At 38.2% G+C, this 288358-nt stretch overlaps 3 protein-coding genes across 3 annotated transcripts; all 3 read left to right on the top strand.

Moving 5' to 3' along the window:
* Positions 1 to 18556: 18556 nt before the first annotated feature.
* On the top strand, positions 18557 to 57037 carry LOC110195881 (potassium-transporting ATPase alpha chain 2-like). Its single transcript, XM_020968814.2, is given in 26 exon segments — positions 18557 to 18817; positions 29052 to 29246; positions 30360 to 30524; positions 31997 to 32056; positions 35621 to 35824; positions 36220 to 36333; positions 37540 to 37674; positions 38001 to 38118; positions 38425 to 38496; positions 38499 to 38692; positions 39557 to 39677; positions 39680 to 39754; positions 39931 to 40040; positions 42967 to 43101; positions 45719 to 45911; positions 46832 to 47007; positions 48399 to 48535; positions 50351 to 50501; positions 51636 to 51804; positions 51883 to 52037; positions 52621 to 52741; positions 52913 to 53058; positions 55108 to 55241; positions 55769 to 55870; positions 56329 to 56420; positions 56546 to 57037. Coding segments are annotated over 25 exon segments (3132 nt in total). The 5' UTR covers positions 18557 to 18817; positions 29052 to 29222; the 3' UTR covers positions 56575 to 57037.
* Positions 57038 to 92875: 35838 nt separating this feature from the next.
* LOC110195856 (potassium-transporting ATPase alpha chain 2-like) lies at positions 92876 to 118060 on the top strand. The gene is made up of 20 exons (XM_020968791.1): positions 92876 to 92992; positions 93554 to 93667; positions 94864 to 94998; positions 95386 to 95503; positions 95796 to 96064; positions 96967 to 97165; positions 97343 to 97452; positions 102971 to 103105; positions 105010 to 105202; positions 105985 to 106160; positions 107438 to 107574; positions 110729 to 110879; positions 112066 to 112234; positions 112342 to 112496; positions 113873 to 113993; positions 114164 to 114309; positions 115854 to 115987; positions 117251 to 117352; positions 117810 to 117901; positions 118032 to 118060. Exons 1-20 carry the CDS (start codon positions 92891 to 92893, stop codon positions 118058 to 118060), a joined length of 2787 nt encoding a protein of 928 aa, XP_020824450.1. The 5' UTR covers positions 92876 to 92890.
* Positions 118061 to 164313: 46253 nt separating this feature from the next.
* RNF17 (ring finger protein 17) lies at positions 164314 to 288047 on the top strand. Its single transcript, XM_020968779.2, has 37 exons — positions 164314 to 164544; positions 167112 to 167206; positions 173865 to 173956; positions 185895 to 186006; positions 186851 to 186931; positions 191571 to 191671; positions 192925 to 193096; positions 194807 to 194883; positions 195111 to 195185; positions 201302 to 201606; positions 203583 to 203669; positions 204874 to 205032; positions 221642 to 221831; positions 222600 to 222771; positions 224597 to 224787; positions 226276 to 226414; positions 242827 to 242980; positions 246175 to 246290; positions 246766 to 246886; positions 248881 to 249001; positions 252779 to 253006; positions 253187 to 253337; positions 253535 to 253653; positions 255728 to 255818; positions 257246 to 257361; positions 259353 to 259639; positions 263873 to 264036; positions 265712 to 265831; positions 266731 to 266811; positions 268476 to 268601; positions 276228 to 276284; positions 277421 to 277537; positions 282059 to 282218; positions 285378 to 285513; positions 285670 to 285859; positions 286821 to 286920; positions 287852 to 288047. The coding sequence occupies exons 1-36, from the start codon at positions 164355 to 164357 to the stop codon at positions 286917 to 286919; spliced, it is 4992 nt and encodes a 1663-aa protein (XP_020824438.1). The 5' UTR covers positions 164314 to 164354; the 3' UTR covers position 286920; positions 287852 to 288047.
* The last annotated feature ends 311 nt before the right edge of the window (positions 288048 to 288358 follow it).

The raw sequence follows: 288358 nt of genomic DNA, 5'->3' as shown, positions 1-288358 counted from the left end.
TCAAGTGTCTGAGGCCAGATTTGAACTCAGGTCCTCTTGACTCCAGGGTCGGTGCTCTATCCACTGTCCCACCTAGCTGCCCTCTAATTGTAAAATTTGGATTCAGTCAAAGGGCCACACTTAAGGATCTAGAAGGCCACATGTGGCCTCAAGGCAAGCAGGTTCCCACCCCTATCTAGATGTTTGATGTTGTACAGGCCAAAGAGGCCTGGGTTTTCGATTATGTTTGTCATATGAATATTTTCTAATCCAAAGTACCTTTTCTTCCCGCTAAATTATCTCAGCGAGTGGATATATATGTGGCATTTTCTGTTGGGATCAAGAATGGACTTATGGTTTCATTGATAAAGGAAATCCCCAGGTGAGGAAATTCCTTCCAAGGCCAGTTGGCACTTTCTGCTTCAATCTATACTCATCTCATCAGTTCTCTCTCTGGAGGTGGATAACATTTTTCAGCTTGAGTCCTTTGTTGCTTCCAACTCTGCCAACCTCTCTGATCTATCTGCTCTTCTCTATCCCTCTTTCTATTTTATGCAAGTTTGATTGAGAGGTGAGCAGTCATAGTACAGAGAATGTGCTACTTTCACCAAAGATTTGACAACTACATACAGACACACATGCATACACATATATCTCAGTCCTTCAGAGATCTATAATTTCATCAAAAGGAGCAATCCTTGTGGAGAAAGGGAGTGCCACACCCACCACCACCAACTCCAAGCACCAACCAAATGCCACCAATGAGAGGGAAAGTCCAAGTACCCCATGGCACAGCAGTGCCTCCTAGACCATGGACCCTGCTTCAAGCCTAGCCCCTGAAGGCACAGTGCAAGGAATCAACTTTTGTGGAATGGCAACCTGGCCACTTGTCTCTGCAGGTGCTGCAACCCCAACCTCCACAATAGCGCAGTCTATTGTAGGCCTGGAAAAGAAAGTTCTGACCACCAAAGTTCTTGGTCAAATGGTTTAACATCAGGAGCTAGTACAGTTTTATTCATGGAGATGGCACTAAGGAAGATGCACTACCATCAGCCTTACTACTGCACCCTAAGAACCATGGGACCTCTCCATTTGATTTGCAGCTGAAACCTTCTATGTGTTGTCTCCCTCCCTAAAATGTGAGCTCCTTGAGGACAGGAACTATCTTGCTTTTCTCTGTATAGTCTCAGTGATTTGCATAGAGTAAGTTCTTAATAAATGCCTTTTCATTCATTCATTTGTTCTTTCATTCAACATGAGAGGTAGAGCTACATCTCTTCAGCATGGTTGCCTTCACTTTGTTGCCAGAATTAGTCTCATTTTTCAGTCATAGGATCAGAAATTCACAGCTAGAAGTTAACTGAAAGGTCGTCTAGTTACAGATAAGAAAACAGAGCTCAGAGAGGCAAAGGGACTGTGCAAGGCCATACAAGTGGAGTTGGCAGGGTTTGCTTTCAAAACCAGTCCTCCTACTCCGAATCAAATGTTATTTCCATTGTGCCCACTACCTCCCATTCAATTCAGCAAACATTCATTAAGTGGCCATTATGACTCAGAGTACTGTGTTAGGTACTGGAAGCATTACAGAGTTTTAGATTAGACCTGGTCCCTGCTCTCATGGAGTTTCTATACAAGAGTTAAAGTGGATACATTCAAATTTAATGATCACATCCCCAAAATCTTCTCTTCTCCGTCTTCATGGGGTAACTTCTCAAGGCTCATCACCATCCAGAGAAGCCTTCTCAGGATGCTCTTCAGCTTATCTACCTTCTTCCTAAAATGTGGCAAATAAAATGAATACAATACTCCAGGTGTAGGGCATGTATGTAGATATGTATGTGTGTATGTGTGTGTGTGTGTGTGTACACACATATTTCTATATACATTTCTGTATATATCTCTGTGTGTAGATATATACATGTGTGTCTATATACACACACACACACACACACACACATATATATATATATATATATATATATTTCAATCAGTTCTGTATATATTTTGGGTATCAGACCTTTTTTGTTTTGTTTTTTTGTTTGTTTTTTGGTGAGGCAATTGGGGTTAAGTGACTTGCCCAGGGTCGCACACCTAGTGAATGTCAAGTGTCTGAGGACAGATTTGAACTCAGGTCCTCTTGACTCCAAGGCCAGAGCTCTATCCACTGTACCACCGGGCTGCCCCTATCAAACCTTTTTCAGAGAAGCCTGCTGCACAGATTTGTCCCAGGTAACTATTACTCTTCTGATTTTAATTGCATTGATTTTATTTTCACTTTTAGTCTAATTATCCATTTTTGTTGTTCTTTAGTCATTTTTCAGTCATGTTCAATTTTTCATGACTTCATTTGGGATTTTCTTGGCAAAGATACTAGTGTGGTTTACCATTTCCTTCTACTCTTACCTCCTCCAAAAACAAAACAAAATGAACATAGACTCTATGCTTAAAAATAATAGCAACAACAAAAAAATAATAATAGCAACAATTCATATTTAAATAGCACTTTCTTTTCCACTGAAGCATCAATGTGTTCCAGGTATGACAGAAGGTGGTACATATTACCATCTCCTCTGGTGGAGACAGCCAAAGATCACAAGCCTGAGAGTCCAGGGAATAGCAGTGTCCCCCTCATCACTGGCTGGGCTTCCAGCCCAGCAGCCACAACCATCACATGGGGAAGCAGCCCTGATAGAGATGGGCCTGAAAACTGCTTCTGCAGGTGCTAGAGCTCCCACCTCCTCAGCAGCTGTAGACCCAGAAAAGTAGATTCAGAACACCAATATCCTTGGTGTTGTCAAATGATTCAACATCAGAAACATAAAAGATTTTGTCAATGGAAATAATACTAAAGAAGATACGTTGCTATCTGCTTTGATGCTGCACCCTAAGCTGACTTGTGGCTAAAACTTCCTAGATGGGTTGTCTTCCCCTAACTGAAATAGATGCTCAGTGGATAGATTATAGGCCTTGGAGTCAGAAAGACCAGAGTTCAGATTCTGCCTCAGACTCTCACAAGCTGTGTGACCTTAGGTAAATTCCTCTGTGTTTCAGTTTCCTCACAGTACTATTGTGAGGAGCAAATGAGTTAACATAAGTAAAGCTCTATATAAATACTAGCTATTGTTACAATTGTTGTTATTATTATTAGAAGGTAAGCTCCTTGAGAGCAGAGACTGTCTTCTTTGTATTATCAGTGTTTTGTACAAAGTAAGGGATCAATAAATTTTTTTTTCATTCATTAGGTATAATCCTGTGAAGTAAATATCAAGTTTGGGGGCAGCTAGGTAGTGCAGTGAATAGAGCACTGGCCCACTTAACCCCAATTGCCTAAAAAAAAAAAAAAGCAAGTTTATTATCTCCATTTTACAGATGAGGAAACTGAGGGATTAAATGACTTGCCCATAAGCACACATACTAAGTGTCAAAGGTAAGATTTTCATCTAGGTCTCCTGAGTTTAAGACCAGCACTCCAAGACCAATACCCCCTTGCTACTTCTCACTGATTATTTTTTGTTTGTTTGTTCATTTGTTTGTTTGTTTTTCAAGGCAATGGGGTGAAGTGACTTGCCTGGGGTCATACAGCTAGTAAATGTTATGTGTCTGAGGACAGATTTGAACTCAGGTCCTCCTGACTCCAAGGCTGGTGCTCTATCCACTGTGCCACCTAGCTGCTCCCTCACTGATTATTATTATATGTATCAAAAAATCTGTCCTCCTGTAACTTCTACTCATTGCATCTGGGTCTGCCTTATGGGATCAACTATAGTAATTGTAAGCCTTCTTTCATGTGTCAACTTTTCAAAATTTGTAAACAGCCATCTCTCAGCTATGTCTTCTTTCTCCAGACCAAAACATTCACAGTTCCTTCCACCAAGTCTCACAAAGTCTCCCTCCCATCCTAATATCCTAATAATGGAATTGTTCCATTTGTCAGTGTTCCTCAGAAAACAGAACATGGGGAAAATGGATCATTCCTTCTTCTCCACCTCACGCCCACTACCCCTATTTGCTCTTTGGGATCTTCTAACTCTGCAGTTACCCTATTTGCCACAAGAGGGAGAATGTGTGTCAGTAAGGAGAAGGGGAAAGGAGAATTAGTTCACCTTCATTGGGCTGCTTCAAGAGGAAAATGACAAATAAGTGAAATTGCCTGAGATGGAGAGCAATGAAATCAGCGGGTGACTTTCAAGCATCATGGGATAGGCAGAAGTGACCAAATATGCAGCAGGAAGAAAACAGACCTGCCTATATAAGACATGCTTCTTACTCTCTCTAAGAGGTTACAATCTAAGTGGAGAGAAAGCAGTAACACACATGAAACATTTGAGGGAAAATGAAGTGATATCTATTCTGCAGTGCCCTCAGGGTGATAATTCAGAGAGGGGGAGATAAGTCAGTGAGTGCTGGAGTAGCTTTAATGGATGAATGAGATTCAAATAGATAGAGAGAGAGAGAGAGAGAGAGAGAGAGAGAGAGAGAGAGAGAGAGAGAGAGAGAGGATTTTTTTGGTGCTTCTTACTCTCTACAATGTTACAGTCTGAGTGGGGAGAAAGCAGTAACACACATGAAACGTTTGGGGAAAAATTAAATATCTATTCTGTGGTGCCCTCAAGGTGATAGTTCAAAGAAGGGATGACATGTCAGTGAGGGCTGTAGTAGCTACAGAAGGCTAAATGCACATAGGACTTGAGAGAGAATTGGGAGGAGAATAAGGAGCTTAAAAGAGAAAATAATAAACCGCCCCCAAGAAATTGACTCCCTCAAAACTAGAATAGAACAAAAAGAAATCATTGACTCTAAAGGAGAACAAAAAACATAGAACAAAATCAAAAGAAGGAAATGCAGGTGTATTCTTAACCAAACAAGCTTATTACAAAAGATAAAATAGATAACTTTGATTATATGAAACTGAAAAGCTTCTGCACAAAGAAAAGTAATGCAACTAAGAGAAGGAAAGCAATGAAATGGGAAACAAATCCTTGTTATCAAGCTTCTCCAATGAGATTTTGGTATATAAGATATATGAACAATTAACAAATATGTGTGTGCGCACATGTGTGTGTGTGTGTGTGTGTGTGTGTGTGTGTGTGTATTATATTCCCCAATTGATAACTGGACACAGGATATGAACAGTTCTCAAAGAAAGAAATGCAAACCATTTACAACCATATAAAAGAATGTTCCAAATCGCTAATAATAGGGAAAGAGAAAATCACAGCAACCCTGAGGTTTCATCTTAAACCCTGAAAATATGACAATAGCCATTGTTTGAAGGAGAAAATAAGTACTTACATAATTCCTAATATGTATCAGGTTCTGTGCTAAGTGCTTTTACAAACGTAATTTCATTTGCTCTTCGGAACAATTCTTCAAGGTAGATGCTATTATTATCTCCGTTTTACAGGTGAGAAAACTGAGGCAAACAGAGATTAAGTGAATTCCCCAGGGTCACAGTTAGTAGTTATGTGAGGTCAAATTTGAACTCAGGTTTTCCTTGGCTCCAGGCCCCGTTCTCTATCAACAGCACTACCCAACTGCCTCTGAAAGGCTGGAAGATAAGTACACTGATACTTTGTTGGCAGAATTGTGAATCAGTAAGACTATTTTGGAATTATGCAAATAAAGTGACTAAAATGCCCATAAACTTTGACCCAGAGATTGCACTACTAGGTTTATACCCCAAAAAGGCCACTGATAAGAAGGAAGTCCCCATACACACCAAAATATTTATAGGAGCACTTTCATAATAGAAAAGAATTGGAAACAAAGTAAGTGCCCATCAAACAGGGAATAGCTAAACAAATTGTGGTACAAGAATGTAATGGAATATTACGCTGCTATAAGTATAGATAAACGTGGGGAAGCATGGAAAAGGTTTGTATGAACTGATGCAGACTGGTGTAAAACAGAGCTCCAAAAATGCATAATGACTGTAACAATGTAAACAGAGAGAACAATGTAAAGCAAAAGAAAATGTTGCCATAATACAAAAAACAAGCATGGCTCCAAAGAAGAGATAGAAGATATCTCCCACCCCACAGTAGGGGCAGGCCCATGCGTGTGATATATTTCACATATTTTCAGAGTTTTTGCCAGGCATTGAATAGTTTTGCGGGCTTTTTTTTCTTTTTATTTCCTCTTTAAAAAATATTATTTGTTCTGCTGAATGACTCTTTGGAAGGGGAAAAGGGAAGGATACTGGAGAAATTTTTGAAGACACAAAATAAAAGAAATCAAAACAAATTTATTTTTAACAAAGAATTGTCATTCCTCCTGCCCTCCCCCTCCTCAAGAAAAGAAGCTGTTGTAGCTGACAGAAAGACTAATACAGAGGCATAGACTGAAGGCAATAGAGACAGAGGAGAATGGTGTTAAGCATGCCCAGGCTCCACAAGGGCAGCCAGCACCTTGATATACTAGGGGCAGATGAGAGAGCTGAGACTAGAGTGTGGTGAATTTTCCTCTGGCCAAGAATCTAGGTGGCTAGTAGAATGCCTCCTATCTCTTCTTTCTTCCCACTTCCTTTCTTCCTGAAAAGCAGAAGATAGATTAATTGAGAATGTTTAAATATTAAATCTCCATTTCATTTTATAAACAAGATTGAGGAACTGCACATCATGATTTTTATCTTAGCCTGGGGGCTCAAGAGCTTTTATGCTTCTAAAATTAACAATTTTAATAAACTTCCCAAAAGGAAGAGTTTAAACTGGATTCCCTCCTTTCCTTTTGTCCTAAGCAAAGCAATTCATTTTCTCTAGCTAGACCCAGGCTGTTTTGAATAATGGACCCCCGGGCAGTCTCCTCTTGCCTGGGGAGGAAGAGGAGCCAAGGAGAAGATCTTCCCCAAAACTAGTCCAGAGGGAAATAACTCGAGGGCCTGGGAGGACTTGGAGTTCGAGGTGATATAACTGTTCCCAGCCAAACTTTGCCCTCCTTTACATCGTGAAGAAGTATCAGAGCAGTACTTTTGAGGAGGGCTATATAAATGTAAATTATTATAAAATTTCTTGAAAACCAGGCAAAGAAGTTTGTGCTCGATGTAATTATAGGCACTGAAGGTTCTTTGGCGAGGTAGTAGTATGACAGAAAAAAGCAGTGGAAAAAAGTCCCTAAGCTATCAACTCAAATTATATTTTTAAAAATTATAATTTTTTCATATATAATATAAGGAAAGGGAATAAGCATTTATATAGTATTTACTATGTACCAAGAGATGGGGGCGGGGCCCAAGCAAAGATCTTCGTCCTTTGCCCCAAAGGGAATCTGACTCACAGGCCCCAGACCCTCATCTCCCTTTGAAAGCCTTAGGCTCCCTCTTGTCTATAGGCCCCAGAAAGGCCTTCCTTTATCACCTTTTGAAAGTCCTAGCTCCACCTTGATTTTGTGCAGATGCCTTTCAAACTTCTGCCTTCCTGTTCCCTCCATTATCTATTCCCATTGTCTATTCAATCTCTCAGACCTCCCCAATTAGAATTCTTACCTAGACCCTTTTCCCAACCCCCTTCTCTGGCCACCCAAAGTTACTTCAGTATTTAAGATCCACCTTGGCCCTCATTCAGATGCTGAGAATCTCAGGCCCACAAAGCTGAGAACCTCTCATGCCCACTCACCTTTACGGGCGTCACCTAGTCATTGTGATTTATCACTAATGAACTTTCCTCTGGCTGAAGAAGATTTGAGTTGAATTCATTCAGCAGGGCCCAGTACCGCCATCTTGGGGTCCCAGCACCCCAAAAGAGCTAGACCTCTTCACCAGGCACTGTGCTAAGTGCTTTACAAATATCTCATTGGATCCTCACCATAACCTAGCAAGATAGGTGCTGTTATTATCTTTAATTTGCAGTTGAAGAAACTGAAGTAAACCAAGGTTAAGTGACTCACCCAGGGTCACATAGTTATCTAGGGTGGAGTCCTTCTAAAGAACTTGAGGCATAACAAATTTATGTTCTTAGCTGGGAAAGAACCCTGCCATAAAGTATTTTTTTCTATATAAAAATGAGAGGAAAGGGTACAGGTGAGGAGGAGGAGGGAGGGAAGGTATTGGGAAGACATTAATGTTTAGGCAAAAAGAGTAGTGAGGGAGGTTGGGAGCAAAGGAGGAAGGTCCTACTTCTCTGACAGTATAGGTTCTTAGGGGCAGCTAGGTGGCACTGTGAATAGTACCAGGCCTGGAGTGAGGAAGACTCCTCTTCCTGAGTTAAAATCCAGGCTCAAACATTTAACTGTCTATGTGACCCTGAGCAAGTCACTTAACCCTGTTTGCCTCGGTTTCCTCATCTGTGAAATGAGCTGGACAAGGAAATGGCAAGCTATTGTAGTATCTTTGCCAAGAAAACCCGAAATGGGGTCACAAAGAGCCTGACATGAATGAACAAAAACAAAACTGGATTCTTTGCCCTTAACTGAGGTGTCCCAGGACTCTCCTTGGAACCAGTCTACACGGCACAGCAAACTCACCATGAACTCCCTAAGCCAATGAAATCACAGGACCAGTCTCTGCCTCCATCTCCATGGGAGCTACTTAGCCTGTGTTTTCCAATGAATTCTAGATTCATCTATTTCTCATAGGTTAACTAAGGAGGCCTGAGTGCTTCTGAGCACCTAGCAAGGCAGTGGGTCACAGTGGACAATGTTGGCTTTAGGATCAGGGAAACTGGGTTTAAATCCCGGTACTGCCTCTTACTACCAGGGTGACCCTAGATGAAATACTGAACCTTTCTGTCCCTCACTCTCCTTATCTGTACCGCGAAAGGGTGGACTCAGTGACCTCTAAGGTCCCTTCTAGCTCATGACTTAGCATGGGTATTTCCCAGAACAATCTTGGCCTCCTCAAACAATGTGGTTTTTCTTGTAATTTTCCTGCAGTTTGGTCTGAAATTTGCACAAAATCTCCAGGCAAGAAGGTTGTACTGGGTGAATTTGAATCCTGATATTGCTTATAACAGGAGAGAGTAAAGCCTTCTCTGATCCTTCTCCAATGATCACACAGGAAGTCAGAGGAAATGGGGCATCTGTGGAGAGCAGGAAGAATTGATTCTAGGCTATGAATGTAAGCACGTCATTGTTTGTCTGCCTGTAAAATGGGCATCATGATTTCGGTGTGATTGATCAAGCTTCTGTAAAGCTGCAGAGGAGAGAGTGGGCAAGAATGCCTGTCCCCCTAAAAGCAAGAAATGTGAGACATCATAGCCACAAATGTTTCATCAATGAAGAGAGTCCCAGATAAGTTAAAGTTACTTGCCCAAGGTCGAACGGGTAGTAAGTGGCAGAGACATATTAGAACTCAACCCCTCCGACTCCAAAACCAATCAATTTGGGAAGGGAAGACCCTCAGGGTTTCTGCAATTTACATTCACTCCTAGCCAATCAGGGCCCAAACAATGACCAAGTGGGGCTTGGCCTGGGACCTTTTGTTGGTCAACTACTGAGAGCCAGAGTGATCTGGATGTAAGCTCAGCCTCTTTTCTTACCTATCCTTAATCACCGAATGGGCCTCAGTGGAACTGAGACCTGTTAAAGACCTCAGCTTAGAAAGGCCAAGGTCTCCCACTGCATTGGGGCCATCTCCTATTGTCCTGATCTCTATCCTGCCACTGGACCCAGATGGCTCCAGAGGAGAAAATGAAGCTGGTGACCTTGCTCAGCCCTCCCCCAAATTAAACACAGCTCACTTGCGTGTTGTGGCATCACCTCCCTGATGTTATGGTCTTCTTCCAGAATGAAGGATAAACAACAACTCCAAAACAATAATCTTCTCACTGAGCCATACTACTTTCTACGTTCCTACATCAGAGTTCCTAAAATGTGCCATGACTTTGTGAAAAAGTACCAAGAAGAAATAAGAAATCATATTGATTGACTTAGCTATTTTCAGCAATATAATTAACAACAAGTCTGAAGGACTTATGATAAAAAAAAAAAGCTATCCATGCCCAGAAAAAGAACTGATGGTGTCTGAATACAGATTAAAACATACATTTTTTACTTTATTTTTCCTGAGGGTTTTTTTGTCTATGTTTTCTTTTGCAACATGACTATTATGGAAATGTTTTGTATGACTACATAGTATAACCTATATCGAATTGCTTGCCTTCTCGATGGTGGGGGGGGGGAGAAGGGAGAGAATTTGGAAGTCAAAGTTTTAAAAACAAATGTTAAAAATTGTTTTTACATTTAACTGTACATGTAACTGTGGAGAAATAAAATCCTAAATAAAAACAAATCATATTTATCATCATTCTTCCATCTATCCCACTCCCTGGTTCCTCTGACTCGTATTCAGCCAACACTATGAAGCATTACTTCTTACTCTAAGTCTGGAGTTTGGGGCCTAAAATCCATGAATCTCCAGGTCACCTATAGGGCACAATGAATAGAGTGCTGGGCAAGGGAAGATTATCTTCCTGAGTTTAAATCTGGCTTCAGACACTTACTACCTGGGCAAGTCACTTAACCCTGTTTACCTCAGTTTCCACATCTGTAAAATGAGCTGGAGGAGGAAATAGCAAACCACTCCAGTATCTTTGCCAAGAAAACCCTAAATGGGGTCATGAAGGGTCAGACACAACTGAACAACAGCAATAACCATTAATCTCTAGATAGATTTCAGGGTGTCCACAAATTTAGATTAATATATGGTATATGTGTGTGTGTATATATATATATATATATATATATATATATATATATATATATATATATATATATATATATATACACACACACACACACACGCACACACACACACACACACACACACACACACATATATATCTACACATATATATGTGTGTGTGTGTGACTCTGAGCAAGTCATTTAACTCTGTTTGCCTCAGTTTCCTCATCTGTAGAATGAGCTGAAGAAGGAAATGGCAAACCACTCCAGTATCTTTGCCAAGAAAATCCCAAATGGGGTTATAAAGAATTGGACACAACTGCAAAATGACTGAACAACAGTAAAACAAAAGGGGTGAGCCCAAGCGAGGAGTGAAGGTTGTCAGTCTGGATGTCTAAAAGGATTGTGGTGCTCTGAACACAGAAGAAGATGACTCAAGGGGTGGATTTCAGAGGAAAGAAAAGGAGCTTTGTTTTGTGGCATATTGAGATGAAATCGACCTCCAAGTGATTTCATATCTGGTCTAATTGTGCAACTCTTTGTGACCCCATTTGGGGTTTTCTTGGCAAAGATACTGGAGCAGTTTGCCATTTGCTTCTCCAACTCATTTTGCAGATGAGGAACTGAGGCAAACAGGGTTAAGTGACTTGCCCAGAGTCACACAGCTAGTATATGTCCCAGTGTGTCATTTGTATAGGTTTTATCTAATCTAAAATATGGTGTCCATTGTCTTGAATCACTGGAGGGGAGAAATTATTCAGTCTACCACAAAAGAAGCTTTTTCTCTTCTGTTGATATTGAAATGCTGGTTTTTATGCAAAGTAGAGAGAAAGCAAGTGAGCACTGGATTAATCTATACCAACAATACTTGGGGGAATCAACTTCCCTAGGGCCCACCCCACCCAAGCCCAGATTATCAACCAGTGAGCTCTGATAACTAGCTGCCATATGATCAGTGCTTGGTCCTGGGCCCTGTGGAAAGGTACTGAGGGACAGTTGTTATTGCTGAGTTTTTTCAGTCATGTCTCACCCTATGACTGCATTGATTTGCCATTTCCTTCATTTTTACAGATGAGGAACTGAGACAAACAGGGTTAAATGTCCAGGGTCACCCGGCTAGTGAGTTTCTGAGGCTGGATTTTAACCCATCAAGATTAGTCTTCCTGATTCCAAGCCCAGTGTTCTATCCACTTCACTACCTAATTGCCACAGAGGGACAGAATTTTAATGGAAAAAAGCCTTTTTCCTGGGTTCTAGTTCTAGTCCATCTCCTGACTAGCTGTGTGACCTTGGATAGGTGAATTCACTTCCTTAGCTTTCATTTGTAAAATGATGGAGTTGGAGTTTGTTTTTAATGTCCTTTCCATCTTTGTAAGTTGCTAAGGGCACAGACTGAAAAATAGACCTGAATCACTTTAATGGAAAGATGCAAAGTCCCTGATATAGAAAATGTACACTCTGTAAAATCACCTCTATCCGCAATAAATTGTCTGATGACATGCTAGCTTGACCATGGTCAAGCTTTCCCCTGGTTTTGTCAGCATGACTTTCTGCCAAGCATTTCCTTCCTACCCCTTCCTCCCTCATTTCTGTCATTTCTCTCCCTTTTGCTCATGCATGGCTGAAATGGGTCAGAAGGAGAGTTGAAAAGCTGAGACATAGAGTACCCCTAGGTCTTTGGCCAGTCCCTCTATGTTGCCTACTTTCCATAGTTCATTTTTCTGGTTCTTCCAGCTCTACATCCTATGAGCCTATGATTTACAGAAAGGCAATCATAAAAATCACACTGGATAAGGAGGCAGAGATGGGATGCCATCAACAATGGCAAAGGGAACACCAATGCCAATAGGATTCTGTCAGCACCGAAGTATTCTGTCCCAAATTGATCAAAGTTAGAGTATTGGTAGGGACAATGGTGAAACACTACCCATATAGTCCCATTTCTCTAAGTCCCAGGACATGCAGAAGTAGCAGGGGCCAATACCAGAACCTTCTGTATCGTTCCAAGTCTGGGTTTCTGAGAAGAATAAAGGAACAGAAGGAAATAAGCACTGATTAAGCACTTACTTTGTGCCAGGTACTTTACAAATATGACTTCATCTGATCCTCACAACAGCTCTGTAAGGCAAGAACTACTATTCTCCCATTTTACAGTTTAAACTGCCTTTTTCTGAGTTGTGTCTTCATTTGGCAAAGAGATTAAGAGTTGTTGGCTGAGATGATTTCTGATAACTTTCAACCTCATTAAAGCAACTACTTTAAATCAATTAAATTTCTGTAAGAAACGGTGACAGTCAAAACCAGCATCTTTATCTTTGCTCACTTTCTTTTTTTTTTTACATTTACAATGTATATAAATAGATTGGTTTGAGGCGTTTATAATTCCATAATATTGGTCACCTGCTCAGTGTTGAGACACATAGAGGTGAATAATTCTGAAGCAATGGGCTGATGAGGGGCAGCTACGTAGCACTAGATAGAGCTCCAGCCTTGGAGTCAGGAGCACCTGAGTTCAAATCCGGCCTCAGACACACAATACTTACTAGTTGTGTGACCCTGGGCAAGTCACTTAACCCCATTGCTTATCCAATAAAAAAAAATGGGCTGATGAACTGAATACTGAATGTCTGGCCAAGTGGGGCCTCATGATGAATAAGTTCCTGGGACCCCATACATAGAGTTGATCAATAAGGGCTTCCACACAGCAGTCAGTCAGTCAGTCAGTAAATGTTTATTAAGCACCTACTATGTGCCAGGCACTATGCTAAGTCTCTCTGCTATGGGCTAGTATGGCCACCGAATGGTGTCTGATTTGGAATTGGTCAGTATACAGGATATCAATAGTCACCTTAAGAAGGATGATTAAACTTTTTCATTCTGATGAGGGAAGGATGACTTTTAGGGAGAACTTCTCTTCCTCATGAACTTGGTCTGACAAGAATATAAGATTCTCAGGTTGAGAATCTTGAGAAATTTGACATCTCTCGTTGAGCACCTTTGATATATAATTTGAATAGAGATAATTAATCCTCCCTCTGAAACATGCTAGATGCTTGGGTATTGAGCACAATAACTATCACCATAGATTGCTGAACGCCAGATTTCACTGTGACATATTGCATTTTCAAAAATAACCAACTGCAAAAAAATATATAATGCTATCTTCAATCTTTGTCTCTTCTATTTAGGCATTGACCGTTTTCTTTGGTCTAAATAGTCAATGATCTAGCTTCACATAGACAGCAGATTCTGAAATGACCTGCTAACTAGTCTTTCTTTTCTTTTCTATTAAGATCTAATTAATTTCGAAATGATGAGCGGGCAGACTTCAAAAAAACTTGGAAAGTTTGCAAAGTGAAATGAGCAGAAATAGGAGAACATTGTACGTAGCAACAGCCGCATTATGAGATGACTGACTTTGATAAACTTGGCTCTTCACAGTAATACGGGAATCTAAGACAACTCCAAAAGATTCATGAAATTGCCATCACACCCAGAGAAAGAAATATGGAGTTTGAATACAGATGGAAGCAAACTATTTGCTGTCCTTTTCCTTTGTTGTTTTGTTTTATTGCTTCATTCTTGTGATTCCTCCCATGAGTTCTAATTGTTCTTTACATCATGACTAATGGGAAAATATGCTTACATGAATGTATATGTAGAGGCTATATCGCATTGTACACCATCTGGGGGTGGGGAGGGAGGAAGAAGGAGAGGGAGAAAATTTAAAACTCAAAATCTTATGGAAGTGAATGTCGAAAACTAAAAAAGAAAAGAAAAAAATATCTAATTAATTTCACTTTTTTTCTGATGTTATTTGATTTTCATTGTGTTGAGTGCCTTCCAAAACTCTTTTTGAAGAAAGTGTTCATGATAGGCAGGTGTGAAGTTTTTTAATATTCTATAATTCTTTGACTTCTTAAATATCATTATAAGATCTGCAATCCATGATAACTGAGTGTCCCCTCAAATAAATAATGTGTCTTATTGGCCTGTTAAGTTTCCTGCTGTTCCTCATTTGCCCAAATGCATGTTCCTATATCACTTCCATATCGATAACAATGACACGGCAGTAACAGAATAGGCAGGCTCCAGAATATGTGATTTAACCTGTGGGGAGGGACCTGGTATATGAGTCAGTTGCAGCACAGAGTTGAAAGATGTAATTAAATGGATTGATTCTATGAATTTTTGGAGTAAAACGTGAAGTATTCTTTTTTCTGCATGATGAGCAACACTTCAGTGATATGTGATAGTTTCTACTATATAGTTTCAAACACAGGAACAAGCTTATAAAGAAATGTGGGTGGCTCAGAAGCAAAAGCTTTCCAGAAATCAGGAAGCTTCCTGAAGGGCTAAAATTGAGATTGGAATTGTAAACTGAAAAGAAAATCCCCTAATGGGTGAATCCCAAATCAACATGAGTAGAAGTAGATTCCAGACATATAGAGGACCATAAGCACCAAGTTAGAACTAGGCAACTTGAAGTTAGAAAGATAAAGTACCTCCCAGTATGGAATACAATAGGTTCCTTTTTTTTTTAATAAATTAGATTTTTTAAAATAAATTAGATCTGTGGTTTCATCAGTGTAGGGATTTTTCTGTTGGGGAAATTTCTGCCACCAATGCCAGTTGGCACATTCTCAGCCACTGACAGTCTTAGAGAGTTGCCTAGGGCTTGCTAGGTTGAGTAACTTACTGTAAATCACACAGCCAGTGTGTGAAAGGCAGGTCTTGAACTTGGGTCTGCCTGGCTGCAAGACCTCTTCTCTACCCAGTACATCCTGCCACATCTCTTTCTTTTTGGGCTCATCTAATTACCATACCCTTTTGTATCTGTACATTCTTTTTCCTTGTCAATAAATATTCTTGCTTAAAGACAAGAGAGCCTAGATGGCGTAAATAAAAAATAAGATTAGGTACCAGATTCAAGCCCCAAAATACAGTAAATGCTGGGGTTATGATGAGGGTTACATAATTAAGGGATTAAAGTGCACCTGATCTCTGAAATCAATAAGCTGAACAGGCTCAGGGAGCAAGAAAGGTACATGTGACTGAATGCCAAAAGCCAGAGTGAGGGAGGACAGGGTGAATAGCAGTGAATACAGTTGGTTCTGCTATTAAGTTGACATATGCATTCCCAAAAAGCATTATACTAAGTGTTTTACAAATTAATTTCATTTGATCTTCACAACAATTCTGAGAAATAGGTGCTATTATCATCCCCATTTTGCAGTGGAGGAAATTGAGGCAGACAATGGTTAAGTGACTTGCCCAGGGTCTCACAGCTAGTATCTGAAGTCAGATATGAACTCAGGTCTTCCTAACTCCCTGCCCAGTGCTCTATCCACTTTGCTACCTAGCTGCTTAGGTTTTATGTGCTAGAATTTATCCCTCTGTTATGTTGCTCAAGACTCAGTTCGGGGGCAGCTAGGTGGTGCAGCGAATAGAGCTCTGGCCTTGGAGTCAGAAGGACCTGAGTTCACATCCAGCCTCAGACACTTAACACTTTACTAGCTGTGTGACCCTGGGCAAGTCACTTAACCCCAATTGCCTCACCAAAAAGCAAAAAAAAAAAAAAGACTCAGTTCAGGTAGTCTCTCCCTCAGACTTTCTGAGACTAGGAAAGAGATTTTTTTCCCCCGCTCCCACCTTTAGGAGTAATGGCAGCAAAGAAATGAGCTGATTGCTTGGCGAGCCTGAGACTGGATCTCAGGACTCAAGCTTCCTCTTCTGCTTTGTGTTTGTTGCCCTGGGCGCAGGTGATCAAGTCATCACATTGAAATGGCTGTTTCTGGCCTTGGTGGTTGCCTCCTGAGTTTGAAAGGTTTGGTGTCACTGAGACGGTCAGGTACTAGCAGAAAGAGGTGCTCCATGCGTCTCTATTCCTTCTCTGAGGAGATGACCATTGACAGAAGGATCGCTCATGCATACCCACCTATTAATCCCGAAAAAAGGGACCTTAGAGTAAATCACTCAAACTGTACATAGGTATGGTGAAAGTGAAATACCTATCCAGTGGTACCACAGAGTGTTTCATGCTGTAAGTATCAACCTCCTAGTAGAGTACAATGGGAATGATGGGTTACTATTTGATGACTTAAGTATAGATCAATGTGAGTTTATTAATTTTTTTGTGGGGGGGGGTTTGGCAGTGTGTGTGTGTGTGTGTGTGTGTGTGTGTGTGTGTGTGTGTTTGGCTGTACATGCATGTTAGAGAAAATAAACAGCTGTCTTATACCTGATCTTCTATGTTTACATGACTAGAAGCCATCTAGCATCACTATAAACTATAAATGAGATTCACAAGACTTTGGCCTAGTTATCCACCCAGAAAAAGCTAAATGGATGAAGAATGTCTATTACTCATACTGTGTTATGAAGGTGGGTAGACAATCCGTATTGGATAAACATAGCAAATAGACAACGAGTAGGGCCCAGAATTAAATAGCAAGAAGATAATTGTCTTTAGGAAATTGTATAGTACTTTTAATGACCCCGAATTTCTCCCTGAAAAAAAGCCCATTGAAGATATAATTAAAGACTAAGAAGGAAACAAGCATGTTTTTAAAATGTTTTTTTTCAATAAATACAAACATATGTTTTCTCCCACCTCCTTTCCTCCACTGAAAATCAAAAGAAAAACTAACTCCTTTTAATAAATACGCATGGTCAAGCAAAGCAGATTTCTGCAGTGAATCTGCACTCCAAGTCCATCACTTCTCTGCCAGCAGGTAAATGGAACGTTTCATCATGGGTCCTCTGAAATTGTGGTTGTTTATTATGTTGATCAGAAGTTTAGTTTTTCAGACCAGTTTTAGGACTGGCTCAATATCCTTTTCTAGGTGTTCACTAAAGATGCCTATAATTATTATTAAGATATAGTCTTGAATTTTTCCAGAATCAAAGTCAAGATGACTGCCCTATAATTTCCAGACTACTTTCTTCCCTATTTTGAAATTGAGAGAAGCATTTGCCCTTCCTCTGTTCAGTGACCTCTCCCATTTTCCATGATCATTCAAAAATCATTGAAAGTGTCTCAGCAGTAACATCAACCAGTTCTTTCGAGCCCTTTGAGAGCTCTGGGTGGGAACACCCACTAGCTTATCTGGGCCTAGGGACGTGATCTCCTTAAAGGCAGCTTTTATCTCCCTATTTATCTTGGATATCAACTCTCTATTAGTAATTCTTATTATATCCTTTCTAAAATAATGGTCACTCTCCTAGGCAGAGATAACAAGAACAAATTTCTTATATTGATAAAAAAAAAAAACACCAAATTTTAGATTTAGAAGGATATGCAGGACTAACTCAAACCTCCAAGAGAATTCTAACTATAACACATCCAGTAAGTGCTTAATAAATGTTTACTGATTGATTGATTGGAATATACTTTCCCAAAATCTAGGGGTCATACCAGACTAAGTCCAGCTCTCCTCTCTTCTATCACAAATTTTAAGATATACGGGGCACTTCCCCAATTTTCCATCATTTTCACCCTAGCTACCAGTAACCTTATCAGGAATAATTGATGCAGAATAGCAATTTCTTTAACTAGTTCCTGTAACTCCTGAAGAAGGAAGTACTTGCCTTTCCCTCCAGCAAGAAGGCCTTCTCATCCTCAGCAAAAGATTCTTCAGGTAGAACAACAGGCAGATTAGGTTCTGAAAAAAAGATTTTCAAGGAAAAGATGACAGTGTAAGAGACAACAATGGAGACTGTTGAACAAGGCTCTTTTATTGGAATTGAAGCATCAGTGTGAGTAGACTGCCTTTCACATCTGGACTTGCAGATTGCCAGCAACTTCCTTTCACACAAACTCAGTAGTAGTCAAGCTGAGTGTCCTTTCTTTGTCCTCAGTTATGTGACTGGAAAATTATTTAAATTAATTTGATCTCAGTTCTAAATAGCAACAGTTGCCTTGGTGGTTTCTTGGACACTGTCTGCCTCACAGGACTTGTTTAGAATCCCCCAGATCGACATAAAGGTGAAAGTCAGAATCTAGAATGGTTTGAACTGAATCCAGCCTTTTAGGTCATGCTTTTTCAGTGTTTCTTCATTGGATAACATGAAACTGGCATTGTAGACCAAATGCCAGATTCTGGAAGGGAGAGTTCTCTGCCCAAAGTAAATTACTTCTCCCTGAAGAGCCAGAGGACTCCTGAAGTATGGCATAGAACCTTGTTCCTCTAGTTTCAATCGACCTCAAGCTGGTGGTACCAGGTGAGCAAGATTGCTTTCTTGCCTGTAAAAAGGGCAAAGGGAGGGGGAAAGGGATGCCTCTCCTTTTGGAATTTGTACACATTTCTCATAAGGGCTAGTTAAGAAATTCATAATTAACGTGTAATTTTACATAGAATTTTAGAAATGTATGGTCTCTCTCTGATAAGGCTAATGGAATTTCCTCATGTAGATGGAATTATTTAAAATAGAAAAAAATGGTTTGATAATTATGGTTTTGGGGATGAGAAAAATAGATGGCAGTTACAAAGACTAGGAAAAACCAGGGCATAGAGGTGGTCCAATGGAGAGTGTTTTGGACCTGGAGGCAAGACTATTTGAGTTAGAATTGCCTTAGGCGATTACTAGCTGTGTGACCTAAGCAAACCACTTAATTTCTCTCTGGCTGGATTTCCTTTGGGTAAAATGGGGAAATAGAAACGGCCCCAATCTCACAAACAAGATAAAGTGGAGATAATCAAAGGTGGGAAAGCTCTAGCATTAAAAGGGATTAGGGAAAGATTCTTTTAAAAACCGGGATTTTAGCTGGGATTTGAAAGAAGCCTGGGAAAGAACAGGCTTGGAGACCAGCCTGCAAAAATGCCGATACTGGAGTCTTCTGCAAGGAATAGCAAGGGTCAGTTTCCTTAGATCCTAGGGTTAAGCCTGGGAAAGGGGGAGTAGAATGTAAGAAAACTTGAAAGGCAGGAATGGATCGTGTCATGGAGGGCTTTGAATGCCAAACAGCATATTTTATATTTGATCCTAGAGGTGATAGGGAGCCATTGGAGTTCACTGAGTGAGAGGTAGAGGTGGTAGCATGGTCACATCTGTGCTTTAGGAAGACTCATTTGACTGTTGAGTCGAAAATTAACAGGAGTGGGGAGAAACGAGGCAGGATTCAAGGAATTTTTCTGGCAGTTTTGATTAAATCTCCTAAATTTCCCATTCAGAGCCTTCCTAGATTTCTTTTTTGAGGGGGGAGTAGGAAAATTTTGCATGAAAATACATTCTTAAAAATTGATGGAAACTGGCTCAGCTCCACCAAGGCAGTGTGCAATACAGAGAAAAGATGACTGGATTTAAAAGCAGAACTGGATTCAAATGCTGACAATACCACTATTTGGTGCCAGTATTGGCTTGGGTAGAATCATTTAAACTCTCTGGTCTCAGTTTCCTCATTTGTGAAATGAAAAGGTTACCCTAGAAGATAAGTTCTAAATTTACCGACCTCTGATCCTAGGCATTTGCCATAATCTCTGCTTCAGAGTAGGCTTATTTCAGGATTTCCTACTATATATTTTGTATGCTATTTTAGGTGCTAGGAGATGCAAAGACAAAAAAAAAATGGAACAGTATCTCCCCCACCCCTTCACTACTATTGAGATTCCCTCCTATTTACCCTTATATATTTTGTATATCTTTAGTTGTTTGCAGGTTGTCTCTCCCATGAGAATTTCAGCTCCTGGAAGACAGGGACCCTGCTTTTGCCTTTCTTTGTATCCCCACACATAGCCCAGTCAGTGAGTGGTATATTTGACTCTTTGTGATCCTATTTGGGATTTTCTTGGTAAAGATACTGGAGTAGTTTGCCATTTCCTTCTCCAACTCATTCTACTGATGAGGAAATTGAGGCAGACAGGGTTAAGTGGCTTGCCCAGGGTCACACAGCTATTAAGTATCTGAGGTTAGACTATGAATTTGGGTGTTCTTGACTCCAGGCCTAGTGCTTTATCCATTGTACCTCCTTGCTGTCTGGTATATAGTAAGGGCTTAATAAATACTTGTTCACTGATTGACTTCCTTCAAGGAATTTACAAGTCCCTAGGAATGTCACCAGAAGGTTAGGCCAGAGTACTAATGACATTACAGATAAAAGGTTATGTTCCTCCAAAGGCTTCCCACGCCTCCTCCCCAGCACTTAAGTGGTCAATGTACTAGCTTCAGTAAAATGTCAAACTCCAGGGCAGAGGTGCTCAAAAGAAAAACCTGACTTGTGGAAGCCTAATAGTCAAAACCAGGAAGTGTCAGAGCACCACAGATTTCAGATGGTATCAAGTCCAAAATCCACTCACACACACCTACTTTCTGATGCCTCTCCACCTAGACTGAGATATAATTCAGTGATTTGATGGTACAAAAGACCCATGGCTTGAGGAAACATTGGTCATAGGTCTGATCCCCATATAAGCTGACCAATTATTCCACAGTCATGGACTATGCCCCTAAACTCAGGGCAGACTCTCACAAATGAAGACATGCAGGACTCAGCATAGATCCATTATTATTCTTGGAAAAATAACTGGAAAGTCATAAATTCTCCCAGGAGTCAGGCAGTGACAAGATCTTGAGATCATAGAATCTTAAACCTGAAAGGGTCATTAGAGGCCATTTAATTCAACTTCTAAAGAAGTCCAGCTTTCCTGACAGGTATTCTGCCTTTACTTCAACATCCACCAAATGAGGGAAAGCTCATTGTTTCCAAAAGTAGTCAGCCATTCCATTTGGGGGATAACATTATTTGGGAATATTCTTCCTTCTATTGAGCTGAAATTAACCTCCTTATAATTTATGATGATCCTGCTTATGTTCTTTTGAGCTAAATAGAATAATTATAATTATTCCTTTAGAGGCAACATGGTAAAGTGAAAAGATTACTGGATTTGGAATCAAAGGAACTGGTATAAATCCCAGTTTTGCAACTTACTACCTGAAGGATCTCAGATAAGATATATAGCCTTTCCAGGCTCTAGTTCTTCATCAGCTCCCGTGGATTTAATGACCATCGCTACACTGATTATTCTTAAATTGACCTTTCCTGTCTCAGCCTCTCTGCTGACTTCCATTCTCCTCTCTCCAACTGCCTTTCAGATATCTCAAACCAGATGTCCATTGTTGCTGTTCAGTTGTTTCAGTCAAGTCTGACTCTTCATGACCCCATTTTGAGTTTTCTTGGTAAAGATACTAGAGTGGTTTGCCATTTCCTTCTTCAGCTCATTTCACAAATGAGGAAACTGAGACACACAGGGTTAAATGACTTGCCCAAGGTCACATGGCCAGGGAGTGTCTGAGGCCACATTTGAACTCATAACATCATGATATCAAACTTAAACTCATTGTATCCTATTTCTACCAACAAAGTCCAGCAGCAAGAGATAGAAAGAAAAATTCCTTTTAAAATAACTGTAAACAATATAAAATACTTGGGAGTCTACCTGCCAAAGACAAACTCAGGAACTATATGAACACAATTGCAAAACATTTTCACATGAATAAGTCAGATCTAAATAATTGGAAAAACAGCAATTGCTCATGGGTAGGCTAAGCCAATATAATAAAAATGACAATTCTGCCTAAACAATTTATTTATTCAGTGCCATACCAATTAAACTACCAAAAATTATTTGAAAGAGCTAGAAAAAAATAACAGCAAAATTCATCTGGAAGAACAAAAGGTCAAGACTATCAAGGGAATTATTTTTTTAAAAATGCAAAAGAAGTGGCCTAGCAATACCAGATCTCAAACTATATTATAAAACAGTAACTATCAAAACTATCTGGTACTGGTTAAGATATAGAGTGGTAGATCAGTGAAATAGATTAAGTACACAAGACACAGTAGTAAATGACTATAGCAACCAAGTGTTTGATAAACCCAAAGACTTCAGGCTCTGGGATAAAAACTCACTATTTGACAAAAACTGCTGGGAAAACAGGAAAGCAAAGTGGCACAAACTAGGCATAGACCAACATCTTACACCATATGCCAAGATAAGGTATGGGTACATGATATAGACATAAAGGGTGATGCCATAAGCAAATTAGAAGATTTACTTCTCAGCTCTATGGAGAAGGGAAGAATTTCTATGGAGAAGGGAAGAATTTATGACCAAACAAGAGATACAGCTACAAAATATAAAAAGATAACTTTGATTATATTAAATTAAAAAGCTTTTGCACAAACAAAACCAATGCAATCAAAATTAAAAGGAAAGCAGAAAGCTGGAAAACAATTTTTAGAGAAAGTATCTCTGATAAAGCCCCCATTTTTCAAATATATAGGGAACTGGGCCAAATGTGGTCAAATTTATAATAATACAAGCCATTCCCCAATTAGCAAGTGGTCAAAGGGGGATATGAACAGGCAGTTTTCAGATGAAGAAACCAAAGCTATCTGTAGTCATATGAAGAAGTACTCTAAATCACTTTTGATGAGAGAAATGCAAATTAAAACAACTCTGATGTACATCTCACATCTACCAGATTGGCTAATATGACAAAAAAAGGAAAATGATAAATGATAAATGCTGAAGAGATATGGGAAAATTGGGACACTAATGTACTATTTGTGGAGTTGTGAACCAATCCAACTGTTCTGTAGAGAAATTTGGAACTACATGTACAAAAATATTTATAGCAGCTCTTTTTGTGGTGGCAAAAAAATTGGAAACTAAAGGTAAACCCATCATTTGGGAAATAGCTGAACAAGTTGTGGCATATGAATGTAATGGAATACTATTGTGCAATAAGAAATGGTGAACAGGCAGATTTCAGAAAAAAAACATGGAAAGACTTGTGTCAATTGGTGCTGAGTGAAGTGATCAGAACCAAGAAAATATTGTACACGGTAACAGCAACATTATGTGATGATCAACTATGAATGACATAGTTCTTCTCAACAATGATCCAAGACAATTACAAAGGACTCATGAAGGAAAATGCTACCCATATCCAGAGAAAGAACTGATGGACTCTGAAGGCAGATCAAAGCATACCACTTTCACTTTATTTTTTCACATTTTTTTCCTTTTGATCTGTTTCTTCTTTCACAGCTGCAACTAATATGAAAATATGCTCTACACGATTGCAAATATATAACCTATATCAAATTGCTTACTATTTTAGGAAGAGGGAAGGGAAAGAGGGAGAAAAATTTTAAATTCAAAAGCTTGTAAAAATTAATGCTAAAAATTGTATTTGCATCCAATTGGGTAAAAACCATTATTAAAAATAAAATAAATAATTTTCAAAAAAGGATGGCATAAGGGTTGCCTAAGAGCTGTTTCTCTCTAACTGAAAGCTTTGCTTAGAAAACAATGCAAGGTCCTCAAATTCATACTTTAATCCAGAAAAATAAAGTGGCTGCATTAATTTAAAAAAATAGTTTTGCACCATGGATAAAAATTTATAAAATATTTTTGCTAAGTTTCTGATCTAAAATACCTGTTCTGAAAATTAAATGAAAAAAATTAAAGAACTTTAAAAAAAAAAGAACTCATCTTTCCTTCTAAACCAGGAGTGGGGAACCTGCAGCCTGGGGGCCACACGAGGCTCGACTCCTCTTACCTTCTCTATTACTGAAGAGGGCAACACCATCCTCCCAGTCACTCACAACCTAAGAGTCATCTGGACTCCTCACTATCTCTCATCCTACATATCCAAGCTGTTGCCAAGGCCTGTTGATTTTACTTTCGCACCATCTCTCAAATACACCCCCTTCTCTCCTCTGACACTGCCATCACTCTAGTGCAGCACCTCATCACCTCACATCTGGATTATTGCAATACACTGTTGCAGGGTCTGCCTGCCTCAAGTCTCTATTCCATCTTCCATTCAGCCACTAAAATGATTTTCCTAAAATGCAGGCCCAATTATGTCATGCCGCCTACCTCCCCCACTCAACAAACTCCAGTGGCCTGTTGCCTCCAGCAGCACATACAAAATGATCTATTTAGAATTCATAACCCTTCATAAACTAGCCCACTCCCACCTCTCCTGTTTTCTTACACCTTACTCCCAAAGTACTCTTTGATCCAGTGACACTGACCTCCTGGCTGATCCAGGATTAAGACATCCTACCTCTAGGCTCTGGGCATTTTCTCTGGTTGTCCTCTATGCCTGGAATGCTCTTTCTTCCTATCTAACTACTGATTTCCCTGGCTTCCTTTATTTATTTATTTTTAAGAGGCAGTGGGGGTTAAGTAACTTGCCCAGGGTCACACAGCTAGTAAGTGTCTGAGGCTGAATTTGAACTCAGGTCCTCCTGACTCCAGGACCAGTGCTCTATCCACTGTGCCACCTAGCTGCACCTTCTATGGCTTCCTTTAAGTCCCAATTAAAACCCCACCTTCTATAGGAAACCTTCCTCAACTCCTCTTAATTCCGGTGCCTATTCTGTCAATTACTTCCTATTTATCCACTTGCTCTGTATATATTTGCAGGTTGTCTCTCCCGTTAGTTTGCAATCTCCTTGAGGACAGGGATTATTTTTCACCTCTTTTTGTAATCCCCAGTATTTAGTGCCATGCCTGGAATTTAGTAGGCGCTTTAAAAATGTTTATTGATTGCTGATCTGTAAAAAGGAACTTTAGATGATCTCTAAAGTCATTTCCAGCTCTATATGGTTTATGATGTGATTTCACCCCCATATTTTATGCAATCCAATAAAGTTAATTATTTTGATAAGCACTGGGAATATGATGCAGTACGGTATTATTGAAAAGAGCATTGGATTTAGAGGCAAAAGATGGATTAAAATACCATCTATACCACTAATTATCTGTGTGAACTTGGGTAAAATACTTCAACCCCCTGGTCCTTAGTTTCTTTACATTTAAAATAAAGGGTTGGGTTTTTTTTTTCTTTTTAAATTGGAGGAGAGGGAAGGAGAGGAAATAAATGGTTATTCTTGACAGTTTAGCACAGGGCCTGACACATAGTAGGTACTTAGCAGTCGCTTGTTGACTTAACTTGACTAAAAAAAGAGGGGAGGAAAGGAAGACAGAAGCAGAGGGGAGGTGTTGTAGTAGATAACCTCTGAGAGGCCTTCTAGCTCGAGTTCTGTGATGCTCTGTACCCACATACCACCAGAAAAGTGGGCCAGTCATGGAGGGGAAAGGAACACTTAGTATAAGGACAGGCCAAGTGCTGCCTTAGCAGCCATGAAATATTAAAAGAACCCGATAGTGCTTAAAGTTTATAAGATAACTTTACATAAGCTATATCATTTGGTCTTCCCAAAAACCCTGAGAAGCAGGTACTATTATTATTTCCATTTTATAGATGAGGAAATTGAGTTAGAGGTTAAGCACTGGCCCAGGGTCAAGACAGCAGGCATCTCAGGGCTTCCTCACTCTGAGTCCATAGGTCTCTCCACTAGGCCACCTTTGTTGTTCAGTTGTATCCAACTCTTTGTGACCCCACTTGGGGTTTTCTTGGCAAAGATATTGGATACTGGTTTGCCATTTCCTTCTCTAGCTTATTTTACAGATGAGGAAACTGAGGCAAACAGAACAAAATGACTTGTCCAGAGTCATACATCTCAGGAAGATGTTCTTCCTAACTTCCAGGCCTGGCACTCTATCCACTGTACCACCTAGCTGCCCTTGCCCGATAATAACTAACATTTATATTGCCATTTAAGATTTGCAGAGCACTTTGCTTATTTTCCTCAGTACTCAAAACAACCCATTTCCAGATGAGGAAACTGAGGCTGAAAGAGGTTCTTCAGTGATAGTGACATTTATTAAGCACCAACTACATACCACACATTGTGTTAACTGCTAGGGATACAAATATAGGTAAAACATAGTCCCTGCCCTCAATGATCCCACAAACTAATGAAGAGGAAAGCACACAAATAACTATGTAAAAATAAACTATATGTAGGATAAACTAGAAATAATCAACAGAGGAAAGGCACTAGAATTAAGAGGGGTGAGAAAAGGCTTTCCTGCAGAAGTTGAGATTTTAGATGAGACTTGAAAGAACCCAGAGAAGAGGGGCAGCTAGATGGTGTGGTAGATGGAGCGCTGACCCTGGATTCAGGAGGATCTGAGTTCAAATGCAGCCTCAGACACATAACACTTACTAGCTGTGTGACCCTGGGTAAGTCACTTAACCCCATTGCCTAACCAAAAAAAATAAAATAAAATAAGAGAAGACAAGAAGTCAAGATGATGAGGAAGAGCCTTTCTGGCTTGGGGCACAGCCAGTGAAAAAGCCTGGAGTCTAGAGACAGAATATTTTGTGCACAGAACATTAAGATTGGATCCAAGAGTACATGGGGATGTGTAAGATATAGGAAGACTGGAAAGGTGGAAGAGGAATGCTAGGTTGTGAAGGGCTTGAAAGACAGATTTTAGATTTGATCCTGGAGGCAATAGGGAACCTCTATACTTTATTGACTAGAGAGATGACATGGTCACATCTGATCTTTAGGAAGATAACTTTGACAGCTGAGTGGAGAATGGCCTAGAGTGGGGAGAGACACGCGGCAATGAGAGCAAACAGCCAGTTATTACAATAGTCCAGGTGTGAGGTGATGAGGGAATGAACCAGAGTAGTGGTAGGGTCAGGGGAGAGAAGAGGGCACATTGAGAGGTACAGCAAAGGTAAATCAAAAGGTGATATTCATGGGGAAATTTGGAGAGTGCATTATCTCCCTTGTGCTTCAGGGCACTGTGGAATATCCGGAAGGTGAGGTAGGAAAAATTTTAACAACAAAGGAATGAGACTGGGAGAAAGGTATCATTTGTTCTCCCTGGGACATGTCTATACACACACCTGCTGGGACCCCTGAGAACTGGGCATCCAGAAGATGCCACATAGTCACTACAGTGGTGACTGAACTTGGATCCCTTGAAAAGTTCAGGGCAGATGTTACCCAAAGGGATCTATGGTACCAGAAGAAGTGTAGGAACTGGTGGTGGAAACCTGTATGTCCAGGTAGGCAGAAATTCTTTTCTAAAATTAATGAAAAAGAGAATGACTAGGCATATTCTCCCACAGTCAGTTTTTAAAGATATTAAAGTCTATGAACTCTCTTTCCCTTTCACCTGTTCTGCTCCCCTCCCCATTACCAAATGGAAATTAATAATTCAGGTTTTTCTTCCTTCCTTCCTTCCTTCCTTCCTTCCTTCCTTCCTTCCTTCCTTCCTTCCTTCCTTCCTTTTTCTCTTTCTTTTTTTCTCTTCAATTAAACCTGAGTTCAGTGATATTAGCTTCTCTGTTCCATAATTATTGCTGAGAATCATTTCTTATAGCATAATAGTAATCCATTACAATCATAATATGACAGCTTGTTTAGCCATTCACCCAATGGTGACATCCCCTTGATTTCCACAAAAAAGAGCTGCTATAAATATTTTTATACAAATAGGTTCTTTTCCCTTTTCTTTGATCTCTTTGGGATATAGACCTAGTAGTGGTATTGCTGGGTCACAGGGTAGGCATGGTTTTAGAGCCCTTTGGGCATAATTCCAAATTGTTGTCCAGAGTGGTTGAACTAGTTCTCCACCAACAATGCATTAGTGTCCCAATTTTTCCATATCCTTTCCAGCATTTGTTATTTTCCTTTTCTGTCATATTAGCCAATATGATAGGTATGAGGTAATCTCTCAGACTTTGCATTCTCTAATCAATAGTCATTTAGAGCATTTTTCATGTGATTATTAATAGTTTTGATTTGCTCTTCTAAAAACTGCCTTTTCACATCCTTTGACCATTTATTAATTGAGGAATGGCTCTTATTTTTTATCAATTGGGTCAGTCCCCTAGATATTTGAAAAATGAGACCTTTAACAGTGCTTAGATTCCAAATGAAGATACCAACAAAAGGATAAATGTGTATGTCAGCAGAAACTTTAATTCCACTATATGCAAAGGGGAGGAGCACCTTTCTTTATACCTACATGTGCCACCTAGGGGCTTATTCTCATAACAGATACAGGCAGCAGAGAGAGAAGATAGAATTTATTAAAACACAAATAACTGAAAGAAGTCAATTAGAGCTGCCTATTTTTCCAGATACTTATTGGCCATTGAATAAGCAAGAGAATGTGGCTCATGTCTGAGTATCTCATAGACACCAACCCCTACTCCAACACCATTTGCCTTCTCAGTTACTTTATAAATATTGCTTTAAATTAAGGCTGAAGAATGTTTATATGAGGAGGTGAAAATTAAAGATCAGTTTGAAGGAGAGGCCCTTCCTTCCTTCCTGTCCTCATCCCAGCTCCCAGAAGCCCTTGAGTAGAGGCTGCAGATTTTGCATCCCTAGCCCAAGGGATGCATCTACTTCTGGTATTATTCCCCCACCTCCTTAAGAAGGGCAGAGACCAGTTTGGACCAGCCCTTAGAAGTAAGAGTGGGAGGGTCCCACCTACTTAAAAAGAAGAGAGCATGGGCTTGCTTCCCTACAGGGAGCAGTACACTGAATCTGTCTGGATGTCTACAGATGGAGAAACCCACAGCTAAGCCCTAGAACCTGGTAACTTCTCTGCCGGAACCTGTGAACTCCTGTGACCTGATCGACTGGACTGCTGAGTTCTTTTGGCTTAGGGCTCAATTCCTTCAATTCTTCACCGCTCTCTCTGCCCAGGACTCCACTTCACCTCAGACTCTCCCCATGGCATTTGCACTCATGGGCAAGGTGCGTGCTGTGATCTACCCATCCTCAAACCCCTACCCCTCAGTCTTGGGTTGGTAGAAGGGAGAGAGGGACTAATGTGGCAAAGTGATGTCCATATAGATGCCTACACCACCTTAAGGACACTGCCTGCCTTTGCTTGGAAAGACCTGACAGGTCCCAGGGTCTGGAAAAGGAAGGGGGAAAATGGGGTTTGGAGGGATTCTACAGAGTAGAGAAAGCAAAGAATAAGGGATTGAAATCTGCTCATTACAATCCCTCTGTCCTCGGGTTTTATTAGTTTCTTCACAGGTGAAGAGCTTATCCTCACATCAATTTTATGAATTCAACTGTCTACAAAAAATTTATAAAAACTCCAGGCTGAATGTGAATATATGAGCCCAGATCTATTGTGGGAAGGAGAGAGGAAAAGAATAAATTTATCTTGGAACTTGAATTGGGGAAGAACTAAAGAAGAAGGGTGGAATCATAGTCTTAGGGAGCTTCCTTCTGTTTTAGCTTCTTCAGCTCATGTCATTCAAACTTAAGTCCCTTTTCTCCAGAAAGGGGACTTACTTCTTGGGTTTGGGAGAGGAGAGCAAGTGAAGTCTTGGTTTCTAGGCTAGAATTGTTTTTTAGCCAAAGGAAAGTAACTGAGGAATCTGAGGCTTCTTAATCAAATGAGATAGTGTTTGTAAAGCTGTTTTGCAGAGTGCATGACACATAGTAGGTGCCTAAAAGATGCATGTTCCCTTTCCCTGCATTGGAATGTCTGTTCCTTCTGGCTACTCTGAAACTAAATCACCCCGACAAAACTTTTGGGAACCCAATCAACCATTTAAAAGAAGTTTTGCTTAGCCTGCCTGTCTGTGTGTGTTGGACTAGTGCCTTTGTTAAGGAGTAGCAAAGAAATCCTAAGTAAGCTCTTTCCTAAGAGGAGGGAAGAAAAGCAAAGTGTCTTTGGGGTTAAGGGAAAGGGAAGATTACTTTTCCATCCATACTGCACATATCATCCATACTCTGTTTATCTTTCCTACTCTTAATCAAAGAGATTTTTACAGACCTGTCATCTTGACCTCAAAGCCACCAGCTCCACAAAAAACCAATTTCACTGACTCTTGTTCTTCCCCATTTCAGGAAAAATCAGAAATTTACTCTACTGAGGTCAATGGAACAAAAGACATTGAAACAGCAGACACTGAAACATCAGAAAAGGGTGATGGCAAAGGAAAGTGGAAGAAGGAACGCTTGAGAAACCACAAGAAGGACCAGCAGAAAGAACTCAAGAAAGACCTTGATCTGGTCAGTTATCCTAAGCTGATTGGGAGCACCTTCGCTGGGTTTCTCCTATTTTTTTTTCATGGCACTTTTGCTCTGCCAAGGGAAAATATGGCTTACAGCTGAAATTGATTTTTTTTTGGTTTTGTTTTTAAGCAATTGGGATTAAGTGACTTGCCCAGGGTCACACAGCTAATAAGTGTCAAGTGTTTGGTCTGAGGCCAGATTTGAACTCAGGTACTCCTGACTTCAGGGCCAGTGCTCTATCCACTGTGCCACCTAGTCACCCCCTGAAATTGATTTTTAACAATCTAGTCCATTTTGTAGATGAGGAAACTGAGGCACTCAGGATGCAAATGCCTGTCCAGACTCTAAATAAAATTCAGTGCTATTCCCAATTAATTATACTAGTTGTCCATAGGACCCAAGGCCTGCTTGGATTTGTCCCTTTTAGATACTTCTTGCAAAAGAAAAATCCATTGTCTGGCTCAGTAGATAGAGCACCAGCCCTGAAGGCGGGATGTAACCCTGTGCAAGTCACTTAATCCCCATTGCCTCCTCCCACCCCCCCAAAAAAATGCACCTCAGTAACTTTAAAAATTAATTTATCTTTTTAAAAATACACTTGAGTAGCTGAATGAGGTAGTGGGATATAGTGCTGGACCTGGAATGAGGAAGACTTGAGTTCAAATCCGGGCATAGAAGCTCATTAGCTCTATGACTCTGGTGAGCAAGCCACTTAACTTGTGTTTGCCTCAGTTTCCTCATTAGCAAAATGAGGATAATATCCCCAACTTCCAGGGTTGTTGTGAGGATCAAATGAGATAATTGTATAGTATTTAGGAGTTATTATTATACTCAATATAATAACATAAGCACATAACACCATGGGCTATATAAATGGTAGCTATTGTTAATGTTGGCTATTAAATTTGTTCCACCTTAAAATTCAGCTGATATAATCTTTTCCTGGAGGCCATCTATACTAGGTTTCTGTAGTACCAGGAAGACTCTGTAATGTAGAAGTCAAAGATTGTATTATCCTTATCAGAAAGATCATTGACACATAGTTTTTGCTCTAATTTGGCAAAAGACTAATACACAACTCTTCTGTTTACCTTATTTTAAATGGGAACAATTCCTGAAGGTAGGATGAGGAAGGGTGTACTTAACATCCTGGGTGGAAAATCCCCATGTGAAAATACTTCTAAACTTTGCAAATGATTCTGTTGTTAACTAAAATTTAAAGCTACCTGAGGCAATGAGAGTGTAACTGACTCAGCCCAAGATCAAATTGTACAGCCATTAGGGGTCTGAAGCAAGACTTGAATCTAAGTCATCTATGACTTCCAAGGTCTCTTCTTGTTCTGGAATTCTATGGCCTGAATCCAGCTTTGTCCCATTGTTCCAATGGCTGATGAGAAATACAGTCACTAAATTTAAGCAACTTCTCATTCACATGGTTCTTTCTCTTTTTTTTACCTCTTGAATTTTAGGATGACCACCAACTCAGCACTAAGGAATTAGAAGAGAAGTATGGAACAAATATTACCCAAGTAAGTCATTGAGAGGATGAAGGACCAACATCTGGGATTTGCTCCTCTGTCTATTGGGGGTGAGGAAAGGTGGGAAGCACTTTTAGTGTCAGAAATTCATTTTTGCAACTTAAGAGTTAAGTTAGTGTCCCAATTGTCCTTGTTTAGGTGCTTGATAAGAAAGGTTACCTGGTTCTCCATGATGTCCCTTGACTGGGACATACTTAGTCATCAGTCCCTTTGGAAGGGATCCCCTGAATGATGGGAAGGATGTAATGTCTCTGGTAAAGGACTAAACTTCATCTTAGTTACTTAAACAAGAGTTATTCCTGTCCTTGTGTTTAAGAGGGTTTGTGAGACGAAAGAAGGATGTGAGTTCTCTTTGCTTGATTGGAAGAATATAGTACCATGGAACAGCAGGCTTAGAACCCTTTCAGTGGATCTGAGAGTGGTTATGCCATATATAACTAAAAGATGAGAACAACCAAGTTCAAGTTTTTCTTCTGTGTGTGTGTGTGTGTGTGTGTGTGTGTGTGTGTGTGTGTGTGGCTGTTTTTTTTTTAATGAGGCAATGGGGTTAAGTGACTTGCTTAGGGTCACACAGGTAGTGAGTGTTATATGTGTCTGAGGCCAGATTTGAACTCAGGTCCTCCTGACTCCAAGGCCAGAGCTCTATTCACTGCGTCACCTAGCAGCCCCTCAAGTTTTTCTTACACCAAAAGACAAAAATGATATTACTTTCTATGGTGTATCCCAATTAAGATAGAACTTCCTAATATGCAATGTCTTGACTTGAGATGTGTGTTGGGTTTTGGGGTTTTTGTTGTTGTTATTGTTGTTTAAGCACCATATGCATTCTTACCTCCAGGACAGGATGACAAGGAAATGTTTCACAGAGTAGGTGAAATGTGAGTGAGGTCTTGAAGGGTTGAGAGGATTTCATAGCTGGGTAATACCCTATCTAGGGTGGAAATAGAGTAAAGGACTGGCTTAGCAACATCAGAAGTTGCATAGTAAGATTTTTTTCCAAGTAAGAACTGTTTTGATTTTAGCCTTGGTTATCATTGAAAAATTAAAGATTTAGAGTTAGGGGGAAAATACCCTCAGAGGCATTCTAGCCCAACATATTATCTTTATAAAAGAGAAGACTGAGGACCAAGGAGGTTAAAAGTTGCCCAAGGTCGCAAGATGGTATCAGAAGCAAGATCTAGGTCCTCTGACTCCAGGGCCACAACTATCTTCTTTTGATCTCTTCTGTTAATCCTCACTCTTCACCAAAGAAAAGATATTTCCTCCCCTTTATCTGGGCATAGGATAGCTCTTTGGGAAATCTATATTGGTCTTTCCTTTGCTCTGAAAAAAAAATAGAAACTCAAAGGTAAAAGCTATAAGACACCTAGGAGCTTCACAAAGCCAAGATTTCCACTCCAAATACAGAGATCCCTCTAACCCCCACCAAAAATGAAATAAAACCTTCCCAAAAAACCCACTCCTAGAATTCTACATCCACAAGGCTAAGAATATCCAGTGATTCTTTTTTTTTATTAATTTATTTTTAGTTTTCAACAATCAGTTCCATATGCTTTTTAGGTTTCTTTGCTTTTTGGTGACACAATCAGGGTTAAGTGACTTGCGCAGGGTCACACAGGTAGTAACTGTCAAGTGTCTGAGGCCCAATTTGAACTCCTGATTCCAAGGCCAGAGCTGTTATCTACTGCGCTACCTAACTGCCCCTTCTATATGCTTTTGGGTTTTAAATTTTTCTCCCCCTCCCTCCCCACCTCTCTGCCCAAGACACGTGGAATCTGATGTAGGTTCTACATTTACATTCCTATTAAACATATTTTCACATTAGTCATGTTGTAAGGAATAATTAGAACCAATAGGAGAAACCACAAGAAAGAGAAGACAAAACAAAACAGAACGAGAAAAAATAGCAAATAGTATGCTTCAATGTGCATTCAAACGCCATAGATCTTTCTCTGGATGTGGATAGCATTTTCCATCATGAGACTTTTAGAGATGCCTTAGATCTTTGCATTGTTAAGAAGGGCCAAGTCTATCAGTTAGTCATTGCACAAATGTGGCTTTTACCATGTACAATGTTCTCCTGGTTCTGCTCACTTCACTCAGCATCAGTCCATACAAGTCTTTCCAGGATTTTCTGAAGTCCACCTGCTCATCATTTCTTAAAGCACAATAGTATTCCATTACATTCATATACCACAACTTGTTCAGTCATTCCCCAATTGGTGGCTATCCCCTTAATTTCCAATTCTTTGCCACCACAAAAAGAGCTGCTATAAATATTTTTGTACATGTGGGTCCTTTTTCCATTTGTATGATCTCTTTGGGATATAGCCCTAGAAGTGCTATTGTTGGGTCAAAGGATATGCACATTTTTATAGCCCTTTGGACATAGTTCCAAATTGTTCTCAAGAATGGTTGGATCTTTTTACAACTCCACCAACAATGCATTAGTGTTCCAATTTTCCTGCATCTTCTCCAACATGTATCAGTTTCCTGTTTTGTCATGTTAGACAATCTGATAGGTGTGATGTGGTACCTCAGAATTGTTATGATTTGCATTTCTCTAATCAATAGTGATTTATAACATTTTTTCATATGACTATAGATGGCTTTAATTTCTTCATCTGAAAACTGCCTGTTCATATCCTTTGGCCATTTATCAATTGAGGAATGACTTGTATTCTTATAAATTTGACTTAGTTCTTTATATATTTTAGAAATGAGGCCCTTATCAGAGACACTGGTTGTAAAAATTTTTTTTCCCAATTTTCTGCTTCCCTCCTAATCTTGGTTACATTGGCTTTGTTTTCGCAAAAACTTTTCAATTTAATGTAATCAAAATTATCCATTTTGCATTTCTATAATGTTCTCTATCTCTTGGTTTGTCGTAAATTCTTCTGTTCTCCATAGATCTGACAGGTGAACTATTCCTTGCTCTCCTAGCTTCCTTAATAGTATCAGCCTTTATATCTAAATCATGTACATCTAAATTAGTATATGGTGTGAGATGTTGGTCTATGCCCAGTTTTGCCATACTCTTTCTCAGTTTTCCCAGCAGTTTTTTGTCAAATAGTGAGTTCTTATCCCAGAAGCTGTCTTTGGGTTTATCAAATAGTAGATTACTATATTCATTGACTGCTGTGTCTTGTGTACCTAAGCTATTCCACCGATCCAGCTGTCTATTTTTTAGCCAATACCATGTAATTTTGATGACTGGTGCTTTATAATACATTTTAAGATCTGGAACAGCTAGGCTACCTTCCCCTAGCATTTCTTTTCATTAGTTCCCTTGATATTCTGGATCTTTTGTTCTTCCAAATGAATCTTTTTATTTTTTCTAGCTCTATAAAATAATGTTTTGGTAGTTTGATTGGTATTGCACTGAATGAGTAAATTAACTTAGGTAGAATTGTCATTTTTATTACGTTAGCTCAGCCTACCCATGAGCAACTAATGTTTTTCCAATTATTTAGATCTGACTTTGTGAAAAGCGTTTTGTAATTGTGTTCATCAATCATTCTTTAACACTTATTTTTTCTGACTTTGTCTTTGCAGGGCCTCACTAACATAAGAGCTTCTGAGATCTTGGCTCAGAATGGCCCCAATGTCCTTACTCCACCCAAAGAAACTCCAGAAATTATCAAATTCCTCAAACAAATGGTGGGTGGATTCTCAGTCCTTTTGTGGGCAGGAGCTGTCCTGTGTTTCATTGCATATCTGATTGAGTTTTCAAAGGACAAGTCTGCTTCCATGGACAATGTAAGTACCTAAAATGCTTCCTGCAGTGGTTTTTGTCATTGGCTTCTCTATCATAGAAGGGATCAGACACTAAGGGCTCTCATAGACAGAGTCCTGGACTGACAGTCAAAGAAGCAGGGAATTCAATCCTGATTCTGCCAGGAAATCACTCTTGAGTGGGGGTCATGTTACTAGACTTTTCAGGCTGCTGTTGCTACATCTATAAGATAGAAGGTAAGGGTGTAGATGTCCTAAGGGCTGCTGTTTCTATGCCACAGAGATGAAACAGGAAAGCATCATGGGTTCCTAACACTTGGGCATCTACTTGGAGTGCTGGTAGATTCTCACTATACTGGGCACCTGGCTCATTTTGGGTACAACCTCTCTGATGTAGGTACCTTTTCCTGTTCTTGAAGTTCTATTTAGGTGTTGTGCTCATCGTGGTGGTCATCCTCACTGGGATGTTTGCTTATTACCAAGAGGCAAAAAGCACCAACATCATTGCCAGTTTCACTAAAATGATTCCTCGGGTAAGGAGCTCAAAACTCCCTTGAGCTGTGTCATGGCAAACACCACTTATTGCTACTTCTAAATCTTCATATAGCTCTGCCTGGTTTGTTCTTCATTCACTCATAAAGTACCACCTAAGAAGTTTGAACAGTAACTTTAAATGAGCTTTTTATCAGGCCAGAGAGTGACCATATCTACCTGGGAGGATGAGTCTGTACTCATTCTATCCCTTTTCTCTCCCAAATTTTTTGCCTGCATGCACTGATGTGGCCACCAGAAGGCTGGTAGAATGGCTTAACCCAATACCCTTCCCACTGCATAGAATGGTCTTCCTATGGCAAGTTTTCTATATTATGTTCGAAACTGACCATTTTCCTCCACCATGGCCAAAAGAACTGCCAACCTTAATTGGGGGAGGGGAAAGGGAGTTGGCTCCCTTCTTTGCATAAAGAAGTCAAGAATCCAGGTCATCACTGTACAATTATGACTTATATCACATAAAGACAGCATGGCAATGAGAATAGGACACTAGACTTGGAGTCAGGAAAACTTGGCTCCCTCAGATGCTCCCTAGCTGCATGATCTTAGGGCAGTCACTGAACTTTTTCTGGGCCTCTGTGTTCTCACAGGTATTGGACTTGTTGGACTCTAAGATTGCTCACAATCGAAGACCCTGGATTTTGACTTGTGTCTTCTCTGTTCAATCTAACATTCTGTAGCTAGCATCAATTCCTGCAGGCAGCTGTTGGTCTTTCTCTCTGTCAAGTCCACAATTCACTCCAATCTTCTCTCAATGTTTTCTGGTCCCCCTGTGAACTATAGCATTTAGAGGCCTTCAGGGCCCAAGAGAATTGTTTCTCTACTTATAGCCAATGACATAGTGGATAGAGTTTTGGATTTGGAACCAAGAACACCTGAGTTCAAATCCTGCCTCAAACACTAGTTTATGACCCTGGGCAAGTCACTTGACCTCTCTTGGCCTCAGTTTCCTCATCTGTAAAATGAAAACAATAATAGCAGCTACCTCTTAGGGTTGTTGTGAGGATCAAATGAGATAACATGTAAAGCACTTTGCAGGTCTTAAAGCATTATGTAAATGCTACTTATTAGTCTTGCTATATAGCTAAAGCTGCAATATCCTTTGATATTGAGCATCTAAACCATGGGTAGATGAAGAAGATAACCATGTCAGGGTCTGAAGTTTCTTTTTCATTTTCGTTTCCCAGAAAGCTTTTGTCATCAGAGATGGGGAAAAGAGGGAGATCCCTGCAGAGCATCTGGTTGTAGGAGATATTGTAGAGATTAAGGGTGGAGACCAGATTCCTGCTGATATCAGGATTCTGACCTCACAGGGATGTAAGGTAAGCATCAATGTATTGTTCTGTCTAAGGATAATTGGATCTGGTCTTAGTCTCTGTAACCTACAGCTCCATCCAATAGTCCTTGATTAAACCAAATGGGCAAGACAGCCAAAGTGCCTAATTCTAGACCTTTCTTAAATCTTGTTTTCATGAAATTACTCTGCATTATTTATTATAAACTTTCTTTATATGTACATCTTGTTTCTTTCACCTTTCCCCCACTTAGTAGAAAGGAAAATCCTTCAAGGTAGAGATTCCTTTTTTTTTTTTTGCATATAGTAGGTAGTTAATGAATGTTTGTTAAATTGAATTGAATTTATTCCCAGGTAGATAATTCATCTCTTAGTGGGGAATCAGAGCCTCAGTCTCGTTCTTGTGATCTTACCCATGAGAATCCCTTGGAGACAAAGAACATTGGCTTTTACTCTACAACCTGCCTGGAAGGTAGGTCTGGTGGAATATATGGAGCAAATATTCCATAAAAATTAAGGGTTCCTCTACAAAGTCTCTACTTGGTCTCCTTCCCTCTACTTCATACAAGATTTTTGTCCTAAAGAAAACCAAAGAGACATAGCTGTATCCAATATGTTAACACTTGATTTAATATTATGCAGTTCTTTGTATCAGGGCAATGCCTACCTGGTGGTCACGTCAAGCCAGAAGATGAAGACAGAAGCCCAAGCATCCCTTATATGTGTATCCCTTATAGGCAACACCTCCTGGAATATCATCCATATACTTTCCTTCCAGGCACAGCAACTGGAATGGTCATCAACACAGGTGACCGCACCATCATTGGAAGAATTGCCTTACTGGCTTCATCTCTGGGCATGAGAAGACACCAATTGCCATTGAAATTGAGCACTTTGTCCATATTGTAGCAGGGGTAGCAGTTACTATTGGTATCGTGTTCTTCATCATTGCAATATGCATGCAATACCGGGTCCTCGATGCTGTCATCTTCCTCATCGGCATTATTTTGGCCAATGTACCAGAAGGTCTGGTGGCTGCTGTCACTGTAAGTCCATGAAGTGATCCATGCTCTCTGACTGGATCCTTATATTCCTAACGTAGAATATTCAAGCCCCCACATGAGCTGGTATGTTACAAGTTATTTCAGTGTTTTACAGCAGAATAATTTCCTCACTGGGAGGCAACATTTGAATATCTTAAATTGGTTGGGTGTTGGAGGAAGAAGTAGGGTTATTTAAGATAGTTTCAGCATTAGAATCTAAGGTCATAAGGTACAAATCTTCCCTTTCTAGGAGATCTGTAAGTAACTTTGTGTATACATTTGTCTCTTCTAGTCTTGCCTGGAAGCAAAGTGAGAGATCCAAAGAATGAACTTCAAATCATAAAGCAGTTTCTGTGTGGATCTCTTACCTGAACCTAACCTGTAAACTGAGGTGTAGACGATATTGAACCCTACCTGGAGTGTATTTAAGATGGTACACAATAGCTCCTTGAAGATTCAGAGAAGGAGATGAGTGCTTTAGGATGTCCACTTGGGCACAGCTCCCTTGCAATCTTTCTGGAGAGGGACATAGTTACTCAAGTTGACCCCAATCAAATGGTGCAGATTTGATAACCTTTCCTTTGCAACTCAAATCATTGTGAAATCACTTTGTTCAAAAGAGGGACGAACCCTAATATAACACCCAAAACTTCTATAAAAACATTATTTAGTATAAATACTCCTTTCTCCTTCATTTAATTTAGTATAACTGTTAATTACCCCCATATTCATCTAGCCACTAATACTGAGCATGGTTATTCAAAAAAGATAGCTCAAAGTTTGGTCTCTACAGAAATGGTTAAGTAAAAGGTCTTCTATCATTTTGACTCACTGAGGTTTACACTTCTTTCCTTCTTTCATTTCTAGGTGAGTCTGTCCCTGACAGCAAAAAGGATGGCCAAGAAGAACTGTCTGGTGAAGAACCTGGAAGCAGTAGAAACTCTGGGCTCCACCTCCATCATCTGTTCTGACAAGACTGGGACCTTAACACAAACAGAATGACTGTGGCCCATCTGTGGTTTGACAACCAGATCTATCAGGCTGATACAAGTGAAGATCAGAATGGTGAGGCTTTGGAAGCAATTTCAAGGATGTGGGACTGAGCAGGGAGGTTAATGCTATCCCTGATAGGGTGAGCAGGCTGTTTCTGGATCTGTTTGGACCCTATGGATATACAGGCTCACTCTCCTCTCCCACAGCAGTCTTCTATGTGTTACATAATTCTCTTTCTTGCTTTCCAGACCACGTCTTTGACCAAAGTTCTGCAACCTGGGCCTCCTTATCCAAGATTGTAACACTGTGCAACCGAGCTGAGTTTACACCAGGACAGGAAAGTGTCCCTGTCATGAAGGTAGGTTTTCTGCTCATCTGGATGTGACATCAAAGCTACTCTCCAGGTCATCTTGCTGTCCTCCATCCCCTTCTGCTGTACTGCCACTTAATGAGATGGGAAAAGTTAGTATACACAAGAGGAAGTTTGAACTGCCAACATATTATCTAGTAAGCAACAAAATCATACCTTGGCTTCATTCTACTTTGCTTTGTAGAGTCATAGGAAAAAGTGAAGGAGGTCTTAAATACTGACTTCAGGTAGTGTGTTGTAGTAGTTTGAACAAGGCTGCTATTCATTGTGGTTCCTTCAACACCCTATTGGAGGAAATTTTATGATCTTATTCTCTAGTGCTGAAACTATGTAAATTAATCCTACTTGTTCTTCCAAGACCCACTCATCTAAGCCATTGAATTCTGCATTTATTAAGCGCTTACTAGTGCCAGGCACTAGGGCAACCAGACATATATAGTCCCTGCCCTTTCAGAGTTCACATTCTGCCAGGGGAAACTACATGCACAAAGATAAATATGAAAAGTAATTGAGTGAGAAATACTAGCAAGTGGGGAAATAGGGAAAGGTCTCTTGTTATGAGTTGCACTTGGGCTGAAAATTGTAAGAAGCAAAGAGTAACAAAAGGCAGAATGGAGAACAAAGTGCGTCTCAGCATGCAAGACAGATGGCCTGTGCAAAGACCAGAACATGGGAGATAGAATACTGCTTAAGGGGAGCAGGAAGCAGTCCAATTTGGCTACCATGACTGCTAAGGGTAGTAATGTGTAATTAGCAAAAAGGATAGGTAGGTTACAGAGCCAGATTATGAAGGGCTTTAAATGTCAAATAGGAGAGTTTGTATTTGATCCTAGAATGCAACAATGAGCCAATGAAGCTTCTTGAGCATAAGAATGATAGTCACAAACGTGTATGTTTTTATATGATATATTTTCCTTACTTGCCTGCCTTCTGAGTATCAAGGTAGGCATAATAAGAAAGATGTTTCTCTCTTAAATCATTCAGAAATATGAGACCCTACACTGAATGGAATGCCCTAGGAATGTCCCATTCTAAGATTCTCAGTTATAGATCAGGTGCTGTTATGCATTGGTAGATAGGAATTGCCTACACCAATACAATTACAGATACAGACATAAAATAAAGACATTGCTTAATCAGAATTAAAGAATTCTAATCATGCAAGGTGTAGTGTCTGGAGCTGTGAACAGAGATATGCTAGCATATCTCTTCATTTCTCAGCAGAATTGCTGCATTGAAACTGCCTTGGTTTCTCCTGTTCTTCTCCCACTCTGCTTTCTTTTCTTCCATTGTACATACCTTTTTTGCCCCTAACTATGGGTATATTTCCAAACCTTAGTCCCTGGGCCATTGCGCTCCTTTCTTCTTCAGTTCATTTATTCATTCCTTTAGCTACAACTCTCAACTCTATGCTTATGCCATCCAAATCCTGATATCCAGTCTGACCCAAGCTCCAGTCCTATTTTCTATCATCCAAATAAAGGGTTAATAGACATTGCCACCTGGTTCACTCACTGGCACCTATTCTGAAAACAACATGACTAAAACCAAGCTAAGTTCTCTTTCTTCTCTGAGTTTTAAGAACCTTAGAAATCACTTAGTTCAATCCCCTTTTATTATGAAAGAGGAAATTGAGTTCAGAAAGGTTAAAATTTGCCCACAGACACAGATCCAGTCAGTGGCAAGAAATGAGAAAAAACTCAGGTTTGCTGATGCCTAGTCTAATACTCTTTCTATATTTATAAAACCAGTCTTTTTTTTGGGGGGGGGTTGGGGTGAGGCAATTGGGGTTAAGTAACTTGCCCAGGGTCACACAGCTAGTAAGTGTCAGGTGTCTGGTCTGAGGCCAGATTTGAACTCAGGTCCTCCTTACTCCAGGCCCCATGCTCTGTCCACTGCACCACCTAGCTGCCCATATAAAACCAGTCTTAAAACACTATAGCAGTGCTAGTAGCAGCTGTTACTATTGTTCCCAAACCATCTTGTTCTTCCCAAACACTCTAAGTCAGTGTGTTCTTTCAGCTTCCCTGTCCATCATTGCCATGTTCTTCCTCTCACCTAAGCCCAAAATTAGGACTGCCTTTTTGAGTCTTTCTTTCACTTCCTATATCCACAGGGTGACCATACTCTTTCCCCCTTTAAAACGTCACACACTTCTAACTTCTTGGGTTCGACTCTCATCACCTTTTACCTTGACTACTGTAGCATTCACCTGAATGGGCTGCTGGACCTTAGATTCTTGTTCTAATCCTTCCTACATGTTACTGACAGACCGACTCTCATTAAATAATTATTTTCATGCTGTTCTTCTATTCACTCTTCAATGGCTCATTAGTCGATTACATTTTCTAAATTCTGCCTAGTTTTCAAGTTCCTGTGTAACATCCTACCCGCTCCAAACTGGTTTCTCCCCTGTTTTCTAGGTTTAATCAGTCCTGTTTCATTATTGTCTTGATTGACAACATGCCATACTTGTTTTGTTCATGAAGCATTTATGTTTTTGTCTTTTTTCTGTTTCTCCATTTATCCTTTTTGGTGTTCCTAGGTGTAGCTCAAATGATCCATGAAAGAAAGCTATCCCCCACCCTAACCACTTTTGCACTTAGTGATCTCACCTTTCTACAAACTTATGTACTATCTAGACCAGAGATGGAGAAACTGCAGCCTCGAGGCCACATGTAGCCCTCTAGGTTTTTAAGTGCAGCCCTTTCACTGAATTCAAACTTCACAGAACAAATCCTCGCCACTGGACAACACTATTTAATTCTTATTACAGCCAATACTTAAGCCTATGCTTAAATTCCATAAATTCCATAAATACCCATGGGTTAATCTTGAATACTATGAAGGGCCAGACTAGTTATACTTTGAACTAATTTACTTCTTTTTTTGTATTTTTCTTTTTAATCTCTAGAAAATAGTGATGGGAGATGCCTCAGAAACTGCCCTCCTAAAGTTCTCAGAAGTCATTATCGGTGATGTGATGGAAAGAAGAAAAAGAAACAGAAAAGTGGCTGAAATCCCTTTTAACTCTATCAACAAATTCCAGGTAGGTTTTTCCTCATGACTAGGGATCTTATTTCTTAGCCCATTGATATTCTCACCTGCAGTTATAAAATGTCTTCACAGGTCTCGAGCCTGGGCTACTTTGGGCTGTTGTTTTCCAGAAGCACAGTAGGGAAAGGAGGGTGAGAAGCTAGGATGTGGGTCTCCCTGAAAAAAAAAATCCATCCCTGGCCACTTTCTTATTTTCTGGTGCCGAGGGATTTGGGGTCTAGGTTTTTGTTGACTTTTTAAAAATATTTCTTTTTTTATTAATTTATTTTGATTTGTCAACAATCACTTCCATAAGTTTTTGAGTTTTTAAGTTTTTCTCCCCCTTCCTCCCACCCCACCTCCCCAAGACAGCACACAATCTGATATAGGCTATACATATATATTCCTATTAAACATATTTTCACATTAGTGATGTTGTAAGAATTAGAACCAATAGGAAGAACCACCAGAGAGAAACAAACTCAACAGAAGAAAAAAAATGCAATAGTATGCTTCGCTCTGCATTCAAATTCCATAGTTCTTTCTTTGGATATGGATAGCATTTTCCATCACGAGGCCTCTGGAGATGTCTTAGATCCTTGTATTGCTGGGAAGGGTTAAGTTTATCAATATTAGTCATCACAACGTAGCTGTTAGCATGTACATAGTTCTCGTGGTTCTCTTCACTTCACTCAGCCTCAGACCATACAAGCCTTTCCACATCTTTCTGAAGTCAGCCTGTTCATCATTTCTTATATCACAATAGTATTCCATTACATTCATATACCACAATATTTTTTTTGCCTTTTTTTTTTTGTGAGGAAATCAGGGTTAAGTGACTTGTGCAGGGTAACACAACTAGTAAGTATCAAGTGTCTAAGGCCGGATTTGAACCCAGGTCCTCCTGACTCCAATGCTGGAGTTTTATCCACTGCACCACCTAGCTGCCCCTTTTTGTTGCCTTTTTGACAATATGTGGGCAAAACAGGAATGTTCTAGATTTCATTTCATTCTATGCAGTTATTCTATGAGCTGGGAATCTGGTTTCTTTTGCCAATATGAATGGAAATCACTCTTCAGAACCCAAAGAGCTGGTAATGTGAGAGAAAAGCCTAGTTAGTGTTAGAAATTCCACTAGTGGCTTTCTTGCTCAGTCTGGAGCAAAGTTGAATTGAGCCTTAAAGTAAAAATCCCCTCACCCACCCTCAGTCCACTCCTAGGTAGCTAGGTGGTGCAGCATATAGAGGACCTGGCCTGGAGTCAGGAATATTCCTCTTCCTGAGTTTAAATCTGGCCTCAGATTTAAATCTGGCCTCACACTAGCTGTGTGACCCTGGGCAAGTCATTTAACCCTATTTGCCTCAGTTCCTCATTTGTAAGATGTGTTGGAGAAGGAAATGCCAAACCACTCCAATATTTTTACCAATATCTTGATTAAATGGACCACTCTAATATCTTACCCCAAATGGGGTCATGAAGAGTCAACTGAAATGACCGAACATCAACATCCCTCCCCTCACACAGACTTATACTTTTTCTCCAACCTCCTAAAATACAGCTTATTAAATGAGGTTTTGATGGTTATCATGGTGGTACCATTCTCCTAGTTCCCTATCCTCAAGAGTACCTATATATGAGATCGTCTTCGTTAATAGTTGTTGACAAGAAAAAGAAAGAGCCCCAGCTAAATGCAACCATACTGAAAACTAATGGAATTTAAGTCTCTGGGGCCCTGAGATTCTTTTTTTCTTTAAATGTCACCTCTCTTGACAGGACATTATTATTTGGTTAATATTTAAGAGGCCCTGGTGGAACATAATAAGACTGATATAAATGTATCAGTGTGCAGGTCATTTCATGGATGAGAAGAAACATGAGGAAAATTTGCTGGTCTCCATTCTCTATACCACCAAGAAACCCTGTCCAGCCCTAGTGTTGAGACTATGGGCCTCCTTCCTGCCCAGTCTCTCTCTAGCCATGAACTGTAATAATAGACTGACACCTGGAAGAGGGGAAGGGATCACAAAAGTAGATGATTCCTGCTGCTACCAAACCTGCAGTAGATGATCCTGACCCGGGCATGACACTCAGTGGAATTTGTGCCACCACCTGAAAGGACCTCTCTTCCTCTTTAGAGAGAAGCACTGCTGCAGTTTGGGTCTCTTGATTTCTCATATGAAAGCCCAGGCTGCAGCTTTAAGTTGGGGCCAAGTTAAGTCTCCTTTTCTAGGGGGAGGCACCAAGAGATCTTGGAGACCACCATGGATTTGAATAGCACATCACAACAGAAGGAACCCTGACTGTGGAAGGAAAAGTTTTACCTCTGCTGTTTACTTCCTGTGTGGCCCAAATGAGGCAAGTTATTTAACCTCGCTGGGCTTCAGGTCTTTCATCTATAAAATGAGGAGCCTGGACCATATGGTCTCTAAGGTCCCTTCCCGCTCTGGCTCCTTGATCCCATCAATAGAAGGGGCTGCAGTGCACACCAAGGGCATCAACATAAAGAGTAAGAGATGACTTTCCTTCTCCTGGTATGTGGCTAGTTGTGGAGGAGCTCTTCAGGCTTCTTAGAAGTGACAGTAATAGTGACATGCCCCATTTAACACATTCACTTCATTCCTTCCTCCCAGCTCTCCATCCATGAGACAGAAGACCCCGATGACATGCACTTCCTCTTGGTGATGAAAGGAGCCCCTGAGAAGATCCTGGAGAAATGCAGCACCATCATGATCCATGGCCAGGAACAGCCTCTCGATGAAAGCACAGCAGAGGCCTTCCAGACTGCATACATGGAGCTGGGGGGCTTAGGGGAGAGAGTGCTGGGTGAGTTGGCCACTACTACTTAAAGGACTCAAGAAAACGGTTATGACAAGTTTATTAAAAGCAGCAGAAGGTGATACCAAGGGAAGGAAAGGAATCAATAGAATATATGTTTCTAAAGGACATTGGAAGGTGTGTGGGGGGAAAGAAAAGCATGCTTAATGCTTAAACATACTCACAAAAATGCTGCAAGGATCCCTGATTTTATTAATGGTCCCCTATTCTCTAATGCAGAAACTATTAATAAATTTATGGATCCTTGAAAGAATGGTCTATGCTTTTTAAATACCTTTTTTTTAAAAATAATTTGGAGCTATTTATTAGCATGGGAGATTCCCAGGAAAGAAACTTCCCATTTTTTTGCCTAACAAAATTTTAATACCTTAGAACCCATGTCCCTGCCCTCTGGTCATAGGGTCCAATGAGAAAAGCTGAGGGTACTGAGATGTACCAGGTAGATCCAGTCTTGCAGCATAATGAGATTTCCCAGTGATGAGCCTGGGGAAGAAAGACATGATAGAAGGTTTTTAAAAATTGTAGCTCCTGGAAAATGAGGTGACTTTTAAACATCAGATCTATTTAACCCAACTAGGGTGGCTTTTAGGAGCTTTCCTACCTGAACTTTCAAGTCCAGGCCTCAGTTTCCTTATGAGTAAAGCTGAGGAGGTTGGACTAGTTGGCATGCATGTAAGATCTTTTTCAGCTTCTGTAACCTCATTTTGACTTTGATTCTAGAATGGCTTTTACAGTATCCTAATTGTTAATCATTATCAAAAGCAGAGGATTCTGTCCTGTCCCTAAGATTCCTTTCCCAAAATATCTACTGCACCTTTTTTCTGTGGAAGATGCAACGAAGGGACTCAAGTTTCCATTCAAGAAAAGAGCTTTGATGTTTCAAAGTGCTTCATGTGTGTCTATTACAGGTTTCTGTCATCTCTATCTGCCAGAAGATGAGTTTCCAGATACCTATTCCTTTGATGTAGAGTCCATGAACTTTCCCACCTCTGACCTCTGCTTTGTAGGGCTGATATCACTGATTGATCCCCCTCGATCCACTGTCCCTGATGCAGTCATGAAATGCCGCAGTGCTGGCATCAAGGTAGAGTTCTTTTTTTCCTACCTCTTGCAGTCTCTCATAGGTGCTAAAGTTCCTTTAAGTAATTTTCATTTTATAATAAAGTTCTCTGTATCAAACCCATGTTCCTTTTCTCTTTTATTTTTGAGAGGTATCACAACTGAGTGGATAGAGAGCTGGCTTTAAAGTCAGGAAGATGTGGGTTCCAGTCTCTTACTGGACAGTCTCAATCTTCCCCTGACACATGCTGGCTAAGAGATCCTATACAGTACAGTGATAACCTCCCACAACTCTCTGAGAGTTGCTGAAAAGGTGCCAGTCTACAATGGTAGAGGGCATTTATTTCTTCATCAATGAAATTACTGGTTCAGCCTCAACCCCTATTTCTTTTTATGTTTATAATGTTAGGTTTTTATTGGTTATTGGAATATTAGTTTATTGGAATTCGGTAGAGAAGTTTCTTCTCAGTATAGTTACTGTTTAATCTAACACCTTAATACTTGATTCTATAGTAGAGACAGCAAAAGGAATGGTTGAATAGAGCACTTGTATGGTTTTCAAAGTTGTTACATATATTATCTTATTTCATCTCACATTTTCTCCATAAGCCATAAAAGGCAAGGGGGAGATAAATAAAAATTATTTTTTAAAATCAATGTTTATTTTCCATACTATGACATAGAACTCTTATTTCCAGCTCCTTCATTTACTAGCTACATGTAGACATCATTTTGGGCAAATCACTTAACCTCCCTGAGCTTCTGTTTCCACATCTTAAAAAAGAAGATAAAGTACTTTGCAAACCTTGAAGTACCATATAAATATAAACTATCATAATTGTGGTTATTGTTATTAATAGAAACAATGGCCTTTTTAGCTATAGCATAGTATATAACCAGTTTATATATATGTAAAGTAGTCATATCTTCTAGCATTTTCCTAATTGTATTTTTCTTTGTGAGCCTTTAAACTAGAATATGTAATTCCACATATATTATAGCATAATATATATAATGTATACATTTTATATGTATGTATGGGTATGCGTATATTATACATATACTTATATATTATGTATTTTATATAAATATATGAGGCTTTTCCACAAATCTTTTTTCTCAGAAGGACAGGAAGAAATTGCACCAAAGAGTAAAGCTTCCCTCCCATGAAGTAGGGAAAGAATCAAGGGATAATGGGGCAAGCAGATATATGGAAAATGTGCTGGTGCCCATTTTTACCAGGGGGAGGAAAAATACACAAAAAGTTACCCCAAAAAGCAATTCTGTCATCAACACTGATTATAACCTACCAGTATACCTACTAGCTCTTGCCTCAGTCAGGAGCAGTCAAGCTCACTTACAATCTCTGCTTTTGCTGTGCCTGCTTCTCATTGGTTGTATTTCTTCCCAATTCAGGTTATCATGGTGACAGGTGATCATCCAGTCACAGCCAAAGCTATTGCCAGAAGTGTGGGCATCATTTCAGCTAACAGTGAGACTGTGGACGACATAGCAAAACGTCTTAATATTCCTGTAGAGCAGGTTAACAAAAGGTAAGAGAAGTAGCCTGACTTTGAAGGTAGGCTTTGCCAGCTTTGTTTCTAAAGAGCTGCAGTGTTTGGGGCTCATCAGTCATTGGCCCATAGCCTTGTAGACTGCTGCTGTTGGATCATTTATTTATATACACAACTGCCATTCCTCTAAAGAGTTTAGGAAAGCCACCAAAAACATAGTATCCTTGATCCAATATTAGGTCTACATTAGAATTTAAAAGGTTAGGGCTGGAAGAGACCTTAGCGACAGATCATCTCATTTAGGGGTTCTTAACCTGAGGTCCAAGAATTTTTAAAAATATTTTTATAGCTAAATTTCAATATAGTTGGTTTCCTTTGGGACCCTATGTATTTTCTTATTCTGAGAAAAAAAAATCATAATGCCCTACTGCTGTGCCAAAGAAGTTAATGATGAAAAATGTTAAGAATCTCTTGTGTAATCCATACCACTATCACCCCATCTTATCAATGGGGAAACTGACCTAATGCCTAGACCGGGAGAAATGAACCCAAGTTCACGCAGGCAGGAATTAACAAAACTAGTATTCGAGCCCAGTTGCTCTTGCTCAGGCTCAGCAGCCCTTTTACTGTGACCATCCTGCCTGATGCCAAAAGGGAAGACCTGGGAAAACTAAAGCAGAGGGGAATTAAGTGAGATCCTTTTCATCCATTCCCATATGAATTTGTGGTGTATTTTATAATATTAAAAGTCTATCTGCTATTTGTCAAATATTTGTTAAATCAGAGTCTTCTGCTCCTCCCTCCAAAATAGAAATCTCTCTACATATTGGCCAAATTAAACTTCCTAAGATGCAGAATTGAGTCATATCAATGGATACTTCAAACTCTCCAGTGGCCTCTAGGTTAAAATACATATCTTCTCCTGGCATTTAAGGTCCTGCACAATCTGTCTCCCACTTCTCTTCCCTTCATGCATGCTACATTCCAGTCAGACTAGCCTGTCAGCTGCTCCTGAACTCATCTCTCTGCCTTTGTATAGGTTGTCTTCCATACCTAAAATGTCCTCCCTTCTCACCTGTGCCTCTTAAGATTCCTAACTTCACTCAAGATTCAGCTCAGGTGCCTCCTTGGGAATCCTTTTTTGGCCTCCCCAATCGTGTTCTCTCCCACCTCTGAAATGACTGTTTGTTCAGATATGGCTTTGTTGCCTCCCTAATAAAATGTAAACTATAAATATATACATATATTTATATTTATTTATGTATAAATAAAATGTAATGTCAGAATCGATTTTGCCTTTGTGTCCCCAGTGCCAAGCATACGCATGCAAAAGGCACTGAATAAACATTTATTTGTTGAATTGAATATAAAATAATACACATAAGGAAGAAACAAGCAAAGGAAATAGTTGTTATCAGCTGGGAGAAGCAGGGAAGGCTTCATTGAAAAGGCAAAATGTTGAGTTGGGTTTTAAAGGACAAACAGGAGTTCAATAGTCAGAGGATGATACTAAGGGAGGGCATTGCAGACACAGGGAACAGTCAGTCATTGCTTCTCACAACCAGCCCTTTTGGGGGTCCCCTCTGCAAGGGGCAGGATTTGGTAGTATTCATTCCAATTGCTCCAAAGTGAGTCCCCAGCTAGCCTCTGCTTCCCCACCTTGAATGGGGATGGCAAAGCCTTTTACTGAGCTAGGCATCTCTATTTTGCAATAGCTTTGGGAACATTAGTGAAGAAGTGAGGGGCTAGTCCCTTTCAGAGTGTTGTTACCTACTGGGCTCCTTTGATCAAGGAGGATCCCTCAGCATTACAGCTGTCCTTTTTCCTTACTGGGTTTTGCTTTGGCCCTTCTAGGGAGGCAAAGGCAGCTGTGGTCAGTGGAGTGGAGCTGAAGGAGATGAGCCCAGAGGAGCTGGATGAGCTCCTGACCTACCACACTGAAATTGTCTTTGCAAGAACATCTCCCCAGCAGAAGCTGATCATTGTGGAGGGCTGTCAGAGACAGGTGAGCCATTGGGGAGGTAGAGGTCAATATGTGCCTGGCATACAGTAGGTGCTTAATAAATGTTTATTGACTGATTGACTGACAGGTACCCAGGTGAGACATCTTTAGACTGTCATTGAGCCTAAGGGGGAGCTTTATGATAACAAAGTTCTTTTCCAAAACATGGCTGCAGTTCCTTCACAAAGCCAAGGAAAAGAAGTGGCTAGTTCTTTCAGGGAAATTCAATTCCACAAGCACTCATTAAGCATTTATTTTATTCTAGGCACTGAGCCAGGTATTGGAAATACAATGACAAAATAACCCTTAAGGAGCTTATATTCTGCTTACATTTGAGTATTTTCAACTAACAAATCATTTTCTCCCCCTCCCTTCACCCCCATAATGGGGGAAAAAAAGACAACGAGAAAAATAAAATCTTTATAAATATGTATCATCAAACAAAGCAGATTCCCTCACTGACCATGTCCAAAAAATGTCTCTTCTAGCCCTTGACTCCATCACCTCTCTGTCAGGAGGTAGTTAGCATGCTTCATCATCAGTCCACTGGAATAGTGGTTGATCATTGTGTTAAGGACATCTTCTAATGTTTGTTTTTACAATGTTATTGTACAAATCATTCAGATTCTGCTTTCTTCACTCTGCCTCAGCTCATAAACATCTTTCCAGAATTCTCTGAAATGTTCCCTTTCATTATTTCTAACAGCACAATACTATATATACCCTTACCTTCATATACCATGGCCTTGGTTAGAATGAAAAGATGGAGACCCATCTAATCATCATTCTTTAATTGTGACTTCTGCTGAGTGAATTAATTTAGCTGGACTTAGCTATGGAGACAACTGAAGACAGAATATGATCCTGTTGTCAGTATTTTGTCAGTTGGAGAGGCCTATCTCTGTCCTGTCATTCGTCTCCATTCATTTAAAAAGGTCTTCTTGGAGGACTTAATACTCTTGTTCTTTACATCACAAGGCAATATGACATTTTCCCAAAAAGGGACTCTAGTATAGCATGTAGTATTTCCTAACTTCCAGAGCAGATGGAGGCTATTATTTTTTATCAATACTGCAAACTTGGCTTAGTGCTTGAAGTTTCTGGAATAAAGTTTTGAATCGCATGTTCTTCTTCCAGGATGCTGTTGTTGCAGTGACAGGGGATGGTGTTAATGATTCTCCAGCCCTAAAGAAGGCCAATATTGGGATTGCTATGGGCTGTGCAGGCTCTGATGCAGCAAAAAATGCAGCAGACATGGTCTTACTAGATGACAACTTTGCCTCTGTAGTGACTGGCATAGAGGAGGGTAAGTAAAGTTCCTTCCAGTGTTCTTACAGAGGGTGAGTTGAGGGCTATTTCTCTGACTACACAATTCTTCTCATAGGTCGCCTAATCTTTGACAATCTGAAGAAAATCATTGCATTCACTCTGACCAAAAACATCGCAGAACTTATCCCTTTCCTTATCTTCATTATTGCTGGGGTTCCTCTGCCCATCGGTACCATGGCCATCTTATTCATCGACTTGGGCACTGATATTGTAAGTAGGTTTCTGGAATACCAGAAATAAAATAAATATAGCAACAGGTGCCATCAACTTTTAGGGCCATTTTTCCAATTTCTGTGTTTCGTTTCTTCTGAAGAGATTTATATAATTTATCAAGACATTGATCTAATAAGAGGTAGAGGTGATATTTAGACCAACTCAGGCTCTCTAAATCCACAACAGACAATTCATGAGTACAGAATAACCAAAGAATAACCAACATTGTTGAGGTCAAAGTATTCGAGTGGCTTTGGAAATTACAAATAAAGGTTAAGTGGATAACAAAAACCAAAACTTAGAGACAAAGGAAGCGAAATAACCCTTGCCAGCCTTTCTTCTCTACAGGTAGTAATATACTGGGTTGCTCACATATTGTGATGTGGTTAGATCTGTATTTTGTGAAACTAACAGCAAGTGGCTCTTGTTGCTTGAAGGCTTGAAAATGTTCTGGCCAGGCTGCTTCTAGAGCCTTCAGATTAATGTAATCTCTATTCTTGTTATCCGAATATTAACCAGCTGTGATCTGGATGCAGAGCCGGGGTAAATGACAGGATTTCATCATCTTTCCCCTCCATAGATTCCTTCCATTGCCTTAGCCTATGAGAAAGCTGAGAGTGACATCATGAGCCGGAAGCCACGCCACAAGAAGGATAGATTGGTGAATCATCAGCTGGCTTTGTACTCCTACCTCCAAATTGGTATGCTGAAATCTAACTGTTCTCACTTTGGTGTCAAAGGCCTTTCCTAAGGCTTTGTTTCCTGAATCATTCAGAAACTGCCCATGCTTTTTTTTTTTGGATGTGGGTGGGAGAGAATTGGAAAGAGACTATCCTGAACTCATCTGTTCCTTCATCTCCTTTGTCCTCTAGGAATCTTGCAATCTGTGGGAGGCTTCTTTGCCTACTTCACTGTCTATGCAGTCCAGGGATTCAAACCTGACAGGCTCCTTTACTTACGGCCATTATGGGAGAATGATAATCTGAACGACCTTGAAGACAGCTATGGACAAGAATGGGTAAGGAAGGTCAAAAGTGTTAGCCCCACTTCTTATCTATTCTCTGTTTATTGACCTGATTGATGCTGAAATGCCATGCTCTATACTGCCCTAAGATAACTATTTAACAGAATCAATGAGTAAAAGAAAACATCAACAAGAAGTCTGCACTGGTCAGTGTACCACATGCTTGGAATACAAATACGATGAATGAAAAAGCATTTATTAGAGATACACTAGAGTCTGTCTCTGCCCTTAAGGATCTTACATTCTTTTTTTTCACATTTTTTGTTTATATTTATTTGGTATTTTATTTTTCTCCAGTTACACGTAAAAACAATTTTTAACATTCATTTTTAAAACTTTGAGCTCCAAATTCTCTCCCTTACTCCTTCCCCACCCCACTCCCATTGAGAAGGCAAGCAATTTGATGTAAGTAATATATTTGTAGTCATGCAAAACATTTCCATAGGGGCAACTAGGCGGCACAGTGGATAGAGCTCCATCTTGGAGTTAGGAGGACCTGAGTTCAAATTTGACCTCAGACACTTGGCACTTACTAACTGTGTAACCCTGGGCAAGTCACTTAACCCCAATTGCCTCACCAAAAAGCAAAAAATAAAAAATTTCCTTAACAGTCATGTTGTGAAACAAAACATACAAAAAAAAAAAAACCAAGAAAAAAAGTGCGCTTCAATCTTTATTCAGACACCATCAATTGGGGATGGATAGCATTTTTCATCATAAGGATCTTACATTCTAATGGTGGGAGACAGTACTCTAAGAAACTGATGATTCCTAGAAGTACATTTTGGTTCCTTCCTTCTGGGTGTAAGGCTATAGGAGTAAATGACACATATATCCAGGAACAATGGTAGAGCTGATCTGATCATGATTCTAGATAAAGGCAGCTTGCAGGGAGGAGAAAATGGTACAGTCATGGAAGCAAGTCTTGGAGATGGCTACCTCCAAGGCATGGTCTCTAATGATGAATATGTTTCTGACTTCTCAGTTCTGAGATGGTGAACAACTGGAGAAGGCCAAATGACCAGGGTGCTGGTTTTCTCCGTTTAACTGTTTTTCTTTACAAAGGTGGGATAAGGGAACAGGACACAGTTACTGGGAAGTGACTTAAATTAATACAAAATGAAGAGAACAGAATGAAACCATCCACATTACCCTGAGCTGTGTGAATGAAGACTACATTAAATAGCACCAGATCTCAGGTTAAATACAGTGAACAATGTTGGTTACTTCCTCATTAACTATTTTTGGAGTTCAGGTGGTCCAGTGGTTAGAGCTCTGGGGCTAGGAGTTAGGAAGACCTGAAATACTTGCTAGCTAGGTTACCATGGACAAATTACTTTATTTCTGTGAACCCTTTATTCATAAAATGAAAATAATAATAGGGCCTACTTGACAGAATTGTTGTGAGGACCATGACAATTAAAATGCTAGATAAGTGCTAGTTGTTACCCTTTGCTTGTTTTTTGTTGGTTTGTTTGTTTTTGCTTTTTTGGTGAGGCAATTGGGGTTAAGTGACTTGCCCAGGGGTCACACAGCTAGTAAGTATCAAGTGTCTGAGGATGGATTTTGAGCTCAGGTCCTCCTGACTTCAAGGCAGGAGCTCTATCTACTGAGCCACCTAGGTGCACCCTAGTTGTTACTGTTAAAATGAATATATATATGTACATGTATTTCTGTCTCTTATTTAAATAATTTGTTAAAAAAAATTCTTTTTAAACCACAGCAATGAGATGAGAGTCTCATGGAGGGAATCTTTGATTTTGAATGGGATCTGACCTTTGGGTGTGTAATTTCTCACAAGAAAGAGACACAGTCTAACCTTTATCAGGACTTGTCCTTGCCTTTATTAATAGTTTGCTAAAACTGACTGACATGCATCAGCTTGGCAACAGACACAAAAGAACAACTAGGCTGGAAAGTATAACATGTGAGGATAAATAGAATAAATTACACCACCCCTCTTTCCTACTCAACTGTTACCTTTTCTGGAAAACTAGATAACCATTCGTTTCCACATCTGACCCTCTTCCTGATCATTTGCAGACAAAATATCAGCGGAAGTACTTGGAATGCACTGGATACACTGCTTACTTTGTTGCAGTCATGGTCCAACAAATTGCAGATGTGATCATCAGAAAAACTCGGATAAACTCAATTTTCCAGCAAGGTCTCTTCAGGTAACAACTATACTTCTTATAGGCTCATCCTGCAAAGAGGGTGGAATTCTGTTGACTCCTCAAAGCACTTGTTGACTCCTCAAAAGGGACTAATGTTAGGACACAATTGTAAAAGATCTGTTCGATATAACTTTGGGTCATATTAGCCTGATGGGCTTTACTCAATAAGCATGTATTTAGTGGCTTACTGTGTGCTGTCACTGCTAAGCACTGGGCTACCAAAAAAAGACAAATACGTTTCTACTCTCCAGGGACTCATAATCTAATGGAGGGGAGATAGTGTGCGAACAATTAGCTATACCAATGTGGTAGCAGAGTCAGAGAAAAGAAGGACAAGAGATGTCACAATCAACAAGCCTTGGCAGCAGATTGGATAAGGAGGGAGGGAATCCAGGATGACTTGTAGTTTGAGAACCTGAGGAGCTAGGAATTTGGTGATCAAATTCTCTACAATAATAGGAAAGCTATGAAGAGGGGAGGAATAACCAAGTGCATTCAAAATCTCTTCATGTTTATATTTCACACAGAAATAAAGTCATCTGGGTAGGGATTGCATCTCAAATTATCATAGCAATGATCCTTTCCTGTGGATTTGGAAGTATCCCAATCCTGAATTTCACCACGCTTTGGTGAGTTATCTGCCCTACTGTGGGAAGAGAAAGCACTGGCTTCCATTCTGAGGAGAATCTTTAAGTTAGGGGACCAAGGGGGTAGTATGAGGACGTCTGGATCAGAAATGAGGTAGTAAGGATTGGAGACAAAATATTCCCTTCTGGAAAAATGCTTACATCTGGTTAAGGAATTGAGATAAATGGTAACAGATTCAAATCTACATTCCCTTTGGAAAGTTTTAAAGGAAAAGCACACTTTATGCCCTCATATTTGAGTATTCCTTGCTTTGTAGTGTGCCTTCAAGGAAAAGAACTGTCTTTGGTCAGTTTAGAAAAAGCCTTCTCTGCTTTTTACCTACGTGAATTTGTTGAAGTTGCCAAGAAGGCAGTAAAGTCAATGGCCCTACCACCTGAGAAGCTGGTTCTTGTCTTCTGATACGCTTTGACTCTTGCATTTGGCTCCATTTCATTTCCAGGGTTCAGTACTGGTTTGTGGCGGTACCATATGCCATTGTCATCTGGCTATATGATGAGTTCCGAAAACTCTTGATTAGGCGTTATCCAGGAAGTAAGTAACATCAAAGAAGGAGGATTGGGGGCCAGATCTGGGAGACCCTGCTAAGGTTTATTGATCATTTGCCTTTTTACATCTCGTTCAGGCTCCATATTTTTATTGACTCTCTCCCCCTACAGGCTGGTGGGATAAGAACATGTATTATTGAAATTGCTATCGGTTCCTAAGACTCTTCTTAATTTCTCCCTGATGATGTTCAGCGTTCTCCAGTCACCTCTGCTGGCAAGTCTCCTGTGCAATATGGGCATCATTAAAAATCACACTAAAAAAAGTCTGTACACTAAAAGAAATCTGTATGAAGAATCTCAGTTAATGTACTGTAAAAATGAGATTTGGCTTTTTGTATAGGCTATTTTTTTCCTGCACCTTGTCCTCTCCTCTTATTTGTTTAAAATGCATAAACTTTAAATGAGGCAGAGAAGAAAAAGAACACATTGAATTTGTACATAAGTTTTCACAATGTGTAATATAATTGTAAAAAGGCACTTGCATTGAGTTTGAAACTGTTGAATTATATGAACACAACCTGGACATGTTCATGTGTGGCACAAACTTTAGTGGACAGGCCTAGAGAGGCCACATTTTAAAGTAAAGTGAATTTTATAAAATAAGGTTGTTACTGTGTTGTTCTTAGACTTCCTGAGAAGGTGCTTTATTTCAACTAGGAAGGTATTTGAAAGCTACTAATTAAATTTCTTTGTGCTCTAGGAGTAATGGAAGGAATAAGATATCAATAAATTGTGTTCAGATAACTCATCATTTCATTCTCTCCCTCCTCCCGGTCCCCCTCCCCTCAACCACTACTTAAACAGTATGTGGTGGGAGTGGGGCTGCAGAGACCAGAAATGCTGGATAGGCTGACCTACTATTAGTTGAAATGGAAAGACATGATTGAGATAAAAAATACAATCAGAACAGTCCAACTGCCTCCAAATTGGATCAGAAAATTCTAAGAATGGAATTTTTAGGACTGTATTCTAGGGATGAGAAATAAACTAGGTAAAGGATTTCCTACACCCCTCCTGTGATTTCCAGTGATTGCATAATGAATCTAACCCAAATATAATACAACTTAAGAAGAACTTCTGGTTTAAATTTTTACATAAAATGACCTGCCCTGCTAGCTTTCTCCCATTATCATTTGGACAATTTTGCAGTTTTGGGGATTGATTACTCAGGGAATCTGGGTCAGAGAATTTGTGATAGAACAGTATGACATAGTTACAGTACAATCCTGAGGTTTAGGTATAAAATAATACAGAAATGCTTAGATTATGCAGACTAATCCAGCATTAGCCCTACAGCTCATTCATTTGAATAAAAAGGAGAGCTGATGATTGTCCAATGAAGTGATTTGGCCTAGAAAGTGCCAGTAGGCTGGTGTTGTAGTAGCCCTACTACAAGGAAATAACTGAAAATGCTGTAGGCATCAAACTGGTACAGTACATAAGAGTTCAGGGCCTGGAGTCAGGAAGACTCATCACAAATCAAAAAGACAATTCTATTGCAGTTTCTTATACTCAGAATGTGGCACAGTTGATGGAAATGTATGTCAATTACAATTTGGGCAGTAGTATTTATGCTTTACATGAAGCGAAGAGGAAAAAAAGATGTCTACTCATAGTACAGCTGGGGCTACAAGGGAAAAAACCATGCATGCTTGTTAAGGAGAAAATAAGTAGAAAAGGGATGTGTCCTTAATGTAGCTAGTTTCACTAAAACAAAGGAAATAAATTCATCAGGCTACAAAAGGCAGAGGTGCATTCCAGAGACGTTGAAGTTGAATTCACTTTCAAAACCGTCAGTTTGCACCTATGATACGAAATCCCTGAAGCAACTTGGATAATGCAGGTAATGAAATGTGCAGTCCTGAGGAAGCTAGAGGAACTTCAAGGAATATCTTTTGAATTTGAACCTTGAAATAACTTTTTCTAAATTCCAGAGGTGCCAATTAAATTCCATTTGAACCATAATAAAAACATTCACTATTTTAAAATATTTTTCCAATTACATGTAAAAACATTTTAATACTCATTTAAAAAAATTGAGTTCCAAATTTTCTCCCTCACCACCCCCTCCATAAGATGGTAAGCAATTTGATATAGGTTACCATGAAAAAATAATATGTTCTGATCTGCATTCAGACTCCATCAATTCTTTCTCTGCATGTGGATAGCATTTTCCATCATGAGTCCTTTGAAGGAGTTGTCATGGATCATTGTATTGATGAGAAGAGCTAAGTCATCCACAGCTGATCATTGCACAATATTTCTATTCCCTCCACTTACATAAACCTTTCCAGGTTTTTCTGAGAGCATTCTGCTCTTCATTTCTTGTAGCACAATAGTATTCCATTCCATTCATATATACCACAACTTGTTCAGCAGTTCCCCAACTGAGGGGCATCCCATCAATTTCCAACTCCTTGCCACCACAGAAAGAGTTGCTACAAATATTTTTGTATTTGTGGGTTCTTACCCCTTTTTTAAAATCTCTGTGCAGCACAGATTTAGTAGCGGCATACTGGATCAAAGGGTATGCACAATAACCATCTATTCTAAACTGTTCTTAAATTGCAACAGTGCTCTTACCTATTAGGCAATGTAATTCATTAGAAAGAGCCCAAGGCTGAGAATTAGGAATTAGGAAACCCACACAGCTGCTGTTCCATGTGCCAGGGATGTTTGACTCAAAGATCACTGCAGATGGCAACTCCAGCCACGAAATGGAAAGACTTGCTCCTTGGAAGGAAAGCTAGGGCAAATCTGGACAACATACTAAAAAGCAAAGACATCATCTTGCCCACAAAGGTCCATATAGTCAAAGCTATCAGTTTTCCAGTAGTAATGTATGGCTGTGAGAGTTGGACTATAAGGAAAGCAAAGTACACTGCAGATTTAATGTTTTTGAATTCTGGTGCTGAAGAAGACTTTTGAGAGTCCCTTGGACTACAAGGAGGTCAAATCAGTCAATATTTAAAGAAATTCAGATTATTTACCAGAAGGTCAAATGCTGACACCGAAGCTTTAATACTTATATTTAACCACGTAACGAGAAGACAGGATTCATTGGAAAAGACTGAGGCTAGAAAGATTGAAGGCAAAAGGAAAAGGGGACAGCAAAGGGTGAGATGGATAGATACTGTCATGGAAACAAGAACATGAGCTTGGACAGATTTTCAGAGAAAGTAGAAGATTGAAGAGACTGGCATGCCATGGTCCATGGGGTCACAGAGAGTCAGACATAACTGAATCACTGAACAAGAAGAAACTTGGGATCTTAGGTAAATCAATTAGCCACTCTGAACTTCAGTTTCTTTCTTTATAAAATTGGGGGTAGGAGTAGGGGAGGATTGAAGAGATGATCTCCAAGGCCCTTTCACAGGTATGACATTTGATAACTATTTTAATTCAACAAATGGCAAGTGCCTAATAAATTCAAAGAATTGTCAAGTTGCTTTTAGTCATGTCTGACTCCCTGTGACCCCATTTTGGATTTTCTTGGCAAAGATATTGGAGTGGTTTGCCATCATTTCCAACTCATTTTACAGATGAGGAAACTGAATAAGAGTTTGATGCTGTATTTGAATTCAGAAAGATGAGTCTTCCTGACTCCAGGCCCAGCACTCTATGCCACCTAGCCACCCCACAAAGTTCTAGGTACTAAAATGACATAGTCTCTACCATCTAGTAAGGCTTGTACAAAAATAACTGCAATACATGCTGTAATGAAGTGAAATGATTAAGATAGAAGCAAACTATAAGGACAGATTAGAAAAAGAATGAACTTTTCTATTGGATATGTAGAGAGAAGGGAAGATCAGGGGACTGAGAAATTATGATGATGTTAATCATAGCTACTGTTTGTTATTCTAAAATACTTGCTCTTAACTTATGGGTTTGATGTGAGGAGAAAATAAACAGGAAACTTCCTTCAAAAGTTAAAAACACTACAAAATGTACATTATGCTTGTTGCTTTCCTCTGCTTTCCAATTTCCTTTCAGGTCCTCCCATTGCCCCAGTTTGATTCTTGGTGCCTGATATGAACCACCACCATGTTGCCACATCAATTTTTAGGAAATGATTTTTAGCGTTTATTACAGGGATTCTGACAATTTTTGGTCTTCATTAACACCTGAAAAATCTGTCTTCAGAAGGAGCTCCCTCTTACCCCTGACTAATCTATACTCCCAGCTCTCCATGAATCATACACACTTTCCAGTAGCTGAAATCGACTAAAGACAAAAGGTTTTCACAAAGGAAAACTGCTAAACACTTGTTTAAAAAAATCTATCAATAGAATTGTTCTAACAAACTGCACTCAAATTAGTAGACCACTGAAGTCAAATCTCCAGCAGAAGATGGGAATAAAAACATTGTCTTCAAAATGGATGCTCCAGCCCCTCCCAAGCACAATTCTAGTTTGGCTCTTAAAAAGTCATCCATCAGGGCAGCTAGGTGACACAGTGGATAGAGCACCAGCCTTGGAGTCAGGAGGACCTGAGTTCAAATCTGGCCTCAGATAACTTACTAGCTATGTGACCCTGGGCAAGTCAATCCCACTGCCTCCAAAAAAACAAAGTCATTCATCCATGTTTATATAATACAACCTCTTAGACATTAACCTCTTCAGAAACAAAGAATGTCAAATAACATCTAAGAAGTATGGTCCATACCCACCCACCATTTAAAGAAGCAGAGGAGATATAAAGATAGAAATAGAATCCCAGAGGGTTGGGAAGAGCCCATGAGCTTCTGGTGTGGGGCACAGTGGGATTGAATAGAGCGCTTGATCTGGAGTCACAAAGACCTGGATTTGAATTGCACACTCCTCTCCCCACCCCCTTACATTTACTAGCTGTATGACAAATCCACTTAACTTCTTTGCCTCAGTTTCCTCATCTTATAATGGGGCTAATCATACTTTAAATGCCTAATTCTTGTTATACATTAATCCCCTTATGTACTGTGCAGACCAGCTACTCTGGTCTTCATGCTGTTTGTTCTTCATATATGTCACTCCACCTTTGGGTTTTCCTTCCTTATCTTCTCATTTTACTAATGCCACTAGCTGCTAGTGCCTCCCAACCCTGCCCCCTCCAAATTAATTTGTGTTTCTTTTGCATATACTTACTACGTGTACAAGTCTCCCTCAATAGAACGTAAAAAGTCTTTTGAGAACAAGGACTGTTTTTATCTTTGTATCTGAGCAGGAAGAAGAGTAGTATGTTATAAGGCTGTAAAGGTAACTTGTCACCAGATCACATCCTTTATAAAGGCCAAACAAAGTGACTTGTAATATTTTATCTTAGAGGTAATAGGGAGCTGCTGGAGTTTATTGAGAAGGAAGGTGACCTAGTCACACCTGTGCTTTAGGGAAATCACTCTGGCAACTGTGTCAAGAATGGAGTCAGAAGAGACTTGAGGCAGAGAGGTCAATGGGGAGGCTATTACAATAATTTAGGTAAGAGTTGATAATGGACTGAACTAGAGCAATGGTTGTGTGAATGAAGAGAAAGGGATAGATGTGGGAGATGTGGAAGTAGAAATGCAATTTAGCAACAGATTGAATATGTAGGATGAGTAAGTGTGAAGAGTTGAGGATGACACCATGTTTGGGAACCTGGGAGACTAGAAGGATGGGAATGATCTTAACAGAAATAAGGAGATTCATAAGAGGGATGAATTGTATTTCACGTATGTTAGTCTTGTTTCCTTAACTAGTTTGAGAGACTTAGTGTGAACTGACTTTAGTCCTCATACACAATGGTTAGGATTTCTCTAACTTCCCGTATGGCAGGGCCTAGTGCCTGGGGATGAGTTGGTTATGCTTCTAAGAGGTCCTTCAGTAGTAAACTGGCCTAGGTTGAATCAGTGACCAGGTCCAGTGACCAGTGACATCTTGCCTCCAAAATCAGTAGAGAGAATTTCTATTATACAAGTTCCTCCTGCTGTACAGTGGGAATTTATGGGAAGCAGAAGACTTGTAGGCTCCTGGAGCCCCAGAAAATGGTGAGTACTAAAAACAGAGGCAGGCAAGTGGCTTAGAAGATGGAGCACCAGACTGGGCATATGGAGGGCTGAATTCTATTCTTAGTTCTGCTCCTGTCTCTGGGTAACTTGAATCAAGTCATTCACCCTCCCCGAGCCTCAGTTTCCCCATATATAAAGCAAACACAATTCCTGGTCCCATATCTCTGTCCTGTCCACAGAATAAATTAGATGAAGAAGACTCCTTATTCCTCTAATTTGGAACCAAAGAGCAAGTTGGGGGCAGGCAGGTAGGTGATGAATAAGAGATACTTCCTTTGTGCACGTAATAATTTATGGCTACACTGTACTAGGAAAATGGCCAAACTAGGACAGTCTCTGAGGATTACCAGAGGTTTCACTGAAAGGGAGGAAGTGGAAACCTATAGTTGTAAATGACCCAAAACACCTCAGCTGTCCTCAAAGTCATAAAAATGGCAGCTAAGGCTCTGCCATTTTGACAGAGCCGTGCCAAAGCTGTCGCTGGTATGGTTGCTTTATAGGGCAAGGTAGGTGAGAAGAAATGGATTTAAGTTGAGACCTTGGTTGGGGGTCTTATAAAATTAATACAAAAAAGCAGAACCAAGAAAACAATATACACAATGACTATGATAATGTACATTAAAACAGCACTAAAAGACAGTAGGACTCAAATTAATCTCCATCCCAGAAAGTAAATGGTAAAAGATATCAATCTCCTGTCAGTTAGTAGAGGGTTGGTGGACTATGGAAGCAGTGTCGAATATATCATCAGACAAGATCATTTTTTCCATCAGTTTTGTTTTGCTTGACTTTTTCTTTGTTATAAGGAAGAGTTCTCTGAAGTGAACTCAATTGCAAAGAGGGCCTGGGAGAGTGGAAGGGGAAGAAGCATTTATTAAATCTTCCTCTTTGCAAAGGAAATCAATCAGTTAATCAACAAGTGTTCATTAAGCAATTACTCTGTGCCAGGCACTATGCCAGACACCAGGGATACAAGGACCATGTATGAAACAATTCCTAATTACAAGGAATTTACATTCTAATAATGTATGTAGAGAATTTTGCTAAACATAAAGCACTATATAAATGTGAATAATAATTATTATTATCTTAATTATTAATATCACCAGCATTGACCAGTCTAGATAACACCACAGGCTCAGCACCTTTAAGCAACCCTAAATTAACAAACATGAATTCAGACTGGCTTGCCAGATGTCATTTCCCAGAGCTATCATTCTAATCATTCTAATTATGCATTTGCTGTTGTTGTTGTTGTTCAGTCGTTCCAGTCATGTCTGACTCTTTGTGACCCCATCTGGGGTTTTCTTGGCAAAGATACCGGAGTGGTTTGCCATTTCCTTCTCCAGCTCATTTTGCAGATGAGTCTTCCTGACTCCAGGCCTATCACTCTATCCACTGCGCTATCTAGCGGTCTAATTATGTATTACCAGTGTATAATATGCACTGCTCCCATTACTGACACCTAGATCAGTGGAGGTGGATAAAGGGCTTATATAGCACAAGGGATGTGGTCAGTATTGAATGTAACAGGCCAAGATTCCAGTAGTGTGCATGAGGGTTCTGTATGACTATCAATTAATCAAGAGCATTTATTAATCATTTACAATGTTTCAGGCATGTTCTAAGTCCTAGGGATAAAGGATAAAAACAGTCCCGATCAAGGAAACCACATTCTAATGGAGAAGACAGCATGTTTATGAGTCAGTGCATTTGAGAGCACTGGCTTAAGTGGTGTTAGGGACTGCTGGACTGACACAGGATAGTAGGTAGAAAATTGCCTTGGAGTTGGGCAGACCTGGGTTAAAGTTCTGCCTCTGACACATATTTCCAGGCAGCTCTAGGAGATTACAAGTAACAGCCGAATAGCTGGTCCTTATTGATATAACCATAGATTCAGAACAAAAAAACAGTTGTGAAAGTGGGTGAAAATTGGAGGCTTATGGGGGACATGAATAGAGTCCTGCCATACCTACTCTATCTACTCAAGCATGACTCTAGAAGCAAAACTTATTCGTGGTATGAATCCTTCGTTGGCCACGAGCCCCTCCACGGGTTTGCTCATGTGTTCCTGGACCCAGGCCAGAACAATGGACTACCTGAAAGCATTCTCACCACGTTGATGTGGGCCTGGCACATCCCCCTTACAGCCCTCCTCCCCACATCAACTGGCCAGACATGGAATCCTTAAGTATCAGCCGCTGAACTTAGCTCTTGAGTGGGCAACAATTATAGGTATGTACCCTTGAAGAAGAGGGTCAAGCAGACCACAGCCACAGGGTTTTTTGAGACTGGGTTTATCTATCTCCTTCAGGTTAGAAGTACAGAGAAAGTACTTCCTGAGGCAGGTCCACTGGTTAGGAAGTCTTTCCTTACACTGAACTGAAATCTGTATCTGCAGCTTCCACTTAGTGTTCCTAATTCTTACTTCTCTGAGGCCAGAAAACACCCCAAGCATCATCTCTTCCATGTAATAGCCTGACCTTGAAGTTCATCGCATTTAAACCTCTCATTCGACAGATGAGAAAACTGAGGCCCTGAGGCACTAGGTGGTGTGGAGTCAGGAAGACCTGACTTCAAACCTGGCCTTAGACACTTCATAGCTGTGTGATTCTGGTCAAGTCACTTAACCACTATTTACCCCAGTTTCCCCATCTATAAAATGGGAGTAATAATAGCACCTATCTCCCAGGGTTGTTGTGAGGATCAAATGAAATAATAATTGGAAAGCACTTAGCACAGTACCTGGCACAAAGCAGTCATAATATCAATATTAACCATTATTATTATTTTAAAGACACTTGCCCAAGATTCCACACAGGTAGTATTTGGCAAAAAGGGGATTTTCCTAACACATAGTATTACATGTCTTTACGCTGGTCATCTCCCACATCTAGAAAGCACTTGTTTTTCATCCCTACCTCAAAAAATCTCTCTTCAAGATGCAGCTCTACTTTCTACATGCAGCCTTTCTTTTCTCTTTCTCTTTTTTTTTTTGGCTAGGCAAAGGGGTTAAATGACTTGCCCAGGGTCACATGACTAGTTAAGTGTCAAGTGTCTAAGGCCTGATTTGAACTCAGGTCCTCCTGACTCCAGCGCCAGTGCTCTATACACTGCACCACGTATGCCCCCAGGCAGCCTTTCTTGATCCTGTCTGACTGCTAGTGCTCTGCCTCCCTAATTACTCTTTGTTCCATTACTTTGTATTTAATATATGTATCTTATACATTTATATATTCTATATATATATATTTTTCCACATATGCTTACAAATATACATCTCTCTCTTAGGAGGAGGAAAGAGATTGCTGAGTTTTTTGTATTTATATATCCCCAGTGCATGGCACAAAACAGATTCTTAATAAATGCTTGTCGATTGATTGATTGTTTATCAAACCTAGACTCTCTTATTCCACATCTAGCATTCTTTTCCTGTACCACAAGGTCTCCTAAATTTTTCTATCCTGACTTTAAAAAAAAAAAAAATCTGTTATCCATCTCAGGTTTATGTAATTTGATAATTTGATGAATGTTACCTGTGCCTTCACTTAAGTCATTGATAAAAATGCTAAACATTATGGAGCCAAGGGCAGATCCCTAGAGCACTCCACTAAAGACTCCAAATTTTCATTGACCCATTGACTGTAAACTTTTTGGTCTTATCATAGAACTAGTTTAGAATCAATCTAACTATATTATCACTTAACTATCAAGTCTCCATCCTACCCAGAAATATAGTATGCGTAGGCTCTGAGTTCATTCTCCCAACCCCAACACCACTGGCAGATTGGATCCCTATATAGCTGCTGCTCTATTTCCCTTCAGGGTTCTAGAGGTACCCATGAGGGCTTTGGGGTTCTTCTAATGCTTTTGGTCTCAAGTCTAATCCAGTTGTTCCTCTCGAATATTAATCACCAATTATTGTCTCCCTAATATCAATTTGATTATTTATTTTCTCCTCAGTATCAATCAATTACATCAATTAGCTTTTCCAGAGAAATATTTACTGAGAATATAGAGCAAGAAATAAAGTACAAAAAACTCCCAAACCAGGAGCCCATTTTCTTCTACTACCACCTCAGTTTCTAGAGAGAATGGACTCAAACTTAAATGGTTGCTACAAAACATTTCTCCTACCAAGTTCACTCATGAGTGTGGCATAGCCAACGGACAAGTCATTCCCTTGGATACAGTTCATCAGCTGCCAGATTAACCCACTGCTAGGCTAGATAAAGCAGATTGCCCCTCAACGCTGGCTTCTCCCAGGATTTAGCTTCTAGCATGCTCTGCCGTACCTCTGGAGGCTGGCTCCTCTGATCTTTCAAGCCTCATAAGGTCAGGATCTCTTTAGCTCCATTTCCAACATCTATTCAACTAAGATCAGGATAGAGAGAGAAGAAAGCAAGATTCCATGTGTTTTGGGCCACATGGCAACCTGAAGACTTGGAGCATTTCTTCCTCTTAACTTAAAAATCCCCTTGGCCAGTGTTTCTGTTTTGCAAGGAAAGCTAGACTGACTTTGTCATAAGCTTTGCTAAAATGGATATGGACTGTATCTATAGCATTTCCCCTTATCTATTAGTCTAGTAATCCTGTCAAAAAGGAAGTGAAGTGAGTCTGGCATGACTATTCTTGATGAAGCCCTGATGGCTTTTGGGAATCATTCCTTCCTTTTCTAAGTGTTCACTAACTATTTCTTAATTAATATATATTCTGGAATGTTGTCAGGAATTAAATTCAAGCTCACTGATCTCTAATTTGAAGATTCCATTCCCTTCCCTTTTCAAAAAAATGGAATAAAAATTGCCCTTATACAATCCAGAACCTCTCCCATTCATTATGATTTTTCAGTAACCTCTGACAGTGACTTGCAAATCAGACCCATCATCTTTTCACTGTATTAGAATATAGTTCATTGTTGGGTGTGATTTTTTTAAGGGGAAAGAGTTCCTTGGTAAACTGAATTTATTAAATTCACCCATGTGTTATCCTACCATCTCTTCCATGGTCCTGAGTTTCTATTCCCAATCATATTTATCCTATCCTTCAGTCTGTGAAGTATGATTCAATAGTTCTCTAGATATGAATGAGCCACAGAGCCAACAGAAACAGACCAGAAAAGATCCTACTTCTCTAGGCTTCTCTTTACTTTCCCTCCTATCCTTTTCAGTCAGGTAACCCTTTCTATGGAACATATCCATGTGAAAGAATTCTGAACTAGACCCTGGGCTGAGAGAAAGCAGAATGAGCGGACGAGGATTTATTCTTCTAGCCAGAGAGAGAACAGTATCCTGAAAACCAAAAAACAGATTAGCAAGAGTAAATCAATGTCAGTCTAGTATAAGACAAACACATAAGCAAGTGACCAGAAAGGGTGGCATTAAGGCTTCTCTATGGAAGGTGGGTCTTGAGACAGATGTTGAAGAGAAGACTGTAAAAAGTACAGAGTGCCTCCTAAGGCAGGATAATAGCACATGCAAAGGCAAAAAGGTAGGAGCAAGCAATTTCTGGATATCTTCATGATGTTGAATAGATGAACTTATAAAACTTGGACTTTCCCCTCCCCCTGGTGAAGGCAAATAAGAAAGTTCTAAATCCTCAACAATATATGTATAAGTTCTAGAAAGTCAGAATCAACCCAGAGATGCCAGGTCTTTCTAGGCAAGTGCAGAATGGAAGCTATCCCTAGCAGACCCAGATTACATCCTGTCTGTGCTCTTCAGCACACAGAATAACCTTTCTTTCATTTTCTCTCTTCTCTTCCTTTGACCTTCTCTCCTTTCAGGGGTATTGCTGGTGATTGGCTTAGAAACAGTAGTGCTGCTTATCCTGGCATTTGTGCCAAAGCCCTCAATCTCTGGAGCTTGCCCCATGAAGTACTGGAAACCACGATGGTGGAGTCTTGGGGAACCCCACATCCCTCCCTAGTATGTGCTCATCAGAGACAGGTGAGCCCTCCCTTCTTCCACCTTCTTCCAATCTCTCTGAGGGAAATGAGCTGGGGTTTCTATGGTGAGTACTGCCCACTTCACCTACTGGCCATGCTATGCCCTATACCCAGGGGGGACTTAATAAATGTTTGCTGTATTGAATTGAATTATAGTGATCCATCCTTAAGCCCTTGGTCCTTGATATCAAATATTCATTGTTTATTATACACAGAGAACTAATACTACATAGATGCGGTAGGGGATATAAAGAAGGGATCATGAAATGAGAACTGGAAGGTACCTCAGTATTTTTAATCCTCCTATATTTTATAGATGAGTAAACTGAGGCCTAGAGAAATTCAAAGACTTATCCAAGGTCACATAGGTAGTAAGTGACATAACTGGGATTCAAACTCAGGTCCTTTGACTCCAATCCATCATTTTTTCATGACACTACAGTCTCTCCCATCCAGGGTCTCATAGTCTAGTAGGGTAGGAAGATCAGTTCGGGTAGGACCATATACACAGATAATTATAAAGTAAGATAGAATGTGCTAAGTGCCAAAGAGAGGCACAAATAAAAGAGTAAATAATGGTTCAGAGGAAGTCAGGCTCACATATGGGGGAGGAGAGAGATTAAGGGGAAAATCAGAGAAGGCTTCATGAAAGAACTAGCATTTGTCCTGGGTCTTGAAGGCTTTGACCAACAGGAATTCAAGGGGAGGGCATGTAGTGAGCAAAGCTACAGAGGCAAAAATGCAAAGTGCATTCAGAAAAGAGTGAATTTGGAGCATAGAATATACAAGAGTTAAGGCTAGAAAGGTAGTCTAGGACCATATTATGAGAGGCTATCAATGAATGAATGAAGTGAATAAATAAATAAAAATTCATTAAGAGTGGTCTGTGCCAAGCATTGTGCTAAGCACTGGGGATACAAAGAGAAAACAGAGGTTGTGCTTAATCTCAAGGTGCTTATGTTCTATTTTTTTTTCAGGCAATTGGGGTTAAGTGACTTGCCCAGGGTCACACAGCTAGTAAGTATCAAGTGTTTGATCTGAGGCTGGATTTGAACTCAGGTACTCCTGACTTCAGGGCCCGTGCTCTATCCACTAGGTGCTTATGTTCTAATAGGGAAAGATGATACATAACAGCAGAGTTCAGCCACAGCCTGGATAGGAAGGCCTGGTAGTATTTGAGGCACATTGGCATGGCAGATGGGAAAGCCCAGTGGTTCTTAGGGATGACTGAAAAGTTCGGGCTTTATTTGGGAGCCATAGGAGGGTACTGAGCAGGGAACTGACAATACTGGCAGTGGTTTCCAGACTCTGTGTCCTTTTGGTCTTGTTAGAGCCTTAAACGAAACCCATCAGCCATCCCTCAAGTGGTGAAGAGCTGATAACACACAAGAATTCTGTCTATGTTTCCAAATACATATTCATGTCTATTTAGTGCTAATGGTGTTCCATTGACTGCTAAGACCCCTCTCTCTTTCTTTCTCTGGTCCCTCTCTGTTGAGGGCCGGCTCTAAGAGTCCAATCTGGACTCAGGACAAAGTTTGACTCTTGCCCAGTCTTAACCCAAGGGGCTCAATCATTTAGGTAGCAGGGCTCTCCAAATCTCCCCCTGCAAGGGAGGCTCCTGAGACATTCCTTCTCACTCTTTGAACCTTAGATTTACACATTCACTCCTCTACGCAGGTGGCACCAAGGCACCTGGGAAAACCTTGGAAAATACAACCCAATGTAGGAACCCTGATAACGAGGAAATGTATGTTGTCATGTCCTCAGCAGATGTTTTGGGGAGTATCTCACAGGGAGGACTCTTTGAAGTTAGGCTAGATTTTCTCTACATATCCTGTACCCTCAAATGAATAAACTGAGTCAGTTCTGCTGTTCTGCCTGGCCCATGTCTCTAGTTTATTTCACATTCTTCCATTTGGTGCACTATTTGATTGCTGGCAACACCTCTCCCATTCTACAATGCTTTCAGCACTTGGGGCTCTGAGGAAGGACCACCTACCAGAGAGAAGGACATTTTCCTAGTATCAACTACCATGCCAGAAATGGAGCATAACAGCCTTTTCCTTTAAGGTCCTAAATGTCCCTCACCCCCACTCATATATCACAGAGGTATGACTCAGTGTCAATCAGTACCAATTATGTGTCAGCACTGGAGTTACAAAGAAAGCAAAAGAGATAGTTCCTGCTCTCAAGGAACTTAAACTCTAACAGGAAAGATAACATGAAAAAACTACATACAAATAAAATATATATAGAAGATAAATGCAAAATAAGCAACAAAGAAAAGGCACTAGCATTGGAATGAACCTTGGCAATTATCTAGATCAAAGATTCTTAACCTGAAGTCTAGGATTTCATGGGGTCCATTATCTTAGGCGGGGAAAAGTAATTATATCTTTATTTCAGTATAATTGGTTTCTCTTGTAAGCCAAAACATGATTCTAAGAAGAGACCCATAGGGGTTCTTCACCAGACTGCTCAAGGGGTCCATGACACACAAAAAGTTAAGCATCTTGCCTAGCCCAGCCCTGAACTGATTAAGAATCCCTTCTACAGAACACCTGACACGTGATTAGACAGGCCCTGCTTAATAACCTCAGCTGAGGGGGAGCTCATTTCTGCACAAGATGTCCATTATACTTTTCAGAGCTCTAGCTCTTAGGAAGTTTTTTCTTACCTGGAACCAAAATTTGCCTCCCTGCAACATCCACTCTTTGCTCCTAGCTCTACCTACCAGAACTTGTTTTTTGCTTTTATTTTTGCCAGGCAAAATAAGCCCAATTTCTCTTCCCTGTAACAGGGTGTCCTAGAGTTATAGAGAACAAATCCATCTCCCCTAAGACTTCTCTTCAGGCTAAAATTCATATTTCTTTCAGATGATCTCAAGGTCTTTTATTGTCTTGGTCTCTCACTTTCTTCAGCTTAACAATAACTTTCTGAAAATGTGGTACCCCATACTGTGCACTGAGCACCACATGTGGTCTGGCCAGGACAGAGGTCAAGACAACTTGTCATTACCTTCATCCTGGACACTGTGTGCCTTTCTTAATTTGGCCTAAAATAGCATCAACTTTTTTAAAGCTGCCTCATCACTCTGCTGACTAATGCTGAGTATGTAGTCCACGAAAACTCCCAGACCATTCTCACATGGACTGTTCTAGACATATCATCTTGTACTTGTACCTCTATACATATGTGTATGTGTCTACATACATATGTATATATTTGTGTTTGTATTTACGTATATATTTTAGCATCTATTTGGCCCATAAATACTCTCTCTCTCTCTCTCTCTCTCTCTCTCTCTCTCTCTCTCTCTCTCTTTCACACACACACACACACACACACACACACACACACACACACACCCCTTAGGAGAGCATATTCAGCTTTGTCTGAGATAGGGAATGTGTAAACTCTTTCCACTGCTGCAAATGGATAACTTCTCTATAATTAAGAGTTTTAGAAAGTTGCATGGAGGTATTGAGAAGTCAAGTGGCTTGTCCATGGTCACATTCAATATGTTAACACATCTGTAAGGATTTGAACCCAGGTCTTTCTGCCTCCAAGACCACATCCCTATCCATTATGCCATGTTATCTCTCTATTGATTCTAAAGGATGACAATTTGTATCTTCTTTTGCACATGTTGTAACTCCCACTTTTCTTTTAATTTTCTTTTAATGCTAAGTTGTATCCAGTGTTTGCTAGTCCTGAATCCGTTCTCCCTCCACACCTGTTTTGTCAGATAGAACTGGTCCAGTGAGGAAAAATACAGATTGGGTGGTCCCAAGCTCCCCTGAAGCACCAGGAGGATACCCCAACTTTTATCTTCTCTCATAGGTTGCCGTCCCTCAAAGAGGACCAACAGTCAAGTTACAATGTGTCTGACCGTGGCTGATCAAACCAATACGAGCTTGGAATGCTCTACTGCAGGTCGGGAACAAATAGTCCATATGAACATTTGGGGTGGAATCTCTAAGTTTGTACATCTCATGTTTCTTTCGAGCTACTTCCATTCAACTTTGCTCATAGGTCACAGCACCTTCTCTGATGTGGGCATGCCATGCTAAACGGTCCCGTGCCAATGTCTCCCATGCTACACAATCAATTCCAAAGTTCTTAAGAGAGACCTTGAGAGTGTCCTTGTATTGCTTTTCCTCCTCACCACATGGGCACTTGCCCTGTGAGTTCTTAAAATAGTCTTTTTAGCAAGTGTACATTTGGCATTTGAACAAAGTGGCCAGCCCAGTGGAGTTGCACTCTCTACAGTAGTGTTTGAAAGTTTAACAGTTTAGTTTGAGAAAATATCTCAGTGTCTTCTTATCCTGCCAGGTGATCTTCAGATTCTTCCTAAGACAATTCAAATAGAAGTGATTCAGTTTCCTGGCATGGACTGGTATACTGTCCAGGTTTCACAGACATACAGCAACAAGGCCAGCACAATGGCTTTGTAGATCTTCAGTTTGGTAGTCAGTCTAATACCTGTTCTCCCCCACACTTTCCTTTGGAGCCTCCCAAACACTGAGCTAACTCTGGCAATGCATGCATCAACCTCATTATCAATGTGTACATTCCTGAAAAGTATACTGCCAAGCTAAGTGAACCTATCCACAGCATTCAAAACTTCTCCATTTGCTATAACCAATGGTTCCATGTATGGGTGGTGGGGTGGTGGCTGATGGAGCGCCTATGTTTTCTTGGTGTTAATTGTTAGACCAAAATTAGCATAAGCAGCAGAGAACTGACCCCTACTTTGTTGCATTTCAGCTTCAGGGGCTGCATTAAGTACATAATCATCTGCAGACAAAAAATCATGCACTGACTTTATTAAAAAAAAACTGAACTTAATAGAAAATTTGACATACAAGAACCAAGAGAAATATAAGGTACATACCAAAGACCTATTACAAGGGACTCAATAAAGATAACCTGTTTACCTTTTATGTATGTAAAATGTAAAAATTGTTATTAACAATTGTGTAGTTAGTAAGAAATATTGGAATAGACCTGAGAATGATAAGACTTTACAAAGTAAAACCATTTAGGAATAGCTTAAAAAGAGTAATTATCTTATACAAATGAGGTACAAGAGGAAGAACTGACACAGAGGAGTTAGATGGAGTAGGAGGGCTGGTAGTTCTGTAAATCTACTTTCATTGGAAATGGGTTCAATAGGGAACTATATATACATATATATGTATATATATATACATATATATACATATATATGTATATATATACATATATATATGTGTATATATATATATATATATATATATATATATATATATATATAAGCATAAAAGTCTTCTAAATTCAGGAAGAAATAAAATGCCAAGGAGATAGGGAGGGGGGAGAGGATAAGGGAGGAATCTTTAGAGGGAAGGGTGAGGGAATAGGTAAAAGGGAGGTATAGAAGAATGTTTAGATTTATGGGAATGGGAAAATGAGGGAGGAATCCTTGAAGGGGGAGTGTGGATTAAGTAATAAGAGGGCAATGTAGCAGGTAGAAATAAAGTAGAGGAGTTAAGAGGGACAGGAAATAAGAGGTAAGCACAAATACAAAAACAAAGATCAGTTGTAGAATTTGTTAGGGAAAGTATATGTCTATATATGTATGTATGTGTATGTATATATCTATATATAAATATATCCATGCTTAATTGTAGCCGGGGGGGGGGGGGAGAAGGATGGTGAAAGAACAAAGTGAAAAATTCACCATAGAGAACAAAATAAAATTTACAAGGAAGGAAAGAAAAGATGGATAGCTCTGAACACAATGTGTAGTATTTATTACATAGGCTTTCTTGAAATGGAAATTTATTGCTATATATTTTGAATTCTCTTTTACATTCTGCTGTGCACATGACATGCTTTTTTCTCTTCTTATTGTGTATTTGTTTTAATATTTAAGTTTATAATAAAAAAGAATCAAACAAAATCAAACAAATGAAAAAATACAAGAAAATGTGAAATATCTTACCAGAAAAACGACTGATCTAGATCTAGGAGAAATATTTTACGAATTATTGGACTTGGGGCAGCTAGGTGGCACAGTGGATAGAGCACCCTCCCTGAAGTCAGGAGGACCTGAGTTCAAATCCAGCCTCACACATAACACTCACTAGCTGTGTGACTTTGGGCAAGTCACTTAACTCCAATTGCCTCATACACACACACATAAACAAGAATCATTGGACTACCTCAAAGCCATGATCAAAAAAAGAGCCTAGACATCATCTTTCAAGAAATTATCAAGGAAAACTGCCCTGATAGTCTAGAACCATACAGTAAAACAAAAATTGAAAGAATCTACTGATCACCTCCTGAAAGAAATGTCAAAATGAAAACTCATAGAAATATTATAGCAAAATTCCAGAGCTCCCAGGTCAAAGAGAAAATATTTCGAGCAGCCAGAAAGAAGCAATTCAATATCATGGAGCCATAGCAAGGAAAACATAAGATTTAGCAGTTTTTACATGAAAGCATCAGAGGGCTTGGAATATGATATTCCAGAGGGCAAAAAAGCTAGACAAGGGTGGGGAACCAGTAGCTTCAAGGCCACACGTGGCCCTGGAGGTACTCAAGTGTGGCTCTTTGACTGAACCCAAACTTCACAGAATAAATCCCCTTAATAAAAGGATTCAGTCAAAGGGCTACACTTGATTCGTTCTGTGAAGTTTGGATTCAGTCAAAGGACTGCACTTGAGGACCTAGAGGGCCACATCTGGCCTCGAGGCTGCAGGTTCCCCACCCCTGAGCTAAGATTACAACCAAGAATCACCTACCCAGCAAAACTGAGTATAATTCTTCAGGGGAAAAAATGGATATTCAGTGAAACAGAGGACTTCTGAGCATTCCTGATGAAAAGACCAGAGACGAATAGAAAATTTGACTTTCAAATACAAGAATCAAAAGAAGTATAAAAAATGTAAATAGGAAAGAAAAATCATAAGGGATTCAATAAGGTTAAACCGTTTACATTTCTACATGGGAAAATGATACTTGTAACTCCTAAAAGCTTTCTCATTATTAGAGCAGTTAGAAGGAGTATACATAGACAGAAAGCACAGGTATGAGTTGAATGATGGGATGATTATCTAAAAAAAATTAAAATTAAATTAGGGGGTAAGAAAGAAGAATGCCCTGAGAGAAGGGAAAAGGGACAGGTAAAATGTGATAAATTATCTAACAAAAAAGAGGCACAAAAGAGATTTTACAGTGGAGGGGTAAATGGAGGAAGTGGGGAGGGGAGCACATGAACCTTACTCTCATTGGAATTGACTCAAAGAGGGAATATCACACACACTCAGTCGGGTATAGAAATCTATCTTACCACATAGGAAAGCAGGAGGGGAAGGGGACGGGGGGGGTGGCTAATAGAAGAGAGGGCAGATTGGGGGAGGTAAAAATCAAAAGCAAAACACTTTTGAGAATGGATAGGGTGAAAGGAGAGATAGAGAGCAGAATAAACAGGGGAAAATAGGATGGAAGGAAATACATAGCTGGTAATCATTACTGTGACAAAAATTACAGCAAGTTTCTCTGATAAAGATCTCATCTCTTAAACGTATAGAAAATTGAATCAAATATATAGAAATAAGACCTATTCCTCAGCTGATAAATGGTCAAAGGATATGAACAGGCAGTTTTCGGACAAAGTAATTAAAACTATCTATAGTCATACAAAAAAATGTTCTGAATCACTATTGATTTGAGAAATGCAAATTAAAACAACTCTGAGCTACCACCACAGACCTATCAGATTGGCTAATACAACAACAAAAAAAAAGGAAAATGACAAATGTTGGAGGAAATGTAGGAAAATTAAAACACTAATGCACTGTTGGTGAAGTTGTATACTGATTTAACCATTCTGGAGAGCAGTTTGGAACTATGCCCAAAAGGCTATAAAACCATGCATATCCTTTGACTAAACAATACCATTACTAAGTCTTTATCCCAAAGATATAAAAAACAAAAAGGAAAAGGACAAAAGTACAAAATAGTACAAAAATAGTTCTTTTAGTAGTGGCAAAGAATTGGAAATTGAGGGGATGCCTATCAATTGGTGAATGGCTGAACAAGTTGTGGCATATGATTGTAATAGGATACTAGTGTGCTATAAGAAAAGATGAGCAGGATGCTCTCAGAAAAATCTGGAAAAACTTACATGAACTGATGCAAAGTGAAATGAGCAGAACATTGTACACAGTAACAGCAATACTCTATGATGATCTACTGTGAATAACTTAGCTATTCTTAGTGTTACAATGACCAAAGACAATTCTAAAAGACTTATAATGAAAGATGCTGTCCATCTCCAGACAAAGAATTGGTGGAGCCTGAATGCAGACTGAAGATGCTTCTTCTCTACTTTCTTTATTTTTCGTGTATTTTTTTTGTCTGTTTTCTTTCACAGCGTGCTTACATGGAAATGTGTTTTCTATGACTATGCATGTATGATGTGTTAAAATGTTTGCCTTCTAAATGAGTGGGGGAAGGGAATGAGGGAGAGAATTTGGAACTCGAAATTTGAAAAAAAAATGTTAAAATTGTTTTTACATGTAATTGGGAAAAAATAAAATAAAAAGCCCTTGACTGTAAGAATCTATCTTGTCATTACACTTGCCAAACATAAGGTTACTATAGTCACTTGCTGCTATAAATGGTATGTCTGCTGAGTTCCACTGATTTGTCTTTCTATTTCTTAGCCAGTACCAGAGAGTTTTGATAATTGCTGACCTATAACATACTGTAAGATCTGGTACCACTAAACCTCCTTCCTTTACATTTTTTTTATTAGTTCCTTTTTTGAGTGACTAAGTCATTTTGACTATTATAAATACCCAAATTGAACTATGAAGGAAGATGCTATCTACATCCAGAGAAAGAAAGAACTGATAAATAGAAGTATGTATAGAATGATTTTACATATATATATAATGTGTATGTATATATATATACACACACATACATGCACACACACATATATACACACATACACATATTTGTGTCTAATATTGACCATCTCTAAGGGGGGGCAAGAAAAAAAAGGGAAAAATAAGAAAGTTACATGATAACTTTTTTAGGTATTTAAGAGGAATAGCAAGTTGTACGTAACAGATTTGCAGTTTCATGTGCAATCTTTTTTTTTTAATTCTACTATGTTATGGAAATGTTTGCTTTATTTCTTAAGTTCAGAATAAAACACAAAAACACTTTACAAAATAATCTATCTTGTCCCCACAGAACAGAGGATGAAACACTGTTCCACTTGGTAGAAAAGTAAGGGACTATGGATGCAGAATGTTATATACATTGTCAGATTCAGTAGCTGAAGGTTTTGCTTAACTTTTTTCCTATATTACATAGCAGCAGTCAGTAATTCAATAACCACCAAGAATTTATTAAGTATTTAGTGTGGGCCAGGAACTGTGTTTAGTACTGAAAGTTAACAGTTAAGCAAAATAATGTCTGTCCTCAAGGAACTTACATTCTAATAGCAAGACAATGTATACATAGAGTAGAAAATAAATATAGAGTAAATAGAAGGTAATCTTAGAGCAGAAAGGCAAGAGATGCTGGAGATGGTCATAGAGGCTAAATTACTTTCAGGTAAAAATAAAAAGCATAAAACAAAAAAATGAAACATGGCCCAGATTTCATATTATCAACTAGACTCTAGTCTTCACTTTTTCTACCCAAATAATCCTTCTTTTCAACAGAATAAGGATAAGATTTAGTAATTGTTCATAGTAATAATAATGATATTTATAATTGTAATAACAATGGCTAGCATTTGTATAGCACTTTAAGTGTTTTAAATATATTATCTCATTTGATCTTTCACTCATCTTTTGTAGTTGTCTTGCTGTGCCCAGTGTCCCTGGGGGTGGAAAGTATGACAGCAATCATTTATCTCATTCCAGTGATATTATCCTGATTTCCAGTACTTGGGTACTCAAAAATGTATTCAGAATAATATTCCAGATTTCCATTTTGCAAATATCACTTGCTCTGACCTGATGGCTAGTAATCACAAGCTGGTCAGACAAATTCCAGATAGACCCAGACAAAAACAGCTTTACTCTTTCCAAAGAAAACATCAATGGAAGGCTAGCAGAGAGGGCAGTTCTCTGTTTATGAAACAACTCACTATCAATCATAGTGACTTGATAACTAAAGCCTGAAGCAGGGTTATTCCCCCCAGGAAAGTATCTAGGTAACCTGACAGATATTGGGTAGAGTGCATCTGGGTTAAAATCTTCTTTTCAGCTACACCTACAGATGAGAAGTTCTTTTTGCAGCATTCATATAAGAAGGCAGAGCTCATGTTGGTCTTATCCAACCAGCCACATCATCTACTTTTTTATCCCTCACAACCATTTAGTATTTTCCTTTGTTCCCTGCTAGCCTGGGTAGAAGAGCCTTCTCCCTATGAATTTATGGGATACTTTTTGTCTATCAGATGAAATCTTCTGAAAACATTCCAGCTCTTCTACACTTATCCTTAATTTCCTTCCCTTCCTCTCTGTACTTGCTTAACTCTGTACTAAGCCCTCTTCTGTTTGAGCACGTGAGGTTTTATAGCTTTGCTCCTAAAGGAAAAAAAGATACTGTTAGCAAGTTCTATACACTCTTCCTTAAACTTCCAAAACTCCCAGTCTTCTGGGTCCCCTAAGGGTAGAACTCAGAAGGACTTTATTTCCTTCTTCTAAGAATGATGAAAAACCTGTGATGAAGATCCTGCAGGACTATAGTGTCCACAATTTTCCCGCATCATTTCCAACATTTATCATTTTCTGCGGCAGCTAGGTGGTGCAGTGGATAGAGCACCAGCCCTGGAGTCAGGAGGACCTGAGTTCAAATCTGTCCTCAGACACTTGACACTTACTAGCTGTGTGACCCTGGGCAAGTCACTTAACCCCATTGCTTAGCCAAAAAAAAAAAAAGGAGGAAAAAAACTCAACATTTATCATTTTTCTTTTCTGTCATCCTAGCCAATGTAATAGATGTAAGGTAGCACCTCAAAAATTGTTTAATTTACATTTCTCTCATAATAGTGATTTAGAGCATTTTTTTTTGTATGAGTATAGATAGCTTTGGTTTCTTCATCTGAAAACTGCCTGTTCATATCTGTTGACCACTTATCAATTGGGGAATGGCTTGTATTCTTATAAATTTGACTCAGTTCTCTTTATATTTGAGAAATAAGGTCTTTATCAGAGACACTAGGTGTAAAAATTGACCATTTATCAGTTGGGGAATGACTTGTATTCTTATGAATTTGACTTAGTGTTCTATATATTTTAGAAATGAGGCCCTTATCAGAGACACTAGCTGTAAAAATTATTTCCCAGTTTTCTGCTTCGCTCCTAATCTTGGTTGCATTTGGCTTTGTTTGTGCAAAAACTTTTCACTTTAATGTAATCAAAATTATCCATTTTGCATTTTATAATGTTCTCTATCTCTTGGTTTGTCATAAATTCTTCTGTTCTCCATAGATCTGACAGGTGAACTATTCTTTGCTCTCCTAGCTTCCTTATAGTATCAGCCTTTATATCTAAATTGTGTACCCATTTTGACTTTATTTTGGTATATGGCATGAGATGTTGGTCTATGCCTAGTTTCTGCCATACTCTTTTCCAGTTGTTGTTGTTGTTGTTTAGGCAATTGGGGTTAAGTGATTTGCCCAGGGTCACACAGCTAGTAAGTGTCAAGTGTTTGGTCTGAGGCCAGATTTGAATTCAGGTCCCCCTGACTTCAAGGCTGATGTTCTATCCACTGTGCCACCTTGCTGAACCCTCTTCTCCAGTTTTCCCGGCAGTTTTTGTCAAATAGTAAGTTCTTATCCCAGAAGTTGGGGTCTATGGGTTTATCAAACAATAGATTACTATAGTCATTGACTACTGTGTCTTGTGTATCTAAGCTATTCCACTGATTGACCACTCTGTTTTTTAGCCAGTACCAAGTAGTTTTGATGATTGCTGCTTTATAATACAATTTAAGATCTGGTATAGCTAGGCCACCTTCCCCAGCATTTGTTTTCATTAGTTCCCTTGATATTTTAGATCTTTTGTTCTTCCACATGAATCTTATTATTTTTTCTAGCTCTATAAAATAATTTTTTGGTAGTTTGATTGGTATGGCACTGAATATGTAAATTAATTTAGGTAGAAGCGTCATTTTTATTATATTATGTTGTTATTTTTTAGTGCATAACATCTGTCTCCTCCTATATTTGGGGTCCAGTGTCAACCTGAGAAGGCCTGGTCCTAATTTGTTGCACAATTGGTATTCATTGCTTAATAAATCAATATGCTCAGAAGCTCAAAACTTTGTTTCCTCAGCTATTTCAGTATTCACCCATCACACAAATGAATGTCTCTATTATTCCCCTTTCCCAGGATGTCCCTACTGCCTCTCCTCTTGACTTTCAGATGGAACTTGACAGAGCTATTGTGGTCCTGGTGAATGCCCCTTCCTTGTCATCCTGGACATCATCTGAGGCCAAGGAGAAAGTAAAAGACCAAAGAGCTTTAAAGGGCAAGTGAGTTCAACAGATCATGTAGCACAGGTTGGTCCATTCATAGCCATTTTGACTTACCATTGACTTGTCCACTCAAATCACACATACACACAAATACACATGTTCTATGTTATGCAGAAGTGATGCAGCTTACAGTCTGCTTTCTGGTGATGTGTGTTATGATCCCCCTATTTAGGGACACAAAGTTCAGAGCCCTTATTGATAGGTCAGTTCTAGCCACCACCACCCCTCTCTGGTCCAAGCTAATTGCCTAGAATGGTCTCTTCTGTTTTCTTTGTTAATTTTCTGTCAAGCTAAGGTATTCAAGTTTCAGCCAATTTAGTCAGTCAGGCAGCGTCATTCACCAAGCCTCTTCCAGGATCATTTCATTGTTGCTTCATGTTCATCTTCCCTGAGAAAGTTGGAATTAAAGAAACTGCCTCTACCTGTAGTCAGAGGAGTTCCTGACCTCTCAGACTCATGAGGTTGCCTCAAAACTTGAAAAAAATTCATCTCAGAATTGAGATTCATTCACTTATGCTTATGGGGGGGAAATCTGAGCATAAAAGACAGCAAGGAGCCCCAGGCCCAGTCTTGGGTTCGTCTAGGTAGCCCATGAATGTGTTACAAATGCTGCCAAGGTGCAGGCAAGACCATAGCTGGAGGGAATGGAGGGAGGGGAAGACCCAGAGAGAAAGCTTTACACCACTGGTCCCCAAGAGAGACAAAAACAAGAGTGAGAGCAGAAATTGGGGTTGGCATCATCCATCTCCTCTCTGGAAGCCGGAAGCCAGAAGAACCCAAAGCCACTACAGAGCCCAAAGAGACTAAAGAGACTACAGAGAAGGAAGCTCCCCTCCCTGCCTCTCCCCAGCTACCCACGCCCTGCCTGCGGTCCTCAGCCACATTACTGTACCCGGTTAGGTTTGTGTAATTGTTGTTCTGCATTGCTTGATTCAGCTCTGTTATTGATGTTCGTATGATTCGAACTCCACCACCCTAGTCCAAGACAAAGCTCAGAGAGGCTGAATGAATTAAATGTCCCCATGAGAACAAGAAGACTATGTAAAGAAATGGAATAATGGTATTTTGCAAGGAAAACACAAAACCTCCAGGGAGCTTACAAAGAATAATATCAATTTTTCTAAAAGAAAAAGGTTGCTTCTATTCTTAAAGTTTCCTGTGCTCTGTGATGAGTGGCAGCCTCTCTCTGTCTCTCCATGTCTGTCTCTGTCAGTTTCTCTCTCTTTCTATCTCTCTCTCTCTCCCCCCTGTTCCTTCTCCCTCCTCTCTACCTCTCTTTCTCTCTCCACCTCTTCTCCCTCTCTGTCTGTCTGTCTGTCTCTTTCTTTCCTGTACATCTTCAACTTCCACTCCAACCTTCATCCCCTTCTCCTCCCATAGGAAACTTGGATTCTGCCCCTGGAACCACCCTGGTTTCTGATATGTGAGCTTTTGCCTCTCTTTCCTGGATCAAGGCCTTCATCTCACATTCCTGATCCTTCCAGGACATGCCATTATACCCCTTGTATTTTTAGCACTCCCTTTTTATTGCCTTCCCCCATTAGAATGTAAGGTCCTTGAGGGGAAGGAAAGCCTATCATCTACTTTTTATTTGTACCCTCACATACTGGAACATAATCAACATTTAATAAGTTCTTTTTCTATCTATCCTAAGGTTAGTATTCCCTTTAGCTACTCATTGTGAAAAAGCATTTTCTGTGTCCTATTAACTCTCACTGGACTTGGAGTCAGTAAGATTTGGGTTTGAATCCTGCCTTAGATAGTTATTAGCTGTGTGGTCCTGGGCAAATCACTTAATTTCTCTTAGCCTCAGCATCTCCTCAAATGGAGTGAATAACAGCACCTCCCTCACAGGCTAGTTGTGAGATGTAGATAGATAGATAGATAGATAGATAGATAGATAGATAGATAGATAGATAGATAGATAGATATAGATATAGATATATATGACTTTGTAAAGCTTAAGGTATAAATGCTAACTATAATTATTTTCCAATAGCATTGGTTAGGATCACTAGCAGGATAGGTCATTTTCACAGATGTGGATTTCTCCACGGCAGGCTTCTTTCAGAAAAATGGCCCCATATAGATGCTATTCTTAATAAACAAAGGTCTTTTGGTAACAGTGCATGAAATCATATTCAGCTGAAGTCTTTTTACAATTTTCCTTCAGGTTCAGGGAAGCCCTCACTCAATGGGAAGGTAGAACTGATCTAGCCCTTACCTGAGGAGGTAAGTGAGATACAGGTATTGGGAAGAATTCTCAAAGGTGGGTCAGTGAAGCATCAACATGCTTAGTTGGACACTGAAGGGCAGATGAATCATAAATTGACCCAGATGTGCAGCAGGAAGTGAAACATTTCTCTCTCCGTTCTTAGCCCAATTACTCTCTCCCCTAGTGCCTAACACCTACTTCCTTCTAGTTTAGTGTGTACTTCGAAATCCTCTTTGGATAACGCACAGTTCATTAAGCTGCCTGCTGTGTCCTTGTTCTAAATCACTGTTCTACAAAGTGTGGTTTCCAGGAATACACCGTCCAAGCTGAGACCTCTTTCCCCTCTACTCTCCCTTTTTGAGATGGAGATCCTGAGAGGTGGCAAAGAAAGAAAGGAAAAAAATAAACAGTGACAATCCTAAGGAAGAAAAGAAACGAGAGCTTACTGTTCCTCTTCTGATCCATTTCTACTTTAAGCCCCCAGAGTATTTAGAGGCTGTACTACATGCGTTGTGCTGCTCCCTGTTATATTGTGTGTGTGTGTCAGTCTTGTCTCTCCAATTGGACTACAAACACTTTACAGGCAAGGATTATACCTGATATTTCTTCTATGACCATCCCGCATTGAGAATAGCCCTGGGTAAAAGGAAGGGGCACCAAAATACTTGGTTGATTGATAGAAAAGCTTCCAAGAACAGCTTACACTCTGCTGACCTATGCCAAGCATTGCATGTATGATTGACATGGTACAATGGAAAAAATGATGGATTTAGAGACCAAAGACCTGTTCAAAGCCTGGCTCTGTTACTATCTATCTCTGTACAACCATGGAAAGTTGCATAACCTCTCCAAGACCTATTTCTTCATCTTTAAAATGAAGGACTTAAACTAAAAATTCTCTAAGGTCCTTCCAGTAATAAACCAGTAATTCTTTAAGTGTTTAAGTTCTTAACTACTATCTATTCATGAATATGGCCCCAAGACAATCCTTGAAGTGACCCCTGGATTGTATCCTTTCTCCAATAGGCTTCTGTTTAAAGACTTAAACAGGGAACCACTAGGTAGTTACCATTAGGGGACTGAGGCAAAGTGAATGTATTCGTGGCTCTAGGTGGTCCTGTGGAGAGACCACTGGCCTTGGAGTGAAGAAGATCACAGTTCAAAATTTGCCTCACACATTTACTAGCTGTGTGACCTTGGGCAAGTAACCTAACCTTTGTTTGCCTCATTTTCTTCAACTGTAAAATGACAATAGTAATAGCAACTACTTCACAGAACTGGTATAAAGAGCAAATGAGATATTTGTACAGTGCTTATCACATAGTAGATGCTTAATAAATGCCTATTCCCATCCCTTCTTTAGACAGCCATCACAACACTAGAGCCATTGACAAAAATTCGCCCTGTGAATGGTTTCCCAAAAGGAAATCTATTCCTTAATTTTATAAGGTAGAGACCATGCTGGGTACTTACTGTGTTGCTTGAGTTATAACATCACAAATGTCTGGTGTTCATAGGGAAATTTAGAGTACATCATCTCCCTTATATGGAATATCCAGAAGGTAATGTTAGGAGGACTTGTGACAACAGAGGAATGAAAGTGGGAGAAAGGTGCCATTTGTTTTCCCTGGGACATCAGTACACATACCCCTCTGGGACACCTGAGAATCAGGCATCCAGAAGATGGCACATGGTCATCACAATGATGAATCTGGGCCCTTGAACAAGCTCAGGGCAAAAGTCATCCAAGGGGACTTGTGGTAGCTGAAGGAAGCTGTAAGATAACAGTGGAAACCTCTTTATCCAGTTAAACAGAAATCCCTTCCCAAATTTAATGAAAAAGGGAATGACTAAGCACATTGTTCCAATTTCAGCTTTTCCATGGCATTAACTTTTAAAGTCTGTGTGTTCTCTTTTCCATTTTCTCTCCTCCTGCCCCTGTCTATTACCAAAAGGAAACGAGCAATTCAGGTTTTTACTTTTCTTGATGACCACATCTAGACCTAAGTTCAGTGACATCAGCTTCTCTGTTCCTTAGTTGTTACTGAAGTTGATGGTAATGCGTGGAGTAGTAGACTGTATAAAGGAGCCTCTGCAATTGTCACTGACCATAAAAGTCTGTGCTTTCTCCCAATAATAATCTTTATGCTCATGGCAATTACTTGTCTTCTGACCTAGGGGAAATAGCGCATGCTTACTCACTTGATAAACATCACTTGAAAAGAAAAACATCTTCCAAGCAGGTGGTTCTTGATTGTATGTGTGTGAACATAAATATATGTGTCTTCACATTCCTTTAGCAAACAAACTTTGTATTTAAAGTCAAGATAACTATGCAAGAAAGCTTGAGTGTGTGGAAGAAGAGACTTAAATTCCACTTAATTCAACAAAAGTGGCACCTTTCTTTGTACCTAGAAGGGCTTACTCTTATGGCAGATACAGCAGAGGAGGGAGAAAAGAGAGAGAGAGAGAGAGCTTATGAAAGGATAAGTAAAAGAATGCTGTCTATTAGAACTGCCTATTTCTCCAGGGACATATTGGCCCTTGAATCTGCAAGTGAATGAAGACTGAGCATCTCACAAACACCAAAACCTAACACCATGTTCCTTTCTCAGGTGTTTTATAGATATTATTTTAAATTTTTAACTAGTATTTTATTTTTTCCAATTACTTGTCAACACAATTTTCAACAATCATTTTTAGCAAGATTTTGAGTTCCAAATTTTTCTCCCTCCCTCACTCTGTCTCCTCTCCCCTCCCCAAGATGGCAAGCAATCTGATACAGGTTATATATATGCAGTCATGTAAACATATTTCTACATTAGGGATGTTGTGAAAGAAAAAACATAACAAAAGGGAAAAGCCATCAGAAACAAAAAACCAAAAAAGTGAAAGTATGCTTTGATCTGCTTTCAGACTCCATGGTTCCTTCTCTAAATGTGGATCATGAGTCTTTTGGAATTGTCTTGGATCATTGTATAGGAAGAGCTAAGTCAATCATTGTTGATCATTGCACGTGCTACTGTGTACAGTGTTCTCCTGGTTCTGCTCATTTTACTCAGCATCAGTTCATGAAAGGCTTTCCAGGACTGCTCATCATTTCTCATAGCAAAATAGTATTCCACTACATTCATATGCCACAGCTTGTTACAGCCATTCCCCAATTGATGGGTATCCCCTCAATTTCTAATTCTTTACCACCACAAAAAGAGCTGCTATAAATATTTTTACACATGTGGGTCCTTTCCCCTTTTTTATGATCTTTTTGGGATATAGCCCTAGGAGTGCTATTGCTGGATCAAAGCATATGTACAGTTTGATTGCCTTTTGGACATAGTTCCAAATTGCTCTCTAGAATGATTGGATTGATTCACAACTCTACCAACAGTGCATTCGTGTCCCAGTTTTTCCACATCCTCTCCAACATTTATCATTTTCCTTTTCTGTCATATTAGTCGATCTGACAGCTATGAGGTAGTACCTCAGAGTTGTTTTAATTTGTATTTCTCTCATCAATTGTGATTTAGGGCATTTTTTTCATATGAGTATAGATAGCTTTGATTTCTTCATCTGAAAACTGAGTGCTCATATCTGTTGACCATTTATCAATTGGGGAATGGCTCATGTTCTTATAAATTTGACTCAGTTCTCTATATATTTGAGAAATGAGGGCTTTATCAGAGACACTAGCTATAAAAATTATTTCCCAGCTTTCTACTTTCCTTCAAATCTTGGTTGCATTGGTTTTGTTTGTGCAAAATCTTTTAAATTTAATATAATCAAAATTATTCATTTTATATTTTATAATGCTCTCTATCTCGTTTGGTCATAAATTCTTCCCTTCTCCATAGATCTGACAGTAAACTATTACTTGCTCTCCTAATTTGCTTATGGTATCACTCTTTATGTCTGTCATGTACTCATTTTAACCCCATCTTGGTATATGATATAAGATGTTGGTCTACACCTAGTTTATGCCATATTGTTTTCCAATTTTCCCAGCAGTTTTTGTCAAATAGTGAGTTCTTAGTCCAGAAACTAGAGTCTTTGAGTTTATCAAACACTAGGTTACTATGGTCATTTACTACTGTGTCTTGTGTACCTAATCTATCCTATGGATCTACCACTCTATTTCTTAGCTGGTACCAGATAGTTTTGATGATTGCCACTTTATAATATAGTTTTAAATCTGATACTGCTAAGCCACCTTCCTTTACATTTTTCCCATTAATTTTTTTCATATTCTTGACTTTTTGCTCTTCTAGATGAATTTTGTGATTATTTTTTCTAGCTCTATAAAATACTTTTTGGTCGTTTGAGTAGTATGGCATTGAATAAGTAAATTAATTTAGGTAGAATTGTCATCTTTATTATATTGGCTTAGCCTACTCATAAGCAATTGATATTTTTCCAGTTGTTTAGATCTGACTTTATTTGTGTGAAGAGTGTTTTGTAATTGTATTCATATAGTTCCTGAGTTTGTCTTAGCAGGTAGACTCCCAAGTATTTTATATTCTCTACATTTATTTTAAATGGAATTTCTAGATGTTTTAAATTAGAGTAGAGAATAGTGTGCTTTATTCTTATTCCTACTTGTTTAGGTGAGGAGGTGAAAATTAAAGATCAGTTTGAAGGAGAGAGACCTCTTTCCTTCCTCCCTCTCCCTCTCAGCCCCTAGAGGTCCTGAGATCCCGATTCTGCATCTGCAGCCCCAGGGATCCATCTACCTGTGTTATTATTCCCTGTCTCCCTACAGAACCAGAGACCAGATTGGAGCAGCCCTTGGAGGTGAAAGTGGGAGGGGCCCAGGTGCTGATTTAAAAGGAAGAGGGCATGGACACACTTCTCTGCAGCGAGCAGTACACAACCTGTCAGGATGTCTGCAAATGGAGAAATCCACATTTAAGTACCAGAACCTGATAACTACCTCACCTGAACCTGTGACCTTCCGTGACCTTATCGCCAAACTCCTGAGTCCTTTGGCTTGCAGCTCAGTTCCTTGAATTCTCCACTGCTCCCTCAGCCCAGAACCTCACCACCTCATCCCAGCCTTGGACCTTCACCATCGACATTCATGTGCAAGGTGTGTGTTGTGTTGTGTACCTCAAACCACTACCCCACAGTCCTGGGCTGGTCAGGGGAGAAAGGGATTAGGCTGAAGTGGCAAACTGGTGTCCACATAGCTGCCTACACCAAACTTAAGGATACTTAGCCTTAACCTGGAAAGAACAAACAGGCTGGGGACTGGGAAAGGCAGGGGACAATAAAGGATGAGGGGATTCCACAAAGTGGAGAAAGCAAGGAATGAGGGATTGAAATCTGTTCATTAGAATCTCTGTCCTTTGGTTCTATTAGTTTCTTCAGAGGTGAAAAGGACTATCCCCATATCAATTTCCCCAACCCAATGGACTACAAATTTTTTTTTTAAAAACTCCAGGTTCAGTATAAATATCTGAGCCCAGATCTCTTGTGAGGAGAGAAAAAAGAATAAATATACCTCGGCAAACTTGGTAGTGGGGAAGAGCTGAAGGAGAAGGGTAGAATCATGGTCTTGGAGAGTTGTCTTCTGTTTTTACTTCTCCAGATCATGTTATTGAGACCTCAGTCTGTTTTCTTCCTTGGGTTTCGTAGTGAAATTTTAGCTTCTAGACTGGGATTTTTTTTAAAGTCAAAGGAAAGCATCTGATGGATCTGTGTCTCCTTTATCCCATGAGAAAATATTTGTAAAGGGCTTTTGAAGAGTGCCTGACACATACTATTAATAATGCTTGTTCCTTTCCCTTCATTGGAAGGTCTGGTCTAGAGTTAAGGGACAATGTTTCTTCTGATCTACCCTAAGATTAGATCACTTTCCCCAAATGTTTGGGAACCTATCCAATCACCCATTTAAGTTTTGCTTAGCCTACCTGTGAGTGTGTATAAGTTGGTTCAGTGTCTTTTCTTTTAATTTGCTTTTTTTTTTTTTGGTGAGGCAATTGGGGTTAAGTGACTTGCCCAGGGTCACACAGCTGGTAAATGTTATATATCTGAGGCTGGATTTGAACCCAGGTGCTCCTGATTCCAGGGCTGGTGCTCTATCCTCTGTGTCACCTAGCTGCCCTAGTGTCTTTCTTAAGAAGCAGCAAAGAAATCCTAAGATCTTGCCCTAAGAAGAGGAAAGAAAAGGGAAATGGCCTTTGGGGCTAAGGGAGGGAAGATTACTTTTCCATCTATACTCCAGATACCTCCCATTTTCCACTTATCTCTGCTTTTCCCTAAGGTTTGTAGATGAGAGGAGGAACAGTCAGAAGATATTTTTACAGACCTGTCCTGATATATTCCTTCTTTTTCCCACTTCCCAATTTTGATGACCTTGACTTCAAAGACCCCAGCTCCACAACTAATTTTCAACTAATACTCAATTTTTGCTTCCATTTCAGGAAAAACCAGAAATTTACTCTACCAAGGTCAATGGAAAAAAGAACATTGAAAAAACAGATGTTGAACCATCAGACGAGGGTGATAGCAAAGGAAAAAGGAAGGAACACTTGAAACACAGCAAGAAGGACCAGCAGAAAGAACTCAAGAAAGACCTCGATCTGGTCAGTTATCCTAAGCTGACTGGGAGCACCTTGGCTAAGTTCTTCCTATTTATTTTTTTTCACGACACTTTTGCTCTGCCAAGGGAACAGATAGCTTAGAACTGAAATTAACCCTAATAATCATCTAGTCCAATACCATCATTTTGTAGATAGGGAAACTGAGGCACAGAGACTGTGACACAAGTAGTAATTAGCAGAGTCAGGATTCAAATCTCTATCATCCAGATTCTAAATAAAAGACAGTGTTATTCTATTAATTACACTATGTTGTCCATAGGACCCAAATTGTTCTTGAGTCTGCCCTTTGTAGATACCATAAAAAGAAAAACTCAGTGTCTGAGGGTCTTTTAAATGCACTCGAGAAATTTTGAAAATTTTTAAAAATGAAATATTCTTGGGCAACTAGATGAGGCAGTGAGATATAGTGCTGGCCCTGGAGGCAATAAGATTTGCATTCACATCTAGCCTCAGACACTTATGAGCTCTGTGATCCTGGTATACAAGTGATTTAATCTGTGTTTGCTTCAGTTTCCTAAACGGCAAAATGAGGATAATAGCACCAGCCTTCCAGAATTGTTGTGAGGATCAAATGAGATAATAGTAAAGTATTTAGTACTGTGTTTGGCACAGAATAAGGACTATATAAATGTTAGCTATTACTAAGATTGTTCCATGTTAAAATTAGGTTGATACAATCTTTGCCTGGAGGCCATCTTTATTAGATGATTCCTATATTCTGCATGAAGACCACGTCATGTGAAGCTCAAAGATATTTTTATCCTAATCTGAAAGAGCATTTGTATGTAGTTTTGGCTTAAAGTAAAAGAAAAGAAAATGAATGTTTTTTAGATCTTATACTAGCCCTAATTGGGCAAGAAACTAATAGTGAAACACTGAGTTTTTGTTTACCCTGCTTTAAAGGATGGAACAAGGAAGGGTATGTCTTTTCCTGATGGGGAAGGATAAACTGAAATCTCAGTAGAGAATTCCCAGTATGAAAGGCACCTTTACTTTTTATAGACGAGCTCTATTGATAAACCTAAAGTTTTAGCTGCCTGGGGCAACGAGAGGGTAAGTGACCTGCCTGTTATCTAATTATACAGCCAACAGGTTTCTGAAGCAAGACTTGAACTCCGAACCCAGGTCACTGATGACTTCCAAGGCCCCTTCCTGTTCTGGGACTCTATGGCCTGAATCCAGCTTTGTCCCATTGTTCTAATGGCTGGTGAGAAATAGTCACTTAATGTATGCTGTTTCTCACTTACATGGTTCTTTCTCTTTTTTTTTCCTTTGGAATCTTAGGATGACCACAAACTCAGCACTAAGGAATTAGAAGACAAGTATGGAACAAACACCGTCCAAGTAAGTCACTGAGAGGATGAAGGACCAACATCAGGGGCTTGCTTCTCTGTCCCATAGAGAATGAGGAAAGGTGGGAAACACTTCAGTGTCAGTAATTCATTGTAGCAACTTAGAGTAAAGCTAGTGTCCCAGTTATCTTTGCTGAGCTGCTTGATAAGAAAGATTACCTGGTTCTCCCTGATGTCCCTTGACTGAGGACACAGACTTAGTCATCTCTTCCAAAGGGATCCCCTGAATGATGGGAAGGATGCAATGTCTCTGGTAAAGGACTAAACTGTATTTCGGTTTCTTGTCCTTGACTTCCTGAGGGCTTGTGAGAGGAAAGAAGGATGTGACTTCTCCCTGCTTGATTGGAAGAATAGCCGCACCAATAAGTACATAGTATCATGGAATAGGAGGGTTGGAATCTTTTTATTGGTTTGGTCCCTTAGTTCTGCACATTCCTTGTCTTATGGACCTTATAGTCTGAGAGGGGTTATGCTGTATATAACTAAAAGATGAGAACAACCAGGTACATATTGGTGGGCAAACAAACCCCTTCCAAGTTTTTCTTCCACAAAAAACTGATACTGCTTTCTATTGTGTATTTCAATTAAGATAGAACTTCATAACATTTTAATGTCTTGTCATGAGGCATTTTTTGTTTGTTTTTGTTTTTAGCAACACTGTATGCATACTTGCTCCAGAGCAAGTATTCCAGTTAGATAATATTGAGTTAGTTACTCACTCAGCAGACACTTATTAAAACATTTATGTTTGGTGTAGAAGGGGATTTAAAGGTGGATAAAATATAATTCCTCACCTCAGAGTGTTTACATCCTAGGAAGGGCTACCATGTACACAAATAAATATAATACAAGGCAGAGGTATTGAATACAAGTGTGGCACAATCAAAATTGTTTGAATGGGCTATGACAGAAATAAATTTCCTAGAGTTCATATCAGGCTAGGGTGACAAGACAATGCTTCACAGAATAGGTGAAATGTGAGTGAGGTCTTGAAGGATGGAGAGGATTTCGTAGCTAGGTAATACCCTATGTAGGATGGATATAGAGAAAAGGACTGGCTTAGCAACATCTATTATTCAGAGGGTAAAAATCGGATTTTTTTCTGAATAAGAACTGCTTTGATTTTATCCTTGGTTATCATTGAAAGATCATAGATTTGGAGTTACAAAGGACCTCAGAGGCCTTCTAGCCCAACCTAGTAATTTTATAAAAGGGAAGACTGAGGTACAAGGAGATTGTAAGTTGCCCAAGGTCACAAGATGGCATCAGAGGCAAGATCTGAATCCAGATCTTCTGACTCCAGGGCTTCATCCATCTTTTTTTTTAATCTCTTTTCTGTAAATCCTCAGTCTTCACCAAAGAAAAGATTTTTCCTCCTCTTTATATAGGCATGCAGGAGGATAGCTCTTTGGGAAATCTAAATTGGTCTCTCCCTTACTCTGAAAAACATAGAAATTCAAAGATAAAAGCCATAAGACACCTAGGAGCTTCACAAAGCTAATATTTCCACTCCAAATACAGGGATCCCTCTAACCTCCACCAAAAAATGAAAAAAAATCTCCCAAAAAACCACAACCCCTAGAGTTTACATCCACAAAGCTAAGAGTGTCCAGTCATTCTTTAACACCTGTTTGTCCTGGCTTTGTCTTTGCAGGGTCTCACTAGCACAAAAGTTGCAGAACTCTTGGCTCAGAATGGGCCCAATGTCCTTACTCCACCCAAAGAATCTCCAGAAATCATCAAATTCCTCAAACAAATGGTGGGTGGATTCTCCAGCCTTTTGTGGGCAGGAGCTGTTCTGTGTTTCCTTGCATATCTGATTGAATTTTCAAAGGACAAGTCTGCTTCCATGGACAACGTAAGTACCTAAAAGGCTTCCTGCAATGGTTTTTGTCATTGGTTTCTCTATCATAGAAGGGGTGCCAGAGACTAAGAGCTCTCATAGAGTCCTGGACTGATAGACAGGGAAACAGGGAATTCAATCCTGATTCTGCCAGGGAATCACTCTTGAGTGGGATCATGTTACTAGAATTCTCCAGGCTGAAGTTGCTACATCTGTAAGATGGAAGGTAAGGGTGGAGATATCCTAAGGGCTGCTGTTTCTATGCCACAGACATGAAATAGGAAAGCATCATGGGCTCCTAAGGGACAAAGGTGCTGTATCAATATGCACATCCTTGGGCTCTAACCTTATCCTCTCAAGGAGGATTTCCTCATTTCTTAATTTAGCATGTGAAACATTTAGGGAACCTTTAGGAGACTCCTAGGGCCTGGCAACCAAAATGTATGAAATGATTCCCCACTGACCTATATAACAAATACTTGAGCATCTAACTTACTTGCAGGTTGAAATTCTCACCCTAAATAGTACCTGAAGCATTTGCTTCTCTGACTTAGGTCTCCTTTCCCTTTCATGTAGATCTATTTAGGTGTTGTGCTCATCATGGTGGTCATCCTCACTGGGATGTTTGCTTATTACCAAGAGGCAAAAAGCACCAACATCATTGCCAGTTTCACTAAAATGATTCCTCGGGTAAGTAGTTCAAAATTCCTTAGAGCTGTGTCATGGTAAACACCACTTATTGCTACTTCTAAATCTTCATATAGCTCTGCCTGGTTTGTTCTTCATTCACTCATAAAGTGCCACCTAAGAAGTTTGAACAGTAACTTTAAATGAGCTTTTTATCAGGCCAGAGAGTGACCATATCTACCTGGGAGGATGAGTCTGTATTCATTCTGTCCCTTTTCTCTCCCCAATTCTTTGCCTGCATGCACTGATGTTGCCACCAGAAGGCTGGCAGAATGGCTGAACCTAATGCTCTTCCCATGGCATAGAATGGTCTTCCTGTGGCAGGTTTTCTGTGTTATGTTTAAAACTGACAATTTTCCTCCATGATGGCCAAAGGAACTGCTGACCTTAATTGGGGGAGGGGAAAGGGAGTTGGCTCCCTTCTTTGCATAAAGAAGGCAAGAATCCAGGTCATCACTGTACAATTATGACTTATATCACATAAAGACAGCATGGCAATGAGAATAGGACACTAGACTTGGAGTCAGGAAAACTCAGATGCTTCCTAGCTGCATGATCTTAGGGCAGTCACTGAACTTTCTCTGGGCCTCTGTGTTCTCACAGGTATTGGACTTGTTGGACTCTAAGATTGCTCACAGTTGAAGACCCTGGATTTTGACTTGTGTCTTCACTGTTCAATCTAACATTCTGTAGCTAGCATCAGTTCCTGCAGGCAGCTGTTGGTCTTTCTCTCTGTCAAGTCTACAATCCACCCCAATCTTCTCTCAATGTTTTCTGGTCCCCCTGTGAACTATAGCATTTAGAGGCCTTCAGGGCCCAAGAGAATTGTTTCTCTACTTATAGCCAATGACATAGTGGATAGAGTTTTGGATTTGGAACCAAGAACACCTGAGTTCAAATCCTGCCTCAAACACTAGTTTATGACCCTGGGCAAGTCACTTGACCTCTCTTGGCCTCAGTTTCCTCATCTGTAAAATGAAAACAATAATAGCAGCTACCTCTTAGGGTTGTTGTGAGAATCAAATGAGATAACATGTAAAGCACTTTGCAGGTCTTACAGCATTATGTAAATGCTACTTATTAGTCTTGCTATATAGCTAAAGCTGCAATATCCTTTGATATTGAGTATCTAGACCACGGGTAGATGAAGAAGATGCCATGTCAGGGTCTGAAGTTTCTTTTTCATTTTCATTTCCCAGAAAGCTTTTGTCATCAGAGATGGGAAAAAGAGGGAGATCCCTGCAGAGCATCTGGTTGTAGGAGATATTGTAGAGATTAAGGGTGGAGACCAGATTCCTGCTGATATCAGGATCCTGGCCTCACAGGGATGTAAGGTAAGCATCAATGTATTGTTCTGTCTAAGGATAATTGGATCTGTTCCCAGTCTCTGTAACCTACAGTCCCACCCAATAGTCCTTGATTAAACCAAATGGGCAAGACAGCCAAAATGCCTAATTCTAGAACTTTCTTAAATCTGTCTTCATGAAATTACTTTGTATTATTGCATTTAAACTTTATGTTTACTTTAAATGTGCATGTTGTTTCTTTCACTCACACACACACACACACACACACACACACACACACACACACACTACCTAGAAGAAAGGGAAGTTCTTCAGGATAGAGATTTCATTTTTTAAAAACCCCAATACTTTGGCCTGTAACTTACAGTAGGTAGTTAATAAAAGTTTGTTAAGTTAAATTGAATTCATTCCCAGGTAGATAATTCATCTCTTACTGGGGAATCAGAGCCTCAGTCTCGTTCTTGTGATCTTACTCATGAAAATCCCTTGGAGACGAAGAACATTGGCTTTTACTCTACAACCTGCCTGGAAGGTAGGTCTGGTGGAATATGTGGAACAAACATTCCATAAAAATTACGGGTCCTTCTGGTCAATCTATGCTTCTTGATCTCCTTCCCTCTACTTCCTACTAGATTTTTTTTCCTAAGGAAAAAAAAACCCATAGTTGTACCCAATATGCCAACACTTGATCTATTATCATGCAGTTCTTTGCATCAGTGCAATGGTGGTCATGTCAAGCCAGAGGATGAAGACAGAAGCCCAGGAAGTCTATATCTCTTATAGGCAAGACCTCCTGGAATATCATCCATATACTTTCCTTCCAGGCACAGCAACTGGAATGGTCATCAACACAGGTGACCGCACCATCATTGGAAGAATTGCCTTACTGGCTTCATCTCTTGGGCATGAGAAGACACCAATTGCCATTGAAATTGAGCACTTTGTCCATATTGTAGCAGGGGTAGCAGTTTCTATTGGTATCGTGTTCTTCATCATTGCAATATGCATGCAATACCGGGTCCTAGATGCTGTCATCTTCCTCATCGGCATCATTTTGGCCAATGTACCAGAAGGTCTGGTGGCTGCTGTCACTGTAAGTCTGTGATGTGATCTATGCTCTCTGCCTTGATCCTTATACTCCTAACATAGAATATTCAATCCCCGACATGAGCTGGTATATTACAAGTTATTTCAGTGTTTTAGGGTAGAATACTTTCCCCAATGGGAGGCAATACCTGAATGTCTTAAACAGGTTGGGTATTAGAGGAAAAAAATAGGGTCACTTAGGATAGTTTCAGCATTAGAAACCAAGATCACAAGGCACAAATCTTCATTTTCAGGAGATGTGTAAGTAAGCTTATGTATACATTTGTCTGCTCTAGTCTTGCTTGGAAGCAAAGTGAGAGATCTAAAGAGTGAACTTCAAATTGTAAAGCAGTCTCTGTGTGGATCTCTTACCTGATCCCAACCTGTAAACTGAGGTGTAGAAGATATTGAACCCTAGAGTGTATTTAAGAAGGTACATAATAGCTCCTTGAAGACCCAGAGTATGAGATGAGTATCCCTTATGCATCCCTTACACTTAGGATGTCCACTTGGGCACAGCTCCCTTACAATCTTTCTGGAGATGGACATGGTCACTCAAGTTGACCCAAGGTCAAATGGTGATTTTCATCCATATGGTACAGACTTGTTGACATTTCCTTTGCAACTCAATTCATTGTGGATCACATTATTCAAAAGAGGAAAGAATCACAATTAGGATTTTGTTTCCTTAAAAACAAAAGCCTCTTGGGATCATTTAACCAATAAAATACTCAAACTTTCTGTATAGCAATCATGATTGTATCCCCGAATTCATCTAGCCACAAATATTGAGCCATGATTATTTGTAAAAGATAGGTCAAAATGTGGTCTCTACAAAAATGGTTAAGCAAAAGGTCATATCATTTTGACTCACTGGGGTTTACGTTTCTTTCCTTCTTTCATTTGTAGGTGAGCCTGTCCCTGACAGCAAAAAGGATGGCCAAGAAGAACTGTCTGGTGAAGAACCTGGAAGCAGTAGAAACTCTGGGCTCCACCTCCATCATCTGCTCTGACAAGACTGGGACCTTAACACAAAACAGAATGACTGTGGCCCATCTGTGGTTTGACAAGCAGATCTATCAGGCTGATACAAGTGAAGATCAGAATGGTGAGGCTTTGGAAGCAATGCCAAGGATGTGGGACTGAGCAGGGAAGTTAATGCTAACCCTGATAGGGTGAGCAGGCTGTTTCTGAGATTTGTTTGGACCCTGTGGATATACAAACTCACTCTCCTCTCCCACAGCAGTCTTCTATGTGTTACATAATTCTCTCTCTTGCTTTCCAGACCACGTCTTTGATCAAAGTTCTGCAACCTGGGCCTCCTTATCAAAGATTGTAACACTGTGCAACCGAGCTGAGTTTATACCAGGACAGGAAAGTACCTCCATCATGAAGGTAGGTCTTCTGCTCATCTGGGTGTGACATCAAAGCTACTCTCCAGGTCATCTTGCTATCTTCCATTCCCTTCTGCTGTACTGCCACTTAATGAGATGAGAAGTTACTATACACAAGAGTTAGTTTGAACTGCCAGCATGTTGTCTAGCCAAGTAACAAAATCATACCTTGGCTTCATTCTACTTTTCTTTGTAAAGTCATAGGAAAAAGTGGAGGAAGTGTTAAAATACTGACTTCAGGTAGTGTGTTGTAGTAGCTTGAACAAGGCTGAAATTCATTGTGATTCCTTCAACACCCTACAGAAGGAAATTTTATGATCTTGCTGTAGTGTTGAAATGATGTAAATTAGTCATATTTGTTTCTCCAGGACCTAACTCATCTAAGCCATTGAATTCAGCATTTATTAAGCACTTACTATGTGCTAGGCACTAGGGTAACCAGATACACATAGTCCCTGGCCTTTCAGAGTTCACATTCTACTGGGGGAAAACTACATACACAAAGGTAAATATGAGTGAGAAACACTAGCAAGTGGAGAAATAAGGAAAGGTCTCTTGCTATGAGTTGTGCTTAGGCTGAAAATTGGAGGAAGCAAAGAGTAACAAAAGGCAGAGTTGAGGAGAAAGTGGGTCTTAGCATTCAAGACAGATGGCCAGTGCAACGGCAAGAACATGGGAGATAGAATGCTGCTTAAGGGGAGTAGGAAGCAGTCTAATTTGGCACCCGTGACAGCTAAGGGCAGTAATGTGTAACTAGCGAAAAGGACAGGTAGGTTACAGAGCCAGATTATGAAGAGCTTTAAATGCCAAATAGGAGAGTTTGGATTTGATTCTAAAAGGCAACAGGGAGCTAATGAAGCTTCTTGAGCAGGGACACAAGTAAATGTGGCTTCATAGAACATATTTCATTCTTGGCCTTCTGTTCACTTCTTCAACTTATCTCTTAAACTCCTTCTGCTTATCTCTGAGCTCCAGTAAGGCATTATCCAAACTCCACTCAACACCACCTACCACCTCACTCCTCATTCTCTTTCCTCTCCTCAAAGTTCCATCCTAACTCCATCTTTTCCAAGGTACCCTCTGGAATGCCTGTTCAATAGGTAACAAACTTACCTTCATCTTAAATCTATTCCTCTCCCATTCCTTCCATCTACTAGCTCTTACTGTAATCTAGCTTTCTCCTGATGACACAGACTCCCTGGCCACCCTTCTCTCATTCTCTTTGGCTCTCTGGTTGAGGTCAGAGAGCTGGAATACTCCTTGCTCCCCATTGCCACTTCCAGGTTATCTCCCTTCCTCCCTCGATAAGTAACCTCTCTTCCTTTGAGATTTATGCTATTTATATCTACCACCCAGTCAAAAATCTGGTAGCTGTTTTTCATAGACCCTCAGGTCACCCCACTTAATTCCTCAAGGAGTTTGAAAACTGGCTTACAATTTTTCTTTCTTTCCCAACTCTTGCCCTTATACTAGGGGACTTCAACAAATGTATTGGTCCTCCCTCAAATACCCTAACCACTCAGGTCCTCAATCTACTCTCCTCCTATGAGCCACTTCTCCACCACACCTCAGCCACATGCAAAGAAGATCATTCCCTAGATCTTGCCTTCACCTATAAAGGTATCATCTCCATCCATGTTCAAGAATTCTGAAATCACTTTATTCAATCATAATCTATTGGCTTTTCACCTTCACTCTGCCTTCCCTCACATAATTCTACTCTCCATCTTCACTGTGACCATCAGTCCCTTGACCCCTCAGTTCTCTACCTGGCCATCTCCCCTGAACTAGCCACACTCTCCTCTTCCCCGTTTCTTGATTCCTTGGTAAACAAATTTAACTCCACACTGTCCTCCTTCTCTTGAAGACATACTACCTATTATGCTCAACCAACCCTCAGTCTTGGATCACTCTCACCATTTATCACCTTTGTGCCTACACATACTACTGCATGTGACACATATGCTGCTGAGTGAAGGTGAAGAAAATTCTATCACATTGCCTTCCTCCAAGAGATTGACCCCTCTGTTATCCCCACCATTTCACTTATTTTCAGTCTCCCTCTCCCTACTGGTTCCTTTCCTATTGCCTACGAACATGCCCATGTCCCCCCCATCCTGTAAAAAACCTTCACTTGATCCTTCCATCCCTGCTAACTACTATCTGATTTCTTTCCTGCCCTTTGTGGATAAACTCCTTGAAAAGGAGGTCTGCAGTTGGTGGCTACGTGTTCTTTTTTCTCTCTCTGCTTAACCCTTTACAATATAGCCTCCAATCTTACCATTCTGCTAAAATTGCTCTCTCCAAAGTTACTAATGCTCTCCTAGTTGCCAAATCAAATAGCCTTTTCTCAATCATCATTCTCTTTAACCACTTTGCAGCCTTTGACATTGTTGATCACTCTTTCCTCCTTGATGCTCTCTTTTCTCTATCAGGGCCTCTCTTGATTTTCCTTCTACCTATCTGTACACTCCTCCTCTGTGTCCTTTGGCTCACCCTTCAGATCATGCCCTTTAAATGTAGATGTCTCAAGGGGCATTTGGTTCTCTTTTCTTCTCCCTCTATACTACTTCACTCAGTGCTCTCATCAGCTCCCTGAATTAAATTGAATTTAATTTAATGGATTTATTACCACCTTTATGCTGATGATTCTCAGATCTATCTTTCCTGCCCCAATCTCTTTGCTGATCTCTAGTCTCCCATGTCCAACTTCCTTTCAGACATCTTGAACTAAATGTCCAGTAGACATCTTAAAATCAATATGCACAAAACAGAACTCATTATCTTTCATCTTAAATTCTCCCTACCTCCTACCTTCTCTATTAGAGGGCAACACCATCCTCCTAGTCTCTCAGTCTCCCAACCCAGAGGTCATCCTGGACTCCTCACTGTCTCACCTACCATATCTAATCTGTTGCCAAAGCCTGTCAATTTCATCTTTCCAGCATCTCTCAAATATGCCCCCTTCTCTTCTGACACTGCAACCACTGTAGTGTGGGCTCCCATTATCACATCACCTTAGTTCTGGATTCCTGCAATAGTCTGCTGGTGGGTCTGCCTGCCTCAGGTACCTCTCCACTACAGTCCATCCTCCATTCAGCCATTAATGTGATTTTCCTAAAACACAGGTTTGACCTTGTCATACCCCTATTCAATAAACTCCAGTGGCTCCCTATTGCTTCTAGGAGCAATATAAAATTGTGTTTGGGATTCAAAGCCCTTCATAAACTAGCTCCCTCCTACTTTTCCAGTCATCTCAAACCTTACTCCCTTACACTGTACCTTGACACCATTATAGTGGTGTCATTTTGGTCCTTTTTGAGCATGAAGAACAACACCTTACTCCCCAACACATATTTTTCAGTCTAGTGACACTGGCATCCTGGATATTTAGTGGAAAAGATATTCCATTTCTCAGTTCTGGGCATTTTTCCTGACTCTCTTCCATGCTTGGAACCCTTTCCCTCCTCTACCGCAACTACTGACCTCCCTGGCTTCCTTTAAGTCTCACCTAAAATTCCACAGGAATTATACAGGAAGACTTCCCTAACCCCTCTTAATTCCAATTCTTTTCCTCTTTTAATTACTTCATATTTATCCTGTATATAACTTCCTCTGTATATATTTGTTTGCAGGTTGTCTCCCCCATTAGATCATAAGCTCTTCGAGGGCAGGGACTTTTTTGCCTCTTTTTGTAACTGCAGCATTTAACACACTGCCTGGCACATAGTAGGTGCTTAATACATCTTTATCAAACTGAATTTGCTGAACTGAGTCTTAATCAGGTATAATAAGGGAAATATTTCTTTATAATATCATTCAGAAATACTTGAGACCCTTAATTGAATGAAATGCCCCAGGTAACTCGAAGGCTGTCAGTTGGAGGGCAGGTGCTACTCTGCATTAGTAGATGAAGTTGCCTTCACCAATGTAATCCACGGGTCAAGACACAAAATAAAGATATCAACTTATTAGATCAATTGTAGGGCTATTCTTCTCATCTAAGAATTTTTTGGGGATATGAACACTTATGTACTTCAGTGCATTTCATTCTCTCTTTACTTCTTGCCACATTGAAACTGCTTTGGTTTCTCCTCTTCCTTTCCCATTCTGCTCTGTTTTCTTCTGTTTTTTTCTGCCTCTGTTTTTCCAAAGCATATTCACTGGGATTTTGTGCTTCTTTCTCCCTCACTTATTTCATCCATTCTCTGAGCTATCAACTCTATGCTGATACCATCTAAATCCCAATATCCTGTCTTTTCTGACCCAAGCTCCAGTTCTATCTCTATCATCCAAATAAATGGTTAATAGACAGTGCCACTTGGCTATTCATTGACACCTACCCTGAAAACAACACATCTAAAACTTAATTTCTTCATTTTCTCAGAGTTTTAAGAACCTTAGGGATCTCTTTGTCCAATCTGCTCATATAATGAAAATGGAAATTGAGTTCAGAAAGGTTAAAACTTGCCCAGAGACACAGAACTAGTCAGTAGCAGGAGGTAAGAAAAAACTCAGGTTTGCTGATGCCGAGTTTAGTGTTCTTTCTATATTTGTAAATATAGAACTTGGCAAACCTTGGAGTGCTATATAAATTCTAGCTACTGTTATCATTGCTATGCCATCTTGCTCTCCCCAAACTCCACAAATAAGTGTCCTCTCCCAGTTTCCCTATCAATGCCACATTCCTCCTGTTTGGAGTTTCCAATGCCCAAAGTTTGGAGTTTCCTTTGACTCTCCCCTTCATTTCCTATGTCCACAGGGTGACTGTAAATGCCTTACTACCCTAACCCCCTTTAAAGCGTCACTCACTTTTAACTTCTTGGATTCACCCTTATTACCCTTTTCCTAGACTACTAGAGCAGTTACTAACTGGGCTGCTGGATCTTAGTTTCATGCTGTTCTAATCCTTCCTACATCCCATTACCAGGCTCACACTTCTTATTTTTTCATCTTTCTCTTCTGTTCACTCTCCATTGGTTCATTAGTACATTATAGCATCAAAATTCTGCCTGGTTTTCAAGCCCCTTTTTAACATGGCCCCACCCTGCCCTATTCAAACTTGTTTTTCCACTATTTCCTAACTTTAATTAGGACTATTTCATTACTGTCTTGATTGACAATATGCCATGCTTGTTTTTTTTCTTCATGATTCATTTTATGGTTTTGCCTTTAAAAACTTTCTCCATTTATCTTTTCTGGTGTTTCCAGGTCTAGCTCAAATGATCCATGAAAGAAAACCTTCCTACCCCAACTGCTCTGGTCCTTAGTGATCTCATCTTTAAACTTACTTATTGTCTAGACAATGCAGTTTCAAAGCTTAATACTATTGTCTTGTCTTATTCATTTATCTTCTGTCTTCAATTAGATTATAAACTCTTTGAGGGCAAGCATCTTTCCCCCTCTCTCTCCTCCGTATTACCTATAGAACTTAAGCACGTTTTTAAATGACGTGGAAGAGCCAGACTGTGATTATAATTTGATTTGTTTTATTTCTTCTTTGAAAAAAAAAATTCCAGAAAGTAGTGATGGGAGATGCCTCAGAAGCTGCCCTCCTGAAGTTCTCAGAAGTCATCATGGGCAATGTGATAGAAAGAAGAAAAAGAAACAGAAAAGTGGCTGAAATTCCTTTTAACTCCATCAACAAATTCCAGGTAGGTTTTTCCTCATCACCAAGTATCTTATTTCCTAGCCCAATGATATTCTTACCTGCAGTTATGAAAAGTCTCCACAGGTCTAGAGCCTGAGCTACTTTGGGCTGTTGTTTTCCCAGAAGCACAGTAGGGAAAGGAAGATGAGTCTAGAGAACCTAGGATGTGGGTGTCCCTGAAAAAAAATACATCCAGTCTACTGTCTTAGTTTTTGATGCTGAAGGATTTAGGGGTCTAGGTTTTCCTTGCCTGGTTACTATCAGAGGCACTAAGGGAGTTGCATGTCCTTCATTTTTGAAGAGGACTAAAGACATCACAGGTGATGTCTTGACTTTGTGCATGAATTGGATTTAAGAGAGGCAAAGTTGTACAAAGTCATCAGCCTCACTCTCTCTTCCTGAGTGAAATCCAGTAACAGGACAAAAGTCAAGATGACTGGTGATGAGATTCGTGGATAGAGCACTTGCCCTGGAGTCAGGAGGACCTGAATTCAAATCTGGCCTCAGACACTTGACATTTACTAGCTGTGTGACCCTGGGCAAGTCACTTAACCCCATTGCCTAGGCAAAAAAAAAAAAGAAAAGAAAAGATGACTGGAGATGGAGAGTTCATTCCCAAAGAGACTGCCTCATTCCAAAAGTCAGTAAAGTAGGTAAGCCTCACCACATTGGGTGGAGACAAATAAATGCCCTTTCTGACAGTATGTGGGCAAACCAGGAAGGTTTTAGGTTTCATTCTATCTCATGCAGTTGAGGTTCTGGGGTCCTGTGGGGTCTTTTCCCCAACGTCTCAGGGAATCAACCTAGCAGCAATTGGTGCTTTCATTTCAGGAGTATACTAGTGTGCAAGGGCTGACTGCTTCTATCTCCTTCATGAAGAGAGGAATGAATTGAGATGGGAATGAAAATGGCTCTTTGGAGTTTAAAGTATTAGGGGAGCTGGTAGTATGAGAGAAAAGCATATTTAGTGTTAGAAATTTCACCAGCGGCCTTTTTGCTCAGTCTGGAGCAAAGTAGATTTGGGCCATAAAGTAAAAATTCCTTTCCCCAGCCTTCCTCTCACACAAATATACATGTCTTCTTTAACCTCATAAAATATACTTTATTAAATGACATTTGATGGTTACCATGGTGGTACAATTTTCCCAGTTCCTATCAGAGAGAATATACATATATAAGAATCTCTTCATTGTTAGTGGGTTGAAAAGAAAGCCCCAGGTGAATGTAACTATGTTGAAAAGTAGTGAAATTTAAGTCTCTGGCTTCCCGGAATTTTTTTTGAAACCTGCAGTCGATAATCCTGCCCTGGTATGACACTCAGTGGAATTGTGCCACCACCTGAAAGGACCTCTCTTCCTCTTTAGAGAGAGGCACCGCTGCAGTTTGGGTCTCTTAATTTCTCATATAAAAGCCCAGACTGCAGGTTTAGGTTGGGGCCAAGTTTGAGTCTCCTTTACTAGTAGGAGGCATCAAGGGATCTTAGAGATCACTGTGGGTTTGCATAGCACATCACAATAGAAGGAATGCTGAGTATGGGGGGAGAAGTCTTGGATTCAAACCTTACCTCTGGCATTTACTTCCTGTAGAGCCCAAGTTAGGCAAATCATTTAACGTCACTGGGCTTTAGGTCTCTCATCTATAAAATGAGGAGTCTGGACCATATGGTCTCTAAGGTCCCTTCCAGCTCTGGCTCCTTGATCACATCAATAGAGGAGGCTTCAATGCACACCAAGGCCATCAATATGCCTCTTGTTTCCACTGCAATGTGGTCAAGTGTACAAAGAGTGAAAGATGATTTCCTTTCTCCTAACATATGGCTAGTTGTGGAGGAACTCTTCAGGTCTCTTAGAAGTGACAGTAATAGTGGCATGCCCCATTTAACACATTCACTTAATTTCTTCCTCCCAGCTGTCCATTCATGAGACAGATGACCCCAATGACAAGCGCTTCCTCTTGGTGATGAAAGGAGCCCCTGAGAAGATCCTGGAGAAATGCAGCACCATCATGATCAATGGCCAGGAGCAACCTCTTGATGAAAGCACAGCAGAGGCCTTCCAGACTGCATACATGGAGCTGGGGGGCTTAGGGGAGAGAGTGCTGGGTGAGTTGGCCTGGGAAGGTGACAAAGAATGGGCCACTAGCCTCTACTACATAAAGGATTAAAGTTGAAAAAATGGACAAGTTTACTAAAAACAGTGGAAAATGATATCAAAGGAAGGAAATGAATCAATGGAGTGTGTGTTTCTAAAGGACATTGGAATTTGTGTTTGGGAAGGAAAAGCATGTTTGGTGCCAAAACATCCTCATAAAAATGCTTCAAGGATCCCTGATTTTATTAATGGTTCCTCATTCTCTAATGCAGAAACCATCAATAAAATTATGGGTCATTGACTGAATGTTCTATGCTTTCTTTTTAATGGTCGAGAAACTGATTTTTATTAGTGAGGGAATTCCCAGCATAGAAACTTCCCTGTTTTCATGCCTAGCAAAATTTTATCATGTAATCTCATTTAAATAACAGATCTCTTTAACCCCGTTAAGATGGTTTTTAGGAGTTTTCCTACCTGAACTTTTAAGTATAGGTCTTAGTTCCTTATGTGTAAGATTGAGAAGGTTAGATTAATTGATCTGTAATGTCTCTTTCAGTTTAAAAAAAATCTGTGATTCCATTATGTAATTTTTCTCCTGGCTTTTACAATATCCTATCTACTACACCTTTCCTGAGGAAGGTATAGGAAAGGAACCTAAGTTTCCATTCAAGAAAAAGTACTTTGTCGCTTTGATGTGCTTGTGTGGTATGGAAGCACAGTATCTCATTTTTAATTTTCCTCCTGTTCTTATTAATGCCTTCCCCTGTTTGTTCCCCATGCATATTTATTCCAGGTTTCTGTCATCTCTACCTGCCAGAAGATGAGTTTCCAGATACCTATACCTTTGATGTAGAGTCCATGAACTTTCCCACCTCTGACCTCTGCTTTGTAGGGCTGATATCACTGATTGATCCCCCTCGATCCACTGTCCCTGATGCAGTCATGAAATGCCGCAGCGCTGGCATCAAGGTAGAGTTCTTTTTTCCTATCTCTTGGAGTCCTTCACAGGTGAGAAAGATCCTTTGAGGAAGTTTTAATTCACAATAAAGTCCTCTCTACCATCCCATGTATTTTCATTTTCCCTTTTATATTTGAGAGGCATCATGAAAGAATGGATAGAAAGCTGGACTCAAGTCCCTGGGACGTGTCCTCCCCTGACAGATGCTGGCTAAGTGACCCTGGACAGGATAACCTCCCAGTGCTCGACACAGCTCTCTGAGAGTTGTTGAAAAGGTGCCAGTCTGCAGTGGTGGAGGGCATTTCCTCATCAATGAAATTACTCATCCAGCTTCAATCTCTATTCCTTTCATGTGTACAATGTTAGGTTTTTATTGGTTATTAAAACATTGATTTATTGGAATTCTGTAGAGAAGCTTCTTCTCAGTATAATTACTGTTTAACACCTGAATACTTGAGTCTGGTGCAGTGAAAACGGCCAAAGGAATGATAAAATAGAGCACTCGTATGGTTTGCAAAGTGCTTTTTACATATATTATCTCATTTAATCCCATTATGTTTTCCCCATGAACCATGACAGGCAATGAAAAGGTTAAAAAAAAAAGTCTCTCTCTTTTTTTTTTTAAATCAATGATTGCTTTTGGCAGTATGACATAAGACTCTCTTCCCAACTCTTCCATCAACGAGCTCTGTAATTTTGGGCAAATCACTTAACCTTCCTGAGCTTCTGTTTCGTCATCTAATAAAAGAAGATAAATATTTTTCAAACCTTGAAGTACTATATAAATGTAAACTATTGTTATTATTATTATCATTTAGTAATAGAAATAATGGTTTTTTTTAAGCTATAATGTACTGTATAAAGGTAAGGTAGTATCTTTTAATATTTTTCTAACTCCATTTATCTTTATGATCCTTTAAAGTAGAATATGTAACTCCAATTGATATACTATTCTTTAAAATCTGAGGCTGTCCCACAAATTCTTTTTTCCTAAAATGTCGGGCAAGAACTACACCAAAGAATAAAGGTTCCCTCAAAAAAGGTGGGAAAAAATTTTTTAAAAAATTGGCAAGAAGATATATAGAAAATATACCAGTGCTGGACTTTTCCAGGGGGAGGAAAGATACACATCACAACCAAAGGTCCCCCAAAGAGCAATTCTGTTATCAACACTGATCATATGTACCCTACCAGCTCTTGCCTCAGGCAAGAGCAGTCATGCTCACTTGTTCCTCTGCTTTTGCTAGGCCTGCTTCTGATTGATTATATCTGTGTCTCCTCATTTTAGGTTATCATGGTGACAGGTGATCATCCAATCACAGCCAAAGCCATTGCCAGAAGTGTGGGCATCATTTCAGCCAACAGTGAGACTGCGGAAGACATGGCAAAACGTCTTAAAATTCCTGTAGAACAGGTTAACAAAAGGTAAGAGCAGTAGTAATGCAACTCTTGCCTATCTCTTTGTTTCCAAAGAGCTGCAATATTAGGGGCTCATATTCTTTGGCTCACAGCCTCTTAGGTTACTGCTGATGTACCGTTTCTTCATAGGCACATATACCTATACATATACATACATACACACATTCACGTACACATACATACACAATTGCCTTGGAAAGCCAACAAAAAACGGTATCCTTTTTTTTTTTTTTTTGCCGAGGCAATCGGGGTTAAGTGACTTGCCCAGGGTCACACAGCTAGTAAGTATCAAGTGTCTGAGGAAGAATTTGAACTCAGGTCCTCCTGACTCCAGGGCCAGTGATCTATCCACTTCACCACCTAGCTGCCCCATGAGTTGGGTTTTAAAGAACAAGTAGTAATTCAACAGTCAGAGGATGATGCTAAGGGAGGGCATTCCAAACACAGGAACAATCAGCCATTGCTTCTCACTACCAGCCCTTTTGGGGTTCCCTCTGTGAGGGGTAGGACTTGGTAGTATTCATTACAGTTGCTCCAATGTGAGTCCTCTGCTAGCCTCTATTTCCCTATTTTGAATGGAAATGGCAATGTCTATTACTTATAATAGGCTTCTCTTTTTTTAAAAAAAATTTTTATTTCTGGAATTTAAAAAAACCATTTCCATAACATGGTACAATAAAAAAGATGATTGTACATGAAACTGAAAATTTACTGTGCACAACTTGCTATTCCTTTCAAATATACAACAAAATTATCATGTACATTTCTTTTCTTTTCTTCCCCACTCTCCCTATCCCACTGTAGGGATGGCTACCATTAGACACAAATAGGTTTATATGTGTGTGTGTGTGTGTATATATATATAAATATATACAACATTGCTATTACTGTATACGACATTCTCTTGGTTCTGCTCATTTCACTCTTCATTATTTCATGCAGGTCTCTCCATGTTTTTCTAAAATCACTGAGCTCATCATTTCTTTAGTACAGGAGTATTTCATCACAATCATATACCACAACTTGTTCAGCCATTCCCCAATTGATGGGCATCCCTGCAATTTCTACTTCTTTGCCACCACAAAGAGAGCTGCTATAAACATTCTAGAAGATAGAAGTTCTTTTCCTTTTGCCCTAATCTTCTCTAGAAATAGACCAAGTAGCGGTATTGTTGGGTCAAAGGGTATAGGTAGTTTAATAACTCTGGGTGTAATTCCAAATTGTTCTCCAAAGTGGTTGGATCATTTCATTATTCCACCAACAACAAATTAGTGTACTAATTTTTCCACATCCTCTCCAACATTTACCACTTTACCCTTCTATCTTTTTAGCAAATCTATTAGGTATAAAATGATATCTCAAGGTTGTTTTAATTTGCACTTTTATGTGCCTATAAATTGTTTTGATTTCTTCACTGGAAAACTGCTGTTCATATCCTTTGACCATTTATCAATTGGGGAATGACTCATATTCTTATATATTTGACAAAGTTATTTATATATTTTAGATATGAGACCTTTATCTGACAATCTATCTATAAAATTTTCCCCAAATTTTCTGCTTTCTTTCTGATATTAGCTATATTAGTTTTATTTGTACAGAACCTTTTTAATTTAATGTAATTGAAATTATCCATTCTACACCTAACTTTGCTCTCTATTTCTTGTTTATTCATAAATTGTTTGCCTGTCTATAAGTCTGATAAGTAATATGTTCCATGTTCTTCTAATTATTTTGTAAAATCTCTTTTTATATCTAGGCCATGTATCCATTTTGATTTTGGTAAATGGTGTGAGATTTTGGTCCATACCCAATTTCTACCATATTGTTTTTCAGTTTTCCCAATAATTTTTACCAAATAATGAATTCTTTTCCCAAAATCTTAAGTCTGTATACTTGTCAAATATAAAGTTATTATGTTCATTTGCTGCTGTAAATTTTATGTCTACCTTTCTATTTCTTACCCAGTATCAGATAGTTTTGATAATTACTGCCTTATAATACAGTTTAAGATCTAGTACTGCTAAACCTCTCTTTATACGTTTTTCATTATTTCCTTTGATATTCTTGACTTTTTGTTTTTCCAAATGAATTTTGTTATCACTTTTTCTAATTCAGTAAAAAACTTATTTTGGAAATTTAATTCAGATGGCATTAAACATACAAATTAGTTTGGGTAAAATTGTCATTTTTATTACATTGGCCCTGCCTACCCATAAACAATTAGTATCTCTCTAATTATTTAAATATGATTTTATTTGTAAAAAAATTTTTTAAATAATTTTGTTCACATAAATCCTGTGTTTGTTTTGGCAGATATACTCCCAGGTATTTTATACTGTCTAGAGTTATTTAAAATGGGGTATTTTTTATAATCTCTTCTAGCAGAGTTTTGTTTGTGATAGATAGGAATGCTAATGATTTATGTGAATTTACTTTCCATCCCATTGCTTTGCTAAAATTATTGTTTCAATTAGCTTATTTTTCAAGAACGTTATCATATCACCTGCAAAAAGAGATAGTTTTATCATCTCATTCCCTATTCTGAATTTTTACATTTCTTTTTCTTCTCTTATTGCTATTGCTAGAATTGCCAATACAATATTGAATAATATTGGTGACAATGGTCATCCTTGTTTCACACCTACTCTAACTGGGACATTTATAGATAAATGCATTTTATCAATTTAAGGAAAAATCCATTCATACCAATACTTTCAAGTGTTTTTAACAAAAATGAGTGTTGAACTTTATCAAAAGCTTTTTATGCATCTATTGATATAATTATATGATTTTTTAAAGTGTTATTATTGATTTAATCAATTAGTTTAAACCATTATGTCCTTATGGCAAACTATTCCTTCATTCTGGTATAAATCCCACTTGATCATAATGTATAATCTTTGTCATATATTGTTGTAATCTTTTAGCTAGTATTTTATTTAGGATTTTTATATCCATATTCATTAAGAAAATTGGCCTATAAATTTCTTTTTCTGTTTTTCTCTTCCCAGAATGCACGCTAGGCTTGTCTATTTTTAACAGTGTTAAGAGCATTAGTGAAGAGTGTTGTTACCTACTGGGTTACCTTGATCAAGGAGGATCCCTCAGCATTAGAGCTGTCCTTTTTCCTTACTGGGTTTTGTTTTGGCCCTTCTAGGGAGGCAAAGGCAGCTGTGGTCAGTGGAATGGAGCTGAAGGAGATGAGCCCAGAGGAGCTGGATGAGCTCCTGACCTACCACACTGAAATTGTCTTTGCAAGAACATCTCCCCAGCAGAAGCTGATCATTGTGGAGGGCTGTCAGAGACAGGTGAGCCACTGGGGAGGTAGAGCTCAATATGTGCCTGGCATACAGTAGGTGCTTAACAAAGGTTCATTGACTGATTGACTGACAGGTACTCCAGTGAATCTGACTCAGATACCTTCACACTGTCATTGATCCTGAGGGGAAGCCTTGTCATGACAGATGGCTCTTTCCCAAAACACAGCTATGGTTCCTTCACAAGTCTCAGGAAAATAAATGGCTAGTTCTTTCAAGGAAATTCTATTCAATTTCTCAAGCATTCATTAAGCATTATTTTGTTCTTGGCACTGTGCTAGGTATTGGAAATACAATGACAAAACAATCCCTTAAGGAGCTTATATTCAAGTTTTTTTCAGCTAACAAAAAATAATTCCTCCCTCATTGGGGAAAAAAAGACAAAAGAGAAAAACAAAAGCTTTATAAAATATGTATCATCAGACAAAGCAGATTCCCTCACCAGCCATGTCCAAAAAAATGTCTTATTCTGGCCCTTGACTTTACCTCTCTGCCAGGAGATGGGTAGCATGCTTCATCATCAGGCCACTGGAATAGTGGTTGATCATTGTATTAATGACATCATGCAGTGTTAGTTTGTCTTAAGAATGTTATTAATATATAAATTATTCCAGTCCTGATTTCTTCACTCTGCATCAGCTCGTAAAAATCTTTCCAGGGTTCTCTGAAATGGTCTCTTTCATTATTTCTTACAGTACAATAGTATTAACCATTATATTCATATACCATGGCCTTGGCTTGAATGAGTGAAACCTCTGTTACAGCTTGAAGAAGATGGTGGCCTATCTATTCGTCATTCTCTAATTATGACTTCTCTGTTGAGTGAATTAGTTTAGCTGGCCCAAGCTGTGGAGATAACTAAGGAAAGAATGTGACCCCACAGTCAATATTTTTTCAGGGGACCTGGAGAGATGTCCATCTCTGTCCTCTGCCATCTTATCTTGCACCTGCATTCGTTTAAGAAGGTCTTGCTTGGGTACTTATCCCTCTTATTCTTTATACCACAAGGCAATATAACCCTTCCCCCCTGCCAAAAATGGACTCTTGCTGAACACAGAGTCTTCTTAATTTCCAGAGCAGATGGAGGCTATTATTTTGATCAATACTCCAAACTTGACTACTTGTTAAAGTTTCTAGATTTAAAGTTAAAAGTTTGAATCCTACTTTGTTCTTCCAGGATGCTGTTGTTGCAGTGACAGGAGATGGTGTTAATGATTCCCCAGCCCTGAAGAAGGCCGATATTGGGATTGCTATGGGTTTTGCAGGTTCTGATGCAGCAGCAAATGCAGCAGACATGGTCTTACTAGATGACAACTTTTCCTCTATAGTGACAGGTATAGAAGAAGGTAAGTAAGGTCCCTTGCACACAAAAGACATCTTAGATGTGCCCTTATAGTTGATTTAACCTGGTGGTTTGAGGGTTATTTCTCTGACAAGAGCATTCTCTTCATAGGTCGCCTAATCTTTGACAATCTGAAGAAAATCATTGCCTTCACCCTGACCAAAAACATCGCAGAGCTTATCCCTTTTCTGATCTTCATTATTGCTGGGGTCCCCCTGCCCATTGGTACCATGGCCATCTTGTTCATAGACTTGGGCACTGATGTTGTAAGTAGATTTCTGAGGAACTAGGGAATCAAATATTGAATCAGGTAACATAAACTTTTGGGACCATTTTTTTTCCTTCTGGTTTTTCTTTCCCCTGAAAAGATTTAATTATCTTGTCAAGAAATTGATAATAAAATCAACACTGTCTTGAACTGAGCTTTCCAAATGATTCCATTTACTTTACCCTCCAAAAATGTGTACAGTGTCTATTTCTCAGGTTCCTTATCCTTGAACTGGGAACAATGATCAAGGATCACAGGTGAAGCTATCACCAAAACAGTCTGCAAAATGTTTAGGGGCAGGGCAGCTAGGTGTTGCAGTGGATAGAGTACCAGCCCTGGATTCAGGAGGACCCCAGTTCAAATCTGGCCCCAGGAACTTAACACTTACTAGCTGTATGACCCTGGGCAAGTCACTTAACCCCATTGCCTAGACAAAAAAATAAAACCCAAACGGGTTTAAGAGGTCTGAGAAACATTGTAGGATACAGCCCCTTAACTAATCCAAGGCTCTTTTAATTCAATAAAGGGTAGCTCACCTAAGATCTCTTAAAACTCCTAAGATTAAAATATTGCCTTTACATGTGGCAGTTAAATCTTCCACACATCAAGGAGAGGGCCACTTGCTAAAAGAAGCATAATGGAGATTAGTGGATGGAGTGAATGAGTAAAAAACAGGAAAAATGACATTATTCACATTTTCAGGAATCTTCAGGTCTAGTGACAAAATGCTGAGCATAGGCCAGTGTAATTTTCTGAATTGTCTCTGCATCTGGGATCAACCAAATTAATTCATAGGATCAGAGATCTAGGAGTGGGAGTTTAGAGGTCATCCAGTTCAGCCTCTTCATTTTATAGATAAAGAAATTGGGGCCCAATGATTTGTGCAAGGGTATACCAAGTACTTAATAAGAGGTAGAGGTGGTAACAACCCAGGTGCTCTAAATCCATAACAGACAATGCATAACTAAATAGTAACTGAAGAATAACCAATATCGTTGAGGGTATATTATTCATGTGACTTGGGAAAGCATGAATAAATCTTAAGTGTATAACAGAAAGCAAATAGAGACTAAGGAAGGGAAATAGCCCTTGCTAGCCCCTTGTCAACCTTCCTCCCTTTCTTCTCTACAGGTAGTAATATCAATATATTACTGCTCACACATTTTAGCATGGTTAGAGATCTGTTTCTTTTAACACTAATAGCAAATGATTCTTGTTGCTTAAAGATTTGAAAATTTCCGGCCAAGTTGCTTCCAGAGAGTTGGGATTCACTTATTCTCTCTATCTTCTCTTTGCTAAATACTAACTGGCTATGTTCTAGCTATAGGGCAGTGGTGAGTGACTGGGTTTCACCATCTTCTTTCCCCTCCATAGATTCCCTCCATTGCCTTAGCCTATGAGAAAGCTGAGAGTGATATCATGAGCCGAAAGCCACGCCACATGAAGGACAGACTGGCAAATCACCAGCTGGCTTTGTACTCCTACCTGCAAATTGGTATGCTGAGATCTAACTCCCACCTGTCACTTTAATACCAAAAGTCTTTCCTAAGGCTGTTTCCTAAAGCAATCAGAAACTGCCTTTTATTTTTTTTTTTGATGGGTGGGAGAGAAATGGAAAGAGACTATCCTGAACTCATCTGTTCCTACATCTCCTTTGACCTCTAGGAATCTTGCAATCTGCGGGAGGTTTCTTTGCCTACTTCACTGTCTATGCAGTACAGGGATTCAAACCTGACAGGCTCCTTTACTTGCGGCCACTATGGGAAAATGGTAGTCTTAATGACCTTGAAGACAGTTATGGACAAGAATGGGTAAGGGAGATCAAAATTTTAACCCCATTTATTCTCTACTCTATTGCCCATTTGACCTGATTGATGCTGAAATTCCATGCTCTACACTGCCTTAGTGATGCTACCTTATTAGAATCAATGAGTGAATGAAAACATCACCAAGCATTTGTTGAATGATGACTATGCACTAGACAGTGTATAAATACGACTAATGAAAAAGCATTTATCATAGAGAAACTAGAATCTGCATCTGCCCTTAAGGATCTTACACTCTAGTGGTGGGAGACAATACTCTGAGGAACTGATGATTTCTGCAGGAGAGTTCAGTAAAGAGAAAAGGGTAGAGTCATGGTAGCAAGTTTTGGAAATGAAAGGACTGAAACTTCCAAGTCATGGTCTCTGATGATGAAATATGCTTCTGTCTTCTCAGCTGAGAGATGGCAAGCAATAGGAGGGAATGCCAAATGGCTAATGTACTGGCTTTCTCCATTTAATTGTTTTTCTTTATTAAAAAAGAGGGAAATGAAGAGAAGAGAATGAAACTATCCACATTGCCCTGAGATATGTAAATGAAGACTACATTGAATAGCTCCAGATATCAGGTTAAATACAGTGGACAATGTTGATTACTACCTCATTAGCTATTTTTGGAATTTGGGTGGCACAGTAGTTAAAGCTCTGGGCTTGGAGTCAGGAAGACCTGAATTAAAATCCTGCCTGAAACTCACTGGCTGGGTTACCATGGGCAAGTCACTTATCTTCTATGACCCTTAGTTTCTTTATCCATAAAATGGGAATAATAAGAGTGCCTTCTTGACAGGGTTGTTGGGAGAACCCAATGACATAACATTTAACATGACACATAAGGGGCAATTAGGTGACACAGTGGCTAGAGCACCAGTTGTGGAGTCAGGAGGACCTGAGTTCAAATCCAGCTTCAGACACTTGATACTTACAAGGTGTATGACCTTGGGCAAGTCAATTAACTTCGATTCTGCTCAACCCCCCCAAAAATTCTACATAACTATTAGTTATTATTATTAAATTGGATATATGTTTTTGTCTTTTGTTAAAACAAAATTTGTTACTTAAAATTTTAAAAAATAGCAATGAGATGAGAGTCTCATGGAGGGACGTTTGATTCTGTATGGAAACTGATTGCCCTTTGGGTGTGCAATTCCTCATGAGAAAGAGATGAGATCATCTGGCTCAGCCTAGATTCCCAGAGTTATCTGTAGTTCAAGGTGGTCAGAGAGCAGACATGGGAGTAGAATTATGTAAGGAGATATAATTGATTTTCAAGAATCAAAACGGCAATTCAAAATTTTATTTGAATAACTGTGACCTTTATCAGGATTTGTCTTTGCCTTTGGTGATAGTTTGCTAGAGCTGACACACATCAGCTTTGTAACAGACACAAAAGAACAATTAGGCTGCAAGGTACAACATATGGGGATAAGCAAGATAAATTAAATCATCTTTTCTTTCCTACTCAACTGTTACCTTTTTTGGAAAACTAGGTAACCATCTGTCTCCACACCTATCCCCCTTCTGATCATTTGCAGACAAAATATCAGCGAAAGTACTTGGAGTGCACTGGATACACTGCTTACTTTGTTGCAGTCATGGTCCAGCAAATTGCAGATGTGATCATCAGAAAAACTCGGATAAACTCAATTTTCCAGCAAGGTCTCTTCAGGTATCAACTAGACTTCTCAGAGGCTTATCATGCAAAGAGCGTGGAATTCTGTTGGTTCATCAAGGGCACTGATGTTAGGACACATACTGTGGGAAAAGATTGTTTGACATGGCTCTGAGTCATATTAGCCTGATGGGCTCCAGTCAGTCAGTAAATATGTTTTAAGTACCCTACATGCGTTGTCAGTGTGCTAAGCTTTGGGCCAAAAGAAAGACAAAATATATTTCTGCTCTCAGGGGAGACAATATGCAAACAATTATATACAAACAATATATATGTATATATACTTGTATATTTATATATGTATGTATATATGTGTGTGTGTGCGTGTGTATAAAATAAACTGGAGATAAATGGCAGAGGGAATGTACTAGCATTAAAGGGGAACTGGAAAAGTCTTCCCATAGAAGGTGGGATTTTTAGCTGGGACTTGAAGGAAGCCAGGAGGTAGAGATGGGGAAGGAGATCGTTCTAGGCTTGAGGGACATTCAGTGAAAATGCTCAGAGTTAGGAGATGGAGTACCTTGTGTGAGGCTCAGCAAGGAGGCCAGCATAAATGGATCACAAAGTACTATATGGTGGGGTGTAAGGTGTAAGAATACTGAAGAAGTGGGGCGGCTAGGTGGCGCAATGGATAGAGCACCAGCCCTGGAGTCAGGAGGACCTGAGTTCAAATTTGACTTCAAACCAAACACTTGACACTGGGCAAGTCACTTAACCCCAATTGCCTAAAAAAAAAAAAAGAATAAAGAATACTGAAAAATATGGGGGAGAGGGAAATGTGAAGGGGACTTATGAAGGACTTCGAATGCCAACTAGGATTTTATATACATATATACATAAATACATACATACATATTTATATATACACACACACATACATACAATATATTTATTTTATCCTGGATATGATAGGGAGTTTAGTGAGAGGAGGGTGTTTAAGAAGAATTTTTAGCGGGGAGACCTACTACTGGGCCACTAAAATAGTCCAGGCATGAGACAGTCAGAACCTGCACCAGGGTGGTGGCAGTGTCAGAGGAGAAAAGGAAGTATATACAAGAGATGTCACAAGGATGAAATCAACAAATTTGGCAGCTGATTAAATATGACAGGGAGGCAGATAGTGAGGAGATGATTTGTAGATTGGTAGCCTGAGGAACTAGGAATTTGGTGGTATAATTCCCTACAATAACAGGGAAGCTAGGAAGAGGGGAGGAATAACCAAGTGCATTAAAACTCTGTTCATGTTTATACTTTGTACAGAAATAAATACATCTGGGTTGGGATTGCATCTCAAATTATCATAGCAGCAATCGTCTCCTGTGGATTTGGAAGTATCCCAATCCTGAATTTCACCACGCTTCGGTGAGTTATGTGCCCTGATGTGGGAAGGGAAAGCATTCGGAGGAGAGTTGGAGACCAGGCTGTGGTGGCATGAGGATGTCTAGAGCAGAAATAAGGTAGTGAGGATTGGAGACCACAAATCTCTTTTGAAAAAGTGGTTAGGCCTGGTCAAGCCATTGAGGGAAATGAGAATGAATTCAAATTCACATTCCCTTTGCAAAGATTTGAAGGGGAAAAAGTCACACTTTATGGTTCTCATCTTTGAGTATTCCTTGCTTTGTATTATGCCTTTAAAGAAAAGAACTGGTTTTGACCAATTTAAAAAAAAAAAAGCCTTCCCTGCTTTGAATCCACCTGAAATTGTTGCAGTTGCCAAGAAGGCAGTGAAGTTACCAGCTCCACCGCCATTTACCTGAGAGGCTGGTTCTTATCTTCTGATACACTTTGACTCTTGCATTTGGCTGCATTTCATTTCCAGGGTCCAATATTGGTTTGTGGCGGTACCATATGCCATTGTCATCTGGCTATATGATGAGTTCCGAAAACTCCTAATCAGGCGCTATCCAGGAAGTAAGTAACCTCAAAGGAGGAGCATTTGGATCCAGATTTAGGAGACCCTGCTGAGGTTAAATAAGCATTTGCCTTTTTCTGTCTCCCACAGGTTCCATATTTCTTATTGACTCTCTTTCTCCCCCTACAGGCTGGTGGGATAAGACCATGTATTACTGAAATTGCTTTTGGTTCCCAAGACACTTCTTTTTTGGGGGGGGGGAGAGGTTGGGCAATGGTGTTAAGTGACTTGCCCAGGGTCACACAGCTAGTAAGTGTATGTGTCTGAGGCCGGATTTGAACTCAGGTCCTCCTGAATCCAGGGCCGGTGCTCTAGCCACTATGCAACCTAGCCGCCCCTCCCAAGACTCTTCTTAATTTCTCCCTGATGATGTTCAGCGCTCTCCAGTTACCTCTGCTGGCAAGTCTTCTGTGCAAAATAGGCATCGTCAAAATCCACACACCAGAAGAAATTTGTATGAAAGTGTCTCAGTTAATGTACTGTAAAATTGAGATTTGGCTTTTTGTATAGGTTGTTTTTCTTTTGCTCCCTGCCCCCTGTCCTTCTTATTTGTTTAAAATATACAAACTCTAAAGGAAGTGGAGGACAAAAAGAACCTGTTGAATCTGTACATAACTTTCCACAATGTTTAATGCAATTGTAAAACCTGCACTTGCATTGTATTTCATATTGTTGAGTTTTATGAACACAACCTGGGCACAACTGCATGTAGCACAAACCCTAATGGATTGGCCTAGAGAGGCTACATTTTAAAGTAAAATATATTTTATAAAATAAGGTTGTGACTGTTGTTCTTAGACTCACTGACAAGGTGCTCTAATTCAACTAGAAAGGTATTTGAAAGCTAATAATTAAATTTCTTTGTGCCCTAGGAATAATGGAAGTTATAAAATATCAGTAAGTTGTGTTTAGATAACTCATCATTTCATTCTCTCCCTCCTCTACCCCACCCCCAATTACTACTTATAGTGTGTGGTAGGAGTGAGGTTTCAGAGCCAGAAAAACTGAATAGGCTGACTTACCATTAGTTGAAATGGAAAAACTCAAAGTAAGATATGATTGGGTTAGAGTACAATAAAAAAAAAAGTCCAAGTGCTTCTAGATTGGGCTGGAAACTTTTCCAAGAATGTAATTTCTAGGACATCATTCTAGGAATGAGAAATAGACCAGGGAAAGCATTTCCCACCACCTCTTCTATTATTTCCAGTCACTGAATAATGAGTCTAACCCAAATATAATATAACCTAAGAAGAACCTCTAGTTTAAATTTTTTCCATAAACTCCCTTACCTGTTAGGTGTCTCCCATCACCATCATTTGGACCATTTTTGGGCTTTAGAAGTAATTCCTCAGGAAATTGGGTCAGGGAATTTGCCAGAGGATGGCATAGTATATAGTATAATCCCAAGGCTTCTATAGATACGGTGTAACACAGATATGCTTAGACTATATGTGCCAATACAAGCATTAGCTCTATAGCTCATTCAGTTGAATAAAAAGGAGAATTGACAATTGTGGAAGTGATCTGATCTTGCCAGTGGGCTTGTATTGTGCAGAACCCCAACATATAAGTAAATGACTAAAAACACTATAAGTACAAGTCTTATAGTTACTTTTGCATTAGGTTTAAGTTTGGTCTACCTACTGAATTATAAATTAGGAGTTGATAATACAATTTAAAAATATAGGTTATAGATTACATATGGCTTGTACAACTTTAATTTCTATACAAGGTCTTATATGTAATAAGTGGGACTAAATGTCAAAAGAGGGTGTCACAAAACTACATTGATTGGGTGCACTACAAATTTATGTTTGTATATTGGGCTTTCATTGCTACACAGCGACCCTACTCCTCCCTGATAGGTTGTCACATCCCCAGAAGTTCTGTTCCAAACCTCCTTCCTCCTCAGACAATGTATACCACCTCATCCTTGATAACAGATAAACTCACCTCACACTTCATTGATAAAATGAAGGCCATCCATCTTGAGTTCCCTCTTTTCCCCAGTGCTATACTTCAAACCTCCTCAAAATCATCCCCTAATCTCTCCTCCTTTTCTCCAAGGAAGAAGCAGCCCCCCCTTCTTGAACAGGGCCACCCCTTTACTGGTGCCTTTGTTTCTTCTTTCTCTTCCAGGAGACTGACCATTTGATCTTCCCTTCTTTTAACATTATTCTTTCTTTACCCACTGATTTCTTCCCTCCTGCTTTGAAAACTTTATTCTTTTTATCCCCTGAAGATATTTTTTGTATCCCCTTCACACAGCTGGAGTCTTAGGAAAAAAACATTTACATTCATTGCCTCTACTTCCTCACCTCCCACTCAGTTCTCAGCTTATTACAACTGGCTTCTGGACCCACAACTCAACCGAGACTGTTTTCACCAAGGTCACCAATGATCAATATTGTCAAATCCATTGCCCTTTTCTCAGTACTTGTCGTTCTTGACCTCTCTGCAATTTTTGATACTGTTGACCACACCCTCCTCCTAGATACTCCCTCTTCCCTGGGTTTTCCTAGCACTGCTTTCTCCTTGACGGGGTACTTGGGTACTTGTGTTTGGGTGCTTGTACTTGGACCCCAATTTCTCCCTAGCCTCAGAAACACTGTCCCTGACAGTTTCTCCCCAGCCCAAGGACCCTGTGCTTAGCAATTACTCATGAGTGGGCCCCAGCAAGACCCTTTTCTCCCTCCCTGGTGCAGTTCCAAACAGCACCTGAAGGATTTGTTAGTTTAAACTGGCTTTGCACTGGGTCATAAAGATATTCTTACCCACTACTGTACTATCCTACTGCCCTACCTTATTATCTACATCCTGGGCTCCTCATCAACTGTATTCTAGACTTAAGACATATGTATACTCCCTACATCTATCTTGTCTAACAAGACATTGATTGGTAGCAGACTGGACAACTCTCAGTTACCCTGAACTCTAGTTGACTTAGTGAGGTAGCAGACCTAAAACCACACCTCCATGTGGCCCCCCTTGTGGGCTTTTCCTAGTGAACTCTGGGTAAAACGCCTGCGCAGTAGGTACAAGAAATGCATGTTCTTTTAAGAACTGACCACTCCTTAGCCACTCCCTAATCCCACCCTGAATCCCCTAGTTAGCATATTTGACACATGTTTTGTTGTATTTTATCCTATATAAACTTGAACTGTACCTCTCTAAGGTTACAGGATCCTTTAAGAATCCTTGCCCGCTGAAAAGCGTAACAATAAACTTTGCCACCTTGGCTTAAAGAATGCTTGAGTCTGTGAATTCATTCCAGATGACCCATGTACTTCAGTCTTTGAGGGGTCACAACCTCTCAACCTCTCACACTGCAACATCCTGATTCTCCTCCTGCCTCACTGACCAGTCTTTTGTGTCCTTTAATGGAACATCATCTATGTGCTGCCTTTTTGTGCAGGGTCCATCAGGACTCTGTAGTGGGCCCTCTTTTCTCTCTTGAATTTCACTAGGCATCTTAACTCTTTATAAAAGTCAATTATCATCTCTCTATATATGACTACTAAATCACTACATCCAGCTATCTTCTTTCTCCTGAGTTCAAGTCTTGTATTACCAGGTGTGTACTGGACATCTCTACTTCTATGTTCCATAAGCATTTTAAACTCATGTCTAAAACTTAATATCTTGACATCCCTCCCCAAACCCTTTCCTTTTCCTGACTTCCCTATTTCTGCCATCCTTTAACTCACACAGGTTGACAACCTCAGAATTATCTTGAAATTACCTCTCCCACATCTTCCATATCTAATCAGGTGCCATTTCTTGTTAATTCTACTTCTATAATCTCTCTCCCCTCTATCCCTTCTCTCCTCTCACGTAACTACCACTCATTTCAGGTCCTCATCAAATCTTTCCTAAGCCACTGTACTAGGCTTTAATGCTTTTCTCTTCCTCAAATTTCTCCACTTTCCTACCCAGCCTCCACACAGATGCTAAACCTACTTAGGTATGAGCATTATCAGTCTCTGTACTCAAATCAAGTCAAAAAGCATTTATTACACACTTATTGTGTTCCAAATACTATCATAAGTGTTGGGAATACAAGTCCAAGAAGAAAGACAATCCCTACCCTCAAAAGGCTTTCATTCTGATAGGGAAGACAGTACATAAAACGAAGCTGAAAAGCAGGCTTGGGAGCAGGGAGAAGGTATCTGCTCAAGGAGAGGTGGAAAAAGTTTGGAGCCCAGAGTGGAATGAAGATGTGGCTGTCCTGGACACTTGCTTTAAATGGAGGTTCTTAGGAAAACCAAACAGTTAGAGGAAGGCGTCACAGGGATGGAGTGTACATTAAGTGTAAGAAGGTCAGGGGCAGAATGAATTAGCACGAGGCTACTGTGTCATGGTGGAGAAAATCAGGAGAGTCAGGGATATGTCCTGGAGAGGAATAAACCTTCAATGTTTCCCTATTGCCCCTAGGATAAAATATAAACTCTTCTTGATTTAAAGCCTTCAAAGTCTGGATGTGACCTGTATATTCAGACTTATTTCCCATTCTTCCATCTCCTGCACTTTCCAATCCAGTCTAACCACCCTATTCCATCTCTCACTACATATATGTCTTTTCACAGGCTTTTCCCCATTCACTGCTTTCCTTCCTCACCTCTGCCTTTTAGAATTCCTAGCTTTAGGAGGCAGCTAGGTGGTGCAGTGAATAGAGTACCAGCCCTGAAGTCAGGAGGACCTGAGTTCAAATCTGGCCACAGACCAAACACTTGTCACTTGCTAACTGTGTGACCCTGGGCAAGTCACTTAATCCCAATTGCCTAATTTAAAAAAAAAAAGAGTCTCTAGCTCTGCAGAAGGCTCAGCACCAATACTGCCTCCTACTTTGGACCTTTCCTTATACCTCTAATTGTTAGCTTTTTGACCCTGAAATTATTTGTTTGTATTTCTTACCTATGTACATGTTGTTTCCCCCAAGTAGAATGTAAGCTCCTTGAGGGTAGAGACTTTTTTGTCTTTATATTCCCAGACTTTAGTACAGTGCCTTGAACATAGAAAGTTTATAATAAGTTCTTGATGAATTCAGTTAAGTGCCTATTTGCAAATAAAATGGACTAAAGGTTATCGGGAGTGTACCTGATTAAACAAGCAACCATAACTTGATCTTATCATTTGTAAATTTGTAATGGTAATTACTCTACAAAGAATGAGAAACATTTTAGTAAGAATAAAGCAGATAAAATCTAAATCCATTTGCTGTGGCTGAAAAAAATTATGTCAACTGAACCTATAATTAGCATGTAGTGGGATAACAACAAGGTTTGTCTAAAGATGACCATTTTAGGCACCAGTGATGCTGAATGGTGCTGGCTCTCCTGAACCTAGCCTGTCTTCTGGAAGAAGGTTCTGCAAATGAGAAGCTCCATGGCTGTATAACCCTGTAAGATTTTAGAAGCCCTCATGATATGTGAGTACAGAAGCATCTATGTGTATGTGTGTGTATGTGTATGTGTGAGTGAATTTCTGTGTTTTCAATTGGTTACATTACACAAAGTAATTTTCTTTATCGGGAGATTCCTTTAGCAATGATTTGTACATGCACACAAGGTCACGATGAAGAGACAGCACACAGATGCTGATGACTTGATTTCCTATATCTTAAAAATGACGTGGGGAGGAATGTAAACCCAAAACTCTGAAAAGGGGGGAGAAAACATGGTTGAGAGAAGATAGAGTTGCTGAAAATTTCAGCAGGAAGAGAAGTCAATGGGTTCTGAGTGAGGGTCAACAAAGGCCAGGCAAATTCCCAAGAAGCCAGGTAAGCAGGCTTTTAAAATATGTACCTATGTTGAAAATGGCTACAGCAGGTGGGGCAGGAACTTCTGACTCACAATATTTACAAACCTGAAAGCAATATTTATCTTTGGCAATTCTGTCATTGGTCTGCTCACTGGGGTCCTGAGCTCTGATGAGTATTGCAGTAAGATGTGGGGTTGGGTGGAATTACCTTTAAAGTCCCTTTGGGCTCTCAAGCCTGTGTATTGGCATTCAACTTCTTACTCTTTCAAATCTAGATATGAAGAGTTTTTCATTTCAAGTGAGACTAAAGGAGAGCCTGAGAAATAGAGGCAGTGAAGGAAATCATTTGCCATCCACTTGGGAAGGGCCTTTAATGCCATCTCCCCAATTGAAGTATGTCCCTGTGTTAAACTGCATTGCTCTGATCCAGTCTCAGCTAAATCGGTAGAGTCAGCTGACCTCAAGTGCTCTTGAATTCCTTGACACAAACTGCATTCCCTTTACCACACCCTTTACCCTTTTTAACCTTATTCTTTTCCTTTTTTCTTCTATTTCAGACTAATTCTCTGGCAGACTCATTACCTGCTCTAACCCTCTCATCTCTGTCTGTCTCCCTTTTTTAGAGGAATTTACTTCTTGGTCCCTAGGTTCCAAGATAAATCTTTAATGTGTGTTGAGGTAAAGCCTGAACCTTAAAGGGACAGAAGATCTCTCTCACCAGGGATTCTAGTACTCTCCAGAATGAGACTCCCCCTCCCCCTTTCTTTTGTTAGTGTCCTGGTGAATGGACCCTACTGCAGTCCTAGTCAGGTATTTTTCACAGTATTCAAAGCTGAATCTTTTTGAAGCTGAAATCTTTTTAAATTTTCCCAATGGCTATGATTATTCAAGAACACATGTTACAATGATCATATTCTTGTACTTGCATATCAACTGCATTCATCTAACAACCCCAGTGACTAATCCGATGCAATTGCAGAATTAAACCTGGATTCTGCAAGCTCTCTGTGTGCAGTTCCCTTTTCTCCCTTCTAACTCACTCCTCTCACTGACACACTGTGAAGACAGTGCAGGATAGATTCCAGGATACCCAGCAGATACCAGGGGAAGCAAACATCTGGGGAACAGGAGATGGGAAGAGAAATCCTCAAACGCTTGCTAAATCTCAGTTTGTACAAGATTGCTTTAGGGAAACTTTGAGGAGTGTGTTGACCCTGATTGCCCCTGGACTTAGTGATTAGAACTCGATGGAATGCCTAAACATTCCAGCCTTTATAAGAGCCAAAAACATGTCAGAATAACTACTTTCAATATTTCAATTGTAAACATATTATTTGCAACAATGAATAATTATGTAATTTGGTATAAAACTCTGCCCTATTATTAATTCTATTCCTTCATTCATTCACTCAACAAAAATGTAGCAAGTGTATAGCACATACTCTAGGCAGTATGGGAAAAATACATGCATGTATGTGTGTATGTGTATAAATTTTTGTTGCCATTCAGTTATTTTTTATTCATGTCCAACTCTTCATGACCTTATCTGGAGATTTCTTGGCAAAGATGCTGAGGTGTCATTTCCTTCTCCAGCTCATTTTGCCAATGAGGAAACTGAGGCAAACAGAGTTAAAGGAATTGCCCACATTCACACAGCTAGTGTCTGAGGTTCATAAAGAACAAAAATGATGTTATCAGACAACCCTTGGAATCACAATAACCTGTTTTTAAGACCCCCCAAGACTGGCTTTATGACCCAGTGCAAGTTACATACTCTCTCATGACCACCCATCCCTACCTTCCCCCAACACCCAGCAATTCCCTAAGAATATAAGAGTCTATAACAGCTGTAAGTCTGAGTGTTGAGGGATTTTCCTTACCTAAAGTTTTTTAATGAAACAGCAGATCTAGACCTCTACCCTTAACATAGACATCTAAACTCTTTGATGCATTTCTTTGATTCTAAAAGCATACAATTAAGAAAAAGGATACCCAAAGACTTGGAACTTTATAGAGACTAAAAACATGAATATGAAGACAACATGAAGGCAAACTAGGGGTCATGATAGTTTGCAAGTTCAATGTACATTGACTCCCCCAAAAAGTTAATGTGATCCTATCCTTAATTAAGCAAGGCAAAGAACGTAGGAGATGATATTCCTGCTATTCTCTTGGTCAGACCACATGCAGAGCTATGTTAGAAGTTGCAGAGAGGCAGATTTGACTTCACTATAAGGAAAAAATGTCCTGACAACTAGATACATTCAAAAGTAACATGGGATGCCTCAAGATATAGGTTGCAACTTATCCAAGGTCTCCTTGATGACCACTTGTTGGGGATATTGTAAAGAAGATTCCTTTACAGTTGAACTAGATCATGTCACCTTCGACTCTCAGATTCTGTGATTCTGGGCCAGGCCAGCAACAGGTTCTGGTTCATAACTCCAGAGCCAGATCACTTGCCTTATATGGTAAAAGAGAAGATGGGGAGCAGGGGGAAGGGTTTGGGGAAAAGATGATGAGTTCTGTTTTGGATACATTTAGTTTAAGATGTCTACTGGACATCCAGTTGAAGGTTTCTGAAAGGAAGTTGGACATAGGAAATTGGAGGTCAGCAGAGAGATTAGGGCAAGAAAAGTAGATTTGAGAATCACCAGCACAAAGATGTTAATTAAGTCTATGGAAACTGAAGAGATCACCAAGTGAAGGGAGAAGAGAAGAGGGCCTAAGATAGAACCTTGAGGGACAACTACAGATAGAGGACATGATCTAGAAGAGGATCCAGCAAAGGAGCCAGAGAAGGAATGGTCAGATAGGGAGGAGGAAAACCAGGAGAAAATGCTGTTCTGAAAACCTAGAGAGAAGAAAGTATTAAGGAGGAGAAAGTGATTGATGGTGTTCAAGGCTCCAGAAAGGTCAAAGAAAATAAGAATTGAGAAAAGACCATTGGATTTGGCAACTAAGAGATCATTAGTAATTTTGGAGAGAACAGTTTAAGTGGAATGATAAGGTCTGAAGCCAGATTTGTAACGGGTTCAGAAGACAATGAGAGGAGAGAAAGTGGAAACACCTATGGTATATTGCCTTTTCAAGGAGTTTAGCTACAAAAGGCAGATCCAGAAAAGCTATCATGACTTGATTTTTTTAAAATTCAATTTTATTTTATTTTCAGGTCCGAATTCTCTTCCTCCTACCTTTCTATCTCCCGCCCATTGAAAAGGCAAGAAAAACAAAAAAATGTTATAAGTATATAAAGTCAAGCAAAATAAATTCACTGCATTAACCATGAATGTCCAAGAAAATTAAAGAAAAGGGAGAAAATAGCCTTCACCTGCGTTTTGAGTTTATCAGATCTTTTTCTGGAGGCAGATAGCATTTTTTATCATAAGTCTTTGTTGATGAGTCTTTTAAGTCATGTCTGACTATACTTGACCCCATTTGGTTTTTCTTGGCAAAGATACTGGAGTGGTTTTGTTATTTCCTTCTCCAGCTCATTTTACCGATGAGAAAATGGAGGCAAAAAGATGAGTCTTCCTGATACTAGGCCCAGCATTCTACTTGTTGCGGTGTAGGGGTGCTAGGCACCCCAAAATGCAAGGGCAAAAGGCTCAAGTCCTACCTCTAAAGAATTCGACTCAAGCTTTCTTTCAGAGACAAGGTTTATTGTTTTACCAATAGAAGCGGGCAAGACTTTTAAAAAGCAACTCTTTGTGACTCGTATTGACAAGCAGTACAGACTTTTTTTTAAAAAATTTTTAAATTTTAGATAAATGCTAAAACTTAAATACATAATAAGAAAAGAAAAAGAAACATTGTAAACTTAAATATAAAATAAGAAAAAACAAAAAATGTCATGTGCACAGCAGAACATAGGAGAGGATTCAAATTATATAGCTATAATTTTTCATTTCAAGAAAGCCTATATATTAAATACTGTTCATTATGTTGAAAGCTGTCCATCTTTTCTTTGCTGCCTCATAGGTTTTCTTTTGTTCTCTGCTGTACACTTTTTACTTTGTTCTTTTTTCCCTCCCTCCCCCTACCCACCACCCCAAGGCTACAGTTGAGCATTGGATATATCTATATAGAGGTATTAATATACACATATACTTATACATATGTATGCATACATACATACATATACTTTCCCTAAGAGATTCTACTCCTAATCTTTGTTTGTATGTTTGTGCATATCTCTTTATTTTTCCTATCTCTCTTAACTCCTCTACTTTACTCCTACCTACTTCCTTACCCTCCTACTACTTAACCTACCCCCACTCCAGTAATCCCTCCTTCTATCCTCCCATTCTCCTAAATCTAAACTCCTTTCTATAACCCCCTTTTATCCTATTCCCACATCTTCCCCTCTAAAGATCCCTTCTTTATCCTCTCCCTCCACCCAGGCCCTTGAAGTTTTATTTCTTTCTAAATTTAGAAGAATTTTTATACTCTCTATGTTTCCAGAACTAACAGCTTCCCTCCCCCATCTAATTCCTCTGTATTGGTTCTTCCTCTTGTACCTCATTTGTAAAAGATAATTACTCTTTTTGTTGTACTTGAATGGTTTTACTTTTTGAAGTCATATCATACTCAGGTATACCCCAATCTTCCTTATAAGTTATCTAATTACTAGTAACAATCTTAGACATAGGTTTTACATTTTTTGTACATGAAAGGTAAACATTCTATATTTATTTAATCCCTTCTAATTGGTCATTGGTATGTACCTTATATTTCTCTTGGCTCTTACATGTTAAATCTTCTATTGAGTTCAGGTTTTTTTTAACAAAGACCTGAAAGTCTGAGAAATTATCAAATATTCATTTTTTTTTCATTCAGAATTATGCTTAGCTTTGCTGAGTATGGTATTTTTGGCCAGAAGACAAGTTCTGTTGCTCTTCAACATACAGTGTTCCAAGATCTGCAGTTTTTTAGTGTCACTACTGCTAGGTCTTGTGTGATTCTAATTATGATACCACCGTATGCAAATTGTTTTTTTTCTTGTTAACTTGTAACATTTTGTCCTTGATCTGGGGTTTTTGAAATTTGACTATAATATTCCTGTGAGTTCTCCTCATTGTATCTCTTTCAGGTGATGATTGGTGGATTTTTTTCCATTTCTACTTTTCCCTCTTGTTCTAACAGTTCAGGACAATTTTCTTTAATTATTTCTTGTATTATTGTATCAAGATTCTTTTTCTGATCAGAACTTTCAGGTAGTCCAATTATTCTTATGTTTTCTCTTTTTGATCTTTTCTCTAGATTCATTGTCTTTCTTATGAGATGTTTCACATTCTCTTCTATTTTTTCATTCTTTATATTTTATGTTGTTTTTTTTTTATTTCTTCATCTCTCATAACTTCACTGGCATTGCCCAATTCTGATTTTCAAGGACTCATTTTCTTCCTTAAGATTCTGGATCTCCTTTTCTAGTTGGTTGACTTTCTCTTTATATTCTTCTTGTTTTTCTTGTATTAGTCTTATTTTTCTTTTTAGTTTTTCCTCAGTCTCTCTCATTTGATTTTTAAAGTCTTTAAGTTCTTCAATGAGTTCTTTTTGGGCAGGTGACCATTTGACATTACTCTTTGAGGTAGAAGAAGGTTTCTTTGCTTCAGTGTCCTCCTCTGAAGACGAACCCTGATCTTCTCTATTCCCATAATAGCTCTCTATGCTTGGATTCTTTCTCCTTTGCCTGTGCATTTTTTGGTAATAATAGTTTTTATAATCACCTCTAGTCCTGGGGTATAGGGGATGGTGCCTCTGATCCTCTTCAGTTCACCCTTTTGACCTTGAACTCAAACTAAGACCTCCAGCCTCCCATAAGTGCCCACAGCAGAGGTGTCCCCATCCCTCTGCTTCTGCACTCACTGGGCATGTGCTGGTTCCTTCTCACCTGGCTGCTCTCCACATCAGAGCTGGGTCTGGCATTCCTTGTCAGAAATGGTTCCCTTGACCAACTTCCCTCACTGTCCCAAGAGTAAAAGATCCTGTGGCTGGGGCAGAGGCGGCCTGCCAAAACAGCCAACTCCAGGGCTTGCCACTTGTTGTTGAAAGACAGCCTAGCATGGTGGTGTATATTCTTCAGCAGGAAATCTTGCCCAGGATTTTTCGTCAGATCTTCTCCAATTGTCCCAGGACAACCCCTCTTCTGCCCCTACTCTTATTTGTTTTCATGGCTCTATGTTCACCCAGAGAAGTTCTTTTAGCTCTTTTGTGGAAGAAAACCTTGAGAGCTTGAAATTTTCTGACCTATTCTGCCATCTTCCTAGAATCCTCTCCCATAAGGAATCTGAACAGTTTAATGGGAGCAAGATGGACCCTTATATATAGAAAAACTGTGGGAGGATCTAGATGTTATCAAGGAGCGGCCAATAGCTTGGGGTGACTGGGAGGCAACAGAGAAGGGGTCTAAATGGAATTAAGGAGTGGCAAAATAGCCTGGGGTGGGGCTAGGTGCAGACAATGAGGGCCAGGCTAGGTTAAAAGTAACAGAGAATTGAAGGTCAGAGCCACAGTGAAAAGACAATTGAAAGGATTATTCACTGGGATGATTCAGGTGCCTCAGGTAAACACCAGATATCTGGGTTTAGGTCCTAAATACGTGGTCTTTTCCTTTTAGGGTCCAGATCCCCTCCCCGTCATACCCACTGTGCCACCTAGCTGCCCCATAAGTCCTTGTACCATGACTCTTATGACTTCAAAGTGCACATATATTTTGTTAATTACTATAATACCTATATATTTTATATCTTAAAAATATAAAACACATATGTATAAAACATGTATTCATTCTACAGACTCTAGTTTTGTTTATTATACTGAGTCATACCTTATACATGTTGGAGCTGTTGGGGTTATGGGACCTGGATCCCTAAAGGAAAAGATGATGTCTTTGCCCTGAACTTTCCTGCACTGGCATTTCACCTGAGGTGAAATCTGGCCCATCTCAGTCTACGGAGATATCAATAATCCTTTTAACTGACTTTTCACTGTGGTTCTCCAACTACTTAACTCATTGTCTGCACCTGGGCCACCCCAAGCTATTTACCACTCTTTAATCCCATCCAGATCTTCTCACTGTCTTTTTTTTAATATATATATGAGTACCAATCTCACCCCCATTAAATTGTGCAGACTCACTAGGAACTCTGCCTGCTCCTATTTAGGAATCTGCTTGCCCTGCTGGTGTCACAATAAAACCTCGCTATGTTGACTGAAAGAATGTTTGAGTGGTCTAATTCTTTGGAAGCAGACTCACCCTGTACCCTTATATTTTAGGGTTCCCAGCATCCCAAACCACAACAGAATGAGATAAAGATCAAAATGACCAAAAACGAGAGTCAGTTTCAGGTAAAATCAACAGAGCAGAGCTGGCTAATGTGGAGAGAATTTTCCAAGTGTCCTTGGCTACAATTTGTATGCTAATGGAACAAACTCAGTCAGAATATTAAGAATTTTACTAAGAAAAGAAAGGCCAAAGTGAAACCCTGGGAAGTTTCCCTATGGCCAGCTACCCATGTTTATGCCATGTATTCTCTTAGCTAAAGCCTCCTAGGGATTAACTTTTCCAAGAATAAGGGATATCAGAGGACATCAAAGAAGTAAGGACCACACCCATTAACCTTTAAAGATTCGTGGAGATACAAAGATAGAAATGGAATTCCAGAGGGTTGGGAGGAGCCCATGAGCTTCTGGTTTGGGGAACAGTGGCATAATGAATAGAATGTTGAACCTGGAGTCACTGAAGACCTGGACTTTGAATTACACATTTCTGTCTCCCGCCTTACGTTTACTATCCAAATGACTAAATCACTTAACTTCTCTGCCTCAGTTTCCTCATCCATACAGTGGGGTTAATCATATATTAAATACTTACTTCTTGTTCTACATTAATCCCCTTCATGTACTCTGAAGACCAGCTACTCTGGACTTCATGCTGTTTGCTCCTCATATATGTCACTCCATCTCTTGTCTTTGGTTTTTTCCTTGACCATTCTCCATGTCCAGAGCCCTCCTTCTTCACCTCGTGATCTTACTGATCCCACCTACTGCCTCAGAATCCTGTCCTTCAAAATTAATTTGTATTTATATTGTATATATTTATATGTGTACATGTTGTCTCTCAATAGAACATAAAAAGTCTTTTAGAGCTGGACTGTTTTTGTCTTTGTATGTGCCTGACAAAATAATTATTGATATATTTATCACCATCCTTGATTATTGTGAGGCTCAATAGGATAACACCTATCAAGAGCATTGTAAAATCTTAAAGCATTTGAAGTGCCAGATGATGTTATTATTGTTCTATTATTATCTTTGCCTAATGTGCGCATTGCCCCTTTCTGGCCTCATTCAGGCCATGTATATGGATGGAGCCTCTAATAGCTAGTCATAGTCACAGTCTCCATTCTTCTCTTTGGCTAAGATTTATGCTAAAGAGTCAAAGCCAAGACAGCAGAGTAGCAGGAAATATAGCCTAGCTCTACCTCACAACTCCTCCATAAAGATTTAGGAAAGATACCAAATCTGACTGGGAAATCCATGGGAAAAAAAATCACAATGGGTTATCTTTCCAGGCCAGGTGAGCATAGGGAGACAGTTTGAAAGATCCATGGACACTGGGTGTGGGATCTGGCCAGGAGACTGCAGAGCATTTTAGCTAAAATAAAACCGAGGCTGTGCACAGAGCAAGAATTTCAAGAGCCATCCAGGGAGACCCTAACTTTGTGCAGGTTGTGGAAACGGATGCCAAATATCAGTTCTGTAGTTCATTACCCAGTTCCTAGTCATGGGTTGAGGTCAGAAAAAGTAGCAGACCTGGACCTAGGGGTAGCATTCCAGGGTGAGGAGTGGTTATTGGCCATAGGCTATGTACTGAGTAAGGAACTAGTTCAGAAAAAAAAAATTAGCTAAGTGACTCTGATTCCAGGAGCTAAGTAGGGTCTCCCTTCTAGACCTCAGCCTAAGCTAAAGACTACAGTTGGAATAACTAGGGCAGGAAACTAAGACTAAAGGGAAACCTGTAGTTCCATCTTCCAGTACCCATTTTCTGTCTGATCTCTAGACTCCTACAGGATTGTAAAGAGGAGAAGCAAGAGGAGCCCTTTTATGGCTCCATTCTTTCCATGTGCTGCTCTCATCTCCTGCCTGATCTCCAGCCTCTGCTGGGAGTGTGAAATGGAGATGTGGGTGACTTACCACCATATCTACACTTCTCTTGCCTGGTCCTAGCTTCCTGTAGGAAGAGGAGAAGCATCATTCCATCTTAGTAGTCTCCTATTGCTGCAGTGTGGGGAGACAGTGCCATCCATCAAGTCTCCAGGCTGGTCTCTTGACTTAGGAAAGTATTACCATTCCTGCTCCAAGTTCTTGCCCCCTCATTTGAATTTCTCAAGGACCTTGAAAGAGCTCCACAAGAACTCTACCCTTAGATCATAATTTTGAATGTATTGACTTTGAGTTTTGATGTTATTGACTTTGAAAATCTAAATCTCAAATCTCTCTACTTGATTTCATATTTCTATCCCCTTCAGTTCACCCACCAAATACTACCAACCCATTCCACTGAGCTTTCTGTACTGTATCTATGGGCAACAAACTTGCTTTCATCTTAGATCTTTTCCTTTCCCTACTATATATATCCCTTTCTTCTACTATATTCTCCTTCACCCCTGTCTCACATGAAGAAGTAGCCCTTCTCCTTGCAAAGCAAACCCCTCCACTTCCACAAGTGATTGCATCCCATTCCATCTTCTTCATCAAATTTGCCTTCTCTAATGTCCCACTCTCTTACTTATCTACAAGCTTTCCCTGCCCGCTATTTTCCTACAAACATATTCACATCTCTCATCTTTTAAAAAAAATCCTCTCACTTAACTCTTCCATCCCCACTAACTATTGTCCTGTATCGTTTATCTTTTTGTGGCTAAACTCCTTGAGAAGGCCATCTATAGTAGGAGCTTCCACTTCATTTCCTCCCACTCTCTTCTTAACTTTCTACAACTTGGCTTCTTCCCTCATTATTCAACTGAAATTTCTCTCTCCAAATTTATCAATGATTTCTTAATTGTCATATCCAATGCCCTTTTCTCACACTTCATTCTTCTTGACCTCTATGCAGTTTTTGACACTATTGATTCCCCTCTCCTCGGTATTCTCTTCTCTCTAGGTTGTTGGGACATTCTCATAGTTCTCCTTCTAATGTATCTGACTACTACTCAGTCTCTTTTGGTAGATCTTCATCTAGGTGAAGATCTTCATCAAACTATAGGTATGGCCTCTTTCCTTTTCCTCTATTCTACTTCACTTGGTGATCTCAATCACTTCCATAAATTACTTTTCTGCATATTATGATTCCCAAATCTACTTATCTGGCTACTACCTCTGCTGACCTGCAGTATCCTTTCTCCAAATACTAATCAGTCAGCTTGGACTGGATGTCCAGCAGATATTTTAAGCTAGTCTTGAGCTCAATACATCTAAAACTGAAGTCATTATCTTTTCCCCAAAACCTTTACTTCCAAATTTTCCTGTAAGTATCAAGGACACCACCATCCTGGCACTCCTTCAGGCTCATAATCTAGGTGTCATCCTTAACACCTCACTACCGCTTACTCCCCCATATCCAATCTGTTGCCAAGGCTTGTTGATTTCACCTTTGAAACAACTTTCAAATATGCCTTTTCTTACCATTCTGGTACATCTCCTCACATCTAGACTATTGCAATGTGCTGCTGGTTGGTATCCCTGCCACAAGTTTCTCCCTACTGAAAGCCATCCTTCATTCAGCCCTCAAAGTGATTTTCCTAAAGCATTTTGTTCAGTTATTTTTTGGTCATGTACAACTCTTCATGACCCCATTTGGGGTTTTCTTCACAAAGGTATTCGAGCAGTTTGCCATTTCCTTCTCTAACTCATTTTACAAATGAGGAAACTGAGGCAAACTGGGTTGTGCCTTGCCCAGGGCCATGCCGCTATTAAGTGTCTAAAGCTAGATTTGAACTTAGGTCTTCCTGACTCCAGGTTCAGCACTCTATCCACTAAGTCACCTATCTGTCCCCAGGAGTCATAGAGGGAATCTAATTAGACAGAGAGGCTGGGGATAATTCTGTTATGTTTTAGTTATTTTAAGTGAGAAATGAAAGGGAGGAGAAAAAGAATACATTAGATGAGAGAAAGGGAGAGGAAGGATAGGGGAAATTATCTCATTTAATTTGTGTGCTTAAATGTAAATCTACATGAACAATGAGGAAGGAGTTAAGGGAGTAATAGACACTTGAACCTTACTCTCATCAGATCTAGTCAAAGGAGGGAAGAATACACACAAAGTTGTGTGAAGAAACACATTTTTCTCAACAAGGAAAAGGAAGACTAGGAGAAAAGGAAAAGGGAGAATAAAAGAGACTGTAGGTTAAGGGAGGAATCAATCTTAAGAAAACAACTCTAACCAAGGATGATAGGTTTAATAAAGGAGCTTAAAAAAAAAAAGAACCTATTATTGGACTCTGGAAAAATAAGAAGAAAGGATCAAGGGAACAGAAGCAGATTACATCAAACCTAGAGTACTGGTAGTAAGCTCTCTCCTACTTTTTTTTACTACTCTCTACTTTCTAAAGAGGAAGGAGGAAACAAAAGAGAAGGAAAAGCACAAAAGAATGAGATAGTGATACACAGACAATTAAGAATCATAACTGTGAATATGAATGAGATGGACTCACCAATAAAATTGAAGAGGATAAGAGAATGTATTAGGAACAAGAACCCAACAATATGTTGTTTACAAGAAACACACATGATGCAGAAAGACGCATACAAAGTTAAAATACAGTACTGAAATAAAATCTGTTATGGTTCAGCTGAAGTAAAAAATATTAGGGGTAGTAATAGTAATAAAAAACAAACTAGACATAATTTCAAAAATATAAATGCAGAAACTACATTTTGCACAAAGGTATCATAACTAATTAATTAGTATCAATATTAAATGTATATTCCCCAAATGACAGAGCATCTAAATACTTCAAGGAAATGTTAAGTGAGTCACAGGGAAACAATAAGCAGTAAAACAATAATAATTGAAGAACTCCGGTTATCCCATCTTAGACTTAGATGAATTACACCAAAAAGTAGGGGGGAAAGTTATTATGTTTAAGGAAATTATTGATTGTTTCCATAGTTTGTTCTTTGATTCACCTATTTTTTAGAATTTAGTTTATTGTTTCCAATTTATTTTTAATCACTTCCTCAGCAACCTTTCATTGAATGTAATTATTATTGCATTGTGGTCTATAAAACATGAGAAAGCATAAGAGTAATGTATCTTTGCTTAGTATGATAAATAGTATCTATCTAAAATCAAGAGTCAGCATTATCTATAATGGAGATAAAATAGAGACCTTTCCAATAAGATCAGGGGTAAAACAAGTATGTACATTATCATCATTAAATACAGTGCTAGAATTGCTAGCTATAGCAATTTTAAAAGGTAATTGGTATAAGCATTGGCAAAAAAGAAAACAAAATTATGATTTTTTACAGATGATATGATGGTTTACTTAGAAAGCCCTAGACAGTCAACTGAAAAACTAACTGAAACAATCAACAACTTCATTAAAATTTCAGGATACAAAATAAACCCACACAAATTATCAACATTTCTGTTCCTTACCAACAAAATACAGCAAGAAGAGATAGAAAGAGAAGCTTTATTTTAAAACAAGCACAACGAGCATAAAATATTTAAGAGTTTCTGACTCCAATATACACAAGGACTATATGAACACAACTACAAATATCTCTTTATACTAATAAATACAGATCTAAATAATTAGAGAAATATTAATTGCTTATGAGTAGGCTGAGTCAATATAATAAAAATGAAAATATTATCTAAATTAATTTACTTATTCAGGCCCACACCAATCAAATTACCAAATTACTTTATAGAGCTAGAAAAAAATAATAAAATTCATCTAGAGTGACAAAAGTCTAAGAATATTAAGGGAATTTTGTAGCAATTATAATTGCCCAATCTGCAAGAAAAACCACTGAGGCAAAGCTCTGAACCAATGGCACTTTATTGAAACATCCACGGTCTCTAATGAAGTAGACCTCAGATCTTCCTCACAATCTAAGTTACCCCTTTCCCCCAGAGCCTTATTTTTAATAAAGTTTGATGCCAGATTTGATACTTGAACACTCTAGAGGGGCTACACAAAATATAGAATTCCATGGGTTGACAGAACTTGCTTCAGGGGTCAAAAAATGATGCATCAGCTAGAAATGGTATGTCAGCAGAGGGGGGTCACAGGTTAAGGGAATATCTCTACTGATTAATTGGTCATAAGATGGATGGGTTCCTCCTCATGTTGAGCAAGAGGGGATAGTACAAATCATACATAGATACCAAAAACAAATTGAGGGACTTTCCATACTATGCTGCCCATGCTTGGCTTGGTCATAGAATTTGAATAAAGCAGGATGGAGATATCCATGTCAGCATTCTCACAGTTCTGCAAGTGAATGTCATAGCTAGTAAACAAACAAGTAATGAATGTGAGGCCTATTATAGGGAGCCTACTATAAGAACCTATTTTATTTAACTTATTGGTATACAGTAGGGGTTCTAATGAATCATATCTCATAATTCATGAAAAACACTGGGAAGAAAGGAGCTTTAGTAGTAGCAGATCTCAAATTATACTACAAATCAGTAATCATTGAAACAGTTTGGTCCTGATTAAGAAATAGAGAGCGACAATTCAGTAGAACAGATTAGGTACACAACATACAGAGACAAATGAGCACAGTAGCCTAGCATCTGACAAATGCAAAGATCTCAGCTATTGTGACAATAACTCATTATTTGAAAAAAAAACTGTTGGAAAAATGGACAGTAATCTGGCAGAAACTAGGTATAGACCAACATCTCATATTGTTTACTAAGATAAGCTTCAAAAGGGTATATCAAGACATCACAGAAAAATTAGAGGAGCATGGAAGAAATTACTCATCAGTTCCATTTATGACCAAATGGGATATAGAATGGAGCACAAAAAAGTAAATTGAAAAAATTGATTAAAGAATATTAAAAATTTTTTTGTACAAAGCAAATGAAGCTAAAATTAGAATAGAATCTAGTAAATGGGATTTTTTTAATAAAAGTCTCATTTCTAAGATATATAGGGAACTGATTCAAATTTGTAAGAATAAGAGCCATTTCCCAATTGATAAACAGTCAAAGGATATGAACAGGCAGTTTTTAGTAGAAGAAATGCAAGTTATCATTAGTAACATGAAAAAATAATAAAAATTCCTAATAATTAGAAAAATACAAATTGAACAACTCTGAGGTCCTAATTAACACCAATTAACTTGGCAAAGTTGACAAAAAAAGAAAAGTGAGGGAGGGACTATGAGAAAAGATCTATACTAATGCACTGTTCATAGAACTATGAACTGGTTCAGCAATTCTGGAAAGCAATTTGGAACTATGCTCCAAAAGGTAACACACTATGCATACCCTTTGACCCAAAGACGTCATTCCTAGGTTGATATCCCAAAGAGATCAAAGAAAAAGGAAAAGGACTCATATATACAAAAATATTTTAGCAGCTCTTTTTGCGTTGGCAAAAAATTGCACTCTGATGATGCACCCATTAATTAGAGAATGACTTAACAAAGTACAGTACACGAATGTGATTAAATAGTGTTTTTCTATGAGAAATGATGAAGAGGAAGATTTCAGAGAAACCTAAGAACTCTATGAACTGATGCAGAGTGAACTGAGGAGAGCTAGGAAGAACAATTTACATAATAGCAACTATATTGTAAAGACAAATAACTTTGAAAGACTTAGGAACTTTGATCAATACAATGACCAAACATGATAAAACATACTAATTACATGCTGATAGAGAAGTGATGGACTCAGAGAGCAGACTGAGACATATTTTTTGCACATGGTCAATGAGGAAATTTATTTTGCTTGACTATGCGTGTTTGTAATGGAAACTTTATTTTTCTTGCTTTCTCAGTTGGGTGCAGAAATAGGATGGAGAACAGGTAGAACTTCATTTGAAAAAGAAATTTTTTTTAAAAAAGAAAGCTTTAAAAAAGAAAGATGTTAAGGCAACATCTAGGAGGTTGGGCATAGCATAGCCACAGTGAAAGGCCAGTTGATAGGATTATAGCCTCAGGTGAATGCCAGAGATTTGGCCAGGTGGAAAAGTCCAGGGGAATTTTTTGACCATATACTCTATAGTCAAAGCCTATCAAGATGTTTTTGGATCCCAAATCTGTCATCCTGCCAATTAACAATGCCTCTGTGCTGTGTGATATCTGTATATCGATAAACGCACTGTCTATCTTCATCCAAACCACTGAAAAATATGTTAAACTGCACAAGGCCAATCACAGATCCTTGAAACACTACACAGGAGACCCCCTTCTACATTGACACCCAATAATTTCCACTCTTTTCATCCAGACATTCAACCAGTTCTGAATCTATCTTAAATGTACTATTGTCTTGCCCATATATTTCCTTTTTTTTCCTGCAAGAATATTATGCAATGCTTTATGAAATGCTTTGTAAAATATAGGCACACTTTATTTACAGCAATTCTTTGATCCATCAGTAACTCTATTCAAAAGAAGTGATGCCCTCTCAGAACTCACTTGGCTAATTTGCACCATCACAGGATGGTTGGGTCCTCAGAGGGGTGGCTGTTACTACTCTTGAGTTCTAAGGATAACCCTGTGTCAATTCTCATAAACACTAACTCACTAGCCTTCACCAGAGTTCTTTCTCCTTATCAACCAGTCAGCAAACTCAGTTGTTTAGTAAAAGCATTTATTCAAATAGCAAGAACAGTAGTACAAAAGCATTTTTCTCAATACAAGGTCACATTCTCCTATCAATATGCACGGAGTCTAGGGGTGGGGAGAAGAGTATGTATGTACTCAAAGCTTGATTAGCTAAGGAACTGCACAACTTGGTGCTGTAGGACCTTGATTTCCTTTCTCCCTCCAGAAAGGGCTTCATGAAATTTGCTATTAAGTCATTCAGTTATTTAACTGGGCTGATTCTCTGGACAGGCAGGTTATCTGGGCTCTCTCCTCCTCTGCTGCTGAACAGATTACTCAGAGGCTATGGGAGTTTCTTGCCTGGGCCTTACAGGCAGCTCTGTGCCTGTTCATTTAATCTGTATTTATCTATCATCCAATCAAGATTCTGAGGGTTGTCCACAAACATTCTTCTTCCTTCCTTGAAGTCTTAAATCCCTAGCTTACAGTCTTTCTTTTCTCTCTAACTCTTGCCTTCATCCTAGGGACTTCAACACACATATTGATACCCACTCAAATGCCCTAACCTCCCAATTCTTCGAATTACTCATTTCCCAGGACCACCTCACCTCAGCCACACAAAGATGGTCATATCCTTGATCTTGACATCACTCACAAGTGGTTCACTTCCACATTCATGAACTCTGAAATTCATTTATCTGACTGTAATTTGTTATCATTCTACCTTGCTTTTTGCTATGCAACTTCAAACCCTTCTCCTTGTCCTCATCATGACCTCTAATTTTTCTGCCCCTCAGGTCTCTCTCAGATCATCACCCCTATACTAGATTCACTCTCCTCTCTTCTCTATCTTGACCTATTATTATACCAGCTCAACTATACTCTCCTCTCTAGCTCCTTACTGCCTAATTCTATTGCTGATATTGCTTTGGCAAACCTCAGCCTTGGATTACTCCTACCAACTGCTGCCTTCACTGTGACTCATGTAGTGCTGAACATAGCTAGAGAAAATCACAAAACTTCACTAACAGGTTCCACCACAAAGTTTATTTTGTGTAACCTCAAGTGGTCCCTCACTGTAGTAAGGCTATCCTTTTACACCTCCCTCATTGATTTACTATTTATACCTGGTGACTCTTCCAAACCTCCTCATGCCTTCCTTCCTCCCTACCCCCATCTTCTCAGCTAAGACACTTGCCTCGTATTTCATTGAAAACACTGAAGACATTCTCAGAGAGCTCTACCTTTCCTCTTCCTCCTCACTGTACATCACTTAGATGGCTTCCATTACTATCTTCTTCTTCATTGCTGTCTCACACAATGAGGTGGCCCCTCCCTAAACTCATCTACATTCACAAGTGTCCCAATTCCATCCTAGCAGATTGTCCCCTTTTTCATCCCAGCTTTCTCATTCATACTGAATCTCCCCCTTTCAACTGGCTGATTCCCTGCTGCCCACAAACATGTCCATGTCTCTCTATCCTCAAAAAACCATCACTTGATCTGATCTCACTGTTGTTCTGTATCTCTCTTCCTTTTTATTATTAAATTCCTTAAGACTATAATTGGTATCCCCCCTTCCTTTCTTTTCACTCTCTTCTAAAGTCTCTGCAGTCTGGCTTCTGACCTCATCATTCAACTGAACCTATTCTCTCTGAAGTTACCATTGATGTCTTCATTGCCACATCTAATTTACCTTTTCTTAATCCTCATCCTTCTTCACTTCTCATTATCCTCTTTTCCCCAAAATTTTGTGATATTGCTCCTCCTGGTTTTCTTCCTGTCTATCTGACTGATCCTCAGTTTCCTTGAATGGATCTTTATCCAGGTTGTGCCCACTAATAGTAAATATCCCCCAAAGGCTCTGTCTCAGATTCTCTTTTTTTTCTCCCTCTAAGCTATTTTGCTTGATGATCTCATCAACTACCATCAGTTCCATGATCATTTGCAGATGGTTCTTACATCTATTTGTCTACCAGTAACCTCTCTGCTAACTTACATTCTCACATTTACAACTATCTATTAGACACCTCAAACTGGATATCTTATAAACATCTTAAACTCATTAACAAACGTGAACTTATTCTATTTCCCTCCCAAACTCTCCTCTCTTTGCAATTTCCCATTACGGTAAAGGGTATTATCTATCTTCCAGGATCCCAGGCTCACAACCCAGGGCTAAGGCATGACTTATCACTCTCTCTCACTGCTCATATCCAATCAGTTGTGCTACGTATTGATGTTTCCACCCTTGTATACTGCCCCTTCTCTCCTCCAACACTGCTAATATCCTGGTGTAGGCTCTCATTCCTAGACTATTACAATAGCTTGCTGGTTGTTCTCCCTGCCTCAAGTCTTTCCCTGTTCCAGTCCATCCTCCACTCAGCTCTCAAATTGATCTTCCTAAAGCACAGATCCAACCACATCATCACCTCTATTTAATAAATTCCAGTAGGTTCCTATCACCTTCAGGATCAAAGTTAAAATACTCTTGAGCCTCTAAAGCCCTTCACAACCTTGTCTCTTCCTACCTTTCTAGTCTTCTTACACCTTACTTCATTGCAGGAACTCTATAATCCAGTGATACCTGCTCCGTGCTGTTCTTTGCACACCATACTCAGATCTCCTGACTCCAGGCATTTTCACCACTAGCCCCTATACCTGGAATTCTCTCCCCTCCCGTCTCTGCCTCCAGGCTTCCCCAGTTTTTTTCAACTATCAAGAAAGCCTCTTCCAGAACCTTTCCTAATCCTCTTTAATCTTAATGTATTTCCCCTGAGTTTACCTCCCATCAATAGGCTGTATATATTTTGTTGATATGTAGTGGTTTGCATGTTGTCTCCTCCCATTAGGCTGTGAGCTTCTTGAGAGTAGGGCTTGTTTTCTGCCTTTGTATCCCTAGTACTTGGTCTAGTGGCTGGCACACAGTAGGCACTTAATAAACCCTTGTTGACTTGACAATATAGATAGCAGTCAATCCATGCCTGCTTATCCTATGAGACTCTTGTCTTTGTCCTCCTATAAGCCACCACAGGGGACACATCCACTCAATGTGCTAGGGGCCTTCCTTACTTTCTCCTTACAATGCAAGGATACTGATAGAAGGCACTGACTGTCCATCTGTCACCCTTCGTTTTTGTCATATAACTAACCAATCTTTTTTTTTTCTATCATATAATTTCTTGATGGTGTAGCACCTGGTAAGTAATCAATTCTTCCTCATTATAGGTCTTCAAGAAAAGACTAGACTTTTTAAAAATTCAAATGAATTTTATTTTCAGTTCAGAATTTACTCCATCCCCCTTCCAAACTCTGCCACTGAAAAGGCAAGAGAAACAAACCCTCTTAAAAATATGTATAGTCAAGCAAAACTAATTCCCCCATTGGCGATACGAAGGAAAGAAAAGAAAGAGAGAAAGAAAGAGAGAAAGAAAGAGAGAAAGAAAGAAAGAAAGAAAGAAAGAAAGAAAGAAAGAAAGAAAGAAAGAAAGAAAGAAAGAAAGAAAAAAAGAAAGAAGGAAAAAGAAAGAAAGAAAGAGAGAGAGAAAGAAAGAAAGCCTCAGTCTCTACTCCGAGTCCATCATGTCTCTATCAGGAGATGTTTTATCATGAGTCCTCTGGAATTGTGGTTGGTCATTTTGTCCTGAAGTCTTTCAAAGTTGTTTGTCTTTATGATATTGTATAAATTGTTCTTCTGGTTCTGCTCACTTCACTGACAGTTATTTTTCAGGTATACTCCTGTGGAAATCCTTTTTTGGGTAGAGATTGGATTAATCAGCTAAGCTCTCTCTCTCTTCTTTTTTTTTTTTTTTTTGGTGAGGCAATCAGGGTTAAGTGACTTGCCCAGAGTCACACAGCTAATAAGTATCAAGTGTCTGAGGCCGGATTTGAACTCAAGTCCTCCTGACTCCAAGGCTGGAGCTCTATCCACTGTGCCACCTAGCTGCCCCCTGAGTTCTCTTCCAATCCATAAAATAGACCTTCCAAAAGTGGCTACCACAAGTAGATTTGGGGTAATCTGAGAGTTTTCATCTGGGGCACATGCATGCCCCACAGAAGCGGAATATAGGGAACACAAATGTCCTATACAAGTGGCAGGGCAAATCAGGTCTCTGATAGTGCAGGGCTGTTGTCATCTTTTGGCAAGGGCATTGAGTTACTTTCATCAGGTCAGTTTCCTGCTGGCCTCCAGCAGGCTGGTAATCTCTGCATTGTCTCTACTGGGTGCCTAGTTTCTGCTGAATAATACTCTACTCTCATCCTGTGGATGGCACTGGCCATAGCCAGGTAAATGTCCACTGGCCATGGGGTTGTGGAGTTTCTCTGCTCCCTTGGCTGAAGTATTATCTCTTCTTTATGAGAAGAGTAAGTTGTCAAGTTCTTTCAGCTTAAAGCCATGAAGCTTTCTACATCTGCTTTAGAAAAGAAATAAAAGATCCAAAAAAAAAATGCAAAGAGGGGGAAAAAATTTCCCAGACCTTTTCCTCAAGAAGTTGTCCATTCTTATTATTCTTGGCTAAAATTCGGCCTTTTTTTCTCACTGGCAGATTCTTTGCTCTTTAAAAACCAGAACTGGGCTATTCCCAGTCAGCTAGTATCCTTAGGCTTAAATCTGCTTTTTTATCCCCAACTTTCTGGTTGCTTGAGCTTGGGTCTCTTCCTCGGGGATCTCACTTTAGGTTAGTGCAGGCCTTCCTTATTTTTCTTGTATTTAATTTTTGATAAGTTTCAGGTCTGTAGATCTAGAAATAGAAGGGACCTTATGAGCCTTCTAATCCAATCCCCTCATTTTCTAAATGAGGAAACTGAGGCACAGAGAAAGGTTAAGTGACTTGGCAAAACTGATGTAGGTAGTAATTGCCAGTGGCAGGATTTAAATCAAGCTTATCTAAATGCAAACCCAGTGGTCTTTTCACTACATCATGTTGCTTCCCCCTAGTAAGTCTCTACTCTAAAGGCTGCCATCCCAAGTAATTGTCAGGGCTCTGGGTGAAGTCTCTGAATTTCAAATCTTCTGTTCTCAACCAATGAAGATAAACTCTTTGATTTAGGGAAGCGACAATCTAATGAGAATACTGAGCCCAAAGACAATTTTTATCTTTCTCTCACCTAGTCACATTCCTGCCTTCCTTATGGAAATATGGCTAGCAAAGGTTAAAGTCTTTTCAGCTGAATCACATCTATAACATGTTACAATCTACTCACTCTCACTGGCTGATTTTTTTTGTTCTTTGGGTGACCTTTAATTCTTTGGAAAATCTTTGGAAAGAAAGTTTAATTATTTGGAAACTTTAGTATTACATGACTTACAATCACACAACGCCACTGGAAGTATTTTGGTGTTAAAAACACAGGTCCTTCCATTTCCAAGCAGGGAATGTGATATTGGAGTTAAATATTGGTAGTTTCACTGTTTGTGATGGAGAAAAGATTTTTTTGAAGAAATCATTATAGATCTTGTTGATATTGTCTGTTCATTTTCCTTCTTCCAGTTTCATCTTTAAATGTCCTCGAAACTATATATAACTTACTTGGTTCTCTCACTAATCTTCCTTTAAACTTTTTTCCTCCTTTAATTACATCAGTTCATCAGACAATACTGTGTATAATCCTCAGTCCTCCTCTGTAAGATTTTTACAAGTGAACTTAAAATTCACAACTAGTGTTCCTCTTAACTGCTATATCTCACAACTTAGCAGAGCTCAATTGTTTAGGGACAGACAATTTCTAGATTCTTCTGACCTTCATATTATAGTGCTAGCTATATCAATTAAACATCCTTCAACAATGGTGACAATCCATGTCCATTCTTTCATACATTTTCCTTTTTTTTTTTTTGATGTCAACAGCTTTTTTAAATAGATCGGGCTAGAGTATGATACAACATAAAAGCTGGAAAGAATTTCAGAATTTGCAATACAGAATATCAGAATTGTAAGGGGTTTTTGAAACCATCTAATCCAGGGGTGGAGAACCTGCAGCCTCGAGGCCACATGTGGCCTTCTAGGTCCTCAAATGGACACTTTGACTGAATCCAAACTTCACAGAACAAATCTGCTTAATATAAGGATTTGTTCTATAAAACTTGGACTTAGTCAAAAGGCTGCATCCAAGGTCCTAGAAGGCCACATGTGGCCTCAGGGCCATAGGTTCCCCACTTCTGAATCCATTGCCCTTATTTTTATTTTATTGATGAGAAAACTGTAGCCTAGAGAGAAGAAAATTATTTGTATAATATCACACAGATGGTTAATGGACCTGAGCCAAGGACAGGACCTGTGTCTTGGCCTTGGGGAAGTATAGATTAGGATAAGGAGAAAGAGCTCATACTTTAGGGGGTATAGATGATGCTAAATGGTAGGGTAGGGGGTAGAATGGTGGATTTGGAATCACAAAGACCTGGGGTCAATACTGCTTAAGCCACTATATGTGTGACCTTAGACAAGTCAGTTAACTTTTCTTAGTTTCAGTTTCCTCATCTGTAAAATGAGATGGTCAGCCTAAATGATTTCTAAGGTCATGGGAATCAAAGGCCTGTAATGTTTATTGTAGCTCTAAATCTGTGATCTTCTTTTCATTTTTATGTTTTCTTCTGATTTAGTATTAATTTCTATCCCTCACTAAAAAGTCAATTGTCTGACTATATGCAGACAGTTTGGAAATGATTCTCATGTTGGTATTCATAACACAATTACACCCAACTCTTTTTTTTTCTTTTTAGCTAAGCAATGGGGTTAAGTGACTTGCCCAGGGTCACACAGCTACTAAGTGTCAAGTGTCTGAGGAAGAATTTGAACTCAGGTCCTCCTGACTCCAGGCCCGGTGCTCTATCCACTGTACCACCTCACTGCCCCTAATTTTGAATTCTCATAGCATAAACTTCATTCAAAACAGTAACAGTCTCAAGTACTCAAAAGAACTTCTAAGTAGTTGTAACAGAAAATTCTGACAACACCAATAGTTAAAAACAGAGGGTTCCTACTAAGATGAATACTTCATTTTTGAGACTGGACTGCCCTATCTCATCCAGGCTGGAAGTATAGTAGCCACTCATGGGCCTAATCCTACTACTGCTGAGCATGGAAACTCTGACCTGCTCCATTTCTCCCCCAGGCAGCTCATTCTTCCTTAAGCAGCCTGATGGCTCCCTACTCCTGAGAGTTCACAGTTTTGGTGCCAGATCTCAAACGGATATAGACAGTTGATTGGCTTTAGCCCTACTTCAGCTCATAACTCCAGAACTCAAGCAATCCACTCTCCTCAGCCTTTCCAGCAGCAGGAATTAGAGGTAAGTGCCTCCACACCAAGCCTAAGAGGAATGAATACTTTCAAGATGACCTAGCCACAATATATGTGCTATTAAGAGGTTTTTAAAATATTTTAAAATAATTTTAAATTTAAATAATTTAAATATTTAATTTAATAATTTAACATTTAATTTAATATTTAAATAAATTTAAATGATTTTTTTGAAAAGAAGGAAAGAAAATTGAATAAAGCTGTACTTTTTGGGAAAAAATTAAAATAGATTAGTAGTGGTTTATTGAAAGAGAAAACAAGATACATATTGAAGTTCTGGAATACAGTACCACAAATTTACAACATTTATACATTTGGGTTACGAAATTCTGATGTCATGAGGATCATATCTCACTTTAGAGGTGTTTTGTTTCTAATATCTGACTTTAGCATCCCATGTCAATTAAAAGATTACAGCTACCAAAGTTTGTGCTATAGAAGGGGCAGCAAGGTGGCACAGTGGATAGAGTACCAGCCCTGGAGTCAGGAGGACCTGAGTTCAAATTCAGCCTCAGACACATAACACTTACTAGCTGTGTGACTCTGGGCAAGTCACTTAACCCCAATTGCCTCCAAAAAAAAAAAAAAAAAGAAGAAGAAGAAGAAGAAAAGCAACTCTATAAACTATAGGCCACTAAACTTAATTAACTTCAATTGCAGGCAGAATTTTAAAACTTTTCATCAGAAGACAAATATTAGTTAACATCTAGAAATGCAGGTGGTGATCACCAAGAATCAGCATGGCTTCAGGAAGAGCAAGTCATTCCAGGCAAACCTCATTTCCTTTTTTGATCGCATTGCTAGATCATGGAAATGTTACAAATATAGTTTACCTAGATTTCAGCAAATCATTTGACAGTTTCTCATGCTAGTCTCATGGACAAGATGGAGAATTACACGTTCTGCAAAAAGATTTGGACTTGTTTGAACCAAAGATGGTCATTAATGATTTGATATCAACTAAGGAGGAAGTCTCTTATAGAATCCCCTAAACTCTCAGGGCTCATGGGCTTATCTGCCAGTAGATGTTGGTGGTCACGAGGAAGATGGGCTCCTTTTCCACAGTGCCTGCTCTCCTCAAATATGGCAGCAGGGATCCAGGCTAGATGTAAGGTCAGGGGTCTGAGGGGTTGCAACTATTCCCCGGGCTCTTGGGCTCAGGGTCCTGGGCTGTTTCCACCTACGTTTGACGAAGGGTGGTGGTCAAGGTAGTGGTGGCGGTGGTGGTTTAACTGCCTAGAAAGTCACCTCTCAGTGTCTCTTTCTCAGGGTTGGTGGTTTCTGTTTTGTTTTGTTTTAGTTTAGTTTAGTTTTGTTTTTGATACTTCAGGCAGGCAGGAGAGATGCAAAGAAACCAAGTCCAAAAGTTCTAACTGAAAACTAACCAGAGGGCACAGAGATGGACATTTTGTGTGAATCTGGCGCCATCTGGCGTGTTCACACAAAATCTGAATCTGAAGGGTTATCAAAGACCATGTTGTCCAGCTAGAACTGACAGTCAGCAAGTATTAACAAGTCCTTACTATGTGCCTGGCACTAAGTGCTGAGGGTACGAAGAAAGGCAAAAATGGTCCTTACCTGTAAGGAGATCAATTCTAATGGGAGAGAAAACCTACAAATAACGGTATAGATGATTTAGCTGGAAGGCAATCTGAGATGGAAAGCCACCAGCAGCTCTGGAGGCCAGGAAAGGTCTTCTGAAGAAGTCAGGATTTGAGTGGAGACCTGAAGGAGGCCAGAGAGAAGAAGAGGCAGGAGTCAAGAAGGAGAGCATTCTAAGCATAGGGGACGGTTAGTATAAAGAAGACAGTCAGGAAATAGAATATAAGTCAGTGTAGCTGGATCATGGAAGATAGTAAGTGTAAGAAGACTGGAAACATATGAAGAAACCAGCCTTCACTTGATAAGCTGTAAGGAGAGGAAACCTATTACCTCCCCATTCCACTTTTGGTACAGCTCCAATTGTTAGGGGAAGTCTTTCCTTACATTAATTCCAACTCTATCTATGATTGTCAATCAGCGCTCTTAGCTTTAAGGAATAAGACTAATGTTTCTTCCATGTAACGGTTATTCAAACATTTACACTATGACATGATACATCCCTACTGTCATCTAGTGAGAAGCACAATTCATCCATCGTGTACTATCATGTTGTACTATAAGAAGGGTGATTGTCATGGTGAATGCTCCTTCTCAGGCCAAAAGATTGAGTATTTGCAAAGACTGAGTTTCAAAGTAGGAAGGAGAGAAGGAGAAAATGGATGCAGCCTTTGGGAAACAAATCACAAGTTGAGCGAAGAGCTATGATATAATAGTGACTGGGTAGGAGGCAGAGGAAGCTCCAGTTAGCTGGAGCGTTCTCCCTCCCAAAGGAAGAGAAGCTAAATATTTCTTAGCTTGTCTTCATGATAACATCATCCTTCTAAAGGTGAAGGAAACAATGGAGGGAATTTGTTCCTATGCACCTAACAATGACTAACAAGGATTTACTAGTTTCTGGAGTCAAAAAAGGATGGGAAACAGAAGAAAGTAGACATGCTACCTTAGAGTTTGTGAAAGAAAATAACAGCTAATATACAGTGTCTTAAAGTTTGCAAAGACACAGGCATATATATGTGTATATATGTATGTGTGTATGTAATGTGTGGTATAATGTATGTATGTATGTATGTATGTATGTATGTATGTATGTATATAATGAGGAAACTAGATGGCTCAGTAGATAGAGCACTGGGCTGGATTCAGGAAGACCCTGAGGTCAAATCCAGCCTCAGATACTTACTAGCTATGTGACCCTGGGCAAGTCACTTGACCTCTGTTTGCCTTAATCCACTGAAAAGGACATGACAAACCACTTCAGCATCTTTGCCAAGAAAATCCCATGGACAGCACTGTCACAAAGAGCAGGACAATACTGAACAACATGTACATAATCTCACTTGATCCTTATGATCCTACCTGTAAGGTAGGAGATATTTTTATCCCTATTTTACAGCTGAGGAAATTAATCCTGAGAAAGGTTAAGAGACTTGCCCAGGGTCACATAGCTGGGAAGTATCTGAGAAAGGATTTGAACTTGACTTCCTGACTCCAAGTCAAACACTCTATCCACAGCCCTATTCTGCCTCTCCAAAAAAGGGGAGTTAGTTAGACTTAGTCTGATGTGTACCCTATATTTGAAGAGAATACACTTAAGATTCAGAGAAAGGACAGGTAGGATCCATGGAGGGTCAGCCAAGAGAAATGGGAACTTTCTTTTCAAAAAATTATTCTTAGGTTTGAATAATTGTTTTAAGCCATGGAGAAAGCAAGAAAAACAAAACCCCTGTTACAACCATGTGGCGTCAAACAAATCACCCCATTTTTGTTGTCATTTCAGTCATGTCTGCCTCTTTGTGACCCTATTTGAGGTTTTCTTGGCAAAGATACTAGAGGGGTTTGCCATTTCCTTTTCCACCTCATTTTACAGACGAAGAAATGAGGCAAACAGGGTGAAGTGACTTGCTTAGGGTCACACAGCTAGTTAGTGTCTAAGGCCAGATCTGAACTTAGGAAGTGAGTTTTCCTGACTCCAGGCCCAGCACTCTATCCACCTAACTGCCCCAATTCGTCCATCACCCACGTCTAGAGAATATATGTCTCAGTCTGAATTCTGAGTCTGTCACCTCTCTGTCAGGAGGTGAATAGTTTGTTTCGTCAGAGTCCTCTAGAATCATGGTTTGGTCATTGTGTTCAAAGTTATTTTTCTTTACATTATGCTATTATGTAATTGTATAATAAACTATTCTTCTAGTTCTGCTCAATTTACTTTGTATTAGTTCATACAGTTCTTCCCAGGTTTCTCTGAAACTACCCACTTCATCATTTCTTATAGCGCCATAGTATTCCACCACATTCATATACCATAACTTGTTTAGCTATTCCCCAGTTGATGGGCATTGCCTCAGTTTGCAATTCTTTGACACCACAAAAAGAGTTGCTATAAATATTTTTGTACATATCGGTCCGTTTCCTCTTTGTTTAAATCTATCTGGAGTATTGACCTAGTAACAGTATTACCGGGTCAAAAGATATGCACAGTTTAATAGCTTTTGGAGCATAGTTCCAAATTACTTTCCAGAATGGCTAGACCAGTTCACAGTGTTACCAATAGCGCATCAGTGTACCTGTTTTCCCATAAACTCTCCAGTATTTGTCGTTTAAGGATGGCAGGCACCTAAGGATAAATTTGGAAGACATGAATAATATCACAAAGGAGAAAAAGTGGAAATTACATAACAAGACTGATGTAAGATGCACAGGGAAGGCATCAACCAACTTAAATTTTTAAAAAGATGTTGTGGGGGCAGCTAGGTGGCACAGTAGATAGAGCGCCGGCCCTGAAGTCAGGAGGACCTGAGTTCAAATCTGACCTCAGACACATAACACTTGACACTAGCTGTGTGACCCTGGGCAAGTCACTTAACCCCAATTGCCTTAAAAAAAAATTTTTTTTAAAGATATCGTGGAACAAAATATGGATAACATATTGAAAAGGAAAGTGTGGCACAATCCAACCAAGAGTGCTAAAGTTCAAAATGGAAAGGAATGCCAAAGTCAACAACAAAGGGGGAAGGAGGAAAGGAGGATGAAGATATGTTAAGGAAAAGATGGGAATCAAAAGAGATAGAAACACTAGTTAGAGCTATCAGAAGTAGAATGATTATCTCACAAAGTAGTGGGTTTCCCTTCACTGGAGGGCTTCAAGTGAAGATTAGATGCCCACCGGGAGCTGTCGTAGAGTGAATTCTCCATCAGGTTTGAATTAGACTTAATGGCCTTTAAGGACCTTTCCAGCTCTAGCATTCTCTGAAGCAGAGACCTTGTGGCAGAGAAAAAGAGGAGAGAATAAATGAATAAAAACAATGTCTCTGGTCTCCTAAGGTCTCTTCAGGAAAATATTTAACTTCACCTATGAACTAAATCCTAAAGACTGGGCATCTGTCAATGGAGTATTTTATAAAGGGATGCTTTGGAAAGAGTACTGTGCCAATCCCATATATTATTAATGTACTTTTTTTTTTAGGCAGTTAGGGTTAAGTGACTTGCAGAGAGGTCAAGAAGAATGAGGTCTGATAAAAGGCCATTGGATTTGGTGATTAAGAGATCATTGGTAACTTTAGAGAGAGTGGTTTCAATAAAGTAAGTTGGACTGTTGGGAATTAAAGAGAGAAAGATGACAGAAAGCAGAGGCACCTACCATAGATGGCCTTCTCAAGAAGTTTAGCCCCAAAGGAAATAAGATCTATAGATAACGGTTAGCAGGGAGGGAAGGAACAAGTAAGAGTTTTTTCAGCATAGGGGAGATATGAGCATGTTTGAAGGCAGAAGGAAAGAGCCAGTAGACAGAGAGGTCAAAGATAAATGAGAGAGTGAGGAAGAACAAAACGAAGTTGTTAAAAAAAATTTCTATTTATTTTATATTTTTTCTCAATTACATGTAAACATAAGTTTTTAACATTCGTTTTTTAAAATTAAGTTCCAAATTCTCTCCCTCCCTCTGTCCTCCCTTGAGAAGGAAAGCAATTTGATAGAGATTATATATGTGCAGTCATGAAAAACACTTCCATATTATCCATGTTACAAAAGAAAACATTGACCAAAAAGCCCAAGAATAAGAAAGTAAAATAAAGTATGCTTTTACCTATATTCAGACTCTATCAGGTCTGTCTCTGGAGTAGATAGCATTTTTCATCATAAATTCTTCAGAATTATTTTGGATCGCTAAGAATTGTTGCCCGCAACCAGATTGTACACCGAATGGAGAGGCGTGAAATAACATGACATGGGCCAGGCGGAGTAGAATTACTGACTCAGTTTATTCATCTGAGGGCACAGAATATATAGGGAAGATCTAGCCTAACTTCAAAGAGTCCTCCCCGTGAGATACTCCCCAGAACATCTGCTGAGGATGTAACAATCATGAATTTCCTCCTTATCAGGGTTCCTAGATTGGGCTGTAGATTCCAAGGTTTTCCCAGGCGCCTTGGCGCCACCTTCATAGAGGAGTAAATATGTAAATCTAAGGTTCAAAGAGAGAGAAGGGATGTCTCAGAGACCTCATTATCAGGAAGGAATTGGGGAGCCGTACCACTTAATCCATGAGCCCTTTTGGGTAAAAGCCTGAGCAGAGGTCAAACTCTGCCTTGGATATTAAACCCTTATCAGACTCTTAAGATTGGCCCTCAACAAAGAATAGCTAAGTCACGGTTGATCATCACACAATCCTTTTTTTTTCTTTTTTTAAATTTTTTTATTTTTTAAGAATTTTAATAGTATTTATTTTTTTCCACAGTTACATGTCAAGAATTTTGTTTTAATCATCATACAATATTACTGATATTGGTTACTCTGTTCTTTGCATCAGTTTATATAAATCTTTCCTGGTAAAAATGAAGTTTATTGATGGTATAAAAATTATGTGATTCTTAGCATCCTCTGTCCCTTTTCCCACTACAGCCACTGTCACTGTATAAATGGAAGGGGACCACATAGAACTATGGACCATTTTTTTTTTCTGTTTCACAGATTGCCACAGGGAAAAAATCATTACCAAATGACCAGCCTACTAATGATGGCCTTCTCTGTAGTTAGCTTGGCTTGTCCTCAGAAAACAGATGCAGTCTGTTACTAGGGCCTTATTCTAAGAATTTCCTACATGGGAAAACTAGTAGAGCTTATGCTTCCTCATGACAATAAGACATCAGTGTCAGATCTTGTGAAGAACACAGCAGATCAGGTACATCAGGTACATTGTGGATCTCAGGTTGCTCAATTAGCTTGGCACAGATTTAAATAATTAGTTGATTCTGAGTTCTCCTGTGTCCCATCAAAGGCTGAGAGGCTCCTCCTGCAACAGGATCCCTTGGTTCACTGTCTTCCTCACTCATTTCCATATCTGCCACAAGCCAGAGTGGCTTCCTCTCATGCTTCCTCTACTCTTTGAAGATGCCTGAGACTCCAATCTAACCATCGGCTTCAGGTTAAGTCTGTTCTCCATAAGTTTCAGTCATTCCCTATTATTTCTAGGATAAACTTGACATTTAAGCTCTTCACAATCTGGCTTCAAACTATATTTCTAGGCTAATTACATATTGTTTCCCTCTGTTTCCAGGCTAATTATATATTACTCCCCTTCATTCCCTCTACATTCCAGGCATACTCATTTACTTGCCATTCCTTGTACACAAAAGTCTATCTTTTGTCTCAGTGACTTCACCCAGGCCTGAAATGCTTATTTCTGCCTCCTGAAGCACCAAGCTCCTTTCAAGGGTCACATCTTATAGAAGGATTTTCTTGTTCTCCTCACAACAGCAGTGAACCCCCATACCTAAAACTGATTTGCATTTGTTTTGCGTGTATATTTGAGGGTCAGCATGGCATAATGGATAGAAATCAAACCTTGGAATCAAGAAGACAGGCTTTCAATCGCTGCCTCTGACGCATACTGCCTATGTGATCATTGCAGGTGCCAATCTCTCAATGTTCCAGCAACTCTCTACTATCATTAATTGCAGACAAGGTGCCTTAGGAGGGAATTTTATCTCTAAGAGTTAACTATACCAATGAAATCTCATGTAGGTCCAATAATGTTTTTGTTTATTTACTGGTATGTACTGCTTTACCCTTGTAGAGTGTAAGCTTCTTGAGAACTTTTAAAAATTCAATTAAAAAGAACTTTACCTGGGGCAACTAGGTGGTACAGTGGATAGAGCACAGGCTCTGGAGTCAGGAGGACCTGAGTTCAAATCCAGCCTCAGACAGTTGATACTTACTAGCTGTGTGACCCTAGGCAAGTCACTTAATCCCAACTGCCTCATCAAAAAACAAAAAAAAAAACCCAACTTTACCTAATAATATGAGTGTTTAAAAGGATAGTCACAGATTGAGATGGACTCTGCTCTCCTCTACCTCTGCATTTACTGTTGTGTCTGCTCAGCAGAGAATTTAGTCAAGCCTGAGTGGCATTGACTCTGGAGAATATTTTTATTGTATTCTCAGCACCTATCACAGTACCTGGCCCATTTGATTGCTTAGTCATGTCTGACTCTTCGTGACCCCATTTTGGGGTTTGCTTGGCAAAGATGCTAGAATGATTTGCCATTTCCTTTTCCAGCTCATTTTATAGATGAGGAAACTGAGGTAAACAGGGTTAAGTGACTTGCCCAGGGTCACACAGCTACTACGTGTCTAAGGCTGAATTTGAACTCAGGTCTTCCTGACTCCAGGCCCAGTGCTCTATATATTGCACCACCTAGCTGCCTCACAACAGAACTTTTTACCGAGGATTAAAGGAAAGATCAAAACTGTCAGGTCTAGCAGCAATATAAAAAGACAACCTATTTACAGGAACTTATACTGTGTCCTCTCCCTTCATCAAACAAATCATAGTTCTTGATCATCTATTCTATAATAATCCTTTATGCAAAGGCTAACCTGTTTACATAGAAAAGAAAGCAGAAAACCTGTAATATATGACATAGTTATAAAAAAACTAATAAAGAAATTGTAAATAAGGAGCCTTGTGGTGAGATGTGTGCATGTTTAGCAAAGAAAGGCAACAAAAAACCTAAAATATTCAGTCAGAAGGATGGGCAAAATTAGAAAGAAACAAGAACTACCACGTCTATATTCCAGATAAGTCAGAGCAGAAGTCGCAATTTGTAGGACAATGGCTATAACTATTAGTGGGAAAAGGAGTTAGAAAGATCTGGGTGGGAATTGGGGTTCAATGGGAAAAGCGTTGAACTTTGAGTCAACAAGATCAGAGTTCAAATCCTGGGTTTGAAAAATGCAAATTAAAACAACTCTGGGGTACCACTTCACACTTATCAGGTTGGCTAATATGGCAGAAAAGGAAAATGATACATGTTGGAAAAGATGTGGGAAAATCGGGATCCTAACGTACTATTGGCAGAGCTGTCAATTGATCCAACCATTCTTGGGAGCAGTTTGGAACGATGCCCAAAGGGTAATTAAATTGTGCATACCCTTTGATCCAACAATACTACTGCCAGTCTGTATCCCAAAGAGATTTTTTTTTAAAGGAGGGGAAAAAAAACTACTTTAACAAAAATATTTATGGCAGTTCTTTTTGCGGTGTCAAAGAATTGGAAATTAGGGGATGCCCTTCATCAGTTGGGGAATGGCTGAACAAGTTGTGTTATATGATGTTAACAGAATACTATTGTGCTGTAAGAAATGACAAGTAGTATGATTTCAGGAAAACTTGGAAAGACTTACATGAACTGACGCAGAGTGAAATGAGCAGAACCAGGAGAACATTGCTGCAAGGTGAAGTTTAGTATGTGTAAGGACTTTGTTTTAGATAATTGTTTTTTAGATAATAGTTCCAGGATCCTAAATAATATTTCCCATGAATTATGGTTGAAAACATCTCCACCACACTTGCACAGTGAAATATAGGGATGACATAAGTGATATTTACTACACTTGCACTAAACGACGACAATTTCTAAAGTTAACCCATGAGGCTATTGTTGGCAATATGCCTTCTTTGTCTGTTGCCCTATAAAGCAAGTGGATGCTGGTCAGTAAAGGGGGAACCCAGTTTGGGATTTGGGGATCAGCAGCCACCAAGGCTTGGGGGAGAATCTCTGTATTTGCCTAAACTGGCCCCCATTGAGGCTCCCCTTTTTTTTTTTTTTAGGCAATTGGGGTTAAGTGACTTGCCCAGGTTCACACAGCTAATAAGCCTCAAGTGTTTGGCCTGAGGCCAGATTTGAACTCAGGTCCTCCTGACTTCTGGGCAGGTGCTCTATCCACTGGGCCACCTAGCTGCCCCTCCCTCATTGAGGCCTTATGGGACTGGTAGATAGGAGTCTTAGCTCCTACCATTCTCACCCACCCCTGGGATAAGTGTGATTAGGGAAGGCTGTAGGAGTTGGTGCTCCCATTATGAGCAACTCTTTTGAGAAGACTAGACTAGAATAAAGTAAGCTTATTTAACCCCTCCAAAACTGTCTTCCTGTCTGACCAAAACAAAAGTGAACCTGTGCTAGAACACCTGTTAATGTTAGGAGCCCTCCTGCGTTCTACTGCCCAACAAATGGTGTTACCTGTGCGTTTACCTGTAAACAGTTGTACAGAGTAACAGCAAAACTGTACAACGATCAACTGTGAATAACTTAGCTATTCTCATCAATACAATGATCTAAGACTGTAGCAGACGCCTGCGTCCACTACAATGGTTAATCTCCGGTGAGGCGAAAAAGAAAGAAAAAGAGGAAGAGAGCGAGAGAGAGAGAGAGAGAGAGAGAGAGAGAGAGAGAGAGAGAGAGAGAGAGAGAGAGAGAGAGAGAGAAATCATACGGACCAGGAGGTAGCAAGTTATGAACAAGCTCCATTTATTGATCTGAGAGTTAAGATTTTTATACCCCACTCATGGAAACAGCACCCAGAGTGGAAAAGGCAGACGTATCAACAATAATTTTTCTCATGTGAATGGTAACTGGGGAGAGTCCCCCAGAGTCATCTCCTCGCTTCCCGGTTATGTTTCAAGGACCTTCTGTTCTCAAGGGAAAGGCAGTGCAGGGGAGGGGTCAGAGAGCCTACTTTCTGACTTAGGTGGCTCTTAGATTTTAGAACAGGCTGGACATAAATCCTGGCCTGACCTGTATCCTCAAACCCATCAGTGCAAGTCCTCAACATAAGACAATTCCAAAAGACTCATGATAAAAAATGCTATTCACATCCAGAAAAAGAAATGATGGAATCTGAATGTAGATTGAAGCATACTATTTTTCACTTTTTTTCATGCTTTTTTTTTCCCTTTTGGTCTGTTTCTTCTTTCACACCATGATTAATATAGAAATGTTTTAGATGACTGCACATGTATGACCTATATCAAATTGCTTACCATCTTGGGAAAGCGAGGGAGGGAAAGAGAAAATTTGGAACTAAAATTTTATAAATGTTAAAAATTGTCTTTACACGTAATTGGGGAAAAATTAAATATTATTAATTTTTTAATTAAAAAAAAAAAAACCAAATCCGGACTCTGACACTTACTACCTGTAAAACCTGGGGAAAATCACTTGACCTCTCTCAACCCCAGTTTCCACATCTATAAAATAAGGGGGTTGTTATATAGGGGCAGATCTGTTCTGCCCTAATTATGCCAACTGCAGGGTGGCATACCCTCTGAGAGAATACTGAGATACCAGAGGAAGAGGGGTTTATACCAGTTTGGTTATTAATGAGTTTTATTGATCAATTAGGTCAATTGGTGGAGTTTACTCATAAGAAGCCAGTCATCCTGGACAGCAGCAGGACAAAGTACCATCGTGAATCCCCATAGCAACCCCAGGCCAGGTCAATTGTTATATAGAAACAGAACACAGAAGCCATAGTGCCAAGATGGCCCAGGGTCACATGCAAGTTTTCCCAAGGGATAGTTGGAGCTTCTTTTGCTGTTCACCTTTACTCAAGATAGTTTACATTTTTCTTTGGAATCCTAGGTCACATTCCCACTCTGGCCTACCCCCATACAGTGGGTCTAAACCTTTAAGGTTTGTCTCTTCATAGGATCTTGGTATCCTAGGAAAATTATAGTTGTGTTATTGCAATCTGTGACATATTGGGCAAGTGGCTTAACTTTTTCTGTCTGTTTTCTCATCTCTAAAATGAGAGCATTATAGCAGATAACCCCTAAAGTCCATTCTAGTCCTATAAACTGCATAAATGTGATAGTTTTTAAAAGGTGCATATATATTCCTTGTAGCCTTTGGCCTGGATAGCATTGAGGGATCTGCTAATGGGGGAGATGATGGCAGGCTGTTGTCTCATTATTGAATCTGCTTGTCTTTCTTTTCCAGGAGAGGCAGTGTCGAGTGAATGGGATTAAAGATACTGTCGCTCTCCAACCAAGACTCCCAAACCTCAGTTTTAGGGTATGGAGACTCAGTTCCTAGGAACAGACTTGTGGCTGAAGATAAAGTTCACTAAAAGGTAATATTTGCCCTCTAGGCATCTGCTTAAATCCCAAAAATGGCTCCTTAAGAATTATCCATCCCACCTTCCCAACATAGAAAGTACAGTGATCTATGTTTTAAATTTGCTCTTACTATGGAGTTAGGGAAAAGTTGCTAGGGATCTAATTCCCAACCCACCCTGCAGCCCAATATCTGGCATCCCAAACAAGATCCAAACATAAGATTATGGTGCTATAGGAAAACATGAAACTGATCACTTGATATGAAAAACTTTAAAGTATAAGCCCTTTTGTTGCTGATTCACAGGGTGCAAGATAGTGGAATAATTAACAAAATTTCCCTGGAGAAGAAAGGTCTATGGATACTATGGGAAACAAAAAAAGGATAGTGAAGAAATACAAAAATGGATGGAGATTATTACAAATCCCTTGGGCAAGAAGTCTAATGACCTGGAAGTGGGGAAACTTGGTATAGCAGAGAATATAGGAGGTACAGGAGAATTTTGGGGCCCTTCACTGGTACAAATAGCAAGCCACAGTGACATCATAGAACAGCAAAGAGCCTTGACTGAGAACTCTTTTACACAAGCAGAAATAAATGATATGCTTTAAGTAACACATGGAAATTTACAGAAAGCCATAGGAGTATTTTTTAGGGAGCTAGAAAACCTAAAGCTGATATTAGGAAACTAAATGGTTTGGGACTCACTAGAACTTCAGCGTGAGGAGCCATTCAGGTAATAATAAAATTGTAACAACAACAACAATAATAATCTAGCCTTATATGGAACCTGTTAACCAAAACCAGTATGTGCCAGGCACAGTGCTAAGTGCTTTACAATTATTATCTCATTTGATCCACACAATAGCCCTGTGAGGTCAACACTCTTATTATCCCCATTTTATAGTTGAGGAAACTAAGGCAAACAGAGGTTAAGTGGCTTGCCCAAGGTTACACAGCCACTAAGTGTCTGAGGTTAGATTTGAACTCAGGTCTTCCTGACTCCAGGCCCAGGATCTATCCACTGCTTTCAGGCTCAACTGGTGTTCTCCCAAGATAATGTGAACCAAAATCAATAGCTATCTTATAACACTGAACAACAACAAAGATACCTCTTTAACGTGATCTGGCAATAAAGAACTTCAATAAACCAAGAACAAATATCTCTTACAAAGACAACATCCCTGATTTGCAGTTTCATCTTTTGCTACAGGTCAGATGTATCTAACAGGAGGTGGAAATCTTGCTTTAGCAGAAGAACTCTATGATAATGCCCATGACAAGAACTGACCAAAAAGCCTAAAGAAAGTTGGCTGATAGGAAAATGTAAGAGTAGGATGAATTTATAGAGTCACACACAACTGAAACAACTCAACATCAACAACAATGTAAAATTCAGAGAGCCAATTAGGACATCTGATGAGAAAGGCAAATGAACCTTAAGAACCAACAGGAAATTGGCCCACAGCTCAAAGTGCTGCTGAAAAACAACTCTGAGCCTGACATAGACCCAGGATGAATTTTGGAGGCTTCTCAATCACAATTCTTTGGCTTTTGCCCCCACCCAGGTTTCCTAGGGAAATCTTTGCCCTTCCATAGGAGATATTAGATACTTTTTACAGCAAAGAACACTATCCGATAGGAGTATTCAGTTCCCTTGCAAGCAGTATGAAACAAAGTATGAAACAAAAACCAAATTAGGTATTATTCACAGCAACGAACACTAAAAGAACTCATAGATAATCCAGAACACTTGACCTTCTCATGTGCTCTATGTCTTCCAGGAACCTATACTCGCTCTATACTTCTAGGGACCCCTTGACACTGAGCTCCCCCATCCTAAGTACTTTGTAGGGACCGGTCCCCCCTCCCTGGGTGAGGAAAGATCTCAGGGTTACCAGAGTCAAAGAATCCATCTACATGCTTAGCTCCTCCACTTTCTCAATACTACACAGTGGGATTCAACCCTTCCCAAACACAGAGAGAACTAAGAGTCATTAAATTGGATTTGCAAAGTCCCTATGATTGATTCACAGCAGCAGTAAAGGTCAAAGTTTGTTTCTCCCGAACATGTCTCTGTGTCTCTCTGCTCTTCAGTTACAGCCTCTCCCTTAGTCTTTGGTTCTCAAATTCCCTGCTCCAACCTCCTTTATACATTTTCACAACAACTCAGAAATATTCAACAGCTCCTCATTATAGGACAGTCCGTACTCCTTAGCCTTGTATTTCAAAGACATCCACAATTTGGCCTCAACCTACTTCTACAGCTTTATATCTCTCAAGTCTTATCTAGGAGCAACTGATCTGGCCAGTGACATTCTCCCCTTTGCCAACGCTAAATAACCTGCTCTCCCATCTTCTTTTATTAAATCTGTTTGTCTTTTTTTTCTTTTTAAAAAAATTATCAATTTTAGTTTTCAACATTCACTTCCATAAGATTTTGAGTTTTAAATTTTCTCCCCCTCCCTCCTCTCTTCCCTCCCCAATATAGCATGCAATCTGACATATGCATTCCTATTAAATATATTTTCACATTAGTCATGTTGTAAAGAAGAATTAGAACCAATAGGAGGAACTACAAGAAAGAAGAAACAAAACAAGAGGGAAAAAAAAGAGCAAATAGCATGCTATGATCTGCATTCAAACTCTATAGTTCTTTCTCTGGATGTGGATAGCATTTTCCAGCATGAGTCTTTTGGAGATGTCTTAAATCCTTGCATAGCTGGGAAGAGCTGAGTCTATCAAAGTTAGTCATCACACAATGTGGCTGTTACTGTGTACAACATTCTTCCAGTTCTGCTCACTTCATTCAGCATCAGTCCATACAAGTCTTTCCAGGTTTTTCTGAAGTCCACCTGCTCACCAATTCTCATAGCAAAATAGTATTCCATTACATTCATATACTACAACTTGTTCATCCATTCTCCACTTGATGGGCATCCCCTCAATTTCAATTCTTTGCCACCACAGAAAGAAGTGCTATAAATATTTTTGTACATGTGGGTCCTTTTTCCATTTGTATGATCTCTTTGGGATATAGCCCTAGAAGTGCTATTGTTGGGTCAAAGGATATGCACATTTTTATAGCCCTTTGGACATAGTTCCAAATTGTTCTCAAGAATGGTTGGATCTTTTTACAACTCCACCAACAATGCATTAGTGTTCCAATTTTCCCACATCTTCTCCAACATGTATCAGTTTCCTGTTTTGTCATGTTTGACAATCTGATAGGTCTGATGTGGTACCTCAGAGTAATTTTGATTTGCATTTCTCTAATCAATAGTGATTTAGAGCATTTTTTTCATATGACTATAGATAGCTTTAACTTCTTCATCTGAAAACTGCCTGTTCATATCCTTTGACCATTTATCAATTAGGGAATGACTTGTATTCTTATAAATTTGACTTAGTGCTCTATATATTTTAGAAATGAGGCCTTTATCAGAGATACTCGTGAAAATTCTTTCCCAGTTTTCTGCTTCCCTTCTAATCTTGGTTACACTGGCTTTGTTTATGCAAAAACTTATTAATTTAATGTAACCAAAATTATCCATTTTGTATTTTGTAATGTTCTCTATATCTTGTTTGGTCATAAATTCTTCAGTTCTCCATAAATCGAACAGGTAAATTATTCCTTGCTTTCCTAGTTTGCTTATAGTATCAGCCTTTATATCTAAATCATGTACCCATTTTGACTTTATTTTGGTATATGATGTAAGATGTTGGTCTATGCCCAGTTTCTGCCGTTTTCCAGTTTTCCAAGCAGTTTTTGTCAAATAGTGAGTTCTTATCCCAGAAGTCGGGGATCTGTTTGTCTTTTAATGAAGTATTTCCTAAGCCTCAAGCAGTGGCTCAAGTCCCAACTGTTTTGCGAAGCTTTCCTTGATGCCACAGCCACCAACTCACTTTTCTCTCCCAAGAACTCCTAAATCAAGAGTTTAATTATTATATTAATTGTCATATCACATTTGTTTATTATTTCTATAATATATAATTATATAAATTCACATATTTTATGTAATCATAGGCTGCAATATAATTATATACTATAACATACTACTTATAGTGTATAAATTTATATTATACATTTCTATGTAATGATATGTAGTAGACAGAATATAGAATAATAATTCATTATATTAATATATCAATGCATTTCCAACTCATTTATCCTTTGCTATATTATAAGATCATATGATTTAGAACTAGTAGGGGCTCAGAGCTGATCTAGTTTGCTGTCTCCCCCCTTTTACAGATGAGGAAACTGAGGCCTTATAGGTGAAATTACTTGCCAAGATTACAGTGGTAGTGAGTGGCAGCATTAGGTTTCAACCAAAATACTGCTTCCTTCAGTCACTAAAATAGGCAAGGGGCAGGGAAAAATAAAATTAAAAAAAAAGAATATATGACATTACCCTATTTCCCTATATATGTTGGCTACTCATTTATAACAGGTGCTATAAGTTTGTACTGATTTTTGGATTTCAACAGATGTTTTTCACATAGTAATAGAATGACTGCTGTGATCAATCAGTCAATCAAGCACCGTGCTAGACTCTGGAGATAAATACAAAGTCAAAATGAAATCTTTCTGCCCTATCCTTATCTATCTGTTTAAAGCTTCACTGTTGTTTGCATGTTGTCTCTCCCATTAGATTCTGAGCTCCTTGAGAGCAGGGGCCATCACTTGCCTTTCTTTGTGTCAGGGCTTAGCACAGTTCTGTGATACACAGCAGGTACTTAATAAATACTAATTGACTGAGTCAAAGGGCTTCCATTCTTTTGGGGGAGACACTATGTACATATCAAAGTAAATACAAGGACGTTTCATAAGGAAGGGCACTAGCTGCTGTGCTGAGGTTAGGTTATGAAAAAATTAACAAGGGGATTGTAGGTGACCCAAACTGAGTTCTGAAGGAAACAAGGATTTGGAAGGGTTGGAACTGAGGACAGCATTGCAGACAGGAAGGGCAGCCAGTATAAAGGCTGTCTGTGATGAATATCCCTTCGCTTAAGATCAAATTAACATTTTTTCCAAAACCTACCATGGATGGCCCTCATTACCAACACTTCTCTTAGCTCAGTGAGCTGGTAAATAGCTGAGCTAAGCAAAATTTTCAAAGCACCTCATCTCATTCGAGCCTCAAAACTTTAGGGTATGCTACTGTATAATAATACAATAATCATAATTTTGTAGATGGGGAAATCTAGGTCAAGTGACTTGCCCATGGTCACCTAGCAGCTGAGTGCCCTGATATGAAACTTGAGTAAAACCACTGAGTGCAGAGGTGTTTCACATTCCAGTCCCTCCATCCCAAAACTCCACCGCCCTGCAGCACCAGCTGGGGATCAGTGACCTTTGTTCTCATAATTGCAGCCTCATCTCACACTTGCAGCCTTGTACGTGCTCGAGAGCAGAAGCAGCGCAGGTGAATTTAATAAAGTGAAGAGATCTAGGACAACGACTAATTTCCTTCCGCCTCCAGTGATTGGCTGAACAGAGAACCCTCCCCCCGTGCCCTGATTGGCCCGCCGTCCAGGGAGACGCACGAGGTCTGCGAGGCTGCACGTGCTGCAGAGCGGTGTGGACAAGATGGCGGCTGCGGAAGGGCCGACGGGAGCCGCCTCCGTTGCGATGGCTGGCGTGGGTTCCTTGATGGCTCGGCTTCCCGCAGCCTCCTCTTTATCTCCCTCTTATCAGCTTCCCAGGCGGAAGAGCCGGCATTGGGGCCCCACGGAGGTCCTGTGCAGCGGGTGTGGAAGGAGCTCCGTGGCCACGGCGGGTAGGGAGGCCCTTGGTCGAGCCCGCTTCGCCCTGGAAGACTGGTCGTGGTGTGAGGCAGGGAGGAGGTCCCTACGGCCTTGGACCGAGGCTGTGGCTGTTCTCAGCTCTTCTCGCTGTCCCACCCCTGGCCCCCGCAGGAGGCAGCCCCTCTCTGTGGGGGAGGAAGGGAGAGGAGAGTGGTTGGGGCAGAGTTGGAGGGTCTCTGGCCATCTTGGCGACCAGTCCTTCCTCCCCTCCCCCTTCCTCTGTAGTGGATTTCGTCGGTAACATTCTTCCTTTTCTCTCTGCTTCCTCTTTCCTTCCCCTCCCCCGTCCTCCCCTTTTTCTCCCCTCCCCCCTCCTCCTTCTACTTGTCCCTCTTCCTCTCACCCCCTTTACCCTCTCCTACCCTTCTCTCTTTTCCCGACTCCTTTTCTCTCTGCTTCCTCTCTCATCCTCCCTCCCTTCCTCTCAGTGAATCCCCTGGGTCTTCAGACCTTAGATTTAGGGGTGGAAGCAACCTCGGAGGTTTTCAGCCCCTTTATTGTACAGATGGGGAAACTAAGGTCAAGAAGTGACCAAGGCATTCAGGTTGTAAGTGGCAGAGTCCAGGATAAGAACCGAAGTCCCCCAATCCAGAGCCAAGGGTCTGTCTTCTGTGGGGCTATCCACGGTGACAAAATGGTCCTGAGGTCGTTTTTTTCTTTTCTTTTTTGGAGACATCCAGTTCGTTTTCTTGAGATAGTTTCCAAGTTGACACAGAGTTGTGAAAATTTAGTTAAGATTGATGACATAGATGTGCCTCTAAAGGGACGATTTTGCATTCATTGTAATGGTTTATAGAACATTTCCTGTTTGCAAGACCAGGCTCCCTTCCAACCACACATTTATGTAGCCGTTAGAAAGACCTGAGTATCCTTCTGCCAGCTCCTGCCCTCCCTCTGATGATTCTTGGGTGAAGTGCCTCAGAGCCTCCTACAAAATAGGAACGACTGTAACAGCACCTTTCTCATAGGGTGGATTTGAGAATCAAATGAAATAATGAATTAAAGTGCTTTTTGCAAATTTTTTTGCCAGCTCAGGATAGCATTACACATTCTCTTACAAGCCACATGTGTGTTATTCAGAATGCTGCTCTAATATAATGTTGAAATCAAGACATAATGATACCTCAACCACTTTGGTTAGTGAAGCACAGCCACTTGTAATACTTAAAAAGCACATCCCTAATCCCCATTTGATGTGTTATATCTATTGTACTGTCCTGAGTCAATGTTAAACCAGATTCCCCCATATGCTTTCTTTGACTTACTCTTCCCCATAGAGTTTGCTAAGCCTACAACGTGATTTCATGTCCTTTCTTACTATAACTCTCTTAGAATTTGTTTTGTTCTGAATAACGAGCAATTGCTGACATCTAGCTCATGCTCAGTTTTGACTGATGGTTTACTTCTTTCTTCTCATATGCAGTATTTCCTGCCAGAATTTGAAAGTTCCTTAAAAGTTGGACCAGTTGAGGAAAATTGTTTGCCTGTGCAAAGGCTTGGTTGTATTTTCAGTAGGATGTTGCTTTTGTGGGGCATGGATATTTTTCAGTTGCTTGCATTTTTAAAAAAGATGTGGGATATGAGGTAGAAGAGGAGTTTAAGTAAACTGTGCAGATGACCTGGATAGGACAAATGCCCAGTTTTACCTCTGCCTTCATTAGTCAGTAAGTTATTTAGTATGGCACTTTAAGTAATTAGAGCTATAAAGTTGTGCCACAGAATTGCCCCCCCCCATTCTGTACTCTCCAAGAAATTTAGTAATAACCAAATGTCACTGCTTTGGTAGATATTTACAGTTGGAAGATCTTAATTTATTAAGGTTTTTTTTCCTATTGGAACCTAAGTAAGATTTTAAAAATAAGTTTATACAGTTTAAAAAAATTTTTCTCACTGACCTAATTTCAGTCATATTGGCTAAATCATGTAGCTACTGAATTTTTTTCCCCCCAACAGGATACCCATAGCTTTCCAGGGCTACAAGTGAGAGAGAGCCATAATTTACATAATTTTTTTTCTGTTACCTACCTAAAACTCTACAAAGTTTACTTATATATTTAATAATTTTAAATTATAAAACTGAGACAGTCATATTGTTGTAAGTTTCTAGTTTTACTTCCAATATTTAAATGTTATGTGCCGTTTTATATTGTTAGGTTTATAACTACTTCTGAAAATACAAAATTTTATTAGGTTTAGCATTATAGAGTAAACTTGGAATTCATAAATATAGGGAATTCCCTTTATCACTGCAAGTCTGTAACTTAGAGAGTTATCTAGAGCACTGTTAGGTGCCTTCCTCAGGGTCACACCTACATCTTCCTGTCTCTGTTCACTATACCATACTAGTACCTCTTATTTTTTAAAACGGAAATCTATTCTGTTGTGAAATTTTACATTTGATAACTTGTCCAGTGTTTTACACAATAATAGGTGTTGGTTGAGTGCTTATTGAATTAATGATTCTAATATTAGAAAAACAAAAAAATTAACAAATTGTGTAAATATGGTTAATTCATAGTAGAATTAATTTCATCTTCAGGTCATCATCATGAGCTTCACTGTGGACATGCTTATTGTGAATTGTGCTTGTCAGTAACTGAAGAATATAGCACAGTTGTATGTCCTGATTGTGAGGTAAGGTATTTTGTTGTTGTTGTTGTTGTTGTTTTTCTAGATATCCTAAATCTTTTACCAAGAGCACATTAGTTTGTTACATTTAAGTAAAAAATAAAAGAAAGCAAAACAATATAACTTTACTATGGATAGGGTAGGGGTTAGAAATTGAACCCATGATTTTTTCATTGGCATAGGGAATTTCTGTCACACTGCTCTCTAATAGTGAGTCATTACCCCAGTAACGGGTTTATCAAACCCTAGGCTAAGTACATTTGCTTCTGTATTTTCTGTGCCTAATCTGTTCCTTGATGACCTCTCTATTTTTTAATCAGTACCAAAATGTTTTCAATTAATGCTTTATGGTATAGTTTGAGATGTGGTATTTCCCCCCTATTTTTTTTCATTATTTCCTTTGAGATTTTTGACCTTTTATTTCTCCAGATGAATTTCGTTATTTTTTTCTAGTTCTATAAAGTAATCTTTTGGTAATTTAGTATGGAACTGAATAATTTAGATTGTATTGCCATTTTTATTTTTTTTAGATCAGCCTCTACTGATGAGCAATTAATATTTCTCCAGTTATTTCAGACTGTATTTCTGTAAATAGCCTTTAATACTTGTATTCATATAGTTCTTGTATGTGTCTTGATAGGTAGATTCCTAAGTATGTTGTACATTCTGGAGTAATTTTAAATGAAATTTCTCTTTCTCTTCCTGCCGGGTTTTATTGCTGTCATACAGAAATGCTGATTATTTATTTTAATTGGGACTTTGCTGAAGTTATTTCAATTAATTTTTACTTGACATTTCTCTGGGGTTATCTAGATACACCAACACATTTACACAAAAGGATAATTTTGTTTTGCCTATGCTTATTCACTTAATTTCTTTCTCGGTTTATTGCTGTAGTTTGCATTTCTCCTGTGTCATAAAGAAGTGGCTACAATAGACATCTTTGCTTTATTTCTGAGCTTATTAGAAAGTACTTTGAGGGGCAGCTAGGTGGCGCAGTGGATAGGTCACTGGCTTAGGCCTCAGACACATAACACTAGCTGTGTGACCTGGGCAAGTCACTTAACCCCATTGCCTAGCCAAAAAAACAGAAAGTACTTTAGTCTATCCCTGTTAAATATAATGCTGGCTCTTGTTTTTAAATATAGAGAATATAGAGAAATAGGAAAAACTGGATCTTTTTTCCACTTCTCCCAGTGCAGGTTGCCATCTCTGTAATTACCATTTATAAAACATTTGAATTAAAAAATTTTTTAAATCAGTATCTTTTGTTTTTCCATTACCAAATTGTATCCTTTCCCTTCTCAGAGAGCCAACCCATTTAACAAAGGATGTGTTGTTTTTTGGTTTGTTTGTTTTTTTGTTTTTAGAAAAAAAATCAGCAAAACTGATAAATACATTTTTAAAAAATCATATACATAAAATGTTCCACACCCATGCACACCTGTCTATCTTTGCAAAATTAGGGGGAGTTGTCATCTTTTCTTTGAAGTAATTTTGTAACATTCATTTTTAATTTTCCATGGTGAAGAATATTTGAATGTTTAATCTTGAGTCCTCACAAAAGTAACTTAAAATATTTAAGGTTTTCCCCACCACTCTCACAAGTTATTTGGAAATTATAAATACAGAATACTGAAATGGTAATTGATAACATTCAGTAGATGCAGGGAGTGTGCATCTTGTCCAGAGACAACTTGAGTATAAGAAGTGGCATAAACATAAAGATCTGTGACCAAACCCATTGCCTTTTCCTGTCATGTATAGAGAATGAAATAATAGCTGAACTAGCACATCAGTACATAGAGATAGTAAAAGAAGGTCTCATTCATTGGGTAGAACCCTTACATGAGTGAAATGATGACCAAAATACCAGATTCACCAGATATTCTAAATGAAGGCAGAAGGGTATATGTCACAAGCTCTACCTTGCTAAAATAATGCTTAATGTTTCATAACTTATAGGTGTTGATGCTTTTGAGATCTTGTTTGAGTTGTGAGCTGAGCATCACATAACTCTCTTCTGCACCCTTTCTCTCCTTCCTTTGCTTTTTCTTTTCCTCATCCTGATCTTCCTTTTCTCATCTGTCTCTTCATAATCTTAGTCAGACAAACCCTTTCAGACTCCTGTCCTCCTCACAAACACTTTTACATTAAAGAGTTTTTTTCTTCTCTTTCCTCATGGTGTGTTATGGAAAACCTAGGCATCTAGGGACATCCAGGTTAGTGATTAGAAGTAAAATGAAACTGAAAGAAACCAGATAATTCTAAGCCTCAAACAAAGGCAGTGTAATAATAAGGAATATATCAGCCCATAAGCATGCACAACAAGTGAGCAAAGCAGTTGATAAAGTTTCTCATGCTTTTCTTTTGGAAAATATGGAGGAAGAGCATATAACACATCTGTGTGATACTACAGTTAAACGCATTTTAAACTAGCTGAATGGTTGGACCCAAAGTATGGTTATTAATGGTTTAATATCAACTTGGAACAAGGTGGAGTGGCCCCAGACTTGGGCTGGACCTTGCCATTGAATGACAGGTACATAAAGGTGTAAATAAGGCATGCTTATTTAGTTTGTAGATGACACAAAACTGGGGCGTATAACTAAGGATGATAGGATCCTAAAGATCTTGAGAAACTTTCATTGGACTGAATTAAATAAGATAAAATGTTCATGTCAAGTTGGATTTTGCACTTAAGTTCATATGACATCTAGTATTTATGTAGCACTTAAAGGTTTTTCAAAGTGCTTTATATATGGTCATCTCATTTGATCACAAGTTAATGAATACCAGGTGGTGGAAGGCTAGGTAGCATTCACTCTCAAAAAGATCTAGTGATTTTAGTGTACTACAAGCTTGATGAGTCAGCATCATTGATGAGTGGCAGCCCAGATTGCAAATATAAACTTAGGTAATATTTAGAGGTATAGCTTTTAGGAAGAAGGCACTGCTGTGTCATAGACTACATCTAGGGTAGTGTCTTAGTTCAGAGTGGCAGAGTGGGGCAGCTAGGGTGGTGAAGGGTCTTTTGTTAGATTCTGTCAAAGGAGTAGAGGTGTTTAACTTGTAGAAGAGAAGACATTTAGAGACGTAATAGATGTCATGGAGTATTTGTTTATTCTCCTTGGTCCCAGAAGGCAGAACTAAGAGTAGTGGGTAGAAGGTACAAAGAGACAGCTTTTTTTTTTCCATTTAAATTTTTTTTAAATTCTGAACTTTAAAAAAACCCACTAAATCATCAGCATTTCCACATATATAGTGGAATAGAAAGAGATGGTTTTACCTGAAATTGCAAGTCTATTCTGTACAGTTTGTAAGTCCATTCTGTATAGCTTGCTTTTCTTTTTGAACTGAATATATTCTACGTATAATTTTCAAAGCTATCTTTCTGATCTTTGAGTCTTTCTAGCTTTCCTTCTGTTGTCTTCTATGCATTTTTTTTTGAAATTTTTTTTAGGCAATTGGGGTTAAATGACTTGCCCTGGGTCACACAGCTAGTACGTGTCAGGTGTTTGGTCTGAGGCCGGATTTGAACTCAGGTCCTCCTGACCTCAGGGCTGGTGCTCTATCCACTGCACCACCTAACTGCCCCCTCTGTGCATTATTTAAAAATAGCTTCAATGACTCTTTCCTTTTTGGGGGGATATCCTAGTGTTCTGTCCACACCTAACATTGGGGAGGCAAAGCCCTGGTAACAAATATGCCTAGTTAAGCAAAGCACGTTCCCACATTTGCTGTGTTCCAAAATATAAATCTTCATCTCTACTCCATCATTTTTAGGAGTTGGGTAGCATTTTGCATTGTTAGCCATCTGAAATCATGGTTGCAACTTGCCATAATGAGTAGAGTTAATTCTTTCAGATTTATTTGTTTTTACAATATTATTGTATAAATTGTTCTCCTAGTTCTTTTCACTTAACTTTTTCATCATTTCATGCATGCCTTTTCAGGTTTCTCTGAAAACATCCTCTTTTTTATTTCTTATCAGGCAATAATATTCTATGTTCATATACCCTAATTTGTTCAGCTGTTTACCAATTTATTGGTGTCTCCTTAGTTTCTAATTCTTTTCTTTAACCAAAAAGAGTTGATACAGGTATTTTTGTACATATGAGTACTTTTCCTCTTTCTTTGATCTCATAGAGACAAATTTAGACTTGATGTAAGGAAAACCTTCCAGAAAATCAGAACTATCCTAAAGTGTAATGGGCTGCCTGAGGAAACTATAGATTTCCCTTTTCATGTGAGGTTTTCAAGCAAAGCTGAATGACCACTTTGATTTTTGTGGAAGGGATTCTTTTTTAGGTATGAGTTCTAATAGATGGTGTTTGAGGTCAACTCTGAAATTATGTGAAATGTAGTTTAATACTTTAAGATATTGCATCTGTTACATTAGCTAATTGGACGTGTTCAGTAAAGCAGGTAAGACTGAAAAAAGTGCCATTCACTTCAGTTCTATTATATAGTATTAGAAGTTCCAAGTTAGGTCACTTATTTCAAGTTTAAACTTAAAATAATCTTTGTAGATTCACAGGGTTGTCCCATTTCTCCAAGATGTTTGTATGAGCCTGTATGTAATCTGCCAGATTTTTTAAAAGATTTAATCACATCTGTTCTATTCTTATATGAAAGCCACATGCTTAATTTTAATAATTAGTCTCTAGACTTTCTGCTTTACTTACATCCTTCTTGACTGATGACCTGATTTTGCAGAATATATGCTCAATTTAGAAAGTTAATTAGATGTATAAGTTGAGTTAGTGGGCTGGATAAGTGAAGAAACCAGGTGCTAGAAGTATGAACATAGAGGTGGTTAACCAGAATACCAAGGATTCCGCCGTACAGACAATGCCTTGGATATTTATGGGGTACCACAGAAAGGGAGTTCATATGGCAGGAGTGGAGGGCAGTCCCTTCCAAAGTGAGAGTGGCATGGAAGGAGGAAGGGAGCAGGAAGGCTTGGGAATGTTGGACCATGGGGAAGAATGTTCTGCTTATCTGAAGGCATCCTAGCTGCACAAATAGTTTTATCAGTCTGGGTTAGGCTGGTAGGAGCCAAGATTGTAGCTGATTCATCTTCAAAGGCACTGAAGAGTTTAATAGAGTTCGGTTTCAAAAGATTACTGTTAAGTTCAGGGAGACTTCATCTCTGGAAGATAGGGCAACTCAAGAAAACAAGTTCAGGGGGTCCCTTCACAAGGCCATTTCATATTATCATTGTAAAGCAGAACCAAGAGGAAAAAATTGTGATTCCTTAAGAAATGATCTCTTTGAAGTATGTAAGAAAACTATTAAGAAGATGCTACAGAGTCATGGTATAGAAGATAAAAGAACTAAACATTCAGTATATCAAGGCAGTACGAGTTCTATAGATCCCTTAGAATCTGTGATGTAATATTACTTTAGAAATGCTCTTTTCCTAAGAGCTAAAAATTTCCACATTCTGGAACACATGACCCATGTTTAATGGAACCTTTTATTTCTAATTGTTCTAGTCCTAGTATTCCCTTGACCTTTTAAAATGTTGTAGCAATCAATTCAGCAAATATACATTGGAGTTGGTGATGCAGTAGATAGGGATCTGAGCCTGGTGTCAGGAAGTCTTGAATTCATATCTATCTTCAGACACTTTAAGAGCTGCGTGATTCTGGGCAAGTCGCTTTACATCTGTTTGCCTTACTATCCTCAACTGTAAAATGGGGATAATAGCATCCACCTTGCAATGTTGAGAGGATTAAACGAGATGATATTTGTAAAAACGCTTAGCTCAGTGTCTGCTACATACAAGGGCATTGTATAAATGTTTATTCCCTTTCCTTTCCCCTACTAAGTGCGACATATTGAATATAAGAACACAAACCTAGCTTTCTTGGCACTTGGTCTGCTAGAGGGAAATAACATTAACACAGATAAGAAAATATGAAATATCTAAAACTATTTTCTAGGGAGTAGGGCAGTAGCAACTGAGGAGATCCAAATAGGCCTCATCTAGGAGGTACTCTCAAGCTGATCCTTGAAGGTAACTAAGGCTTTTATAGGACTAAGGAGAGGAGGTGTAGTGCATTCTACAGTGCGTTTCTGTGCAAAGGCGCAGAAATGAAAAACATGTTATGGACAGAGAACAACAAATAGGTCAGTTTGACTGGAATGTAAAGAAGTTGATTAGTTATGAGCCTGGAAAGGTAGGCTGAATCCAGCTTGTCTATAGCTTTAAATACTAAAGAGGATTTTCCCTAGGTCACACAGAGTAGACAAGAAGGACTTAAGTTCAAATACCATAAATAAGTCCATCACTGAGTTTTTCTATTGTATCTTCCGTCTTATTTTGTATCTCCAGATTTTTTTTTTATTTCCATTTTTCTTATATTCTGTATCTTTCAGATCAGCATTTGGAGGTTCAGTCTGTGTGTTAAATGACAGAGGAGCACTGTTTTATACATATTCACTGTATTCTAATTCTTTGAAAATTATAGACATGTCTCATTATATATTCCTTGCAGTTTTAATCTAGGATTCAGTATTGTAAATTATTTCTACCTTCTGATTTGTATTCTAGAGTCTCATTTAGAAATGAAAATTTACCGTGTAATTTTTGGCGTTATTAAAGAGAAAAGTATTTGCTGCCACTAAAAACTACATTTTTTTTTCTATTTAAAAGGCTATTACAACTATAAATAGAAGACAAGGATACTACCCTTTAGATGGGTATATTGAAGAAGATGCTTGTGAGGAAAAGTTTCAGCCTAAAAAGTATGTTTCTTTGAAGGTTTTTGAAATTCTAAAATGGGCTATGTGAGCACTTGAATTGAGAAAGCTAAAATTCCTTTCAAAAAATATTAGGCCAACGAAATGTTTACCACGTACTTAACTTTCTTTAATGTTTTTAGTCATTGCAGATTTGCTTATAGAGGGTGTTCTTGCTTAGGCTTGTTCTCAGCTGTTGATAGTTGTCACTGACAATAAAGGGAGCAAAGCTGGCTGTTCATTTGCAGGGAATAACAAAATACAAGGCTTTCCAAAACAACAAGGGGAAAGCTGAGAGAGTTAAACAGGACCCCAGTCCTAAGGAAAGAATGAAGGAAAGAGCAGAACCTCTTGGGAAACAAGATTATCTGGTTTTTTCTTTCTGGCTGTATAGAGTTTAGTATAGTAGTAGGAATTGAGAACAAAAAAAAGCATGGGGATGAGAGAAGAATAGGAAAAAATGGGAAATGACTTAAACATGCTCTTATAAGCATAGTATATATATATGTATAAGAGGAAGAAGAGTGACCTAGAATACAACTGTGTTAGAACTCAACTAGATGCATACCATGTTTGCTACTTTATTGATTACCATAGTTACTCCTGTTTTCAGTTTGATCCTTTTCTAATTTCTCATGGTTACCTGTGGTGGCATAGAGGTATAATTTAGTTTTCTTGAAGTTTTTCCATTTTAAATACCCAAAAAGTACAGCCTGCAAAAATTTCTCCATTCTTACTTCATGCCTACTATAATACCTTATACTTACATAAAACCTTTAACTTTTCTTTTTTAAATTATTATTAACTCTTTTAAAAGTTACAGAAATGGGAAATGTGAGGAGGTAGAATCCACAATGAGTCTAAAAGGATAGGTCAGAATTGTACTAGCAGAGTTGGGAAGAAAGGGCATTTTCAGGATGAGGGAGCATTATCATGACACCCAGCAGGAAATGAATCCGCATTTCAAAACTATGCTACATTTAGGGGCAGCGAGGTGGCACAGTGAATAGAGCTCTGGCCTTGGAGTCAGGAGGACCTGAGTTCAAATCCAGCCTCAGACACTTAATACTTACTAGCTGTGTGACCCTGGGCAAGTCACTTAACCCCTATCGTCTCACCCCCCCAAAAAAAATTTTTTTAAAAACCTATGCTACATTTAGCATGGTTTGTAGATTCTGCTTATTTATGTGGGGATGGAACTGAGACAGCTGGCTTTATCACATTAGAAGTGAATTATATTAATAGAGCTCTTTGGAGGTGCCTTTGCAGCCCCCAGTGAGGATTTTCCAAAAGCTGGTATATGAAGGAAGCCTTACCTCCTTCTCACATGTGAAAGGCACACACCGTGAAACCCTAGAAGGAGGTCCTTCGAACTGGATATTTTAAACTTGTGGAAAACATGACCCCAGCAGTCACTTATCAGATGTCTACAAATCTAAACTCTGGAGGGAGGGAGGAAGAGAATTCATATTCCTTTGTGGCAGCTTTGGCTACTAATTATGGGGGCCCTGAACTTTTAACTTTTCAAAGCTGTACTGTCTTTTGTGCCATAGTAAAGGATCACTTATAAGGAACTCGCCTTCCTGATAAATACAGTGACGTAAAACAATTAAGGCGTAACAAAAGACCTTATAATAATAGCTTATGTTTATATGGTTCTTTAAGGTTTATAAAACATTTTATATTTTCGATTTCATTTGATCTTTATAATAACCCTGGAGGTAGCTATTGTATCTGTTTTATATACCAGTAACCTGGGGCTCTGGTGACCCATGGCCATAGAGCTAGAAGACAATTTCAAACCTAGATCTTACTGACTCCAAATCCAGTACTCCAGCCTCAGTGCCTTACTGTTGCTCAGTTAAATACCTGAATAAATGGTATGGAGAATGTGCTGAACAGCATCAGAGTAGAGATGAATGTAAGCTAGCATAGTCATGAAGGAAATGTGACTTTAACATAGGTAGAATTTTGATGGGCCGAGGCAGTGAAGAGTCAGGGAGGATAGCTCTAAGGAAGTACTGACCATAGGTACCTCGAATGAAGGGTTAGTCTAGTGGACATCAGACAACCATCGGAATTGGTCAAACTGGAATTTTGGACCAGTTTGAAGGCTGTCACAGTGATCTAGGCATATGGTGTTGGCTTGACTCTTGGTGGTAGTAATGGGGATCAATGCAACAAATGGATATAGGTGGAAGAATATTAGCAGGACTTGGTAACTGACCAGAATGGGGGAGGTAGGAAGGAGAAAGGAGTCAAAAGTATGGTAAACTGGGAGATTTATGGTGTCAGACGCCTAAATGGTGTTTTCTGATGGTGTCAGAAATAGGGATTGGACAAGAAAATGAGTGTGGTTCTGGATGTGTTGAGTTGGGAGATGTTAGTAGACACCTCCCAGTTAGAAGTATCCAGCAGACTGTTAGAAATGTGGATCTGGAGCTTGGCAGAAAGTCCAGAGGAATCTTAGATTTGGGGATCATTCCCATAGCATTGATATTTGAAGCCACGGGTATAAGAAATAAGCTAATCGGAGAGAAAGCATATAGAAAAAAATAAAGTTAAAGATAGACCTTGGAAAATTCCTACATTTGAAGAAGAGCTTATAGAGAAAATTGCAGTTGCAGAAGTAGGAAAGAAAACAAGGAGAATATAGAATTATAGAATCTAAGAAAATGGAGGGTTTGGACAAGAAGACCTTCAAGGTTCCTTCTAGCTCTGAGAATTTCAAGGAGTCATTATGGGTAGCAGGGTAATTTTTCAGAGAAGTTGAGAATGAACAATAGGATCAATTATTAAGAATTTCTTAAGGGTTTCTATCCCAGGGGATAGATACAAAAACAAAATAAAAGTCCCTGCCTTCAAGGAATTTGTTATATCAGGCAACCACAGATTTTGAACTATTAGGGAGGGACATTAAATGTCATTCATTCCAGCTCTTTCGTTTGACACATGAAACTGAGACTCACAGAAAGGTTAAGTGACTTTACCAAGGCCATAATGTGCTGAGTGGCAGAACTGAGATTTAAACCCAGGGCCTGTTGACTCCAAATCTAAGGCTCTTGCCCCCTGCACCACAAGGCTAGAATGGGTACTTTCACAAGAATGGTAGTGGCAGAACTCAGATTCTGAGGTATTAGGGAATGAATTGGTGATAAAGTAGAGATGGTAAATGCCAGTTTCAAAAGGGAAAGAGTGAAAATAAAAGGGTGAAATGAGAGTTGTGTTTTTGTCTCTCATAAGCTTTGGTCACACATAGTCAGTTGTCTTTTGGTTATTTCAGACTAGCTATCCTGGGTATATCTCAAACTCAACATGTCCAAAATAAAACTCATTATCTTTCCCCAAAAACATTACCCTTCTTGAAAACTTCCCCATTTCTGACAAAGGCATCACTGTTTTTTCCAGTCTTCCAGGTTTGCAATTTTGGCATTATCTTGGGCTCCTCCACATTTTTAATCATTTGTCAAATATTTCCATTTCTACATCCATAGCATCTCTTACTTCCAGCCCCTTCTTTCTATTAATACAGTTACTACCTTGGTTGAGGCCCTCATCACCCCTTACTTTGAGGTTGATTATATCAGCTTCTTAACTGATTTCCCTGTTTTAAGTCTTTCCCCTGCTCCAGTGTACGCTCCACACTGCTGCCAATGATTTTCCTTAAGCCCAGATTTAACCGTGTTACTCTCTACTCATTAAATATCAACAGCTCTCTGTTGCCTCTGAGATTAAATATGAATTCCTCTGTTTAGCTTTTAAAGCTGTTACAACTTGACTTTAACTGTCTTTCCAGCTTCACTGAACATTATTCCTCCCTCAAGCACTCTGCCATCCAAATTAACCATCTCTGTTTTCACATCATATCATACTCCATTCATTTGATGGCTGTCCTTCATGCCTGAAGTGTACTCACTCTTCCACTCACCCTTATAGAGTTTCTTTCTTGAAGATTCAGCTGAAGCACCACTTAGTCACTTTCCTGATTCTCTGCAACTGCTAGTGTTCTTCCCAAACCACCTTGTATCTCAGGACATTGTATTTTCTTTATATTCATGTATGTACTTGTCTCCCCCATTAGAATTTAAGCTCCTTGAGAACAGGGATTTTTGCATACTTTACTTTTTATTCCCATTCCTGTTGCATAGTAGATGTTTATATGTTTGTTGATTGCTTTTAATTTCTCCCATACCAGTGGTATCAACCTCAAATAGAAACAGATCCCTGCCAGTTATATTTTAATCTGGTTTGGCTGCACTTGGGATTTTTGCTAGCCACATGTAGCCAGCTGTTTATGAGTTTGACATCTCTTCCTCACACTGATAAAATCGTAAGTCTGGAATGAACAAAAGAAAGACCTAAGCATATTTGGGAAATGATACAACCATAATATTTCAGAGGTGGAAGGACCTAAAGATAGTTTGACACAATCCCCCCCTCTCTTTATAAGAAATTAAGAAAGTTCAGCTCAGTCAGGAACTGGTTACTGGCAGAATTGAGGCTAGAACTCAGGAGTTAAACTTTTTGGTTAATTCTTACCCTTTTAACCAAAACTCTCCCAGTTGATTCTCCAGGCCATGGAGGTTTTCTCCATGGAACTTTTTGGGCTTAATAATAAAACTTGTTTATAAAGCTGTTTTCCTCAAAACAGCTCTTTGAAGTAGATATATAGATATTAAAAAAACACATTGTCTTCATTTTATGTATGAGAAGCTGAGACTCGTGAAGGTTGTGACTTGCCATGGGTCACTCAGCTTACACATTTAGCAGGTGGCAGAGCGAAGATTTGGTTCTAAATCCACTGTTCTTTCTAACATACATACATACATACATATACATACACACACATATATACACACACACACAATAAAATGTATATCTTAAGTAGCTAGCTGTAAAAGTTATTTTTGTTGATAGATGCCACTGTCTTATGTAAAATAGGTCTCAGCCAAAATTTTCAGAATTCTATATTTCTGATACCACAGAAAATAATCAGTTCTCAGTTTATCAGTTTTGCAAGTCAAAAATTGTTTTCCAAGTTTAAATGAAATAGACCCATTTTCCTTTCTCAGTAGTTTCTTAGGCCCTTATTTCAACTCTGATTTAACCTTCCTCCCTTTGCAGTCTCAGTCTCAGGTAACCATTTCATCTCAGTTCTACCTTGTCTCCTGCTCTTGAATCCTCTCTTCCCTTGTCACTGCTCTTCTTTTGACAAACCTCAGCCCTGGATTATCATTTCCACCTCTTCCATTAAAGTGGGATCCTAGGAGGGATTGTTCCCTCTTCCATTTTACTGACAGGCCACTGAACAAAGCTAAAGGAAGTCTGTAACCATGCTGAATGGGTATTTAACAAATTCATGTTACCCAGTCTCAGTTGGGTCCTCACTGCAGCAGAGTGGTACTTTTATTCTTACTTAATTGATTCCCTTACTCCCCAGGAAGCCATTCCAAACCTTCTCTTCCCTCCTCAGGTTTTCCATACTTCTTTCCCCTCTCACCTGAAGGACTTATGGAAGCCATTCAACATGAGCTTCCTGCTCTTCCTTATCTTTATCTCAGGACCCCCATGTTGTCATTTCTCACTCCTTCCCCTTCATCTCTGAAAAAGAGGTGGCTTCCTTGTCTGACTTAAGACTTTTTTTTTTTTTGGCCACTGCAAACTCTTCTCTGTTCCTTCCCATCTTCTCTTGATTACATTGTCAGTCACACACCCCTCCCCCACTTCAAATGCTTCTTTCTCTTATTTGCCAAATGTTCCTGAAAGATTCCTTCCCTACTGCCTACAAAGATGCCCAAGTCTCCTCAATTTTTATGAAACCTTAACTAGAACCTACCACCCCCTCAAAGTATCATCACATATGTCTCCCTTTTGCAGCTAAATTTCTTGAACAAACTTACTGCTTCTACTTCTTGCTTGTTTTCTCATTTTTAACTCTTTGTAGTCTGGTTTCTGACCTCATCACTCTCAACTGTAACTGCTCTCTCCAAAGTTACCAGTGATCTCAATATTGGCAAATCTCATGGCTTTTTCTCAGTCCTCATGCTTCTTAACACCTCTGATCCATTTGACACTGTTGACCACATATTCCTCCTAGAGATTCTCTCTCAGGGTTTATAGTGCTACTTCTTTCCTGGTTCACTTATCTGTCAGACTAGTACTTATCAGTTTTCTTTGCTTATGTATCATCCCTATCACCTTCCTTAACTGTGGGTTCACCCTAGAGGTCTGTTCTAGGCCCGCTTTTCTTCTCCCTTTTGTTCAGTCATTTCCTATTCTTCGTGACCCTGTGGACCATAGAACACCAGGCCCTCATGTGCTCCGCTATCTCTGTAAGTCTGTCAGAGTTTGTGTTGGTTGTTTCTATGATACCGTCTACCCATCTCATCCGGTGTCATCCCCTTTTCCTTTTGACTTCTATCTTTCCAACATCAGGGTCTTTTCCAGTGAGTATCTTCTTCTCCTTATGTGGCCAAAGTATTTAAGCTTCAGCTTCAGTATTTGACTTTCCAGTGAATAGCCTGAATTGATTTCTTTAAGTATTGACTGATTTGACCTCCTTGCTATGCAAGGGACTCTCAGAAGTTTTCTCCAGCACCACAGTTCGAAAGCATTGATTCTGCAGCACTCAGCTTTCCTTATAGTTCAACTCTCACAGCCATATGTTACTGTTGGAAAAACCATAGCTTTGACTGTATGGACCTTTGTCGGCAGTGTGATGTCTCTGCTTTTTAGTATGCTTTACAGATTTGCCATAGCTTTCCTTCCATGGAGCACTGTATTTTAATTTCGTGACTATAGTTGCCATCTGCAGTGATCTTTGAGCCAAAGAATATATAAAATCTGGCACTGGTTCCATTTCTTCTCCATCTGTCTACCAAGGAGTGATGGGACCAGTTGCCAAGACCTTAGATTTTTGGATGCTAAGCTTTAGGCCAGCTTTTAAACTCTCCTCTTTCACACTCTTCAAGAGGTTTCTTCATTCCTCTTCACTTTCTGCCATCAGAGTAGTACTGTCTGCATATCTGACATTGTTTCTATTACCCCTGGCAACCTTAATTCCAGCTTTCAATTTATCCAGCCTGGCATTTCATATAATGTACTCTGCATATAAGTTATGTAAATAAGGTGATTATATACAGCCTTGTCATACCCTTTTTCCAGTCTTACACCAATCAGTTCTTCCACATTGGGTTCTAACTGTTGCTTCTTGACCTGCATATGGGTTCCTCAGGAGACAGGTAAGATGATGTGGCACTCCCATCTCTTTGAGAACTTGCCACATTTTGCCGTCATACACACAGTCAAAGGCTTCAGTAGTCAGTGGGGAAGAGTAGATGTTTTTCTGGAACTTCCTTTGCTTTCTCCACAATCCAGTGAGTGTTGGCAATTTGGTCTCTAGTTCCTCTGCCTCTTTGAAAACCAGCCTGCTCTTCTGGTAATTCTTGGGTCATATACTGCTGAAGCCTAGGTTGCAAAATCTTAAGCATAACCTTGCTAGAGTGTGAAATGAGCATAGTTGTTCAGTAATTTGAACGTTCCTAAGCATTGCCCTTCTTTAGGATTGAAATGTAAACTGATCTTTTCCAATCCAGTGGCCACTATTGGATTTTCCAAATTTGTTGGCATATTGGGTACAGCACTCTAACAGCATCATCTTTTATAGTCTTAAATAGCTCAGCTGGAATTCCATGTTAGCAGTGCTTCCTGAGGCCCGCTTGACTTCATTCTCCAGGAAGTCTGGCTCTAGATCAGTAAGCATTTCATCCTCTTATTGGTGGTGTTAGCATCTTTCTTATGTAGTTCTTTTGTGTATTCTTGCCACCTCTTCTTAATCTCTTCTGCTTCTGTTAAATCCCTGCTATTTTTGTCTTTTACCATGCCCATTTTTGCACGAAACTTTCCCTTGATAATCTCTAATTTTCTCTGGAAGAAGAGATCTTTTGTCTCTCGCAGTATGCTGTTTTCTTCTGTTGCTTTGCATTGTTCACTTAAGAGAACTTTCTGGTCTCTCCTGGCTATTCTCTAGAACTCTGCATTCAGTTGTGTATATCTTTCTCCTTCTCCTTTACCTTCATCTTTCTGTATTTCCTCAGCTATTTGTAAAGCCTCATCAGGCAGCCATTTTTCTTTTTTTGCTCTTTTTTTTCCTTTGGAATGTTTTTTTGTTTTGCTTCCTGTGCAAAAAATTATGAACTCCTGTCCATAGTTCTTGTACTCTATCTTCCAGACCTCAGCCCTTAGACCTATTCATCACCTGCACTTCATATTCTTAAGGTCATACCTAGATGATCTGATGATTTTCCCTACTTTCTTCAATTTAAGTCTGAATGTTACAATAAGAAGCTCTTGATCTAATCTAGTCAGCTCCAGGTCTTGTTTTAACTGACTATATAGAGCTCCTCACCTTTCACTGCAAAGTATATAATTGATCTGGTTTCTATATTGACCCTCTGGTGATGTCCATGTGTAGTTGCCTTTTGGGCAGTTGAAAAAGAAAAAAAAGTTTGTTATGACCTATGAGTTATTTTGACACACTTATATTAGTCAATGCCCTGCTTCATTTTGTGCTCAAAGGCCAAACTTGCCTGTTGTTCCATTTATCTTTTGATTTCCTACCTTAGCATTCCAATCAACTATGATGAATGTGGCATCTTTTTTTGGGGGGGGTGTTATTACTAGAAGATGGTGGCAGTCTTCATGGAACTGATCAACTTTGGCCTCTTAGGGAATCAGTTTTTAGAGCATAGACTTGTGTTACACTGATGTTAAATGATTTGCCTTGGATTCGAACAGATATCATTCAGTCCTTTTTTGAGCTTATACCCCAGTTCTGCTTTTCTCATCCTTTTATTAACTATGAGGGCTATTCTACTTCTTTTAAAGGAATTCTTGCCCGTAGTAGTATGTGTTGTAATCATCTGAATTTAACTTACTCATTCCCATCCATTTAAGTTCACTGACAACTAATTTATCAATATTTAATCTTTCCATCTCCTTTTGGACTCTATCAGCTTACCTTAGTTCATGGATCTTACATTCCAAGTTCCTGTGCAGTATTGATCTTTACAGTCTCAGACTTTCTTTTCATCTCTACGTCTCTAGATACATCCACATCTGAGCTTGCTTTTGGCTTTGGCCCAGCCACTTCATTAGTACTAGAGCTACTTGTAGTTGTCCTCTGCCTTTCCCCAGTAGTGTATTGGACACTTTCCAACCTGAGGAACTCATCTTCTGATATCTCTTATATCCAATCCATAGGGTTTTCTTGACAAATACTGGAGTGGTTTGCCATTTCCTCCTCCAGTGGATGGATCACCTTTTGTCCCTCTATATCTTGGTAATATCATCTGATTGCATGGGTTTAACTATCATCCCTGCAGAGATGACACACCTGTATGCAGCGCTGTTCTCTCCTTTGAGCTTCAGACTTGCATCACCTGTTACTTGTTTGCCGTTTTAACCTGAATGTCTTAGAGACATCTTTTACTCAACATGTCTAAAACTGAATTCATCTTTCCCCCTAAACCTTCCTCTCTTTCATATTTTCTGTTTCTGTCAAACACACTACAATCCTTCCAGTCTCTGAGATTTATAATCTTGATGTTGTTTTGTATTCCTCACCCTCCTTCACCTCACATTTAATCAGTTGCCAAATCTTGCTATTCCTACCTTAATACCACTTCTTGCCTCCAATCCCTTCTCTTTACTCATACAATTATTACCTTAGTTCAGACCTTCATTACCTTTGATCTAGATTATTGCAACATTCTCCTAATTGGTCTTCCTATTTTGAGTTTCTTTCTACTCCAGTGTACGTCCACACTGCTGTTGAAGTGATTTTCCTTAAGCCTAGATCTGACCATGTCCAGAGGCTTCCTGTTGCCTCTGGGATCAAATATGAATTTTTCTATTTAGCTTTTAAAGTTATATATGACCTGGACCCCAACCTATCTTTCCTGCCTCCGTAGAAATTATTTTCCTTTTTTGTACTCTGCAGTCTGGACAAATTGAACTCCTCTGTTTCATACCCATGGCATTCCAGGTCCCACCTCTTTGCCTTCATAAGTAGCCATTCCAAATACCTGGAATGCATTCCTTCTTTACCTCAGATTCTCTTTAAGATGGGACCCAGACACTATCTTCTGCATGATGTTTTTCTTAATCTACCCCTCTCCTCAACTGCTAGTGCCCTCCCTTCCACAGTACTTACACATACATACATACATACATACATACATGCATACGTATGTGTAGGTATATGTATTTACATATATATATGTTCATTAACTTCATATTTATGATATATATGTTATATCTATATTTTAATGGTGTCTACCCATTAGAATGTAAGCTCCATGAACATAGGGATTATTTGTTTTTTTATATTTGTATCCTCATTACCCATTATAGGTACTTTAAAAATACTTGTGGGTTGATTGGGTTATTTAACTTTTAAATGATTGACCTATGATAATTTGCTCAAGAAAATTTAATGAGGGAGGCAACATTACAATTGAAAGAACTCTGTCCAGAAGAGGATCTTTGTCGTAGCTCTCTTCTTCATACAAGCTAAAGGAACCTTGAACAAATTGATGTACTAACACTCCTGTTGTCTCATCTGTCAAATGAGGAGGTTTGAGTATTGATATTTAAAGTCCTTTGGATATATATAAAGTACAGGTTGTCATAGTTCCAAAAGCATACTGGACTTGGAACCTAGAAGATCTGGGTTTGAATTGTTTCTTTGACCACTAGTTGTGTAACCTCTCTTTCCCCATCTGCAAAATGGGGATAATCATTCCTATAGTAATAATAATAAAATCCTTTTCCACTTGAATATTTTATGATATACTAGTTTTTGAATACAGAGTAGGTTTCCTGTCTGTTTTATCTTGTTTTATGAAGTATACAACATTAGATTACACTGGACATGCATATGTACACTTTCTGTAGCTATATATGTGTGTGTGTACTATGAACACTTATTATTTGAACATAACTTATTTTTATATAATATGGATATTTTTTACTTTTCACTTCTCAAGAATATGTCATTATTGAACATGATGGTCCTTTCTGTAGAAGATAATTATGTTTATAACCACGATTCATAGAATATCTAATAAATTAGGAGGTGAAGCTAAAAGAAGCCCATTTTTATCAGATTTCTTATTTGGGTCCTTCTAGAAATTCCTTTATTTTTCTCAGTATTTTTATTTGAGTGGTGATCTGTACCTCTGTTATCTATATAGTTGAGTATCAGAGGCAAGGAGAAGTAACGATCCTTTCTTTCATTTTTTGTGTCTTTTTCAGTGTTTAGTATAATATGTATAATGAGGCAGCTAGTTGGTGCTGTGGATAGAGCACTGGGCCCTGAGTCCAGGAAAACCTGTTAAAATACAGGCTCAGACACTTAACAGCCCTGTGACCCTGAGCAAGTCACTTTAACCTTTGTTTGCCTCATCTTCATCATAAAATGGGAATAAAAACAGCACCTACCTCCCAGGGGGTTGTGAGGATCAAGTGAGATAATATTTGTGTTAGGCACTGAGCTAAGTGCTTTTTATATACTAGGAGCTATGTAAATGCTTGTTCCCTTTCTCTTCCCTTCCCATGTCTTATCCGTGGTACACACTTAGTGTTTTTTCAGTTAAACGGTTAATCTCATTTTGAATTTTTTTCCAGTTCCAATAAGAATTCGATTTAATCTATTAAAATAAAATCCTTATGTAGAAGGAGAATTTAGTTTCTCATGTTCTTATCTTCAATTAGCACAATTTAGTATCAATTATATGTATCCTTACAAGCCATACCAAGGATTATTTAAAATGAATAATGTAGAAATCAGTGAGTAGTATCTTAGAAGCTTGAAGTTGTTATTTTAAAGGAATATTGGTTTACATACATATGTTAATAAATTTCTTTCTATGCCCTTTTTCAGGATAAAGAATTGTTCTCAGGATTTCAAGAAGACGGTTGGTCAGCAGATTGTTGGTTTAGAAAATTCATCCACTCTCCACAGTCCTATTCTGAACCCATCGGCAGTTGTGACAGTATGAAAAATGTTATTTTCTTAGAATGGATACAGGCAAATGTTTTCATTCTGTCTCTTGGCTTATTTCATCTCTTATTTTTAGCTATCTGGTACCTTAGTGGTTTTCATTTTTTAAAAATTGCTGTGTTTCTGTTTCCTTAACTATGTTTTTCTCCATTCGAATTTTCTTCCCCCACCTCTAACCTACCTTATTCTTACCTTACTATTTGCTTTTTTAAGGTTTTTTTTTGTTTGACCTTCTAACTTCTTTTTTTCTTCATTTCTCTTTCATTGTCTTCTCTATAGCCTATATAAGCCATGCTTTCCAGAATATAGATGTTAAAGTATAAACTTCTAAAGCCCTAAGTACATTCTTTTTATTCTTTATTTTTGGTTTTTAAAAATCTCTACCTGCATTTTTGAGAGGGTAGGAAATCTGATCTTTAATCCAAATAATCTTAACTCTAATGTAAAATGTCTTGATTTTATTTTTTAAGGAAAAAATCAGCTATATAATATTGGACAAGAAACTTAACTTTTCTAGGCCTTAGTTTTCTGTGAAGTATTTGGCCTACATGGTCCTCAAAGTTCCTTCCAACTTTAATCCTGTAATGCTGTAAATTCTGTTTTAGTTTAGTGTCACCAATAACCAACCCCAAAACCCTATTGTGATGTCATTATATGTTAGTGCCAGGCAAATTTACTTAGTTTCTCTATTTCCATCCTTTATTATCATGTATTTTGATATCTGAAATTTGATGGTTTTTTTACCCTCTTAAAACAGTAGTTCATAGGTGAATATGATGTTGTAATATCAATTGTGCTGCTTTTTACTATTAGGAAGTTATTTTATTTCCCCTTAGGAAACTAAAACAACACAAGAAATAGATGAAGCTTTGAAGATAGCTGGTTATAATTTTGAACAATTAAGTGCCACAGAAAAGGTAAGCTAAATAGATGTTGGTTATTGTCCCTGTCATATAAAGTATTCTTGTTTTTATGGATTAAAAAAGGCGTATGAAAAAGGTATACACACACACACACACACACACACACACACAGTTCCTCTCACGTTCCCATTTTGATGTGGCACTAACCAAAATAGAGTGTATGTATTTTCACACGAGCAAATTTCACCTCAGCCATTATTAGGTCTTAGCTGAGATTTTGTATAATTCAGTAGTATCTCTGTACATGCAAATACTTCATAGGAAATACTCCCCTCAATAAGCTAACAGGCTGATTAGTAGAATATTATTGATATCCAGAAAGAAATGAACATGCTTTTTTGAGGCTTCCATTTGTGGACTTCATAATAATAATTCAGTATTTTTTTAAAATGTCCAAAACTCATACAAAATGCTTTATTCCTTGATTTTGGATGCGTGATGAACTTGAGGTATTATTGTAGGAGAGCAGTTGCAATTGGAATTTTTTCCACAAATCATTGAACATACCTACTGATTATGCCTAGCATTTTGTGAATAGGTACATCATGGCGTAGAAGGAATAAATACTGTCGATGGTAATATCTGTCAACAAAATCCATCTTTTTCCTGAATGCCAGGCAGAAGAAGCAAGAGGAAATAGAAAAGAAGAAATAGAAGGAATAAATGCTAATCCACTGCAGTGGTAGTCATATGTGCTTATAGGGGCAGTGAATAGCAGAGAAAAGAGCCAGTAAACAAATGAAAAAAGAGAAGAATTCTTTACCTTTAGGAACAGAAAGCCCTCTGATTTCTAACATAGCATCTTCTAAACTAGTTTGGACATAGAAATTTTTTTCCCTTGGAATTTGCTAACAATGCCCATGAATAAAGAAAATTGTGGTGTAAAATGAAGAAAATTTTGAGCCTATTATACTGAAAATTACTCTCTAATTAGTTGGTTTTTTATACATAATTTCATATTTTAAAGGAGAAAATACTACAGAAAAATCCTATTCACAATATGTAGCAGCTTAGGAACTAATACTTTATAAGCATTACTGCTACACTGGAAGAACATTAAAGAACAACTCTTTGTTATTATAGAGAAGCAGAGAGAGATTTGGGTGCAGAAGAGATGAAATCCAGACTCAGATACTTACTGTTACCTTAGGCAAGTCACTTAACCTCTGCCTCAGTTTCCTCATCTGTAAAATGGGGATAATAATAGACCCTACCTCACAGCATTGTTGTGAAGATAAAAAGATATTTATTAAGTGCTTGGCACACTGCCCAGCATAGCATATGATAGGTGCTCTATAAATGTTAACTGCCATTATCGTTAGCCACTAAGAGAATCAGTGGTTCACGTTAAAGGTATATAGCTAGGAGAAAAGATACTGTATTCCTAAACACTAGTAGAACTAAGTCTGAGCAGATTTAATGTCTAATTTTTTTTTATTTACCTGCCTACCAATGATATCTACTTATCTGCAGGATGTTGGGCCAGGATGTTGAATATAAATTATTAAAAATTAGATTTTTATAGAAAATATATAGCATTAGAGCTTGCATTAACAAATTTGTTCTGCTAAAGCTTACAGTTTTTAATTTCTTTATCTTTACAATTCTACTTAAAAGTCAAATAATAGAGAACTTAAAACTATCTTAGTGTCGTGTGTTGGAGTGTTACCTATAGAGTAACACTTTAGAGTAAGCCTTTACGAAAATGCTCTTAACATGTATTTTTTTAACGGCAAAGGATATTTCTTCACACCCCAGTGCAAACAAACAGTGCAAGTGAGAAAGAATGGGCATAGGCTAGATAGGAGGTCCTTGTTATCCACACGCTGTGTTAATGGAAATAGTAAGTGAAGGTAACATTTTCCATAGTACTGACAAGTCAAAGTACACTGCTGTCAACAGTGAAAATGTTGGGATTGTTTTTTACCCCTGAAGGGCAAGAAAACCACTTTGGAAAAAAAAAAGACTGCTTTAGTGGTTAAGTCTTCAGTTTTTCAGGATTTCAGAGTTGGAAGGAACCTCAAAGGTCTTCTGGTCAAACTCAAATGCTAATCCCTTCTCAGCATCCTTCCCAACATGTCTCCACTTGATCTCCAGCAATGGAAAATTCACTACCTCCCCAGGTCTTCATTGTACTTTTTGAGAGCTCTCAATATTATAAAGCTTTTCTTAAATGGAGATGAAATCTGACTCTGAAAGTTGGACCTCTTCTCTCTTGGATCAAGCAAAACAAGACTAATTCCTCTTCTTCATGACAGCCCTTCAGATAGTTGACTCTTTCATGTATGTCTTCTTTTATTCAGGCAATGTCCTTAATTTTTTTGAATAGATCTTTATATGATTATTATTTTCTCAGTCTCATTCTCCTACCTCTGGACATGGCTTTAAGTAATAAATATCCTTCCTTACTCTCCAGTGTCTGGCAGAATGCAGCAGTGTTTTTAATGCCTTTGTTCTGAACATTCTGCTTTATTAAAGTACCGTGGATTAACTTTTTTAGCTACCATATCACACTGACTCATTCAGCTTGCATCCTCAAAATTTTCAGTCTTTTCCATAACAGCTAATTCTTTACCATGCCTCCTTTATCATGTGGTAGTGTGGTTACAGTGGAACCTCAGAATCTGGGTTCAAATCTTGCCTCATAGCTTGCATAACATTGGCCAAGTCATTTAACTTTTCTGAGCCTCAACTTCCCCACTTGTAAAATGAGCAGTTGGACCAGATAGCCTTTAAAGTCCCTTCAAGCTCTAAATCTATGAGCTTGTATACAGTTTTTTAACTCAAGTATAGAACTTTTATCTATTATTAAATTTTATCTTAACTCATTGGCCTATTTCTCTAGCCAAGATGTTTTTAGATAATGATTCTCTGTAGTATTTTACTTATCTCCCCTAGCTTCATGTTAGAGCCCTTTTGTACCACCTACAATACTATTGTTTATCCGTATTTGAGCCACTTGTATTTAGCAGATGATCAAAAAGTAAGTTGATAGGATTTTTTTTTGTTTTCGTTATTGTTTTTCAAGAAAGTCCCAGGTCAACTACTAAGGTCAGTACCCAATTAGTCCTATATCCCACATTATGAAAATCCTCTACATAGCATTTATTGATGTTCATAATAGCAGTGCTAAATGGTAGGGTGGTCTGGTTTTGTTTTTCAGAACTTTAACATATTGCCAATATACTATATTAAGGAAAGGAAACACAAGTGTTAGATTTCCATTTTTTTTAAAGTTTACAGAATTCCTGAACCTAAAGGATTTCCCATAGTGATCTGGAAAAAAATTGGTTATCCAGAACAAACATTCCTTGAGGCATTCCCACTAGAGATGAATGGTTTTACTCTTCTCTTAGACAGAAGATAGAAAATCACAAGACACCATGATAGATCAGTCCCAAATTTTGATTGATCTCTTTTACCAAGTTTATTTGTACATACTGTCAAGTATTCAAGTTATTGGATCTAGAAAATTAGCATCAGAGTTGAAAAATAAATCTAGATAGACTTTTCTAGAATAGTTGAATGTTCATGTCCTTTCCACCCCACCCCATGATGACTTAAAAGGAAAGTAATAAATAATTTCTCGATTATGATCCAGCCTACTTTTATCCTGTTCAATTCTTTAATTAGTTCATTGTCTACCTACAGTACCTTTCCAGGATTTTGTGTCCTAATTAACTCAGTGTGCTATCCATCCAACTCTGTGTTGTCATTGGAAATAAGCATTCTTTATATACTTGTTTTTTCCTGAAAGAATCACCACGCTTGTGTCACCTAAACAGACATGGATCTCATTGAGAAGCCTTTCTGGAACTCCAGGGCTTAATTCAATGAATACAGTGCAAGTAGGAACAACTGGAGAACCTCCCCAGCTAAATTCTTGAATTTGTAAAAATGGTCTATTTTTATGCTGCACCTCTCTTCTCAGGGCACTTCTGTTTCTTCAAATCTCAGAACATCCTTATCTCAAAATTGTAAGTGAGCCAGAGGGCAGTAGAAAAATATCATTGGTGAGCATGAGCCCCATTCAGTGTAGAGATATAACTTTATACAACACCTGGTACTTACTCAAAAGCTCTTAAAAATGCTTTCAGACTTGGATTCAGATCCTAAATCAGTCATGACTTAGGCCTTTAACAAGTGAGTTCACCTCCCTGGGCCTTGGTCTCTTGTATGTAAAATGGGCTAGATGATCTTCAAGTTCTCCCCATCTCTATGTGCATGACTCTTGACTCTCAGTAATCTGTGAATTATACTGTCTGCATAAGAAGTATTGAAAAGATGTCACTAAAGAGATGTTTGACTCAAAAAAGGAAATAGGTTGGTCACGTGATGAGAGCAGGGAGTAACAAACTGCCAGAAGGTTAAAATTTCATGGATATATTAACTTGGAGGTCTCTACCACATTGGATATACCCTATATAAAAGATTTATAGAAAATAAATTTATGCAGCTTAAAGTATAGGCAAGTTGTGATTTACCTTCGTGGAACTAAGTGCCTACCCATCAATAGGGATAAATCTGATCTAGGAAACAGCAGTTGTTTACTTTTTTATGATGATGTTGTGAAAGACTTACCCTGTGTAAAGATAAATTGTTAACTTTACAAATATTTTTTAAAAACAACTAGATGCTAGAATGCCTAGAAAACCAAACAAAACAAGAAACAGACTGCATTCTAGAGGTTCTTGAGGAAAAATTTCATCAGCTTTTTACTTCACTCAAGTCGAGGTAAGCAAACTTCTAGAACGTTCAGTTGGTCAAAATAACAAATTTTTAAAGTTAAGATAATGTCTTGACTAAAGAAAAAGAAGTTGCCATTGTGATGTTCACCTTTAATTAGATGTTATCTTATGTTGTAATTTAAAATGAGTACACTTGTCAGAAATCATACCTGGACCTTGATGCCAAAACTAACCTCAAACAAGGTGAATCCATATGTGAAGTTCTGATGTATTCTCCTTTCCTTATTCTTTGTATCCTTTTTCAAAATAAATTTGTATTGATATTTTTCGTTTCTACTTTGCCCAAACTTCCCCCCATATAGTCTTCCGCCTCTCTTTATCCAGAGAGCCATCTCATATAACAAATAATTTTTTTTTCAGAAAAAAGGGGGAGGGAGAAAAAATAACAGCAAAACTGGAAAAAAAATCTGACAGTGTTATGTTCCACAGCTGTAGATGCTCTTGCCCTAGTCCTCTGTCTGAAAAGGAATGAGGGAGGGAAGTATTTTTATTTCAATCTTTGGGGCCAAGATTATTCTTTGTAGTTTTACAACATTGATTTTTGTTATGTGGTGCTGGTTCTTTTCATTTACCTTATCATTGTCTTGTATATTCTTTTCTTGGCTCTTAATTCCTTGTTTTGCATCATTTCATATGTATTTCAAGCTTCTCTGTATTCTTCGTGTTCACCACTTGTTATAGCACCGTAATAATATATTATATTCATGTACCATATAATTTGTTTAGTCATTCTCCAGTTGATGGGCATCTACTTTGCTTTCCAGTTTTTTGATATCACAGAAAGAGCTGCTATAAATATTTTGTGTATTTGGACCTTTGAAAAACATATGACCTTTTTCTTGACAAAGGTCTTTAGGAGTGTATTTAAAACACTGAGTTCCTAAGGAAACATGCAAGACTTGTGGAGAGACAAGTATACCTTTCAGTGTGTGAAGATTCTGTCAGATTAGAAACCTGTATGATATGGATCCTAATACCTTACATTTCTATAAAGCTTTATACTTTTATCAAAATTGTTTTTCCCTTGGGCTAAAGTTTTAATTTTTAGCTATAATATGTATTTATAGTAGAAATTGAGTGTATCATTCAAAGGAAATCTTTATGTAGAAGTAATTGCATGATACAGTTGTTAGCATCTAAAAATGGCTTTCTCAATATAAACTTTTTAAAAATCTGACACGGTTATTGAAAATTAAAATAAATCTAAATGCCTACAAAACTTTGTTATCTTTACTGAAGGAAAAGATGTCTGTATGAAGAAGTTGTAAGAAATACAGAGGACTATTTAGGTGATATCATAACGGCCAAAAAATACATTGAAGGGAAAAAAAATGATCTGGATGCAGCTATGAGAATAGCAAGAGAATTGAAAATGGCACCTTCCCTAAGAAAATATTGTGACTTGAATCAGGTAATTTTGAAAATTCATGTAAAATTAAATGTTTTTGTGGTGATTAATTTTGCATGTTTTTTGAAGCTAGAGGAAGTCTGGGAACATGATTTCATGATTAAACACGAAAATTGATTAAGACAATCAGCAAATCAGTCAGCAAACATTTATTAAGCACTTAGTTATAAGGCATTATCCTAAGCCTTGGACAAACTTTTCTTTTTCCTTTTTTTTTTTTTTTTGCCCCAACAAGCATTTTTTAAGGCTTTCTACATGCCGGGGACTGTGTTAAGCAGTTAGGGACATCAAAACAAATTTTAGAACAGTGCCTGTCATCAATAAGCTTATATTCTGCTGGGGCAGACAACAGATAAATATGTATTTATGCAGAATACATGCAAAATAGATTTTGATCCTAGTTTTCATCCTGGAACCTCTTGCCATTTGTAAGTTTTGTTGAGATCTCTAAGAACATAGATTATAAAACATATTTAACCTTTGTTAGTGTTACTGAGCAAAAAAACAATCTTCAAGATACTGCCTTGGGCGTATATACAACCAGCAAACCCAGCCCACAGTCTTTGGATACATTATGACATTATTGGGAGCACTGACTTCTGACCAGAAGAAACAGGGAAATTGTGTGTGTACATTCCTGCTCTGCCATAATAAATGACTGTTGGTTTGTTGATTTTCAGAAAAAGGGTGGGAGGGAGGAGTTGTGGGAGTTAGAATCAGTACCTAAGGAGAGAGAAATATCACTTGTATCCCCTTTTAACACTAGTCCAGAGACCCTTTCATTGTCTTAGCATGCCAGGAAACATGTTTTTAGCCATGTACTTTGTACTGTCATACAGCTGTGGTTTTGAAGTGGGGAGGATGGAGATAGCCTTTTGAGGTCACCTTGACATCGCAGTCAAAGAAATGGATAGTTAAAAGTTACTGGGGAGCAGCTAGGTGGTGTAGTGGATAGAGCACCGGCTCTGGAGTCAGGAGGACCAGAGTTCAAATCCCACCTCAGACACATAACCCTCATTAGCTGTGTGACCCTGGGCAAGTCACTTAGCCCCAATTGCCTCACCAAAAAGAAACAAAAAAATCAAAAGTTACTGGAACACCCTTGTTTCCTTAATCCTTTTAATTTTCTTTTATTTTTAGTGTGTATAGGTGTTCTTATTTGTTAAATTGAATTTAAAAAGGGCAGCAGGTAGTTCAGAGTACTAGGCCTGGAGTTAGGAAGACCTGAGTTTAAATCTGGCCTCAGATACTTCCTAACTGTGTAACCCTGGGCAAGTCATTTTACCTCTGATTTCTTGACAAAATGGATCCACTGGAGAAGGAAATGTCAAACTATTATGTTATCTTTGCCCAAAAAAACCCCAACTAGTGTCACAAAAGGTTGGACTCGACTGAATAGCAACAAAAATTGAATTAAATTCCTTTAACTTCCACAACTAGGTTATAAACTTAGGAGTGTTGACTGTCTCACATTTTTTTCATCTCCAATACCTAACAGTGAATTGTATCTATTAAGCACTCAGAGAATACTGATTTGATGATTAGCTGTGCTGGGTGTTCCCATCAGAAGGTGGAATGAATGTTGCCTCTTATTTTCCTTTGGAGATCTTACTTCTGTTTCACATTTTTCCCAGAAAACAGCCACACTTTTTTTCAAGAGAGCCGCCAGACTTAATTTCGTAAATTACTAATTGATATGTCTTTTAATTACAGATAATCCGCACTTTGAAGTTGGCATTTGAGAGTGAATTGTCAAAAGTGAGTTCTCTGAAATTCAGAAGCTTTCTCAGGTGAATAATTTTTTAGAAGAACACATAGCTATTAGATATTTTAAAATGCATGCTAGTTGAGTTTAAATTTGATCAGAAGTGATACATTGAACTTTTGGGGTTTTCCTAAGTAACTTAGTTACAATTATAAAAATTAGGAATTATTATTTTTGTCTTAAGTATTGGCTATTTATTTGTTTTTTAATCTGATGAAATTGATTAAAGTCCAACACGTTCTTTTTTTATAGGTTGAAAATGAATTGTAATGAAATTATCTGTATGTTTAAAAATATGGGGAAGATTGAATTTGAAGAAACTTCAAAGTAAGTCTTTTATTTTAGAATGGCAAAATAATTTTTCAGTCTGATATGGCCTATTTCACAGAATATGCCAAAAATTCATATGAAATGTGAGACATTGAAAGATTTACAATTTCATCATCTTTTTAGGTGGGTTAGAGATGCAGTGAATAAAGTGCAAGACCTGGAGTCAGACTTTAAAAATGTGTGACCCTGGGCAAATCACTCAGCTTCTGTTTGCCTCGGCTTCCTTGATTGTAAAATGAGGATAATAGCACCTACTTCATAGGGTTTTTGATAGGATTAAATAAGAGAATATTTATACAGTGCTTAACACAGAGCCTAGCACACAGTAGCAGCTTTATAAATGCTTATTCCTTTCCCCTTTGTGATTCTCGTCTGTCTTTACCAATAAATATAATCCCAACATAATGTAATAGAATACTGGAAATTATTTTAAAAATTTAAAAATGCGCTAAATTTTGTTAATGCTTTGAATTTAGCACTTCAGAGATCCTTTGTAAAATATTACAGAATGTAAAATACCACCAAAGAGACTGAGGGTAGGAATATCTGGGTTATATAACTTCACATATGTGTTTGAGACCTTGGTAATCATGACTTCTAGCCCCGTTATTTCAGAGATGTAAATACCAGGTCCTAGAAAATTAAGAATCTGCTAATAAATGAGAATTTCACATTATGAAGGGATAGGTAGTGTCAGCGTAGGCATGAAGATTTGAGGACAGAAAAAGGAGACGAGGTCCCCTCAAATTGCAATACCCAGAGCCCATCTCTAAAGTTCACCCTACATTTGTAAATGAAGGCTTAGAATCTACAGTCAAAATCACCGAAGATAGCCCTATATTTAACATCCTGTTTAATGGATTCATTAGTGAATTTTAAAGGGCAATGCGGTTTTCTTAGTTTCTAATTTAATTAAAAAATTTTTATAGTTTAACATTCTTTTTTTTTTTTTAAAGATTTTGACTTGCAAATTCTCTCCCTCCCTCCAGCCCCTTCTCCACCCATTGAGAAAGCAAGCAATATGCTATCAATTATGCATGTGAAGTCATGCAAAACCTATTTTCATATTAGCCATATTGCCAAAAAAAAGGCAAGAAACAGTAAGTAAAAAAAAAAGTATGCTTTAATATGCACTCAGAGGCCATCGATTCTCTTTGTGGATGTAGATATCACTTTTTGTTGTGAGTCTTGGAATCATTGGCTTGGATCATTGGTTTGATCAGAGTAGTTAAGTCTTTCACAATTGAGCACTGTCACAATATTTCTGTTATTGTGTGCAAAGTTCTCCTGGTTCTGCTCACTTCACATTAATTCATATAAGTCTTCCCAGGTTTTCTGAAACCATCCCCATCCCCACCCCCACCCCCCCAAACATTTCTTATAGCACAATAGTATTTCATCAGTCACATACCACAGTGTTCAGCCATTCCCCAACTTATGGGCATCCCCTCAATTTCTATGTCACCACAAAAAGAGCTGCTATAGATAATTTTGTACATATAGGTCTTTTTCCTTTTTCTTTGATCTCTTTGGGATATAGACCTAGTGGTGGTATGGCTGGGTCCAAGGGTTTTATAGCTCTTGGGCATACTTCCAGATTATTCTTCAGAATGGTTGGACTAGTTCACAGCTCCACATTAGCAGCCCTATTTTTCCATATCCCCTCCAACATTTGTCCTTTTCCTTTACTTTCCTGTTAGGCAATTCAGTAGGTGTGAAGTACCTCAGAGTTGTTGTAATTTGCAATTCTCTAATTATTAGTGACTTAGAGCATTTTTTCATATGACTGTTGATAGCTTTGATTTCTTCTGAAAACTGCCTGTTCATATCCTTTGACCTTTTGTCAGTTGGAGAATGGCCCTCATTTTTATAAATTTGGCTCAATTATATATTTAAGAAATGAGATCTTTAGCAAAAAAAAATTCTGTCAGCTTTTTTTTCCACTTTTGGATGCATTGGTTTTGTTTGTGTAAAACCATTTTAATTTTGTGTAATTTGTGTTGAAAAAAAAATTTTTAATTTCATAAAATTGTCCACTCTACTTCTTCTCTATCTCTTGTTTGTTCCTAAATTCTTCCGTTATCCATAGATCTAACATGTAAATTTTTCTTGCTTCCCTAATTTGCTTATGCTGTCTCTCCTTGTGTTCAAATCATGTACCTCTTTTGACCTTATTTGGGATACAAGGTGAGATGTTGGTGAATGCCCTAATTTAATTTTAATATGAAAACTACTTTAAGAAAAATCTCTGCCTCTCTTGTTTTAAAATCTAAATGAATAGGGAAAACATAAATTCTGATCAAGATGTGCAAAATAAACAGTGTTCTGCTATATGAAAAATAAAATTAATGGTTTCTATGAATTAATTAGAACTTCAAAATATATCTGTTTTAACATGATTCTTAAATAACACCTCTACCTTGAAGTTTTTCCTGTGTATTCCCCCCGATAGTTCTTTCTTATTAATTAACTATGATAAAATTTTGATAGACTTTTATTTAAAATCAAAAAACCTTACATGCAGAAAATAACTTGGAGGTGATATTTTGCTGAAGAGAAAACTGAAGCTTAAGAGAAATTACTAGTCCAGCATCATATGGCAAGTTAATAGTAAACTAGAACCCAGGTCTCTTGACTTCCAGCTCTTTTTTCAATAAGCTATACCACTTAACACTAAGAACTTGACATGAAGAAATAAGCCAGGGTTTTTCCAGAGACAGAAAAATCCATTACTTCTAAGAGACAATTGTTAGTTTCCTCCTGTGTTGTTTTAGAGCTTATACAGTGCTTTGATCTCTACACGTATCAGTCTAGTTTAGCAGATGTTTAATAAAGTCTGGTTTGTGTAGAATGAGATGTTGAATGAGATAAAAATTTGACATGGCCTCTGTCTTCATAGAATGGAGGTCGTTGCAGGTGCCTAAGAAAATGAGGGTGAGGGCCTATGTTAATTACAGTATGAATAAGGGAGAAAAGTTGCAATTGACAGGACTTGGTGAATGATTGGATATCAAAGAGAATAGAATTGTATAGATTCATGATGGGTGGGTGTTAGTGGTCACCAAAAAAAATATATTATTTTACATTGTACATGTATTGGATGTAAAGTAGTGTTGTGTGAGATCCTAAAACTAGGAGAAGGGTCATCGTCTAGGTCATGGCTTCTTAAACTTTCCACTTGGGGCCCCTTTCCCATTTTGGCAGCTGGCATCGTGTGGCCTGAGGGCATGCGCAGTGCAAAGTGCTTCAGAGCCAAGGCTGCAGTGAAGTTGTGCGATGTAACCCGGGCAAGCACTGCCAGAAACACCTCAGATTAGTTGTGTTTGATTTTTATTTAATTTTTGGTCATTGCACGTTCAGAAACCCTTTACAGTTGCCAGATTTTTCATGACCTCATATAGGGTCACAACCCACAGTTTAAGAAGCATTAATCTAAGACAGAGGTGTCAAATTAAATATTGGAGGGCTGCCCAAATCAGATTAAAATGTATTTGGGAAATATTTAATAAAATATAACACAACATAGATAATATTTGTGGTTTTCTAAATCAATATGTGACTCTACTTGAGTTTAACAACTTTGATCTAGGGGGATGGGTAAATAAATGGGTCTTAAGTTGTGTAGGTAGGCAGGAATTCAAAAGATTAAGAGGAAGTGGAGTTATAAATCAATCTTGAACAAAAGCGTGGATGCAAGAGAGCACAGGATTGTTTTAGAACAAGTATTAGACCCTTTTAGTTAGAGTGAAGAATGTGTGAGGGGGAGTGATATGAGCTTAAGACTGAAAAGCTAGAGTAGTAGCAGAAAAGTTGGAACTCGACTCAAAGAAGTCAACTGACGGAAAAGTTTGAATTTGACTCTAAGCAATATATAATCATGATTTTTTAATCGGAGGGTTGTCATGACTAGATTTCTACATAAATATTTTGGCATTTATTTGAGGACTGAGTTGGAGTGGGGAGGAAGAGAAGACAGATTTGAAAGGAAGCAATTGCAAGAGTCAAAGCTAATGGTGCTAAGGGCCTGTATTAGGTTGATTACAGTATAAAGGAGAGTAAATGCAATTGACAGAACTTTGTAAAATGATTAGATATCAAAGCTAACCCAAAGATTGCCAATGTGAGATTTCTGGTAAATGTTGAAATGGAGAATTCCTAAGGGAGTGATAATTGCTGAAGCAGAGACATGGAGGAAACAGAAGGGAATGGGATCAAGAATGACAGAGGTTAGATGTGTTAACCTTAGAATAGTGAAGTCAGAATGAAGGGCACATTTAGAGGAAAACATAACGAGCTTGGTTTTGGACATAATTCAGTTTGATGGGACATCCAGGTAAAAGTGACTTGTGGGCAAAGGGAAATGTCAGTCTATAACTTGGGAGAGAGGTCAGTACTAGAGATAAACATTGGAATGTTATCTGCAGAGACTTGAAATCATGAGAGTAAATAACATTGTTGAGAGAAAAGGGTACAGAGCAGGGATGGGGAAGCCCGTGGCCTCAAGACCACATATGGCCGTCTAGGTCCTCAAGTTCAGCGCTTTGACTGAATCCAAACCTCACAGAACAAATATGCTTAATAAAAGTATTCTGTGACATTTGGATTCAGAGGGCTGCATTTGAGGACCTAGAGGGCCACATTGGGCCCAGGGTCACAGGTTCCCCAGCCCTAGTATAGAGAAATAAGACCCAGGATATACCCTTGGGGAGTGCTCACCTTAAGAGGTCAGGAAAATGATGTGTTCAGGAGACAAAGGAGGGGAGAGAGGTACCTTGGAGAGTATTGTGTCCCCAAAACTATGGGAAAGAGGGTATTCAGTAAGATGGCGTGATCAACTGTCAAAAGTTACAAAGCGGTAAAGGAAAAATTGTACTGAAAAGAGATCATTTGGTTTGGCAATTTTGGTGTGGTTAGAAGACCACTTGCTTGGAATGAGGAGAAAGTGGGTGATAAAGTTAAAAATCCATTATGAACAACTTTCTAATTTTATTTAAAAATTTTTCAGTTAACAAGCATTTTTTTTCTCCCATCTGCTTTCTGTCCACCAATAAAAAGAGACAAAGAAAAACAAAACTGGTAACAAATACATATAGTCAAGCAAAACGAATTCCCACATTGTTATGGATAACTCCAAGACGTAAATAATGACAAGTTGAGGGAATACTTTTTTTTCCCCCCAAATTGAGAAAGATTTAGAAAGTTTTTAGGCAGATGTTAGAAAGAATCCTTGGCAAGGGAGAAGTTGAAGATTCCTAAAGGGAATTCCTAAAAGGCAGGTACATGGTACAGTAGATAGAGTACGGAGCCTGGAGTTAGGAGTACTCATCTTCTTGAGTTCAAATCTGGCCTCAGACCCTTCTTCCTTGTGTGACCCTGGGCAAGTCACTTAATTTTGTTTGCCTTGGTTTCCTCATCTGTAAAATGAACTGGAGAAGGAAGTGGCAAACCACTCCAGTATCTTTGACAAGAAAACCCCAAGTGGGGTCACAAAGAGTTGGACATGATTTGGGGGGGGGGAGAGACTGAACAACAATGAAAGGGTAATAAGATTAATTGACAGGTATAAATATTAGCCTTAATTAGTAGGGATGTCTCCTCTGTGACTGGACAGGAGTAATTCTTAGTTATTGTCAGAAATGTATTTTGAAGTAGAATATTTTCACATTTAGTTATTGACAAAATTCTTGGGATTATTTGTGACAAATTTTTTATTCACGGGCTGGCTTATTGTGTCTTTCCTGACTATCTGGGAGTATTCCCCTTCCTTCTGGCTGCACGACAAGAAAATGACCAGTTGCTATGTCTAAGAATATATCTTTCGTGTATGTGTTTGTTTTGCTTAAACTGAATCTACATGGATGTTTTTGGTAATCTCACCTATTTCTTTCTTCAGTCTAGGTGAAGATGTGTCTGTAAAAATTTATTTCCTCTGAAGTACTCTTGATGAACTTTTTGATGAGCCCTGGGTTACCTGTGCTATTGTAGTGCTGTCTTAGAGTTACCTGAATATTAAATTTATCATGAAAAGGAAATGAATGCCGCATCAAATGAGTATGAATAAATGGCATTAAAAATTCATTAACCTGAATATCCTCTAAATGCTTTCCAAACAGATTTCGTTCTGAAGTCAGTGAAGGTGCTGGACAGAATGTTCATAAGCATACTAATAAGAAGGAATTTTCAAATTGTGATGCATACCTGTCTGTAGAAAAGAATAAGTTTGAAATTGCTGCAATAGATGACAAGGCCCAGCCCCTTGTACAGCATGAAACTGGTGATTCACATTTAGAAGTAAAGAGTACCCAGCACCAAGATGAGAGCGTGTCCGTGTCCTCCTCTAAAACTGTTGCTGTTTTACCACAAATGGGATCTAGCCCTGATGTGATCATAGAAGAAATTATTGAAGAAGATCAAGAAAGTAAGTTAAGTGGAATTAAGTTATCTGAATAAAAATGCATATATGTGAGGGAAGGAAGAGAGATAAGCCTCCAGGCTGTCTAGGTGTCTTTCTTACTCTACTAACTGGCTTCCTACTAACATTGCAGATCTTAAGAAGATTGGTATTACCTCCTTATAATCCCAAACCAGTTGTGTCTGTCAGTGCCCCTTTGATTTTTTTCTTCCCTGTCCCTGACTTGTTTCCTCTTTGCACTTTTATAGCCAACTCAATTTTCAGTGTAGTGATAGCTAAACGAGTTTATCTGATTATGTTATTTATAAATGTGATTGGTTTGATAAAGCATTTGAAAAATTAGTTCACATAATTTAGATGTACCATACAATGTGGGACTAAAATGGTACAAGTTTTTGTGTGTCTTCTACAGTCGGTCTCATTTCTTAGTGACATCTCAAATATAAATTCTTTTAGAAATGACTTTCTTGCCTTCAAACATGCCTAGATCTCCCCTATCCTTAAATACTTCACTAGACCCTTCCATCCCCCTCAGGTTCATGTCTTACATTTCTCTTCCCCTTCTTAGCCAAACTCTTGACAAAGCTATTTAAACATTAGGCCTCCACTTTCTCATTCCACATACCCCTTGACAGTTTTATTTCCAGCCTCACTATTCAATTGAAACTGCTCTCTTCAAAGTTAGCAGTGATCTCTTAATTGCCAAATCTGATGGCCTTTTCTCAGTTCTCATCTTGCTTGAACTTTCTGTTGTATTCGATGTGGTTGACTTCCTTGATATTCTTTCCTCTTTGGGTTTTTGTGACACTGCTCTTTCCTGGTTCCTCTCCTGCCTGTCTTAGCATTCCAGTCTCTTTTTTGCAGGCACATTATCCATATCATGCTACCTAATTGAGGTTGAATCCCCAAGGTCTTATCCTAGGCCCCTTTTTTTTTCTTCTGTGTTGTCTCAATAACTTCATCAGCTTCTGTGGATTTAACTGTTATCTCTATGCAGATGACTTACAGATGTCTAATCCCATTCTCTAATCTATCTAATATCCCATTCTCTTCCTTAAGCTTCAGTCCTGCATCACCAGTTGCCTTGTGGACATTTCAAAAGAGATGTCATGCAAATATCTGAAACAATATGATGAAAGCTAAACTCAATTATCTTTTTTCCCCCAGTATATAGGATAAGAAAAGTAAAGAAGAAAGCAAAATTGGTCATAGTCACCAAAAGCTTCCCATGCCAGGCTTTTCTTTAAGCAAGGCACTAAATGTAAATAAGACTGCAGATTTTCTGTTTAGCCTGTGAAGTTCTTCACAGTGCAGCCACAGCTCCTCTCCAACCTCATCAGTTATTATTCCCCCTCTTGGCACTTTATGATCCAGCCAAATTGTCCTTTCTCTCTTTTTCACATGTGACATTCCAGTCCCATTTCTTTAACTTTGCACTGGCTGTCCCCAATACCTGGAATTCCCCCCCTCTTCACTTCAGAGAATCCCTTTATTCCTTCCAGATCTAATTCAAGCACCATCTGCTACATGAAGCACTTTCTGATCACCCCAACTACTAGTACCCTTCCTCTCAAATTACCTTGTATTAACTAATTTGATTTATTTGTATGTATTTTCTTTATAATCTGTATGTACATGTATTCTTTCTCATGAGAATGTAAGCTTTTTCCAAGTTGCAGTTGTCATTCGTTGTACTTATATCCTCATTGCCTAGCACAGTTCCTGGCATATAGAAGGTACTTAATTAAATAAATGCTTGTTGGTTGGTTATTTCAAAATGACAGTGAACAGGCAAACTTCAGGTAATACTCTTACTACCATTAGAATGCTTTAAGAATTTCTGGCAAGTTGAGAGAATCTGTCATTCCATTACTTTCTGATGCAATGTGTCTTGCCATTTCAGGCATAACTTTTGATATTGTATGCTATTGTCATTATTAACAAGATTAATACAATTGCATTTATTTCTTATTTTGGTGAAGCATATTTCATAGAACATATTATGGAGGTTCCTAGACATCAAAAAAAGCCTTTGCAGAAAAAGTCGGTACCTTTTGGACTGAAAGCAGGTAAATTGCAACAACTACATATATTTGTTTTTGGTTTTGTTTTTTAGGCAATTGGGGTTAAGTGACTTGCCCAGAGTCACACAGCTAGTTAAGTGTCAAGTGTTTGGTCTGAGGCCGAATTTGAACTCAGGTCCTCCTGACTTCAGGGCTGGTGCTCTATACATTGTGCCACCTAGCTGCCCCTACATATATTTTGACTTTGTGAGATTTGCAGTATGTATTGTAACACCTCATTTATCTAAATTTTTTTTAGAAATAAGGTGAATTATCTTGGTAGCTAAAACTAACCCATTTAAGTTCTAAACTCTATGAAGCCATTTTTTTATGAAAGTCTTTATGACTTCTTTCTACTTTTTTAAAGTATATGGTGAGGCTCACCTGCAACCCCAGCTACCAGGGAGACTGACTGGCACATCTCTCGAGCAGGAGTTCTGAACGGCAAAGGGCTATGCTGAGCAGATGACTGTACCTCAGTTCAGTATCAGCCTTTGTCCGTTCCCATAAACCCTGCCTCCCACACCCCCCACAAAGTTATAGATGATAGATGTATGAATAATGCTAGTTGTATACCAGTAATGAGAAGAAAAGGCTGTCTCATACATTGAAGTCAAATTGGTTATAATCAATGTTATCAACCTCTAAAGCTCTTGAAAATTCTAGGGATTCCCTCAAATTGCTCAACCCAATCCTCTACCTTTTCCTATTCTGTTTAAATCTGCAGTTCATCAAGGGTCAGCATTAGAAAATAAGAAGTCATGTTTTGTTTGAATATTTTTCCATTTTGTTAAATTATCAGTATTGCAAAAGTATTACTTTCTTCTGTTCATTTCTGGGATGACTAGGCTTGTTTAGGGGTAACCTGGGACTCTTTAACACCACCATGTCCAACCTTGTTTTAAAAGGAAAATGTGTTTTAACTTCCAAACAGCTGACTTGATGAACTTGGGGAACAATGCTCATAGGCAAATTGTGAATAGACCATATTTTCACAGGGCTGAAGAATTTATTATTTTAAGTGTTCCATGTGTTGTGACCGACAACCTGTTCTGTTTTGAACATCTTTTAGGAACCTTGAATGTTGTAGAGATTGGAACATTGATTTCTCTAGGGAAAAATGTCATTGCAAGTTATTCTTTGTAAGGGTCATTAATTAGAACCCAACATATCTTATTCATTTGGATTGTGTGATGATTCTCTTCTACAGGTTCTCTAGAGCTAGTTTTTGTGAGCCATGTAATACATCCTTGCCACTTTTATATTCGGAAGTATTCACAAAGAAAAAATGCAACATTATTGGAAAAGAAGTTGAATCGTTTTTGCAACAAGAGTCTGTACCTCAGTCCTTCAGATATTTTGGAGCTAGGTAATTAAGAAATATATCACTCAAAAATGTTAATATTTTTGTGTCAAGGATACTTCAATATAGTAATTATTGACTCAGTAGGTAGAGGAATCTGATTATAATGGTTTTGCTCCTGAATAGCAGGAAGGATGTAGTAGTCTCATAAATGTTACTTTGTTATATTTATGTAAGTTAATTTAACACATACTATATACTTTTAAACTTTTTAAATGATAGATGACTAAAATTATTAAATGCTCAGGGTGAATATAGCATTATTCAACTTTCTAGCCCATGGTGAAGGAAATATTTTTGGAGATATGATCAAGTGGAACCTACAAAGAAAAACAGTTAATTTATTGTCCTTTTGCTTATACAGCAGTTTTACTGCAGCATGCTTTTTGGATTACTCATAGGTGTTTTCCAAATAGAAATGTTGACTAACTATGGCCCCTTAATTTTAAATGCACAAACTAGGATTACATATAGCAGAATTTTTAGAACAGGGACAGAACTTTATTTTGGGAGGGAAGGAAGTTTTGTTTGTTTGGTTTTTTTAAATTTTAACATTTTTAAAAATTTTAGTTCCATATCTCTCTCCTCCAGCCCCTCCCCCACCCTTTGAGAAGGCAAGCAGTATGATACCCATTGTACATATGAAGTCATGCAAAACACATTTCTGTATTAGTCATGTTGCCAAAAAAAATGAAGTGGGGAAAAAATATGCTTCACTCTCTACTCAACTCATCAATTCTCTTTCTGGAGATAGCAGTCTTCCTCATGAGTCCTTTGGAATTGTCATGGATTATTGGCTTGATCAGAGTAGTTAAGTTTTGATCTAAGATTTGATAGCTAACATTTGATCATTGTTATGGTATTGCTGTAACTGTGTACAATGTTGTGGTTCTGCTCACTTCACTTTGCATGAGTCTTCCAGGTTTTTCCTGAAACCATCATGCTCAATCATCTCTTAGAGCACAATAGTATTCCATCACAATCATATGCCACAGTGTATTCAGACATTCCCCAATCTGTGGGCATCCCCTCAATTTCCAATTCTTTGCCTCCATAAAAAGATCTGCTGTAGGTATTTTTGTACGTGTAGGTCCTTTTCCCTTTTCTTTGATCGCTGCCATACAGACCTAGTAGAGTTATTGCTGGGTCAAAGGGTATGCATAATTTTATAGCTCTTTGGGCATAGTTCCAAATTGTTCTTCAGAATAGTTGAACTAATTCACAGCTTCATCAGCAGTGCTTTAGTGTCCTTATTTTTCCATATCTCCTCCAGAATTTGTCATTTTCTGTCATGTTAGCCAATCTGATAAGTGTGAAGTAATACCTCAAACTTGTTTTAATTTGCATTTCTTTAATTAGTGATTTAGAGCATTTTTTTCATACAACTATTGATAGCTTTGATTTCTTCTGAAAAATGTCTCTGCATATCTTTTTACCATTTATCATTTGGGGAATGGCTCTTATTTTTATAAATTTAGTTCAGTTCCCTATATGTTTGAGAAATGAAGTATCAGAGAAATTTGCTATGCAAAATTTTCCTCTGTTTTCCTTCTAATTTTGGCTGCATTGGTTTTGTTTTTGCAAAAACTTTATTTTTTGGAATCTGAATTACTCGTTTTACCTCCCATAACCCTCCCTATCTCTTGTTTGGTCATAAACTCTTCCCTCATCCATAGATGTAACAGATAAACTATTACATGCTCCCCTGATTTGCTTATGATATTCCCCTTTATGTCTAAGTCATGTAGCCATTTTGACCTTATCTTAGTATTAAGATGTAGGACTATGCCTAATTTCTGCTGGACTGCTTTCTATAGTTTTCCCAGCAGTTTTTGTAAACTAGTGAGCTCTTGCCCTACTAGTTGAAATCTTTAGGTTTGTCTAACATTTAAGTTACTATGGTCATTTATTTTTGTGTGTTGCAGACCTGATCTGTTCCTCTCATTCACCATTCTATATCTCAGCCAGTACCAGATAAGATTGTTTTGATGATTACCATTTTATAGTATAATTTGAAATTTGGTACTGCTAGATTGCCTCACTTCATTTTTTTTTTATTGATGCCCTTGATACTCTTGACCTTTTATTCTTCCAGGTAAATTTTGTTATTTATTTTTCTAGCTTTATAAAATAATTCTTTGGTAATCTGATTGGTTGGTATGGTATTGAACAAGTCATTTAGGTAGAATTGTCATTTTTATTATATTGGCTCAGTCTATCCATGAGCGATTAATATTTCTCCAGTTGTTTATATCTGTCTTTATTTGTATGAAAAGTGTTTTGTAATTGTTCCTATAGTCCTTGGATTTGTCTTGGTAGGTAGACTCCCAAGTATTTTATATTGTCTGCAGTTATTTTAAATGGATTTTCTCTTTCTATTTTTTTCCTGCTTGTTTGTAGCATATAGAAATACTGATGATTTATATGGATTTATATTATATCCTGCAACTTTTCTGAAGTTGTTAATTGTTTCAGCTAGATTTTTAGTTAATTCTCTCAGGTTCTTTTAAATAGACCTTCGCATCATTTGCAAAGAGTGATAGTTTTGTGTCCTTGTTGCCTATTCTTACTTCAGCTTATTTTTTTTTATCTTACTGCTGTAGTTATCGTTTCTAGTATAATATTGCAGTTATGGTGATAAATGGACATCTTTGCTTCATCCTTGGTCTAATTAGAAAAGCTTCTAGCTTATCTCCATTTACAGATAATGCTTGTTCTTGGTTTTAGATACTACTTAATCATTTAAAAAGGCTCCATTTATTCTTGTGCTTTCTGGTATTTTTAATAGGAATGGGACTTGTATTTTGTCATAAGCTTTTCCTGCATCTATTGATATGACTTTTGCTATTTTTGTTATTGATATGGTCATCTTTGCTTTTAATTTTTCTAATACTGAATCAGCCCTTCATTCCCGGTATAGATACCAACTGGACATTCTTTGGTCTTTGTGATACATTGCTGTAATCTCCTTGTTACTATTTTATTTAAATTTTTTGCATCAATATTCATTAGGGAAATTGAGCTATGGGTTTTTTTCCCCCTCTGTTTTTGCTATCTGTGATTTAAGTATCAAAACCATGTTTGTATCATAGAAGGAATTTGCTATATGACTTCGTTTTTTCAATTAGTTTATATATAGTAATGAAATTCATTGTTAAGTGTTTGGTAGAATTCACTTGTAAATCCATCTGGTCTGGTAGATTTTTTTTCCCCAGGGGGCTGATTTGTGGCTTGTTCAACTTTTTCTAAAAAGGTTATTTAAATATTCTATTCCGTGTCTTGTTAATCTAATCTAGGGAATTAATATTTTTGTAAATAGTCAGTTTTATGGCATATAATTGGGCAGAATAGCTCAATAATTGCTTTAATTTCTTCTTCATTGGTGGTGCATTCACCCTTTTAATTTTTAATACTGACAATTTGGTTTTTTCTTTTTCTTTTTTAATGAATTTAACCATTGGTTTATCTCTCTTATTGTTTTATTTTTGTTAGTAAAACTAGCTCCTAGTTTAATTTATTAATTCATGAATGTTTTGTTTTTTCAATTTTATTAATCTCGCATTTTATTTTCAGGCTTCTTATTTTTGTGTTTAGTTGGGGATTTTTTTCTTTAGTTTTTTTAATTTGCTTTTCCAATTCATTGATCCTGATTTCTTTTGTTGATATAAGCATGTAGAGATATAAATTTCCCCATAAGTACTGCTTTGGCTGCATGAGACAGAGCTTTAGATATGTTCTAGGCCAAGCCCTTAATTTTACAGATGAGAAAACAAATTGAGAGATGTAAGTTTTCTACAGGTCATATATCCAGTTGGATCTAGAATATAGATCTTTTGGGAAAAAGTTGTGGAAGAAGGGGCAAAAGAAAGATGAGCTGAAGAAAGAAGGGAATCTTGAAGGTGATTTGGAGGGAATATTTGGGGAAGATGGAAGGAGCAAGAAGAGGGTTTGGCTTGGAGAAAAGGGAGAGAGAGGGGTGCCTGAGATGAGAGAAGAAAATGAAGGAAAGATAAAGTTAAAAAGCCTGAGGAGAAAGGAGCTGCTCTTACAGTTGGCAAGGTGCCAGTGAGTTGAAATTGATAACATTAGGCCCTGAGAAACAGCTGACTACAGGAGTGGTCCAAGGGGAACAAATAGCAAGAAAGACAAGAAGTGATGGAGAGCAAGTAAAACTTGGCAGGCACCTGCACTGAATGCAGTGTTTGCGTTTCTGTCAGGACCACATAACTGTTATCTATACTCCGTGCAGACTGGTCTTCCTTCTAGTCTCTATTTTTTTTTTCCCCCGGTAAGGCAGTTGGGGTTAAGTAACTTGCCTAGGGCCACACAGCTAGTGTGACCAAGTGCTATCAAGTGTTTGGTCTGAGGCCATATTTGAACTCAGGTCGTCCTGACTTCAGGGCTGGTGTTTTAGTGACTGCGCCACCTATCTGCCGCATGGTCTTACTTCTGGGACAAATAAAGGGGCTTGACTAGCGTGTCTGTGTGTCTCTTTCTGTCCGTCAGTCTGTCTCTCTCTATGTCCATCCCTCTCTCTCTCTGTCCATCTGTCTCTCTCTCCCCGCGTGTCTCTCTCCCCGCGTGTCTCTCTCCCCGCGTGTCTCTCTCCCCGCGTGTCTCTCTCCCCGCGTGTCTCTCTCTCCCCGCGTCTCTCTCTCTCCCCGCGTCTCTCTCTCTCCCCGCGTCTCTCTCTCTCCCCGCGTCTCCTCTGCGTCTCTCCTCCCCGCGTCTCTCTCTCTCCCCGCGTCTCTCTCTCTCCCCGCGTCTCTCTCTCTCCCCGCGTCTCTCTCTCTCCCGCGTCTCTCTCTCTCTGCCTCTCTCTCTCTCTCCCTCTCTCTCTCTCTCTCTCTCTCTCTCTCTCTCTCTCTCTCTCTCTCTCTCTCTCTCTCTCTCTGCCTCTCTCTCTCTCTGCCTCTCTCTCTCTCTCTCTGCCTCTCTCTCTCTCTCTCTGCCTCTCTCTCTCTCTCTGCCTCTCTCTCTCTCTCTCTGCCTCTCTCTCTCTCTCTCTCTCTCTCTCTCTCTCTGCCTCTCTCTTCTCTCTTCTCTCTCTCTCTCTCTCTCTCTCTCTCTCTGCCTCTCTCTCTCTCTCTCTCTCTCTCTCTCTCTCTCTCTCTCTCTGCCTCTCTCTCTCTCTCTCTCTCTCTCTCTCTCTCTCTCTCTCTCTCTCTCTCTCTCTTCTGCTCCTCTCTCTCTCTCTCTCTCTCTCTCCTCTCTGCCTCTCTCTCTCTCTCTTCTCTCTCTCTCTCTCTGCCTCTCTCTCTCTCTCTGCCTCTCTCTCTCTCTCTCTCTGCCTCTCTCTCTCTCTGCCTCTCTCTCTCTCTCTCTCTCTCTTCTCTCTCTCTCTCTCTCTCTCTCTGCCTCTCTCTCTCTGCCTCTCTCTCTCTGCCTCTCTCTCTGCGTGCGTCTCTCTCCCTCTCTTTCTCTCTGCATGTGTGTATGTCTGTCTGCATGTCTTTCTGTCTGTCTGTCTCTGTGTCTCTCTGTATGTGTGTCTGTCTTTCTGTCTCTCTCTGTCTCTCTCTTTCCTTCCCCTCCCCTCCTCCACCCTTGAGTTGCATCAGTAATATAATGTCATTCTTTAAAAGTTGAAGGAACAAGCAAGAAGGTCAACTTTAGCTCTGATTCTCCCCATAAGGAGGAAGTGACCCCAGACTTTGTGATAGAGGGGAAATGAAAGCTAAAAATAGCCTGTCTGATCTGTTAATTTAGTAAGGCAACTATTTCAAAGAATTTAAAGAAAGAATGGAATAAGTAGGAAGAACACTATGGCCTGTAATTCTGTGAAGTTAGATAACTTGGAAATGAAAAATTTCAGAATCACCTGGTTCTCATGAAGATAGCTAATGATAACAAAATAATATATTTTTAGCAATACTGGGGAAAGAGGATCAGAGAACGTTGTGCTGATAGGGATGACTAGGGGTATGAGTGATGACAGAAAACAATGCTACTTGACTCTTCTATTTTCTTAGTCAAGGAGAAGGATCTTTGGACTAAAAAGGACAACAAAAGTAGCTAATACTGAGTTTATGGACCTAATATAAGTAAGGGTGTAATAATAGAGCACTTTACTGATCTTGATAAGTATATTATAATGCAGATATGAGGGGAACATACCCCAAGCTCAGGGAGAGGTGTAGAAGAGGAGCTGGCTGACAATCCCAAAGACAAAACTTTTCCACTAAAAAATGAGTTAAACCTCAGAAAAGTATGCAACACAATAGTACAAAAAATTTTTTTTGTTTATTATTTTAGTTGTCGAGATGACCAATAGAAAGCAGCATCAGAAATAAGTAGAAAATATCAGAATAGTTCACACTGATTATAACTGAAGGGTCTGGATTTTTACATTAAAGGTTATAAGAATGGATGAAGAAAGTAAATTCAACCCTACATTTAAAGAAATATGAAATTCAAGAAAATTTAGCAAGATTAAATTAAGAAGTGGGTCTAAAATACATCCTGAAGCTACAAGGGTTTTTTTGTTGTTTTTGTTTTTTAGGAACAGGAGGCAGCAGTAGTACAATAAAGTAGAATATGGCCTTCCATAATGGTAAAAAGAAACAAGATATATGTATCAAATCTCAGTTTATGCACACTGCACAACAGAAAAGAATAGGAAAGGAAATAGAATATGATTATAATGTGCAACTTCAGTCCTTCATTCTGAAAATCAAAACTTATTAAACATTTAATAAATTACAGATCTGAAGCTTATTAAAGTAAGTTGCAATTAACATACATTGGAAGGAGCAGAAAGTATTCATTCTTTTCAAGTACATTCAAAATTCACAAATATTAATCACAGTCTGAACCATAGAGAAGTCCTATATAAGTTTTAAAAAGACACATTTCTATTTAAAATACAACATGTTTTAAATGTACAATGTAATAAAATTAAATGACAGACAATTATAAAGCTGTGATTACAGAGTTATCTATTAAGTGATTATTGAACCAGAAAGATAATATATTTAAGATAGTGACAACAATGATATAGTATATTAGAATCTAAGATGGTGGCTAAATATATACCACTAATTGCCTACAGATTTAAAGTTAGCAGCAAAAGTATACAGAATGGAAAACAGAAGAACAATAGATAAACCTAAGATATGAATTTATTTTGAAAGAAGATAAAATTGACAAACTTCTGGGAAATTTTAAAAAGATAATTCAAAGCAGCAAAATGATAATTGGGAAGGTCAGGTCACATCAGACACAAAAGAAATGAAGAACTTTATTAAGCAGCACTAATGATGAAGTGTGATACAATGGATAGTGTCAAATTATGTGTCTGGAAGATGACATGGATTCATATCCAATCTCTTTCATTGGCCTTACGGTACTATCATAGTACATAACTACTATCATAGACTGGTTGCAGTCTGCCTTGGTGTATGGAATCCTTACACCAAGATCTGTCCATGCTGCCAAAATCACAGGTCTTTTGCGTTTATGACATGCTGCTATTATAGTTATTATCTAATAAATTAATGGAACCAGTTAACAGATACTTATTAAGATTATAAAAACTATTAATTGGATAATACCTTCTTGCAAGCTTAAATTCTAAAAGAAAAGAAGAAACTATGATTTAAGGAATTAAGTGCTTATTCTCTGCAAGATACTTTGGGACTTAACATTCTACTGGAGGGATGATAAGCCATGTTCACAGATAAATACAGTAGTATACAGAATAACTGGTGGTTTAGAGGTATGAACGAGTGAACTTTAAAAAAAAACCTATTCAAAGCAGTGACAAAAGCTGAGTATTTAATAAATGTAGGGATTCCAAGAAGTAGAGGTGAACTGGGGAGAGTATCCCACAGTTGGCAGACAGCTTGTACAAAAGACCAGAAATGGAAGCTAGAACATTAAGTGTTAGGAAAGAGCAAGGAAACTAGTCTGACTGGAGAGGAGGAATAAAATCAGCTTGAAAAGATAGGCTGAAGCGAGTTTGTGAAGGATTTTGTGTTGTTGTTGTTGTTTTTATTTTTCCCTTCCTCCCTCCCCACCCACCCTCATTGAAAAGGCCAGCAACTCAATATAGGTTGTACATGTGCAGTTATGCAAAACACTTCCTTAGTAGACATGTTGTGAAAAACTAACTCTATTTCCCTTAATCCTATCCTGCCCTCCCATTTATTCTATTCTTTCTTTTGACCCTGTCCCTCCTCAGAAGTATTTGCTTCTGGTTACCCTCTTTCCCAATCTGCCCTCCTCTCTATCATCCCCCTGCTCTCTTGTCCCCTTCTCCCCCTATTTTCCTGTAGGGTAAGACAGATTTCCATACCCAATTGAATGTGTATGTTATTCTCTCCTTAGGCCAAATCCTATGAGAATAAGATTCCCTCATTCCCTCTCACCTTCCCCTGTTTCCCCTCCACTGTGAGAGACTTTTCTTTTCTGTTTTTGTTTTTGTGAGATAATTTACCCTGTTCTGCCTCTCCCTTTCTTCTCTGAGTATCATCTTCTCTCATCCCTTAATTTTATTCTCCAGATATGACCCCTTAATCTTCAGCTCACCCTGTGCCCTCTGTCTATCTATATATACATACATACAGTTTTTTTTCCTTCAACTATCCTAATACTGACAAAGTTCTCATGAGTTACAAATATCATCTTTCCATGCAGGAATGTAAACAGTTCAATCTTAATAAGTCTCTTATGTTTTCTCTTCATGTTGCACTGGAGTCCTGTATTTGAAAGTCAAGTTTTCTGTCTAGCTCTGGTCTTTTCTTTTTTTTTTTAAATTTTTAAAATTTATTTATTTTTAGTTTTCAATATTCACTTCCACAAGTTTTTTTAAGTTCCAAATTTCTCACCCCTTCCCCCACCCCAAGATGGCATGCATTCCGAATACCCCTTCCCCTGGTCTGCCTTCTCTTCTATCTCTCCCCCCTCCCTTCTCTTATCCCCTTCCCCTTCTATTTTCCTGTAGAGCAGGATAGACTTCTGTACCCCATTTCCTGTATTTCTTATTTCCCAGTTGCATGTGAAAACATTTTTTAAAAACATGTGTTTTTAAAACTTTGAGTTCCAAATTTTCTCCCTTCCTCCCTCCCCACCCACCCTCATTGAAAAGGCAAGCAACTCAATATAGGTTGTACATGTGCAGTTATGCAAAACACTTCCTTAGTAGACATATTGTGAAAAACTAACTCTATTTCCCTTAATCCTATCCTGCCCTCCCATTTATTCTATTCTTTCTTTTGACCCTGTCCCTCCTCAGAAGTATTTGCTTCTGATTACCCCTTTCCCAATCTGCCCTCCTCTCTATCCCCCCTGCTCTCTTGTCCCCTTCTCCCCCTATTTTCCTGTAGGGTAAGACAGATTTCCATACCCAATTGAATGTGTATGTTATTCTCTCCTTAAGCCAAATCCTATGAGAATAAGATTCCCTCATTCCCTCTCACCTTCCCCTGTTTCCCCTCCACTGAGAGACTTTTCTTTTCTGTTTTTTTTGTGAGATAATTTACCCCATTCTACCTCTCCCTTTCTTCTCCGAGTATCATCCTCTCTCATCCCTTAATTTTATTCTCCAGATATGACCCCTTAATCTTCAACTCACCCTGTGCCCTCTATCTATCTATATATACATACATACAATTTTTTCCTTCAACTACCCTAATACTGACAAAGTTCTCATGAGTTACAAATATCATCTTTCCATGCAGGAATGTAAACAGTTCAATCTTAATAAGTCTCTTATGATTTCTCTTTCCTGTTTACCTCTTCATGTTCCACTGGAGTCCTGTATTTGAAAGTCAAATTTTCTGTTTAGCTCTGGTCTTTTCATCAGGAATGCTTGAAAGTCCTCTATTTCACTGAATGACCATTTTTTCCCCTGAAGGATTATACTCAGTTTTGCTGGGTAGGTGATTCTTGGTTGTAATCCTATCTCCTTTGCCCTCCAGAATATTATATTCCATGCCCTGGTCCTTTAATGTAGAAGCTGCTAAATCTTGTGTTATCCTGATTGTGTTTCCACAGTACTTGAATTGTTTCCTTCTGGCAGCTTGTAATATTTTCTCCTTGACCTGGGAACTCTGGAATTTGGCTACAATATTCCTAGGAGTTTTCCTTTGGGGATCTCTTTCAGGAGGAGATCTGTGGATTCTTTCAATTTCTATTTTGCCCTCTGGTTCTAATATATCAGGGCAGTTTTCCTTGATAATTTCTTGAAAGATGATGTCTAGGCTCTTTTTTTGATCATGGCTTTCAGATAGTCCAATAATTTTTAAATTCTCTCTCCTGGATCTATTTTCCAGGCATAGTTTCCCATAATAATTCACATTGTTTTCTAATTTTTCATTCTTTTGGATTTGTTTTACAGTGTCTTGATTTCTCATAAAGTCACTGTCTTCCAATTGCTCTATTCTAATTTTTAAGGAAGTATTTTCTTCAGTAATCTTTTGGACTTCCTTTTCCATTTGGCCAATTTTTTTTTTAGGGCATTTTTCTCCTCATTGGCTTTTTGGACCTCTTTTGCCATTTGGGTTAGGCTGTTTTTTAAGGTGTTATTTTCTTCAGTATTTTTTTGGGTCTCCTTTAGCAAGCTGTTGACTTGTTTTTCATGATTTTCTTGCATCACTCTCATTTCTCTTCCCAGTTTTTCCTCTACTTCCCTTACTTGCTTCTCAAAATCCCTTTTGAGCTCTTCCAAGGCCTGGGACTGATTCATATTTTTCTTGGAGGCTTTGGATGTAGGAGCTTTGATTTGTTGTCTTCTTCTGGTTGTATATTTTGATCTTCTTTTTCACCAAAGTAAGATAATATAGTCTGACTCTTTTTGTGCGCTTGCTCATGATCCCAGCCAATTACTTGAGTTTTAAACTCTTGTTAAGGTAAGAGTCTGCTTCCAATGTGGAGAGTGTACTGTCCCAAGCTTCAGGGGTTTGTGTAGCTGTTTTCAGAGATACTTGTAGGGACCTGTAAATTTTCAGTTCTTCCAAGGTGGTATGATAAGGGGCGAGGTGTTTACTCCTTTCCTGGCCTGTGACCACAAGTATTCCTTTCTGTCCTGTAACTGTGAGGAGGGGTTTCTCCGTACAGCCGCTGCAAGCTCCACCACTCCAGCGCTCCTCCTCACCCCAGCACTGCCGCCCAGAACTGTGACCCAGATCCACACGGGCAAAGCAAGAGATTCCTGCCTCAGCACTGGCAAAGAGATCCCTGCAGTCCCTCTCTGATCAGCCACTGGATTCCCCCTAAGTCTGTGGGCCGGAAGCTTGGGAAGCAGCTGCCCCCCCCCGGGCCAGGCTCTTGGGGAATGGAGCTGAGACCCCAGACCACAGACAGAAACAGACTTTTCCCACTGACCTGCTCAGTTGTCTTTGGCATTCGTGAATTGAGGAGTCTGGAAACCTCCACAGCTGCCCGCAATTCAGTCCTCTGAGGCCTGCTCCAGGTTTGCTGCGGCTTGCGCGCCCACGCTGCGTTCCCAGCCCGGCGTGATACACCTTTCTGACCAATCATCCAGGTTGTCTTGGGCTGGAAATTTGTTTCGCTCTGTCTTTTTGTGGGTTCTGCTGCTTCAGAATTTGTTTAGAGCCATTTTTTATGAGTATTTGGAGTGGTTTGGGGGAGAGCTCAAGCAAGTCACTGCTTTCACTCCGCCATCTTGGCTCCGCCCCTGTTTTGTCTTTTTTAAAGGCAGTTTGGGGTTTTCTTTTTTAAACTCTAGAAACAGGGAGCCACTGAAAACTCTTTGAGCAAGGAAGGGAAGGATACTGGAAGTCCTGTTCATTAGGACCATCAGTTTGGCGACTTTGTGAAAGATTGATTGGAGACGGGAGAGATGTGGTAAAGGGAGACATATAAGAAAACTTTAAGTAATTAGGGTGATAAGAGCCTGGACTAGTGTGATTGTAGAGGCAGTAGAAGAGATAAATGGCAAATTTTAAGGTAAAATTGATAAGACATTATATATGGGGAGGGAGAGTAAAGAATCGAATGGCTCCTAGATTTTGAACCAGACTGACTGAAGACTGGTGGTACCTTTTAACCAAAAAAAAAAAAAAAAGGAAGTTGGGGAAGGAATAGATTTAAGGGAAAAGAAAACTAATTTGGTTTTGGACATGTTGAGTTGGAGACCCCTGTGAAGAACAGCCAGGTGGAGGTATTAAGAAAGCATTTGGAGGGAAATTTCAGGGAAGAGTGGAACTAACAAGATATCAGGAAAGACTTCTTTAAGGAAGTTTCACTTGAGCTAAAGTCTTGACAGGAGCTTCTTGATTTCTGTAGAATTTGATGTTATTGACCACCCTCCTAGGTATTTTCTTCTCTGGGTTTTCATGAGGCTGCTCTCTTTTGGTTCTCTCCCACCTATCCATTTTTAGCTTCCTCGGCTGAATCATCATGCATATCCTACTCCCCAAACATCAATAAACTCCAGGACTCTACTCTAGGGTATTTTATCATTTCTTTCTATGTTCTCTAGTGGGGACCTCGTCCATTCCCAAGTTCAGTCATTTCTACATAGCTTATTCTCAGATTTTTATATCTAGCTTTGGTCTTTCTCCTGAGCTCCAATCCTACTGTATCTTGGACATTTCAAACTGAATATCACATATATATCTCCAATTCATTGTATTCAAAGCAGAGCTCATCTTTCTTACCAGTCTGTGTGGTTTTGGATACATCAATCCCCCATTCTCCTTTACCTCACATAATATATCCAGTTAGTTGCCAGGTTTTATATATTCTACTATCTCCACAATAGCTCTTGAATCCATCTTCTTACCATTCATAGCTGTTACCCTTGTTCAGATATCTTGCATTTGGACAATTGCAACAGTCAGTTCCTTCAGTTTGTCATTTAAAGCCCTTCACAATCTGGTTCCACCCTATTTTTCCATGCTTATTACTTCTTTTCACACACATAATGGTCCAGCCAAATTGATTTTCTTGCTCTTCCTTATGCATAACAATCTACCATCTTTTGTATGTCCTTTATGCAAACTGTTTCTTATACCTGGCATTAATTCCTTCTTAACCTCCACCTCTTAATCCTTAGCTTCTTTCAGTGCTTAGTGCCAGCACCATGTATGAGGCCTTTATTTCTTCATTATCTTTACTTCCCTGTTCAACTGCAAATAACTGTCCCTGAAATTACCTTGTATTTATTTTACATGTATTTAAGATGTATATGGTGTTCCCTTTGGGGCATAAGCTGCTTGTTGTCAGGAACTCTTTCATATTTGTTTTTGTATCCTCACTACTTAGCACAGTTCCTGGCGCATAGTAGGAACTTAATACTTCTTGTTGATTGATTGAAATTCTGGAAAGAGATGAACTGGATTTGTAGATTTGAGTTTATATGCATATTAGTGATAGCTGAATCCATTGAAGCTAATGTGGGAATACAGAGGGCCCAAGGAAAAGTCTTAATTTGAAACTGGGACTTGTATGACAATCTTGCAAAGGAGACTCAGAAGAAGAAGGCCAAGGTAGAGCAGAATTAACAAAAAAAATAATAATAATCCAAGGCGAAATGAGTATTTAGAAGATGAAGAAATGGTCAGCAAAACCAGAGAAGTCAAGAAGAATAAGGAGTGAGAAAAGGCCATTGTATTTAACAAGATGAGATCCTTAGCATTGGAGAGCACTCTCAATTGAGTGGTGAGGAATAAAGGCCAAACATTGAGAAATGAGTGGGAGGTGAGATTGTTAGCAACAAAATATGGGTAGCGTTTTCTACGTATTTGTGAAAGAGAGGAGAAATACAAAGCAATAGCTTGAAAGAATGGTATGGTGAAGTGAAAGTTTTCTAAAATCTGGAGCATATTTGGGCAGCGAAGAAGAGAGGTTCAAGGAAGGAAGGAAGCAAGGAAAGATAGAGGAGGAAGAAGAGAGAAGATAATACAAGGGCCAAGCTTCTAGAGGAGGTAAGAGGGAATAGAGCCACAGTCACAAGTAGATGAGTTGTTATTAGCAACAAGAGCCATCCTTTCCTCAGAAGAACAAAGAATATACAGGATGATAATGAAGTCATTTGCATTGTGAAACAGGAGAGAGTAGATCAATTTTTTTTTTCAGTGAAGCATCTGGTAAAATTTGCCAAGAGGAAGGAAGAAGAAGATTATTGTATTTGTGGCTTGAGTGTAGAAGTTTGGAACAGTCACTGTGGGACATTTGATATTGATGGGTAGTTCACCTTAATATAGTAAGTGACAACAGTCCTAAATTAATTGCACTTTAATATAATGCCAACTAAAATACCAAAGGGTTTCCTTATAGAGCTTAATAGAATCATAATGAAATTTATATTATAAAACAGGAAAGAATACCAAGGGCACACAATGACAGTGGGCTTATATTCTAGCATTGATGCATTTATAGTGATCACATATCATCAAGAACATCTGCTGCAGGGGGAAAAAGCGAAGTAGGATGATGGAATAGATGCAATAAACATATTAAAGATTGGTATTTGATAAGCTGATGGCAAGTTCATTGTTTTTCAAATATATTTGGGAAAATTAGTTAGCAATTTGATAGTAATATATTTAGATCATGTTCCATGACTAAATGTACCTGCTAAAGTCACGTTGATACCCCCTTAAAGGCTCTTTCCTGGACACTCTGTTCTCTGTATTTTCTGTTTTGGTGATCTCAACATTCATAGGTTCTGTTATGTACATGAGATAACTTGCAGTCTGTATATCTACAATAATCTTTCCTAAACATCAGTTCTAGCTGCTTGCTAAATCTCTCTACTTGAATCTCCCAGTGGCATCTCAAATTTGACATCTCCAAAACACAGCTTATTTTATTTCCCTTAAGACCAATGCTCCATCCAAAATTCCCCTTTTCTGTCGGTGGCAACTTCATCCTTGAAAGTGAGTATCCACTATGACTCTTTGTCCACTGTATCCCATTCTGGCTCTACTCAACCATTCCTGTAATTTTTCAAACTAAAACACACCTCTGCATACTTTTCCCTATAAAAGTATGTTGTCTGTCTCCATTAGAATGGAAGCTTAGTTTCATCTCCCAAACACTTAGCACAGTACTTGGCAACCTAGTAAGCACTTGAATACTTTTTGATTCTTACTTCCCTTCCAGTTACCCAGGTTCATCCATGACTCCTCCATTTCTCATAATCTTTACATGCAAGCAGTTGCCAAGTCAGTTCTCTATCATATATCCACATCTGTTACATCCATCCCCTTATATCCACTCTGCCTCTGTCCTAATTTGAGACCTTAAAATCTCTCACTTTGTCTTTTGAAAGGACCTTCTTTTTTGCCTCTCTTGCCCTCCAGTCTCTTCCCTCTCCAGTTCTCTTCTAGAGACTAGACCAGTGATTTCATTGGTGTAGTAAGGGAAATTCTAGGTGAGGAAACTCTACTAGTGAAAGTCATCACCTTCTCTTTGTCTTAAAGAATTGCGTGGAACACTGAGAAGTTTATTGACTTGCCCATGGTCACATAGACAGTATGATTCAGAGATAAATCTGACGGATCTTTCTTTTTTTGAGGCTAGCTCTCTGTCCAGTATGCCAACATGTCTCATACAGCTGCCAAATTATTATTATATTTGAAGAGTAAATTTGACTGTGTCACTCCCACTAAGAAATCTTTGAACCCCTATTGCCTTTAGGGTAAAATAAAAAATCCTCAGCTTGGCCTACACAATCTGGCTCCTACTTATTTTACCATTCTTAATTCATATTACTTCCCTTTACCCATTGTCCATTCTAGTAAAACTGGTTTGCTAGCTATTATGATAAAATTGAGATTCTGTCTTCTACCTTTGTAGAAGTGGTTGGTCCTCTCCTTGCTTGGAATAGATTCCTTTCTTACAGAATCCTTGTTTCCATCAGAGCACAGCTTAGCTACCACGTCTTAACTTCTTTTTTCATGCTACCATAACTAATTTTTAGTACTCTCTCGCTTGAAATTATTTTATATTACCTTGCATATGTGTTATTCCCAGTGGACTGCAAGGTCCTTGGTGACAGTTTCATTTTGTCTTTATATCCTAGCACCTAATACAATGCCTTAATAAATGTTTGCTAAATTGAATAGTTAAATGTAAGTTATTTTGAGAAGAGGGAGAACACTAATAACTGGGAAATCAAGAAAGACAGATTTCTTTTTAGAGAGATGAGGGGAGGGGTATGAGCCTTAGGGATCACCTACATAAAAGGAAGAGAACAGTAAAGTTACAGGAAACAGAAGGGGAACAGAAAGATATCCAAGAAAGAGTGGCATTCTGGAAGCCAGTGAAATAGTGTATCAAAACTAATCCCTGACCAGTTCCCAATGATTTCAATCTTCTCTTAATTCTTACATAACTTATTATCCATACTACTCCTTTTTAGATTTTCATGTGCTTGCCTTGCATTCTTTTAACTGTTTTGTGTAATTATTTCTACAACCAGATTACAAAGTCTAAGAGAAGTCCAGAAACCATATCTTGTACTTTTTTTTTGGTGACCCCTGAAATACTTTGCATGTAAAAAATTAAATGAACAAATGTGTATCTAAATCTGTGTCAAAGTAAAGTTAATTTACTTGATATTAAAGCAAAAGGGTTTTTGCACCTTTTAAAAATTTTTTTCATTTTATCCTTAAAAGTTTGATATATTTTTCAATCTCTTTAGGTGCAAAGATATTTGTCAACAGTATAGAAAATGGAATGTGGTGCCGTGGAACTATCACTGAACTAATTCCTGTTGAAAGTAAAAATGTAGGGAAGCCCTGTGGTCCTACCAAATATCCAATCCGTGATGTTGCACTGATGCAAATTTTCATGATAGACTTTGGGAATTCTGAAGTCTTAGCTGTTTCAGGGTATGACATTTCTAATTCCTTTTGTCTGTGTTTTATGTCCTACTTAAATGAATTGGGGAAAAAAGAGGTAGAAAAAGATTTATATGTACAGATAACTTATCAAGAACCTCACAATTCCACAACTAATTTGTTTTGCTTTTCCCTCATTCCTTCATTTCTTAATAAATTGGGGAAAGTTATTCGTCAGTTTAAAAAATGTTGGGAAACTTGAGGGAAATGGTTTGTTTGTTTAATCTCCAAAATAAAATAATACTTATGGTTAGTTGCAGTATGATTTTAAAAGTAAAATATGATTAAGTTAAATATATTTATCTGCCATTTGGGTAGCAAATGGCCTACATCAATTAAAAATGAGTAGAAAATATTTCTATGAGAAACCAACCTGTCACTGGCACAGACCTGTTATGAATTAATCAATAAATGTAACAGTGGAACTTCATTGGTCAGTTTTTATAAGTAAATTGAAATTTGATCGATCACTAAGGCATTCCTGTTTATTAATGAAAGACAGCACAGTATAGTGGAAAGAACACTGAATTTGGAGTCAGAAAATCTGGGTTCAGAGCCCACCTCCATCACATACTACCTGTGGGACCTCAGGCAAGTCACTTCCTTTCTCTTATAATCAGATTCTTCATTTGTAAAATAAGGAAGTTGGACTAATGTCTCTGTCATTCTTTTAAATTTTAAGCATAGGTAACTTTGGGAATGGATAAAAATTCAGGGCTGAATTAACTGTTTCTAACAATGTTGCTTAAATTTTGCTAGGATTGGTGATGGCCACATAGTTAGACCAGGATTCAGTACTCTGCCACATTTAGTGGTAAATGATCTATGTATGGTTATAAGAAAGCCTGATTCATATATTGAAGGAATGCTAGGAGATCTCCATCCATTAGCATTGTCATGTGCATTAAAGGATATTGTTCCACAAAATTCGGTGAGTAATTAAATCAACAAATGTTAATTAGTATTAAGAATAGCTTCTCTTAGGTTAAAAGAAATTTTAAATATTACATGTGAGCTGGCAATAGAATTGGAGTGTGCAGAAAGGATTTTTACATATTGAATATACAAGAGCCAGTTTAAAAAAAAATAACTTCAGCTTGCATAGCTAAAATATTTCCCCTGATTTTGCTTTTATTTGTTTGCTCGAATTCGTATAAAATGTTTTCCAAATAAATGATAAAAGTGAATTAATTTTTAGTCAACTGACGAATATTGACCTTAGGGTTTTGTTCATTGCTCTAAAATATAATCTCCAATGAATCACATTGTTGATTATGTGTGCTTATTCACCTAAAAGTTAACCGTCAACTGTCAGTGTCAGAGCCATGTGTTACAAGCTCAGTTCGCTTCTCCCATTCTAGAAATTTCTCTTGTCCTTCCTCTACTTTCCAACTGAGGAAATGAATATTCCTGCTCTCCAAGGCTAATCTCTTCCATCTTTGTTCTTGATGACAGTGCCTTTTCACTATGATTTTTTTTAATCCATTCACATATCCTTTTATGAAGGAAATGGGCAAGCAAATAGTAATCAAATAATACTAACAAAGAGGTATATGTGTCTGGAGGAATAGGGTTTTATTATAGAGCTTCTATAAATCTTTCTTAGTTATCCTTTGATCAGTTTTTTAGTAGACTGTTCAGAGCCTTTATTTAACTTCACACTTCTTTTACTATAAATTGTGTAACAAAACAGCTTACATTTAAATAGTCCTTTATGGTTTTACAGAGTGTTTTCCTCACAATCTAGTGAAGTAGGTAGTGCAAGTATTTGTTGGGGTTTTTTGGTATGTTTTTTGTGGGGGGAGGGGTTTCCACCAGGGTACCGACATCTTGCTCATAATTAGGCCAGGAGAAACTTTATTAAAGAAATACTTTTTTAAAAAAAGAAACAAACACTGAAGATAGACACATGCATGTGGCCACAGAGAGACCCCATTAAGAAAACAGGCCCCTCCAATCATCCCAACCCCTGATCTGGAATTACGGCTAGCTTTGATTAGCATTAACCTCACAGGTGGACCAGTTTGCATTTCAGCCTTAATGTAGAACTTCTTAATAGCTGGAAATGGGACTATTTTATTAGCCTAGATGCAAGAGGTGAAGTGGTGAGGAGACAAAGACAAAATGTGACTTCTCACTTTAACCAAAATGAAGGTCAGTTTCTAAGATATAGTAATTTATTTCAAAAGGTGGCCTCTTTCTCTTTCATCGACATGGGAAATTCACATTTAGGCAATTTTTGTGTAACTCATTTGTAATTTTTAGTCATAGAGAGTTACCTGGGTGACTGAGAGATTAGGTGACTTGTCTGGTCATGTATAACTGGTTATGTGTCAGAACATTTGAACCCAGGTCTTCTCAACTCCAGGATTGATCCACATTGCCTGTGACAAGTAGTAGTATCTCTTTGAAACTGACCCTTAGCGAGATAAAATAACTTGTCCATGATATATAACATATAGTCCATCCCAGATTTTCTTTCTTCCGCTATGTCATGATGATAAACATCACTTGATATGGTTAGTTCTGTTAGCATAGGCTGAAAAGTCAGCATATGAGAAACACGTTGTAATGTCTTTTGGTTTCTGATGGCATCTGCTTTTTTTCATTATATGCTTAAATTGATGATCAGACTAATACTTTTGTTTAGGATTATATTCTGTAGAGAAAAAAACCACAATCTCTTTCCAGACAAAGTGTTGTTATAACAGTATTATAATACTTACATTGACTTTTGATTTTTATTTATTCCATAGAGTGAAGGCTGGGGAGAAGAAGCTAAAATGGAATTTTTAAAAATGGTAAACAACAAAGCTGTTCTGATGAAAGTCTTTAGAGAAGAAGATGGTGTGCTTATTGTAGATCTCAAGAAACCTCCGGCAAATAAAATAAGCAGTGATATGCCAGTATCTCTTAGAGATGCATTAGTTTTTATGGAATTAGCAAGGTATGTGTCTTATTTGAGAAGATAGCTTGTTATTTTAGATCAGGGCTTTAAGAACAGCATTTTTTCATCTTTAAAAAAATCATGTATTTAAAAAACCAAGGGATTTGAAGTCACAGTTAGCTTCAGACTGCTGCATAGGTCTAACATACTATCTATCATCTGCTGCTATAGCCATATTCCATGACTACAAAAGTTTAAATTCTTTGGTTTATTAGCTACAGGGGATAGGGAGACCAAGTTTTTTGTTGGTTTTTTTGTTTTGTTTTGTTTTTTAACTTTTTTTTTAAGGCAGTTGGGGTTAAATGGCTTGCCCAGGGTCACACAGCTAGTAAGTGTCAAGTGTTTGGTCTGAGTTCAGATTTGAACTCAGGTCCTCCTGACTTCAGGGCCGGTCTTCTATCCACTGCACCACCTTGCTGCCCTTAGAGACCAAGTTTTAAGTTGGTGCATTATGATTCAAAATGTGAATAAAAGTTTTAAATATAGATGATTGTTTCTTTAGTGTACCCAGTAATCTTATGAAATTCTATATTTTCAGGGATCATAGTTATTGAGTTAAATCACTGGTCTTGGAAATAATAAGACAGTGAGCACTTTTTGCATCTTTCACTGTGATCCTGGTTATATACCACTTGGACTTTTTCCCTCCTTGCCCCCTCAGTTATGTATGAGATGTACTGCTAACAAGACATGCTTATTTAAAGTAATTACTATTAAAATGAATTATTTTTAAAGTAAGTCTTAAGGTGTGCAATGTATAGGCTCTATACTAGTCATATTATTCATACTCTCCATACCAGGGATGGGGAACCTGTAGCCTCGAGGCCACATGTAGCCCTCTAGGTCCTCAAGTAGTGCTGAATGACTGAGTTCAAGTTTTACAGAACAAATCCTTTTATTAAGGGGATTTGTTCTCTGAAGTTTGGATTCAGTCATTCAGCATTCTTCCTGGGAGAGTATGGATAATATGACTAGGAACATCTTTGTTTAAGATCACTACTGAAAGACAGGTATCCTAGAGAAGGTCTCAGACAGGACCTTGGTAATTAAATGAGGGTTGATTTACTTAAGAAAGATAGTCTAAATCACAGAAACTGTGTGGGATTACTTCAGCTAACACTTAGAAATTATTTTTATGTTTGTTGTGTACATAACTATAAATATACATCCAAGTGCGTGACTGTAAAATTTCTTTTTTTTGTTTTGGTTTTTTGTAGAGGGCACAGCTTAACTTTTACCTCTACTGTTTTGTAATTCAGTTTGAGGTTAAGTAGAATACTGAAATCTCATAATAGGGATTAAAGAGAGGGCTAAATAACATTTAAAATTGACAAGTTGAGAATTACCTAGTTTATGTTAGGTAATTAAAGATTTAAATATCCATGCCTTTTTTTCAGAGATAGTCACTGGAACACAGTAGAAATTTGAAAACAATTTTTAAAATTAACAATTGATTTATCTTTTGGTTGTTCTTTTAATTATCCATAGGTTTACACAGTCGCCCAGTATTCCACCCGAACAGAATATGACCTTAAGATACCATTCACCTGTATTACCAAAAGAATTGTCAAATGTGTCAGTCGTGGTTTGTCACATAAATAATCCTTCTGATTTTTATCTTCAGTTGGTAAGTATCTAGGGCCCTTCTGGGGCCCTTCATATTTCGGTTTCCAAAAGATAAATGGGCATGTGTGACAGAAGTATCCAGTTTGAGATTGAAATACTTCCATGGATACATGAACTCAATATTGTGGGTACTGCCTCCACCCAGTGCAAATTGCAACTCACCCATACCTTGTAGTTCTGCACTGTTTTGGCCTGTGTTTACTTTAACTATTTCATAGATACCAGGGTAGTGTTCAAACTCTCTTCGGCTTTGGTCCTCCTCTCTTCCTGTGTAATGTGCACCTCCTTTTCTAGTCATATCTTTTTGCCACTTCTTTCCATGTAAGTCATCATCAATAATATGTTTTAGCCTCTTTAATAACCCACCATGTGTCTTCCCTTCCCATTTTGGGTCACTTAAAATTTTTATTCTATTAAAAACTTTTGCTTTCCTTGCTTTGTGACCAAATGCAGGGGGCATTATAACAGTGGAAAGAGTGCTGAATTTAGGATCAGAGTACCTGAGTTTAAATTTCAACTTTATATGTGTGACTTTGAACAAAATAGGTGTCCTCTCTGAGTGTCAGTTTACTTATTCATAAAATGAGGGAATCGGATTAACTGATTTCTCAGGTCCTATCACAAAGATTCTATGATTCTAACAAAGTGAACTTTGGGGCCAAAAAAACAAGGTGAGATTGTGGACAATGCTGTACAACTTTCAAAATAAAACTCAACCTACTCTCTAACTTGTGTTCAATTCTTGACTATATCAGTGTCTTCCTATGTTATGCCCTAATACATTAACTCGGTGGCCTGTTCATTTAACTTACTCTCTACATCTCGGAAATATGCATTTGCCATCTTTTTGTTTTTTCCTGTGTGGACTCCTAAGTAAATTTTTTTTCTGTGAATTCGCTTTCATAGCCAAGGAGCTCATTGAGCAGACCTTATAATTTTCTTTCAGGAACTTTATGCAGTTAGTAGTGTTACTCACAAAGCAGGAGTTATCTGGAAAATTTAAATATTTATTGGAAGGCCCTCTTTCGTTTGAACTTTGTACCAATTACTCTCCATGGTAAGGGCAAATGTCCTTATCCAGCTTGCCTCCCTACTTAAAGCCTCACTTGTTATTGAAGAATATGGAAAACCTTTGAAGAGAAGAAATTAAGGAAGAAGGAAAGGAAGTTGGTGAGATATGCTAAGAAGTTAGTAAGAGAAGAGAAAGAAAGTTGAAATGCTAAGGTGCTAATAAGGAGAGTGACAAATCTGGAATTAATTCCCCCAGAAACAGTTTACTCCAGCAGATTTCCAGGGTGTCTGCCAGCAAGAACAGCAAAATACTGAAGATCTCTCTTGCCGTACGTTTGGAGAGCAAGAGTTTTGTAATAGCTGCATAAACCTCTGTACCTGCATGGCCCCCTAGGGATAACTCTACCTAAATGATTGATGACTCCCTTCCTGTTACCACCATGTCATTAGAAGTCCCACTTACTCTTCACTTGTAGATTACTCTCCAGTATGTTCTACCTACATGCCAGTGTGTTTCACTTTCACTCTATGGCTGCCTGTCTCCCTGACCCCCTGGGGATGACTTGACCCTGAAGCTAACTCAGTAATTGGTGAATCTCTACCTGGAACTGCCATATCATGAGAAAACCCAGCCATGCTGCTAACTGTCCTCTTCCAGCTTACCCCCACACCTCATCTCCATAACCTGCTGCTTGGCACCCCCAGGAATTTCCCCCTCACCCCTCTTTTCTAGCTTCCCTTTATTGTGACTTTCCTATTAGAATGTAAGCTCCTTGAGAGTAGGAAGCATCTTTGTATTGCCAGCACTTAGGACAGTGCCAGGCATATATAGTAAACAATGAATGCATTAGTCATTTAAGACATAAAATGTGTAGTGTTTATCTTTGTCGTATTCATTGTATCTATACTCAAAGTGAAGCTTTTTCAGTCGTCTGAAATGAAAGGCTCAAGTAATTCCTATCCAGATGATCAGGAAGAAGGAATACCCAAAACTAAAGAAGGGCTTTATTATGAAGAGAAAGTCTTAAAAGTTTGCAGGGAGGAATCCTGATGGATGCCAGAAGGCTAAAGAGTAGAAAAATGTACCACAAAGGCTCAAGTCATCTGTAAAACTAGGGATTTGACCTAGATAACCTTGGAGGTTCCGGATTTAAATCTGTGGAAACCATAAGGGACTATTCAAATTCATAAGAATAAGAGATTCTACAGTGGATAAATGATGAAAGGATAAAAACAATCAGTATTAAAATTTTAAATTCTCTTTTTAATTACCAAGCATTTATTTTTCCCCTTACCCCGTACCTCCTAAAGAGATGGGAAAAAGAAAAACTAAACTGTAACAGTGAAGTTAAATAAATTCTCTTGTTTGCTATGACCAGAAATATATTTAATTTTGCATATTAATCCTTTAACTCTCTGTCTAGAACTGAGTAGCCATCTTCTTCGTAATTGGTCCTCTGGAATTATGATTGATCAGTCCTTATGTCTTTGGTAATTGTTCATTTTTACAGTGTTGATGTTAGAGCATAAATTGTTCTCCTAGTTCTGCTTACTTACTGTGCATCAGTGCATACAAATCTTCTCTGAGACCTCTTTATTGTACAACACAGTTACATGCCATTAACTCTAATAGACCGCAATTTGTTTAGCCCCAATTAATGGGCACCCCCTTAGTTTCCATTTCTTTGCCACCACACGGAACTGTTGTAAATGTTTTTGTACATATAGGACTTTTTCCTTTTTTTTCCATCTCCTTGGAGTACAAACCTAATAGCAGTTTTGCTGAGTCAAAGGATATGCATAGTTTTGTAACTTGGGGGGGCTTAGTTCCAAGTTGCTTTTCACATTGTCTTTATCAGTTCACACCAACATTGCATCAATATGCAGGTTTTTCTGCCTCTCTTCCAACATTTTTCATTTCCCTTTTTTTTTTTGTCAACTTTGCCCATCTGATGGATGAGATGGAACCTCTGAGTTGTTTTAGTTTTCATTTCTCTTATTATTAATTTGGAGCCTTTTTCTTACAAATATGAAACATCAAAACTTATGTCGTATAGGTTACATTTCTTTTTTATATCATTTGACCATTTATTTGTCTCTTATTCTTAGAACTTAAATTCCTTTTATAGTTGAGAAATGAGATCTTTATCAGAAGAACTTGAAACAGGTTTTTTTGTTGTTTTTGTTTTTTGTTTTTGTTTTTTGCTTTTTGGTGAGGCAATAGGGGTTGAGTGACTTGCCCAGGGTCACACAGCTAGTAAGTGTCAAGTGTCTGAGGCCAGATTTGAATTCATGTCCTCCTGATTCCAGCGTTGGAGGTCTATTCCACTGCACCACATACCTGCTCCTAAGAACAGTTTTCTAAGGAAAAAATAAATGTCAATAGCCACAAGAAAAAGCAGGCACATTAATGCGTAGTTAGTGGACTTGTGGGTTGGTCTAGCCCAGGCGTGGAGAACCTGCAGTTTTGAGGCCAGTTATGGGCCTTGTAGGTCCCTGCGTGCAGCCTTTTTACCAAGTCCAAGTTTTACAGAACAAATCTTTTTATTAAGGGGATTTGTTCTGTGAAATTTGGATTCAAAGGGTTGCACTTAAAACCTAGAAGGCCGCATGTGGCCTTGAGGCTATAGGTTCCTCACCCCTGATCTAGCCATTTTGGAAAACAGTTTGTAACTCACCTAAAAAGTTGTTAAATTTTTCTTATCTTTTCATCCAACAATACCATTTCTGGATCCCAAAGAAATCCAGGAAAGAGAGAAAGGATCCATATTTTATGGTGGCAAAGAACTGGACACCAAAGGGTGACCATCAGTTGGGAAATAGCTGAACATACGGTATATGAATGTGATATAATATTATTGTGTTGTAAGAAATAATGAAAGGGACAGTTTGAGAGAACCCTTGTGACAGAAGTAAGCAGAACCATGAGAACAATTTATACAATAATAGCATTGTAAAAATAAACAACTTTGAAAAACTAAAGATCTCTATCGATTCAGTGACCAACCATGATTGCAGAGGACCACTAGTGTTCTTCAATTCCTAAAAAAGTGGTAAACTCAGAGTGCAGATTGAGGCATACTTTTTGTACATAGCCACAATGTAGAAATTTGTTTTGCTTGACTGTTTATATTTGTTACAAAGGTTTTATTTTTTTCTTTTATTTCCAATGGGGTGGTGGTAGAAGAAGAGAAAATAAATTTTTGTTAATTGAAAAAAATAATGTTAAATTAAAAAAAAACTACAAGGACCATTGAACACTTGTAACTAAGTAGCAGATGTGAAGCTCCTCCCAAAGGAGAAAGAATTGGACCCTTTGAAGAAGAAGCAACTGCTTGTGCTCTGAGGAATGATAGTATGGAGTGACAGGTACTATCAGAAACAAGATCATTCAGTAAGTTTTAGAGGAACAAGAGATGAGTTGTGGTAGCTGGTAACTCCCTGCTCCCCAGCAATCCTTTTGTTGTATGTGTAAGTTGTAATTGCTGTAGTAGCCAGAGGATTTGTAAAGTCTCTTCAATCAAATAGAAACTGTTGGACTGGTTACATCATTCTGAGAATCATATGAGGAGATGCCTCTCATTATTACTATTATCATCATCATCATCATCATCATCATCATCATCATTATTACTATAGTTATTTTGCAAAGGTGAGGGATCATGGGCATAGAACACTGAAGTATAATATCAGATGTTTTTAAAATGCTAGTTTTGCTAAACTTATTTTTCTTCCTCTTAAAATTTATTGTAAGAGAGAGTTCTTCTGGAGGATATGATGGAGGAATAAAGTAGGAAATACAGGTGATTAAAAAAACAAAAGATGAGTAAATTGATTTCTTTTTTTTTAAAAAGAATCCATAAAGCAGGTAAGTGCCTGCTCTGTGCTAGAAACCACTGTTTGCTGGAATCATAAAGGTAAAATTAAAACATTCATTAAGTGCTTACTATATTCCAGGCTAAGCATTGGCAGAAGCACGATTCCTGCCCTCAAGGAGCTCACCTTGTACGTGCAAGATAAACACGAGTATGTATTTGTATATATGTGTCTATACATATGTGAAGACACATGTATACACATGTAGCTATGCTGTGAATTAGAGGTAATCTCAGAGGAAAGGCTCCAGACATAGGAGGCCCAGGGTAGGCCTCTGGGAGAAGGTGGGATTTTAGACAATTCTTCAAGCAAGCAGGGTGAAGTGAGAAGAAAAAACATTCCAGGTATGGGGGCCAGCCAGGAGATAGGGAGTGTCATGTTTAAAGAACAGCATATAGCCAGAGAGTAAAAGTATGTGAAGGGATATAAAAGGTAGTAAGGTAAGAAAGGGCAGAGTTGTAAAGTTGAATGCCAAACTATATGATTGTTCGTGTGGACTAGCCACTAGAATTTGAGTGGGTTGGCAGCAGGGAGGGAAAGGGGAATGGGATAGGACATATCTGGACTTGTACTTTCAAGACAATCAGGCTATTGCAATAGTTACTAGTGAGGAAAAGATCACATGGAAAGATATTACTAAGGTAGAAACAATAGTACTTGACGATTGACTGGATATGTGGAGTGTGAGTAAGAAGTGGAGGTTGATACTTAGGGTTATAAGCCTAGGTGGCTGGAAGGATGGCTGTCCTCTCAATAATAATAGGAAAGTTAGGAAGAGGGAAAAGTCACTCGGTAAACATTTATTAAGTTCCCATTGTGTGCAGGCACTGTGCTAAACTTTGAGGATACAAATGAAAGATTTGGGAGGAAAGATAAGGAATCCTATTTAGTATATGTTGAGTTTGTAATGCCTGTGAGCCACACAGTTTGAGATAAGGTGAAAGCCAGATTGCAGAGAGTTTAGAAACAAGTGACAGGAGAAATGGAGGAATCTTTTGGGGAGGTTAGCTGAGAAAAGGTACCACTTAATAGGTAGCAGGAATGGACAGATCAAATGTAGGGTTTTTTTTAAGGGTAAGGGAGATGTGTAGGTATTAGGGAAAGATTGGAGATGATGGGTAGGGGATTTTAAAGGAGATAATGTTCTAGAAAAGATGGGAATGGCATTGAGTTGAGGGTTTGCTTTATCAAGGAGAAGGGTCGCTTCTTTCTGCAAGATGGGTGAAGAAGGAAAACTAGTGATGACATGAGGGAAGAAAGGGGTATGTATACTCAGCAAAGTACCTCTTGGGGAAGGGGGCTAAAGTATGTCAAAGTCGTCAAAGTCTGCAGTTACGAGGGCCGGGGGGGGGAGTACCTTGAGAGGAGAATGTATCATCTCATAGTTGATGTAAGTAGTATATCTTTTGTTTAGTTCTTTGTCGTCGTTCATTTATGTTTACGTTTGTATCCTTCTCCTGACTTCTGGGTTTGACTGTTTCTCTGAAGTTCTGATCTTGTCATCGGTAATGTTTGCAAGTCTTCTATTTCATTAAAGATTCATTTTTCTTCTATACTATTACGCTCATTTTCGGGGGATAAGTTATTCTTGGCTGTAAGCTCATATCCTTTGCCATCTGTAATACCATATTGTAAGTTCTCTGTTTCCTTGGTTATTCTTCTTCAGGCTGGGCCAGATGCTGGAACTGAGACCCTGCTTTGAAACTTGGAGTCTGAATCATACCAGTCCTGCTGCTGACTTCTAAATTTCCTCCTTTCTCTAACTGCCACTCAGGTCCTTTTTGCCTGGGAATGCCACTGCTGCGTTCAGGTCTCCCTATCACTCTTCTCTGGATCTGTGACGTGGAGCTGGGTAGTGAGTTACATATCTTCCAGTTGGCACTTGTCCCTATTGTAGAACATCATCATAGATCTGGGAATGCCCCGGTATGGGTTTGGCACCTCCTTTTTATTTTGATGTGCACCCCTCCTCGGGCATTAGAGTGTTCCACATGCCATGTGCTCCAGTGCTGACCTATTTGCCAGTGTCTGTAGACCCCGTTCAGTCTCTTTATGCTGACCTAGGCCAGACAAAGGGATTCACTATGATTTTCTTCTGAATTTATCCATCAAGATTTGGTGTGGTACATTTTATGTATCTGTTTGGAGGAGTTGTAGGTGAAAACTCAACTACAATGTTTCCTTCTTTTCTGCCATCTTGGCTCATTTCCCTTTTAAACCATTCAGGAACAGTGTGCTGTGGTTCTACATTCTCAAATTCTACAGGATCTTATTTTTCATCAGGTGTTGGATCATTTTCTTTTGTTTTGCAGTATTTATTCATAAAGAATGGAAATTATTTATTTTATTTGGAGGCAATATTTCTTTCTGTTAATATTTTTCCTGTTGATTAATATGCTTATACCAAAGATCTTCTGAGGTTTTTTCCCCCTCCTGATATCTTTGGCTATTTCACTCTTTTTTCCTCCTATTTTCCCTTAATGCTTACTTTCTGACTCCCTGCCCTCTGATAGATATTTCTGTGGGCACTGTATCCCAATGCCTTCTATCATATTTCTGTAGCCTAGGTCTCTGCCTCCAAGTCACTTTTGGAGAGATGGAACTGGCCCCAGCTGGATGCTGAACTCTTTCTCTTGGGCTTAGAGGAGTCTCCAACAGCCCCACCTCTCTATCCTCACTCATCATACTTTCAAAGCATCCTGTCCCCTTCTTTCTTTTCCTGGGTTCCATGGCTGACAGTTCAGAGCATTGCCACACTGGTGCTGTTGTAGCCTGAGATGATTTCTGTTGTTTGGATCTCTGAGGCCAGCAGGGGTGGGGGGAATGGGGTGTCTGAGGTGAGGGTAGGGTAAGCCCAAAAATGTTCTGCCACGTTCTCTCTTTCTCTGCTTTCCTGCAGAGATCTTTTATGGCACAGAATGTTGCTGTGGCTCCAGTCTTTGAGGCCTTAGCAAATTTTTGCATTTTGGAGGTTGAATCTTCACAGCTTTGGAAAGGGAGGAGGAGCCAACATGTGTATTTGGGTTTTGTTGCAAGCCCGTGGGTCCAATGGACCAATGCAGCCTTACTACCTGTAGTATGGTGAGGGGAGAAGGGGTGCTGAGTGAGCTCAAGGTATGGTTAGTTCATGGAGGAAATTTGTACCATCTTTTGGTTTCCTGATGTCCTACAGCCAGGAGAGGGGAACCTGTGGCCTCGAGGCCACATGTGGCCCTCTAGGTCCTCAAGTGCAGCCCTTTGACTGAATCCAAACTTCACAGAACAAATCCCCTTGAAAGGATTTGTTCTGTAAAACTTGAACTCTCAAAAGACCACACCTAAGGACCTAGAAGGCCACGAGTCTAAATCTAGACCATGAAGACAACTGAAGTTGCATTATCTTTATTGTATAATTTCTGTTTTGGTGAGATTTGAGAGATGGTGATAAGAGAAAATGTCTAGTTCTCTGTCTTGTTGGTCAGGGTATCATAGAAGTCTCAAGTCACTGGACTTGCACCCTCAATTACTGAAAGAAATGACTAATGTCATTGATAAGCCATTATCAGTTATTCTTTTTTTTTAATCATTTTTTCTTTTTTATTACTAAAACAAATACAAAATAAGAAAAAGAAACATAAACTTAAATATTGAAATTTGAATACAAAATAAGAAAAAAAAGCATGTCATGTGCATAGCAGATTGTGTGATTCAAAATATATAGCAATAAATTTCCATGTCAGGAAAGCCTATATAATAAATACTACGTGTTGTGTTGTGAGCTGTCCATCTTTTTTTGCTTCCTTGTAAGTTTTCTTTTGTTCTCTGCTATGCATTTTTTACTTTTTTTCCCCCTTCCTCCATGCCTCCCAGAAGGCTACAATTAAGTGTGCTTATATTTATATAGAGATTTTAGATATACATATGTATATACATACATATATAGACATACTTTCTCTAACAAATTGTATTTCTGACCTTTGTTTTTATATTTATGCATATCTCATTTCCTGTCCTTCCTAACTCCTCTGCTTTACTCTTTTACCTGCTACCTTGCCCTCCTATTACTTAAACCCCTCCCACAAGGATAGCTCCATTATCCTCCCATTCCCATTAATCTAAACACCCTTCTATGCCTCCTTTTAACCTATTCCCTCACCCTCCCCTCCAGAGATCCATCCTTTATCCTCTCCCCACTCCCTGTCCCTTGACATTTTATTCTTTTCTGAATTTAGAAAACTTTCATACTTTTCTAGCTATATATGTAGTCCCTCTTGAACCTGTTCCTCATGAAAGTAGGTTTCCAGAACTAGTAGCCCTCCTCCCCCCATCTAATGTGTTGGTTCTTCCTCTCATACCTCATTTGTATAAGATAATTCCTCTTTTTAGCTGATCCTAAACAGTTTTACTTTTTAAAGCTGTATCATACTCAGGTCCCCAATCTTTCTTACGAACTACCCAATTACTAATAATCTTATGACTTAGACTTTACATACATGAAAGGTAAACTATCTTCATTGAGTCCTTTGTAATTAGTCTTTGGTATGTTCCTTATATTTCTCTTGGCTCTTGTATGTTTTGTCTTGTTTTGTTTTTTTAACAAAGTTCTAAAAGCCTGACAGTTCATTAAATATCCATTTCTTCCCCTTTAAGATTATGCTTAGCTTTGCTGGAAATGATATTTTCAGCCAGAGCTCCAGTTCTTTTATTCTTTGATATGTAATGTTCCAAGACGCTGCATTCTTTTAGTGCCACTGCTGCTAGATCTTAGTAATTCTAATTGTGGCAGTGCCGTATTTAAATTGTTTTTTTCTTGTTGCTTGTAATATTTTATCCTTTAGCTGGGATTTTTGGAATTTGACTATAATATTCCTATGGGTTTTCCTCACAGGATCTCTTTCAGGTGATTGGTGGATTTTTCCTGTTTTCCCCTCTTGTTCTAAATTATTTCTTGTATTATTGTATCAAAATTTTTTTTTTGATCATAGCTTTCAGGTAGTTCAGTTCTTGTTTTCTCTTCTTGGTCTGTTCTCCAGATCAGTTGTTTTTCTTATGAGATATTTCACACTCTCTTCTGTTTTTTAATTTCTTACATTTTGTATTATTACTTCTTGATCTCTTAACTTTGCTGGCTTACCCCTGACTGATTCTGGTTTTCATGGAGTCATTTTCTTCCTTAAGATTCTGGATTTCAGGGCAGCTAGATGGTGCGGCAGACAGAGCACTGGCCCTGGAGTGAGCAGGACTTGAGTTCGAATCCAACCTCAGACACTTGATCACTAGATACTGTGACTGGGCAAGTCACTTAACCCCAGCTGCCTCACTGGAAAAAAAAAAAGGATTCTGGATCTCCTCTTCTAATTGATTGACTTTCTTTTCATAATCTTTTTTTTCTTGGTTTTTTTTTTGGGGGGGAGATTTGTTAGTTTTTGTCTTTTTTTTTTTTTTGATTTTTAAAATCTTTTAAAAGTTTGTGAATTCTTTTTGGGCATGTGATCATTTGATGTTACTCTTTGGGGTAGAAGAGGGTTTCTTTGCTCCAGTATGGTCCTCTGAAGGCAAACCCCAGTCTTTCTATTCCCATAGTAACTCTATGGTTGGATTCTTTCTCCTTTGCCTCTGCATTTTAAAAAAAATTTGTAATAGCTTAGTTTTTGTAATCATCTCTATTCCTGGAGTATGGGGTGGGGTGCTTCTGGCCTCAGATCCTCCTTCAGTTCTTCCCTCTGACATGGAACCTAAATCAAGATCTCTAGCCTCCTGTAAGTGCCCACAGCCAGGGGCATTCTGCCTCACTGCTTCTGCCCTCACCAGGTATGTGCTAGTTCCTTCTTGCCCTAGCCAGGTCCCTGTAGCACAGCTGGATCTGGCGTTCCTTGACAGCAGAGGTTCCCTCAGTCTTCCCCAGCTCAGACACCCAACTCCCCTCACTGTCTCAGGGCAGGTGAGGGGGCAATAAGAAGTCCTGTGACTGGGGCTGAGGTAGCCTCCAGTTTAGCTAACCCCAGGGCTTGCTGCTTGTTGTTTGAACAGATCTAGGAGCTAGCCTAGAGGTGTTTACTCCTCACTGGGATTTTTTTTTTCTCAGATCTTTTCTGATTGTCCCGGGTCCTGGTTCCTAAAATGGGCAGTACCCCACCTGGGGGGTACTAGAACCAGGGGGGGGCTAGTAGCCTCGGGGGCTATTGAATAAAAATAAGGGTTTGCCTAACCTAGTCACTGAGTAATTGTTTTTTTTCTCACTGCTTTTTCATTTCATTTTATTTTTTTGCATATTTTATTAACTTATTTTGATTTATCAACAATCACTTCCATATGCTTTTGAGTTTAAAATTTTTCTTCCCCTTCCTCCCCACCTCCCTCCCCAAAACGGTGCACAATCTGATATAGGCTATACATTTACATTCCTGTTAAACATATTTTCACATTAGTGAAGTTGTAAGTAAAAATTAAACCAATAGGAGGAACCATCAGAAAGAGGAAACAAAACTTAACAGAATAGGGGAAAAAAAGATAGCAATTCAGCTTTCAGTTATGATTACTATCTGTGTCTTTTTCTCCATCCTTTTTCCCCCATTTATGCTATTCTTTCTCCTCTCTCCCTCCCCCCCACCAGTAATTTGCTTTTGACCACCACCTCCTTTAGTCTCTCCTCCCTTCTATTTTCCCCCTTCCTCCTCTTCCCTCCCACTGCTTCTTCCCTCCCTTCCATCCCCCATCCCTTTTCTTTCCCCTTTTCCCTCCTACTGCACATAGGGCAAGTTAGGTTTCCATACCTGATTATGTTATGCCCTTCTTGAGCCAAATCTGATGAGAGCAAGGTTCAAACAATGCTCACCCCCCTCCCTTCTTTCCCTCTGCTGTAATAGGATTTTCTGCCTTTTCCTGTAATGTAATTTGTCCTTGTCTGCCTCCTCCTTTCTCAGTACATTTTCTAAGCTCAGACTAATCAACTTACTTGGATCCATTTAACCCACTTGATTAGATTTTTTTTTTATCATTACATCAAAGTCAACTAATATCCACCCCCTTTATGTATGCTCCTTAAACATGGTGTAATAACAATACAGTTCTCAAGAGTTCTAAGTGTCATCTTCCCTTGTAGGAATGTAAACAGTCTGCCCTTATTAACAACATTTTGTATCTTTCTGTCCCATTTACCTTTTTATGTCTTTCTTGAATCTTGGACTTGAAGATAAAATTTTTTGTTGAGCTCTGGTCTTTTTATGAGAAAGGTTTGGAAGTGTCCCCTATTTCGTTGAATATCCATCTTCTTTGAAAAATCATGCTCATTTTTGCAGGTAGTAGTTGATCCTTGGCTGCAATCCAAGCTCCTTTGCCTTATAGAATATCATGTTCCACTCCTTGCAGTCTTTTAATGTGGAAGCTGCAAGGTCCTGTGTAATCCTGACTGTGGTTCCATGATTTTTAATTGTTTCTTTCTGGCTGCTTGTAGCACCTTCTCTTTTATCTGGTAATTTTGGAATTTTGCTATTTTCCTTGGCGTTGTCAATTTGGGATCTCTTTCAGGTGGTGAGCAGTGTATTCTTTCTGTGGTTATTTTACTTCTGGTTCTAGGACTTCAGGGCAGTTTTCCTTTGATTTCCTGAAAGATATTGTCCAGGCTTTTTTTTTCCATCATGATTTTCAGGTGGTCCAGTGATTTTTAAATTCTCTCTGCTGGATCGATTTCCAGGTCAGTTGTTTTACCGATAAGGTATTTTAAGTTTTCATCCATTTTTTTCATTTTTTTGTTTCTGTTTGACTGATTCTTGCTCTCTCATAGAGTCATTGGTTTCCATTTGTCCAATTCTGGTTTTTAACAGATTGTTTTCTTCTGTTTTTGTACTTCCTTCTTCAATTGGCCAATTGTATTTTTAAGGGATTTGTTTTCTTCAGTGTACTTTTTTTCCAGTTTGCCAATTGTGTTTTTTAGGGACTTGTTTTCTTCAGTATACTTTTTTTCCAATTGTCCAATTGTATTTTTTAAGGACTCTTCTACCTCTCTCATTAGACTTTTAAAATCCTTCTTGAGCTCTTCTAAGAAGGCTTTTTGGGCTTCAGACCAGTTCATGTTACCTTTTGATGTTGCAGATGTGGGTTTGTGGACAATGTTGTCCTCTTCAGAATTTCTGTCTCGATCTCCACTCTTCTCAATATGAATCTATGGCATTTCTTTTTACTCATGGTTTCTTTATTTCCTGGCATTTAGAGAGATTGAGCTCTCCTGCTGGGGAACAGAGGTCACTGACCCAAGCTTCTCGTGTTGGGAGCCTAGGTCTTGGTCACTGGCTTTGTGTGCTGGGGCCTCTTATGTTGACAGTTGGAAGCTGTAGGGTTTTGGCCGCTTACCTGGTGTTGGTCTGGAATCAGCAAGGCTCGGACTTTAGGAAGAGTTTAGGTTGCTTTCTTCAGCTCTTTTCAGATGAATGCTATAGGGTACTTATCCGTCTGGGGCCTTTTGTAGTGCTGCTTCCCTTGTTTTTGCTGAGACGCTGGGAGACCCGTTTGCTGGGCTGCTTCACTGCGGTTCCTCGTCTTTCTTCCAGTTCAGGTGTTCCAGGGTTTTTTCCTGGGGTGATATTTTCTGGGTTTTCAGAGGTTAATAGGGGATAGTGAGAGCGACTATCTTTTTACTCCGCCTTCTTGGCTTCCGGAGGTTTTTTTTTTTTTGAAGGGAGCGATAGAACAAATGAATTTGGGAACCTCTGTCCCAAGAGGACCCCTATTTTACCCCTACTCATACTTATTTTTAGTGCTCTGTATTCATCCTGAAGCGCTATTTCATCTTTTGTGGGGGAGAATCTTGAAATCTTCAAATTTTCTGACCTACTCTGCCATCTTCCCAGAATCTTCCCTCTGATGTTCTACAAATCGTTTTTTGTTTGTTTTTGTTTGGTTTTTTTGGTTAGGCAGTGGGGTTGAGTGACTTGCCCAGGGTCACAGAGCTAGTAAGTGTGTCTGAGGCCAAATTTGAACTCAGGTCCTCCTGAATCCAGGACCGGTGCCACCTACCTGTCCCTGTGTATTGTTTTAAAAATAAGCTGTTAGTGGTGTCTTCTCTTTCTTACATCATCTTAATTATCCCCAGTATCCTTACCCCTCTCCCTCCCAGAGTCATTTCATGTAACAAGTAGAGGAAAAATAATCAGCACAATTAATACATTGAAAAAGTAAAAAATACGTGCACTATGTAATACCTGTAGACCTCTCACCTCCACAAAGGAGTGATTTAAGGGTATCTTCTCATATCTCTTCATTCAAGTTTTGCTTGATCTTTATTATTTTGTTACATTCATTCTTGTTATTTTGGAGTGTAGTTCTTTCATTTACATTGTTGTAGTTATTGTGTATATTGTTTTCTCGACCCTGGTCACTTCACCCAGCATCAGTTCACATGGATCTTTCCATGCTTCTCTGTATTCATCACATACATTGTTGTCTTACAGCACAATAATATTCCATTGCATTTGTTTGCCACAATTTGTTTAGTAAGTCCCTAATTGATGGACATCTACATTTTCCCCCTAATTCTTTGCTATCAGATAAAGTTCTGCTATAAATATTTTGGTGTATATGGCATCTTTCTTGTTATTGATAACTTCCTTAGGGAATGAGTAAATGTTTCTCTGGTTCAAAGGGTGTGGACATCCTAGTCACTTTATTTGCATATTTCCAGATTGCTTTCCAGAATGTTCTGTACCATCTCACAGCTCCAACAACAACATAGTAGTGTATCTGTCATTCCACAATTCCTCTGGCATTTGAGTATTGACACTTTTTTTGGTCATCTTTGCCAGTTTTCAGGATGTTAGGTAAAACCTCAAGGTTGTTTTAACATTTAGCATTATTTCATGCAGCTCTTTTGAGAACTGTTTGTATCCTTTGACTGTTTATCTATTGGGGATTGGGTGTTAGTCATATACGAGCATGCGTGTGTGTGTATGTAGATAGTTTGTATAACTTAGATGTCAAAAGCTTATCAGAGAAATTTGATAAAAAGATTTTTTTTTCCATTTGACAACTTCCCTTCTTATCTTAGGTGCATTAATTTTGTCTGTGCAGAAGATTTTCAATTTCATGAAATTAAAGCTAGCTATTTTGTCTTTTATAATTACGTCTATCTTCTGGTTAAAAATGCATTTCCTACCTTGAGCTGTGAAGAGGTATATGAGCTACTTTTTTTTTTTTTGGTAGCCTGATCATTAATGTTAAGGTCATGTATCCATTTAGAATGTATTTAAGAAAATGGTCTACCTCCATGATTTTTGAAAGATGGTAGAGAAAGGGAGAATAGCTAAAGGATTGAAGGACACATGCCTTGATTTGGACAGTGTGTTTAATTCCTGGAAATTTTCTACTATATGATATTAAAGTAATGATTAATGAACATCTACAAAATGAAGCAGGGATAATAAAGAACCTGCATGGCCTTATCAAAAGGTTATGCTGAGGGGTAGCTAGGTGACACAGTGGATAGAGCACCAGCGTTGGAGTCAGGATGATCTGAGTTCAAATCCAACCGCAGACACTCAGGTTATTAGCTGTGTGACCCTGAACAAGTCACTTAACCCTGATTGTGTCACCAAATAACAACAACAACAACAAAAAGGTTATGCTGAACTAATCTCATTTTCTTATTGACAGTGTTACCAGACTGGTAGATTAGGGGAACGTGGTAAATGTAGAATACCTAGATTTTAAAAAACATTTAACTAAGTCTCAAATCTAGTAAGTTAATATTTAGTAGGAATCAGTAACATATACTAGTGAAACGTAGTTTTTGAACATAAGCATAAGAAGGACAAATGACTAGATAGCGATTTGAAAAAGATCTGAGAGTTTAGGGGATTATAAGCTCAAAATGAATCAGAAGTATGACATGAAAGAAATTAATTGGAATAAGCTGAGGGAAATATAATAATGTCCAAGACTAGGAAAATGTTATTCCCCTGTAGTCTGCTTTCAGGAATGGGGAAGCTGTGGCCTTGAGGCTTTCAAGTGTGGTCCTTTGACCAAATCCAAATTTCACTTTGTTCTGTGAGGACACCGATTGGCTGTGATCCTGGACAAGTCGCTTAACCACCTAGTGCTGTAGGCTAGAGGTATTGAACATGTGGCCCAAATCAGATTAAAATGTAATTGGGAAATATTTAACAAAATAAGTAAAAATACAATAAAACAGATAAAACTACATTTTAAAACTAATGTGTTACCTGCACAGATCCTTATGCATGATTTAATGACTCATTTCTTTTTGAGTTTGATAACCACTCTTCTAGACAACTCTCTGAGACTAGGTTGCAGGGAAGATGCTAACTTACATTAGGAGAGGGAGTTCTATGTATCAGTGATACCACAGGTCCAGTAAGCATGCCTATTCTAATTTAATATATTAATTCTAGTTTTAAATTTTACATATGTAATTTATTTTGTGAATAGCCCCATAATACTTGTGGGGGGGGGTTATTGCACATGTGGTGAAATACTGTTTCTAAGTATGGGCAGCTTACTATGAAATTAAGAATGTCTCCTTTCTTCATTACTTAGATAGAAAGCCTTGACTTTTTAGTTCTCCTGAAGAAAATTGAAGAAGTCTATAAAAATGAAGATGGAGAAAATCTGGAGATCCTTTGTCCAGTTCCAGGTCAAGCCTGCATAGCTAAATTTGAAGATGGAGTCTGGTACCGGGCACAAGTCATTGGTAAGGACATACATGCCATTTGTATATAGATGTTTTTGTTTTGTTTCTGACTAGACCCATGATTTCGTTAGAGTAGGAAACTCCTAGTAGAGAACTTTTTCTAAAGCTTAAAAGATATTTTAGATATAAAGCTCAGAATGATAAAATCTAAGTTTATGTGGACTGATAGAAGGGAAATGGGTCAACTTTGGTTTCTAGTTACCTTTTCTTCCTATCGTCTCTTCAGAGATTAAAGATTAAGGATTGGATTGGGGATAGGAAACCGGCTGCTCTTCTGCTTTCATTTTCCTTTGTATATATATCTTTCCTAGTTAAATTAGTCACAAAGCTTTGGTATAGAAAAATCCTAGAAAGATAGTACAAGACAACAGAAACTAATAATGAGAATAATGATGAAAAGTATTTATATGTTAAGATAAAGTTTGTATTACTCTATTTAAACATTTATGGACTTTTACACAGTTTTTGTCTCCAGTCAACTATCTTCTTCAAGCTAAGTATTCTTTTATACTTTTGCCCAAACACTTGCTATGTTTGTAATTATCTTGTATGGTGCTTTCTTAATTTTCTACATTTCCTTTTTAAGCTCAGTATTAGGCTGCTGCTATATCAGACAAGCCTGTAAAAAGCTTACAAGAATACGACTAGTTAAGTAAAGTAAAAATGATGATCACCATACCAAATAACTTTTTACTGAATTTTAATTAGGCATAGCATTATATTGAGATGCTATTCTTCTTCTAAATTTTGTGTATCTTTCTCCCCAGAACCTTTGCATACAGCAAGTGTTTAATATATATGTTAAATGTCATGGAAAAATTACTTGTTACTAGAAACCCATGTTTCATGATTACTTTAGGACAGTCGAAATATTTTCAGAAACATCATAAAATCAGGATTAATAGAAAAATGCCTTGCTGTGATGCTCATAGCTCCGTAACTCTGAAATGTAAATTTTATATCACCTTTGCATATTAAAGTTTGACCAGTCTCATACATTAACTATATTTATTAAAACAATAAACATTTATTAAACCACACACAAAGTGGCAAGGTAACATTCTTGACACTAAGTTCCTTTTTTTAACTTTTTTAAATCAGTTTTTATAACTTACTTTCAAAATTCTTTTTAAATTTTGAGTTCCAAATTCTCTCCCTCCCATCAGCCCATCCCCCACTCATTGAGAAGGCAAGCAATATGGTGTCAATTGTACTTGTGAAATTGTGCAAAACATATTTCCACGTTAGCCATGCCATGAAAAAGAAAAAGAAAGTGAGAAAATTATACTTCAGTTTGCACTCAGTTTATCAGTTCTCTCTCTCTCTGAAAGTGAATAACATTTTTCTTGAGTACTTCAGAATTGTCTTTGATCATTGTATTGATCAGAGTAGCTAGGTCTTTCACAGCTGATCTTCATTACAATATTGCTATTACAGTGTACTATGATTTCCTGATTCTTTTCACTTGACTTTACATCAGTTCATATAGGTCATGCTACATTTTTCTGAAACTAATCTTTCTCATCATTTCTTATGATGGAGTAGTATCCAATTACATACTACAACTTGTTTAGTTATTCCCCAGTTGATGGGCATCCTCTCAATTTCCAGTTCTATGCCACTATAAAAAGATATGTGATAAATATTTTTGTACATGTAGGTCCTTTTCCTTTTTCATTGATCTCTTTGGGATACAAATCTGCTAGTGTTACTGCTGGGTCAAAGGGTATGTACAGTTTTATAGCTGTATAGTTCCAAATTGTTCTCCAGTATAGTTGGACTAGTTCACAACTCCACCTGCAGTGCATTAGTGTCCCCATTTTTCCACCTTCCCTCCAATATTTTTCCTTTTCTACCATACTAGCCTATCTGATAGGTGTGAGGTGGTACCTCAGAGCTTTTTAAATTTGTATTTCTCTTAATTATTAGTAATTTAGAACATTTTTTATATGAATATTGATACCTTTTATTTTTTCTTCTGAAAGATACCTGTTCGTGTCCTTTGACCATTTATCAATTGGGAAATGACTCTTATTTTTATAAATTTGATTCTCTTCCCCATATATTTGAGAAATGAGGTCTTTATCAGAGCTTGCTTCTTTCACTTTTTATACATTGAAACACAAGTGGACGTCTTAACAACTGTTTCTTTAGCAGGTTGAATTCTCCAGCAGATGTTCAGATAGTTGAAGTGTTCCCTAGCACTATTTTAAATCATATTTCTATTCCAGCTTTATGATCTGTTTCTCAAATTCTTGTATGTTTCCTTCTTCTGGCCTAGTGGTCTGTAGAAAATTCCTACCTCAGTATCTTTTCTGTTTCTCTTTCTAGTACTCCTAACTCAGATACTTAACGCCATGCTTCTCTCTGTATTTCAGTTAATGGACCCACATGCACGTTCGCACGCACACACTGTGTGCTTCTTTGTCTCTGTCTCTGTCTGTCTCTCTCTCTCTCTCTCTCTCTCTCTCTCTCTCTCTCTCTCTCTCTCTCACACACACCACACACACACACACACACACACACACAACACACACACACACAAACAAACACATTTATTACCTCTTTTATCTGTTCCTTTTGAAATATCATACCCTTCCAAACCCATTTCCTTCCATGAGTCATGTCCTTCCAACTCTGAATGATGTCTGTGAAATTAAACTTATCTTCTTAAGTTAGGATCACCTTGAGAATATAAATCCTAGGTGAAAAGAAGTTTGTTAATAAAATGGGGTTTTCACAGTTTATAGTTGAAAGGATGGGCAGGCAGTGTCTTGCATTATAGCTCTCTTTATTGAGTCCCTACTCAGCCCATCAAATTGGAATATCCTCATATTTATGGGGAATTTTTAATTTATCTTCATGGTTTTGAAACTTTTGACTGGAATATTTAGCCACCTGGTAGTGATTTTTTTTGGGGGGGGTGCATAGCAGCTTATAATAATCTCTTGGAGTGTAGGATGTCTACAATCTGCAGCAGTAAAAGAAATACCCAAATTAATGAACTCTGAGGTCCTTCAAGTATTGGAGTAAGTTTGTGGTTAAAGATGTAGTAAAATTTTTATGTCATTTTTTGTAAGTTTGACGCTTAAATATCTTCTAATTCACTTAACTGTGATGAAGTCATTCTGAATCATATGAAATGTATTTTTTGTTTTCACTTTCGATTTGTGCTGATTTGATAATCTCTGAAGGTTTACCAGGACATCAAGAAGTTGAAGTTAAATATGTTGACTTTGGTAATGCTGCAACAGTAACACTTAAGGAGATGCGTAAAGTAAAGGATGAATTTTTGAATCCCCCAGAAAAGGTATACCAGATTTAATTAACTTAAATTTTATGGCTAAAGTTACTAGTATAAATTTAGTCAGCTTTTTTTGTATTCACCATATACATTTAGTCATTCATGTCTTCATTTCTAAATAAGTTTTGCTGTTTCATTGAAGGTAAATATTGCTTCAGATACTACTTTAGAAATTGTTTCTACTTTGCTAAATGGTCTTCAGATTTCTTGGACTTCTCATAGGTCTTGAATATAAAAGTATGTATTTCTCACATAAGCTCCTTGAGTGCTAGAGATTGTTTTTGTCTTTGAATCTTTAGTGCCTAATAAATGGTACTTAAATGGAATGTAATTAATGGTATGTAATTAATGGTTTGTCATTTTTAAAATAGAAGTTCTCAGCAAATTTTGTTTTTACCAAATGGCATAAATTTTTCACTGTAATCCTAATATGTTGCTGGAAATGAATATGTTTTAACCATGGGAATTTTATTTGGCACAGGCAATTAAATGCAAATTGGCACATATTGAACCTTCAAAAAAAAACAAGCAGTGGTCTAAAGAAGCAAATGGAAAGTTTGAAGAAATGACTCATGATAAATTTATGACATGTTCAGTCATCAGTGAGTTATCTTTATGTGTGTATGTCACTAGAAATAATGTAAGCATTTTTTTGTAATTAGAATAATTTGTATGATAGAACATTTCAGTTAGGTTTTAAAATACAAAAAAGACAAGAATTCTCTCTGTATATTAGAAGATGTTAACCCTGACATGAAAAAAATCACAAAATTAGATTATTAACTTTGATCATTATCACTCTGAAATTCTACTTGTCTGCATCAAAACTCTTCCATTGAACTACAACAGAATTTGTATTTCGTCTTTGTATAGATCCCATGATGCTAGCTAGCCTTCTGTCTTAATATTTGGCCTTGACACGCCTCTGAGAAAGGCAATAAATTGAGCTCCTTGTTCCTAAAGGACCACCACCAGAGAGCTAAGCATTGCTTTGGGGCAGAGTTGATAAATATAAACTTTAATGCAAGCCAAAAATATAAAGGAGAAATTTGGAGACAGGAAGTTGGAGGCACATGGATTAGAACAGAATTGTCAAACATGCAGCCTCCATCACTTCCTAAGTGCCACCCAAACCAGATTAAAATGTAATTGGGGAATATGTAACAAAGTAAATAAAAATATAATAAAACATAGATAATATTACATTTTAAAATCAAGTCAATATGTATCCCACAGAGATCTTTGTATGTGGATTGGTGACCCCTGTGTCTGTTTTGAATTTGACATCACTGGATTAGAGAAACAGAAGGAAGTATAAACAAATAATAGAAAGAGGAAGAAAGAGAATTATGTATAGATGATTATTAAAAGACATTATTTTTCAAGCAGATCAGTAAAGTACTATTACAATAAACCACTACAAGAATACTTGGAAATCACTTGGTTGTTTGTAATGCTTTTCGGTATTAATTGCCACAATGGATTTTACCAAATTTGCAAGCAAGTGAAAATATAGTATTGTCTCCTTTTTTCCTAGCAGAAATTAAAATAGATGTGCATTATAGTAATACCTTTATATACTGTTAATACTTGAATTGTAAATGTTTCGGTTAGTTTTGTTTACTTTTTCGCTAGGTATTAAGTTAAAATTTTTTTTTTTATTTCGGCCTTTATTGGCCATCTTTCTGAAATGTATTAGAATCTGTCTTGCCTTACAGTGATGACAGTAGTGGTTGTTATAGTTATTGAACATAAACCTTGATCAGGATAACGTGGTGCCCAGTAGGTTGTCATTATTGAAAATAGGTATGAAAGGCATAGGAGATTGGAATAAATATTAAGCTCTAGGATATTCTTTGGAATTTTTATCATCTCTTGTTACTGTTGTACTTCAAAGAAAAGCCTTTGTAATTTGACTCTTTCTTATAAAAGGTCATTATGGAATGGGGAAGAAATCCAGGGAATTGAGGCTTCTACTTAATTGAAGGTTATATATATACTGGACTTTCTGATGTATAATATGTTGATACAAGTTGTGAAATATACAAATATAATACCGATTTAAGAATTAGTTTACCTTAATTTGTCCTTCTGAAAAACTGAATTAAAACCTGTTTTTTAAATTGTCAACCCTATGTAAATAATCCATTCTTCTTATGGTTTTTTAATTTTTTTTTTTCCAGCCAAAGACAAGGTTTATTAGAACATCTGTCGTATTGGTCAGACACTTAAGGAGTCTGAAAATTAGTGAGCTATTGGCTAGATTTTAAGAATTTGACCAGTGGCTAGATTATAAGAATCTGAGTCAGTTTTTTTTAATTTTTAAAAAGTCCCCTAGCAATTTGTAGAGGAAAATAACACAAAAGTGTCTATGGAGTAAAGAGTACAAAATATTTATTTTTATGAGTGCTATTGAAACGTTTACACAACTTCTCTCTATCTAGCAATATTCACTTTAACAGCCTTATGGAGATCATGCTTTTACTCAATAGTGTTTATAAATATATGTGGTTCTTAAAATATACATACTAAATGAAAATAAAATAGTTTATTCAAATAAAAAATATTTTTGCAAATTATATTCTTGGTTTTACAGAAATTTTGGAAGACAATGTACTATCTGTCGAGCTATTTGATTCTATCAGTGCTCCTGGAATGATACCAAACAGTGTTAATAACCAGCTAGTTAAGGAAGGTTTAGCGTCTTATGAGTTAGGGTAAGTATACTTTTTAATATTAATAGCTAATAAGCATATACTGTCTTTGGAATTTTTTGGGGGGGGTCACATCTATGACTTCATCTACATAGAAAAGAAAAGAAAACCTAAGTAATTTGCTTAGATCACATATCACAGTGTGTGTCAGAGGTAGGATTTGATCTCGGGTCATCCTGATCCCAGGGTTAGCTTTCTATCCATAAGACCTTACTGCTCTTAATTGTGAATATTTAATGTAAGTTCTTGATCATTCTGTCGCTTTTTTTTAAACTTCCAACCATCTTTCAAAATACTTTGTTAGGGTTGGTACACCTTAAAAAACCCTAAGGCGGCAGTGTCTTCAAATCAGCACTATTTTGGATGAAAATAAGCAATAATGTTTAAGTAATCTTCTACTATGTCAGGCTATTGAATCTAGCAATAGCATGATTTTGATCATAGAAAAAATAAGGTAAATAAAACATTATTTGAACCATTATTCACCTTTAGAAAAGCATATCATACAATTTTGTTTTTGCTTTTTTCTTAAAGCCTTGAAGGTTGTGCCCTTTGTTTTGGACATGGTGAAGTACAAATACTATAAAAAGAATATTAAAGGATAAAAAGGATTGTTAACAGTACCAGCAACTAAATCTGAATTTTAATATTAAAAAGGCATCTTCTCAATGCTTCATTATGGTATACCAACAGGAAAAAATAAGTCTTGCATTAGGGTACCAAATAAGAATTGGACTTGCCCAGAGTGAACAAGGAAATAAGATCATGTTGATTGTATAGCTGGAAGGTATACTATTCCTTCACCCTTCTAGTCCAACCTCTTTTTTTTAATAGATGAGATAACTTGAGGCCTAGAGAAGTCAACGAAAACAAGCATTTATGTAACACTTTAAGGTTAGCAAAATACTTTACAAATCCTCACAGCAACCTTGAGAGGTAGGTGTTCTTTTTCTGTCCATTTTATAGATAAGGAAACAGGCAGACAGAGTTAAGTGACTTGCCCAGGGTCACACAGCTAGGAAGTATCTGAGGCTACATTTAAACTTGGGTCTTCCTCACTCCAGGACCAAGTTTAGATCCCCTGTGTCACTAGCTGTCTCCACTTGTCCAAGATTACTCAGTGAATGGCAAAGAAGAGGAACTGAACCCAGCTGGGATCTTCTGGCTCCCAGCTGGGGAACCTGCAGCCTTGAGGTCACATGTGGCCCTATAGGCCCTCAAGTAGAGTGTCTGTGAAGTTTGGATTCAGTCAGAGGGCTGTACTTGAAGACCTAGAGGGCCATGTGTGGCCTCAAGGCTGCAGGTTCCCCACCCCTGCTAGGTTGTTGTATAGTTGACAGGTGGCACAGTGGAAAGGGTGCTGGGCCTGAAGTCAGGAAGACTCATATTCCTGAGTTCAGTTACTAGGTATGTGACCCTAGGCAAGTGACTTAACCCTGTTTGCCTCAGTTCCTCATCTGTAAAAAATGAGCTAGAGAGGGAAATTATTTGCAAACTGCTCCAGTAATTTTGCCAAGAACATCCCAAGTGGAGTCACAGAGTCAGACAAGACTGAACAACAACAAACTGTATGGTTAAAATTGTTGGAAAATATTTCCTTGTAAAATCTTTTCAGTACTCCAGATGTATTAGAGTTTCTCAGTTTCCTTCCTTAAATGTGATGCCATAGATTAAACACAGTGGTGTAGATGTGATCTGATCATGGGACTACTTCCGTTACTTCTCTTTTGGCTGTTGTTGTACTATTGACCTACACTGAGTTCATAGTCTGCGATTACTATCAAGCTAAGTAATCCAAGAAGAAGGATGGGAATATGTAAACCCGAAGAAACATACTATCTGATTTTTTAAGAATATTTTATTGATAGCTTTTATATTTTGCACTGTGCTCACTTCTCAAACACCTTCCCCTCTTATTGAATTCATCTTTTTAACAAAGTTAGGCAGAGCTAGCTGAAACAGCAAGCAGAGCTAGCAGAAGATACAGCGTTTCACACCATAGTTGGTCATCTTTAGGATCACAGAGCTAGAGTTGGCAGGGACCTTAGTGGTTCTCTTTTGTAGTATACTTCCAGTGTATTGATCGGTGCTTCTTGAACTGTGGGTGACAACCCTATCTGGGGTTCACAGTTTAAGAAATACAAGAAAACTGAAGTCTAGCATTGGAACCCAGGTCCTCTGACTCCGTAACTATTTCCACCAAAAGGAAGGATATATGTTTCATCATTGTTAATGTCATTAATGTTAAACATTTTTCCATTTACATTACATGTATTATCATTTACATTAAATGTATTTTATTATATCATTCCAATTACATTTAATCTGATTTCTAATTGTCTTAATGTTTTCATTTACACTATTGTAGTAATTATTTATAGGGTTATCTTAATTTAACTTTGTTTCATTCTGTATCAGTTAATACAAATTTTACCATTTTTTACAAATCCGTCATGTTCATTTTTTAATTACTAAACCAGTAATATTCAACTGCATTTATATGCCCCATTTTATCTACCCCTTCAGTGAGTACTCTCGTTTTTCTGTTTGTCTTTTTTCTACTACACAAAAAAATGCTTCTATGCATATTTTACATACCACTTAGTTTTGAAGGATGTGTAGGAAGAAAACTAGTCTTTCAAATGCTGCCCTTTATATTCATAAAGATGATGTTAAATTGACCTCATCAGAATATTAATGACCTTACCAATCAGTTGAGTAGTAGATGACAGTAGAACTATTGTGTCATATGATTCCTGTACTTCTATTAATTCAGCTTAGGATTGTGTTTGCTTCTTTTTTGGGGGGATCCACATCACACCTTTGGCTCATATAAAGTTGGTGCTGAATAATATTTGAGTCTTAAATATAAACAGTTGTCAAGAAAGTTTTCCTCAACTTAAACTTTTAACCTAAATTCAAGGCTTAGCATTTACTTGTTCATGTTAATTTTCATATTATTGGTTTTAACCCAGCTCTGCAACTTGTTGAAAAAGTTTTTGTGTCAGTTTTATCATTTATATTGTTAGCTCCTCCTCCTGGCTTTGGGGCACAGAAGATATTTGTTTGGGAGAGCTCCTCACAAAGGAACAAAGATAAAAATTTAAAAATTTGTCTCTACTGTGCCTTAATTTGTAATAAGAAAATTAACCCAAACATCCTGCAGGATTGGATTTGTAGGTAGAGGACAGAGGCGATGGATCCATATATTGTTTCTTCAATTCTTTTTTGTGATGATGGTAATAATTTTAATAGGATTACATATTTAGAACTGGAAGAGATCTTGGATGGCATCTAGTTCAAAGCCCTCATTTTACAGCTAAGGAAATTGAGAAGTTAAGTGACTTGCCTAGAGTCCCAAAGAGTTCCCTTTCAAATTCTGATTAGGCAGGGATTGCTACCACTGTTAGCCTAGAAAAAAACTTACCTTTTAAGTTAGATTTTACCAAGCAAAGTAAACTGCTCAATTACTCTCTTAAATCTTGTTTTTGGGATGAGAGGAGAATTTATGAATCGATATTTAGTAACTTCCTGATGCATTTCTTGAAATAAAACTTGTGCTTTTCAGTTTGTTTGGATTAAAAGTTTATTCTGTCTTACTGTGGTGTTAGGTATGGCTGTTTTGGGAAGAAGGTCAGTTAATTCAGAAAGCTAAATTATGATTTGATGTATTGTAAAATTACTTTTTTTTAATAGTTAAAGCATGTTCATATTTTGATTTGATTATTTTAGTCTACAATTATGTCATACACATTTTTATAAACATATATTGTTTTCTAGATATACCATAAAAGATAATTGTAAAAAGTATGATGAAGTATGGGATCCTTCTCCTGAAGAAATAATTTCAACTGAAACAAACACCTCAGATTCTGTGGTTACAAAATGTCTGGAGGAGCAGGATTTACAGTTACTTCATAACAAAGAAATTCCTGTGCAGATCTCTAATGTCGTGTCTCCTGAGAAGATTTATGTGCGACAGCTGTCAACAGAAACCTTACTTAACAGGTACAATGCTAGATTTAAAATCTAGAATCCACCTATAGGATAAAGAAATAATTCATATTTTCTTTACTTTAATTGTAAAAAAAAATTTGAAGTAATGAAACATAGCTAAGTAGCAAAGGAATTCTCTGCTAGAGTCTGTTATAAAAAAGTACTATCAGGGCTAAATATGTTTACATATAGTTTACAGGAAAAGATGGCAACAGCTTATGAAAACTCAAAATGTGAACCAGTTACATGGGAAATTAATATGTATTGTGCTGTTCAGATGGCTGAGCTAAAACAGTGGCGAAGGGGCCAGATCGTCAAGATAATTTCTGCAACATTGCTTGAGGTAAATGGTTCATTAGTGAGTCATGATCTCTCCTACAAATATATTATCTTGATAGTTAGTAATTTAAATTTCCTATACTACTGCATATTTGCAACATTTCCTTAATTTTTTGTTTCATTATATGTATCAACCAACTTTTATAAAACTTTTACAAAAAGCTTTTTTACATTTTAAAATCAAGTGTATTTTTTCTCTAGGTCATGCTTTATGACTTCGGTATTAAAGTAACAGTAAATGTGGACTGTCTAAGAAAACTTGAAGAAAATCTGAAGACAGCAAGAAGATTAGCTTTGGAATGTTCTCTTGTTGATATAAGGTAACCTGTTTCTAAAAGATTACTTTTAAAATTAATTTGTATTTTTAAATAGTTTGAAATTGATTTTTCTGTTTCGGTATATCATAGAAGCATAGATTCACAGTTGGAAGGAGCCTTTGAGCTCATCTAGTCCAACCCTCTCATTTTATAGATGAGAAAACTGAGGCTCAGAGAGTTTATAACTTGGCCAAGATTCTTGTTATCATTCATATTTTGTAAATATTTAATCATTATAAATTAAAAGAATTCAAAATTTTAAAGAAACTTTTAAGAACAAATTTAGAAGATGAAGACAGAAGAAAAATAGTTATAAAATCAATCATTCAATATTTATTAAGCACGTACAATATGCCAAGCACTATGCTAAGTGCAGGTGATAGAAAAATAGTAAAAGACAGTCCTGCCCTCAAAGAGCTTACGCGCTAATGGGGGAGACAACATGCAAATAAATATATGCAAACAAGCTATAAACAGGATAGGAAATAATTAACAGAAGGAAAGTATTGGAATTAAGATGGATTGGAATAGGCTTCTTCTTCAAAATAGGATTTTGTTGGGAGTTGAAGCAAAGCAGGGAAAAGGAAGAGGAACAGTAGGCAAGAGTTGAGGAAGGAGGGTGTCCCAGGCATGGGAGACAGCCAGAGAAAATGCTGAGACAAAGAGTCTTGTTAGTGGAACAGCCAGGAGGCCAGTGTCACTGGGTCACTGAGTATATGTTTGGGGGGTAAAGTATAAGAAGACTGGAACAGTAGGAAGGGACTAAATTATGAATGCCAAATAGAGCGTTTTATATTTGCTTCTGGAGGCAACAGGGAGCCACTGAAGTTTGAGTTGGGGGTTGGAGGGGTTGACATAAATGTGACCTGCTTTTTAATGGTCTCTCTTTCATCAAATTAATGTTATATTTAATTGTGTAAATGTTATATATCCCTCATTATAATGTGTAAACTCCTTGAGGACAGGAACTGTTTGTTTTCTGTTGTAGGTGTTGTATCTGTAGTACCTAGTACAGTGCAATTAATAAGTATTCTTTAAATTGAATTATTACACTGCTCAACTAATATCAGCACAGGTGTATTAATTAAAGGGTAAAAGAAAATCCCTCTTATTTTAAACTTAGTTCTGCCCTCTGGAACAACAGCGAAGGTCTATTCCTCTGACATTTAATTCTTTTTTTTCTTTTCTTTCTTTCTTTTTTTTTTTTTTTGGTTTTTTTATTTCTTTTGGGTAGGCAGTGGGGTTAAGTGACTTGCCCAGGGTCACACAGCTAGTATGTGTTATGTGTCTGAGGTCAAATTTGAACTCAGGTCCTCCTGAATCCAGGGCCAGTGCTCTATCCACTGCGCCATCTAGCTGCCCTTCCGACATTTGATTCTGCAAACATTAATAAGCACCTACTTTTTTAGGTGCTTTTGATAAATTTTATGCTTCAAACTGTTGTGTGTCAGATAATTAGCTTTAGAAACAATCAGCCCATTTAGTGTGAAAGTTAAATCATTTGTGTCTAAATGGACTTTTTAGGTTAGTATAAAAAGTAGATACAGTAGCCTTATAAGTAAGGGGAACCAGAGAGCCTATTTATTAAGTCCCTTTGACTATCTTTGAGTGATGAATTTTTGTTATTTAAGGGTGAATTTTATTTTTAGAAATTGCCATAAGTAATTTACAGGCAAGTCTGGAAAAGGTAGATAATGAAACTCTGCAGTAATTCAACAAAAAATTCAGCTCAACAAAAATTTATGAGTTGCAAGATACTGTTCTCCAGACCCTGAAATTGTCACAACAACAAAACACTCTGCATTAAATGGGCTTATATTCTACTAACACTTTTGAGGAGAAAAAGTCTCATTCAAATGATGAGACTGTTTTCTTTGTCTTTTAAACTGATTGTGAAAGTGATTCTTAGAGCGGAAAAACTGTATTGGACAGCAGTGGTACCTAAATCCCTAGGTGATAAGTTTTGAAAGATAATTCTCAAGTGTATAGGTAAGCTCAGGTACACTTGATTAAAAATTCAGTATTTTTACTTGAAGGTCACATTTCTTATATATATTTTTTTTCTTTTTACTTTTAGTCCAACTGGTGGAAGTGACAAATGGACAGCAACAGCTTGTGACTGTCTTTCATTTTACCTCACTGGAGCTGTAGCATCTATAATCATTCAGGTCTATAGCAATTGAAAGAAATATGAACATCATTTGTATATATTTTGGTTCAAAAGTATTTACAATTTAACATTATAGAGAAGGAAATGGAACTTATTTCAGTTATGTGTAATCTTTTACTTTTTTACATTTTCAAAAATGTCTAAAATGCAGTATTCTTAGGTTAGCAACTTAAATGATGAATGTAGATTAGGTACTATGTGGGATTAGTTTGCCTAAGTCTCATGAAAATCTGATATAACAAGTCAGGCTTTATTTCTAACAAAAGAATATTATCCAGCTCATTATAAAATAACCATAAAACATTAAGATAAAGTATATATAGTAATGTATTTATCTTGTCACAGGGTACAAAAACTTTCTGAACTTTTAGGAAAATTCTGCCTCCTTTGAATTCTTCCAAATACCAGTTAACTCCATTTTTTAAAAGTTTGAAAACATACCATCTACTGGAGTAATGATGTTAGGATTCTTTTAATAGTTCTTAGTCTCCTGTTCTTTGGAGAATTTACCTCTTTTGAACTTAACATCACTTCTGTGACTTCCAACATACTGAAGAGGAGATAGACAGGTGTGTGTATTTAGATGTAATTCTTGGCCTTTTTGAAGAAAAAAAGGCATATTAGAGGTTTAATTTTTCTTTTTTATCCAGACTTGTGATTTCATTAGCGTGGCAAGCTTCTGATAAAGAAACACTTACTATTAATACAAATTGACAAATTTATCTGTAATTTCTAGTCTTAGAGAATTGTCTGGGACACTAAGAGTTAAGTAATTTGCCCCATGATCACATAACTCAGTAAGGTCAAACATTGAACTTAAAACTCAGGTCTTCCTGACTGTAAGCCTAGCCTCTGTCTACTACATAGGCTACCTCTCAGGAGTTTAAATAGCTTAAGGAAATTTTAGTTTGTGGCCTGCAGGTTGCAGTGAACACAGGATAGAGAAACTTAACACCTAGTGGTTTTTGTTCTTGGAATTTTTTCTCTTCTTTTAGAGTTTTGTTTTGGATTGAGTTTTAGGTTTTAGGTTTGTAATTTCTGCATAGTAAACTTATGTTCTTGTAGGTTTTACTTCTGTTTTGAAGCTTTCCTGACAAATACTTAAAGAAACACACTGTGCTAATGATTCTTTAATAACCTGTTTTTAAGAGATTACCAATACTGGTATTTTTTCTATCAACTTTACTTACTCTGGGATATATAAAACAAATATTAACTTTATGATGGCACCAGAAATGTCTCATTTGGAAAAACATGCCTTCTTTGCAACCTTGTCACATAAAGCTTTGCCTACTATCTTGTAACTTTTTGAGTGTAATCCTTTCTGGTATGTTAAGTTATGAAGATCAGTGATAAAAGTAACCAAAAAAAAATCATTGTATAAGAAAACTTCAGCTCCATGATTCCTCTGATCTTATGTTCTAGGAAAACCACACAGCATGGCCACTGCCTGTGAAAATTCTATGCAGAGATGAAAAAGGACAATGTATTGATATTTCTGATTATCTGATTAAAAAGGGTTTGGCTTTGAGGGAAAGAAGGTATGGAAGTTTGGGGGTTTTAATGTTATGATGGAGACGTTTCCTAAGATTTCCTTTCTTATCCCTTAGTTTCTTAAATATACACTTGCATGTCAAATATTTTATATGTCTGTTATGTATGTTATGTAAAAAGCCAAATTGCATATGCCTCATATTTTAGAAGAAAACGTATTTGTAGATTGCTAAATCTTTAGCTATGAAGAAACTCCTTTCTGAACTGAATCTTTTTCCTTGATTCAAAACTCCCTCAGTAATTTCAGCTTATCACAGGGTTCTCTGCCCAGTAGATACTAGTCATTTCTATGGTGAGTTGAAATGAATCCTCTCCACTACCACATAACATTCCTTCTTTTCCCTAATATTTTCATTCTAAAACATGGAGAGAGAGGAATTAGAAGTGTCTCTCTGCTTAAATAGAAGAATGCTTTAAATAAAGGATTATAATGGATACCCAATTTGTTAAGGAGAAAGAGGGAAGAGGAACAAAGTGATGTTTGCTTTTGTGATTTCCTTTTCAAGTATCACGTTTGGGTTTTAAGTACTTCAAACAGATATTTGAAAGACCTATCATTCAGTCGTATACTCTAAAGACCAAGTCTGTCCACTGACTGCTCGTGATTCATTTGCTGCTACAGTGGCCCTCCCTCCCTGACAAGATGAGAGGGAATCAGAAAGGAAAAAAGGGAGAGGTATCTCCATAGAGAAGTAGAAGAATAGGTATTGAATTATTCCTTGTTCCAGCTCAATGATCATTGCCACTCTTCTAATTTAGCCTTTTGCCTCTTCTGACTTGAACCAATTTGATGTAAAAAAAGTCTTAGAAAAACTGAGTTATGGTTTAAAAAAAAAAAAAGAAAAACTGAGTTATTGTTTTGTTTCTTCTTTCTCATGGTTCTTCCCATTCATTCTAATTCTTCTTTACACCATGACTAATATGAAAATATGTTTAATAAGGATGTATAAATAGAGCCTACATCAGATTGCACACCGTCTTGGGGGGGGGCGGAGAAAATTCAAAACTCAAAAGCTTATGGAAGTGAATGTTGAAAACTAAAAATAAATAAGTTAATTAAAAAATATTCAAAAACTGAGTTAAAGGGGAAAAAATTCAGAAGCTACTGTTCAAATGTTTCACTCTGTTCATAATACTTCAGTGGAGCTTCAGTCCCTTCCTCAAGGTAGGGAAAAGTCAAGGAGGAAATTGTGTGGGAATTTTTTTAATGTTCTTTTAAAAATTTTAGGTGAGGGAGTCATTTTAGGCAGAAGTACAAAAGTGAATGCATTCAGTTTTGTTATTTCATGTATTCTGTTTATCTCTCCAGGTAGAATATAAACTCCCTAAAATCTTTTTAGGAATGAACGCTTTCATTTTTGTACCCCACTGTAGCTTTATGGTTACCTGCACACAATAGATACATAATCCTTGCTTACTAATTCATTGATTTATCTAGTCTTAAAAAGTGGCCATGCAGGGGCACGTAGTGCAGTGTATATAGCACTGACTCTGGAGTCAGGAGGACTCCAGTTCAAATCCGACCTCAGACACTTGACACTTAGTACCTGTGTGACTCTAGGAAAGTTACTTTAACCCCAATTGCCTCACAAAAGAAACAAAACAGAACATAACGGTCACGCAGAAATCACTTTTCTGGGCCAAAACTTTAAATTTGGGAAATTTTTTACTTTACATAATTGAAAGGCATTTGAGGTCTCTCTTAGAAAATGTCATGATATAAAATAATAGTGCATGGTAGAATAACTGAAATTGTGCTGGCAGTTGAATCAATATTACATTAATGATTTAAATAGTTTTATTATGACTGCATTACTGACTATGCCAGTTACAGTTCTTTTGGCACATTATCACATTAAAATTTTACACTTAAAAAATTTTAATTTATCTGTAGCCATCTGTGTATATACTTTGTATACTATTTTGTGTTTATGCTGTTTTGCTCCTAGTTAGATCAGATATTTTTTGTAACCTACAGAATTGACAAAATTGATAAAAGTGATTCAGCCTCTGAGAAGAGTCTTGACAACCCTATGGAACAAGAGAGTCTGGGAGTGGCTAAGTATAGCACATCTCATTTTGAACCCACCAAAGTTAATGCTGTTATCAGTGAACATAAGGTGCCTGGCATAAAAAAGACAGTGCTTGACCCAAGAATTGGAGGATGTTACAAACCACCAGTTATTCCTAACATGAAAGTGTTTGAGGCAATAGTAAGCTGCATTGGTGATGATGGAACTATATACGTGGTACCAAAATTGTCAGGTAAGGCAGAATACTAAGCTGTTAGTTTAAAGGTCATAGATTATGGTTTTATTGCCTTAGTTTTAACCATATATTGTTTTTAACTAGTTTGTAAGTATAGTTTGCACTTGGATCTAAGAAGATACTAAAACGCACATTTCAAATACAGATTGTTGAAAATGTGTTATTTCTTTATCTGTCATTTTATTATTCACACAATCCTTTCTTCCCATATAGTATTATCTTTTACTTTTATTATGTAGCCTTAATTATCTGCCATTTTGACCAGATTCTGAATACTTTTTAAAAACTTTAAACTTTTTTAAGGGAATAATCTCTAATAGCATATTTTTCTTGGTTTTATGAAAATGCGTATAATTGATAAGTTAATTGTATGTCTCAGATTCTTGGTGATTTTGTGATATCTTTGTAATGAAGAACTTAACTAAAATGAAAATCAACTGTTTTTGTTAGATATAATTCCATATATTGGGGGGGTGTATATGAATATATTTTAAAAGAAAATGGTTAAATACAACATTTAAAATTAATTTTAGCTTAGCTATTCCTCTAGAAGTATAAAACATCATGAAACCGTGAAATCTTATTTTTTTTTCTACTGTCCTTTATATCAAAGCTTTCTTTCAGCCTTCTTCTCTCACTATTGCTTTCTGCTAATTTATGAGGCAGTACTGCTCATAATTTTCTACCATTCTTCTACATAAGATTTTATTTGTGAATTTGTTCTAAACCACTGTTGCCATAGGCTGTCATATATCTCCACTTGGCAAGTAAGTCTAATGCTTGCTCACTAAGGTGCGTTTTGTATTCTTTTGATCTCATTTTTATGGTAATTGATCTACATTGGTTAAATGTCTATATGAACTGGTCATAATTGGTGTTGATTTCCTTGATTACATTCATTTTTCATTTTTAGTGGTAGTTGAAATAGGTTGTTTAAATTAAAATTATTTTCATCGTATGCCAAATATTTCATGTTTATTCTTCTAGTTTGCATTAATTTTTATCTTAACTCTAACAGGTCTTATAGTCTGGCTGTACTGTTGAACCAGGATTGACTTCCTCATCACAAACAAGTCATTTAGTGTCTGTTAAAATGTAATAATTTTAATTTTTGTGATGTTATTTTATTTGCTCTTGTTCACTTCCAGTGTCTTCTGGTTCTTTTCTCAAAAAAAAAAGGTATTAATGTTATATAAGTGTACAGCTTAGGTAAAGTCTACAAGTATTTGGCTTCTCCTATTTATTCTTTTCTTTCCTGAACCATATTTTCCAACTTTCTACAAGATTGTCAGCTGTGCCCACCTTTTGCATTGAAGTTACCAAGTATCAGTATAAATTGATTTAATTTGGCTCTTAATAAGGGCAGCTAGGTGGTGCAATAGATAGTGTGCTGGGCCTGGAGTTCAGAAGACTCATCTTTCTGAGTTCAAATCTGGCCCTGGACACTAGCTGTGTGACCCTGGATAAGTCACTTAACTCTGTTTGCCTCAGTTCCGTCATCTGTAAAATGAGCAGGAAAAGTAAATGGGAAACACTCTGATATCTTTGCCAAGAAAATCCCAAATGGGGTCACAGAGTTAGATACAACTGAAAATGACTAAACAACAACAACAAAAGAAGTTCTTAGAGGAACCTCTTCATCATCCTTAACAAATATTGGCACAGAATCTACAGTTCTTAAGGTAGCCTTTTGCAGATTCTAGTTGTGAACAGTACAATACAAAAAGACCAGATGTTCCAAGACATTGTTTCTCATTACTTATAGATGCACAATAAAAACAACTCTAGCAACTCCTTTATTTGCCCCTTTAAAGACAAGGTTGGCTATGATTCCATTTAACTGCAATTTCCTTTTGTCTATGTTTGAGTTGTGGTGAGGTTGTCAAGAATGATAAAATTCTGTTCTGCCCGAGTATGTTGACAGCCTGGTTGTTAGAAAAGGAACTCCATTTATCAGTACCAATAGCTAAGTTAGTGCTTACGTATGCTCTTTAAATTCTCTAATTCTTAGCACCCTCTACCTGTTTTTTCCTCTACTCTGCCACAATTGCCACAGAATTGGAGGCAGACCAGCGGCACCATCTGCTGCCAAATTGCACAGTTCCCAGTATGTGTAAGACATACTCTTACTTAGAAACTGATTCCCCACTTCATCCCTGTCTCGGCTGGAACTAACCCTTGAACCATCTGTCCTCTTGGTATGAACATTTGTCCTGCCAATATTCCCCAAAATCCATGGAGCCTTGCCAGTGTACTGTACAAATACTTGCACATAGTAAGCATTTAAATGCTTTTCCATTCCTTTCAGTACTTTATTTTTTGAAAACAATACTGTTCATAATCTTTCGTTATCATCTTCTATAGATGTTTGCATTCCAATTAAGTATCTTCCATGCTTCGCTTGGGGCTCAAATGTCTGCTTGGCTAAGGTAGTTTCTGAGGTCCTCATGATAGGACTTGTTTTAATATCAGTTTGATTTTTCTAAAATTACAATCTATATAAATCTTTTCACTCATACCCATTTTCCAGAGTCAGCAGTTCACCATTATTATTATTGTTATTATTAGCTGACTGAATACTGTATCTTTTTATGTTCTAGTTTATGTGGATTGTAGCCATTGCTTTAGTTAATGGTCTGACTATGCAGAGGTAGCTAAATAAAAAATGACTCCCACTTTGGTAGGCATTTGTTTAGAGTCATTTTGTATAGGTATTTAGAGGGGTTTTCAGTAGGCATTTGTTAAAGTAAAATTTTTGTCTTTCTGTTTGGTCAACATAGTGTCCAGCATTTCCGACTTCTTGAAAAAATATTCATGTTTTACAGGCACATCTCTGGCCCTTTTTAATTTCTTTATCCCAAACTATATTTTACAGTATTTTTTGCCATCCTCTACTGTGCCTACCTTTGCTTGGAAGTGGCCAAGCACTGGAGGATCTTATAAAATTCTTCATGTAGCTCAACTGCTTCTTACTCCTTTGTAAAAATATTGGCCTAGGGGCTGCTAATATCTTCATGATGTTCATTTTCACTTGTGCTTATTGTGAGCACTGCAGGGCAATATGACTAAGAGTCCTATGAAACACCTTCTTTCACCTTTGGGCTCCATAAACCTAATTCCATTGACTTTTTTATTTAGTCCTCCTGGAAGATCATTTTGCTAATATTTAGCCATAGATGCTTTTGTTTCTTTTTTGTCATTTATAACAAAAATGTCAGCACTAATGTGGTTCACTTCCTTCAATATTATATTTGCTCCTTGATCATTGGACTAAGATCTTATAGTTGAGAGTACCAGCAGTTAAATACATGTTTCTGTTTTATCTAAAAATCAGTTGTTCTCATGTCTAATATTCTGTCATAATCACTAAGAATCAGAAGCAAGCCACAGAAGTCATTATGTATTTTCATTTTTGATGTTTACCGTGGCCAAACAATTTTTTATCTAGTGGCCAAACTGCTACTGATGAACATATACATACCTGCTTAGGCTTGTCCTCTCAGGTTAGGCCCTGGTCGTCTGATCTTTACTAAAAAGATTTCCATTTTGGTATTACCTGCCTGAGTCTGTACTATACAGATGCACCAGAGCATGTAGGGTCACAATCATGCCACTGTGAGACATCAGAGAAGAATATCTGTAGGGGACAAATTATAATAGTGTGTGTATATTAGTTTTTGGTCCCAACTGATATTTTCAGCTTAATTCCTACATTGTTATTCCTGTATATTTTTAATGAAGATACTGTTTGGGATAATTAGTGGTTAACAGATTGAGTCTAACAAGATTTTGTTAAATGCCTGTGTCCCCAAGATAGTGCTGTATTTCAGCGTCATATAATATATGGCATATATTATAATTTATTCAGCTAGTGTTGATCCATCATGCCTAAATTGAACTAATCTAGTATTTATTCATTTACATTCAATAGATCTTAATATAATCGTGATATGTACTCTCAGTTCTCAAAATACTCTTGAATGTAACCTGGTAATATAAGATTCCTAAGTAGTTAGTATACAAATATCGAAGGCTACTGTTTAAAATACTTAAGAGGTTGACTGAACAAGTTGAGTGATATACCAAGGGTATAGGAACTGACTTTTTAAAACCTAGTTACTGTTTCATGGCATTTTAATATAATCATATTATAGAGTAATGATTTTATTTACATTAAAAATTAAGAGTAAAATAATTTTCCTAAGGTTTATGTGTTATGCATTTCCTTAGAACTTGAGCTCAGAAATTTGATGGATGAAATTCAAAGTAACTTTAAGTGTCTTGGTCTTTTGGAGCCATATTGCTGGAAAAAAGGAGAAGCTTGTGCAGTAAGGGGGTCAGATACTGTGTGGTATCGAGGTAAAGTTATGGAAGTTGTTGGTGGAACTATCAGGGTAAGTCTGATTATTCTTTGGTGATAGATTGAGAGTGAAACTCAGTCAATCTAAAGCATAAATTAATTTTTTTATTGTAAACATTTAAATTGTCTTTTGAGAATATTTTTCTTTTTAACTAGTTAACTAGATAATATCCTGAGGACATAAACCAAGGGAGAGCCAATCTGAATTGTATATTTATATTCAAGTCCCTTTATATTTAAAGACTTTTCTTTTTTTCACTATTTTAACCTCATTAGTCCTAGAGCCATTCAAACAAACCTGTATTTCCATAATTTGGAGCAAAGTTCTGTCCACAGTATAAATTTGAAGTTATTTACATTGTTTACATGTTTAAACATGCTAGATAGAAAGTTTCTTAGGAGGATTTAGCTTTTGGGTGGGTTAAATGAAAAAAGCATTAGAACTAATTCCTTTCTGGGGCAGTAGTTTATCTCAAGTCTGAGCCAGTAAGTCTAAGGTGTTTAACTGACTCATAAGTGGTTTTCTAAGTTTGTCAGGGCTTTACAGAAAAACATACCAGTGTTCAAGTAGAATAATTTTCACATACGTTATTTGTACGTTTAAAGATCTTTATAGGTAAGGCAAAGATAAGTTAAAGTCCTGCCTGGATAAAATCTTTATTAAATTGCTATGTATTTTATATTAGTGATAGAGTTGGGGACTAAGGCTATGATTCTTTTTGTATAAGAAACTCCCAAGTGAGGAAATTCCCTGTACCATTGCAGACTGGTGCCTTCTCTATAAGTGAAAGGGGGAAGAGTAGGGAGCTATTAGGGCAGCTCGGTGGCGCAGTGGACAGAGCACTGGCCCTGGATTCAGGAGGACCTGGGTTCAAATGCGGCCTCAGACACATTACACTTACTACCTGTGTGACCCTTGGCAAGTCACTTAACTCCATTGCCTAGCCAAAAAAAAAAAAAAGACCAAATCATGAGAATTAAATGATGATATAAATTGATCAGTAGAAGTGAAATTTGTAAGAATTAATTAAATACAAATTTGAAATTAAAAAAAAGAGTAAGAAGCTATCATTTATTAAACACCCACTATATACTAGACATTGTGCTAAGCACTTTACAATTATTATCTCATTCAATCCTCACAACAACCTTGGGAGGAAGGTGCTGTTATTATCCCCATTTTATGGATAGGGAAACTGGGGTAAATAGTGGTTAAAGTGACTTGTCTAGGGTCATACAGGGCTGTTAAGTATCCGAGGCTGGATCTTAATGTGGACAGTGAGTCAGTGTCAGATGTGAAACTGGAAGCTAGGATTCCTGACTTCCAATTTAATGTTTATTAGACTATGCATCTCACTCTGTAATGAAAGCATTTCACAGTGTACTTTCAGTAACCATTCTGTTGCCCATAGAGTTCCTAATTTACCACTTTGTGGTGATGTATGCCGTAGAGAAGCCATAGTCCCCACTCCTGAGAAATTTACAATAAAGTAAGAAAAAGGCAAACAACAGTCAATATGCACAGTTTTATATATGGATTTATAGCAATTTTATGACAATGAGAAAGTTTGGCTAGTTTGTCCTGGAAGTTTTTTCAAATTATAGTTAACTTCATCTTTTAGGGATGATTGCTGTAGTTCTTATTGAACACTAAGATATATAAAACTCCTGTACCAATAATTCTGTAATGCAATTCTTTTTTTATGCAGGTACAATATTTAGACCATGGATATACTGAGAAGATCCCACAGTGTCATCTTTACCCAATTGTATTATATGCCGATAGACCCCAGTTTTGTATTCCATGTCAGTTGTATGATACCGTGCCTGTAAGTAATTTGTTGCACTATCAATGTAGATGATTAGCTAAATATTCTTTCTGTCATGATTGATGAAATGCTTAGTGTGTAAGATGGAGTGTCACCCATGATTTACTGCCCTACAAAGCTCTTATTATGCTCAGTATTACAGAAAAGCATATTAACATATAATTACACAGCTAGAAGCAACCTTAGTAGTCATATTTACATTTTGATTTGTTTTGCTTTTATGCCTGGAAGGTTAAAAGTATATATTACTGGAGAGAGCAGTTAAATTTAAGGGAAGCTAAGATCCTTATGTGTTCCTCCTGATACAGTGTTAGGTGTAGACTTTGATTATCCATGGGAGAAGTATTTCTTTGGTTTTAAGAGATGACTCAAGAAATTTTAAGCCGGCCAATGTGTTTTTCCTTTTTGTGTTTCAGCATAGTGGAATTGTATTTGTTTGAACATGTTTCTTATTATTTCTGTTACACAATTGACCAATTAAATTTTAGGAGAATTGATTTCATAGAGGTATTAGGTTGATTTAATCAAATCACATTAAATTAATTGAGACAGAATTTTGCAACATGAGTAGAGAAGAGAGGCATCACACTATATTGGATAAAATGCTGGAAAAAGTAGGAATCAGGAAAACATATGTTTAAATCCCACCTGTGTCCATACTAGCTATATGACCCTGGGCAACTCTCTAAAACCCAAAATTGTGGACAAATTGCAGAATTCATTGCACCAGTGAAATCACAGGCGTAAACCAAAATGCATAGTATTTGCCCTTATAAATTCTTTGTAGCATCATCTGAAAGCAGTTTCATTATGATTCTCTGGCCTTTGTCTATCAATAGGTTTCTTGCTGTGCATCTTATTTTTTGGTTAATGGAAAGTAATATTTTTATCCCAATTAGGTTGGATATTCCTGGCAGCCAGATGCAGTAGAACTCCTTCAAGAACTGTTACCAAAGAGAGAGGTGGAAATTCATAACATGGTAATTTGTATTAATGTCTAAGCAGTTGTTTATGTTGACATATCATAATAACTCCTTAAAAGCACTAATTTGAGGGAATAACGAATATGAAAACCTAGATTTTTAAAGTGATAAACATGCTTTTGTGTGTCTGTTATATACACATGAGCTCATAATTGATACTCATATGAAAGAAGAGAAATTTCAACCTAAACTTTTAAATGGGCTTAATTTTAGGGCATGTAAAGTTTTTTTAAAGGACTCAGAGTATTTCTAAACTTACTTCATTTTAACTTATGGTATGCAGCAATATTAGGCCCTGTCAGAGAAAGCTATTGGTAAAGCAGAAATAACACTGGATTTGGATTTAAACAACTTAGGTTGGAAATCTAGCTGAGCCATTTAATAGCATTGTTATCTTGGGCAAGTCTTTTGATCCTTCTGAGTGTTAATGTTCTCTTTAAAATGAGGGTTGGACTAGCTGACTTTGAAGGTGTTTTCCATCTCTAAAACACTGATCATGATTCTGTGCTTCTAAGAAGCATGTTCAAATACAAAAAGAAACATTCATGTAAGAGGGAGGGTGTTGCTATCTATAGGGTAACCTGCAAAGTTTTAAAAAGAGGATCTTTCCTCCAAAGAGACGTCGTTATACATACAAAGACAAATAACAGTCTAGGGTAGCATATGAAAGTGCTGAATGAGTGGTACAAGACTCCGGTGAAGGAAACTTAGGGTTTGGGGCATCAGAAAAAAAAAACTGTCAAGGAAAGGTAAAGAAGCTCAGCTGGCCTTGAGATAAGAATAAGATAATCACTGTAGCTTGTTCTGGAAACGGTATATAATTTGGCCAAAATGGAATTTTAGTGTAGGGGGAATAACAAAAGGAATTTTGGGGAAAGAATTTGAGGATATGAATGCTAGACTAAGGATTTTAGTACTATAGACCCTGGGGAACCATTGAATCATTTTTGAATAGGGGAATGGCATTCAAAGCAGTGCATTAGAAAACTAACTTAGCTCTGTAGGAAGAATTGATGGGGGTAGGAGGGAGAGACTTATTATGGTGCTCTAGACTTGAGGTGATAGCAGAATAGAGACAGGCACAACATAAATGAAGTCTGAGGCATCTTAGTTGTTTTAGATTGCTGTTAATACATGTGTGCAAATAGTTTCTATTTTTCTTAATTTATTATTTATTTATAGCATTCTTTTCTTTTTAAATTGAGTTCCGGATTCAAGCATATAGTTCTTAGATATTGATGTGTGATATAGTAGAGAGCTGTGGAACTGGGGTGAAGAAATTTCACTCTGACATTTAATGGGGGTATGATCCTGGGCAAGTCAATTTCTATTTGCTTCATTTTCATTTTTGAAAGGGGATAATAATGTTTCATCACCTGTTTCTTGTCATTATTGTGAAGAAAGTACTTTGTTAATTTTAAATTATTCTATTAATGATAGCTATTATTATGTAGGTCAACATATTTCGATTATCTCCTTTAAGTAAAGAAAAAATGTTTTTGGAAAAAATTCTGATTTAGTACTCTGGATTACATGGCCATACTGTTTTGCAGAGAGCATAATTTTTGTAGTTTTGTGGAATGAACGTAAGTGTTTGGCTTCTAAGTTAAATTAATATTGTGTTTTGAAACTTAACTGTGCTCCTTAATTGTGTATAATAGGAATTACCCAAAAATCCATGGGGAAAATTATCTGTTCATCTCTATTTTGATGGAATGTCGCTTTCTTATTTTATGGCACACCATAAACATTGTACATCTGAAGGTTCTGAGGAAATACTGAAAGAGGTAAGCAAGCTACTTTTCTTTTAGCTAGAGTTAGGAAATCCCAAGCTTAATCAGAATTATAAACATCAACTAAAATAAGTGGATTATGCACCACAAAATTTCATAGTTGGAAGGGATCTCGGAAGTGATGGCCAATTCATACCTGGAATTCGTACCTGGAAAAGAATCCCCTCTATAAAATAGTCCTGACAAATGGTCATCCAGTCTTTGCTCAAATACTTCAGTGGAGGGGAACCTACTTTCTTATGTGACAGTCCGTTCCACTTTAAAATAAGTTGTAATTTTAGTAAATTTTTCCTTATCTCAAACCTAAATTTCCCTCTATGCAACTTCCACCAATGTTCCTAATTTCTTCCCCCTAGGGAAAAGCTGAACATATTTAAGTATTTTCCACATCATAGCCTTTTGATGTCCTCCTTGACTCTCCATATATCCAATATGTCCTCCCTGTATAGCCAATTAAATCTGCCATTTCTGCCTCTGCAAAATCTCTTACATTTGTTCTCCTCTTTTTACTCATGCAACAACCACCCTAATTCAGGCCTTATTTTTTTGATACTTGACTACTGTAATAGTCTCTAGTTTCTTTCCATTCCCATTGATCCTTCACACTGCTGCCAACGTGATATTTGTAAATCATATGTTTGATTATATCACTCCTCTACCAAGAAAACTTCAGTGACTCCTTGTTACCACTGAGATTAAATAAAAACTCTTCTGGCCTTCAAAGTCCTTCCCAGCCTATTCCTCAACCTACTTTTCTACCAGTTTACAGTACTTCTCTTCCCAAAGTTGCAAACCTCAATGATAAAAAGATAGTGGTACCATTGATGTAAATGGAGACGCTCAGAAGCATTAGATTTGGAGAGGATTTTGGATATGTCTGACTTGAGTTTTGTATGGAACAGCAAGTTCATTATATTCAGCAGTCAAGTGGTGTTGAGGCATTGCATATTAGGACAGGGACTAAGGATAAACAGATAGATCTGGAAGTAATTTCTCCAGGACTGTCAAACTCAAATAGAAATAGATCCCTGCCAGTTATATTTTAATCTGGTTTGGCTGCACTTGGGATTTTTGCTAGCCACATGTAGCCAGCTGTTTATGAGTTTGACATCTCTTCCTCACACTGATAAAATCATAAGTCTGGAATGAACAAAAGAAAGACCTAAGCATATTTGGGAAATGATACAACCATAATATTTCAGAGGTGGAAGGACCTAAAGATAGTTTGACACAATCCCCCCCTCTCTTTATAAGAAATTAAGAAAGTTCAGCTCAGTCAGGAACTGGTTACTGGCAGAATTGAGGCTAGAACTCAGGAGTTAAACTTTTTGGTTAATTCTTACCCTTTTAACCAAAACTCTCCCAGTTGATTCTCCAGGCCATGGAGGTTTTCTCCATGGAACTTTTTGGGCTTAATAATAAAACTTGTTTATAAAGCTGTTTTCCTCAAAACAGCTCTTTGAAGTAGATATATAGATATTAAAAAAACACATTGTCTTCATTTTATGTATGAGAAACTGAGACTCGTGAAGGTTGTGACTTGCCATGGGTCACTCAGCTTACACATTTAGCAGGTGGCAGAGCGAAGATTTGGTTCTAAATCCACTGTTCTTTCTAACATACATACATACATACACACACATATATACACACACACACAATAAAATGTATATCTTAAGTAGCTAGCTGTAAAAGTTATTTTTGTTGATAGATGCCACTGTCTTATGTAAAATAGGTCTCAGCCAAAATTTTCAGAATTCTATATTTCTGATACCACAGAAAATAATCAGTTCTCAGTTTATCAGTTTTGCAAGTCAAAAATTGTTTTCCAAGTTTAAATGAAATAGACCCATTTTCCTTTCTCAGTAGTTTCTTAGGCCCTTATTTCAACTCTGATTTAACCTTCCTCCCTTTGCAGTCTCAGTCTCAGGTAACCATTTCATCTCAGTTCTACCTTGTCTCCTGCTCTTGAATCCTCTCTTCCCTTGTCACTGCTCTTCTTTTGACAAACCTCAGCCCTGGATTATCATTTCCACCTCTTCCATTAAAGTGGGATCCTAGGAGGGATTGTTCCCTCTTCCATTTTACTGACAGGCCACTGAACAAAGCTAAAGGAAGTCTGTAACCATGCTGAATGGGTATTTAACAAATTCATGTTACCCAGTCTCAGTTGGGTCCTCACTGCAGCAGAGTGGTACTTTTATTCTTACTTAATTGATTCCCTTACTCCCCAGGAAGCCATTCCAAACCTTCTCTTCCCTCCTCAGGTTTTCCATACTTCTTTCCCCTCTCACCTGAAGGACTTATGGAAGCCATTCAACATGAGCTTCCTGCTCTTCCTTATCTTTATCTCAGGACCCCCATGTTGTCATTTCTCACTCCTTCCCCTTCATCTCTGAAAAAGAGGTGGCTTCCTTGTCTGACTTAAGACTTTTTTTTTTTTTGGCCACTGCAAACTCTTCTCTGTTCCTTCCCATCTTCTCTTGATTACATTGTCAGTCACACACCCCTCCCCCACTTCAAATGCTTCTTTCTCTTATTTGCCAAATGTTCCTGAAAGATTCCTTCCCTACTGCCTACAAAGATGCCCAAGTCTCCTCAATTTTTATGAAACCTTAACTAGAACCTACCACCCCCTCAAAGTATCATCACATATGTCTCCCTTTTGCAGCTAAATTTCTTGAACAAACTTACTGCTTCTACTTCTTGCTTGTTTTCTCATTTTTAACTCTTTGTAGTCTGGTTTCTGACCTCATCACTCTCAACTGTAACTGCTCTCTCCAAAGTTACCAGTGATCTCAATATTGGCAAATCTCATGGCTTTTTCTCAGTCCTCATGCTTCTTAACACCTCTGATCCATTTGACACTGTTGACCACATATTCCTCCTAGAGATTCTCTCTCAGAGTTTATAGTGCTACTTCTTTCCTGGTTCACTTATCTGTCAGACTAGTACTTATCAGTTTTCTTTGCTTATGTATCATCCCTATCACCTTCCTTAACTGTGGGTTCACCCTAGAGGTCTGTTCTAGGCCCGCTTTTCTTCTCCCTTTTGTTCAGTCATTTCCTATTCTTCATGACCCTGTGGACCATAGAACACCAGGCCCTCATGTGCTCCGCTATCTCTGTAAGTCTGTCAGAGTTTGTGTTGGTTGTTTCTATGATACCATCTACCCATCTCATCCGGTGTCATCCCCTTTTCCTTTTGACTTCTATCTTTCCAACATCAGGGTCTTTTCCAGTGAGTATCTTCTTCTTCTTATGTGGCCAAAGTATTTAAGCTTCAGCTTCAGTATTTGACTTTCCAGTGAATAGCCTGAATTGATTTCTTTAAGTATTGACTGATTTGACCTCCTTGCTATGCAAGGGACTCTCAGAAGTTTTCTCCAGCACCACAGTTCGAAAGCATTGATTCTGCAGCACTCAGCTTTCCTTATAGTTCAACTCTCACAGCCATATGTTACTGTTGGAAAAACCATAGCTTTGACTGTATGGACCTTTGTCGGCAGTGTGATGTCTCTGCTTTTTAGTATGCTTTACAGATTTGCCATAGCTTTCCTTCCATGGAGCACTGTATTTTAATTTCGTGACTATAGTTGCCATCTGCAGTGATCTTTGAGCCAAAGAATATATAAAATCTGGCACTGGTTCCATTTCTTCTCCATCTGTCTACCAAGGAGTGATGGGACCAGTTGCCAAGACCTTAGATTTTTGGATGCTAAGCTTTAGGCCAGCTTTTAAACTCTCCTCTTTCACACTCTTCAAGAGGTTTCTTCATTCCTCTTCACTTTCTGCCATCAGAGTAGTACTGTCTGCATATCTGACATTGTTTCTATTACCCCTGGCAACCTTAATTCCAGCTTTCAATTCATCCAGCCTGGCATTTCATATAATGTACTCTGCATATAAGTTATGTAAATAAGGTGATTATATACAGCCTTGTCATACCCTTTTTCCAGTCTTACACCAATCAGTTCTTCCACATTGGGTTCTAACTGTTGCTTCTTGGCCTGCATATGGGTTCCTCAGGAGACAAGTAAGATGATGTGGCACTCCCATCTCTTTGAGAACTTGCCACATTTTGCCGTCATACACACAGTCAAAGGCTTCAGTAGTCAGTGGGGAAGAGTAGGTGTTTTTCTGGAACTTCCTTTGCTTTCTCCACAATCCAGTGAGTGTTGGCAATTTGGTCTCTAGTTCCTCTGCCTCTTTGAAAACCAGCCTGCTCTTCTGGTAATTCTTGGGTCATATGCTGCTGAAGCCTAGGTTGCAAAATCTTAAGCATAACCTTGCTAGAGTGTGAAATGAGCATAGTTGTTCAGTAATTTGAACGTTCCTAAGCATTGCCCTTCTTTAGGATTGAAATGTAAACTGATCTTTTCCAATCCAGTGGCCACTATTGGATTTTCCAAATTTGTTGGCATATTGGGTACAGCACTCTAACAGCATCATCTTTTATAGTCTTAAATAGCTCAGCTGGAATTCCATGTTAGCAGTGCTTCCTGAGGCCCGCTTGACTTCATTCTCCAGGAAGTCTGGCTCTAGATCAGTAAGCATTTCATCCTCTTATTGGTGGTGTTAGCATCTTTCTTATGTAGTTCTTTTGTGTATTCTTGCCACCTCTTCTTAATCTCTTCTGCTTCTGTTAAATCCCTGCTATTTTTGTCTTTTACCATGCCCATTTTTGCACGAAACTTTCCCTTGATAATCTCTAATTTTCTCTGGAAGAAGAGATCTTTTGTCTCTCGCAGTATGCTGTTTTCTTCTGTTGCTTTGCATTGTTCACTTAAGAGAACTTTCTGGTCTCTCCTGGCTATTCTCTAGAACTCTGCATTCAGTTGTGTATATCTTTCTCCTTCTCCTTTACCTTCATCTTTCTGTATTTCCTCAGCTATTTGTAAAGCCTCATCAGGCAGCCATTTTTCTTTTTTTGCTCTTTTTTTTCCTTTGGAATGTTTTTTTGTTTTGCTTCCTGTGCAAAAAATTATGAACTCCTGTCCATAGTTCTTGTACTCTATCTTCCAGACCTCAGCCCTTAGACCTATTCATCACCTGCACTTCATATTCTTAAGGGATATTGTTTAGGTTATACCTAGATGATCTGATGATTTTCCCTACTTTCTTCAGTTTAAGTCTGAATTTTGCAGTAAGAAGTTCTTGATCTAATCCAGTCAGCCCCAGGTCTTGCTTTAAGTGACTGTATAGAGCTCCTCCACCTTTGGCTGCAAAGTATATAATTGATCTGATTTCTGTATTTACCATCTGTTGATGTCCATGTGTAGTTGCCTTTTGGGTTGTTAAAAAAGAGTGTTTGTTATAACCTATGAGTTATTTTGACACACTTCCATTAGTCTCTGCCCTGCTTCATTTTGTAAGGTCAAACTTCCCTTTTGTTCCATTTATCTTTTGATTTCCTACCTTAGCATTCCAATCCCCTATGATCAATGTGACATCTTTTTTTTTTTTTGGTGTTATCACTAGAAGATGATGGTAGTCTTCATAGAATTGACCAATTTTGGCCTCTTTGGGATTAATGTTTGAAGCATAGACTTGTATTACTCTGATATTAAATGGTTTGCCATGGTTTGCCTTGGATTCCAACAGATATTCAGTCATTTTTGAGCTTATACCCCACTACTGCTTTCCTCACCCTTTTAATGTAACTATAACGGCTGCTTCATTTCTTCTAAAGGGATTCTTGAAAAGACCTAGTTTAAGAAGACCAAGGTCTCCCACTGCATCCTGGATCATCTACAGTTGTCATTATCTGTATCTGGCCACTGGACCTAGATGACTCTGGAGGAGAAAGTGAGGCTGATGACTTTGCATACCCCTCACTTACTCAAATCCAATTTAGTTGCAAGTCATGGTGTCATCTTCCTGATGTCATGGTCCTTTTCAAGAATAAAGGAGAAACCACACAAGTATTTGTAGTAATCATCCAAATTTAACTCACTTATTCCAATCCACTGAAGTTCACTGACAACCAATATATTATTATTTAACCTTTCCATCTCCTGTTTGACCACATCCAGCATATCTTTACAGCATCAGACTTTCCTTTTATCACTACATGTATCCACAGCTGAGCTTCCTTTTGGCTTTGGCCCAGCCACTTCATTAGTGCTGGAACTATGTACTGTTTTCCTCTGCCCTTCTCTAGTGGTGCGTTGGACACCTTCCAACCTGAGGAGCTCACCTTCTGATGTCATCTCTTATATCATTTTAGTGCTGTCTGGGGGGTTTTCTTGATAGATAGTGGAGTAGTTTGCCAGTTCCTTCTCCAGTGGATCACTTTTTGTCAGAACCCTCCATGATGACCTGTCCATCTTGAGTAACTCTGCACAACATAGCTCATAGTTTTATTGAGCTACGCAAGCTCCTGCAGTACGGCAAAGCAGTGATCCATCAGTCTTTATCCAGATGCTGTCTACCCTTCCCGCTCTTACTTCTGATTTCTTCACATATGTTTCTTCTTAATATTATGCCACTGTCCGCCTTTAATTAGATTTTCAAGACCTTGGGCAAATATATTTTACAAGCGTTGTTAAGTTGATCCCATCTGTGGCTAGGAGCACATAATTCCTGTATTTAAAGCCATTTGCCCAGGAACTCAAATCCTGTTCTCAGTTCCTATCATCTTAACTAACTGTTCGCATACCCAGAATGTTTTTTTTCTTCTGAAACCCTTGACTTTGATGGGGAGCAGTGGTAAAAGTACCACCTGTACCCTTGAGGTCTTCAGTTTCTTCTCCAAGATTTCATTATCTTTATAAATGTTTTCTGTATTCCCTCTGGCAGTATTGTTTTTGCGCAAGTGCATTACCAGAAGTTAGAAGTTTTACAGATTTTGAAAGTGTCTCTCACATTTCAGATATACCATACTCTGGGAAGGTAGTAAAATTCTCAGTTGTTAGCAGGTCAAAAAATAGGGCCCTCTCTTCTCAGCAGGGAGTTATCTGCTTCCTTGTTCATCAGTCTGACCCTTGTGCTTTCCCACCTGACCTGACCTGTGAAAGGTATCATGGCCTAGAGAATCAGCAGCTGCTCCTTGGAAGGAAATTCTTCATGTCTTTATTTTACTCCTAGTGTTCAGTGGTCCTCTTTTTCTTCTGTAACATTCTTCCACTCTCTGACCTATCATAGGACAGGTTTCTTCTCTACCTCTTCAGATCCTCATCCTTTGTTTACACATTTAACACTTTAATGTCACATATCTATGTGACATTTGCAGGGGAGAAGAGGAAGGCCTGTGATTTCATTGGCATTGGAAATTCCCAATGATGATACTCTTAGCAGTGCAGATCTGTATCTCTAATCTATATTGAATATTATAAATAGGAATGAAAATGGCAGATTACCAGGCTGCTTTTTCCGGATGAAGTAAAACCCACTATCTCATAAGAATTTGGGGTGACTATTGAAATGGATTTAACGTTATAACATTAAAGATATCTTGTGGGTAAAATACACAGAGCACTGTTTAAAATCTCTATGGGAATCAATGGCTTTGCTCTATGCCCTGAAATAACTAAATGGAAGCTAACTAAAATATGTATAAAGATAAAAACAATGTCAGATAAAAAGATATAGTAATATTATTACTATGTTGTTATTTCAGAAGCCAAAGGATCACAGTGAAAAGTATGAAGAAGAAAATTGGGAAATAAATTTCAAGGTAAATTTAAACCCAAATCTTGTTTTACAGTCAAATCATTTCCATTTCTTACTAAGTGCCTGACATATTACTTTCTAGAAGTGGATATTTATTAAATAAATGGGTTTTTATGTAATAATCATGAAAATTCAACAGTAGGCAATTTATCTTTATTTTTCAGATCAAAAAAAGTATTTTCTTTGCTGTTGATATGACCCCACTATCAGGACCCTCTGTGGTAGAAAGAGTTATAGTCTCTTTGGAAGATATTTCTGTTTGAGGGCTCAGATTATCAATCCTGGAAGATTATCAGTCCTGGAAATTTATCCCCACCCCACCTCCACCATCAGAATACCCACTATGGTAGGAAGAGTTATAGTCAGAATATCAATCCTGGGAAAATATCCCTACTATATAGTCTTATTCTAGCCTTGCCTGTATACTGGTTACATTGTGTTAGGAGAAGTTAATTGTAAACATAGAAAAGAGCACAAAGAAAAGCCCACAAATAACTTATGGTGTTAATAACAAAAATAATAGCAGCTATCATTTATATAGCCTTTAAAGTTTTCAAAATGGCCTTACAAATATCTCTACTATTCTACACATATTATCTCATATTTTTTCATATTTTCCTTCAAGCACAAAAAAATCAGATTTACTCTGCCTGAGTAGCTCTGGCTGAGCTTGTAGTCTGTTCTTGTCATTCAGTTGTTTTTCAAGTAGTCTTATCTCGTCATGACCCCATTTGGGATTTTCTTGGCAAAGATCCTGAAGTGGTTTGCCTTTCCTTCTCCAGCTCATTTGATGGATGAGGAAACTGAGGCAAGCAGGATTAAGTGACTTGCCCAGGATCAAACAGCTAGTAAGTGTTTGAGGCTGGATTTGAACTCAGGAAGATGAGTCTTCCTGACTCTGGGCTCAGCAGTCTCTCCACTGTGCCACCTAACTGCCTTGACTTGCAGTCTAGATAAAAGTAAATTGGTGGGAGGTTCAACCCATATCCAGAAAATAATCAGAGATAGTAGGGCTCTCTATAATAGTTACCAAATTCCAGAAGGATTTTTGCTAATTTGGAGTCGTGTCATAATGAATAATTTTTCCTTGAACCTTGGATTAATGATCATAATAACACTTGAATTTATCTTATGTTCTAGGAATTGCTTCTGTCTGATACAGAGACTCCTGTCTTACCACCATATTTATCACCATCTCTACCTCCTCCAGGAGAACTTTATCCTGTCCAAGTGAAGCATGTTGTTTCACCTAATGAGGTATGCAATTTAAATGTATGATGGGAAAATGAAAATTTTAATCAGTATAGTAATATGGTAACCAAGAACATCACCAATTTAGAATATAAATTTACACAATCTTATGGAGAAGGATAGTGAAAAATTATAAACATTATCACCTCATGAGACAACAAGAAGCAGTGGAGGGGAAAAACCAGTTTAAAGATACACAGATGAAGGGCCTCAGTTTAGCAAATAATCCCAAAAGTATTGAAGGAGAACAAAAAATAGATGAAAGATGTTCACGTATTTTATAACATACTCTTTCACCATTAAGGACAGTGAGTGGAGCCACCGTATTTGGTGGCTCTTTATGTCAGTCTCCCATTTGCTTATAGGGAAGGTGAAAATAGCACTAAACAGAACAAAGATGGAAAAGCAGGTGAACTAGACCAAAGGTACACTGACAAAATTTTGAGACTTTTGAGGAATTCTCATGTAACCTGAAGGAACCACCAAAGTAATCGAGGAAAAACCCTCACAGATGTTGTTACCAAAAGAGAGACTGATAAAGTGTCAATAATTACTGACCTATGTGTCTGAATTCTTACTTGTAGAAAAAAAATTTTTTTTTTTTTTTGAAATAAGCTGCCCACATAAGGCAGCTAGGTGGAGTAGTGGATAGAGCACAGGACCTGAAGTCAGAAAGGCTCACCTTCCCGAGTTCAAATCCAGCCTTAGACACTTAACTAGCTTTGCAACCCTGAGCAAGTCATTTAATCCCTTTTGCCTCCATTTCCTTATCTGTAAAATGGGCTGGAGAAAGAAATGGCAAACTACTCTGTTATCTTTGCCAAGAAAACCCCAAATGAGGTCATGAAGAGTCAGATGCAACCGAGCAACAATAACCTGCACATACCTGAAGGTCATCCTAGATGAAGTTATTAAAAAGAAATATTCAAGCTTTCAAAAATAGCATTCCTTAATACATTGAATCTTTACTAGCATATTGTGTTGAAAGATGGAGAAAATACAGAATTCCAATGTGCTAATTTTTTGTTGACTAAAAAAATTAAATTGAGGTAGAGTTAAAAATCTCTCTAAAAGCTTCCTCCAACAAGGGGTATCTCAGGCATATTTTTTCATTTTTAATATTTTTTTCCAATTACGTATACAAATCATTTTTAACATTAATTTTTAAAAATTTTGAATTCCAAATTCTATCCTTCCTTTCTCTCTACCCTCATTGAGAAGACAAGCAATTTGATGTAGATCATACATATGCAGTCATGCAAATATATTTCCATATTAGTCATCTGAAAAAAAAAAACAGATTCCCACCTCCTCAAAAAAAGAAAAAGAAAGTTTTAAAAGTCATGCTCCACTCTGCATTCAGACTCCATCAGTTCTTTTTCCAGAGGTGGATAGCATTTTCCATTATTGAGCCCTTTGCAATTATCCTGAATTGTATTGCTGAGAATAGCCGATTCATTTACAGTTGATCATCCTACAGTATTGCTGTTCCTGTGAACAGTATTCTCCTAGTTCTGCTCATTTTACTTTGTATCAGTTCATGTAAGTCTTACTAGGTTTTTCTGAAAGCATCCTGCTAGTCATTTCTTATTGCACAATAGTATTTCATCACAATCATATACCATAAGTTGTTCAGCCATTCCCCAATTGATGGGCATCCCCTCAACTTCCAATTCTTTGCCACCACAGAGTTACCATAAATATTTTTGTAATTACAGGTCCTTTTCCTTATTTCTTTTTTAATCTTTTTGGGATACAGACCTAATAGGGTTATTACCAGTCAAGGTTACACACAATTTTATAGCACTTTGGCCATAGTTCCAAATTGTTCTCCAAAATGGTTGGACCAGTTTACAACTCCACCAAGTGTATTAGTGTCAGTTTTCCCACATCCCCTCCAACATTTGTCATTTTCTTTTTCTGTCATATTAGCCAATCTGACAGATGTAAAGTGGTACCTTATGTTAAAATTCTTTGAACAGTGTAACAAGAGAAAAGAATCTTGTACTACTCTAGGATCATTAGGCTTATCTAAGTGATAGAATTAATAGAGCACTGGATTTGTAATATGAGGGTCTGAATTCAAATCCTGCTTCCAACCTGAACTACATATCATGAGATAGCTAAGCTCCCTCTCCACTATCAGCCCCTTTTCCAGCCTCCTCTTATCTCAACTGTAGCTGCCTCCCTGTGAGAGCGGAGACCCTCGTTTTCTTGTTTTTGTTAAAGCCAGCACTGAGGGGCAGCTAGGTGGCACAGTGGATAGAGCACCAGCCCTGGAGTTGGGAGGACCTGAATTCAAATCCGGCCTACAGACACTTGACAGTTCTAGCTGTGTGACCCTGGGCAAGTCACTTAACCCTGATTGCCTCACCACAAAAAAAAAAAAAAGCCAGCACTGAGCACCATGGCTGGCACAGAGTGGGTGCTCCATAAATGCTTTCTTTTCTTTTTCTTTTTTTTTCTTTTTTAATATACATTTATTTATTTTTAGCTTTCAACATTCACTCCCACAAGTTTTTGAATTCCAAATTTATACCCCATCTCCCCCCTCCTCCCACCCCAAGCTGACATACATTCTGAATATCCCTTCCCCTAGTCTGTCCTCTCTTCTGTCTCTTTCCCCTTCTCTTATCCTCTTCCCCTTCTATTTTCCTGTAAGGCAGGATAGATTTCTGTACCCCATTTCTTGTATTTCTTATTTCCCAGTAGCATGTGAAAACATTTTTTTTAAACGTATGTTTTTAAAACTTTAGGTTTCAGATTTTCTCTTCCTCCCTCCCCACCCACCGTCATTGAAAAGGCAAGCAACTCAATATAGGTTGTACGTGTGCAGTTATGCAAATCACATCCATAGTAGACATGTTGTGAAAAATTAACTCCATTTCCCTTAATCCTATCCTGCCCTCCCATTTATTCTATTCTTTTTTTTTGACCCTGTCCTTCCTCAGAAGTATTTACTTCTGATTACTCCCTTTCCCAGTTTGCCCTCCTCTCTATCATCCCCCTGTTCTCTTGTCCCCTTCTCCCCCTATTTTCCTGTAGGGTAAGATAGATTTCCATAACCAGTTGAATGTGTTTGTTATTCCCTCCTTAAGCCAAATCCTGTGAGAATAAGATTCACTCACATAAATGCTCTTTCTTAGTCACGTACTTTGTGCTCCTAGGCAAATCACGTAACTTCTCTAGATTTCAGCTTCCTCACCTGTGAAATAAGGGGTTTGGATGTGATGACCCCCAAAGTCCCATCAGGCTGTGAAATAGATGATCCTTTGATTAATATCAGACAAGTCCTAATGCAGGGATATTTTTGCCAAAGTCGTTCACCACTTTTGTAGAGCAGATCCCAGCACAATCCCAATCTAGGATGGTTTCCTTATAGGTGATGAACCTTCTGATGGTCGTTTACAGATGACCTTATACTGATTGCATCAAGCCCTAGAATACTACAGAGACTCTAGAGGAAATCCATAACCACTCCAAAGAGTTTCACCAAATTGTCCTCTTAGGAAAACCCAGTGGTTGAAGAACATTGTTATCCCAATTATAGCACTGATGTGATTGAAGGAACTTTCCGCCATATATAGGTCTTGGACAGACACCATAAATAGACAATGAATTGGAGGAGAAAAGTGGAGATTATTGCCTTTGGAACTCAACATCCTGTCCTATGGAGCCATATCTAAACTCATTCCTTCCCCCACTTTTTTTTTCTTTTTGGACAGTTGCTCGATGATTAGTTCAAAGGAATCCTATCGATTTAGTTTACATGTAATTTAGCAAATCATTTGACAGAGTCTCCATGATTTTGTCCATGCTATTCTTAGCGGAAAGTGAGCCAGAAAGTAGGTTTTTTGGATTCAAAACTGATTAAGTTGACTGTCCAAAGAGTAGTTAGTAATTATCAATGTCAACTTCAACTTAGAAGGAAGTCTCTAATGAACTATTTGAGGAATCTGTGTGAAAGTCTGACTTGCTTAACATTTTTATCAGCGATTTGGAGAAAAGCATATGTAGGCTGTCAAATGAAAGGAAGGATTAGGGCTCATTCTAGCTAGCCTCAGAGAGCAGAATTAGAAACAATTGTTGAATGTTGCAGAGAAACAAATTTAGGCTTATTATAGGGAAACTTTTGCTAGCAATTAAAACTATCCCAGTGAAAGTTTCCTTCCTCTTCACTGATGATTTTCAAGCAAAGGTTGAAAAATTATGTTGTGAATGAGATTCTGATTCAGATATTGATTAAACTAGATGGCCCTCAAGATCTAAGATTCTTTAAGAGCTTACGAAAGGAAGAATGTGGCCAAAAAAAAAAAAAGAAAGAAAAAAGAAAGAAAAGAAAAAGACTCCAGAGGAACACCTACATTAAGGGGTTAGTAAGTGGATAAGGTATCAGAGCAAAAGTACCAAGGAGAATCCTAGTCATAACTGTTATTGATTCCTGTGTATTCTTTTGCCAGTTATGTAAGAAATACTGCAAAAATAACAAAATTTCAAAGATATTACCCTTTTATTCTTTTGACCTAGGTATATATCTGCCTTGATCTAATAGAAAACTTCAACCATCAAAATAACACAGTTGATACTGGAGTTAGCTGGGAGTCTGAACCAAAGAGCCTAGATGAAGTACTACAGAGTTGTAATCAGAATATGGATTCTCTCCCGTCATTGACAGACTTTAGATCAGGTATTTTTTTGTCATTCTTTCAAATACAGAGAAATGTCATTATAGTTTTACTCTTAATGGAACTTTGACATGCTGTTTTTAAAGTATTTGTGGGGTCTTTGGTTTAATGTTTGTTTGGGAAAAAATAATTTCTTTAAATCAGGAATTTTGTTACACTCTTTTTTAATAAACTGTTTTCTTTAGTGGAAGATATATTGTGTATTTTCACCTTCATTGAAGATGCCATATCGTTATTGATACCTTTTTGTTTCTTATACTGTGGTCATTTCCTGATGTGTACCCATTCTTGTAGAGCACTCCCTTTTAAAAAAGAAAATTAAAACTAATTAATATACAATGTTCTATATCTACTGTCCTCCAGCTGTCTTACAGGGAGAAGGGAAGAATATTGTATCATCTCTAGGAATTATATTGGTCATTGAATTTAATCTTGAGTTCAACTGTGTTTTAGTGTTTTTAGTGTTATTTGCATTTGTACAGTTTTATACATTTACATGTTCGTATATATACATGTATATAATAGCTAGCATTGATATAGCACTTAAATGTTTGCAAAGCACTTTTACATATGTGAACTCATTTTGGGGGGTGGAAAAGTTAATTGTGGTTCTCTTTTCATTGAACTTACTTTTTGCTACTATGTGGTAAATGAAAGTGGTGTCTCTACTATTCCTCATACAAATTATCAGAAAACACTTAAGAGTGGGAAAGGTATATCCTGGTTTAAAGTTGGTCATAACTAGCTTTGATCTAACTTTATTTACTTTTTCATTATTTCACCTTTTTTAACTTGTATTTATCACTAAGACCCTGGAACGTGGGAACAGAAAATTAAATGTTAGTAGATTGGCATATGAAATAATGATAGACTTATTAAATTGAATCTTTAATAATTCAGTGCTTCAGAGATCTGTAATTTTTCTGATAAGGGTGCTTCCTTCACAGATTCTTACTGCAACCTCTCTACAACTTACTGAATAGTCTTTGAGAGCTATTTTTGCAACCTCTCCCCCGCCAAAAAAAAAAAAATTTACCCAGAGGCCAACTTAGCAATGAGTTTCTGAACTTTGCTAGGCTGATCCTCAGTAATCGGATATATACAGGACATTACTGAGCTGCTACAATAAAATCCTACTCTGATTCCTTGCTGTAAGATAGTGGCAATCCTGGGCTCTTGAAAGCTTTGCTAGGGGGTATAACTTTACTAGGCTTTATCAAATTGGAAATGCTTCAGATATGACCTGATGGTGATTAGAAGGCATATGTTAATAATTCTACAATTCCTAAGTATAATAAATCTGTACTACTCTAAATAGGACTAACATTAAACTGATTCAGAAATATCTCTTTTAAATATAATGTTCCCTAGGTAAAGTCTTACAGTCTCTCTTAGCAACCCATTTCTACAGTAGAATCAATTACATTTCAAGGCAGCATGTGACACCATAAGAGGGGTAGAAAGGAAAAGGGTAACTCTGTACAAAGAGGTGTATGGACTTGAGAAGGAAAATTAATGAGTGATGCTAAAGTTCACTCTCTTCTGTCCAGATCCTTGATGTCATCATCTGTGGAACTCCCAAGTTGGTCCTCTCTCTTCCCTCAAATTTTTAGTACCTACCTTAGTCTTCTACACCTCAATTTCTGTTCCCTTCAAACACTAATTTTCTAGTTCCTAATGTCCTCAACTCACTCCCTCAACCACACATAGGAGGCAGTACATGTACCAAGCCAAGTAAATTTTTGCCCCATGTGCAGAAAGCACATTGTGTATGTCATCTTTTTTAAACCTTAAAACAATACTGTGAAGTGGGTACTCCACCAGATCTGATTTCATCGATTCAGAGGTTCCGAACCTCCAATGCTAGAGGTCCCAGCCCTGCCGACTAACCCTGTTTGCCTTTTGTCCCTATCCTCTCCTAAGTTCCTCACAGAGAATCCAGCCAGTGTTAAAGTGTTCCACCTACCCCAGCTACTGAAGAGGTGCTGCTAGTCCTCTCATCTTCATCTAGGGAAAAATAAATGGGGTTCAAAGAGAAGTGACCTCTGTGGTTGTGCAGCATTGAGGGGGATTTGAACCCAAGTCTTTCTGCCCTTGGGTCCAGTACTCTAGCCACACATAGCATGTTAATAAAGAGGTAATATGTGAAGAAGCTACATTTTTAGTTTGAGATTGGGTGGAGGCCAGATTATTGCTGAGTGAATGGGCTAGAGGAAGATTTGGCATATGATTTTTACCAACACTCCTATTCAGTGAACGAAATACTTATTTTGATATTAAATTTGTGACATTGGGAAAAACTGACAAGATAGTAGATAAATCAAATCTTATAATTATGTAATGAAAAAATCATTTGGAAGTGTAGATCTAGTAAATATTGAGCTGTTAAATATTGATGAGAAAGATCTTACTTAAGTATTTCAAGGATCTATGATTTAATCAGTATGGATGCTCTTTTCTCTGATGGAGATCACAATCTTTGAGAGTATCTGCCCACAAATTAATCAGCTTGCATCCAGCCTGGAAATGACTGTCCCTGCATATAGTTAGACTGGTCCTCAGATAAATGACGTGGGTTAGTCTTCTCCTGTTCTCACAATCTTTCCAATTTGGTAGGACCCAGTAGAGCTTATGCTCTGCTTTAAGAACCCAGTATCACACCTAGGCATCACAGTCATGTTTTGATGGAAGAAAAAGTATAACATATTTGGCTTATAAAGCTGCCAGGACAGTAAAACCTACAGGCAGCCCTTAGAGCTCTGTTCTTCTCCAGAGAAATTGGACAGAGGATGGAGCTAGGTGGAGATAGATGTCTATCCTGTATATGGAGAAGTCAAAGGACTGCTGCTTTCTGTGGCACTTAAGAAACACAAAAAGTAGAATGCATGGGAAAAGGAAAGCTACACTCACAGTGGCAGCCTTAGAATGAGAGCTGTGTAAATGGTAGTTGCTGTCATCATTATTATTATCATTTCCATAGTTTTTATCTGGGCCTAAATATTCACTGTTCAAACTTTAAAAGGGCATTGGGAAAGTGGCAGTTTATTTCTGGAAATGACAGAAATCGAGACTAATATAAAGAAATGTAAGGGTCTTTTATATTTATTAGATAGTGAAAATGTTAGGTTTATATTATAATTTCCTTTTTATTCTCTCTCCAGAAATGCCTTGTCTTGCAGAATATAATGATGGTTTATGGTATCGAGCAAAGATTCTTTCCATCAAAGAATTTGATCCCCTTGCTATCCTGGTACAATTTGTTGACTATGGGTCAACTGAAAAATTGCCAACAAGCAGGTAAATTCAATGTAATTATGTTTAGCAATAATCAGTTAAGGGCATCATCTTCTTTCCTTTCTCCAAGAATATCTCTGAGTTGTTCATAATTCTTTTCAGTTTTTTAAAGTGTTAAATCATTACATGCTGTATGTTTTAATGTTTCTTCTGTTTCAGACTGCGTCAGATTCCTCTCCACCTGATGAAATATCCTGCTCGGGCTGTAAAAGTTCTTTTGGCTGGATTTAAACCTCCATTAAAAGATTCAGAAAAGACAAGAATTCCATATTGCCCAAAGTGGAGCATGGAAGCCATGTGGGCTATGATAGACTGTCTTCAAGGAAAACAGCTTTATGCATCTTCACTGGTAACTTTTTATTCTAATTAGCAGGAAAACTTCAGAGTTCAGAGTTTTTCATCGTAATTTGGTATCTTACCTTAGTTGTCTTTTTCATAATTATATAGCACAGAAAGTGTCAAACTCCTGTGGCTGGAACCAGATTTAAATGTAATTGGGAAATGTTTAACAAAATAAATAAAGATACAATACTACATAGATAACATTAATTTGTTGTTTTCTGAGTCCGTATATAGATCACAGGGATCCCCTACTATTTGAATTTGACACCACTGATAAAGCACATAAAAGTATATTGATCTAGAAACTTAATTTTAAGATTTGTCAGAAATCATGTGATAGTCTTGTTTAAGTTATCCAAACTTGACATTTATTTTTAAATATTGATGATCTGAAGTTTGAAATCTTAAAAGAGTAAACGGTATCAGTAATCCCAAATAAGAATAATCTCTGACTGCTTTTATTAAGGTAAATGCCCATAGTTCCTTTGAAATATAAAACTTAGGACATATGGCAGGGGGAAATTGATTTATTTTAAACGTGATGTTTTTATATTCAGCAAATATTTTCACTACATATGTGAGAACTGTAACATTCTTTGCAGTACAGTAGGCCTGTTAAGGACAGAACTTCTCAAAGATAATTTAAATCAAGTATCTGGTTGTAAATGTATCTGAATACATTTATACATGTATATAGATACTATTAATCTATATGCACATATTATACACACACACACAGAGATTATCACATCAGGCATTACTTACAGTAACATACATGTAGAATTTAGCATCAGTGTTGATTCTGTCCAAGGTTTTGTGAGTGAAGTAGGATTCAGCTTGAGCATTTAAAGAATGGTGGTAGAATGGGTTAACAAGGCTGTTGTACACATAGTGAATAGCTTAGGATAGAATAAAGAGGAAGGGATGAAGTCGATGAACTTATTTGACAAACTCTACTTTTGTTTTAGACTCAGTCACCAGAATATATAGTGACTTTATATGAAGATGAACAATGTCCAGTTCATATGTCATTGATAGAAATGGGACTTGCAGATTTAGATGAATGACGTAAGTATACATAATGCTTTCTGACCTTCTTAACTAGCACAACTTAGGTTTACTAACGGACATCAATACCATATGTCATGATTTCCCCTTGTTTCCTCACAGAAATGGCAAATGAGTTTAGTGAGAAATTCCCATCTCCTCTTGGGTGCCTTTCCTATCTTCCTTTTATCTTGTGAAAGGTAGCACCAGTACCCAAGAGCTCCTACATCCCTAGATACCTTTTCTTAGAATATTTACAGCCATTACAGAACCAGGAGAAGCATGTACCAGTAGCTTTCAGCAGCTATTTTAGGCTAGTTTCTGTGCCTACACAAGGACTTACTAGAATCAAACTGATAATCCTGTTTAGGGAGAAATTTCAGTTGAGTGGACTAGATTATATTATGTATATGTGCACATGTACATGTGAAAATATATCTTGTACGTGTAGTAATTGATTTGTCCAGTTGCCATCTGTTTGTGTATAAACTTAGAATGTTAGAACAGGAATGAATATTAGTGGTCATCAACTGGGAAATAGGCCCAAAGAGGCTAAAAGACTTGCCTGTGGTCACATTAAGGTAGTTTCAGAGACAGAATTTGAAACTAGGGTTTTATCCTCATTAAGACTTTTTTTCCATGTTGCAAGCAATTGGACAAGTCTAAGCATCTGAGAGAATCCAGAGTTGTGTGTACATACACAATAAAGTTTTATTTTTTAAACTGTATGTGGATTGGATATTTACAATAATTCAGAAATGTTAGCAAGAATGATGTTCAGCCATTAAAAGTAAAAGCTAATTTCAGTCAAGCTAATCCACAAAGCTTCATTATAGTACTTAGGGAATCTTATGTCTTTTTGCATATAAATAAAAGTCTAGATCAAGCAACATTCACAAATCTAGGCTTCAAAATGTAGATGTACAATTATACTAGAGCTTTTGTTTTTCAGGTATATTCTGTATCATGCTGAGCACATGTGACAGCCCAGAAGAAACATTTTAGTTCTGTTTAGAGTAGTTCCGGCTTATTTTTGTTTAGTTTTTCAACATGATAATTTTCACATACTGTCCTCTGTGTTGGATTGTTAGCAGTTCTCTTTAAAATTACTAAAGAATATACTTAATAAATGTTATGAGTCTTCAGAAGCTTTCTTGGTTTATTAGTTTTTATTTCAGCATGTATATTGACATAAAATCTTATGTTGGAAAAACTTCCTTTCTTGTATTTATGGTACGCTTTTAACTGTGTAAAAAATGTAATGGTAATTGTCAACTTTCAGAAATTATTTGAAATCATTTGTAAAGTTCATTCATACATAATATTTGTCAGCCAGATGCTAGCCATATGTTGGTTAGGAAAATGAAAAGTGGAAGTTTTTGCTCATGCTTTTTTAAATCAGTCAAAACATAAGCAGATAAGTGGGATAACTTTTCTTCAGTGTTAGTAACTGTTGAAA

The sequence above is a fragment of the Phascolarctos cinereus genome, unplaced genomic scaffold (genome assembly GCF_003287225.1).
Source record: "Phascolarctos cinereus isolate Bilbo 61053 unplaced genomic scaffold, phaCin_HiC Scaffold_726;HRSCAF=1367, whole genome shotgun sequence".
NCBI lineage: Eukaryota > Metazoa > Chordata > Mammalia > Diprotodontia > Phascolarctidae > Phascolarctos > Phascolarctos cinereus.
The sequence above is the reverse complement of the archived record's forward strand: the minus strand, read 5'-3'. Positions and strand labels throughout refer to the sequence as shown.

Coding starts and splice junctions, on each gene's coding strand:
- LOC110195856 (XM_020968791.1), top strand. CDS start 92,891: ATGGTGGGTGGATTCTCCAGCCTTTTGTGGGCAGGAGCTGTTCTGTGT. Junction 92,993..93,553: donor AGTCTGCTTCCATGGACAAC/GTAAGTACCTAA, acceptor CCTTTCATGTAG/ATCTATTTAGGTGTTGTGCT. Junction 110,880..112,065: donor TGGAGGGCTGTCAGAGACAG/GTGAGCCACTGG, acceptor TTGTTCTTCCAG/GATGCTGTTGTTGCAGTGAC.
- RNF17 (XM_020968779.2), top strand. CDS start 164,355: ATGGCGGCTGCGGAAGGGCCGACGGGAGCCGCCTCCGTTGCGATGGCT. Junction 173,957..185,894: donor GAAAAGTTTCAGCCTAAAAA/GTATGTTTCTTT, acceptor GCCCTTTTTCAG/GATAAAGAATTGTTCTCAGG. Junction 246,887..248,880: donor TATGACATGTTCAGTCATCA/GTGAGTTATCTT, acceptor TTGGTTTTACAG/AAATTTTGGAAGACAATGTA.